Consider the following 239,643-nt stretch of genomic DNA (forward strand, 5'->3'; position numbering starts at 1 on the left):
GCTTGGGGCGGGACGGGGTGGGATGAGGGAGCCCTTCTACATACTGAGGGAGCTGCTAGGCCCCGAGAAGGGTACGCATATACCAAGTGATGGGGTGAGGTCTGTGGGGTGCCTGATCTGGTACTCCTGGACCAGCACCATCCTTTCTCCCCAGACATGGCCTTTGCTGCTGCGTGAAGATGGAGTGAGCAGAGGTATGGCTTGGTACTTGGGACCCCACGTTCTAGCCTCTGAAGGTAGTCTTCATGTGTCTGTTGTGGGGGACACCAACTAGCTCTCCAAGCCTGACCATGCTTGCCAGCCGGGTGACTCTCAGCCCTCTGGTGTTGGCATGGCTCCCGCAGGGCCAGGTGCCCATATGCCACCACCGAAGCCTCCTGACTGAGCCTGGAGGGGCCTGGCCAGGGCTTGGTGTCCTTGACTTTCAGAGCCATCTGGGTGGTACAAACACTGGTGGGTAGGAAGGACTGTAATAGCTATAGTAATTTGCCACATTTCCCAGCACCACTCCAGGTCTTGGGCGTCTAACACAACCCGAAACGACAGTCCAGGTTGGAATTACCTTCATTGTCCATTCAGAGGTAAAGCATTCTTGAAGGCAACAGCATTGGGATTCAAAAGCAGGTGTGCAGCCAGGGTGGTGGCACCAGCCTGTGATGCCAGCACTTGGGAGGTGGAGATAGGAGGATCAGGAGTTCAAGGTCAGCCTGGACTACATTAGACTGTCTCAAAAAACCAAAACAAGGGGCTGGAGGAATAGCTCAGTGGTTAAGAGCACTTGCTGCTTTTGTTGAATTCAAGTTTGGTTCCTTGCACCCATGTCAGGGGTTTCACAACTGCCTTTAACTCTAGCTCCCTCTTCTGGCCTCCACATATACTGCATGCATGTGGTGCATATACATTGTGACAGATACACACACACACACACACACACACACACACACACACACACACACACACCAAAATCAAAAGCCAGGTGTGGTAGCATCATACGTCTGTAATCTTGGCACTTGGTAGGTGGAGGCAGGAGGATCAGTAGTTCAAGGCAGGCCTGGGCTACATGAGACATGGTCTCAAACAAACAAACAAAAAAAAGAATTAACACTGGTGAAGTCACCTGTGAGCAAAGACAGGAGCAGGACCAGGAGACTAACACAGGGTCTATAGGGTACCACTCACAGGAGGGGCAGTAAGTTTAGGAGGAAAATCAAGGTGAGTGCCGTGGGAGATGTAGACCAGGTCTGGGGTGGTCCTACTAGGCAAAGAGCTAGGCTTGGGTATAGGAGTCACAATCTCAAAAGAAAAAATAAATGCAACATGGGTGACTTGGTGATGGGCCTTTCTCTCACCCACTGTTAAGAGCCACAGGGCAGGAGTTGGTGCCCTAACTCTCTTCAGTGACCATCTCCTTTGCGTGGGGTATGAAGCTCTGTTTTAGGTTTGCACTGTCTGGGGCACTGTTCTGGAAGACTGTTGATGACAGGTGTTTTTAAAAAGTTCTTTGTGGGGGCTGGAGAGATGGCTCAGCGGTTAAGAGCACTGGCAGTTCTTCCAGAGGTCCTGAGTTCAATTCCCAGCAACCACATGGTTCACAGCTATCTGTAATGAGATCTGGTGCCTTCTTCTGGTATGTAGGCAGAACACTGTACACATAATAAATGAATAAATCTTTAAAAAAAATAAAAATATAAAAAGTTCTTTGTGTGTCTATGTATGTATGAATGTGGTGTATGATGAGCATATGATGTCCATGTTGTTGGTGGGTGTGCGTGCCTGTTCATGGAGGCCAGAGAGTGTCAGGTGTCTCTCTCACTCCCCTTTATTCCTGCGACAAGGCTCACTGAATTCGGAGCTAAGCTGGCACAATCTTCCTGTCTCTGTCTTCCACAGCGCTGGGGTTACAGGCCAGTGTAAGGCCACACTCAGCTTTTTGTAGACTCAGTGATCCCAACTCAGGCTTTCATGCTTACACAGCAAGGGCTGTCTCCCATGAGCCACCTCTCCAGCTCTGGATCTTTTTTTTTTTTTTTTAAGCAATACAATAGTATTGTTATTTGCAAACTTCATCAGACACTAGTGTATCATTTCATGAGTGCTAACAGGTAGAAATTTAATCTACTTTATCTGTATATGTTATAGATATTATAAATATATGTATCTGAAGAAACCCCAGCATGCCCTGGGTAGCTTGTTGGCTTCTGGAAGACAGTGGAAGTCATGGTACAAAGCTGCCGGGCCCAGGGCGTCTGCAAGGGTGTGCTGAGAAGAAAGCAAGACACCTGAACTATCCATGAGGTAACAGGCCAGGCTGGCTGGTAACCTCATGACCTCTCACCCACACCCCTTCCTTAGTTTTTTATCTTGAGATGTTCTCAACACTATAGTCCAGGCTGGCCTGAAGTTCACTCTGTAACTCAGACTGGCAGCCAACTCTGGGTGATCCTTCCGCCTCAACTTTTCTAGTATGGGCATTACAAGCTTTTTCAGTTCTAAATCATTTCTCTTATTTTTTTATTTATTCATTTTTTTCCCCCCTGCATCTGGCCAAGCCATCCCAGTGGACCATTCCAGGCCTGTTATCACCAGAGGGGAGTCTGAGGCCGCAAGTTCCAGGAACACCACCCTCCAACAATTACCTATGCAAATGTTATACTGAGCAGAATGACATGATCTGCATGTAGATTAGAGGTGTGGGACTTTTGCTGCTGGAGTTCCCCCCCCCTCCCCCCGCCGCAGAAATGGCACCAGAAGGCACGGTGATGGCAGGCACCAGGAACAGCTGACTGGGGCAGAGTGATGTCTGACTCAGCAGCAGGCCTTCCTGGCTCTGTAGGGGTGACCTCAGGACAAGGGTGGGCTGCCCGTGTGTATGGATGTTTCTTGACGCATTGATGCGGTCAGTGGGTTCTCAGTGGGTGGCCACCTTTGGGCTGCTTGCTGCCTGGGGATGGGGAGGGAGGTTTTCCGTGTTGGAGGGTCTCGGGGGATGCCGCATGCCGATGGAGCACCTTGAGCAGTTGCCCCCGGGACTCATGGCCAACAAGGTGTGTGTTTACAGAGGCCCGTGGGGACATCCAAGAACAGCAGGCTGGTTGCCATGTGAACTGAAGGAGCAGCAGAGCTAGGAAGGTGCGGTGTTTCCAGAAGAAAGCTTTAAAGTCTGTGTCTGGTAAAATCTCTTGACGGTTCACCATTTCAATCTGCTGTTTTTGAAAAGACTCTCTTGGTCAGACAAAATAAAACTCTGGGCCGCCTCCTATTCTACCTCCCAATGTAGACCCCAGCTTCAAAGCAGCACCCACTCCCTTAGCCTGATGGGTAACCACATGACTTGGGGGGTACTGGGCTCCAAGCATTCCTCCCAGCAGCAATAAGACACCCACAGCGTGGAGGCACTAGCACCCCACTTCCTGAAGGCTCACCACTGCCCTTCGCTAGCCTCTGCCACCACCCACTCCGGTGGGCTATCCATCCTTCCCAGTTGGCACAGCCGGTTTCCAAGGTAAAGGCACGTACAGGGGAGGCCCGGCCTTCACTTCAGACAGCCTCCTGTGCTGAGCCAGCATCGTCACAGGTGACCCCAAAGTCAGGCCCTTTTGTGTTGCCAGGTCTTGGCCCCCTACTTTAGAGGAGTTGGAACAGAACCCCACCCTTTCCCTCCTGGAGCTGCGTCCTGAGGGCTGAGCCGCACGCACGCACGCATGCCGCCTCTAGCTGCACACTTGTAGTTTTTAAAGGGAATTCGAGAGAAGAGATGTATTTATTTGCTTAGGATGTGTTGTGGTTGAGTTGATTTTGTTTTGACACATTGGTTCAACATCAGATTGACCCTTTGGAAAATCAACTCGCTGAAGTCATTTGCTCTTCAGCTCGAGGGGCTTAATTGAAAGCAGCTGGGGCAACGCTGACATCACTGCAGGCCTCCAGCCTGAAAGGGACCTCAGAGCCTTGCCAGGGAGGGCAGTGACAGCTAAGCTTCAAAGGCAGGAGCCAGGGAAGCCAAGTGTTCCCCCAGGAGGAAACGCCGCCGGGGTTACTTCAACAATAGTTTCTTTGGTTGGCTGGTTTGTTCTTTAAATAAAGATGCTAACGGAGCTGACCAGCCTATAATGGAATGCGGCCGCAGGACTGCGGGCTCTCCGGTGTTACCACTGCCTTATTTACTCCAAGTTGACTCTCCTTCCCTCAGCATTTTTCTATGCCCTGGTTTGGTCACGAGCAGGTGTCGTTTTGTCTGGTTGCCTTTTACAGTCCCACCCAGTCACCTCCTTCCCAGAGGGCCTGGCATCCTCACTGTGGGAGGCGTGGTAATCGGCCCTGCTTGTTCGCCTACTCTTGCAGGGGACTTTTAAGTAAGCACAGGGCAAGGGGATCCTCTTCGTTTGGTCAGCTAAATTCAGACAGACTACTCACTGGATAGGACAATTCTAGGATAAATGTCATCTTGGGGGGACCTGTGACGCGAATGTCGGCCTCTGGGGGTAGGAAAGCCTGGGACTTGGAAGCACCTCTCTGGAAGTCAGTCATGAGGTGAAGGAGGCAAGGACTGAGGGCAGATGCTCACAGCTTCAGGCTGGGTATAGAGTGTGTTCTCACCACCCTGTCCCCTACCCAGGATTCTCTCCTCCATCAGGACCAGTTGCCATGATGCGTGCTGGCAGGAGTTTGGAAGGCATCATCGGCCCCTTTGGGAGCGCCTCCAACCTCTCTCTGGGTGGCCCTGGCCCACGTGAGGCCTTGGCTTCAGTTTCCTGAGCTGTCAAGTTCTATGAGGCTCTATGCCTTGCTTCTCACATGGCAGAGGGAATCGCTCAGCCTCTCTGTAGGGATGATTCAGTTTGGAGGTCCCCTTACAGAGTCAGGCCAGGCAACCTCTCAGAGGACCCTAGGACTTGCCCATTCTGCCCTGAAAACTCGAGCGTGGGATAGGGCCCTGCGATGTTAATACTAATCCCTGATGCAGAACGACCTCGGAGAGAAAGCACCCGGGTTAAGCAGAGACTCCTGTTTAAAGGAAATGATATGTGGAAGAGACTCAAGGTCTTGCATCTCCAAGTCTGTTGGGCATGGAGGCACTTTATGGTTTGAACATGCCTTGCTTCCTCTGAGATACACATTCAAACTTGGTTCCCAGTGGGACAGCGCGTAGAGGCTGTGGACCTTTAAGAGGTGATCAGATTGCTAAGAGGGATTAGTGGGTTCTCTGGTGGTGGTGGGGGGGGGACTGGATTAGTTACTGCAAGAGTGGGTTGTTAGAAAGCAAGGGCTGTCCCTTGTGCTTTTTCTCTTTGACACATGCCCCCCTGCTTTCCCACCAAACTAGGAAGTAACAGGAGGTCCTGGCCAGTTGCCTCCCGATCTTGGACTTCCAGCCTTGAGAGCGGTGAGCTGGACAAACCATGCTTCATAGTCCTCACCCAATCTACTAGGAGGGACCGAAGGCAGGCAGTGCCTCCTGGGGCTAGAGCTGCCTCTGGAGACAGCTCTGAGATTCACACCATCACCCCTTGGTCCCCAGGCAGCATCCCTGCTGGAGTTGCCTCATTGGTCCCCGGGGGGATGATAGTATTCACAGTGCCTACGGGGACAGTTGTGGGAGTCAGTCTGAACACTGGCAGCAAGCATGCTAAATGGGCCCAGGAAGGCTGCTGTTGCTCCCTTTCCTTCTTGCCGGGATTAGCATCACAGGGTCCATATCTAGGGAAAGTGAACACGGTCATCCGTGGCAGGTCCATGTTGGGTTTAAATGGATTGGAAAGCACAGAAGGGTATGTCTGGGGGTAGCATTAGGATTTGAGACATTATCCACTTTTTTTTTTTTTTTTTTTTTTTGGAGGCAGGGTTTCTCTGTGTAGCCCTGGCTGTCCTAGAACTCTCTCTGTAGACCAAGCTGGCCTTGAACTCAGAGATATTCCTGCCTCTGCTTCCTGGAGTACTGGGATTAAAGCCATGCACCACTACTGCATGGTAAGACATTATCCGTTGTAGGGCTTAAACAGTTAACAGCAAATCTGAGTGGCTATTCCTCCATTGTAGCCCCCCCCTTTTGTTTTAGGCATGCAGGTATTCTGTCTGCATGTATGTCATGTACCCCATGTGTGCCAGGTGCCCAAGGAGAAGACGGCATCAGATCCCCTGGAACTGGAGTTACACATGGTTGTGAGCCACCATGAAGGTGGGTGATAAGAATCCAGCCCAGGTTCTCTGCAAGAGCAGCCAGTGCTCTTAATGGCTGAGTCATCTCTTTAGCTTGGCCTTTGTCTTTTTATGGGGTGGGGGTGGGGTGGGGAGCAGGGTCTCACTGTGGCCCAGGTTGCTCTCATACTCACATAGAGCTCAGGCTGGCCTTGAACTTGCAACCCTCCCTCAATTTCCAGGATGTTGGGAGTCCACACATACAGTATAAAGCCCAACTTCCATTGCGATTTTTTTTCTTTCTTTTTTTTTTTTTTTTTAAGACAGGGTCTCTTTAGCCCAGGCTGGTCTCAAAAGTCCCTACATAGCCAAGGATGACATTAAGACTTCTGACCCTCTTGCCTCTATTTCCCCAGTTTTTGTGATAACAGCTGTGTACCATCACACCCAGTCTATGCTTCCTTGCATGCTAGGTAAACACTGGACCAACTGAGCTACGTTACAAGCCTCCATTGCGGCTTTCGAGGTGGGCAAACCAGATTCCTGTTCAGCGCTTCTCCCCTGAGCCTTTCCTGCTTCTTCAACTCAACTTGGGACATTCCTCTTTCTCGAAACTTTGCACAAACGTTACCACATCAGCAGCCTGGGGTCACAGGGCCATCAGTCAAGCACACACACGGGGCTTGTTCCTCTCTGTGTGATCTCAGGCAAGACACTTGACCTCTCTGAGCCTTGTTGCTCTGGGGATGGATAAGCCTCACATGGCAGCTCTGTGAGCAAATAGCATTAAACAAAATGGCGTACATAAACACTCCTGGCACGCGGCAGACACTAAGTGTACACTGGCTCCCTTTCCTTCACAGAAAAGCCCTGAAGAATCCCACCTGCTTTGGTCAGTCATCGACGCCCATCAGCCCAACCAACACACATTCCTCTTCTTCCGGAGTCGCCATGAATAACTGCTCAACTCTTGGTTTTCGTTGTTGCTACAGATAAGGTCTCACTGTATGGGATCTTGCCTCGCAGTGAACTTATTGCAATCCCCCTGTCTCTGTCACAGTGCTGGGGATGTATGTGTGAACCACTACACCCGGATTCACTTTTCCCTTCCCAGATGTCTTTAGTTTTGGCACTGGGGATCGAACCTGTGGCCTGGTATATTCTAGGCAAGCACCGGACCAGTGAGCTCTACCCATGTTTCTCAATGTCTCCGCAGTTCTACAGTCTGATTCATTTTACCTCATCGGGCCCCGTCTCTACTCTCTGGACATAGGGCTTAGCTTGGACATAGCTCTGAAAGCCAAGTTCCTATCCAGGGTGTGCCTGGGTGTGCCGAGTGGAAGGCCTTTTCTGAGGGGAGCTGTGTGTGCACAACACAGCCCAGGTGACCTTGTCATAGAGCTGTCTCCTCTCGACCGAACAGGAGAGGATTAAGACCCAAGTCATAAAGTGGGGGGCAGGAAAAGCCCAGTAAGCACCAGGTGAGGCCCTGGGCTGCTCAGGGTAGGGGCCTCAGCAAACAGAACATTAAACCAGGGCCCCTCCCCACTGTACCAGCTTTAAACCCCACAGTGTGGGAAGTTTGGCCCGAGGCCTCTGGATGACCCCAATCTCATTCCCACTCTCTCTGGATGGCTGAAGGCGCAAAGATAAGCGGCCCCCTTGAAGCATGCAGCCCCCAGGAAATCCTGTAGGAGATAGGCTGGGAGGGGTGCGGGGTGTGAAGTGGGAGGAGAGGCAGATAAGGGTCTCTGGGACAGAGGGGACAGCACCTGTGCTCGGGAACCTACTGCAGGGACTATGGAGTTAGGTCCCCAAAGCACGCTAGGGCATGGTAATGAGAGCCAACCCCAGACCTAATGAGCTGCTTCTGGACAAAGAAAGCCCTCACCTGAGCATAGGAACAGGGTGAGGGAAGCTGCCCCTCTGGCACCCTGTGCACCCTCCCGTGTGAGCACGGCTCGCCCACCCACAGCTGCGTACCTATTCCTGTTCCTTTTACACTTTTCTCTTCTCTTCCCCAGCTCACCTGCTGTTCCGTGGGCCTCTGTCCCCTCTTAGGAGCAGGGATCTGGGTTCCCATGGGGGGGGGGTTTAGGGGGTTGCTTAGGCAACAAGGAAAGCAGAACCCACACCAACTGGCCGCCAAGAGGAAAAGACAGGCAAAAGGTAGAGGACGCCACCAGACCCCCTCCTGGCCATAGTCACCTGTGCCTGGCTCCTGTCCCTGGGCCCAGAGCTGCACCCATCACCCGTGGGGTGTCATTCACTGTATGGTGTCATTCCCAGCAGTCCCGGGCACCCCAATCACCAAGGAGTTGCAGACAGGTAACACTAGGAAGGCAGTGGCCAAAGAGGGGGTCCTCTCCCAGGCACAGCTGCAGAGGCTGCATGGGAGCAGGAGGTCTGGAGAAGGGCCTACCCTCAGAGGGTGACAGTGGGGAGCAAAGGACTGGTTCCTGTGGGACTCCTGGGCTGGGGAGTTTTTGAGCTCTGGGGAGGACTCTCATTGGCTTCAGACACAGGACCCAAACTGACTCTTTTCTGATCTTGCTCATTAGGGTTTGGTGCCTGGCATGGGATGACGGGTGACACTTTTCCTCTAGGGACTGACAGATGTCTTTGGGCCCGAGCGAAAAGCCCAGTGTCTACAGGTGGCCTTTAGGCTCCGTGGGGTGGATGCCTCACCAGTCACAAGGCGGGGGCTGAATCTAAAGTTCTTCTCACAGGGAAACCACAGGACCCACTGGAAGTTCAAGGGTATCAGCGACCCTTACAGACGTGGGTGGGATGTATCAGCCTGGTCACGCTTCCACGGCACTATCGACCCAACTGCTAGGGTGGCCGTGCTTATTTATACTCCACCACTGGGACAGGGGTTCTGTCACCCGGTTAAGGACTCTCACTGAGCTAGGCTAGGTGGTGGCTGATTATGTTTAATTAAGGACTTCTTAGCAGACACAAGCCATTTCTCCAGGCCCTCTGTTTATTGACCATTAAAAAATGAGAGAGAAATTCAGTCTACCAGGCTGAAGAGATGGCTCCGCAGTTAAGAATATGTACCGCTCTTGCAAAGGACCCATATTTGGTTCCGTTACCCACACCGGGCAGCTCACAACCACCTGCAACTCCATCTCTAAAGAACCTAACACCCTCTTCTGGCCTCTGTGGGCACCGACATTCCCATGTATGTATGTACACAGACCCATACACAGACACACGTAATTAAAAATAAGTCTAAAAAAAGAGAAAAGGAGAAACGCAGTATAGGAGTCACCAGCTCCAGCACACATTACTCTCTTCCAGTCTCCAGGCAAGAATTGGGATTTCTGAGGTTCCCCCTAACACATCCTCCTCTAGAACAGACAACAGACTCTGGCCCCTTTCTGCCTGGCTAAAAGGTATTTCCCTGCATGGAGGCAATTGTTTTCCTCCTTATAAAAGCTCAGAGTAGCCGGGCGGTGGTGGCGCATGCCTTTAATCCCAGCACTCGGGAGGCAGAGGCAGGCGGATCTCTGTGAGTTCGAGGCCAGCCTGGTCTACAGCGCGAGATCCAGGAAAGGCGCAAAGCTACACAGAGAAACCCTGTCTCGAAAAACCAAAAAAAAAAAAAAAGCTCAGAGTGGTGCTGGCAGCACAGTCTCCAGGCTAAGAGCACCAACATCACCTGGGACGCCACAGAACCGAAAAGCCCTTGCTCCAGCCCAGAGCCAACTGGCTCAGAAACCCTGACGACATCAGCAAGGTCTCTAGTAGACTTGGGTGCTGCTCAGTTTGAGAACTACTAGCATAGAGGGTTGCCCAAGGACCTGTGCTGGGAGTTTCCCATTTCTGAGAGCCTGTGAGGGTGTGGGTGGTTGGCCACTACAGAGGTCTTCCAGAGGCAGGTAGGCCACCCACCTCCCACACTCCAGCTGTAAGCAAACACCTGACCCCCCGGAGAGCGGGCATCGGCTGAGGTCAGGCTTTGGAGTCCTTCCCTTCCAGCTTCCAGACACAGCAGCAGCAGGGATTCAGATGACTCGGCATTGCCATGGCAACTGCATCTCTCTAAAGCTGGTGGGCACCTGCAGCAGGGAGCAGGCAGTGCGGGGAAAGGAGTCTACCAGTAGATGAAGAATGGTAGGTGAGAAGAGACGTTCAGGAGAGCTGTAATCACGCACCGGAGCTAGAAGGGTGGGTGCTTCCTCAGGACCCAGGAGGGCCAGGTTGGTGGCACACACCTCTCACCTTTCAAGATGGAGAGGCAGGAAGATCCCAAGTTCCAGGTCGGCTAGGATCTCAATCTTCCCCTCAACACACACAAAAGATGGTCCAGGGAGCATCTGGTTCTCCCATACCACATACAGCAGCGATCTAGGCCAGGGTACTGTAGAGTGACTGGACTCCCCAGACTGGAGCACCTGCCATTGCCTGTCTTTCACAGATCATCTGCCTAAGTTAAATTAAGTGGCTATGGAAAAATGAACAAGGAAGTTCCCACCACAGAATGGCCTCCTGTGTTCCAGGTTGGGGAGGCAAGGACAATGGTACAGATCTTTGTCTGAAAGCAGACGCCAAGACATCAGGGGCCTTAGCTATGGGTTTCTAGCTCTCAAAGAAATTAAGAATTGATATAACAAAGGTAGACATCATGTCTCCAATGCTGGCATCAGAGGCACGAACCCAGACCCTTTCTTGGCCCTCAACCCTCTCCATGGCCGAGGTGGCCAGCATTTCCTGCAGTGAGGTGAGCGTCACTCCTCCCAAGGAGCAGACTGGTAGAGAGCAGTTTGGCCCTGCAGCCCTGGGTAGTTTGCTTTGTTCCTGTCTCTTGGGGGAAACAGCAAGCTCGTGTGAGGAGTCAGGAGGTGGGAGTCTGCCCTGTTCCCGGGCACAGAGTGTGAAAAGTGAAGATGGGTAAGTATAGACAACATAGTGTTGTCTGTGAGGCTGTCACACCCTTACAGTCGATTTCATCATTGGGGTGTGCAGTGTGTTCCCGGATCTTCCTACATGGGAGTGTTCATCTTTGCCCCACTGGCCTTCCGTAAGCCCGAATCCCCTTTCCCTGAGTGTGGTCAGCCTTTCACTGTGATTATGGCTGCTCAAGCCCCTGCTGGTCCTCAAGGTCCTGCGCTCTGCCCATTAACCAACCACACGTGTGTCAGGGAGCCAAGTGTTTTTGTGACAGCTGAGCGGAAGCCAGCTCCCAACTCCCATTTTCCTTTTCGCTCTCACAGTGGCGGTAATCCATGCCTTTCCTACACAGTACCTAGGACACTGAGGACCTTGACTCAGCAAGGTCCCTATCACTTCTCCCACTCCAGCCTTGACTCACTCCAGCTAGAACCGGGAGTGAGGCGGGGAGAGAGAGAGACAGGCGGGGAAAGAACGCAGCAGCATCCACCCTTGTCCTCCCAACTGCTCCTTGAGGAGACTCTCCTGGGACTCCATCCATGTGTGGCCTCTGCACACACCTCAAAATTAGGGGAGGGGTCTGCAGAGGTGGGTATCGGATGCTGCAATGCCATCTGTGGGCCCTCTCTCTTCCCTCCAGTCACTGCCCTTTATAAATATTTATAGTAGCTCTTCTACTAAAAATAACATCCTGGAGCTCAGGGAGCAGGAAGAAAAAAAATATCAATGTGAATTGGACTTGGTGATCACATGTGCCACAGGACCCCAGGGGAGAGGACGCATGAGCAGCACCCACGCAGTGCGCCCCCTGGCTGCCAGCCCCAGCTCGGCCACTTAGCACGCTGCTGCCTCCCCCAGTGACTGGACCACAGAGTCCTCTGCCTTCCTCCTGGCTGCGGAGCAACAGTATAGCACAGCACTGTGCAGGCGGAAGTTCAGAGAGGAAGGGGGGGGGGGGGCGGAGACGGGACTATTTTTAGCACTGAGGCCAGGGTGTTAATGTCTGTAGAACCGAGCAAGGCCTGCAGCTTTCTTTGCACAGACAGAAGACCTGTTGGTTTTTTAAAGGTCAAAGGTAGGAAAGAAACTTGTGTGCCCACACCAGGGGGCCCGTACCCTGTGCTGGCCAGACGCCAGGAGGAACCCCGTTAGGTCAGGAACACACACACACCGGCTCAGCGCTTTTTCTTTTCTTTTCCACCTCCTGGTAAATTCCTGACGCAGAGATGAGACCATGCCCTGAGGGAGGAGTGCAGATGCTAGAACATGCAGGGCTATGCACGGAGGCCCACCAGCTGGGGCCTCGGGCAGTCCCTCCCACTTCCCATAGGCTTGGCTCCTCTCTCCCGGGGGTTGAGTGAGTCTGGCAGCCTGCAAGCCCGGTCCAGGTGTGCAGCAGCAGCAGCAGCAGCAGCACGGACAGGAATGCGCCTCTGGGGGAAGACCTTCCCTTGTCTTGTGGGTGCCAGCCAGCGTGCTCCTCCTCGGCCTCTGTGCCTGGACAAGACAGACTGTTAGTCACAAGCACACTGGGGGCACAGGGCAAAGATGCCAACAGCTGGGAACCAGCAGATCCGCAGGGAGGGTGGGGCCGGGGCTCTCAGCTCTTCAACTGCATGTAGCTGCCTTTTCTCTTTTGGTGGGACAGGGTTGGGGTGGGGTGACAGTGTGTGCCTTCTGAGGTCATTGCTTATGTCAAGAAACTGGGTCACAGTGGCAGGTTTGGAAGGGGAGGGGTGCGGTCAAGGAGATGGGCAGAGGGAGGGGAGAGAACCCCTGGAGGCAGAGAGCATGTCACAGTGTGTGGCACTTTTCATCTGTCTCTACTGCTGGCTCCTCATGACTCCTGACACGGGTCCGAGGACAGACAGTAGGGGAGGCAGAGACACCAGCCGATTCCAGTCCTGGCACCAAGTCCTTGGCGCCTTCGTGTGCACCGAAGGAGCAGGCTGGCTGGTGCTCACAAATCTCCTTCCCACGCAGTCTTTCTTGGGAAGAAAGTGTGCCCCAGTGTCCCCCCTAGGGACAGAGGGGACCCAGCAGGTTCCTGAAGGCCTTTGAGTCAGTTCCTGACCTCACCAGCAGCATGCGGCAGCCTGGGCTTGCCACAGGAAGGGCCTGATCTGCATATACCGAGCAGAAGTACCCTGGTGCTGGCCCACCTGCAGCCAGCTCAGCAAAGCAAGTGTGCATGCAGGTTGACCTTTCGGGAAGGGTGGGGACCAGTTCAGCCCAGAGGCAGCTCTGAGATGTCATTCTTAGAAGGCTATCTGAGAAAGTCCCTTTTCCGGTTGGTGGTGCCATGGCCCTGGGTTGTTTTTTTTTTTTTTTTTTTTTCTACCCTGAAGATTTGTAACTGAAAAGGATGTCCAATTTTTAAAAATAAGAAGTGGCTGGGCGGGGGTGGCGCATGCCTTTAATCCCAGCACTCAGGAGGCAGAGGCAGGCGGATTTCTGTGAGTTCGAGGCCAGCCTGGACTACAGAGTGAGTTCCAGGACAGGCACAAAGCTACACAGAGAAATCCTGTCTCGAAAAACCAGAAAAAAAAAAAACAAAACCCAAAAAACAAATAAAAATAAGAAGTGGAGACCAGGCGTGGTGACACACTCCTTTAGTCTAGCACTTGGGAAGCAGGGGCAGTCAGATCTTCTTGAGTTCTAGAACAGCCAAGCCTACATAGTGAGACTCTCCGTCTTGAAAAGAAAAAAGAAAAAAAGAAAATAAAGCCAATTTGGAAGTTGCATCAAGACTACAGTTTAAAAAAAAAAAAAAAAAAAGCGCCAGACTCATTCCTAAGACCAGAAGAGTGTCTGTCTGTCCTTTGACTCCCTGGCTCTCTGTGGTCAGTGTGGCTGGGTCGGGACCCCATTAGGAGGCAGTGCTGAGTGACAGGATCCCAGGGGAATTCTTGCTGTGGGTACAGTGGACACAGAGGACAGGACTACAGAGGCAGAGGCAGCCCGGGGAGGTGGCTACTCTCGGCTGGTACTCTGCCACCCGCTCCAGTCAGTGCCATTGGCGACCCCCCGGGGCCACAGACACGCGATGCAAGACAGGCCACTGCCTGGAACCAGTAAACAGGTCCAGTAGCGGCAGCTGTGGGGGAGCGGAGGAGAAGGAGCAGCTGGGTTCTTTCAAGAAAATTCCAACTGTAAGGGAAGGCTTGCTCTGGCGTGGGACCTGTGAAGCAAGAAAGGGAAGAGGAAGGCGAGGACACACTACTCACCTGAGTTTCCTGTGTCCGGGCTGCTCCTCGGCTAACCTGCGGCAGCATAGGCAGAAACAATACTGAGGTCACACTTGGGCTCTTCACAGCCTCCTGCACTTCTCTAAGGGGGCTTTCCTGACCCACCCGGCCCAGGGGCTAGCCTTCTGTCTCCTTTCTTTTTCGTTTTCCTGCCAGGGATAATGAGGTAGAGGTAGATTGCTCACAGCCCACAACTCAATTGGCATGGAGTGCTGTGAAGGAAAGTTAGCCAGGGGAAGCAGAAGCTACCTCCACTCTAGGGGGCAGTTATAGGGGAGCAGAGCCCGCTTGGTTCTGAAAGGGAAACAGTTTTGACGGGGACATTGCTTTTCTACACTGTGGAACAACTTGGCTATCCAGATCCCCCTTGGATGTCCATGTGTGTCTTTAGAGAGGGGGCCCTTGGAGGTTCCGAGCCCCTGTCTGTCCTCAGAGAGGGCCACTGCTGCCCGGATATGCATGAGGGTGCTTCAGTGTATAAACTTTTAGGGGACATTCCGAAGGACACAGAAGTTCTGGAGTGGCTCGGGTGAACGTGGAGTGCTGGGGCAAAGAGAGGAGGAGACAGTCTATGCCTCAGTCTGCAGTCTTGTTTTACACGCAGGATAAAGGGATGCTCAGAGGGAAGGGTTCCACAGAGTAGCAGCATCCTTTTCTAGAATTCCAACAGCCCCAGAGTAGGGCGGACAGAGGTGAGAGCTGGGGTGAATATGGCAGAGAAGCCTGCTGTGGTCAGAGTTCTTCCAAAGTGCCCACGTGGTGCTCATGCCTTGTGTGAAGACATTGGGCATGCTGAGCTGACTGGGTCGTGTTGAAGGCACGTGAGCCTGACTTCACCCCAAAGAAAAGAAATCCTCCTCTGTAAATTGGTAGCTATTGATTTTAAATGTCCCCACCCCAGATCTGCACCGACTCGCACATTGTTTAGAGGCAAACCAAAACAAACTCTCCTTATCTCGCCCCCGACTCTTTACCCTCTTGCTCTTAGAGATGGCACCTAAATGCCATAGAAGCTCAGGCATTCTCACAGCCTTCACATGGACAGACAGACCCTGGTGTGCGCACTCAGAGGGACAAAGGGAGACTCAGAGCTAAGAGCAAGCATCCAGTCAGACAGAAAGGGACTGACAGGGTCAGCCAGGGACAGAGACAGAGGCCCCGAGCCAGGTCAGGCCAACAGAAACCACTCCAATTCCGACAAGCAACTGAGGGGGTAGGGTGAAGTCCATGGTTAAGACAAGGTGGGGCGGTAAAGGCAGGGCTCTAGGCTTGCTTTGGGGACACGGAGGGAAGCTGAGGAGGGGCCTGGAGGAGGTCCCAGGACGGGAAAGCACACAGGAGGGGGGTCAAGGCAGTAGCTATGACTTTAGTCAAGAAATTTCCACAGCAATGCTCAAGTTTAGTTGGGATATGGGCATGAGTCGATGTTCACCTGAGTGGCATGTCTCTGTCCTCCTGCCTCATGGCCCTTCTTCTCTGAACCTGGACCTCCGGATGGCTGTTCTCCTCTGACAGCCTCAAGTGTGGCCAGGGCAGCAATTCCCACCCGCTCATGCCCGGTGGCCCATTTCTCCCAGGCCTCATTTTGGCTTCCGAATGCTTTCTCTACATGCGCAATGTTTTCCCCTGTCTCCTTGGTAACGTTGTCACTGCCCTTGCTGACTGGTTTCCTGCCCCCAGCCGGCAAATACTCTCTCTTAAATGTACTATCCCAGGGGCAAAACTGCCTTACACAGCCACTGTTCTGAGGGGGTTCCCACCTGTCCCCGTGACTGCTTTCCACCTTGCACTGGGGGCCCCTCCACGCAGTCTAGTTCTGCTTGGACTCCAAAGCCCTGGGCTTGGAGCTGGAGTGGATCCAGGTCCTGCCACTTATTAACCTGCCCAGTTAATAAGCCTTGGAGCCTTGGCTAGAATTCTCCCCCTCTGGGGCTGGGAAGCCAAGTGAAGACGAAGACGACTGTGTTACAGACTTACCTACGGGTCTAGGAGGCAGCTAGGAGCCAGCACGGGTCTCTCCCCACCTCTCCTGCTTTCCCCCTTCACCTCCTGAGGCTGGGGGATCACTCCCTCTCACCTAACGATAGCATGTCTGCCGCCCTGTTCATTTCCTTGGACGGGTTCATTCACTGACATTACTAGAAGACAGGCACTGTTCCAGACACTGGGAATACATCACCAACAGCACAGGCCAAGACCTCTGCCTTAGGGAGTGTACGTTCTGGAGGAATCCAGAAACAACGTATCGGTATAGGACAGACATAACTGGAGACTCTCAAATGTCTCAAGAGGATTTCGTTATTGGCTTAATATCCCACTGGAAGATGACCATCAAGAACATGAAGTTCGGTACACAGAGAAACCCTGTCTCAAAAAACCAAAAAAAAAAAAGAGAGCGAGAACATGAAGTTTGGGAGTCAGAAAGACCCACTTCAAGTCTACTTATACTTATTCTCACATAGAGGCTGTGTGAACAGACTCCCCCAGAATCTGTTTCCCTATTACTTAAATGGGGATATTATCTGTATATTTTAACATAAAGGATCACATGAGATTTTACATGAAATCAGTTAGCACAGAACAAGTACATAAATAGTTTCTATGCACAGTAAGACTCGGAAGGTATTACTGTCCTTGGCCAACACCTTTGTTCCTCGCTTTTACTCTCCAAGGAAGCCATCTATTCCAACCTACAAGTCTCTTACTTTTCAGAACGTCTTAGTATTATTTATTCTACATCAATAGTCTGTTTTGAGACAGGGTTTCTCTGTGTAGCTCTGGCTCTCCTGGAACTTGGTAGACCAGACTAGCCTCGAACTCAGAGACCCGCTTGCCTCTGCCTCCTGAGTGCTGGGATTAAAGGTGAGCACCACTACACCCAGCTTTAACGGTGTTTTCTTCTGAGGCAAGGTTTCATGTGTCCCACACTGACCTCAGACTCACTTTGCAGCAGAGAATGAGCCTGAATTTCGGATCCTCCCGACTCTGCCTGCCGAGTACCAGGATTCCAGGTGCAAGCCACTGCTCCCGTGGTTCGTGTGGTGTGGGGGTTTGGCCTGGCCTTTGGGTGTGCTAGGTGAGCCATCTCCCAATGGAGCCACTCCCCCAGCTAACATGGGATCCTTCCTGATCAAGCTTTTCTGCTGCTTTGGTTCCTCCCACGCTTCTTCTACACAGCCCGGTTGTGCTTCCCCAACTAGACCGTCAACCCCAGGAGGAAGGGCACTCAATGTTCTGTGACTTGTTTGCACCCCAGAGTAGGAGTAAATGGCCTGACACTACCACCTGTGGGCCCACAAGGCAAAGGCAGCTGGGAGAACAGCAGGAGGCACTGTGGGGGCTGCAGCCTTGGGGAGGGTGTGGTAGGGGAGAGGTCAGAAACAAAGGGAAGGAGGTCAGCATCCACTGCTCTACGGCTTGGTCTCCCATGCAAACTAGGGGTCCTGACTTGCCTTTACCTCCGTCTTTCTCAGCCTGCATCTTCTCGTCTTCCTCTGTACCTTCCTCTGCTGTGGAAACAAGTCCAAGAAGGCCAGTGACCCTTGGGTCTAGCACCAGGGTGGGAGGCAGGTGAGGGAGGCAACCTGGAAGGCCCGAGGTCTGAGGCAGAGCCCTAAGGCAGCGAGCAGCCTCCAGGGTGTATAAATGTCCCTTGCCTGTGCCCAACAGTTCCACACCCTGGTACTGTTTGATTGGAACCCTGCACACCCATGAAGCAGGGGGCATGATGTTAACCTGCTGGCATCTTTGGAGATCGGGGGGGGGGGGGGGAGGGGGCTGCTATCTACTAGGGTTATACTCAATATTTTGCATTCAGGTTCAAGAAAACAATCATAGCAGTGCATGGTGGAGGGAAGCCCAGATTAAGACCGGCTTTGAAAGGGGACTGTGTGCTCAACACTGGGTGTTCTCGCTGAATCTGGACCTTGGAAATCAGGCCACATCTCGCCAGGTATGGCCAAACAGGAGAGCAGACAATCATGACATATTTGATACATGTTAAAGGGATTGGGTAGAATCTCCTAAAAAAGGAGAAATCTTGGGAGTTACCACACTATCTACCACCAACCACTCTAAAGCTGGCCTGGAGAGAAAGTCTGGACTTAGGGCAGCTTTAGGCAAGAAACAACCCATGACAGAAAGGGAGATTTTAGCTCCCTAATAAGGAAGAACTCTCCAGTGATTAGAGCTGGCTATAAATGAGCTCCCTGGAAATATAAATGAGCCTTCAAACTGGAGGCTTCTAAATTGACAGCAAGTTCACTGAAATATCTTTAAGACCCCTTTGAACTCTAGGATTCCATTACTTGAAAAAAAATTTGAAAGATGAGGAAGAAAAACTATAGATGTGTGTCCTGTGCATGCTGTGGGAGGTGTATGAAAAGTCAACCTGGATATCCACTCCTATCCTAACCAAAGCCACCTTCAAGGAAGAAGTCAACATGCGTCACATGGGCAGGGCTCTCCCATCCACCAAGGGATAGGATTTATCTCTGCATTTAACGAGGGTGCTGGGTGATGGATGTCTATGTCAAACTACAGGCCTCTGTGCTTGGGGAAAGGAGCGTCACAGAACCTGCCCCGTTGCCTGTCGTGGGTCGGCTCAGAGCCCTGGCTTCATGTTTCTCTACATCCAAGTTCTAGAACTAGTTTTGCCTCTGCATGCTGTGTGATCACAAGCAACTTCCCTGAAAACTCCCTTACCATATTTCTAAAATAAGAAAGTTGGACAACAGGACCGTGAACATGCCTTCTAAATGACACAGTTTTATTAAAACCAACTTTGCATGTTAACTGATGTTCTTGCCTCCCTCCCCCACCATAAAGCCTAGGTGGGCTTTGAATTCATAAGGCTCCCAAGAATTGGGGATTGCAGGCATGCACTGCCATCCTGCCTCGGTCCCTGTCCATCAAATTCCACTCTCATTCTCGAGCCCTGAGCTTGTGAGTCACCTGTTTTTGCATAGACTCTAACTGTACTCTCTCTGCATGTCCTAGAAGTCCCTGAGAAACTCCCTCTAAAACTGTAAGTGAAGTCTATTAGGGAGCTAGATTAGAGAAAGGGCCTTCTAATCAGCTGCGAGGTCTCCTGAGGTCACCCTCCCCGACCCCCCGTCCAGCTCTGTGCATATACAGTGAGGGCTGGGCTTCAGTGTGGCCATGAGCAACAGGATGAGAGAGGGCGAGGGCCTCAAATGGCCCGTGGCAGAATGGGCGAGCGAGCTGAGCTGGGAAAGGCCAATCAGGCCACAGGAGTAATCTCTTCCGAAGGAAAACAGATGGACGTGAGGGCTGAGGTGTGGAAGAGATGACAGCCCTCAAGGAGATGCTTTCCCATGCTGAAAATAGGGCTTGCCTTCCACAGGAGTGTCTGAACGGCCCACGGAAACACGGCTCTGCTAAGCCACTGCAGAGTATTTACAGGCACTGCCTTGGGTAATGAAGGACAGAGAGGGCCCTGTGGAGATGGCAGCCCCACAGGAAGGCCGTGGCAGGAGAATAATCCCTAAGCACTGAGTGGCTCCATCACTGATGGAGCGGAAGGGTACTTGGAGGTACGGTGGCTTTGTCCTCTCTCTCCCTCTCTCTCCCCCCCGCAGGGTTCATGTAAGGGGAACACGCTGTGGAGCAGAGGAAGGGGTCAAACAGGACTGAGCGTGAAGAAGGGAGGGCGCTGCAGCTGGGGTCTTCAGGCGAGATCAGAGCCTGCTCACGGACAAAACAGAGTCAGACAGGAGGAAGCCGGAGGGCGGCTGGAATAGAGACAGGTGGCTTGGTGCTGACGGCTGCCACATCCAGGACAGCTTCAGAAGGAGGTGATGGCCAGCCTAGGGAGAGAGCCACTGTGGACAAAGTGGAGGTGGGAGGGAGGGAGAGAGGGAGAGAGAGGGAGGGGGGGGGCTCTGGCTGCACTGAAGAGCAGACCTTCCTTCAAGTTGGAATGGTGTCTGCTCCTTCAAACTGTTCTTAATATAAGCTGTGATCGCATGTGGGAGGGAGGAGGCACTGGGTGAAGAGTCTGGGTGTTCCTAGAAGGGAAAATGGAGTGGAAAGAAGGGCTGTGTGCCTGGTGGTAGGAGAGGACAGGAAGACGTGAGCACAGAGGGGAGGGAGGTGGAGACTGGTGGGGAGCTCTGGGTTTCACCTGAATGGAGCTCCTTCACCAGGGATGACATGGTGTTGGTGATGGAGTCAGCAGCCACCAGCAGGTCATTGCGGAGGTTTCTCCTCGTACCTGAGGAGTCAGAACAGATCGCAATGCAGATGGGTGAGCATGGTGGAGAGCGCTGAGGGATGCCCCAGCCAGTGAGGCCCTGGAACCCGGGTGCAGAGGTGGCTAGGGCAGGTGGGACGGCCGCAGCTCTGCATGCTCCTGGAACGTCCAGTCCACTCTGTCTTCTCCACCGGGAGAGTAGGGGCCTGTCAAGTCCTGTCAAGTCCATGCTTTGAAGGCACCACGGTAGAATGGGGTTCCGGCTTAGCTTTGCCTCAGCACGTTCCTCAGTCTCAGGGTGAGGGGCTTAACTCTGTCTCCATTCCCTCCCCTCAAGACTCCCTTGCCCATTATTTAAGACTGTAGGACCCTGGTTCCTCAGTCGGCCGCGTGGCAAGTGCATGCTTACATGCTTACAGCTCTTTGGTTAGGTCCTATGGAGTTACTGCACTTCCTGTTCTTGCTTATTATAAGGACCTCATAGGGCCAATGTGTGAGGAGGCAAAGCCCAAAGGGAAGGCATTTCCTTCAGTCCAGAGCTTAGAACCCAAGGGGCCAATTACCTTCACGCATGCGCCTGCAGACCTCCCATGGAAGACCAGCCTATCATGGAGAAGGAGCCAGCACATAACTTATTTATACTGTCAATCTGATTACTAAGGCCACACTATCTGATCATCCGAAGCCAGGAACACAAAAGGCAAGTGACTGGAAAAATCCTGGCAGGGATCCTGCATGTGCTTTCAGCCCCTTAGCTCTCCACAGACTCGCCCGGAAACTCACCTTGTGCGAAGGCCTCCTGGACATCTCCCCCAACTCCACTCAGTGAGTCCTGTGGGCCGTGGGTCGGGGTGGAGCCGGCAGACGTGGAACGCACAGGCATGGGCATAGGGCGGCCGCCTCCATGAGTGGGTGATGTGTGAGGTGACCCTGTGGCTTGAGCCTGGGAGGATCAGAGAGAAAACATGTCATCTCGGGTGTCCAATCTCTCTATGAAAAGGGGGAAAGCACTTCCCAGGATCATACTTTTTAGAAACAAAAAACCAAAACCAAAGAACAGGAGCCAGGACTCGGGAAAGGAAGGGAAGGAAGAGAGAAGGGGGCAGTGTGGGAATAAGAACACTAAGAACAGGCTGAGACCTCGTACTTAGGAGGCAGGAGGATGGCTGGGAATTCAAAGGCAGCCTGGGCTACACAGTCAGTTCAAAACTACACGGTAAGAACCTGCCTCAGAAAATCAAAACCAAAAGGAGGGGCGCGTGGCAGGGGCAGCGTCTGCCTCCAGGAGGGTCCAAGAGGGGAACAAACAAACAAACAAAAATCCACCAACATCCTCGTGTTTGCAGGCCAACACTCTGTACCCATCCTTATCTGATCCCACAAGAACCCGTGGGTAGAAAGCACCCATCTTTTCATATAACTTTTAGAGATGAAAATCAAGACCACGGGAGAGGCTTCTCCAGAGTGTGTGGGAGGAAGCGCGGTTCACCAGAGGCCACGCCAGAATAATCCACGGGCAGTGTGTGCCGCGGTGGAGGGGGAGGGCGGTGGTAGGGTTTCTTTCTCCCATGTGATATCCAGCGAAACTGTCACATTGCCATACCCTCCTGGGAAGGTCTGGTTGGGTAGCTGTAGGACCAGGTGAGAGTGACCATAGGCTCATTAGAGGGGGAGCTTTCCTCAAGAAAGCCTAGTATAGTTATGGATTTTCCTCCAAGCTTGCTTTCTCTCTCTCTCTCTTTTTAAGACAGGGTTTCTTCTACATGGCCCTGGCTGTCTTGGAATTATGTAGACCAGGCTGGCTTCAAATTCACGGAGATCCGCCTGCCTCTGCCTCCTGAGTGCTGGGATTAAGGTGTGCACCACCGCCGCCTGGCTGTTCATTACTCTTGAAGACTTATTTTTGACTGGACTTGGACTTGGAAGGAAAAGCTCCTGGCAAGGACGGCCTGCAGCTCTTGGCAATCTGTTTCTGGTATTTCTCTTTGGCTTCCTTCCTTCTCTTGGCCAAAAGCTTAGCACGTTCTGCAGCCTCCTTGTTTTGCTTAATATATTGTTTCTTCAGAGCAGTGTGCTGCGTCTGTGTTGCAGGACACGTGGAGGAGCAAGACGCTGAATCTTGGGTGCACTGGTCCTGGGCTTCTTACCTCCTTTGTTTAAGGGCTTTCTCACAACATTGGAGGACATCATCTTCTTTCGAGAAACTAAGTTTTCAGATTCTGCTAGCTCTTTTGGGCCCCAACCACCGAGGCACAGCATGTCTGTTGGTCCAGGAATATCCTTCTCTCTTAAAAATAACCAAGCTGGGAACAGTCAGCCTGTCGCCCCCAATGCACTCTGAACAGAGGTGCACTTCCCATCTCTAGCTCTCCTTGGTCTGTAACAAGAACGCCGCCACTCACTCCGCTGTGGGTCAACACACCTTGCTTCACGGGGAAACCCTGTCTGTTGTTCATGCAGAGCATCAGCAGCTACTTCTGTGGCCATGCGCTTCTCACAGGAACTTCAACGATTGCGTTCACTGCCCACGTCCATGTTTCCGATGGCCGGCTTCGTCTTGACAGGGTTGACCCCTAAGAAGCAGCTTGGAGCAATGGGGTGTGGCAGCTGGAAGAGTCCCCTGGCCCAGGGGGTCAGATTGGAGGATTTTGGGGAGCAAAACTGGACGAATAGAAGTAACAGTTGAGAACAGGTTCCTGCGAGTCTCTCTGGGGATTTAGCCCAGAGATGCCAGACAGACAGAATATGCCCCACATGGCTGCCTGGAGGTCCACACAATGCTTCCCCTCACTGCTGCAGCTGTGTGGGTGCTGAACGGAATATTTTGTTCTCAGTGGTTCCTATTTTCTAGTTTGTTTTCTGAGACACGGCCTCAACTTCAAGATCTTTCTGCTGCAGTCCCGTGCTGGGATTTCAGGAGCCTGCCGCTCTGTGCTGTTCTCAATGATTCTGGCTGAACCTTTGTGTGTGGGTGTGTCATTTATTCATTAAAAAAAAAAAAGGGTCTCGCCGGGTGGTGGTGGTGGTGGTGGTGGTGGTGGTGGTGGTGGTGGTGGCGCACACCTTTAATCCCAGTACTTGGGAGGCAGAGCCAGGTGGATCTCTGTGAGTTTGAGGCCAGCCTGGTCTACAGAGCGAGATCCAGGACAGGCTCCAAAGTTACACAGAGAAACACTGTCTAGAAAAAAAAAAAAAAAAAAAGGAATCATGTACCCCAGGCTAGCCTTGAACTTGCTATGTTACTCAGGATAGCCTTGGACACCTGTTCCTCCTGCCTCTACCTCCCAAGTACTGGGATTATAGGCATACTGCGATGCCAGCTGTGTGTGTGTGTGTGTGTGTGTGTGTGCTTTAATTTAAGAAATATAAAAGCTCAGAAAATGATCGGATATAACACTATAAACCACCCCAAATGAATAATTCCATACAATTTATTTTAATCAAAAAAAAAAAAAAACAAAAATGGTACAGACAGACTTGAAGACGCCGTTAACCCCCAATTCTTCGCAGGCTCAGTCCCTTCATCTCTTCCCTTTGGAAACTTCCTGGTTTGCTTGTTTGTTTGTTTTCACTTTTTTGTTGTTTTGTTTTTCGAGACAGGGTTTCTCTGTGTAGCTTTGGAGCCTTTCCTGGAACTCGCTCTGTAGCCCAGGCTGGCCTCAAACTCACAGAGATCCGTCTGGCTCTGCCTCCCGAGTGCTGGGATTAAAGGCGTGCGCCACCACTGCCCGGTCTGTTTGTTTTTTAACCAGAGATTTTGGTGTGGAATTTTTTTTTAACCTATGTATACACATATAACTATGAATATAATATTTTCATGCCTTTAAATTCTGTATGAATGGTATTGAACTACAATGATTACTTTTAAATTTGTTTCTATTACTTAGCATACTCTGAGAGAGTGATCCATGATACAAATAAATACGAATTTATCACATCACATTAAAAAAAACCAACCACCAGGAGGTGGCGGCACACCCCTGGAAGGCAGAAGCAGGCGACTTTAGAGTTTGAGGCCAGCCTGGTCTACAGAGAGAGTTTTAGGATAGCCAGGACTACACAGAGAAACCCTGTCTTAAAAAACCCCAAACCAAACCAAACCAACAGAATAACCTCAAAATGGAGCAGAATAAATATTAGACCTAATATCACACAATTTCTCAAAGAAAGCAAAGGAAAATCCTATGCAAAGACTTCTTGGATATAATACCCAAACCATATGTTTAAATGATATAAAAGGAATAAATTTTTTTTATTTATGTTTTAATCATGCATGTTTTTATGTGTTGCCTGGAGAGGCCAGAGATCAATATTAGGTACTTTCTATGACTACTCCCCACTTTATTTTTTCTTAAGATGTATTTATTTTTATATGTGTATTTTTATATCTTTTTATGTGTATGGGTGTTTTGCCTGCATATATATGGGTCTGTGTACCTGGTGCCCAAAGATGAGTCAGATCCCCTGGAACTGGAGTTACAGATGGTTGTGAGCTACCATGTGAGTGTTTGGAATTGAACCCAGGTCCTCTGGAAGAACAGCCAAGTGGTTTTTTGTTTGTTTGTTTGTTTTAAGACAGGGTTTCTCCGTGTAACAGCCCTGGCAGTCCTGGAACTCACTATGTAGATCAGGCTGGCCTCGAAATCACAAGAGAACCACCTGCCTTTACTTCCCAAATGCTGGGACTGTAGGTATGTGCCTCTACATCCAGCATGGCTATTGCTCTTAGCCCCTGAGCCATCTCTCCATCCTCCACCTGAGACGGGGGTCTCTCACTGAACTGGAGTTCACTGATTAGGTTAGTCTAGCTGGCCAGCAAGCCCCAGGGATGTTATTTCTGCATCCCCAGTGCTGGGATTACAAGTGTGTGCCACCCTGTCCTTATTCTTGCATGCCCAGTGCTTTACTGACAAGCCATCGCCCTAGCCCATGATACACTGGCTTTTTTTATCAAGTTAGAGACTTTTACCAAAATATCCAGAAGAGAAAACTTCAAATGTTCTTATCACAAGAAAGTATTACTTGTTTATAATGATGGATATCCTAGTTAATTGATACAATATAACTTAGATCAGGCTGTACTGCAAAAAGATGTAAATTTATCATCTTTTGATTTAAAAAAAAACCCTTTGCTTTTCAAAGTATAGTCATTAAACTCCATATGGGCAGATCAACTAAAAAATGATCAACGATCTACATAAACAAAAACAGAATAGCACTCGGGAGGTAGAGGCAGGCAGAGCTCTGAGTTTGAGGCCAGCCTGATCTACAGAGAGAGAGAGAAAGAGAGAGAGAGACAGAGACAGAGACAGAGAGAGACTCAGTGTTAGATGTGCCTGTAATCCCAGAACTTTGGAGGGAGAGGCAGCAGGGTCTGTGGGTTAGAGACAAGCCTCAGCTGTGCTGTAAGCTTCAGCCAAGACCACCTGGGCTGCATGAGACCCTGATCATTGCTGTCAAAGGACTGGAGTTCGGATCCCTGCACCTACATCAGGGGGCTCCAAGGGAACCAACGCCCACTCTGGCCTCCATGGGCCTGTGCGCACACACACATAAAATAATAAATAATCCGAGTAAAAAAAACAACAAGAGAAAGGATGTCACAAAAGGGAGCCGAGTCTTAAGATGGAATCTCGGATAAGGGACCTTACCTAGCACAGACAAAGAACTCTCCCGACTCAGTCACAAAAGGACAAGAATTCTAATTTGAAAACGGGCAAAAGATCAAGCAGTTAATTCTCTAAAGACAGGAAAACGTCCAACAGGCATGAAAGGATCCTCGATGGCACTGAACACTAGGGAAAGCAATGAAGAGCACCATGAGAGCCCACTTTACAGCCATTAGGATGTAGGCTACAGAAAAGATAATAACAAGAGCCGACAAGAATGTGGGGAAACTGGGATCCTCAGACACTACCAGCAAGGATATGAGAGGATGCAGCTGCTCTGGAAGACAGCCTGGATGCTCCTCAAAAGGCTGAGCTCCCCATGACACGGCCATTCCACTCTCAGGTATATATATCCACCCAAGAGAAAGGAAAACGTGTTTGAACAGAATCCGTGTCCAGATGTTCACGAGAACGCTAACACAGCTGGAGTGGACCAACTCAAGAGTCAACTTGAACGCTTCAGATCCAACGGGTTGCATCCATACAGTGGAATAGTATTAGCCAATAAAAAGGAATGAAGAACTGATAACATTCACAGCATTTTGAAAACATTTTGCTAAGTGAAGGAAGCCATTCACAAAAGAACACACATTCTAAATTTACACGAAAACCCCAGAATAGGGAAATCATAGACAAAGTACATGGTGGTTATATAGGCAGAGCGGGGCTTGGGAAGGCTGAGGGATGATTGTGAACGGGCAAGATGCTTTTTTTTTTTTTTTTTTGAGACCAACAAAGTGATGAAGTTTCCAAAACTGAAGGTAAAGATGATGGTACAACTCTGAGAATATAATTTAAAACAAACAAACAAACAAACAAACAAACAAACAAATAACACTGAATTTTACAGTTCAAAACAGTGAATTTAAGGTGGACGTGAGCCAAGAGAAAGGCATAGACTGAAAGTAAACATCCACAAATTATATCTGAAGCAGAACACAGGAAGATTTCTCCTAACTCAGTAACGTGACAAACAATGTAACCACAAAGTGGTCAAATTCTGAGCACACGTTTCCTCACAGGAGGAGTCTGAGTGACATAATCATGCACGTGCCAAGTCCCAAGGGACAGGACTCTGCACACACAACGCAGAATACTCTGCTCAGGACCTGCTTAGAAACAGCTACAACTGGGGACTGTCAAGGGTGTGGGGAACCCGAAACCTTCCTACTGCTGCTGAGGGCGAGAAGTTGCCAGGTTTCTTAGACTGTCAATCAGAAGCCTAACCACGGAACTCAGCAAACCCTGCTCCCAAGCACTCCCTGAGAGGAATGAAAACATAAGCCCACCTAACATATATATATATATATACTTATATATATATATATATAAAATGTGTTTTGATCAAATCTACCCCATCCCTCCCCTCCAATCCTTCCTCCAGTCCCACCCTATTATTCCCTCTCAATTTCATGTACTTAAAAAAATAAACAGAAAAAGCAGTCCTTAGTCCAGCGTGTGGGTGGTGTGGGACTATCCGCTGGGGCCTGGGTAGTTTCTTAGGGGCTGCATTTCTTTTTTTTCTTTTTTTTTTTTTTTTTTGGTTTTTTTCGAGACAGGGTTTCTCTGTGTAGCTTTGCGCCTTTCCTGGATCTCGCTCTGTAGACCAGGCTGGCCTCGAACTCACAGAGATCCACCTGGCTCTGCCTCCCGAGTGCTGGGATTAAAGGCGTGCACTACCACCGCCCGGCAGGGGCTGCATTTCTGAAGGTTTCTGAAGGGAACTGACTCCCTCCCAGCAGCCACCAATTGGGCTATTTAATATTTGCATATTAAAATTGCTGGAACAGGGAGTTGGAGAGATGGTTCAGTGGTTAAGAGCCCTGGTTGCTCTTCCAGAGGATCCAGGTTCAATTCCCAGCACCTACATGGTGGCTCACAAGCATCTGTAACTCCAGTTCCAAGGGATCCAACTAACCTATTCTGACCTCTTCAGGCACCTAGAGCACATGGTGCGCATACATACATGCAGGTAAAAACTCATATACATAAAATTGAAAAAATAATTTTTTTATTTTTATGTATGTATGTATGTATGTATGTATGTATGTATGTATGTATATATGTATGTATTTATTTATTCGAGACAGGGTTTCTCTGTGTAGCTTTGGAGCCTGTCCTGGATATCACTTTGTAGATTAGGCTGGACTCGAACTCACAGAGATTCGCCTGGCTCTGCCTCCCGAGTGTTGGGATTAAAGGCGTGTGCCATGCCCCCAACCCCCCCCCCTCCCGCGAAAAAAAAAAATCTTAAGAAAACGTTGGGATAGAGCCAGCAGGGGTCCAGTAAACCTTGTCTGGGTGGAGTAAGAATACTTTGATACCCAGGGTAGTTCAAAGATACAATGTGTGGCTCATGGATATGCAGTTGCTTCAGCCCTGCCTGAGAAGGAGCTGGTCTTGGCTGTGGAATGCCATTGGTCCAGGGATGCCAAGAGACTATGATCTAGCTCTAACAGAACACACAATGACAACAACAACAACAACAACAACAACAACAGAGTGCATTCTCCCTGTTGAAAAGACTGTGCCCTCCCTTACCGGCGTGACTCACACAGCCGTCTCTTCTCAGATGCACAATTGCCCTTTGCCCTCTGTGCCTCCCGACCCGTGCATGCCTGCTGGACCCTCAGGCGTCGGCCTGGAGGCTGAGACCCCGTCATCCTGAGACCCAGCACTCTGCTCCTCTGTTCCAGCACGCACTGTCTTCTCACGTTCCAAGCCTACACCACTGTGCTCAGCACAGGTTGGTGCTTAGTAAGTCCTTGTCAGGCGATGATGATGAGGGGCATCGAGTTTCTCACCCTTCCTTTGGTAATGGAAAGTAGGGAAGTCACTAGGGCAGGCAATGAGTTCCTCAGGGAGTAGTGAATCTATCTATCACTGGAAAATCTTGGTGTGAAATTCTCTAACTAGCTGACTAAATGTGGTAGCCAAACCTCAGACAGCCCAAAGTGACCTGCCATGCACATCCTGGAATAATCTCCTGCTCTGGAATGTTGGCTGGGCCAAGTGACTTGCTTCTAATGAATCAGACAAATGGGACAGATGCCACTTTTGAGGTTAGGTTATAAAAGATGGTGGCCATAGCCTGGGTGACCCTTGACTGTAGCCTTATAGGAGCCTCTGCAGGGTTCCTGGCCCATAGGGGTTGTGATATGATCGATATTACAGGCGTGCACCACCACGCCTGGTGGTATGTCTTTCTAAGCCAGTTTTGAGATGATACTGTGTAGCAATAAATAATCAAACATGCACCAAACTTACTGTGTTTCTGTTTTTTAAATAACTACTTGAATAGAGCAATCACAGTTGGAATTGGGTTGACAAAGTGGGCAGATGGATTTGGGGAGAGACTAGAACCAGAGGCCCCAATGACAGGCTGAAGGCCCCCAGGAAGAGGCCCATGGGAGGGAAGAGAGGCAAGGAAAGGTAACCAGGAAAACATCTTCCTAATGTGACAATGCACCCAGGGCCCTGAGACCAGTAGCCTGGCCCAATACCCAGTCTCTGGCTCTCTGTCCATGACTATCAGCGCCCTGTAGCACTGCTTGGTACCCAAAGCAGAAGGGAAGCAGGTCCTGAGATGCGATCCCAGGTCTTCCCAGGTGAGCACAGAGGGAGGCAGAGTGGGTCAGGGACAAGGGGTTGGAAATAGAAGTTAGAGACTCGGCTTCTTCTCTCCACCATATGGCACACAGACCCAACCATGTCCAGGGTCCAGCTTTCTCATCTGCAAACGAGAGGATGCTAGCTGACATCGGAGGTATTTTTCAGATTAAAAAAAAAAAAATGCGCCGGGCGGTGGTGGCGCACGCCTTTAATCCCAGCACTTGGGAGGCAGAGCCAGGTGGATCTCTGTGAGTTCGAGGCCAGCCTGGGCTACCAAGTGAGTTCCAGGAAAGGCGCAAAGCTGCACAAGGAAACCCTGTCTCGAAAAACCAAAAAAAAAAAAAAAAAAAAAAAAAAAAAAAAAAATGCTGTGATCCATGATCTTCACCACGTCACTGTATCTCTCCAGTGCCAACTGGCTCTTGCTTGGATTGGGGTGAAACCACTGTCAGAGAAGAGCATGTTCCCGAGAAGAAATGGCTGTCTCATGTCACCTGGTGACATGTCCTGCTTGCAACTAACCTGCCTCACAAGTCCAGCCAGTACCAGAGATGTTGCACACAAGAGACGTTGCACACACAGGTCTTGAAGATGTGAAGCTGATGAGGGGCACAGGGAACTGGCTGCCCTGCAGGGTACAGGACTAGCTCTGGAAAGACAGTTGGAGAAGAGGGCCTTCTGCTCACGTGTACACACACTGGAATGTGGGATGCTCGGTGAGACATCCTGAGCCTGCGGCCCACAGTGATCCCCTCACCTTGCTGCGTCTCACCTACCCGTGATCAGGTACTTGACAGGCTGAGGCCAGACAGACACCAATAATTCAGCTGTGGTACTGCAGAACAGTCTACTAGCCCTTTGCCTCAACAGCAAGGCCGTAGTCAAGGTATGCCCTCTCCACGGGGACTGCCAGGCTCTCCGTTAAGAGCAACTAGTCCAGGATGAACAGCACAGTGGGTAGCTGAGGGTGCAGGGGAATCTGAGAGTAAAATAAAAACCCTCATGGCTCCAAGGTAGGAGGGCCATTGGCCTTGGGAAGAAGAGAAGCCCTGCAACACACAATGCAGAACTTTCAGGATTCCTGACACACCACTTGTAGCACACTTCATAGTGAAGGCTGGCATCCAGAATGGCCAATCACATGTCTAACCAACAAGCACACATGATAAATGTCCTACGACTCAGGTTCCCTGAATGCAGACACCCCTTACAGTTGGAAACACTTCTGCTGGGAATGTAGAGCTAGAGGCACATTCCAACCTGAGCAGCAGTCCAGACTGCTAGTTCTCATTTTCAAACCAGCAAAGATATGAAAGTTTTGCATTGGACTCTGGAAAAGTGTGCAGAAATTACATTATGTATTCAAGGGTCTTATGTCCTACCTCATTTTATGCATGTAGAGATTGAGACCCACAGAGGTCAACCAGGCTACAAACAGATCAGTAGAAGGTCTCAAATGACTAGGAGAAGCCTGAGTATGCTTGGATCATATTCCCACAGTCCTGAGGTCAGAAGGAACACGAATCAGTCAAGACTTCCCACGACTGAAGTGAACTATGATTTCCCCTACTTCCCTTCAGGAAGAGTGGACTCTGGGGCCTCTACTGCCGAGCCATAATCCCAGCGCTACTGTGATTTCCTATAGAAGAATCAATTTCATTTCCAGGAAGGACAAGAAATGTAGGAAGGGACAAGGCAGATCATGACTTCCTCCCTTATCTGGAACACAGATCGAACGAACACTGGAGCCAGAACAGGTACAGAGAATGCCAGAGAAGGTGAGCTGAGGACAGGGATCTCTCCCCAGAGGAATGAGAACTCAGACGCAGAGGCAGAGACTTGCCAGAGGACCAGCTGCAGAGAGAAAAGGGCACTGTCTTCAGTCAAAACGACCAGGGCACGGCTCTTGGCTGTCTTTAGGCATCCCCAGTAGGGTGCCTGGCACACAGTAGGGACTCCATAAATAACCCTTCTTTCTCTTCTTTTCCATATGGAACAGGTAAGATTTTTTTTGTAATCTCCTTGGTACACTTTATAGTCAAGTAGCCAAGCCCAAGGAAGCCTATGGTAAAAAGTGTAACGTTGAGAGCAAGCCCTCCTTCCCCTGAACACTCCCCCTCCCCTAGCCAGGCTGGTAGCATGGCAACAGGACAGAGGACATTTCAGTCTCCATCTCTCTCCCTGACTCATGGATACCTGCCAGGCAGCAGATGGCCTGTGTGGACGATTACCTTCACTTTGCCGCAGTGTATTTAAATTAAACAAACTGGCCTTTTTGCTGCTGATTGTTGGATGCCCTCTCAGAAAAACAAAAACAAAATCTGGGGAGAGAAGAGCTGTGAGTCTGAAATCTAGGCAAGGCAACAGTGGCTGTGTGGAGAATGGGAACTGATAAAGAATGGGCTCAGGACATTTTCCCTGGGAGAACAGGTAAAAGCCTCACAGGCCTGAGCTGAGTTGGCGCCGAGGTGGAGCTGTGCTGGGAAGCTGCAGCTGCACCACCAACTGTGGAGAGAGGGTGGGCTGTCTCCTAGGCAGTCAGCCTTGCCGCAGGATGAGAAAATAACCACCTCATCTGACCGCTGGGAGTCAGGACTCGGCCTGGGAGCCACATCTCATGCATAAGAGGGTAGCAGGGACCAGCAGCAGCAGTAAGGAAGGCAGCAGGATGCATTCTGTCTGGGCTGAACTGAAGCAGGGAAGGAGGCGCTTGAGCATCCTGCCTCAGCGAGTGCCCATTTGCAAGAACAGTCCAGCATGACCTTTAAAAGGCAAACCTGGCTGCTAGACTCCTCATAGAGTACTGAGGAGAATTTCTATGATGTTTCTCTGCTCTGAGAATATCTATCTATCTATCTATCTATCTATCTATCTATCTATCTATCTATCTATCTATCTACCTACCTGTCTATCTATCTATCTATCTATCTATCTATCTATCTATCTATCTATCTATCTATCTATCTATCTGTCTGTCTATCTACCTATCTATCTCTATCGTATATCTGATGGAAGGAGAAGGCCACCAAGAGGCCTGCATATGGTCCCTCTGCAGAGGACGGACACCTGCTTGTTCCTACACCAGGACAGGAAACTCAGGGCCCATAGATGACCAGTATCTCACTGTGGAGGCCTGTGAGGTCTTCTGGGTTGCTGATGCTCTGTAAGTGGATCAACAGCATTGGCAGGGGGTAGTGGCATACATTTGGCTTCCAATCACCATGATTTTGTCTCTCTGTGAGTCACACAGAGTTGTAATAGAAGCCAGAACTTACTCCTGGATGCAAAGGAGCGGAAGGGAAGGCGTCTACTGATTTTCCCGGGTGGAAGGCAGCATCCTGAATTTCTGGAACCAAGTACAATTTACTGTAACTTATAATAAACTCAAGGAAAAAAAGAAAGTGGATAAAAGATGGTCTCTCCATTGAGTGCCCAGCACAGGACTTCAAAGCCAATTCTCAGCAAAATGGTCAGGAACCTCACTAAGAGAAAAATCTTCTACGGACAACATTAAAAACTCCAGATGTACCTGGGAAACAAAACTAGACAGGTCCCTGGGAGGATTTCGTCCTTGTTCGAAAGCTAGGTCAGTGAGAAGGCAGGGGCTCAAACCTACCAATGGTACTTCACAATTCAATGAGGCCAGCTGAAATGCCACTTGTATGTATGAAGAAGTATTATTATTATTATTATTATTATTATTATTATTATTATTATTATTATTATTCAGTAATACTCTGCTTGGGGCTAAAGAGATGGCTCAGAGTACATGCTGCTCTTCTAGAGGACCAGAGTTTGGTTCTCAGTACCTGTAGTTCCAGATCCAGTGGATATAACTCCTTCTTTTGGTCTCCATGGGCACCTGCACACACACACACACACACACACACACACACACACACACACACACACACACACATACACACACACACACACACACACACACACACACACTTACTCACACACACACGAAAACCAAGGCAAAAACACCAGATCTTCACATGCCTGCTGCATATAATGTGGTCATTACAGTCTGGGCCTGGCCACTAGCTGGACCTAGATTCCAGCTCTGCCATTTGCTAGCTGTGTGCTCTCGGGCAACTTAACCCCCCTGTGTCTCAGAGTCTTCATCTGCAGAACGGGAATGACTGTATCTGCCTCCCAGGGCTGGTGAGGATGAGCATCAAGTACTACACACATCAGTCTTTGCCATTAGTTTAGGGTGCTGGGCGGTGATGGGGAGGGAGTGACATCTCTCCTTTTAGCAGGCTTGCAGTATTTTGAGAAGCCAGACAGTGAAGTGAAGGCCAGTGGATTTCCAAGTCACCAAAGAAACTAGTCACATAAACCAACTAGATCTCTGTACACCCTTCTTTGCGTACAGCCCTTTTATCATCAAAGAACTATGGCGGTAGATGCTACAGATGAAGAAAACGAGGTCTGTAATGTTTGCGCACTTGTTCAGATACAAGTGAGTTTTACCATCAAGGCCTTGTCAGTCAGAAGGGCTGTCGGCTCACATACGACTCACTAGCATCCACTTTACCTTCCTTCACAGAGGTGAGGTGAGTGAAGGAGGGGCAGGATGATGATTGGGCAAGAAAAAGCTCTTTTCTTTTTTTTTTTTTTTAAAGAGGTATTTGTAACCAGGGCCTGGACAGATAGATGGCTCAGCAGTTAAGAGCACTGGCTGCTCTTCCAGAGGACCTGGGTTTAACTCCCAGCACGCACATGGCAGCTCACAACTGTCACTAACTCCAGTTCCAGGGGATCTGATACCCTCACACAGGCAATATAAGGGGCAAAACACCAATGCACATAAAATAAAAATAAAGAAATCATAAAAAATTTTGTGTTTTTTATTTTTAGAGAGGTTATCTGTAAGAGCTGGAGATGTAGCATGGCAATAGAGTGCTTTCTTTAGCATGTGTGAGGTCCCGGGTCAAAACTCCAGGACCACAAAACAACAGAGGACTCTGTACTCTAATACGCGACAGAAAACCTTGGTGGTTATTGGTAACCGCTGCCTTTTTGTCCAATCCAAGGGTTTCCTTGTCTTAGTTCCTATCCCCTTGAAATTCTCTGGGCTTTTCAGAGAATCCACAGCCCTCCCCGACTTTCTTCCTTCCTTTTCTTCTGTTTTGTCTACTCTGCATTTCCCCCTGAGACTTGTGTTGATGGTTTCAACACTGACTCTACGCTGAGGACTTCCAAATCTACCTTGCTAGCCCAGTTTTCCCACAGGAGTTTTAGCTGCACAGCTCTACTATCTAGTAAGCCTTCCTACTTGACTGCTTGGTTAGCCACATAACCAAGACTATGACAACCAAGATCACACCTGGCCTGGAATGATAATCGGCTTCCACTTGTTTGCTGGCAGGGACCTTCATTTTTCCAGATTCTGGGGTTCCAAACCTAGAAGCTGTGTTCACTACGCCTCTTCTTTGGATGCTCTGCTGAGATATAGATGGCAGGTAGCGTTCTGGAGACAGTGTATCCTGGACTAGAATTCAACGTTCTTTCAGTGGAGGGAGAATTTCTCCAGTCCTAGTGTGTGGAGAGTTTCCTGGGGGACAGTTTTCATATCGTATACACATTACGGTCAGGAAAGGAAAAGACAGAAATACAGTACAGGATGAGACTCTCCTGGCTCGCCTTTCATGGAGTGATGGAAACATGGCTATGTTCCTCAGATCCAAGAATTATTTCTTCCTTTCTAATCACTCCGACTGAAAACTCCTTGCTGGCGTTCAAGGGGCTCTATGAGAGTATAATTATAGTTCCTCTTTTTACAAAACCCAAACAAGGAACCACTGGGGCCCTACTGTGAGCTTAGTACAAGACTGATAAATAAGCACACTGGGTAGACTTCCACACGCTGTCTGCAGGCCACTAGATTCGGTGGCCAGTCTGTGCACACAGAGACTGGGGCTCACGGTAAAGGTTTGTGGGATTGTCTTGAAGTGCCGAACATCAATCCTTACTCATCAGAAGCTACATTTTCTGCAGTCTCAGGGTGGCAGGAGTGTATTTCAGGCTCAGGATGTCGATGACCTGGCTTGTATTTCTGTATTTAAGGCACTGTGTCAACCAAAGAGTGACTTTCCTACTAACCAGAAAATTACTTTCCTATCATTGAGACTGGAATTTGTGTTGGGTTTCCTTTTTTTTTTTTGGTTTTTTTTTTTTGGTTTTTCGAGACAGGGTTTCTCTGTGTAGTTTTGGTGCCTTTCCTGCATCTTGCTCTGTAGACCAGGCTGGCCTCGAACTCACAGAGATCCGCCTGGCTCTGCCTCCCGAGTGCTGGGATTAAAGGTGTGCGCCACCACCGCCCAGCCGGGTTTCCTTTTTTATCCTCTAACAGACTAAGTCCACGGCCTGTAATAGATGTGGTAAAGCACTTCTGAGTCGGGGACTAGACGGCAACTCCTTGCTGTGTTGGAAGTAGATTCGGGCTTCTGTTACACTGTGAGAAACAGAGGAGGAGCTGTATGAGAGGAGACTAGAAATGCCCAAGGAAACACATTCTTCATGGAGAGCTGGACCGCTGGCCACAGGCAGCTTATTTCATTGAGCCTTGGGGATCTAGAACTGAAACTATGTGGCATACTGAGTCACTGAGGGAAATGCAGATCTGAGGTGTCTCCAAAGGGAACTGCACATCTCAAGTCCTTCCAGCGTGATCTAGAGTAGCAGCTCCGGGGTCAAGTGTGCTGGGGATCATATTCACTGGGGCCGTCTGGTCGTCAGTCTGCGGCTCTCTTTGCCTTGTAACACACAAACAAATCCTACAACCACCCCCTGATTGTCGGCACTGGCATTTTCCACTCAGCCATGATTAAATTATTTTCAAATGATCTAACTGACCTACGGCATGTTATACGCTATCAGTGTCAAATGGCGATTTTATTTCATATAATCTGCTCTCTAGACAGAACTAATACAAGTATATCCTATCCATATATGAACTTGGCACTCCTATAATTTTAGAAGCACTGAAATTTGTCTTTCTGTCTTTTTCATTTTAATTAATTCATTTTGAGAAAGTCTCTCTATGCTGTCCTGGAACTCACTCTGTAGACCCAGCTGGCCTCCAACTCACAGAGATCCGTCTGCTTCTGCCTCCTGAGTGCTGGGGTTAAAGGCGTGCACCACCACACAGGGCTGATTCCTTACTGTCAGGAGGATTTCTGAGTCAGACCTTCGTCTCCTGAGTGGATCTGCCTATTACTCGAGAGCGGTTGGAGGGGAATCACCGCTACCGGCATTGGAACTGGGTCTGCCCCTCACAATTAACACACCGATAAACTCATGCCGCCGTCTTCTGGTTCACAGTGGCTTTCCCTTAGCAAAGATTTATTGTCTGCTATGCAGCAGGCTGGCTTAGAGACCTGGAGAAAGAACAGTGAAGGGAGCTGCCGAGGTCCTTTAATTACAGTCTCATGACGTGTCTGGACATGACTAACCCTGAGTCGCCTGGCCCAGTCTAAAGAACTTTTTTTTTTCTCAATTTATTTATTATGTATGCAGAGGGCACCAGATCAAATTATACATGGTTGTGAGCCACCATGTGGGTGCTGGGAATTGAACTCAGGACCTCTGGAAGAACAGCCAGTGCTCTTAACAACTCTGAGCCATCTCTCCAGCCCCTAAAGAACTTCTTAAACTACCGAGTCAACCGTCAGCTGAGCAGTGTGACCCGAGGCAGCCAGGCAGTTCTGCCCTTAATTCTAATCTTTGTATCTGGGGAAAGAGAAGGGGAGGAAGTGGAAGACAGAAGGATTGCTAGGGAAGGTTACTCACGGCACAGAAAAAGTGGGCGAGACTTGAAGACAGAGTCCTAGCCTCGATAACTGTGCTTATTTATTTATTCTTTTATTTCCAGTGCTTGGGATGGAACCCAAGGCCCCATCTATGTTAAGGATGGCTCTATCCACTGGGCTACACCTCTGACCCCTAGCATCAAAGCTTCTTTTTAACTTTCTTTTTATTTATTCTTTGTGTCTTTCACATCATGCACTTTGATCCCCTTCATTTCCTTTGTATCCACCCTCTGGCCTTGTAACCTCCCCTACCTAAATAAAATAAAATTTAAGAGAGATAGAGATGAGAGAGAGATAGAGAGATAGAGATAGAGATAGAGAGATAGAGGGGGGATCTCATCATGGAAGCTGTAATGTGGTATAGTGAGTCACGCAGTCCTTTCACCCATATATCTTTATGTGCAAGTGTTCATCGCAAAGAGTCATTGGTCTGGCTTGAGGCCTCTGGTTTCTGCTACACTATCGATGCTGAGCCCTCACTGGGACTCTTCCTGGATATCCTGTGGTTGCCCTGTGTCGTGGAGATCCTGCAGCTTTGGGTCTGCAGGACCGGTCCCTTCGCATGCTCCAGCAGATCACACGTGAGGTGGATGTTGGGGTGGGCCACCTCATAACCCTGGTTCTGGGCCTGGGTAGTTGCAGGGTTGGTCAGCCCACCAGCTCTTCCCTGCCCTCACCACCGGGGGGGGGGGGCTCTCCAGCACTGCCCTGGCTGGCTCACCCCTTGCAGAGATCAGCAAGGGGCGGGGCCAGTTCTCCTGTTTTCACACCCTCAGGGTTGGCTCTCCCACACCTACACCTTCAGGGCCAGCTCCACTGTGTTGCCCAGGTAACGCGAAGGGGCCACTCTTCCCAAGTGCTGTAGTTGGTGAGGGGCAGAGACAGCGCTCTTGCTCTTATGACGTCAAGGCCAGCTCTCCCACCTGCTACATGTGTGTGTGTGTGGGAGAGAGTATCTCTCCCCTGCCCACACCAACGCATGACAGACAAGTAGTGACAACAGCTCTCCCATGCTCATAGCTCTGGGGCTGGCTCACCCACACCTCCGCCAACAGGTTTGGCTCTACGGTGCTGCCCAGGCAAGATGCAGGACCTGTTGTCCTGAGTGCTGCTGTCCCTGGTGGGGAGCAAGAACAACTTCCCTGCTCTTACCTCAGGGCCAGCTCTCCCACCTGCCTCAGGCATTGCAGGGGAGGCCATCTTTCCCTCACTCCTACCGCCACACCACGGATGAAGGAGGTGGTACCAGCTATGCCAATCTCACGCCCTCAGGGCTGGCTCACCCGTGCCTGTCTACAGGGTCAACTCTACTGTGCTGCCCAGGCAAGGTGCAGGGCCCGTTCTCCCGAGTGCTGCAGCTGGTGTCAGGTCCCCGACCTGCTGCAGGTGTCAAGGGGCAAGCGGAGGGGGTAGCGTCGGAGTTTATAAAGTAGCAGTTCTATCCACCACTCTCAAGTCCTTGTAAAGTCAAATCGACTTTATCATACTGTGATCTAACAAGTATGTATTTGGTCTTCTGCCCTAGGTTCAGCCACAAGAGCTTCTAAAAGTCTTTCGGATCACCGGAATGATAAGAGTGTCTATATGCTAAAGCAGCTTTCAGGATAGGAGCTGGCTGCTAGGAAGCCCACAGCATGATTCAGTGTTAGAACTTGTCGCCCTCTCCAGACCTCTGAGGAAGGGGAATCCAGACGAAGCTAATTACCAGTGGCCAGTAACTGAATCAATCATGCCTATGAAACAGAACCTCATCACCCAGGACAAAGGGGTTAGTGAACACATCCACATGCCAGGGGACAGCGTCCTCGGCGCATAGAAAGAACTCTGGCACTAGGGACCTCCCGGACCTTGCTGTATGTATCTCTTTATCTATCTGTTCATTTGTATATTTGGTTTTTTGTTTTGTTTTGTTTTGTTTTTTTGACAGGGTTTCTCTGTGTAGTTTTGGTGCCTGTCCTGGATCTCACTCTGTAGACCAGGCTGGCCTCGAACTCACAGAAATCTGCCTGGCTCTGCCTCCCGAGTGCTGGGATTAAAGGCGTGCGCCACCACTGCCCATCTCTCTGACTTCTAAACAAGCTGGAAACACACTTCCTGACTCTCTTCTGGTCAAATGTGGCCGTGGGATTTGCTTTCATCAATGAAGGAGGATGGAAGTGATTACATTGTCACCTTCTAGCAACAATGTTTAAAACTGGGTTTGACTTTTCATCTTCCTGTTTTGCTCAGGTGAATGTACCTATCGAGGGACAAGTGCAAAAAAACTTTGTGTGACTCAGGAAACGGGAACCAAACCAGGCAAGAACCACACCAGGCAAACTTAGGACATTCAAGTCCATGGGATTTCTGGGTGCTTAGCTGGGCCCAATGCTTTCTTCCCTTGTTTCTGCCACTCACCACCAACGTTCTCCTAGCCGGAAATACTCATATATAAATCTAACACATTAATAAATCCATATTTCTGAAAAAGATGGAGAATTGTTACTCATTTTATTTTATGTGTATAGGTATTTTGCCCGCATGTATGCGAACCATGTTCAGGCAGTGACCTTGGCAGCCAGCAGAGGGCGTCAGATTCCCTGGGACTGGAGTGACAGACAGTTGTGAGTCACTATGTGAGAGACAGGAACCAAACCTGAGTCCTCTGGAAGAGCAGCCAGGGCTCCTAACTACTGAGCCATCTCTCCAGCCTCAAAAGATGGGTCATTTTTAAATCAAATGTTTTATAGTCCTTTTTAGAATTAGTATTTCATATTTCTCTCTTGAATTTAGTTTATCCCAGGTTATTATAATGGACAGGCCCTCAATTTTTTTTTGTGTGTAGGATAACAGTTATCAAGAAAAACAAAATCAAATATTAACTGTCCCAAACATCATTAATTAATTAACAACCATGCCAATAACTCAGAACACCCCGAGTCACTTGACTTCCCAGCCCTCAAAGGCTCAGAGCAGGAAATATCACTACTTTGGTCAGGAAGGCCGGCTGGAGCCAGGGCCTATTTGCAACCATAGGATATCCACAACCATCCAAGGAACACTTCCTTTCATGCATATTCATTTAGAACACATCATTTGGACCTGAGGTCACTTCCACCACCTGGAAAGCTGTTTCAAGCACTGAAGGTCACTCGGGACATAAAACCAGCAGAAAATAAAAGAACATGAAAACGCAGTGGTAGCCTGGCTGAGCATGCACATTTAAACGAGCACAAATTCAAAAAGTAAGAACATGCTCCCTTAGGTAAGCACAGCCCAGGCGTAGGCCATGGCACACCACCATAGCGGGAAACTTCTGAGGGCTTCACACATAACCAGCTCCTCAGAGATCAGTGATGCAAGGCTCGAAGGGGAAGGTATGAGACATGGACACAAGGAACGGAGGAACATGCAAAGGGAGGAGAGGCCAGAGGAGAATTCTGAAGTCCACTTACTGCCTGCTTTTGCTCTTCCTCCTAGAGGTGTTGACGATGGAAAGAGGCAGAGGAGAAAAAGAAAGAAATTAATGCCCATCACCACAGACACTGGGGAGAAATGACAGGAGAAACTGGGCAAACTGTGGCCACGCACAGGTCTGGAGAGCAATGGCCGGATTCATCAGAAGGCCGGTAGGATACGGTAGATGACGGTACTCGGTCCCAACCAGTTAATGAGTGCAATCATGACTTCCAAAGAGTCTTAGGAACCATCGACTTCAACCCTCCTGGAGGGCCTGGCCAGCCTAGAGCCTCAACTACTTAAGGGAAACTGAAGAGGAAGTTTAATTTCAACTTCAAATCCCAATTATCACTGTAGTTCACCATTTACAATGCTCGTATATGTTTAGGTCCATAGTTCTAGGGCAGCTGTACTTGGTGTGGAACGAGGACCACCAACATCAGGATTACCTGGGGTCATCTCAGAGGGGAATATTTTAGGCCACACCTGAGATTCATTAAGCCAAAGCTCTGATGGGGGTGGGGACACTCAAAATGTGTCCCAAGAGTCTTGGGTTCGATTTGAGAACCACTGTTTTAGCGACCCGTCTAACAGTTCCTCCTGATCACACGTGCTTGTCCTCTTTTCCAGTTTCGCTGAAGCTGCACCAGTCGGCTCGCTTTCGAGCTGCTTTGCTTCCTTCGGGGATGCACATACATGCCCATGTCCCCCACTGAACAGGAAACGGCTTCAAGACCCTGGAAGGCCTTTCAGAAAAAGGATTCTAAGGACTGGGGTGTAGCCTGGTTGGTAGAGTACCTGCCTAGCATGCATGAAGCTCTTGGTTTGATCTGTGCACTACATAAACCAGGTATGGAAGCTCATGACTGTAATTCTGGCACTAGGGAGATGGAGACAGAAGGATCAGGAGTTCAAGGCCATCTTTGACCACATAGTAAGTTAAAGGCCAGACTGGGATACATGAGACTATGTCACAATAAAACAAATAAAATAAAACATAGCCCCCCCCCCCCCCCCCCCCCCCCCCCCCCCCGCCCCAGGGGAAGGTAAAAAGGAATTTTAGAGCTAGGCATTGTATTACATGCTTGTAAACCTAGCACTGGGAAGGCAGAGGGAAGAGGAAGCCGCATTCTAGGACAGCCTGGGCTACATGACAAGGGCTTGTCTGAGGGAGGGAGAGAGGAATGGGATTCTCAATCTCAGTTCTTTATTAACTTCTCTTTTATAACCTTACAGTAAGGGCAGGTAGAGGAGCAGATGCTAACTATGGTCGACAGATGAACGCAGTACCAAGAACTGTAAAAAAGCTGAAGGAAGTAAAGATAAACCTTTAGAGTTTCTCTTGCCTTGGTCCTGAGCTCCTCAGTCACTGTCTGTCTGGTCTCTTTGCCTTTTCTTTCTGTACCCTTTTTTTACATCATGGGTAACTGTGGTCAGGGAGCCTCCATGGCGCCCCAGTATATGAATCAATGTGTGGCTGTGATGGCTCCACCCCCCGTGCTGGGTCCATGGGTGCAGTGGTCCCCACCATACATGGGTGGAGGGACACAGGCATGGATATGCTCCTGCTCTTGAAGGGTCTGCAGGTCTGGACGTGAGGGCAAAGTGATTTGGTACTGCAAAGGAACTACACAAAGGACAGGGGGAAACATGGAGAATATTTTTTACTCTTGCAAGGGAGAGACAGATATGGACTCGAAACTCAATGAGCACCAAGAAATCCCTGGAGGCCCAGTTCAGCTGGGGAAGGAGATTTTTATGCTGAAAGCCAGCTGCCTGCATTGGGACTTACCCCAGTAGGCAGACCGGGGACCCTGAGCACTGCCTGCCTGGGTCACCTGCGAAGTCAGAGGCTTCCCATCACATCTGCAGCATGGAGGGGCTAAGCTGCGGCTTGGAAGGATGCTTGTCTGAGACAAGTGCATCTCCAGCTCTCAATGGGCAAAGAAGAAGCCATAGGAGAGGTATTAAGCAATTGAAAAACTGCTGGCACTACGTGCTGAAACAGAAACTGAGATGGGCTGGGCATGGTGGCGCACAACTTTAATCCCAGCACCGAGGAGACAGAGGCAGAAGGATCTCTGTGAGTTCAACGCCAGTCATGTTTATACAGTGAGAGTGGTCAGGAGGGTGGGGCAATCTTCACAGGCCGAAATCCTGGCTATACTAAGAATACTGCTAAGTATTACCATGCGCCTCAGGTTTGGTAACAAAGATACCACGGCTTCGGTTTAACACAACAGGGAAGCTGCTGTGCTGGCTCATGCCTGGGTTCCCAGCTCGTGGGAGGCTTAGGCAGGAGGACTGTCTCAAGATCAGTCTTGACACAAAGTATGGAAATTTCAGAAATAATGTTTTAAAACCACACCATGCTCACTCTGCTGTGTAGGTTGCCCCAGGACATTATTATTATTATTAAGACTTATCCGGGAAACATGGGCCAGGCTGGGATGGGCTGATGGACAGGGCAGTGTTCTCAGGACTGAGGAGGTCTCCTAGTTGAAAGAGGGTAGATTCTGGCAAAGTGTTCCCTAGGCTGGTGTTACACAAACTCACAAGAGTTAGTCACATAAAGCCTTTAGGGCTCTGTCAGCACAGTAAAAGGGTCAGCTATAAGGTCTGAGAGCATTCTGTATCAGTCCACTAGAATCAGTCAGCATGGACTGATGACAAGAGACAGAACTAACCTGATTTAAAGGGTGTCATGATATCTTAATGATGAGGCACAAATCTAGAAGAGTTTATGTTCCCTAAAAATACGTGAATCTATCTCTTCTATGTGGTGGAAGAGTAATAACATAGTTATTGCAATCGTCTCCAAAGACACTGACCGTCAAACCCAAGCATAGTGGTTGATGCCTATAATCCCAGAACTCTAAGATGCTGAGGCAGAAGGATCATGAGTTCAAGGCCAGCCTAGAGCTACAAGTAAGTTCTACGGCAGTCTGTCTTTTTTGTTTGTTTGTTTGTTGGTTTGTTTTCAGTTTTTCCAGACAGAATTTCTCTGTGTAGCTTTTGGAGCCTATCTTGGAACTCGCTCTGTTGACCAGGCTGGCCTCGACCTCACAGAGATCCGCCTGCCTCTGCCTCCCGAGCGCTGGGATTAAAGGCGTGTGCCACCACTGTTGGGCGGGAGTCTGTATTAAAAACCAACACAAACGCAATATTAGAAAATTTAAATGAAGTAAAAACATTGGAAGCAAGAGTTAAAAACAGAAAAGTTGACATATACTTACAGATTAAATAAGTAGTTTGAAACAGAGGTTAGTTACATATTGATGCATCAAGAAAAAATATAAAGAAAACGTATAGAACGTTGGTACCTGAGTGTCAATGACATTATATCATTAAAAGAAAAAAACAAAGGAGAAGGGTGTTGACAGCGACTGATGACAAGGACTGGGTCTAGTCATTATTCATCAATTACTTAACGTGACATTTAGAAACTTGAAAAACATATAGACTCATAATAATAATTAATAGTAATTATTACTACTATTTTGAGACAGGGTCTCACTATGTAGGCCAGGTTGGCCTTGAACTCCTAGAGATTCCCAGCCTCCTCCTCCCAAGTCCTGGGATTAACAGCGTGTACCACCCACCTGGCCTATGATTTATTTTTTTATTTATGTATATGTGTGTGCACCTGCTTGTCTATATGTGCACCATCTGCATACAGGTGCCCTCAGAGGGCCAGAGAGGGCACAGTGGTGCACAACAACCCCAGCACTTGAGAGGTCTGAGGCAGGCAGATCTCTGAGTTCCAGGCCAGTTAAGGTACATAGTAAGACTGTCTCCAAAAAACCGGAGCAAAGCAAACCAAAAATCACAGCTGGGCACTTTCTCATCCATGTGTGGCTAACATTTGGAGGTTGACACAGGAACGGGAGGGGCATGCTCATACCATTTCCTGGCCTACAAGTGTGCCAACTCCATAAGGCGGAGCTTTCAACACCTCTCAAGGCGAGAGCTATCACATGAGACAACTGTTTATGTACACAGCTGCTGTCGTGAGTTGGGGATGGGGCCACTGAGCTGAGTACCTGACGACTCCAGGGAACTCGACCGATCAAGTTTCTCTTGAAATTAGACAATTGAAATATGTCTGAGAAGAAATCTGTAACAGGGTCTATGCAGACACACGTCCGTCCATGTAAAATAAACCAAATACTAGGACAAGGAAGGGGAAAAAAAAAAAAACACCAAAAACCTCAGCTCCAGACTGAAAGAAGTAATTGCTTGAGGAAGTAAAACATCAGTTTCCAACACAAACAGAACATTTCTGCCAGTCGCCAGGACCCACTTTATTATTATTAAGGGGCTGGCTTAGAATGTAGACACTGAGGAGACGTCTCAGCTACTGCCTTCTTGAGTTCCCACTCTTAGGTGGACCCCTGTCACCTCGGGCCTGGTGATCACACAAGTCTCCTATCATCATGTAGTGTCTTGCTCTTCTAGCCTGCCAAGTACTGTCTCAACCCTGCTTTTTAAAATCTTTAATAACTCCTCTTTGTCACAGATTCAGTCCGTTCTCTTCAGCGGGCTGTGGCTGCTGTGGCGGACTGTACTATGTGGTGGGGACGCAGCCTTGACGGGTAGGACCTTAAACAGCACAGGCAACCGTCCTCAAATCTCTGCCACACAATCCACTGAGTCTCCAGCGCTGACACACCGTGCAGGTGAGGACATTTAATGACACCATCGCCTTTCTCTGATCTAGAGTAAGGGGCTGTAATGTGCTTTCCAGCAAACACTGAAAAAGCCAAAATGTGGGTTTATTCACTTCTTCCATACACTAAACCTAGAGTGGATATTCTGATTTTTCCCCCCCAATACAGTAAAGACTCTGGATGAGTAAGCTGGATTACGTGATGTTTACCTTTAGGACCACCTGACTGGGTTAAAGGCTAGGCACAGAAATTACAGTATTCCCAGGCCTGTCCTGGGAGTACTGAAAAGAGCTTGGCTCTGGAACCAGAAGACCAAGGACAGAAGATCTGCTTTCACCAATAGGGAAAGACACCATCCAGACCACAGAGGAACTGGAGGGAACCAGAAGGCAAAGAAAACAAGTGTGTTCTCTCTTCGGGAGGGGTGTTGTTGATCCACACTGGGGCTCCCCTGGGTTTGGCCCCCCAGACTCCAGGACTTAGGTCGACCCACCACCCATTCCTTACAATCCACCTCCTGGATTCGGATGACACAGTCAGTACCCCAGGTCCTCAGGTCTCAGACACACTGGATCACACCACTGCTTTTCCTGTGTCTCCCGAGTAGATGCCTCTGCCTCCATGATGGAGCAAGCTACTTTCCATGATAAATCCCCTTCTATAGCTGTAACTACCCTCCTGGTGCTGCTTCTCTGTAAACATCCTAATACAGTTTGCTGCTGAACTTCTTATTAAAAAGAGGACAATTGATGTTCGCCAAATATTTAGATAGGCTATCTGAAAACTTGTCATAAAAGAAACTAAGGAGTTAAGAAATATTTTTCATTTATACATAGTTAATATCTGATTGACAAACGTCCTTATTTGCAATTATTTTATTCCTGTGTGTATTCTTCGCATTTATGTATTTGCACCACTTGGGTGCCTGGTGCTCGTGGAAGCCAGAAGAGGGTGTTGGATCCCCTGGAACTGGAGTTTCAAAGAGTTGTGAGCTGCATGTGGGTGCTGGGCGTAGAATGTGAGTCTTCTGGAAGAGCAGTCAGTGCTCTTAATCACGGAGCCAAAGCAATTAACAACATTACTCTTTCTAAAACTATTATTTTATTTATTTATTCATTGTGTGTGTGTGCATGCATTTGGAAGTCAGGGCACTTTGCAGAAGTCAGTTCTCTCCTTCCACCCTGTGGGTCCCGGGGTTTGAACTCAGATGGTCAGGCTCGGCAGCAAGCACCTTTACCTGCTAATGCATCTTGTAGACTCTATGCTAATATCAATGACTGATACCCGATCAGGCTCCACTTACGCAAGTTTACCTGAAAACTAACTGTTCATGGTCAAGCTGAGGTCCCATGTTGTTTGGTGAGAGATGTGGTGGGCGGAGAGCACACAGGTTCTTACCTTTAGCAGCTTCATCAGGCCCTCCAGCTGTACCATCAGCTCCCGCCTACTCTCCTGCAGCGCTGACATCCTCTGCTCCAGCTCATCTTTCCTTTGCCTGCCCGGGAGGTGGAGGAAACAGACTTGTGACTGGCAGGTCCTGAACTCATATAGACAGGTCAAAACCAAAAAGGCACGAAATACCTACAGGTGAATCCCGTCTTGTTTTGCTGGAGACATGTCTCCTTCATCTCATGCTGACCTTAAACTCTCTGCAGCTGAGGGTGACCCTGAACTTACGCTCCTCCTGCCTCCACCTCCCAAGTGCTGGGGTTACAGGCATGCACCACCATGCTTGGTTTACGCTGTGCTGGGATTGAACCCAGGGCTTTGTGTGTGCCAGGCAAGCACTTTGCCAGCTGAGCTACATCCTTAGCCCCGCTGGTCTTATTATCTATGTAGATAGCTTTACCAGTTTCTTTCCATTGTAAGTAACTCTGAACAACCATTTTCCATTCCAAAACCCTAAAGAAATTCTTCTGTGCTTTCTCTCAGAAGTTTTCAGGTTCTGTCTTTCTGTTTAATTCATCTGCGATTGGCTTTGTACTGTGTGTGCGCACCTGTACAGACAACTGGCCTAGCTCAGTGGTCAAACATGCCTCCTTGCCTCATGCTACAGAAGCTGTTTCTGAGTTAGACTCCTGACTTCTCAAGTCATAGATCCCCCTCGGACTTAAACTCCTGCTTCTTGCTGCTTCGTGTGGCACCTCCGGAGCCAGCTTCAGCTGACTGAATCCGCAGTGCTTTTCAGGTCCTTATACTGTCACCAGACCCTTCCGGTAACTACAGTTCTGGCAACAGATTCCAGAACGACGGTTTCTGCTTTTCTAGAGATAAACAGTCACCTGTACCTGAGCTGAGCGAAGGAAGTGAAGCAAGTGTGTCCTAAGCTGATGGATGACTCTTCTTACCCTCTGCTGGAGTCAGTACCTGCTTCCTCAATCTTTCTTAGTAAAGCACCTACCAGGTGACCAACCCAAACGTGTGGCAGTGAACAATGGGGCCACGAAACAAAACAAAAAACCAGCCTAACTAAATCACAGACCGAAATGAAGCTTTTTTTCCCCTCAGAGATAGGGTCTCACTATGCATCCATGGCTGGCCTGGAACTTATGTAGACCAGGCCGACCTTGAACTCATAGAGATCCTCCTGCCTTTGCCTCAAGTGCTGGGTTTAAAGGTGTGCACTGACATGTCTGGCCTGAAATGAAGCTTTGGGGGAAGGACACTCGGAACTGGCTAATTGTATTCATCTGAATGGTTTCAGTTCTTTATGCTTTATTTCTTGATGATAAAAATCTAAATGACAGGATACAAGCAGAGAACCAATAATCACTTTGCCTACCTAACTGAAATCATGGTTAAGGATATAAAGAAAGCACCTGAAAAACTCTGCTATTCAGCTATGTGTATCCCAGATGCTAGCACATTCATGAGGAAGTATGAGGCAGCCATGGTGGTGCAGGCCTATAATCCTAGCCCTGGGGAGGCTGAGGAAGGAGATCACCACAAGTTCAAAGCCAGCCTGTACTACATAACACTAAAAGTTCTAGGCCAGCCTGGGCTGCAGAATGAGATCTTATTTCCCCCTCTCTCTCCCCCAAATGAAGTATCAAATGCAGAATTCTAAATGCTACAACAGAAACAGCAAGGCACACTATTCAAGAATCTGGAGCTCTGGTAAGAAAGAACTAAGACATCGGATTTGGTTTCCATATGGCGGGTTTCCATGTCTCCACTTACGGGAAACACACGTGCTTCTGTGGCAGAGAGGAAGATGACTCGTTACAGGTCATCCTCATACCATGTTCTCCAGCGTGGTGGACCGAACTCTCAGGCAGTCTGCGCTGACGCTCCAGGTTCTGCCATTGAACAGATCCTATCCCACTGGGCTGGCTTCCCCGTGCAGACACCCCCACCAGAGGCTGCAGCCTGGGAGCAGGTGCATGCGTGCCTACCTCAGCAAGCGCAGCTCCGCCAGCAGCGTGGGGTTCTGCTGGGCCTTCTCGGGAGTGGGCTGGGAAGCCTGCTCGTGTTCCAGCCGCAGGCGCTGGATCTCCTGCAGGATCTCCCTGGGGGTGGCGGGAGACGCTGTTAGTGTCTGACGTCTCCTTCCCCACGTCTTTACCCCCTTGGTGCCTCCTCTCCCCTCCGTTCTGAGGCAGTGGATACCTTCTCAACAGTTCCCCCCGACGGCTCCTCGGGGGCTCTCCCCACAGACTACGCTCTTCTCAAGACCTGAACCCTCTCCAGGAAGGGGAAATGGTAACTGGGACGTTTTATTTACCCTGCTCCACTTCAGGGAAAGAGAACTCTTTGCAGCCTCCCAATGTGGGTCGTATGTGGACTTCCCAACTCTCCCTCCATTCTATCCTTCGCTTGACTCCTGCCATCTCCTCCCTAGCGCTTGCTACACGAGGGTCAGTCCCCGTGTCCCGGGGTCTACCTCTCGCTGCATAGTGGTGTAATATGTGGTTCCCGAGGCCTGTTAGCAACATTTAAAATGGCCTTTTACGATAAAATGAGACTGGATACATGTAGTGTAACAGACCATGAAGAGATGCTAAGACAGAACAATATGCTACTGGGGACACACTGGTGGGTGGGACAAGTCCTCAGACAGAGCCTCTCTAGAGGTAACAGGACGGAGCGTAGGACAGCGTGAACGGACAGCATGCAGTGTCTCTCCGGGTCCCGGGCCACTCCTGTCTACTGAGGAGCCATACAGAGCTGGGTGTGGCGACCCATCCACAATCCTAGCATTTGAGGTGTAGGTGGGGGGTGGGCAGGAGCATCCCGACAGCCAAGTCAGCTTGCCTTACACAGTGAGTTCGAGGTCAGCCTCGGTTACAAGGGGCCGTTTTACAGAAGCAAAGAGAGCAAGCGAACAAGCCGCGTAGTCTGTGGGGCGATGAGGACCCCACAGAAGGGGACACTGGCTGTGGGACACAGGTGGGAAAGCATTCTCACCTGTTCTTGTTTTCCAGTTCTAAAATGAGCTGTCTCTGTTGTTTGTTGGCATCGAAGTTGAAGCTGGCGTCCGTGGGAGGTCGGGTCTGGGGGTGAGGGGAGAGGTTTTTGTTTTTGTTTTGTTTTTCTCCCAAATTCAAATATCCAGAGTCTGAGACTGACTGATTTTTTTTTTAAATCAATTTTTGAGGTTTCGTTTGCATACCATAAAACCTATCCAATCCAACGGTCTTAGCAGATTTAAACATTTGTATACCCAACCGCCACAATCCAGTTTTAGAACATTTTCCATCACCATAAAATAATCCCTGAGGACAGTCTGTCCTCAGCAGCTACCACCACCGCCGAGTGAGCTGGAGTGAGCTCAGGCCACTGCTGGGCACCGACGTGTGGGGTGTCTACCTGGCTTTGCCTTCCTAGAAACGACACCCAACAGAATCGTTCTGTGCATAGTTCTGGTTCTGATGGAGCAGGAGGTTTTTTGGTGTCCACTTTCGTTTACTGCTGAGGGGTATTCCCTTGCTCCCAGCTTTCAGCAGCTACAGATGAAGCAGTAATGAACTTTTGCTTACAAGTTTCTCTATCAATAGACACTTTGTTCTTTTACTTTGCATGTGTGTGTGCACATGCCACTGTGTGCGCGTGCGTGCGTGCGTGCGTGCGTGCGTGTGCTATGGTACGAGGTGAGAGGACGTGCGTGTGAGCTGTCCCTCTCCTTCTACCACGCAGGCTCCAGGGCTGCCCTTGGGCTTGGTGACGAGAGCCTCTACGCACTCAGCAACCTCACCAGCCCTGATATATATTTTATTTCTTTTCAATAAGCATGCTGACATGGAACTGCTGAGCGGCATGCTAGCTGTATAAACAAGGTCTGAGGAACTTTCTTTCATACTGTTTCCCAAAGTAGGTGAACCACCTTACCCCGACTCCCCCACCATGAGGACTGAGGATTCCCATTTCTTTTTTTTTCTTTTTGTTTTATATATTTATGTATATGGCTGTTTTTTTGTTTTGTTTTGTTTTGTTTTGCTTGCATGTATGTCTGTGAACTACCCGTATGCCTGGTGCCTACAGAACTCCTGGAACTGGAGTACCAAATGGTTGTGAGCTACCACGTGGGGGCTGGGAATTGAACCCAGGTCCTCTGGAAGAGCAACTAGTGATCTTAATGTCTGAACCACCTCCACAGCTCCAATGTCATAGCAGTCTCACTGAAACCTGTTAAGATCTTTCTTGTTTCAACATCCTTCCTGCAAGGTTTCCTTTTATTTAAGGAGAGGTGAGCTTACATCTCATAAATCTGCCCCACTCCTTTTTCAGACAGGAGCTTGTGCTGGCCTTGAATGTTATGCAGCCAAGGATGATGCTGCACTTCATACCCTCCGTCCTCTACCACCCAAATGCACCACACCTGGTTTATGCTGCGCCGGGGTTAGAACTCAGGGCTTTGTGCATGCTGAGCCAGCACTTACTGACTGAATCAAAGCCCCTGTCCCTGACCTTTTAAATACACAGTTTAGTAGGGTTTTTGTTGTTGTTGTTGTTGTTGTTGTTTTTAAATTTTAGCCAGTTGTGGTGGCACATACCTTTAATTCTAGCACTAGGGAGGCAGAAGCAGACAGATCTTTATGAGTTCTAGGCCAGCCTAGTCTGCATAGTGTAGTTTAGTAGTTTTTAGTGTGTTCATGAGACTGTGAAGCCATCCCCACCCTCTAATTCCAGCAAAGTTTTACAACTCCCAATAATCCCTTGCTCATTAGCAGTCCTGATCTATTCTCCCCTGCCCTGAGAACCACGATTCTTTCTGTCTCTGTAGTTTCACCGGTTCTGTATATTACACATAAACAATCAGTAGCTTTCATATCTGACTTCTTTTAACTTAGCAAGATGCGTTCAATCTTCCCTCGTATTATACCACAAACAAGTATTTCTTTTTTTATGGATGAATAATATTCCACAATATAAACATACCACATTTTTCTATCAGTTGATTTACATTTGGGTTGTTTCCAAATTTGTGTACAAATATGTTTTCTCTTGAGTCCTCATCTAGAGATAAAACTGCTGAGCCACATGCTCACTGCCTTTTGAGCGACTGTGTTCCTAAGTGGTTGGACTAATTCCACCAACACTGTACGGCATTCTCCTTCCCTTCCTATGCCTGCCAACACGTGTTCATCTTTCCGAGGAGTCGTTCTCATGGGTGCGAGGGTATCTCATTGTGGGTTCCTTTAAGAACTGTAATGCTGAGCACACTCTCGGGTGCTTAGTCTTTATTTGTGCTATCTTTGGAGAGACCATGCGGGTGTGATTTGTACCCTTGTTAGCTCCTTCAGGAATATGGTAGAAAACAACAACAATCGTTTAGAAACAGACCCATATACACACTGCACAGGGTGGGTCAGGGCCCGGGGACGTAGCTCAGCTGAGAGAGTGCTTGCCCTGCATACATGATCCCCAACATCCCAACATCACCTAAAACCAGGTGTGGTGACACATACTTGTAATCCTCACACTCAGGTGGAGGCAGGAGGATCAGGAGTTCAAGGTCATCCTCAGCTCCATAGCCAGTCGAAGGCTAGCTCGGGCCATGGGAGACTGTATCTAGACCGCCCCCACCCCCTACCCCAACAGTATTTTATTAGCCAAGGGACACAGAAAGGACAGGGGATGGTGAGGTGGTGTTTCCCTTTGACTCAGCAGCTAGAACGGGAGCTCCCAGGTAGGCTCTGTGCCAGCCAGGCTCACTCTGTGTCTTCTCTGCTTTGCCTCAAGCACGACCTACAAGAAGCACGAATCTAACACCCTGCCCGGAGCTTAAAGAGTCAGAAACTCAGTCTTTCCATAGGGTGTTTTCTAAATACACGGGCAAAACAGCACAGCTGATCTGAGTTTCACCAGGTCACCTGACAGTTTTCTTCTTCAAATGAAAAATAAAAATGAAAACAAGGTAATTTTCTTCTTTCCTTAGAAGTGTGGACCAGCAGCCCCCTGAGCAGCTCCCCACACCGGATTTAGAGTCTTGTGAGAACTTGGGCTGAGCGTCACAAAAATGGCCTGAGAATGAACCTGGCTACAAATAATCAATTTCTAATTAAAAAAAAAAAGAAGTGGAATTGAAAGTTATAGTTTCTGTGAGGGCGAGAGCAGGAGAAATGAGAGATGCAGGAAGGGCTTGCATCCTAAGAGAACAAGCATGCTTGGTGTTAGTCACTGAAGTGTCTAAATAACCTCCGGTACTTTTTGTGTCTGACTGGAGACCTGCTGGGGTGGGACTCCAAAGCCATTAGTAGAGACCCCTAAGCAGGCAAGATTCCCTAGCTCCCAGAAGCACTGTTTCTCAAACAGAAGCGGGCAAGCAACAGTTCCTGCCGACAGAATGGGGTCTGGGCTTCCCCACCTGCCTGGACTCACAGAACCCCCAACCCAGTCCCAGTGAGTGTCTACCGTGGCCTGTCTCCTTCGGTCAAAATGTAAATATAAGTGGCGGCGCACGCCTTCAACCTCAGCACTCCAGAGGCAGAGGCGGGCAGATCTCTCTAAGTTCTTGGCCAGCCTGCTTGCTCTACAGAGTGAGTTCCAGGCCAACCAAGGCTATATAGTGAGACCCTGTCCCAAAAAAACAAAACGAAAACAGTAAACATAGCCTAGGTGTTTTTCTCTGGGTGTTCCTTATTTAGACTGTAATCCTCATCGTGAAGTATTAAAGAGGGTGGGAACTCCAGAGACCATGGTATTTTTGGACAGGACTTTTGAGAGGTAATTAGGACTCAAAGAGGTCTTTAGAATGGAGACTCCATGACTCGATCTTGGTGGCTTCCCCAGGACTGAATCCGATAGGACACACAAACATTCATCTCTGTCTCCTACAGTATGATGCTCTGGGCTGCCTCGGGACGCCTCCCCTAAGAAGACTGTCACCAGATGCTGGCCCTTGACCTTGGACTACCAGACTAGTGAGCCCAAATAACTTTTTCTTTTTTTTTTTGAGACAGGGTTTCTCTGTGTAGTTTTGGTGCCTGTCCTGGATCTCGCTCTGTAGACCAGGCTGGCCTCAAACTCACAGAGATCCGCCTGGTTCTGCCTCCCGAGTGCTGGGATTAAAGGCGTGTGCCACCAACGCTCGGCCCAAATAAACCTTTTTTATTGATCACTACCTTGCCTTGGGTATTCTAGCAATGAAAAATGGACTAGTGCGTGTTATATAACAGACACATTTAGTATTTATTTGCTATCTCAAACACTATGGGGGGGTCTCCTTAATAATAATAGTCATGATATAATAAGACAAAGGCAAGTCTCCCTTCCTGAAATACCTTCTGGACTCTGAAGAGGCTGAGACAGAAACAGAATGATCAGTTCATAAAGACACAGGATACACTGTCTAGAAGATACCCTAGGTAATTTCTTTCAAGAACGAAATCAATTTATTCATTTCCTGGCTCCGCAGCGTCCAGACACTATTCAAGCTAGTGATGCCGGGGTGAATGAGAAACAACCCTCACCTCGTGGAGCTGACATTACATCGGGGAAGATCAGAAACCAAAGAAATAAAAATGAGTAAATAAACACACGCTAGCAGTAACAGGCACAGGAAGAAAGGTGGAGACTGGGATGGAGGTTCCTCCAGCGAGGTGCTTCTGAGCATGCGCAGCAAGCAGACGAGCAGGTGCCCTAGAAAGAAGGGCGGGCGCCAGGGCAGCTGGCCCTGCTGAGGCCGCTTAAGGGCTTTAAAGCAAGGCAGAAGAATTTGGTAGTCAAGAGTTTATCAGTTCCCATGCGGTCATTTCAGCACAGAGCTGAAAGGGGAAGCGGGAAGAAAAGAAAGATCGCTTCATGCAAAGCAGACAAGTTGCGCTTAGGAGACCTCATCATGAAACTATGCATGAGTGTACACACAGCAGTGCTGAGACTTTCGGACTGTGTTTATGGTTCCCCATTCTAACCTACTTTTGAAAAAAATGAACATTTTAAGCAGACAATAGGAAACATATCAATTTCCTTAAGCTCACACTAATTTGTTAACGGGACTCTGAAGTATCTTTACACAAAGTGCTTGTCATACTTCATACTTCAGTAAACAGCTCTTTAAATATTTAGAGCCAACCTCTGATCGTTGTCCAACCTCTCATTCATGGAAGAGGGCTTCTATTACAGGGCAATTCCTTTAACCAGAGCCTGACCTCTCTCTTCCCAGAAGGCCCCCAGGTGAGGAAACTCTGGCCAGATCTGGGGCTGTGGAGGAGACCTGAGAAGCTCAAACAGAACAGCAAACTAAGCCCAGGGCAGTGGCTCACACCAGTAATCTCAGGACTTGGAAGGCTGAGACAGGGCGATTACCACAATCAAAGCTAGCCTGAGCTACGCAGTGAGTTCCAGGCTAGCCTGGGATACCGTGTGAGATTCTGTCTTGAAAACAAAGGCTACAGAGATGGCTCAGTGGTTAGGAGCACTGGTGAGTTTAGTTCCTAACCCCCACATAGCGGCCCCTAGGGGTCATTACTCCAGTTTCCAAGATACCTTAACCTTCTGAACAGACAAAACCTCAGCATCTTAGAATGCCTCCTATATGCTTTTGGCTTTGTGTTTAGATTTTTATTTTTTTATGTGTATGAGTGTTTTTGCCTACATGTATGTCTATGCACCACATGTATGGCAGTGGAGGTCAGAGGGGGAGTCAGGTCCCCTGGAGCCTGCCATATGGGTGCTAGGAAGCAAACTTAGGTCCTCTGAAAGAATGACTCAGTGCTCTTAACCACTGAGCCATCGCTCTAGCACCCCCCTCCTCCCCTCCCCTCCTTTCCCTTCAAGCAGCAAAGCCTGCTCAGTGGGTGAAGGTACCTCCCACCAAACCCGATGACAGATGTTCAGTCTCTGGGACCCACATGGTGAAAGAAGAAACTGAGTCTTGCAAGTACTTCTCTGGCCACTACAGCTCCCCCAAACAAACAAAACAAACAAAACAATTCTTAAAAGCAAATCAATTGAAATCCCAGCACTTGGGAGGTAGAAGTAGGAGGATTATGAATTCAAAGTCATCCCTGGCTCCATATCAAGTTTGAGGCACTGTCTCAAAAAACTCAACCCAGGGGGCTGGAGCGATGGCTCAGGGGTTAAGAGCACTGACTACTCTTCCAGAGGTCCTGAGTTCAATTCCCAGCAACCACATGGTGGCTCACAACTCATCTGTAACGAGATCTGGTGCCCTCTGCTGGCCTGCAGTCATACATGCTGTATACATAATAAATAAATAAATCAAAAAAAAAAAAAAAAAAAAAAACTCAACCCAAACAAAACCCCAAACAACAACACCCCCCCCTCAATTTACTTAGCAAAAACACTGATGATATGTATGTTAAAATACCAATGCTGCAAAGGCGCAAGGTGATCTTCACCGACACATGACGTCATACAGACCTATATTTACTCTCTCAAGTCTAGTGCAGACCTTCAGTAAGGCGACTCAACTTTGCTGCGTCTGTTTTCTCATTTGTAAATCACATTAGGCATCTTATCTGTCTCCTAAAGTTGTCTGGAGCTGGAGAGATGGCTTGGCGGTTATGAGCATTTGCTGCTCTTCCAGAGGACTGGAGTTCAGCATCCACAATGGGCAGCTCCTAAATGGTGACTCAAGCTCCAGGAGATTCTGATGTCCTCATTAGGAGTACACATGCATGCATGCATTTGCACACACACACACACACACACACACACACACACAGACAGCACTGACTACAGAGTAACCTAGTTCCAGCCTAGACTAGACTATGTAACAAACCATGTGGAGTGGGGGAGGGGAATTTTAATAATGGAGACTAACGGCTCCATGTGAGAATGTAGAGTGGGGTCCACTTAGGCTGCAGTCCCTCTCCTCCTAGGAAAGACAGTGCTTCTCAGACATCAGCATCCTCTCTGGTTCAAGAGTCTCACGGAGCTACACCACGTTTGTGGAGGAGGAGACACATCTGACAGATACAGGGTAAGAAACAAGGTCCCTCTGACGGAACTGGGCAAATGCTACACGTCCACAGCCAGATGGAGTCTAGTATGCATTTCTGTAGCCTCCTGAAAAAGAGACCAGTGGCTTTGACCTGTATGAACCTGACAGGATGAGTCCAAAGAGATGTCCCCGAGAGCCATTACACTGTCTTCGTACCCCTGGGCAGTGTGCCCACAATCCCACCTCCTAGAGGAAAAGCGGAGGGTTATGGGTTATTAACCTCTCCCCGGAATCCAATAATGCTGTTTAAGATGGTGTTTCCCAGGCTGGCTGTAAATCAGAAGACATCGAATTTTCTTCCTTTCTTTCTTTTTTTTTTTTTTTCTTCTTCAGTAAAGACAGATGGGCCCTAAACCCAGAGGCTCCCATTCAGTAGGTCAGAGGCAAAGCCTACACATTTTAAAGTGCTTCATGTATGATTACATTATGTGGCCGGGTTTTGCAGGGACTATTTTAGTGGGGCTTGAAGTCATTATGCGTGTGCAAAACCCAGCTCAGATACTGTTGATCCCTGAAGTTTGAGAAGACATGGGGATGCTCCTGTGGCCGAGGCCTCTCAGAAATGTTTAAACGTGAGGCAGAATGGCAATGGGCAATGCTTTCCCCTCCCCCTCCCCGTTTCCGTAATGGGTTTAACTTTTATTTTTGTCAAGAGAAAACCCTTCAGAGTAAACAATCAGCTCGCATCCAGTGCTGGGCAAGTGACAGAACTAAGACTCGGCTGTTACTGTTATGACTCACCACACAGCACAGGTTTTTCCATTTCCTTTTTTTTTTTTTTTTAGAGACTTAGGCACTCTAGGAAAACAAATGAGTCCTCCTGGCACACCTGAGACACCCACAGTGCCCTTCTTCAAGCGTCAGCCTGAGGTGCTGCGGGGTCTGTCGGACACCAAGGCTGAAGCCGCCCAGTGGCTCTGGGGAAGCGCTCTACGGGGTGTGTGCCGCCTGCACAAATGATTGACCAGCCTCTCTCTGTGGAAGAAGGCCTGCGAGAAAAAAAATCAATACAAGGCCTATCTGGTGGGCTATGAACAAACTCTTCAGAGCATTACACCCACTTCATGCAAAGCACTTGTATCAGGGTGAGATTAGAGGATTAGGGGTTTTGTGTCAGGCAGAGAGCTGGTGAGGAAGAATCCTCGAGAGGCCCGATATTTAGAAGATAGCCATACTTGGCAAAATAAACTAAGATGAAAGGGACCCTTTCAGCACTTGGCCTCCAGCTCCTCTGAGCCGTGATCACTGTCACGACAATTCAACGGCAGGCAGGCAATGGAAGCCAGTGGGTGTAAACATCCTTATCTGGGTTCATGGCAAGGGAGACCAGGACCTGGGGTGAAAAGGCTTTGCCTCTTATTTACGGTGTTTTAAAGCACCCTGTGGGGTCAACCGGGCTATCTTCCGCAGTCAGCACACTAGCTGGAACTCAGGCACGGTGCAGCCCATCTCAACTCACTGACTCATGAATGTGATTTCTAAAATGGTGACTTGACCGGTGGTGACCGACCAACTGAGGGCATGTGTGAGGTTTACCCGCCTCTCCCACACTGCTCTGCGTTTCCCCTAGACTGTTATTTCTTCCACTCCACCAACCTTTACAGTTGCAATATTGGAGTCAGCTGTGTGGCCCAATATTAGATTCTCAAGAAAAAAAAAATCAACAGGGATCATTTTGGGGAGAAGAGACGCATCAAGAACCTTCATTAGCAGCTTCGGCAAGCAAGTCTACCTCCTCCTGAGGAAGGAAACCTGACTGGGTACACACTGTCAACTCTGACCATGTTGCTCCTGCTTTGCTTCACTTCTCTCTAGGACTAGCCTCCAAACCCTGCCACCTCCACCCCCGGACCTTTACAAAAGCTGAGATAGTTTTGGGAAAGCCTGGTTCTTTTTACCGGGAAGTGTCTGAGAGTCCAAGGTTTTGGTTCATCTCACCTAGCATCTAATTCTCTGCTTTTCTTTTCTTTTTTTTTTTGGTTACTTCTTTTCATCCAGAACCTTAACCTTTAACAGTTAAGTTATCAGTGTTTGAGAGATAAAAAGGGCATCCCCGGCCCAGCTTAGCCACTTAGAGACTGCAACCCTGGGTGTTTATCTCTCAGGCCACAGGAAACAGGACCGTTCTGAATAATCGATTAGCTAAGATCTGCAGAGCACTTAGGGGAGTGACTGCCACCTAGTGCACAGTCAGGAAGTGTGAGTCCTGAGTACCACTCTGTTAACATGCATCATCATCCTGTCTGTCACCTTCCCAAGCCGGTTGGAGTATGTTTCTCCTTTTCCCTTTACCATTTTAACCAGCTCTTCTCAGCGCAGTAATGACACTCAACTGTTTTTCCCTATAAAGGAATTAGCAACATAGGATATACTCAGACATTGTATCTTTGAATAAAGCTTTTTTTTCCCCACCATTTATGAAAAATCATCCCGTTGTCGCTGTGGAGAAATTACCAATCCTTTGTAAACAGTACGTTCTCTCTCTCTTACTCTTGAGGTCCTGGGGACGGAAGCCAGCAACTGTGCAAACCAGGAAAGCACTCTAAAACCAAGCAGCAGTGCCTCCCACTATCATTCGTGACTCCAAGAAGAACCTCCCGAGGACTCATTTTAACCATTGCGTTTAACCCTAATTCTGAAGTGTTTAGACTCCAGTTAGATGGCTGTTGGTTCTCTCTACTCCATCTCTGAACATACTAGTTCACATTATCCAACTCTGTGTTGTGTTTTGGAGATTTTTCTTTCTTTTTTTTTTTTTTTTTTCCTCTTTTGAGCTGGGGTCTCATGTAGCCCAAACTAGCTTCAAATTCCCAGTGCAGGAGATGATGATCATGAACTTTGGATTCTCACATTCAGGATTCTCACATATCCCAGGATGGCCTAGAATTCACTATATAGCTCAGGCTGACCTTGAACTTGCAGCAGGGGTTACCACACAAGCCATTCTGTCTCAAGGTTTGGAAATTTTTCTTATACATATTTTCTAGCTCACAAATTTTATTTTCAGTTGTGCCTGATATTTCATTAACACAATGACTGATTTTTAAGTAAAAAAAAATTTATTTTTGATTCTATGTGTGCGTGTGTTTCTGTGTATGGATTTGTGCACGTGAGTGCAGGTGCCTACAGAGGCCAGAAACAGACACTGAATCCCTTGGAGCTGGAGTTACAGGCTGGTGTGAGCTGCCTGATGTGGGTGCTGGGACTTGAACTCCAGTCCTCTGTAAGAGTAGCAAGTGCTCTTAACTGCTGAGGTATCTCTCCAGCACCCTCACCCCAAGTTTTTTAACATCAATAACTTATAAAAGAGAAATTTGGGCCTGAAGAGATGCCTCAGCAGTTAAGAGCACTGATTGCTCTTCAAGAGGACCCAGGTCTAGTTCCCAACACCTACAGGATGGCTAACAAACACCTGTAATTCTAGTTCCAGAGGATCTGATGCCTTCTTCTGGCCTTTTCCCACACATGCATGGTACACAGCTGGAACACGGTCCAAGAATGGAGTTGTGTGAGGAGAATTCTGAGTGCTTATGAGAAAACTCCAAGGAAACAAGACAAGAATTTTGTGACCTCAGTTTCTTCAAAAACACAAAATTGTTCCTGGAATGTGCTTTTGTGTTCCTCCAAAGTATAGCAGATAAGAATGAGTTTACTTCAGATTATTCATTACAACTGTGTATTATTACTTGTTTATATGCTGCTATAGAAAAACATGGTTTTGCATGAACGGCTTGTCTGCCACATGCAGCTTGTCCTTGTGATTGGACACTTTACTCATGTGACTCCTCTTAACCCTCAGAGTATAAATTGTCTGTTGTGTTGTGGAATATTATTTTAAGGTGTGTTACATTTGTTTACGCTGTGGAACATTTGTTTAACGATGCAAAGATGTGTTGCACTCTTTTATGTTGCATTTGTTTAACTCTGTGAAGCTGTGTTACTTTGCCTGCCTAAAACACCTGATTGGTCTAATAAAGAGCTGAGCAGCCCATTGTATGAGTCGGCTGTTTGAAACCTGGGGCCTATGCAGGGTCGCTTGGCTCGGCCTGGAAGGAGGGGACTGGACCTACCTGGACTGAGTCTACCAGGTTGATCTCAGTCCACGGGGGAGGCTTTGCCCTGGAGGAGGTGGGAATGGGGGGGTGGGCTGGGGGGAAGGTGAGGGGGGCGGGAGGGGGGGAGAACAAGGGAATCCGTGGCTGATATGTAGAACTGAATTGTATTGCAAAATAAAAATTAAAAAAAAAAAAAAGAAATGCCAAGAGGCATTGGAAAGCTCAAAAAAAAAAAAAAAAAAAAAGAGCTGAGCAGCCAATAGCGAGGCAGGAGAAAGGATAGGCGGGGCTGCCAGGCAGAGAGAATGAATAGAAGAAGAAAAAGAGAAGGGAGAGGAGTGAAGAAAAGGAGGAGAGGAGAACACCAGGGGCCAGCCACACAGCCAGACACAGAATAAAAATGAAAGAAAAGATGTACAGAAACAGAAAAAAGTAAGAGCCCAGAGGTGAAAGGTAGACAGGATAATTTAAGAAAAGCTGGCTAGAAACAAGCCAAGCTAAGGCCAGCATTGATAAGTAAGAATAAGACTCTGTGTGATTATTTAGAATAAAATTATCTATTGCATGAGATGTTAGTCCTCCTCATTTATCGACTCTATCTATCCCAGGTCGCACCACCTCTAGAGCAGTGAATAGTACACAGATGCACATGTAGGCAAGAAACAAAACAAAACATATACATATATCCATATACATAAAATAAAAACAAATCTTTAAAAAATTATTTCCCTTTCCTGACAGAATTGCTTTTGTGTCATTGTTGGGAGTCTATTTTATGGATGCTCTATCCTGTTTCCTTGGTTTATCTGTCCATCTTTTGGCTAGACCTCACTTTTTTGTTTGTCTGTTTGGTTTTTTTGAGACAGAGAACTCACTGTGTAGACCAGAGTAGCCCTTCAAACTCACAGAGATCCACCTGACTCTGCCACCCAAGTGCTAGAAAGGTGTGTGCCACAATGCCTGGCTAAACCTCACTTTCCTGATTACTAGAGCTTTAAAGCAGGCCTTGGTTTCACCTAGGGTGACATTTGCCAACTCTGTTCTCTTTCAAGACTGACATAGTTACACTGGGTTCTGTGATGGTGTGAATAGGTATGGCCCCACAGATTCTTGTGTTTGAATGCTTGGCCCATAGGGTGGGGTACTATTAGGAGGTGTGGCTTTGTTGGAGTAGGTGTGGCCTTGTTGGAGGAAGTGTGTTACTGTGGAGGTGGGCTTTGAGGTCTTATAGATGCTCAAGCCACACCCAGTGTGGCACGCCTCTTCTACTGATTGCTTCTACTTCTACTGGATCAAGATGTAGAACTCTCAGCTCCTTCTCCAGCACCATGTCTGCCTGCATGTTGACAATGAACTGAACCTCTGAACTGTAAGCCAGCCCCAATTAAATGTTTTCCTTTGTAAGAGTTGCCGTGGTCATGGTGTCTCTTCACAGCAATAGAAACCCAAACTAAGACAGGTCCTTTAGTTCCCTAAACATATTTTAAAATGAGTTTGCCAATTTAGCAACAAACAGAAGCCTGTTGAGTATGGCACAGTAACACATGCCTAGTCTACCCAGGACGTTAGAGGCCAGCTAGGGTGGTTATATACTTAGATTCCTAAAACCCAACCAAAACCAAATACCTGTTGGGCCTCTGACTGGTATTGCCTCTGTAAGTCAGTCTGAAGATATACACTTAGGTCAACACCAAATCTTTCAGTCAACAACATGACACACCTCTCAACTGACATAGGCTCTCTTTCATTTCTTTTAGCAGTGTTTTATACCTTTCGGTCTTAAATCCCTTTCATTGTTATTAATCTTATTGTTGGTGGCGCTGGAGACTGAATCCAGGGCAAGCACTCAAGCACTGAGTCATACACTCCCAGTCTCTTTAGACACTTTTATCTTGTAGCTCTACCGTCAAGTGTTTACACAGGTTCTAAAGCACTCTCTGGAGATGATGGTGTTACTTTCAAAGAACATTGTTCTTTTCAGAGTTTCTGCTTTGTGTTGCACTGGCTAAGACTTCTAATGCAACTAACTGTAAACAGAGATAGTAAAATTAGACCAGGAGGATGTATAGGGAGGAACGTTCCAGAATCTAGTCTTTAAATGTTGACACTAGCGGGAGGTTTGTGTGTTTAGGCACTGCTCAGGGGAAGAAGTCTGTCCTACGCCAGATGCCTTTTCTGCATCTACTAAAATGATTTCACAAATTTCTTCTTTAATTTGTTAATGTGAATTACACTGATTCATTTTTAACATAGAATATAAATTTGCATACCTTGGATAAATTAAGCTGATCATGGAGTATTCGCCTTTTCACATTTTCCCCCATCCTTTAAGCATGATAGATTCAACAGTAAAGTCATCAGGGTATGGAGTTTTCTTTGTGGGAAATTAATTATGAATTCAATTTCTTTAACATTTAACTTTTTTTGGCCTAATTTTCATGTTATTTGTGTGTGTGTGTGTGTGTGTGTGTCTTTCAAGAAATAGTCACATTGCACCTGTGCTAACCTCTTTTTTTTTTTAATTTTTTTTTTTTTGAGACAGGGTTACACTGTGCAGCCCTGGCTGGCCTGGAATTTCCCTTTGTAGACCAGGATGGCTTCAAACTCACAGAGATTTACCCACCTCTACTTCCTGAGTGCTGAGATTAAAGGCATTCACTCCCATACCTGGCTGGGTTATTAATTTTATTGAAGATAATATTTCTTCTCCTGCTTTCAATTTCTGTAAGATCTGTAGTGATATCCCTTCTCTCATTCCTGACATTGGTAATTTGTACTGCCTCTCTTTTCCCCTTGATTGGTATTGTTAGGAGTTTACACTAAATGTATTGATATTTTTGAGTAACTAGATTCTGTTTGATTATTTTTCTTGATCTGTGTTTCAAAGAGAACATTACAGATAAAATTAAAGTCTCCTTCATTCTCTTCCTCCACAGCCCCCTACTTCTATTCCCCAGTAACCCTCTCTCATGAGTGTCACAATTACTATTCCCCTAAGTAATATGCATATTCAATGACGCTACACTCTGGTACTCTCCTGGCATCCTCCAGTCACGTACCATGTTTCCAGCCTCTGCAGCCAGTCGGGCAGCATAGCGTGCTATAAGCCGGTGCTCCTCATCCAATCGGCTAGGACTGTCCAGGACACTGCCAAGGAGATAAAATCCAATAGGTATCTGTTAGACATCTCTAATTCTTCTTCTGTTCCTCAAGGAGAAAGGGTTATGACTAAGAATGATAATAACAAGTAGACATCGGGGTCACAGACACTCAGTCTTCTCAGATGAGGGGATTCAGGGAAATAATGAGGCTGCAGAGATCATACCCCATGCATCCACAGCAGCAAAGGGGCAACTTCTTTCTGAATGGAGGGCTGAAAAAAGACATCCTGCAAAAACCCGAGATGGGGGTTTCTAACCAAATGTTTGGGAAAACTAACTTTGTAGAGTTAGGTCTTTAAGAAAACTATGGGACCACAAAAAACAGACAGCTAAGAAAATACTAACACTGACTGAAGGAAGAAGGAGAATCCCAGCCAGGGTTGGCCAAGAAGACTGTCAAGTTGCAAAGAGTCCATGGTACTAGACATTCCCTTTGAACACCCTTTCTCCTGCCACACGATGCTCATTTCACACATGGGTCCAGTTTGAAGTGAACTAGCCCATCCTCTTCCTCTCTATTTTTGTGGGGGTAGGGTGGGGGTGGGGATGAGTTATTTCTCTATTGCCCAGATAGATCCCAATTCTCCTGCCTTAGTCTCCCCAGAACAGGGATTACAAGTGTGTGTCACTGTGTCCATCCTCATCCATTATTGTAACAATCTGAGGACCCATGTAGATGAGGTACCAGATAATACGGTACCGGATAAAAGAAAATCAGCTCCACAGATAAAGCTGACTTCTTTTCTTTTTTTAGTCAGGCTCCATTCTGTAGCTAAGGCTGGCCTTGAATTCACAGTGAGCCTCTTTGGGATTACAGCCATGAGCCACCATGCCCACTAAGAAGCTTTAGGGAGAGAGGGATAATGATGATGACTTGACCAGAGCAACATGGGACGTTAAGGCAAGAGGATCATAAGTTCAAGGTGTGCCTGGACCACAAACTGAATTCAAGGACAGCCTGGGTAATTTGTTCCCCAATCAAAAGTAAAAAGAGGGCTAGGGATATTGCTTAGTGGTAACGTACTTTTCTAGCACATATGAAGCCCCCAGGTCAATCACTAGTGCCATGAAATAAAACAAAACAAAACAGTCATCGGTTTGTTATCTGTCTGTTCCAGTCGACTTACAGTTTTATAATCAGCCAAGAAATCTCTGGTTCCTTCCACAATGCATAATGGAATAAGAGGCAGTATGGGGCTCATTTCCTTAGACTGTAGACCATAGAGGATGCAGTACTCATCCATTCCTCTTGCTCTTTCTGAACCAGTGGTCACCAATCCTTGCTCAGGGACTTGAGGATGCTAGCTAAACCTGTCACAAACTCATGGGCTGAAATATCAAGCAGCAGCCTCTGCAATATTCTGCTACCATGGGTTACCACGGACGCTTTCAAGCACCCTGAGCAACTGCCTTTACTGACAGAACATTACTTACCCTGCCTGAGATAAACAGTTCTGTTCTCAGAGACCAAGAGGCTGGGAGAAGTACACAGATACCATCTGGTGCACATGGAAATTCTCTGACAGAGTATGCGATTATCAACTCCTTTCTCCCGCCCACAGGAGAAGCCCATCAAACTCACCTGGGAGTTTGTAGGACCTGATTGTTCCCCCAAGACTTTAAGGAGAGGGAAATGCCCCTAAATAATGTTGCTGCTTAGTCAGAGTGGTAATTGGAAATAGTATGAAATGCAACCTTTAAAACAGTCCTTTTCGTTTATGTATGTTTTTACTTTTGTGTATGATGTGGATGCATGCGTGTGTGTTGGCAGGCTACGACGGCATGCCAGTGGAGCTGGAGGACAATGTTTAGGAACTAGTTCTTTCCTTCTACCGCCTGGGTTATCATGTTTATCTCCAAAGGCCTTTCCCTGCTGAGCCATCTCCCTGGCCCCAAACGGTCCTTTCCCTATGTACATTTTTCTCAATGACAACTGTCCAAGAAGAGGACATAAAAAAAAATGGGTCTCCTTTGAGGACGTTCCAGCTTTGGAACCTCAAGCTTCTCAGGGACCAGCAGGGACTGTGCCTTACGGCAGAGGAGACTTTCTAACTCCATGCTGAGGTGAGTGCCAGGCTTGGCCGGGCTCCTTCTCTTATGGAAGCCAATGCTTTGGCAATTAACTCTGCCAATCACAGCTGGCAGCTGTTCAGACACCACACATGCAGAGCGCTGCTGCTGCTGCTGCTGCTGGCAACCCCGGGAACCAGACCTCACCCCCTCCCTCCCTCCCTCCCTCCGAGCAGCCTTGGCCGTGCTCCCTCCCGGGGCGGCTGCTGCGGCTGCTCTGGCCACTAACCGTGTGCAGTGTTGCAGACGGGCCACATAGGAGGCTATCAGCGCATGCTCATCGGCCAAGGGATGGGGCATGTCCTGGCTACACTGTAACCTGGGAACGGTGGAGGCAAAGACAGCAAGGGTGACATGGGCACAGGGGGCGAGAAATGAACATGGGTTAAAACCAGTGAACGTAAAAGAAGAAGAGACAAAACAAATCACGATAAGGGAAACAATAAAACCACAATGCATAATGGAATAATGGTGTTAGGTCATGGAGAGCCAACCCCACCACTCCACAGCGGTCTTTTCTGTTTCCGATCTGGTCGACTGAAACATGTCCTGGAGGGGGAACCCTGCTCCCCAAGTTCTGCCCAGGATGTGGGCTCTGGGATAGAATTACTCTTTAGGAAAAGCCCTCTGGCACAGTCAATCCACTTATTACTGAGTGGCACCCTAATGGTACGCTCTTACGTCTCTTTTCTACACTTAAGAATTTCCAGCATCACTGCACGCTACCCGCCAGCTGAGGTATCTCTCTATTCTATTGAGAAGCGAGTGTCCTCACAGAACCAGCACCTGGATGAACGCCTCAGAATTGCATCTAACAGTATGACAGGACAGCGAGCCTCTGGAAGATCGGAGCTTAAAAACCACCACCACCTTTTGTCTACAGCAGTGATGGCATTGCGGAGTAATCTAACGACTGCCCTCCAGGCATCCATCGCCAAACCTGAACAAACCTCACCACTCAATCAATCTTGTTTACTCTAGCCCTCCTTTCCCAGTTTTACTGTTTTATAATTGCATTCATTCATTTCTCGGGTGGTGGTGCGTACGTGGACACGGTGCATACGTGGAGGTCGGAGAGTCGGTTCTCTTCTCCCACAGGTGGGTTCCAGGTATCAAGGTATCCAGGCCACCAGGTTGGCAGCTTTCCCCCCACTGGGCCACCTTGCAGGCCCCTTTCTCCCGAGTCACCTTTTTCCTGTCCTAAGGTGCCCGAGGCACCTAGATCTAATCATAATTAGATGTCAGGCAACCTTTTACCCGGGGAACCCCTGTGAGATAATGAAAATGTCTCATAGGATCTCGACGCTACTACATCGAGTAATTTTGGCATTGTTCTAATGTCTGAAGCCCATTTGAAAGACTTTCAGATCTTACAAAATGTCCTTTTCAGTAAAAGAAGAAAAAAAAATCATCATTCAAAGTAGGTTCCCACTACATTTGGTTGATATGTCTCTTTCAATTTGTGTTTGATTGACACGTTTCTGTTTTCAATCCCGCGAAGCTCTCTCTTTCCCCTGCTTCTTTCGTGTGTTTGTGAACCTCGTGGAATACTCTTGGTTCCACTGGTGGTTTTCTGTGGAGTTCGTTTGCTTTTCTATTCTCTGTGATTACATCTAGAGGCTTAAGGTTTTGCTCATTTGTTTTGAGAAAAGACAAGAATTTGGTGGTCGCTTCATTCTTCAGCAACATTCAAGATGACATCTACTGCAGACTTACGGATGACATTATTGGCCATACTGCTCCACTGTGCCCTGCCCCCTCCATCAACCGTTTATCTTATGGTTTTAGGGTGTGTGTGTAGGTGTGTGTGTGTGTGTGTGTATCAAGGTCTGACTATGCAGCCCCGACTTGCCTAGAACTCGCTCTGTAGACCAGGCTGGCCTTGAACTCAGAGCTCCATCTGCCTCTGCCTCCCGGGTGCTGAGATTACAGATGTGCACCACCACACCTGCAAGTTCCTAGCATTTAAAAAATATTTTATTTCTTTTTTTAATTACGTGTAAATGTGTATTTGTGCAAGCATGAGTTTGTGTGCATCAGGGTGGTGCCTCTGGAGGCCAAAAGAGGGTACTGAATCTCCTGGAGCTGGAGTGACTGCAGCTGTCAGCTGACCAACGTGGGCTAGTTGGTCTACAAGCCGCCAGGGGAGTCTTTTGTCTCTGCCTCTGATCGTATACTAGGTGTGTTGGGGTTACAAATACGCCCCATTCTATCTGGCTTCCTCATGGATCCCAGGGACGTTTGTACAGCAAGTGCTTCTGCCCACTGACACATCTTTGCGGCCCTGAATTTCCTTTTTTTTTTTTTTTTTTTTTTAAAGCATGTGATGGTTTAAATGAGAAATGCCCCCCATGCTCTCAGGCATTTGGTCCCCAGTTGGTGGTGATGTTTGGTGAGGTTTAGGTGGTGAAACTGAAGAAAGTATGTCGCCGGGGACAGGCTTTAATAGTAAAAGCCTCTCACCACTTCCAGCCTGCTCTCTCTGCCCAGGCCTGCATTTGAAGATAGGCGCTCTCAGCTTCCTGTGCCGGCCGCCATGCCGGCTGCTTGCTGCTCTGCCTCCCTGCCACGATGGATGCTTAACCCTCTGAAGCTATAAGCCAAACCTCTTACATAATAATTACCTGGGTTACGGTGTTTTGTCACAGCCAACAGAAAAGTATCGAATACAGTGTGTGTGTGTGTGTGTGTGTGTGTGTGTGTGTGTGTGTGTGTGTGTGTGTGAGAGAGAGAGAGAGAGAGAGAGAGAGAGAGAGAGAGAGAGAGAGAGAGGTCAGAGGATAACCTCATGGTTGGTTCTCTCCTTCCACCATGTGGGTCCCAGAGAGGGAACTGGTTGTCAGGTTTGGTGGCCTAAGCCTTTCCCTGCTGAGCCACCTCAATAGCCCCCCTTTTTCAGACATGGTCTCATACACCTCATGTTGGTCTCATGAGGTTGATAAGTGGCTAAGGCTGGTGTTGAACTCTTTTTTTTTTTTTTCTTTTCGTGAGACCAGGGTTTATTTCTCTGTGTAACTGTGGCTGTCCTGGAACTCCCTCTATAGACCAGGCTGGCTTTGAACCCAGAGGTCAGCTTGCCTCTGCCTCCCAAGTGCAGGGATTAAAGGAGTGTGCCACCATGCTGGTGCTGAACTCTTGATCATCCTGCCTTCACATCCCAAATGCTGGGATGAGAAGCATGTGCCAAACACACTCAGGCATGATTATTTCTTTAGACCTAATTAATTACTGACAGCAACTGAATCAGCTTCTACTCTAGTGGAGGAGATGAAGAGTAACCATTTCCAAAAATCACTCCTTTTGTGCATGCACATACATGTGTGGGCACAAGGGTGCCATGGCGAGTGTGGAGGTCAGAGGTCAACTCAGTGACACCGGTTCTCTCCTCCTACCACGTGGGTTCCGAGGGTGGAACTCAGGTCCTCAGGCTGGGCAGCAAGCGCTCTTACTCACTGAGCCGTCTCGCTAGCCCACGAGTAATAATTTTACAGTATAATCACACGATGATGATAAACGCTGGGCAGAAAATAGAATGTGAAATGGGGAGTTTTAGATGTTTAGATTAGATGGCGACACTATGACAGAAGTTAAGACGATGACGTCAGTCTTGCAACTCTTTCGTTTCTATTCAGAATGCTAGACATTGAGGGGACTGACCTCCAAGGAAGGCTAAAAGCATCAAGTGACCTCTAATGCACGGGTGGACAATTATTCACTAACACTGTCTGCCTCGGTGGAAGCAGTCCTCCCAATTACTAAGGACCAGCGGCTCCGAGGAAAATGTCTATTATACTCTTGGTTTGAGAGCGTTCAGACACTCAGCCATACCCCTCCTTCCTATTACCAGGCCCATGGGCGTGCTGAAGTGAAGTAATAGTAAGAGTCATCTCCATATTTGAGATTCTAAATAATTTCACAGGGGTCAAATTTTGTACCTTTGATCCCCCCCCCCCCCCCCCCCCCCCCCCGGCCGCTGCAATAATCAGAAGATACTATTAATGAAACAGATGCGAGGGGCCTCTGAAACCTGCTGTAATTGGAGGTCATTATCTCCTGTGTTGAATTCAATAATGAACCATAACAGACTGATTTCCAGAGTTCTATTTCTTGGCTATGGTATTCCAGAGTCTAATAAGAGCAGTGTGTCTTTAGAAATACAGCTTATCATCTCAGCATCCTTACTCTAAATTCACAAAGTTAAAGTGGCTGCTTTTCTCAAAAGGCCAGGTACTGAATATTTTAGGCTCTGGAGGCCATGGGGGTCTTTGTTATAACTGTTCAGTTGCCATTGTGGAGGAAGCAGCCGTGGACAACATGTAGTCAAATGGACATGGCTGTGTGGCAATAAAACTTTATTAACAAAGCCAGGCTGTTACTTGCAGGGTATACAGTTTGCAGTCTATATGGTGGCTGAAAATTAGTCTAAGGCTAGGCACATCTCACTCACTATGCCAACATCTCTGCAAGGTTTGGAAGTCTGTTTTCTAGTTTCAAATTTGGGTCAATATTAGGAACCAGAGAAGCCCAGAGCCACACTGACTGGTTTGACTAATGTTTAAACCTACTTACACTCCAACTATGTTCCAGAGTCCTCTGTGCCCTGGATGAATTTTAGGTGTCCCTAGGGATGCACTGTGATGTTGGTGAGAGACGAAGAACGGTAGTTACACTCTTTCCACGGTGACACAGTCCAGGGAAGAGAAACTCTGGAATTACCATGTTCTATTTCCTGGTAACCCACGCTAGCCCAGGATCGACTGCAAGGTGCTCCATATCTAACAGGCCCATTCCAAGCTACAACATACGATTTGCATTGTTCCTGCCAGGCTCGTGGTTATACATACGGCCACACAGGTCTCAGGTGCTTTCCGATTTGGTCTAAGTTTGGAGGGAATATGGTAAAACATACTAGACAATTGCCCTACAAAATGAACGAAGGCCAATCCACAAGAACAGGTCAGAGAGCCACAGGAAGTAACTGGTCAAAGTGAGAACGAGAGAGCCAATATTTAGGAAACAAGGTAATAAAAACGAGCTAAATCGAAAGTCAAATGCAGCTCAGCAGGGAAAGGTGCTCACTGGCAAGCCCGATGATACTAGAACTTGACCCCTGGGACCCACATGACAGACGGAGAGAACCAATCCCCACAGGCTATCCTTTGGCCTGCATATGCCTCCCTCTCCCAAACACATAGAAACATATTACAAGTTATTGGTTTTTTGCAGGGGGAGCTTGAGACAAATTCTCTTTATATACTCTTAGCTGACATAGAGCAATATATATAGAGACCAGGCTGGCTCAAACTCACGGAGATCTACCTGCCTCTGCCTCCTGAGTGCTGGGGTTAAAGGTGTGAACCTCCACACCTGGCTAAAAATATAATACAAATTTCAAAAGTGCATATCAAATAAAATTTTTTGTTTGCTTTGAGACTGGTTCTCACTATGTATAGCTCTGGTTGTCCTGGAACTCACTATGTAGACCAGGCTGGCCTTGAACTCACAGAGATCTGCCTGCTTCTGCCTCCCAAGCGCTGGGATTAAGCCTTATGCCCAGCTTCAAATAAATAATTAAAAAAAAAAAGAGTCAAATGCAAAACAAAGCAACTACTGGTATGTACACTGAATTGGAGAATTTAATTACATTTAAATTATAACTCCATGAAGATCAAAATAGTGATGTGGTGACTGCTTGTTGGAGCAGAACAGAAAAGAGCTAAGTGGAGCTGCTCTTCACTGGGAGGAGGTGATGAGGAGGAAGAGGTTCCAGAGGGAAGGGTAGCTCGGGCACACACGTCTGGAGCTTGAGATACCTGCGACACAGCCCAGTGTTTCTGAGTGAAACTTGGGAAAGTGATGTGGTTGGGAATTAAGATGTGGAATCACTAAGGGGAGCAAGCAGCAGGAGGCACAGAGCAGAGACCCGAAGAACCCCAGCACACAAGGAACCGTAGAGCTACAGGAACTTAGAGCTGGGGAAGGAAGGGAGGAGGAAGAGATCAAACTTCAGCTACACGGGAATCTAGATCATAACAAAAAACTCAGTTCCTCGGAAACTTGGTTATTGTTTTCCTCTTTCGTCTTCTAAATGCAAGACGAGGAGGGAAAAAGACCCTTGGGTCAAATGGAACGAAGCACTTCTAAGAAGACACGTCACACAGCTCAGTTAGCAAGGCCATCTAACACGCTTGGCCGATGAAACCAGCGGCTTCCAACAGCAGAGCCGAAGACAATCCTCTGGCTCCTTCTAGCACTCAGATTCAGAGAAATGTCACCATTTTGTTAGAGCCGGGGAAACCTGGCCCCTGTCAAAGGGGCTGGAAGACATCTAGGGGGAGTCTAATTAAAACACAAATACCCAGGGACCGGGGGATTACTCCTCGGTTAAGAACATCTGCTGCTTTTGCAGAGGACTCAGGTCCAATTCCTCGCACCCACACAGGGGCTCACAACTCTTCCTGTAACCCCAGTGCCAGGATACCTGACACCATCTTCTTCTCTTCAGTCATTACAACACGTGTGGTTTACACACACACAGGCAAAATACTGATACACGCCAAATAAAATTTAAACACCTTAAACAACAACAACAACAACAAAAACAGAACTCCTACCCCCACCCCAAAAAAAAAAAAAAAAAAACCCCAAAACTCTCACGCCAAATAACCAGAATACCCAATGACTTCATCAGGAAAGCCCTTCTGGAGATGGAGACAGGGTAGGGGCACACTGAAAACAGCAGGGTAGAGTTCTGGTAGGAGGCAGTAGCTGCGGATCACCCTTGGTCAAGGGACATCCATCCCTCTATGGCAAAATGTACAATAAGAACATTCATCAGTGTACTGCAACAGTCGTTTCCAAATGCTGAGACTCCAAGCTCTGTAAGGCAAAAAAATGCCGCTCTCGTCTATGACACTGTAAGTAGTCCTGTGGGCAAATCGAGCTGCTTTTTTCCTGTCACTAAAAGAAACACAGTGTCAGGGCATTAGTGTGGGAGAGGTGGGTTGACAGAATGTCCCCATCTGGATTGTATCTTCTCTTCCTTTCAGATTCATTTTTGTTTTGTGCAGGGAGAGTGTATAAGGAACATGTGCATGTGTGTGGGTGGGTACACATACCCGCGGTGTGCGTGTGTGCGTGTGTGTGCGTGTGCGTGTGTGTGTGTGTGTGTGTACATACCCATGGTGTGCATGTGTGTACACATACCCGCGGTGTGTGTGTGTGCGTGTGTGTGTGTGTGTTTGTGTGTGTGTGTGTACATACCCACGGTGTGCATGTGTGCACACATACCCGCGGTGTGCGTGTGTGCGTGCGTGTGTGTGTGTGTGTGTGTGTGTGTGTGTGTGTGTGTGTGTGTGTACATACCCATGGTGTGTGTGTGTGTACATACCCACGGTGTGCGTGTGTGTGTGTGTGTGTGTGTGTGTGTGTGTGTGTGTGCATGCATGTATGCGTGTGGAGGCCAGAGGACAATGTCTGGTGTCCTGCTCTACTATTCTCTATTTTCTGCCTTACTCCTTTGAGACAGCCTCCTCCTGACCTAGAGCCAAGTTGGTAGCTAACAAGCCCCATGGAGCCTCCTGTCCCCGCTCCAGCCCCCAGCAATGCTGGAGTTACACACGGCCACACCTGGCTTGTTAACGAGGCTGCTGGGATCCTTCCTACCTTAGGTCCTCACGCTTGCTCAGCAAGGGCTATTCCACACCAAGCCATCTCCCCAACCTCGATCTCTTCGCGAAGGACCAAACGTGGAGAGAGGTGAAAGGGGCTGGAGAGGGACATCTTTTTGATTCACTGCCTCTGGGTCCTTACTGCAACATAAGCCAACGAGGACAAACGATGCTGTCCAATAAGAACCCGTGGAGAAAGACAAACGGGCCAAATGACCTGTCAGGTCCTCCGCAAACCTGACCAGCCAGGTGACAGAGAAGGGCATCTCAGCCCTGTCAACACCGCTCACCTTCCCTGATGAAACGGTGAGGTGCCGTTTTCTCAGAGTCTGCCAAATGACTTTACCTCACACTGACCACAGCAAAAACCTTTGCCAATGAAGATCACAACAAAGGAAAAAGAGACAAAACGTATCTCTTTCTTTTCCACATGCACCAGCCATAGGCAGTTTTTTTTGGTATTTTTTTTTTTTTTTGGTTTTCGAGACAGAGTTTCTCTGTGTAGTTTTGGTGCCTGTTGTCCTGGATCTTGCTCTGTAGACCAGGCTATCCTTGAACTCACTGAGATCCGCCTGGCTCTGCCTCCTGAGTGCTGGGATTAAAGGCGTGCGGCACTGCCACCCCATATGCAGGTTTTTAACCGCTCATTGATTAAAATGAAATTAAAGCAATCTCCTATGTCACATCAGCCCTAGTCTAAGTCCTTAATAGGCACGTGTGACTAGTGGCTGCTCTACGGTTAGCGTGAAGGATGGAAGTATGGCTAGCCTGGGGATGGTATTATCACAAGATGGAGAAGAACGTGCAACTGTAAGGTTCTTTTTAGGATGGTAACACCATCAGACTCAAGTCTCAAAAAAAAACAAAAAAACCCCCAAAAAACCAAAAAACAAACAAATCCCTCTTGGCGAAGAAAGGACTAAGTGGAGGCTGAGGTGGAGACACAAGTTCCATGAAAGATAAACAGGGCCACAGCCGTGACTCATTCTCAATATGCGTCACTAGCTAAAGCAGGCTGGGATGGTTTGATAGTTTGCTATTGAAAATAATCCCAGCACTCGGGAGGCAGAGGCAGGTAGATCTCTTGAGTTCGAGGCCAGCCTGGTCTACAGAGTGAGTTCCAGGACAGCCAGGGCTACACAGAGAAACCCTGTCTCAGAAACACTGCTACCTCAAAAAAAAAAAAAAAAAAAAAAAAAAAAAGCCGACCCATCTCTGGGTAAGCACAGGAAGCCTGGGTGGGATGAGAGGGGACTCAGCACCGCTACAGGATCTTCCTCTGGTGTGCAAAGCCGAGGTAGAGCACAAACGCCCAAGAGCAGCAGCCCTGAGGCGGCTCCTCAGGAGGAGGCAAGGAAAAAGTGAACAAAAAGCCCACAGAGCACATGAAAACTGTGTAAAAAACCGTGTATGTCGGGGCGGGGCGGAGCTGAGAGTGTAGCTCAGTTTGTAGAGCACTCACATAATACATATGAAGCCCTGGCTTCATGCCCTAGCCCTGCGTAAACTGGGCACGAAGGTGCACAACTGAATTCTCAGCACGTGGGTGGTGGAGCAGGAGCTCAGTATCATCCCTAGCTGTGGAGTTTGAGGCCAGCTTGGGCTACATGAGACCATCTCAAAAAACCAAACCAACCAATGACTGAAACAGGCGTTACAGGGAGGTGGGGACGGGGGGGGGGGGGGGGGGGGGGGGTAGGGGGGCGTGGGGGAGATCATAATTAGAGAAAAGCAGAGACAATGTCAGGAACAAAGGGAGGGAGAGACGTGTGTGTGTGTGTGTGTGTGTGTGTGTGTGTGTGTGTGTGTGTGTGTGTGTCCAGGAACAAAGGGAGGGAGAATCGTGTGTGTGTGTGTGTGTGTGTGTGTGTGTGTGTGTGTGTGCGCGCGCGCGCGCGCAGCTTCCACGGGTCATCTGCTGGATCTAAGCATTGGCATGCCCTTTGCTGGGAGATGGGAGAACTAGGTACTAAGAACACCATGGTGTCCCACAGGCACCTCTAACTCAAAATAAGCATGCTGGCTTCTTGCTCGAGTTTCCCTCCTGTGTTTGACCAACGTTACCTTAATGAAAGCCAGGAAGGGACCCAGAACATTATCTTTCCTCTTCCTCGGCCGCCCGATTTACAGAATCTCCAGAGCCTGGCATCCACACGCACCACCCCAGAGCCTCTCGGCTGGAACTGAACAATGAGCGGTATTCCACCCTAGTTCCTTTCACACTGTACTGCCATGACCTGTTCAGATGTGATGCGGGCCTCAGTCCAACAAGAGGAGGAAAGGACCCGCTACTCTGCTTCTGTCTGCTTCGAGTTTTCAATATTATGTTTGCAACTATCTGTCTGGAAATATTCAAGTTTTCTCTTTGTACCAGTCTGAGTTAGAACTGGTAAAAAAAAAAAAAGTCCACCTTAAATCTTACATGGAAATGGAATCTAATCCCAACCCAGAAGAGGCTGAAAACTGGCAGACTGCCCAGGCCCGGGACGGCTTTGGGTGCCTGCCAACACTGAGGGCCCTGCAGTTTCTTCCGATAATGTGTTAATTTTTAATTACTATGCTTTTCTATCTTTCAAAAGAAGACTGGAGAAAAAACATAATTCCTGTGTTGACGTGGAGGGCTTCTCATGAAGAATGCAAACCAGCCAGTTGTCTCCTGCAACCTTCACTAATTCCTGCTTTTTAATCAGACTCGATTTTCCTCTTTTTATAGCTGGGAAGCCACTCCGTGGGCCGAGGCCACATTTATGGCTACTCTCTGGCTTAGCCAATTCCATTTTGCCTCCTTTCACTGTTTCCCCACATCTCTCTTGCTCTCCATCTAAAAAGCCAGCAGACTGTGGTTTTCCCTGTTCTACTGGATTCCGAGGGTGACCCAGTGAGCTTTCCCCGGTCAGCAAGCCACCTGGGCGCTATCACAGCGTAGCCTACCTCGAAACTTCCCATAGTTCAGGAATAGTATTTTACACTGTGGTGCTTTCTGGTATGTAAAAACTTTTCCCTCTTGTAAAGTCTATGTCGAAGTAAGAAAGTTCTAAGTGATGATACCTTGCCCTTACCCAGGGTTCCTAGCAAACGGTGACTTCCCATGGAGGCATACAACATTCTTCAAGAATCCTCCCTACTGCCCCAGACTGGAGGTCAAACCCAGGGCCCCATACATGCTGGTCAGATGCTCTACCACGGAGCTACACCTCTGGTCTCATTTTCTCTAGTCTGCTCCTTCAAAACCACTCATTCACTTGCTTGGCTACTTCTAAAATCTACTGCTTCCTCTTTTTTTTTTTTTTTTTTTTTTTGGTTTTTCGAGATAGGGTTTCTCTGTGTAGCTTTGCGCCTTTTCCTGGAACTCACTTGATAGCCCAGGCTGGCCTCGAACTCACAGAGATCCGCCTGGCTCTGCCTCCCGAGTGCTGGGATTAAAGGCGTGCGCCACCACCACCCGGCTCTACTGCTTCCTCTTATAGCTTGCTTTTCTTTGTAGTTCTTATTTATTTATCTGTTTTGAGACAGGGTCTCTCTAAGGAGGAGCTCTGGCTGGCCTGAAATTCTCTATGTAGAGATCTGCCTACCTCAGCCTCGCAAGTGCTGGGATTAAAGGCTTGCTTCACCGCATCTGGGTCTGTAGTTTTTGGTGGTGTTTCAGAAAGAACTACAGGCAGGTGTGACTTAATATACCATGTCATCTGTTGGCTTCCATTCCTTCCTTTTCTAATCGGGAACCATCATATTTGCAGATCTTTGGGGGGTTTAGTTTTGGTTTTTTTTTTTTCTTGAGACTCATGTAGCCAAGACTGGCCTTGAACTTCCAATCCCCTGACTTTGCCTCCTGAGTGCTGAGATAACAGGCATGAAGCACCGTGCTCAGTCTATTTGCAGACCTTTACCTCCGTGCAAGTATTTAAATGTATCACTTAGAGAAAAAAGAGTGTATTATTTGGTACATGGCTTAAAGGACTGAAGAGTAACAAAAGACACTCAGATCTGATGTGGACCAATGGCTTCAACCTAGATATCCTCAACCTGGCACTTTCCACAGGAGGCAGAAAGGGCCCAGGAAAGAAAGGCGTGATAGCATCTATAGTAAAACAGAGAGCTGCCTTACGGGAGGAAAATCGTGGGAGCAGAAGCAGGTCTGAGAAGGTGTGTGTATGTGGGTGTGTGTGCAATGTGTGCACATATGAACATAGCTTCATCGTTTCCTGTCCCGGGGCCTTGTCATTTCTTGACAACATGGCCTTATTATTTAAAGAGAGAGCAAGAGAAATGCCCCTATGCTTGTTTTGATGATGCAGCTCTCAAGGGCATAGCCTATTCCACATGCCTACGACAGGCAGGAACACAATCTAGGCCCCAGGAATCCTCTCTTGGACTTTTAAATCACAGGGTAGAAAAGCATAGTCCCTGGAGGGCCCTGGTTATGGTGTGCACTGGAACCCCAGGAATATTGGGAGTATCTGTTCCAGTGGGGTATGTGTGTCTGTCTGCCAACTACAGGAAAAGTGCTGATGTCTATGAAAGGAGTTAAGTGATAGGTAATGTCCTCTGCTGGTGATCCAGGTAGAGTCCAGCCTCCCTCTCTACCTTTGCCTGTACGTTGTGGGTCTGTAACTGTTAAAGTTATGGTGTAATGCCTGTATTACCAGCACTTGGGAGGCAGAGACATCTGTTCAGGTGTGAAGCTAACCTGGGCTAAAGTGTGTTCAAGGTCAGCAAGGGCTACAGTGTGAGACCTGTTTCCAAACAAACAAACAAACAAAAAAACAAACACACAAACAAAAAACAAAAACAAAAAAACCCCTGGAAATATTAGAAGTTACAAATGTACAAAACAAAGTTTCATATTGACAGTTTTTGTTACTGTACAGTTACATGAAATTTCCACAGCACTGTGAGCACTGAATTAGTCACAAACAATTAAAGCTGAAACTTTAAAAGAGATTTGAAATAAAATACTAACTTTGTTTTCCAAAGCTATCTGGGTATCAGGGCAAGAGCTGCACACAGCTGAATCCACGTTCTGAGCCTTGAGGAAAAGGAAGGGTGGGTCACAACAGGGAAGAAAATGGACAGGGAAGAGGGGATCAAACTTCTTCTGGTTTTGCTTTATTTATTTATTTTTTTAAAGTTTTCAAAGTTTTTCAAACTGTTTTAAAATGTGACATTCTAATGAATACAAAGAAAATAAATTGAAAGAAACTATTTAGTTGAAGACAAAGACAAAATTTTTTTTTAGCTATAGAAATATCCAGAGTTTTTTTTTCTTATTTATTGTGTGCCTGTGTGCATGTAAGTGTACATGTGTATTGTGCGCATATAAAAGCAAGTGTGGCCAGGTGGTGGTGATGGTGCATGCCTTTAATCCCAGCACTTGGGAGGCAGGGGCAGGTGGATCTCTGTGAGCTCAAGGCCAGCCTGGTCTACAGAGTGAGTTCCAGGACAGCCAGGGCTACACAGAGAGAACCTGTCTCGAAAAGACAAGCAAACACAAAAAGCAACTGTGTGTGCGTGTGTTCGCTTGAGCAGAGGCCAGAAGAGTGCCCAGGAGTTCTCCACCACTCTCTTCCTGGTCCTTTGAGGCATGGTCTCTTCCCCGAACCTGGAGTTTGGGTTTCCGAGCTAGCCAGAAGACAGCAAGCTCCAGTGGGCCTTCTGTCTCAAGCCCTGAGGGTTCGAGTCACAGGTGTGTGCAGGCTACCTGGCTTCTAAGGGGGTGCTGAGATCCAAGCCTGGTCCTCATGATGATGCTAGTCATCTCTCCAGCTCCCTGATCTGGGGATATTACAAAGAGCAAACCCCTTGAGTAGAAACTACCAGGAATATAATTAGTTTGTAGCTGCTCACAAGACAACCAGAATCTTTCCCATTTAGAAAGTCATCTACATCTTTTATTTTTGGCTAATAAAGCATTATTTTGACAACTCTAGCCAAAGCTGCTCATATCCGCAATGCCTACTAGAGAAAGTAGAAGATGAGGTCATAGCTCAGTTGGAAGAGTGCCTGTCTGGCATGCATGAGGCCCTGGTTCTGCTCTCCAGGACCACAAAGTCGGTGTGGTAGTGCAGGTGCTCAAGAGGTGAATCAAAGCCAGCCTGGGATACTTGAAACTTAATCTCAAAAAAGTACATTGGTTAATAAGAAGGAAGGAAGGAAGGAAGGAAGGAAGGAAGGAAGGAAAGAAGGAAGGAAGGAAGGAAGGAAGGAAAGAAGGAAGGAAGGAAGGAAGGAAGGAAGGAAGGAAGGAAGGAAGGAAGGAAGGAAGGAAGGAGCCAAATTGCTTAAAATGTTCTATTTTTTTAAACATTTATTTATTTGAGTGTTCTGTCTGAATATTTGCCTGCATTACAAAAGAGGGCACCAGATCCCATTACAGATGGTTTTGAGCTACCATGTGGGTACTGGGAATTGAACTCAGGACCTCTGGAAGAGCAGTCAGTGCTTTTAGCCTCTGAGTCATTTCTCCAGCCCCAAATATTTTCCTACTTAAAAATTATTATTATTTTTTTTACTACTATAGTACGCATTTCCTGTCCGATCTGGTCTGATCTTTGTGTTGAGTTCTACAAGAAACTGCTTATTTCTGGAGAGTAGCGCCATTCCTGCCTCAGTAGCACCTGCCTGACTTCATGATGGGAAGACATGCTGGGTACTTGGCTTTCACAGGTCTGAGTATACTCAAGAACAGGAATAAAAAGTGCTGAGCCTTGAAGAAGTAAACATGCTCCCTGCAATTTAGACTCCTTGGCTACTAGAGCCACAAAAAGCCACATGTATGAACTATTACTACCCCGTGACATCTCACAATGTCCGCTGGACATACACGAAATCCCCCAGGACCCGAACGGTACGGTGTCAGGGTAGGGCATCTTGTGCCCAAGTGGCTTCTCTTGAGCTGTGCTTCTCCAAGCTGCATAGCCCCGTTGGTTGTCATGGATACACTGCAATATCTGCTCTAGGACTAATTTCACACAGACCAAGGTGCCAGCTGAAATGCTGACTTTATATGTCTTAATCTGGAATATATTCTGCTGTCTGAACCAGCTCTAAAAAAATGGCAGAGATAATCTTAGGACTGACACTGGTAGCTGGGACTTGGGGTTAAAACAGTAAGCCTAAGGTTTGTCTGTGAAAGTGGCTGTGGTTAATGTGGGTCCAGGGTCCCTTCTGTCAATCTTCCCAAACAATCAAACACTGTCAGAAAGACGCTGTCTTTCTGATGGCCTCTGGCAGCGACACTCACCGGTGGTCACTGCGTGCCCTGCATCTTATCCTGGTATTCCCTAGCACTTGGAGCCTTTGTGTTCTCTAGTGATGCAGGGGGGCAAAACTCATAAACCACGAGAAGAACTGAGATGCAGTCAATCCCTACTCAGCAAGCAATGGTACTAAAGTTAACATAAATTTCCAAGCTGATTTCTTCCAACAACCTGCCCCGACTTCTAGTTTTGAAGTGAGAATATACTCAATGGAGAGTGCAGTTTAAATGTTACAGCTTTTATATATATAGTATGTTGAGGGCAGGCAGTCGGCTGCTCTGGGTCCTTGGGGACATCAATTTGTAACCTATTCTCTGTCTTTCTCACTGGGTCTCTTACTCCAATTACCTCTAAAATAATAAAGGCAGTTTATTAAATCCCACATAAACCCCACAAGGCGAATGTCATCGCCGGCCCTACAGATTAAAGAATTGAAACACGTCTAAAGTCAGGCGAGAGCTGGACCCAAACTCAGGCGGCATGACTCAAAAGACTGTGCCCCAGCGGCCCCCACCGCGTACTTCTTGGCTCCACTTACACCACATGGCTGTCGCCCTGCTGGAAGTGCTCTTACCTGGTCCAGGTCCTGGGGCTCCACACAGACAGATCTGTCCCACTGACGTCCTCAGCCTTTACGTTCTCTTTCTAGGGTAGCCCTGCCGCTAGCTCCTCTGCTTCCCGCTAAGGTTATTCCCCAAACTGGTTTGATGACAAAAATCCACCTGAAGAACTTGTTAAACGCACAGCCTCTCCCCGTCCTGTTCCCGGAGATTCTGATTCATTGGGTCTCACATGGTCTTAGAAATGCGTATTTTTAACAAGTGCCCCAGGGGATTCTTCTCTTCTGCAGGTTTGAGAAATGCTGCTCGGGGAGTTTTAGCCAATGGGAACACCCACTGCTGCCTTCAGGATCATATATTGAGTCAAATTATTACTAGGAAGATCACATTTCTATAGCTGCATTAATCCAAAGTGCTCAGCACATATGGCACTAAGTGGTTTTGGTTTTTTCCAGGGAGGATGGGATGTCGTGCTGGGTGAATTGGGATGTCTGTGATATTTTTTTTTTGTGTCTCCTTTTCAAGTGATGACTGTTGAAAGAATTCTTTAATGGTTGTGCCCTTGAGGGAGTTTCTGTATTGCTCTGGTCATGGAACAGCTTAAATCAAATAGAAAGTATGTCATTCAGTATAGTTCTCTTAAGTCTGCCTACGAGAATTTTGAACAAGAGAAATTTAAATAAAAAGGAGAAAGGAGTTTATCGACTTTTCTTTTCTTGAAGGACCCTACAGCAAATTCTTTGTATAACTAAGACTGAAGGACTTGGGCCTTTCAACTTAAATGCTTATGAACCATGAACACAGAATGACTTAAGAGTATTTTATAGGAGATTAATTTAATTTATAGACTGTAATCAGATGCAGAAATGATCTTTGATAGTAAAAGAAATCAAATACAAAATTGTTGAAACTTATGACTTTTGTAAATTGTGCTTAATGTTGGTAAAGATCTCAAACATGCCTAACCCACTCTGACACCACTCACTGCTTGACATGGTGGCATCTCCACTGTGCACTCGCCAGAGCTGAACGTCAACAGCTGTATTATGAGTCAGAAGGGGAGGGAGGGTGAGAACAGAAAATGATATCAAAAGACTGTAAGTGGGGTTAGGCATGCCAGTCCTCCTGCCCAGTGGGACACTCTGCCCAAGCCCCGCTTCTGAGAGGGCAAGGGCATCAGCGGCAGAAGTCTGCCCCCAGCTTCCAGGTACAAGACGTACCTACCTCTTGGTGGGAGTGGGCACTCCAGAGGACATGTGGCTAACCACGGTGTCATTCATATTAGTCAGAGGGCGAGGAGGGCTGAAAGAAAAAGATATTTACATCACATTAGCAATTACCAGGCCTGGAGGAAACAAAAGAAGAGTGTAGGCAAAGGACTGGCTATGACGGTTCTTGATACATGCCGGGCCAGATGGCGGCGGGCTCAGAAATAGATTCTTCAGGCCTACATAAATTCAACAAGATGGGTTCTCACTCAAAGGCCACAGCACAGGAGCTGTGGCAAACCAGGAAGGCAACAGATTATAAAGACATTACTTTGGAGCAGGGTGTATTGGCATATCCTGGAATTTAAGGCCAGTCTGGGCCACAGTGAGTAGACTGTCTCACCCCCACAACACATACAAAAGTGGGGACGGAACTGCTTGCTCCTGCTGTATAGTTCTCATACAAAAGAATATAAATCCACTCACTTGCTATTGTGCCCATTCTTTAGGCGGTGGTGGGATACTGGGAATTGAATCCAGCACCTTGAATATCCTAGGCAAGTGCTGTATCACTGAGCTATAGTACCATTCTGACTTGTTTTTAGTTTTTTGTTCATTCTTGTTTTTGTTCTTGAGCTCAGACTGGCTCAAGATGGAAACCCTTCTACCTCTGCAGCCTGAGTGGCTGGCATATACCGCCAACTCCGCTCATGCCACTTACTTTTCATTAACTTTAATCTGCTTTTTTTCTCCACCTTTAAAAATTATGTGTGTGTGCGTGTGCACGTGCGCGCATGTCTGTGTGTAGTATGGGTGTGGGCATAGTGTCTTTTACCCATTGAGCCTCCCTTCTAGTATTCACGTCTGGTTTAAGGACAGGTCACAATGTCCACTTGCTACTTTCTCTGAGATTCAGTTAGTCACAGCTCACTGTTCTGCTATATTCAATTTGCAAATGTTTTAGCAAAACATTTAAATTTCTTTTTTCTGAGACAGGGTGTCGTATAGCCCAGGCCGGCATCAAACTTTCTAGGCTGCCTAGGACGACTCTGAACTCCTCCTGATCTCCTGCCCCTACCTCCTAAGTGCTGGGATGGTAGATGTGTGCCACCACACCAGACTCCGAAGTATTTGGTTCTTAAATACTAATAAAAAATAAGGCTCCGCTCATGCCTGGTATTATGAACCTGGTCAAGAGCCCAAGGCTAGGGAGATCGCAGGTCATGTGGAGAACCAATTAGTGTAGCTTTGCCAAGTGGATGTCAGCTGCCTTCTAAACACATCTGCACTCAGAGACCAGCGAGAAGCTGCTTTGGGCAATGGGCAGCAGTTAATGGAAAAACTCCTAACTGATGGAAGTACTGCTCCTGAGAGTGAGTGACTGCTGAGTGCTGGCCCCTGAACGGGCATCTGTATCACCTCATCCAAGGCTCCAGGAACAGGAACGAAAGAGAGAGCAGATGAATTCGAGAGTCAGTGGACGGGAAAGAGTGCTGTGAAACAGTCTCCTGGACGCGACATGGCTGGTTCACTCACAAACGCACTGCAGCTGTGGTTAGCTGAACGCGACCCGCACAGAACTAGGCCGGTCAGCGTTTTCTCGTGGATGGGAGAGGGGCTCAGGCTCATGAGACTTCATTCCTTTTTGAGGGACTGCTGGCAGTTTGTGGCTTTTTGGGGAGAGGGGTGCCGCTGTCTTCAGGGGTGTCGCCGGCGATAAAGTCGTCCAAGCTCCAGTAGGAAACACTCAGGTGGCTGCTGGGTCCTCCTCACCTCCGAGACAGTGGCTTGCACGGAATGTTCTGAAGAAGCTACATCAGCACTGCCCCGCACGGCGACGGCACAGCTACCTGACTGTTTTGCAGGGTGCACAGCACCTTCATGCAAAGGCTCGGGGGGACTTAGTTTGGGGAGAGCCAGCGGGCCCCGAGGAAAAGAGAGAATCCTCTCGCTACGTACCCATTTAATGGAGGAAATCCAAAATAGAAAAGTGAATGCGAGAAGCAGATCTGGGGCATAGTCAGGCCTCTGTGTTCTGTTTTGTTTTGTTTTGTTTTTTAGGACAGGGTCTCAGGGGATAGTCCAGGTTAGCCTCTTGCTTCACCTTTCCAAGTGCTATCTATGATAAAAATCCCTAGTCACAGTGCTTGGTTTGGACGCTGCTTGATAACAGAAATATGCCTTCCCAGGCGAGATTTCAACTCTAAGCTATTCATCTGCCAGACAAACATCTAAACCTGCAAGCTTGTTACTGCTAATGGCCGCACTGAGTTATAATCAATTAGTCAATCGCTTTAGGTTGACTAATGAAGGGAGAAAATGGATAGATCAGCTTACTTCTAGTCCTCAATTTCTACTTTTGCCTCTGGGTCTTTTAAATCAATTGTCCTGCTTGAAACAAGGAGACGATCCCTCTAGAGGAACCAAGTCAGAGGAGCGAGCGGCAGGTCCGCACTCTACGGGCACCAGACACGTGCTGGTCAGGGACAGAGCAGGCTGTGCTTCTCCGTGTATTAGTACTAGCAATCCACCCCCGAATGTCGCTTTCAGAACTAAAGGAGTTATCTGCTTTACTTCAATTTTAAAGATATCACTGCATCCATTTTCTTGTTGACACTCTCAGAGGAAATAAATACAGTAGAGAAAAAAATTAATTTCTTGAACATGAGTATATATGACAAAATGTCATGATCTGTAGCATTTTGTTGGGTCTGATGCCAGAAAAGTCTCTTGGCAGATATCACAACCAACTATTTATTACCTTTTCACACAAAGAGAAGCCTCTTCTCTAATGTAATGTGGATACTCATGATTACATCATATTCTGGAAACTCTTCACACCCTGCCCCCAAGTCAACATCCTTTCTAGACATCTACCATAAACTAAAGAGACAATGTGGCTTTACCGAACAATAAAACTGGTACTTGCGGGCTGCAGAGATGGCTCAGCAGTTAAGAGCACTGGCTGTTCTTCCAGAGGTCCTGAGTTCAATTCCCAGCAACCACGTGGTGGCTCACAACTACCTGTAACTCCAGTTCCAGAGGACCTGACACCCTCTTTCGGCCTCTGCAGGCACCAGGCAGGCATGTGGTGCACAGACCTACACACAGGCAAAACAGCCATGCACATACCATAAAAATGTGGCTTCAACGAACAATAAAACTGGTACTTGCGGGCTGCAGAGATGGCTCAGCAGTTAAGAGCACTGCCTGTTCTTCCAGAGGTCCTGAGTTCAATTCCCAGCAACCACATGATGGCTCACAACCATCTATAGTGGGATCTAATGCCCTCTTCTGGCATAAAGTTGTACATGCAGATAGAGCACCATATACATTAAATAAATAAATAAACAAACAAAAAAAGAAAAGAAAAGAAAAAAAAAAAAGAAATTGGAACTTGCAAGTCTCAAGAAGGTCCTCCAAATGGGATCACCACCAGAGCTGCAGGCCATTGGGAAAGCCAACGACACTGAAGCATTCTTAAGAAATGCCTCTTGGGGGCTGGAGAGAAGACTCAGTGGTTAAGAGCACTGACTGCTCTTCCAGAAGACCTGGGTTCAATTCCCAGCACCCACATGGTGGCTCACAACTGCCAGTAACTCCAGTTCCAGAGGACCTGACACCCTCTTTCGGCCTCTGCAGGCACCAGGCAGGCATGTGGTGCACAGACCTACACACAGGCAAAACAGCCATGCACATACCATAAAAAAATAATAATTTCCTGTTTGCCAGTAAGATATCCACCCCCCAAATGAACAGATAGAAGCAGATCAGTGTCGTAGGCAGAAGACGAAAATAATTTGCTAGTCAGAAAAAACGTCTGGAGTCTCTCCCTCTCCCTCCCTCCCTCTTTCTCTCTCTGTGGGGGAGGTGGGAGGTGGAGAAGAGACACAGAGGTATATATACACATGTGTGCAAGTGTGCCAGATAATGTTGGGTGGCCTGTTCTACCATGCTGCACCTTATTCCCTTGAGACAAGGTCTCTTACTGAACTTAGAGCTAGGCTGACAGCAAGCAGCCCCTGGGATGGATCCTCCTGTCCCCTGCAACCCTCACAACACTGGGGTTACAGGAACATGTGTTCCCACCAACACTGGGGTTACAGGAACGTGTGTCCCCACCAACACGGCTTTTTATGTAGGTTCTGAGAGTTCAAACTCAGGCCTTAGGCTTGTACAGCAAGCATTCTTACCCACTTTCATTTCCCCAACCCCTGAGAGCCTTTTTGACTTTTGTTTGAGACAGAGTCTTGCTATACAGCCCAGGTCTTGCAGTCATCCTGACTCAGCCTCCTTTATGTTAGGAAGTTTGGATAGAACCCAGTACCCTGGGTATATTAGGCAAGTGCTCTATCACTGAACTACATTTATTATAGTTGTGGGCCACAGTGTCCAGTGCCTTTTTCTTTTCTTCTTTTCTTTTTTCTTTTTCTTTTTTTTAAAGATAGGTTTCTCTTTAGCTTCGGCTTTCCTGGAACATACTCTGTAGACCAGGCTGGCTTTGAACTCACAGAGACCTGCCTGCCTCTGCCTCCAGAGTGCTGGGATTAAAGGCATGCACCACCACTACCTGGCTTATTTCTTTTTAGCATTTATTTTTTGTGTGCATAATTGTCTGTGCACCACACATGTACCTGGAACCTAAGGAGGTCAGAAGAGGGTGTTGGATCCTCTGAAACTAGAGTTAGGGATGGTTGTGAGGCATCATGTGGGTGCTGGGAACCAAACCCAGAAGAGCAGCTGGCGCTCTTAAACACTGAGCATCTATCTCTTCAGAGCCTTGTTATCATTTTGTTTGGAGACAGGATCTCGCTATGTAGACCAGGCTGTCCTAGAACTTGCTCTGTAGACCAGGCTAGCCTTGAGCTCACAGAAACTCAGAGATCTGCTGCTTCTGCCTTAGAGTCGGGGCTGCTCTTTTTATTTCTTAAAGGGTAAGAGGCACATTTCCTGAGTGCATAGTCATAAAAGATAAGACTCTATCTCAATAGTTAACTATACATGTATGAGGACAGATGTGCAGTCACAATGCCAAGGAGAGTGAGGCGGAGCGAACAGACACTGGGGGAAGATGAGGGTGTGCTCCTGTCCGAGGCGTCGAGGTGAAGTGACAGGGAGAAGGGTCTCCCGGGAACAGGAAAATCACCACGTCACCCTAGACAGAAGAGGCATAAAAAAATGCATGGCACATTGGGTTCAACACATTTGATTAGATCCAAAGGTACCAGGGGGGTAACGGGAAAGGTAGGTGAGGGTCACGGCAAGGAGGAATCTTGGTCTCTCACTAGCTCAAAACTTCTGAGTCCGTATAATAAGCCCCCAATGGTCTGTTTTTGTCTGAGAAAGGGTCTTCTGCATCACCCAGGTTGACTTCAAACTTGCCATCGTCTCTTCTCAGGCTTCTGAGGCTGGGATTTCAGGTGTGCAGCACCACATCCAGCCTGTATTAAGTGTTTCCAAGATGGAAAATGATGTGATCACAGTTGATTTTTTAATTATTGTTTTAATTTGGTGGGTTCTATTTTTTTGAGATCAGATCTCATGTAGCCCAGGCTAGCCTTAAATTCATAGTAACCAGGGGCTGGAGAGATAGCTCAATGCGTAAGAGCACTTGTTCTTACAGAGGATCTGGGTTCAATTCTCAGCACCCACATGGCGGCTCATAATCGTCCATAACTCCAGTTCTAGGGAATCTGATTGGCACAGCCATGCCCGTAGCACACACACATACATGAGATTTGCAAGTATGGCTACCTTGTCCAGTTATAGCTAGGGTTTTAAAAGATAAATGTAAGCTGGATATGGTGGCTCATGCCTATATCACCAGTATTGGGGAGGCTGAGGCAAGATTACCTCCAATTTGAGGCTAGCATGCACTCCATTAAGTTTAAGGCCAGCCTGGGCTACAGAGTAAAACCCCGTCTGTTAGAACTGCTCACCCAGGACATGTAAAGCCCTGGGTTTGATCCTCAGTAATGGATTGAAGCAAACACCAAATAAGCAGTAGGTGTGGTGGTCCAATTTTGTAAACCCAGGACTTAGAAGGTACCCTTGGCTACAGAGCCAGTTTGGGTTGGACTCAGCCTGGAATACATGGGCTCCTGTCTTAAAAGGATACTAACACTTGCTCACTACTCCCCTCTTTTTCCAGGGTGGTTGTGCACAGAAACCACCTGGGAAGCTTTCTATAGGATAAGATGGTAAAGCCCTATCCTCAGCTGAGTGCATCTATCTGCGCGTCTATGTGTAGAACTTTGACGCTTGCAGTGAAGACCTGTGAAGTAGTTTGAATATCTCCAGTTTCACATCCTCCCAACATCCCTACTACCCCTTAGAAGGAAGTAAAGAAAACGTCATGGCTAATTCTGGATTATCTCCGCTCCTATACTGCAAGAAATTTGTGTGGTATTTTTATCATCCTCTTTCAAGTGCCAAGCATAGTATTCAGTAAGTATTTGCTGGTTGTGAGTCAGCACCATGTTGTGAACACAGAGCAGTATAAAGAGCAGAGGATGTGTGAATTTAGCTTTCGTCAAACTCTTGGTGAATGTTATATTTGATAGATACATTTGCAGCTGGAGCAGGATTCCCCCGTCCTTGTATTGGAAACTGGCATCTTCTGCTCTACTTAATTGGTCTGCCATTTCCCCCTCTATTTAATGTAATCTGTGACTCAGTGACAGAGATGGCAGTGTAGTGTGTCTTTAACAACAACAACAGCAGCAGCAGCAGCAGCAACAGCAGCAGCAGCAGCAATACTTACTGGGTGTTGAGCATGTACGAGTCTCAGTGGGGGTATTTTCCAGGGATTCGTATTTAAACCTTACATTTAAAAATAGAGGCATACAGAGCTGTCATGTTTTATTTATTTATCTATTTTGAGATAAGTATCTATTTTTAGCCTGGGTGTCCTGAAACTCTATGTAGACCAGGCTGGCTTCCAACTCACAGAGATCCACCTCCCTCTGCCACCCAAATGCTGGGATTAAAGGCGTGTGCCACTATGCTTGTCTAGAGCTATTAGGTTTTTGAGGTTACAAAGCCAAATTGTGAGACACTCAGGATTGCGAACCAGGGTAGCACGGCTCTTGCTATTCTCCATCCTGGTGGCTTGGTGCCTCTACTGCCTTTAAGCAAAATGTTGATTTAAGGCTGGTATTTTAGTGGCTAAATTACAACCAATCATGTGGGGCTGGAGAGTGGACTTGGCAATCACGGGTACTTGCTCCTCTTACAATGGACTGGAGTTCAGTTCCCAGCATCTACATCAGGCCGCTCACAACGGCCTGCAGCTCCAACTCCAGGGGATCCGATGCCCTCTTCGTGCCTCTTTGGGCAGCTGCATGTACAAATGCTCAGATACACAGACACAGTAAAAACAGAACAAAACATTAGCTCACAGTTCCCAGAACCTTTTCGAAGGAGCAAGGGCAATGATCGTCCCAGAGTATGGCTCTCCATAACATCATCACGACGCGGCGGAATTCTAAGTGCCCATCCCCAGGCAACACTTTTGTTTGCTTGTTTGTTTTCTGTTTCTTTGAACCAGGTCTTACTCTGCAGCCCAGGCTGGCTTGGAAGCCCATATCCTAGCAGCTCACCCTCCAGAGGGTTGGGATTACAAACAAGTGTGTGACAGACGCCATTCCCAGCTCAGCTTCCGCTCAGTCACAAAGAAAACTACATAAAACAGAGTGACTCCCTTGCTGTGGGATGGTCTGTATGTCAAATGTGTTGCTCTGATTGGTCAATAAATAAAACACTGATTGGCCAGTGGCCAGGCAGGAAGTATAGGTGGGACTAACAGAGAGGAGAATAGAGAGAACAGGAAGGCAGAGGAAGACACTGCCAGCCGCCGCCATGACAAGCAACATGTGAAGATGCCGGTAAGCCACGAGCCACGTGGCAAGGTACAGATTTATAGAAATGGATTAATTTAAGATATAAGAACAGTTAGCAAGAAGCCTGAGCCATTAGGCCAAACAGTTTAAATAATATAAGTGTCTGTGTTTTTTTTGTTTTTTGTTTTTTTTTGGTTTTTTTTGAGACAGGGTTTCTCTGTGTAGCTTTGCGCCTTTCCTGGGACTCACTTGGTAGTCCAGGCTGGCCTCGAACTCACAGAGATCCGCCTGGCTCTGCCTCCCGAGTGCTGGGATTAAAGGCGTGCGCCACCACCGCCCGGCGTCTGTGTGTTTATTTTATAAGTGGGCTGTCGGACTGCCGGGGCTTGGCGGGACCGTAGAGAAAACTCTCCAGTTACACTCCCTTCCTTCAAAGAGTGCCTCTAACTTATTTAGGAGGACTTAAAAATCTAATCATAATGTCAAAGCTCAACTAGGTTCTTAATCTCAGTATAACAGCTTAAGTAAATGTAGTGAGCCAGTTATCTGCCAGATTGCAGACTTAAAACCAAGAAAAACTTAACAATGGGCACATGACCATTGCTGAGAGTTACAGCTTGCTTTTTTTTTTTTTTTTTTTTTTTTTGGTTTTTCGAGACAGGGTTTCTCTGTGTAGCTTTGCGCCTCTCCTGGGACTCACTTGGTAGCCCAGGCTGGCCTCGAACTCACAGAGATCTGCCTGGCTCTGCCTCCCGAGTGCTGGGATTAAAGGCGTGCGTCACCACCACCCGGCCTGCTTTTTTTTTTTTTAAGATGTTTTTTATTTTATGCATATGAGTGTGTTTGCCTACAATGTATGCATACGTACCACTTGCATGCAGTGCCCATGGAGGCCAGGAGAGGACACCAGATCCCCTGGAACTGGAGTTACAGAGGCCTGTGGGCTGCCATCTCAGTGCTAAGAACCCAACCTGGGTCCTCTACAAGAGCAGCAGGGACTCTTCACTGCTGAACCATCCCTCCAGCCCATGCTCTGGCCTTCTGAATTTATGACTGTCTGGATGGGGTTCCCTAACCAAGGACACGAAAACAGAGCATCTCTGTCATGGGAGCAAAATATGTACTTGGTGCTGCGGGCAAATAAAAGGATAGAAGCTTGAGGCTGACTCTGAAGCCTGCTGGAGGAGTGACAGTCCAGTTCTGTCAGGGACGCCCTTTTCCCCAGGGCCTGTAGACCGAACCTTTCTGTAGGAAGTCAGATTCTTGCACTGTCTGTGTGTGAATTTTCCCCTCATCCCTGTGGTTTTTAGTTACAGACATTAAGCTCACAGTACTACTACTTTTTACCTGGGCAGCCGGCTGTCGGACGTGCACTTGGGCATCTTTCATAGATTTTCTGGTCTCTTTGTTCCCGTTAGTGTGGAGGGTCCCAAACTCAGGTTGTTACACTTGCATGACAAGCCTTTTACCCACAGCCCAAGCCCCAGTCCAAGATCTGTTTCTTTCCACTTGGTCCTTATCCTCGAAAATTTATAAACCTATTATTCCTTTATCTCACAAGTGGAAATAATAAATTGTCTAGAAAGAAAACCAGCTTATCATTATGCTGTGGTGGAATAGTAAAGTAACACAGGCAGAGCCTCAAGTTCTTCTCATTGTTATGACTATTATTTTCTCACAGAATGCTCTGCCTGTAGGCTATCGTTACAGTAAGCATGGCCCATCTTATCTCCTTTGAATAGTGTGATGTTTTGCTACAAACTACCTCCTATTACTCTAATAGGTTCTGCTAAAGCAAAGAAGTTTAACAATCAACTAAACCAGGCAAGGTGGCTCGTACCTTTAATCTCAGCTTTTGAGAGGCTGAATGTTGTGTAGGAGGATGTGTCGTGATGGAGGAATATTGTGAATCTAATGCCAGCCTGGGTTACAGTAAGTTCCAGGCAGGACAGCCAATGCTAGAGAGACCTTATCTCAAAGAACGAAAACCAAAGCAAAGCAAAGCAAAAAAACAATAAGCTAAAGCATCCTTTGATAATCATAAGGTTAAAATATTAGAGGCTGGAGATGGCTCAGCAGATTAGAGCACTGGCTGTTCTTCAAGAGGACCCGGGTTCAATTCCCAGCACCCACAGACAGAGCAGCTCACAACTGTCTGTAACTCAAGTTCCAGGGGATCTGGCATCCTCACACAGACAAACATGCAGGAAAAACACCCATGCACATGAAAATAAATAAATCTTCAAAAAAATGTTTTCAGCAGTACTATAGTATAGCAAAACCACTATATGACTTATTTACCACTGGTGAGGATTCTCTGACTTCCAGGAAGTACATTTTAACAGTCATCCATAATTATTAACCCACAGAAGATATGTCTCATTTCCAAATCAACTTCTAATCTAAACAGACTGTAATTAATTTGTTAATCAATCAATGAGTAAATATGACTCAATTGCTATTTCTAGTAGTTCAACATAACCACTTGTGATTCAGATCTTATTTAATGAGTTTTTTTTTTCAGGAAGGAAAAGGTTTAGCATATTAATTCTTAATTTTTTAAAAACTATATTTAATTACTTATTCTGTGTGTGTGCGGATATCAGATAACAGTTTGCCAGAGTTCTCTCCTTCCATCATGTAGGCCCCAGGGATTAAACTCAGGTAGTCAGTTTTAGTAGTAAGTGCCTTCACCTGCTGAGTCAGCTTGCAAGCCTCATACTAATTTTGTCGGGGGAGGGGTGTGGAAACAGGCTCTCACTATGTAGCTTTGGCTGGCTTGGACTTCACTCTGTAGACCAGGTTGGTCTCAAACTCATAGAGATCTTCCTGCCTCTGCCTCCCAAGTGCTGGGATTAAAGGTGTGCACCACCCCTTACTATTTCTTAGACGTTTATCATTATACACTGTATCCAGAGACATGAAGAGGAACCTAGCTGTCTTTCTCTAGCTCAGTGGTTCTCAACCTTCCTAATGCTGAGACCCTTTAAGACAGTTCCTCATGCTGTGGTGAAAATAAAATAATTGTGCTGCTACTTCATAACTGTAACTTTGCTGCTGTTATGAACCGTAATGTAAACATCTGATATTTGACCCCTGTGAAAGGGTCGTTCATCTCCAAAGGGGTCATGACCCACATGTTGAGAACCACTGCTCTAGTTCTAGAAAAGGGTCAAATTGTGAAATGAAACAATGAGCAAATGAACCACTCAAGAGTATTTCCTGCACGTGTGGGATCTGATTTTGAGAGAGTCTCACTTTGCAGGCCATGCTGGTCTGAAACTATTAGAAATCATTTTACTTCCACCTCCTCAGTGCTGGAACAACGGGAACGGGCCAACACATCCAGTATCATTCATTCTGAGAAAGTGGTGCAGATCCCAAATACACAGAAACACACCATTTTACTTTAAAAACCTCTGCAGGATGAAGCTCTTCTTCCTTTATTACACTTAAGAGGAAGTTTATTATTACTTTACAGAAATATCAATTTTTTTTTCCCCTTGAGACAAAGTCTCACTAAGTAGCTCTGGCTGGCCTGGAACTCATGGAGATCTACCTGCCTCTGTCTCCCAAGTGCTGGGATTAAAAGTGTGTGTGTGCTAGCACCTCTGCTGAAATACCAACTTTCCTATTTAAGAAAATGTAGTCCAGCATGGTGACTCTTACCTGTAATCCCACCATTCAGGAGGCAGAGGCCGGAGACTCATTACCAGTTCCATGCCAACTGGAGCTACATAGAAAGTTCCAGGCCAACCAAAATACCCTCTCCCCCACAAACAACAATAACAACAACAATACACACACACACACACACACACACACACACACACACACACACACACACACACACACACACACACGGGGGGGGGGGTGTACAGAGAGAGAGAGAGACAGAGAGACAGAAAGAAACAAAAAACAAAACATCCCTGAAACAGTGTGACTTCAAAACCGAAGTGCATCACAAGAGAATGAGGGCAGTGACCAAGGGTGGTGTGGGGGAACTGGATCCATTTTTAAACTCCCAAGAGTGCTGCCGGTCCTGAGTCAGCCACATTTGACTGCCTCGGGGGCTTTCTGGTGGAGGGCTACCCTGTGCTTTGTGCCTGCCCTCTCCCAGTTTGGGAACTAGAGTGACCCTGTCTCAAACAACAATAGCAACCACAACAAATTTGCAGGAACAAATTATCTGTGAGATAATGAGTAAGTCTCTTTCCTACCTGAATTTTTTTTATGATTCTACTTAACATTCTAACCAACTTCAAACAACATCCTATCTGAAACCCTAAAGTGCCAACTAGTGAAAGGTTCACCTGAACTGAATCTTAACAAGACAAATGTCTAGACAGGAGACTCAAGAAGGGTGTCAGACAGGCCGTTTGAGAGGGCAAACATTCCAGAGTGGGAGAAGTCATGATAAAACCTTTGGAGAATCCCTGAACCCTGGAAGCAGCAGCACTCTGCATATACACCAAACACCTGCTAGACCACTCTGGTGGTAACTTTTCCTGGAGAAACACCTACCCACCCCAAAGACCAAAGAGAGGATTCCATACACACATCCAGGTGAACATGAACTTATGGGAACTACTTACAAAAGCATGTGTGATTTTTCTGAAACTGCATCCCGAAAAGCCCTATCTATCCCAGCATACTCTAGCATTCCCCAAATTAAGTGCAGCTGGGGCCAGATTGCATGAAACAAGACAGAGTGAGTGGCTGGACTCTCAGGTAGGGTCTGATGACGTCCTTCTTCTCCTAGTCAATGTAACAGACCCGACCCTTCCAGGGTCTCATGAAGTAATCACAGTTGCTCTGATTTCAGGACGATAATGGCTTGCCACCCCCAGAAGACAGAGTTCCACAACTATAATTCCAGCACTCAGGAGGCTGTGACAAGAGGATCGTGAGTTTGAGACCAGCCTGGGACACACAGGGAGCTCCTTTCTGAAACAAAAACAAACAAAACCACACAGCGGCACCATACAATTAGACAAGAAAAAGAAATAAGAGATCCAGATCGAGAAGACGTAAGACTAGCTCTATTTTCAGATGACGTGATCTCACATGTAGACAACCCTCAAAACTCACACAAAAGGACTATTAGAACTGAGCTCAGCACAGCTGCAGGACACAAGATCAATGAACAAAACATCAATTGTAAACAATCAAAATGAAATTTAGAAAACAAATTCATTCACAATAGCACTAAAAAAATAAAATACCCATGATAAACTTCACCAAAGTGTAAGACTTGCATTCCTAAAACTATAAATTAAAGACAATCTAAATAAATGGAGAGATGCCTCTCGTCCATGAGTTGGAAAATTCGAAAGTAAAAACCTCCCTGCACTGACCTATGGATGGAATGCATCTCTTATCAACGTCATAGGTGTCCTTTTTTGCAGAACCCAGTGGGCTGATTCCAATGGAAATGCAAGGGACATGGAAAAGCTAAAACCAAAGCTGGATGACATGTAACCCCGGACTTCAGATGTAACACTTATTTCAACGTAGGCCAGTTTGGTTTCTGTTCAGATATTCACTCAATGCTTAGCCCGACAAAACATAACCAACGTTCAGATTTACAGCTCCCTCTCTCTCGCCCGGTGTCCAGGTCAGAGTTCAGACACACACATACATGTTGGTGTGGCCTACAGGGCCCAGAATAGAGTTTGTCCAGCAGCAGCAGGTCACTCAAGGTCTCCACTGTCCCTATTTCTCTGCCCCCAGCGGGGGGGAAAATACACACACAGACTCACAGGAAGCAGAGGGGAAGGAACTTTAGGATGTGTTTTCCTTTAAAGACTGAAACCTGTGGTACCACAGTCCCTTTCCCTCGGATCTGCCCCGAGGACCACCTTAACCGTTAGAAACCTGACTTGAGGTTCACGCTCAAGTCCCCCTTTGGAAATATTGCTTGGGGAAGACTGCTGTTTGTGGGGGTGGCTCCTCACCGTATTTCTATTGTGGAAGTTTTACTTAAATTTTTGTGTGTATAGGTATGTGGGTATGTTTGTGTTTGTGCAGGTGCACGTGTGTGTGTGTGTGTGTGTGTGTGTGTGTGTGTGTGTGTGTGTGTGTGTGTGTGTGTGTACATGTATGTGGAGGTCAGAGAACCATCTCAGGTCTCAGTCTTCAGGAGCTATTCACTTTGGATTGTTTTGTTTTTGAGACAAGGTTTCTCACTGACCCCCAAACTATTTGTGTTCCTATGTATGTGTATGAGGGTTCCTCTGTGTGTGCATGTGTGTGTGTGTGTGTGTGTGTGTGTGTGTGTGTATGTATGTTGGTGAAGCCAAAGATCAACCTCAGGTGTCACCTTCAGAAAGGTCCCTCACTGATCTAGAACTTGTCAATTAGGCCAGACCTGCTGTCCAGCATGGTCCAGAGATCCGCCTGTCTCTGACTCACCAGCACTGAGATTACAAGTGTGAATGACCAAGTCCAGCATTTTCACATGAATTCTGGAAATGAAACTCATCCTCAGGCTTGCTGAACTAACTTCTCTGTCTCCCTACCCCATGCCAAACACAGTTTTTAAAAAAGAATGTGTGTGTGTGTGTGTGTGTGTGTGTGTGTGTGTGTGTGTGTGTGTGTGTGTGTACATGCATGCAAGTGCCCATGGAAGCCTGAAGAGGTCATTGGATCTCCTGGAGCTGGAGTTCTAAGCAGTTGTGAGCTACCTGATGTGAGTGTAGAGAACTGAACTCAGGTCCTCTGCAAGAGCAGCCTGAGCTCTTAACTGCTGCACCAGCTCTCTACCCTGGCCACATACAATTTTTAGAAAAGAAAAAAATAACTAAATAAAAAGACAAGGACGTATCACGGGCTGGAGAGGAGCCTCAGCGGTTAAATGTTTGCTGTGCAGGCCTGAGGACTTGATTTTGCATCCCCAGAACCCACATAAAAAGCTGGAGGCAGGTACACAGATGTCTGTGACACCAGGGTCCTCCTAGCCAGGGAGGAGAGGTGGAGCAGGAGACTATCTGGAAGCTCAGAAGCCAATGGGCCCGGCATATGCAGCAGTGAACAGCAGCGGAAACCCTATCTCAGACAAGGTGGAAGGCAAGGACTGACCCCCCAGGTTGTCCTGACCTCCACATGTGCACTGAACACACACACACACACACACACACACACACACACACACACACACACACACACACACACACACTGAACATACACAGTAAACACACACAATGAACATACACAAACACACAATGAACAAATACACACTAAAATTTTATGGAAAGTTTACCTTGACATTAGAAAGGGAAAAGCTTATTAGTACTCATTCTATGTTCCGTTTCTGTCCTTCCATCCACATCAGTCACAAAATGTTAAAGTCTCAGCGTGACTCGGTTTTGTCCAGTCTTTACCTCCCTGACATCAGGACCTTGGCTGTCACCATGGGTTCTCTGAGTCAGCAGACAATTACCCACAAGGTGTCATCTTCGTTTCTGCACAGACTGGATAAAAGCTGCTCTTCCACATCTAATATCCTCGACAGAAAATTGACAGCAGCCTCCTCCATAACACTAAGCCAGCTGGCACACTCCTACAATCATCCAATGCATTCGTAAAGACTGAATTCACTCATTCTGCACCCAATAAGCAGGCTTGATATAATGGCAATGTAGAGACCTTCTCTCATCATGTTGGTAATATTTTTAAGCACACAAAGATATTTAGAAAAACCATTCCAGATGGGCATGGTGGTGCATATCTTTAGTCCCAGCACTCAGGACAGCAGAGACAGGGGATCTCTGTGAGTTCAAGGCCAGCCTGGTCTTCATAGTGAGTTCCAGGACAGACAGTGAAGAAAGCTCATCTCTATTAAAGAATCTTTATCATACAGAATACCACCGTTGACCAAGCTCAATACTATCAAAGAGGGCATCCAAGAATACCAAAGTTTCAGGTGTTTGGAATTGCCTTCATGCTACACATTAGAAAAAAACAGTCAAAAGTCTATTAATTATCCAAAGACATAATAAACTAGTAATAGTTTTTGATCCTTCTGTTTTCTCTTCTGTACGAAATATCATCTATAGGTTGACAATTCCCAAATTTGTATTTCCAAAGTTGAAACACTCTCTGACCCCCCCTGGTACCTGTGGAGGTCAGAGGAGGCCATCAGACCCCCTGGAACTGGGGTAATGGTCCTCTGCAAGAGAAACAAGTGCTCATAACTACCGAGTCATCTCTCCAGCCCCCAAACCCTTTTATTTCTAAGACAGGGTCTTGCTATGTGGTCCAGGCTGGCCTTGAACATGCGGTAATCCTTGCACCTCTGCTTCTTTAAAGCAGGGTTACCGCTGCAGACCCTCCAAGCGGCTCTACAGTACATCCAGTGCGCCCAGCTCTTCTTTGAAAAGAATCACTGGAATTTGCTGACATCTGCCACTGTTTTACCTCTAACTTCATTTTGTGTTTCTGGAAGGCTAATCCTCCGATGACTTTCTTTTTTTATTTTTTATTTTTTTTTTTTTGGTTTTTCAAGACAGGGTTTCTCTGTGTAGCTTTGTGCCTTTCCTGGAACTCACTTGGTAGTCCAGGCTGGCCTCGAACTCACAGAGATTCACCTGGCTCTGCCTCCCGAGTGCTGGGATTAAAGGCGTGTGCCACCACCACCTGGCTACTTTCTTTAACTTGGAAGCCAGAACTCCAGCTCTCCGTCTCCATCTCTGTCTCAGCATTCTATATTCTAATACTCTGGGTTCATCTGTCAGTGCATTAATTCTCTCCTTGTTGATGGTTATTTTCTCTTATTGAGGTTTCTAGTACTTTTTCTGTTCGTAGTAGTTTGGTTTGATTTCTCCAAGTTTTCTGCTACTTTTACAGTTTTATTTTAAACCCTTTGCAACACTTTCTGAGTTTATATTTGACAACCCAGACTCTTTGTGGGACTTGACCATGGTTTATTTTACTTCTTATTCACACCAGTTTGCATTTTTCTGGTTTGGGGGGAAAGCTCGGGTTCCTTGGAAGTTTACTGAGGAGATTATTTGAGGCTAAAGTTTTTAAGGGCAATCCTTCAGAGAAGACTCAGGTTTCTGACGGGTGAACCAAAGAGCACCCCAAAAGAACAGTTCTTTTAATATTTTTTTAAATTTTAATTAAAATTTTTTTTCCAGGCTGATGAGATGATTAAGCTGGTAAAGCACTGGCTGTGCTAACTTGACAACCTGAGTTCATTTCCAGAAGCCACACAACTGTGAGAAGAGAGGACCCACCCTGCAACAGGTGGCCTCCACATGTGTGCCTGGCGTCCACATGCCTGCACTGGCAAATCACACACAAATAATTAAAGAGAAAACCTTGAATTATTTTTTTTCTTACAAATGTATGTTGTATATTGAACATGCCTCTCCCCTTACACCCTATTCTCTTCCCTTTCCTCAAATTTCTTCCTCCTAAAAAGAACAGTTTTAAATGTAGGTTACTTTTAGTGAGTGTGTGTGTGTGTGTGTGTGTGTGTCTTGCCCTGTTTGAGTTGGGATCTCTGTTCTTGTTCACTGTTGCATGTATTAAGCTGGCTGGCCCACAATCATCCGGCCATGTCTCTATCCAGCTCTCTGGATATAGCATGCTGGCACTATATATAGACACTTGTGCTACTGCCTCTGGCTTTTTATTTGGGTTCTGAGAATCCAGACTGTCACGCTTGCCAGCAAATACTTTACCCACCAAGCTATCTCCCCAGTCCTTAAGCACACACATCCATACATGTGAAATGCACATACACATGCATAGGCACACATACACAGACATATAAGTGACTTATACTTGCTGCAGTTTCTGGCACCCACCGGGGGACTTGGAATGTACTCTCAATGGGTAAGAGGAACTACTATAGACTGGGAGTTGTCTTGGGGCTTGGGGTGGTTTGAATGAGGATGGCCCCCAGAGGCTCATATGTTTGAATGCTTGGTCCTCAGTTGGTAGAACTGTTTGGGAAGGATTAGGAGGTGTGGCCTTGGGGCTTGTGGTGGTTTGAATGAGTACGGCCCCCAGAGGCTCATATGTTTGAATGCTTGGTCCTCAGTTGGTAGAACTGTTTAGGAAGGATTAGGAGGTGTGGCCTTGTTGGAGGAGGTGTGTCAGTGGGGGTGGGCTTTGAGGTTTCAAAAGCCCACACCATTCCCAGCTAGCCCCCGTTTCTGCTGTGTGCTTGCAAATGAGATGTGAGCTCTCCACCTCTGCTCCAGCTCTATAGCTGCCTGCCTGCCTTCTGCCATGATGGTCATGGACTCTAATCCTCTGGGACCGTGAGCCCCAATAAGGTCTTTCTTCTGTATGTTTCCTCAATTATGTTGTCTCTTTGCAGTGATAGAAAAGTAACTAAGGCAGGGCTGGAACTGTGAGCCACAATTTATAATAAATGACAGAAACTTTTTTTGGATGATGGAAATATCTAAAACCAGATGGTAGTGATGGTTATAAAATGATATAAATTTAGGAAAAGTAATGTGACTTGCCAAAGTGAGCAAATTTTATGGTATGTAAATATTCTTTACTTATGAACTACTTAAAATTCTTTAAGATGATAATGAGTTTTAAAATTATTTTTTATTTAATTTTGTGTGTATGGGTATATGGATGTCTGTATACCATGGGTGTAGAGTACCCACAGAGGCCAAAAGGTGGCTTTGGATCCCCCAGTTATGGGGAACTTAGTTCAGATTCCCAGCACTCATGTAAAAAACTGAGCACAACAGCACTTCCGTAACCCCAGTCCTGGGGGTGGACCAGGAGATAGGCAGATCCCTGGAGCTCCCTAACCAACCAGTCCAGCTGAACTAGTGAGCTCCAAGTTCAATGTGAAACGTGGACTCAAAATCAAGGTCATAGAACAACTCAGGAAGACACCTGGCATTAACCTCTACTCTCCACATGCACACACACACACACACACACACACACACACACACACACACACACATACCTACATGCACACACCCATATGCAGGTGTGTATAACACACACACTTGAAAAGAGAAAGCAAAAGGTTGGAGAGATTACTCAGCAGTTAAAAGCATTGGCTGCTCTCCCAGAATACCCAGGTTCAATTCCCAGCACCCGTATGGCAGCTGACAATCTTCTGTAACTCTAGTTTCAAGGGACCTAACCCCTCTTCTTCTGGCCTCTGAGTGCACGTCATGCATGTGTGTGCAGACATGCATGCAGGTAAACACCCACACACATAAAATTTTTTAAAAAAATTAAATGTCAAAAGAAGTTTTTTAAGAAGCCAAGGCATAATTTGTGGCCATGTGAGATGTAGAGTTTAAAAGTAGATGGTTTTGTGTGATCCGGTGTTAATATCTGAGAAGATCCCAAGAGCAGGGTGAGACCCGGCTACTTGGCAGCTCTTAGTTTTACTGTATGTATTACATAAAGTTGGGTCTCCTTAACACACCACAATGAATACTTTGCTGTTCATGCGGCCATCTCTCTGTTACACATACACACAGACACAGACACAGACACATACACACACACACACACACAGAAGTAACACAGATACACACTCGCAGGTGTGGGTTTGTGAGCGTATGCAGGTTCCTCCACCCCCATACACACACACACACACACACACACACACACACACACACACACTCAGGCAAAATCTCCCTCCTATTTCTAGGACTATGCTAGTTCACTATCTTCTGCGTTCAGTCTTGTTGGGAAGGTAGAGTTTTGGGGCCAACTCTAAACTTGGAAGACAATGATTTAGGGACCTTCAGCCTGATCAGCTGCCAGGACAGGACTGTCTGGAGCTCAGCCTCTAACGAGCCCTGTATGAACTGCTAGGTCTTCAAAGCCATCTCAACGCTTCGGAGACAGGTCAGAATCAGCTGTGCTGTGGCCTGAGAGTCATGTCATGCCAGCTGTCCACTATAGGCTGTATGAAAGGGGGAATTAAAAGCAACTTTTCTTCTTCCAACAGGTGTGGTGATATTGTGTTCCCCAAAATATTGTGCACCCTAATAAACTTATCTGGGGTCAGAGAACAGAACAGTCATAACATTAAACATAGAGGTTAGGCAGTGGTAGCACACACCTTTAATCCTAGCATTCCAGAGGCAGAGATCCTCTGGATCTCTGTGAGTTCAAAGCCACACTGGAAACAACCAGGCATGGTGACTCACACCTGGAAGTGATGGCAGAAACCAGAAAGGTATATAAAGGCGTGAAAACCAGGAGCTGGAGTTAGTTAAGCTTTTAGGCTTTGGAGCAACAGTTCAGCTGAGATTCATTCTGGAATAGGACTCCAGTCTGAGGAAACAGAATCAGCTGAGGAATTGGCAAGGCAAGGTGGCTGTGGCTTGTTCTGCTTTTCTGATCTTCCAGCATTCACCCCAATACCCAGCTCCAAATTTGTTTTTATTAATGAGACCTTTTAAGATTCATGTTACATTGCCGGGCGGTGGTGGCGCACGCCTTTAATCCCAGCACTCGGGAGGCAGAGCCAGGCGGATCTCTGTGAGTTCGAGGCCAGCCTGGTCTCCAAAGCGAGTTCCAGGAAAGGAGCAAAGCTACACAGAGAAACCCTGTCTCGAAAAACCAAAAAAAAAAGATTCATGTTACAAACAGGTCAAATGGTATAAGCCTGAAATTTTGGGTGCTTGATGGAGCACTGTTGAGTTCCAAATCGTGCTACCAAGGGCACCATTTTCAAAATCATTAGAGCAAAATGTAAGACTTCTGTTAATTGGGAAAGTCGACCTGCACCATAGAACCAAAAGTCATAAGCGTTCAGAAAGAAGAAGATGAAGAAGCACAAGGTATTCAAAATCGTCAGTTTTCGCCGGGCGGTGGTGGTGCACGCCTTTAATTCCAGCACTTGGGAGGCAGAGCCAGGCGGATCTCTGTGAGTTCTAGGCCAGCCTGGGCTACAGAGTGAGATCCCAGGAAAGGCGCAAAGCTACACAGAGAAACCCTGTCTGGAAAAACCAAAAAAAAACAAAAACAAAAACACCAAAAAAAAAAAAAAAATGTCAGTTTTCATTCATGCTTCCTTAAAAGCAGAGGTTGGCAAGATTTTTCTATGAAGAATCAGACAATGAATGTTAGGGTTAGGGTTGTGTCAGTTACACCAACTCTATCCTGCCACTGTAACTGAAAACAGCTATAAACAAGATACAGTGGCTGTGAATACCACCCTGTCAGCAGAGTGCTTAGAAACGAAGTACTGTTTGATTCCCAGCACTACATGAACGAGGTATGGTGGTCCACGCCTGTAAAGCCAGCAGTTGACAGGTAGAGAGTGTATGATCAGAGGCTCAAGAAGATCATGGGGGGATGGCCGGGCGGCAGTGGCACACGCCTTTAATCCCAGCACTCAGGAGGCAGAGCCAGGCGGATCTCTGTGAGTTCAAGGCCAGCCTGGTCTACAGAGTGAGCTCCAGGACAGGCACCAAAACTACACAGAGAAATCCTGTCTTGAGAAACAAAAACAAAAACAAACAAACAAAAAAAGATCATGGGACTGGGGAGATGGCTGCTTGGGAAAAATGCTTGCCATGCAAGCATGAGGATTAGAGATAAAAACCCCAGAATTCACATAAAAACCAGGTGGGTATGGTGGTTCACCTGTAACCTCAGTGTTTGGGAGCTGAAGACAATGGACCCTTGGAGCAAACTAGCTAGCTGAACAATCCAATTTGGAAAGTTCCCAGTTCAGCAAGAGGCTTTGCCTCAGTATATAAAGTAGAGAGCACCCGAGGAGACATGCACCAACACTCTGACTTCTGTGCATCTGTACATCACAGTCGGGCCTACATCACCACAGCTGGCTTCAATCATTCCACAATCCTCCTCATTTCATTTCCGGGTTGCTTGGATTCCAGTCATGAGCTACTACACCTGGTTAGATATTCTTTTTACGAAAACTTCTCTTTATTCTATAAATAATTTAATAAAACTAAATTTTACTAAAATTTATCTAAAGATAAATTAAGATTTATCTTTAAGGGCTGGGGAGGTGGCTCAATTGGCACAGTAACTGCTGAGTCCATGTAAGAAGCCGTGAGAGGTGGTACATGCCCGCAACATTGGGTAGGCAGAGACAGGAGGATCCTTAAAGCCTGGTGGTCAAATGAACAAGCTCCGGGTTCAGCGAGCGACCTTGTCTCAAAAAATAAGGTAGAAGCCTGGTGAGAAGCCGCAGTGGGTGAACACTTCTTGCCAAGCCTGATGACCTTGGGTCAATGCCCAGTACCCACACGGTAGAGAGAATCAACTCTCATAAGATTTCCTCTGACCTCCACAGACCCACTGTGGCTAGCGTGTACAAACACTCACTCCCCCTACACACGAAGTCAATAAATGTAATAGAAAGAATAAGGTACAGAGTAGTTAAAAACACACACCTGACACTGACCTCTGGTCTTCACATGCATGTACATAAGTGTGCCCACATATACTACTTTATCTTGAATGGTTGAAAAACAGGAAAGTCATTCCTAGACTATGGACCATCGGCTGGCTTTCTCTTGTAGGTGGGCGCATGTCAGCCCTGTTAAAAAACGCAATGATCCCCAGTTACACGCAGAAGGATGTATGGCCCTGCTCTTCTTGCTGGATTATGAAAATAATACAGACACGAAGCAACACCAGCTAGTTTTGCTTTCTGTCAGAAATAAATAGCCACAAACTGAAGTGAAATGGCGAGTAACCTCTAATTAGAGAAATTAGGTTTCAGGGCTGTGTGGTTAGATAATTAGACCCTGAGCGAGAGCAAATTGCCTGAACTATAACAGCAGAAGGTTTATCAAAGGCATCAAGGGCTGCAAGTTGTACAAAAATGTTTTGATCAAAGACACACTAATTTCTCTCAGAGACTTAGAAGAAAAGCTGATAGACAAATTATTTTGTTTTGAATACAAGCCCCGAGATTTTAGAAACCTTGTTTACTTGATATTCTCAACCTACCCCCAAGGAACATCAGGAATTATAGCCATCTAGTGGAGGCTTTGGGGACGTGCAGGGACATGACCATTAGGACTTTTGTAACAGAAAAAGGCATGTACTGTGTTACTCATTCATTTATTCTTCAATATATTTAAATGCCTCCATTGCTCTGGGCACTATTTCACACGCTTAGAAGTCAGATGAGAGTAAGCCAAAGCCTTCTGGTGTAGATGTATCCAACCTTCTTATTAAATAAGAAACACAGAACCAATGCAAAGAAGAAAGCCAAGAGGTCAGAGCTAAGAGCTAAAACCTTACCCTTCCTCCTGCGGTGGTCCTACCTCTCCGAACCAGAGCTACCCCTGTGTTAAAGTCTTTATATAGAGTTCCTGTCCTGCCTTCTCATTGGTTGTAAACCCAACCACATGACCGCCTCCTCACGGCCTGTCTGTATAGGCCTCCAGGTTTTCCATGATTGGTATTAAGATTAAAGGCATGTGTATCCAATAATGGCTGTATCCCTGAACACACAGAGACTTACCCAGCTCTGCCTACCAAGTGCTGGAATTACAAGCGTACGCCACCACTGCCCTGCTTTCCTATGGCTTGCTAATAGCTCTGACCCCCGGGCAACTTTATTTATTAACATACAAATAACATTTTAATACAAATAAAATATCACCATATTCTGGAGTACATATTTTTGTGATGATTCTACTTACTTGAGGAAAAGATTTTAAAAGCTTTTAAGTTCCTTAGGAAATCCTAACCTCTTCCAAGTGTTCCACATGCATTGTTCTTAAAGAATATCCTGAGGGAGTTGATAGACTGCTTTCACCAACTTACAGGAAAGCAAACCGAGGTCTTCACTTCCCTTCTGTCTTATCCCATCGCTTCCTTCTACTGTTAACCAACCAAGTTACGGTTACCCAGGGTTCCCTCTGGATTCTGGAACTGGCCACTGGTTCGGGCTACACTTTAAGGCTCCCTGTTTCTGTGCCGACGGCTTCTTAGCACTACAGGAAGCAGGTGAAATGGAAGGCTGGGTCTGGACACAAGCCCCAACAACCTTGCTCTGTTCCTATGTGATGACAGGGCTGTCACTCAGTCTCACCAAGACTGTCCCTGGCTTTTCAGCAGGCTCGTGACAGTTATACCATAAGGGTCGCTGTGCAAGTTAAATAAGCGAAGGTCTAGACCGCGGGTTGTCCCCAGCAGCAACACCCGACCTCCGAATCTGCAGACCTGAACAAATCCCTATTCTGTGCGAACAAGGAGACAGTCACATATACTCTATCTCATAGTCAGCTTAAATTTCCAGCCCAAACTCCTACCGCAGGTTTGAATTTTTTTGTTTATTTATTTATTTTTTTTTTTTTGAGACAGAGTCTCATGCAGTTCAGGCTGGCTGCAGGAAACAAGGTAGCTGGGGGTAGTTTTGAACTCCTGACCCTCCTGACTTCACTTCCTAAGGGCTGGAATTATAGAAGTATGCCACCACACCTCGGTTGGAATTTTAATTTTATATCTTGCCGTGCAATAGCAGTAAAAAGTAAAATTTTGTGTATTTGTGTGTGTGTGTGTGTGTGTGTGTGTGTGTGTGTGTGTGTGTGTGTGTGTATGTGTGTGTATGTGTGTGTATGTGTAGGCAGGCCAGGGGTTGGCACAAGCTGTCTTCCTATGGTTTAATTTTTTGACACAAGGTCTCACTGAAGCAGAAGCTCATCTATTTGGCCGGACTGGGTAGCCAATGACCTTCAGGAAAGTGCCTGTCACCCCCATGCTGGTGACAGGCACAAGTCACTGTGACTGGCTGCTTGTGGGTTTGGAGAATCCAAACTCAGGTCCTCATGCTTATATGGGAGGCACTTTACCAGCTAAGACCTTAACACACCTTCTTTTTTTTTTTTTGAAACAGAGTCTCACTAGGTAACCCTGGCTGACTTGGGACTTTCTGTGTACACCAGACTGAGCTTGAACTCATAGAGATCCTCCTGCTTCTATCTTTCCACCTAGCCTTACATATACCTTTTAAATGACAAAGTCTCACTCTATAAGGTAGGCTGATCTAGAACTCACAGCAATCCTCCTGCCTCAGTCTTTTAAGTGCTAGGATTACAGGCATGAGCTACCACAACAACCTTGGACAATTTTTTGTTGGGCAATTGTGGTGGTTTGAAAGAAAATGGCCCCCCAAAAGAGTGGCACTATTAGGAGGTGTGGCCTTGAAGGAGTAGGTGTGGCCTTGTTGGAGGAAGTGTGTCACTGGGGTGGGGCGGGCTTTGAGGTCTCCTAAGCTCAAGATCCCACCCAGTGCCTCAGATCACTTCCTGTTGCTTGTGCAAGATGTAGAACTCTCAGCTACCTCTCCAGCGCCATGTCTGCCTGGGTGCTGCTGTGTCCTACCATGATGATTACAGACTGAACCTCTGAACTGTAAGCCACCCCAATTAAATGTTTTTACCTTGTTAGAGTTGCTGAGGTCATGCTGTCTCTCACAGCAATAGGAACCCTGACTAAGACATTAATTTTTATTCATTTTGAGGGGGGAAGGGGGACACAGCCTGGCACACAGAGAATGTTAGAAGAAACGTGTGGCAATTGGTTCTCTCCTTCCATCATGTGGGTCCTGAGTATTAAACAGACTTCAAGGTGGGTAGCCCTACCCAATGAACCATCTGATCAGTCTTTTTATTTTTTATTTTAATTAATTTATTGTGTGTGCATGCATGTGTACACACACACACACACACACACACACACACACACACGTACACACACACACAGAGGTCAGAAGAAAACTTTATTTCTCTCCAACTATACAGGTTTTGGGAACCAAATTCAAGTCATCAAGCTTGGTGGCAAGCACCTTTACCCTCTGACCCTCAAGCTTGGAATTTCAATTTTATTCCTTGCTGTGTGATATTGGTAAGATGTAAGTTTAGTTTAGTGTTTTTTCATTTTAACAGAGTCTCACTCTATAGCTCAGGCTGGTCTGGAAACTTCATCAGATTCCAAAGTGCCAGGGTTGAAGGTGTGAACCAGCACATCCAGCTGAATGTATTTATTTGAGCACCTATGTTTGTATGTGTTCACGTGTGTGTGGGTACACTCATGTGCATGTGTATGGAGGCCCAACACTGACATTACATGCCTTCCTTGGTCACTGTTCTCTTTACTTATTCCGACAAGGTCTCTTGCTGACCCCAGAGCTCACCGGTTCCAGCTAGTCTAGCTAGCCCATTTGCCCTGGGGATCCTATCTATGCCTCCTGGGTATTGGGATTACAGGCAGCTGCTAGGCCCGCCTGGATTTTATGTGGGGTCTGGGGATCTGAATTCTGGTCCTCAAGCTTAGACAGCAAGCACTTTATACACTGAGCCATCCTCTAAGCCCTAAACCTAAGACGTCTAATGTCTTTCTAAGATCTATGGCCACAGGAGTCCAAAGCACCATGGTTTCTCACCTGGTCCACGGGAACACTTGTTCAGCTGGTCTTTCCTCTTTCTTTCTTGTCCTGCTCCTCATTTCAACATAATAGACCGTAGGGTTTCTGTTTGTTTTTATTTTTATTTTTTTTAAAAATAGGAAACTTGGTAAGTCTTCCCATCTACAGATCTTCAATTCAGGATAAAGCCTATCAACTTGCAGCAGCCCATGCCTCCCCGACAGCCTGCTCTGGCGCATCATGGCTCTGGTCCTAATGCCTTCTTCCACCAGGACACAGCACCCTCCACAGCTAATTCCTAGTCAACTCTGGCTTCATCATAAATGCCATTCTTCACGAGTGCATTTCCTAGCTTGGCACTGAGATAATGACAGACCCTAAGGTAAAAACATCTTGTTACGGAATTAGTTTGCATATTAGGCCAAATATGAGACATTGTTTTCCAAAGCTTCAAAGTAAACAGGAGAGTTCTTCTGAATACAATGGGACAATTGTGAAACTGATCAGAAATCATGAAACTGGTTCATCAAGAAACTCTCAGGAGATTTAAAGAAATCCCTAAGCTCCTTGGTATTTAGTTCAAAGACGGCCAAAGGCACACGGCTAAAGGATACTTAACACAAGGAAGCTATTCTTTCAAGTACAATCTTAGACATCTTTAACAGACATTTATCGTTAGTGAGGTGGTTAAGTGGGTAAAGGTACCTGCGCGATGCCCGCCCCAGGATGCAAGTGCCAAAAGAAGAGTACCAACTCCCCCAAATCACCCTAGACCTCCACAAGGCACACAGACGGACAGACAGACACACACACACACACAGACACACACACACACACACATACACAGACACACACACAATCACAAACACACACAAACACACACAATCACAAACACACACAGACACACACACAGACAGACACACACACATACACAGACACACACACAATCACAAACACACACAGACACAGACACACACACAGACACACACAATCACACACACACACACACACACACAGAGTAAATAAATATGAAGGCCCTGATCTACACCAGTTACAGGGTACAAAATTAAAATTTAATTCTGAAGTGGCACGTCAAATTAGGCAGAATGTACTTTACCTTTTGTTTCCTGAGGGGTAGCCACTAATGTCTGTTTGCTGGTTATCTTCTGTATATGTTTTTATGCATTCATATGAATCACCTATTTTGGAAGTTCGGATAAAGGTTCAGGGTATACTTGACCTTCTGTAAAAGTCCTACTGCACCAGGGTTTCTAGACAGAAGCCAGGGCTCTGGCAGCCCCGACTGACTAGGCATGACCAGCTCCTGAATAAACGTATTAAAGGGACCAGTGATGGAGAAAAGCAGAGAACACAGATTAATTCAAATGGCCACATCAGGAAGAGGATGGGGTTCAGTGACCAGGGCTGGAGAGACGGTTCAGTGGTTAAGAGCACTGGCTGCTCTTGCAGAGTACCTGGCTTGATTCCCAGCACCCCCATAGTGGTTCACAACTGTTTGTAACTCTAGTCTCAGGGCACTAAAGACATCGGTGAGAGCCCTGGACCTTGGACCCCAGACAGAAGTTGAGAAAATAATAAGCAAAATGGATGAAGGACGGGAAAAGTGACTAATAGTGACTTTTCGACACAGATGACTCAGAAAATGTCTGAGGGAGACAGAAACCCTGAAAGTTTCCCCCACTTCGGTGATGTTGACACCAGGAAGACGCCATTTATAAACCTAAAGTGCGTGCTGAGTTCAGCAAGAATGTGATCAATGAGGAGCTACAGCACGCGATGCAGGAGGCTGACGGAGATGGAGAGGTGAGGAAGCGAGAGTTCCTAGGCAATCATGAGTAAAACCAGCCTTGATCCCTGTTTCCCTAGGACCACAAGTGTCTGTGAAACCTGGCTGCTGAGGATACAAATCCACTCTTTGGAAGTTTTCCTTGATATTACCATTCTTTGTAAAAATCACCTGCTAATTACTTTAATTCTAGAAAGCTGAGCAAGAGTGCATTAGAATGGACAGAAGAGGTTTTTTTTTTTTTTTTTTTCTTTTAAAGACAGAGCTTCTCTGTGTAACAGCCCTGGCTGTCCTGGAACTCACTCTGTAGACCAGGCTGGCCTCGAACTCAGAGATCCACCTACCTCTGCCTCCTGAGTACTGGGATTAAAGGTGTGGGCTGCCACCACCCAGCCAGAAGAGGTCTTCAAGTCTACCTGTCTTATATCGCCTTATTTTTTGTCATGCATTTCCACTTGAGTGCAGACACAAAATAATTTGTTTATTTGTGTTGCGGAGGAGAGAAGAGAGATGCATGTGTGCAGGTCATGTATGTGGAGGTCAAAAAACAACTTGGAAGACTTGGTTCTCTCTTTCCACCATGTTGGACCCAGAAATCGAACTCAGGTGGCAAGTGCCTTCACCTGCTGAGCTGTTTTAGCTGTTCCTCAATAGTTCTAGCTTTGAGCTGATATCTGAGCAGTTTTTTAAATTGTCACTATAGTTATTATTTGGGTATGTGTTATATGTGTTTATATCCATGCAGAGGTCAGAGGTCAATCCTGGGTATTGTTCTTTTTGGAGACAGGATCTCTGTCTTGCCAATTAGGCTAGGCTGGCTGGTTAGTGAGCCCCAGGGACCCACCTGTCTTGATCTTCCAAGCACTAGGACTACAAGCGTGAGCCACCATGCTCAGTGTTTAACATGGTTTCTGGAGTTCGAACTCAGATCCACACGCTTGCAGAAAGAGTACTCTACCAGCTGCGCCATCTCCCTAGCTCAATATTTCTCTTATAAAACCCACTGAGGGGCAAGGGAAAGGGCCCAGTAGGTAAACCACTTGCTTGCTATGTACCCATGAGAACCTGAGCCTGGATCCCCAGTACCCATGTGAAAAGCTGGGTGTGGCAGCCCGCATCTGTAACTCCAGAGGTGGTGGAGCCAGGGGAAGAGACAGATGGGTCTCTGAAGCTCATTGGCTGATTAGTCTAGCTAAATGAGCTCTAGGGTGAGAGACCTTGTCTTCAAACCTAATGAAGGGGAAATCGACTGAGAAAGACAGTCAACATTGATCTCTGCTGTCCACAGTCAGGCACACATATGTGCATATGTCCTCATACATACACACCGGTAAGACACGTACTTATACCATTCAAAGATGTTTTTTAAATGAACACACACTATGAAATCTGGCTATATAGCAATGCTAACTGTTTTGTCTTAGAATAAAGCCTTTCTTAGTTATTAAAAAAAAGTGTGTGTGTGGGGGGGGGGCAAGGAAAATTGAAGTCCAGATTCACTTATAAACAGTGCCAAAACCTAACAAAACATTGCCAGACAAAATTCAACTGTGCTTTGGATAGCCAACTTAGGTTTGTTCCAGGAATGTAAGAGTGATTTCTTAAAAATAGGGCTGGGAATGTAGCCCAGGGGTAGAGCACTTGCCTCATGTGTGGGAAGTCCTGGGTTTAATCCCGAGCATCACAAACACACAGTTACCCCCTAACTAATGTAATTCACAACATTAATTAAAGGGAAAAAGAAAATCATACAATCATCTCAAAACAGAAAAATCTGACACAATTTGGCATCTGTTCATCACCAAAACGAAGCACTCTCTGGAAACAGAGATTAAAAAAGGAAGCTGATTAACCTGATTAAATCTGTAAAACCTACATCATCTCTACTATGTGACAGCCACAAGCATTCTCTTTGAGATTACTATAACATAAGAAGGCCTATTGTGCCTGGCGGTGGTGGCACACGCCTTTGATCCCAGCACTCAGGAGGCAGAGGCAGGCGGATCTCTGTGAGTTCGAGGCCAGCCTGGGCTACAGAGTGAGTTCCAGGACAGTAAGGGCTATACAGAAAATAAATGAATGAATGAATGAATGAATGAATGAGTGCATGCATGCCTATTACACCCTTTCTATTCAGTATTGCATGGAGGTTTCTAGTCATCACAGTAAAACCTTTTGCCCCCAAAAAGACATGATTAATTTCTGAAAGTCTAAAAGTAGAAAAAAACAAAGCCATCACTATTTGTAGATGATAAAATTATTTACAGAAAATTCTAAAGAGAAATTTCAATACAAATTATTAGAAGCAATGAACAAGTTAAGAAAGCTAAGTACACAGTATACTAAAATACAAAAGTCATCAATATTTCCACATACTGCAAGCAACTGCTTACAAACATAATTCAAAAAGAGCCCACTGGCATGATAAGACATTTCCCAAATTCACAGAAATTATATACTTAAGGTTTTTTACGAAATACTAAATATATTTTGAGAATTTTTGCAGGAAAAAAAACTATTAGTAACTGCAACAAAATATGTAGAGTTCTCAGGAATCAATCTGGTCAAGTGAGACACTCCAACCCCACACTCAGAAGACTAAGGGTAGCCTAGGCTAGAAGAGGGCTGAAGGTCAGGTTGGACTATATAACAAGATGCTCCCCCCCCCCCCCCCCCCCCCCCCGCTCAAAAAAAATGAACCACTCCAAAATCTCAATAAAGAAACTAATCTAACATATATAACACCTTTTCTAGGTCAAAACCATAAAACTTTACTTAAAGGCACAAAAAAGGCATTTAAGTGAATGTCAAAGAGACCATGTTTGCAGAATAGAACATTTAGTATTATAAAAATGTCAGTTCTCTTCAATTTGATCTTTGGGTTCAAAAAAAATCAGTAAAAACCTGAACAAAATTCCTAGAAGAATCCAATAAGCTGATCCCAAAATTTGTAGGAAACAAGAGAGGACAAGAATAGAGAGGAGAGTCCTAAGACACATTACTGTCTCTATGGTAACTGAGATAGGGTGATTTCTGGCAAAGAGATGATAGCCAATGTGGCCAAAGAACAGAATAAAGATCAGTCTGTGTACGTTTGGAAATAACTTTTTTCTTATTTATGCAGTATCAGAGGCCTAACCCAGAGCCTGCACATGCTATGTGAACACTCAACTACATCTCCTCAGCTCTGGAAATTTTAATTTTGACAATGTCAGCACTAACAATAGAACATGAGGGAAATGAATTATTATGCAAAAAAATGACTTTGGAAGCAAGTTATTGTTAAAATGCAGATTGGTGTGCGTACGTGCATGTGTGTGTGCGCGCGTGTGTGTGTGTGTGTGTGTGTGACTAATTCAATATCACACCATACAACAAAAATCCATCTCATATGAACTGCAGACATGTGTAGAAGAAACGGCTTCACAACTTACACTAAAGAATGATCATGAGCTGTTACACTGGGCTGCCTTTTGTCGATCTGTGTCCTTAAGTTTGAAAAGATGAAACCCAGTGGACTTGCGTTCCCTTGCCATGTGAATATCTAAGTTAAGTCCCCATGGGTTTCATGGCCACAGAGCAGAAATGGCGGCCACACTCAAGGAAGGAAGGACACACAAACAGTGGTGGAGAACCCAATTCTACACCCATAAACGTTCTTTGGTGCACTCGTGCTTCTGGAGGCTGCTGCGCTATTTTGGCTTGAGGAATGCAGAGTAGTACACGATGGCTTAACGAGATCAGCACTTGAAGTCCCCAGCAGAAAGCCCCATTTCAGCACAACCCATGCAGCTGTATACTTACACTATGTGTGCAAGGTCAAGTGGTTTCTCTGGTTGCTCAGGAAAAACAGGATGTGGGGGTTCTCTGGAGGGGACACAGCCCAAAGATTTACTAATTGCATGGCTCAGCTTCTTTGCAGGGGATTTCTGTGTCAAAGGAGAAAATAAGGAAATGAGACCTTTTCAAGTACAAATCAAATTTCACTGCAGTCAGTGTGACTGGGCCTCCCAGAAAAGAGCCAGCCAAGCTCTTGACGTCTCCTGCGGCTTCTTCATTCCTGCGGTTCCTCCCTTCCTATACCATAAAGTCACATTACCAAGTTATGGGGCTAAAGAGACAGGGTAAATGCCTTCTGGTTATCTATATATATTGGGAGTCCCCACCCACTTTTTTGAGGCTTCTGGGTCATTTCTGGCAAGATATTAGGGTAATTCCTACTGGGGGAATTTTTTTGAAGGGTAAAATACAAAAAGGGCTGAGACAATGCTAAGAGCACATGGATTGCACATGTTAGCAAATCAATTGTCTAAATGCTAGAATATTCCAAATAAAAGCAAGGCAGACCGGTTACTCTGGTGCAAGCCTGTAATCCCAGCATTCAGGAGGTGGAGGCAGCAGGATCAAGAGTACAAGGTCGTCTATAGCTACCCAGTTAATCTGAGCCAGCCTGGGCTACATAAGTCTCTGCCTTGAAACAACAACAAAAAAACTGAGGCAGAACATTTGGCATTAAGGGTCTGTCAGGGCCAACAGATTTAAACAAGTATAAGTCTATATACAAGCCGTGAGCACTAGACCTGTGACGATAGATGATAATGTACTACGAGGTACAGAAAAAAAAAGTTGGAATTCTAGTGATTTCTCTGGAAAGCAGAAGAAACATCAATTCCCAAGATTGTTCATTGAAATAGTACATGTGCACAAAGTGAATAAAATTTCATAATTATATTGAACAGAATATTCTATTCTATAGCCCTTGCTTAGTCTGCCTCTCGCTGTTTTTTTAAGCTGGCAAGTAAACCCAGGGTCTCATACTTCTGAGTTATATACACCCACAGCCTCTGAAAATTCCCATAGAGGCTCTTTATATACACTGTATGCTGTCCATCCAATTCCCGTTAAATAACACTGCTGTCTGAGATTTTGGCAGGATATTAATGAGCAATAAGTTTGAATATTTAAGTCTGCTGTCTATACAATTTATTATCAAATGTGACACTTGGAATAGAAAGTATAGCTTGTGTGCAGCTATGTGCCTCATCAATACTGCATCCCCACTTATTATTTATTAAATGGTACCCACGATGGAGCTCAGATTGGCCTTCAACCTGCAATCTTGCTGCCTCAGCCTCAAATGTTGGACTTACAGGCATTCACCACTATTAAACTTTTATATTCTGCTCACTGTATTTTAACACCACATGAACACAAATCCGTTTTCCCTTAAGACCGTCAATATTTGATTATAATAAAGATAATACCAGTATCTTCAGAAACTGTGTTTTGGATATCTTAGCAACCACGGACCCTTCAACCCATTTTATTCTGGGAAAAGTCTACATCTAACCTATTTCCCCTCAAATTACTTAGGGCAAACCACAGTTGGAATTCTGAATTTCCCCCCTCCCTCCCCCTGCTCTCTGCTCCTTTTCCTTTCACTGACAAGTAGCCATGCTGTGCTGCAGGTTCTCCCCTCTAACCCACCCCTGGTCCTAGAGAGCAAGGCCTTCTCCTAGTAGCTCTCACGGGCTAATAATCCATACACAGCAGGAGCTAAAGGAACACCATCATGTTCCACACAGGCACATGCACTCCCAGCCTGCGGCTCTCTCATCTCCTACCTCCAAGGAGCACAGCAGTTGCACATCATGTCCCTTAGGTCTGGAGACCTGGGCACACACCTTTCCCAGGCCTGTCCTCTCCCACCAGTCTTACACATGTCTCCTGCTTGTTTCCCAGGCCTCTGGAGTCTCCTCCGTGAAGAGTTTCTCACCGCCCTACTGGTCAGCGCTGCCTCTCCAGGGCCCCCTGACCTTGTGCATATGCCCACCCGCACACTGACCATGTTAGATCACAGAGTCGAACTCCTTTCCCATCTTCATTAGACTCTTGCTTCTGAAGAGGCCAGCTATGTCTTATTCATCTCTGCGTTTACAGAGCCTATTCTTAGACTAGAACATGTGGCTTGAACACAATTTTCTAGCTTTATTTTCAGCTTTTTATTTTTTGAGAATTACAAGTAGGAGACAACCAATGGAAACAGAAAACAGTAGTTTAATTCACCTTTACAACTAATTTTCATTTCATGATTTGTTGGTATACCAAAGCAGCACCTGGGACATTAATTCATGCAGTCTACATGAGACAGATTTACTTTACCTACATCCTGAACACTAACAGCCATGAAATCAAAGGCTTAATAAACAACATTAAAATAACTACTTGACTATTGAAATAAGGGTCTGCATTAATAATCCTTAATAATCTTAACAGTATTCTGGAGTATTCTTGAAAATACTGCTTTAAGTCAAGATTGAACAAGTAATTGCAATTTCAGGCAGGCCAGACGGATAAAGGCACTGCCACCAAGCCTGATGACCTGTGTGGGATACCCAGGAGCCACACGGGAGAAGGGGAGAACTGATTCCCACAACTATTATTTGACCTTCACATATGTGCTGCAATCTATGCATACCCAATACAATAAATAAATAGATAAAACTAATAAAAAAAAGATAGCATCCTATTTCAAGCCTCCAAAACAGACATTGGGCTAGGGATGTAGTTCAGTCAGCAGAATGCTTCTCTACCATGCATAAAGCCCTGGGTTTGATCCCCAGTACCACATAAACCAGATGTGGTGGTATTCCTGCAATCCCAGCACTCAGAAGGTATGAGCAGGAGGATCAGAAGTCCAAGGTCATCCTTGGTTACATACTAAGTTCAAGAGGGTATAAAATTTATGCTATACTTTTTTTTTTTTTTTTTTGGTTTTTCGAGACAGGGTTTCTCTGTGTAGCTTTGCACCTTTCCTGGAACTCGCTTTGGAGACCAGGCTGGCCTCGAACTCACAGAGATCTGCCTGCCTCTGCCTCCCGAGTGCTGGGATTAAAGGCGTGCGCCACCACCGCCCGGCTTGTGCTATACTTTTAAAAGCCATAAAACTATAAAAGTTATCATGTCCATCTATCCAGTATTCAGCCTGAAAAACAACATGACAGTCACTTTGAAGTTTCTTGCGGGTTCCCCCTTGACCTCCTCCTACCATATCTCCTTTTCTCCTGGTAGGCACTAACTTGGACTTTGTATTAATGATTTCCTTAGCTTTATTATTTTCACAATGGTGGACAATGAGACATTGTGAAGAAATGTTTAAAACCTACAGAGGCTAAATGTAAGTTCAGCAACTTGCTTTCTTTCACTCAAAACTGTTGTAATTTCGAGCCAAACAACTGTCTTCCGTGTCCAGAGGGCCTAGTCTAGTCCCATGGGGGCTCCACAGGTGGTGTGACACCTTGTACAGCCTTGGTGCAGAGGGGAGGGCCTTGGACCTGCCTAGGCTCAGTGAGGGGCGCTCTGCTGACTCCCCATGGGAGACATCGATTTGGGGGATGTGGGGAGGCGGGGTGGCTTAGGAAAGAGAGCTGGGGGTAGAAGGAAGGAGGAGGGGGGAATCTGTGGATAGTGTGGAGTGAGTAGAAAATTTCTTAATAAAGAAAAATAAAATAAAAAAAGAAAAAACTGTTATAATTTATATATGTGGGTGTATAGATAATTATAATTTACACATTTTTTTTCATTGCCTGATGGTACTTTCATGCTTAGTTTCCTATAATTTAGATGGGTCACTCCACTGCCGATGAACAATGAATAATGGTTTGTTTCCATATGGTCCTATTATTCACAATGTTGCTACTAGGTTTTCTATGTCATGATGCTTGATGGCCACATGTGAGAATTTCTTAAGTTTGGGACTATTGGTTGTTGCTAGAGTTTTCCTGCCTGGCCCACAATCAGGACAAATCTCTCTCACCCGCCAGTCCCAAGCCGCTCAAACCCGATCAAGTAAACACAGAGACTTATATTGGTTACAAACTGTATGGTTGTGGCAGGCTTCTTGCTAACTGTTCTTACAGCTTAAATTAATCCATTTCTATTAATCTATACCTTGCCACGTGGCTTGTGGCTTACCGGTACTTTACATCTTCCTTGTCCTGATGGCGGCTGGCAGTGTCTCCTTCACCAGCTTCCTGTTCTCTCCATTTTCCTCTCTGTTAGTCCCGCCTATACTTCCTGCCTGGCCACTGCCAATCAGTGATTTATTCATTGACCAATCAGCAACACATTTGACATACAGACCATCCCACAGCAATTGGTTGCATGGCTGTGTACATTCCACTTTTGGCAACCACTGCCAACTCATTTGCTCTACGAAGCAGTCACACTAATTTCCCATCAGCTGTGTGGGAGAGCTCCTGAAACTCCACTCTCTCTCCAACCCTCCTCACTGCCAGATACTTCAACGTTTGCTAGGCCTGTGGGTAGTAAATGGTACTGTGATTTCAATTTGCAATCTCCTCGGAAGCAAAAAGATTGGGTATCTTTTCCTGTATTTGTAGGCTGTTCATGCTTCTCTAAAATAACTGCTCCTACTGTTTCAAAGATTGATAAAGAGTCAGTTTAGGAGGCTAGTAGGGGTTATCCTTCTCGTACTGTTTTTTTTTTTTAATCTTTTTTGAGACAGGATTGCATGTAGCTCAGGCTCTTCTCAACCCACTATGTGGCAGACGATGGCTTTGAACATGTGATCCTACTGCCACCACAACTCTAGATGCCATCAGGCCTGGCCCTCTTACCGGTTTGCAACAATTCTTTATGTTTTTGTATTTTAAACCTAAGAGAGCTATAGTGTATAATTTCTCCTTTAGTTCCTCACTGTATTATATTTTTGATGAACAGAGACCTTGAAATATTAGCCATCCCAATTTTGTAACTTTCTTCTTATTTTGTGCCTTTTCTATGTTAAAACATTTCCCTTAGATCATAAAGGAACCCCTCCACACACACACACACACACACACACAGTTTTCTGAAGCTCTGTCATTTAGGGCTGCAGAGACGGCTCAGCAGGTGCCGTGCAGGTGGGATGGAGTGAAGTTGATCCCAGAGCTGACGTGAAAGGGGAAGGGGAGAATCAACTCCACAGAACTGTTCACTGGCTTTCATGTGCATTCCTCCCCCGTTACGCACTAAAGGTTTGTCATTTATAGATTTCATATTTAAGTCTGAATATATTTAGCTATAATTCTTCTTTTTTAAAAAAAAAATCTCACTATATATCCCAGGCTCGTCTCAAATTCACGGTCCTTTTTCCTCCCAACCTAGCGCTGATAGATTTTGATAGGTATGAGGCAAGAATCCATTCCCCCCCCCCCTATATGGTAATCAACTGTATAAAAGTCATTTAACAGACATTTTGTTCTGGGCAATACATCAGTTTAATTACTACAGCATGCCACCTCATCCATTCAGCCACAGCAAGAGTCCGTGAGGAGTGTTTGCTTTGAACTCACAGAAATCCACCTGCCTCTACCCGCTGAGTGTTGGGATTAAGGTGTGAGTCACCATGCCTGGCATCATTTTTTCTGGACTCCTTGCAGTCCCCACTTGAATTTTTGAATACGTTTGTCATTTACACCCCCTACTCACAAACACAACCTGTTGTGATTTCAATGGGAGCTGACCAAAGCCATAGATAACTCTGCAGGGAAGTGACACCTTTACACACCGAACAATCCTTTCCATGAACGTGTTCATCTTTCCATGCAGCCATCTTCACCATCTTTCAACAGCATTGGAGGAGTTTCTCGTTGAGATGTAGGTCCTTATATAGTCAGGATATTAACTCCTCACAAGACAGGCTACTTTGCATGTGTTTTCCACCATTCCAAAAGTGATTCTTCGCTGTTGATTATTGAATGCACCTAAATTCTACATTTTGATGTAGCTTAATTCATACATTTTTAGCTTTGTTGCCCAGATGCTTTTTCTCATTCTAATAATTTATCCAGAAAATGTCTCCAGCTTTCTACACTGTCAGTCACCAAGTAGTGAAACAGCTTTTCTTTTCCTTATTTACTTTACTGTTCAGGATTGCTAACAGGACAGCAAATAAAAGTGGCTACAGCATATCTCCTTATTTTGCTTAAAATCCTAAAACAAACTGCCTCCATATCTCAGCAGTAAACGTAACGGGTGCCGTGAATAGCAAAGTACTGCACACTAGGTTAAGGGCATTTTTCCTACTAGTGGTTTTCTAAGGGTTTTCTTGAGTTGTTACATGCGTGCTTAGATTTTCAATGGATTTTGTAAAGTTTTCATCTATGTTTTCTGAGATGATTATAAGTGTGGTCATGATGTGTCTTTGGTGATCAGTAATGTTCATTTGTTTTCTGCTATTTTGTTTATATTTCATTTATATCTATGCACAGAAGTGGCTTGTCATGTTCCCTTTTTTGTTTCTGATGATTTCCTAACTTGATGGCACCAATATAATTAAAGTCTAAAAAATAAAGTAGAAATGCTTATTAGTTTTTCTAGGACCTGAGAAATTTTCTGTAATACTGGCATTCATCTTTTATTTGAATGTTTATTCATGCAAAGTCCTCCAGGCAGGCCCGACTGTTTCCTCTGTGGAAAGATAAAGTTACTAACCCAATGCTCTTAGTGCCCACCTCTGCCACCCCCACGCTGCTCCAGTCCCCTTTCCTTCTGTGAGACGAGGCTTTGATATTTGTCGTGGCTGGCCTCAAACTCTCAACACTCATGTCTCAGCCTTCCCAACTATTTGGGTTTTCTGTTCCATCTGGAATCAGTTTTGAATAGCAATGCTGTTTTAGGAATTTGTTCATGTCAACAAAGCTTTCAATCTCCAAATGCACGGAAGCTTTTTGGTTGTTACTGAATTCCCTGAGAATATAGTCTATGTTGCATGAATTCCCTTTGAGGCTTCTTTTATGTGTTTTCTAAGAATGCAATCAGTAATGGAAACAATCAGATTTGTAAAAATAATTTTATTTTGTTTATACTTATGTGTAGTGGGTAGCTGTTCCACCTATGACCTTGAAGTATCTGCCCCTGGGGTGTGGCTGCTGGGGACCCTTAAGACCTGGGATGCACATACGCAACTCTCTTTGCCTCCTCGTGGTATTGGATGCTGAGATCTTGGACTAGGCAAATCAGCATGGCACATGGCTCAGCTTTCCCGGACCCTAAGATAAATCTCCCGTGGTAGTGAGTTAACCCCCAGATAAATTCCTTTGCCCTTAAAGCAGACTCCGTGGATTTCTCCCATTCCATAAGTGTGCATGTGGGGAGTACAGGTATGTGTGCACGTGCATGTGCACCTGTATGGACATGTGAATGGAGGCCAAAGGACCGATTCAGGAGCTATACAACTCCTTTGAGACAGGCATGGCGCTCACCAATTAGGCTAGACTGCCTAGCTAGGGAGTCTCAGAAAAGCTCCCAGTATTGGAATTACAAGCACATTCCACTATACCCTGGGGACTGGACTTGGTCCTTGTGCTTGTAAAGCACATACTATTCCAACTGAGATACCCACCCAGCCCATGTCCAAATTTCCTACAGTCTTCATTTTTATCCAGTAAGTCTAACGGTTGCTGAGAAAGGTTGTTAAGGCCACCTGCTTATGTACGTCTCAACTATTATTGTGCTCTTAATTAATTTATTACACGTATTATTTTTATATGTGGGAGCACATGTGCCATGACACACACACATGTGGAGGTCAGAGGACAACTTACAGGAGCTGATTCTCTCCTTCTGTCCTGTGAGTCCAATGCATAGAACCCTGGTTATCAGGCGTGTGACAAGTACCTTTACACACTGAGCCAGCTCACAGGCCCATTGAATGTTTAAATCATAGAGCTATATTATTAGGTGTTATTAGTGTAGAATTGCTCATCTTTTCATCTTCGATAAGCTCCATCTCTGGTAAGGACTCTTTAAAACCGCGATAAAACATGGATCACATAAAACCTACCATTCTAATTTTTCTGATAAAGATTTTTGCCTCAAGGTCCTTTTCCTAAGATTAATATGATTTTATGAAATGTCTTTTGATTAGTACTGCTGGCTATGTCTTTTCTTAAAAAAAAAAAAAAAAAAAACCTTAATATTCCACTTTTCTGTGTCTTTATTTTTTTTAACATCTCAAAAATGGCACAGGACCAGAATTATTTTAAGTTTATTTTTCTCATTTTATTCTATCTTAAATTTTGGCAATTTTACTGCTTGAATACACACACACACACACACACACACACACACACACACACACACACGCACACGGGGTGGTGGTAACAACAATAAGAGCCGTAACACCTAATGAGCCTTTCCGTACAAAGACTCCATGGGTGCTTTTATGGGACTAAAAAGACTCCTTGGCTTTTATGGGAATAAACTTTAAAATGCAGGACAGACACTAAAGCTCAGAGAGCCAGGCATGTCTTACTCTTTCCAGCCATAAGCCAGCTCCTCAACAGTCACGGTACTTAGAGAAAGAGTATGCAGAAGGCAGGCGAGGCATCCCAGAACAACGTGGTATTCTTCAGAGCAGCTGGAGAGAAGCACATCCAGAGCTCAGTGTGGGACATCCAACTATCACAATTAGGACACAGAGCCTCCAGATGAGGGGCAGATGTCAATGTGGGCCCTGGGAGGTGACCTGTACCTAAACCGTTGTTGCTGTGGGCTTTCCCATACCAGAGCTGGGACTTGTTTCCTCTGACGGCCACAGACCAGGCTCTAAGACACTTTTGTTTTTAAGTTCTGAGCTCATGTCGCTGTATTTTCAAGGAGCCTCCAGCTAATTCCTTGCACGGCACACTCTTCAGCCAGGGCACATGATGACAGGCCCTGACACCTGGGAGACTAACGGCCTACCAGAAAAAGCTGAAGGTTGGTGCCTCTGAGGCCATTTCTGTCATTTCACTTCTAATTACCCGCTTTGGAACATCATCCTGAGCTCCAGGCCATACCATCTGAAAGGATTCGGGCAGAAAAGTACCCTGCCGTGGAGGGCCCTTGATCCAAAGCCTATTAAATCTTCCAGTAAGTCTGGAATCTCCTGTATTTTAACATGAACACTTTATTCAGTAACTTAAAATCCTTCCCATCGAATCATGTCTCAACCAGTTCCATGTCACAGCTGTGTTCGCTGCATCTTATTTTAATCCCAGCAAAGTCGGTTAGTGCTAACCAACTATCACTATTATTATTTGTTACTATTTGTGGCTTAGATTTACCCATGCTTATCAATTCCACTAAATGCACCATTTCCACCTCCCAACTCTCCCCTCGCTTCAATTTACTTGTCCTCCAAGTATTCTCCTTTCTTTGTTCCAATCGCAATGGATTTCTTTTTTTAAAACAAACTTACTCTTTCTTTACCCTAAATAGATGAACTGGGCACAGAATTCTACAACCTTCTATTCACTCTCCTCTTCAAGCCCTTCCACGATCATCTGCCATTTTCCGTCTGTGTTCAGTATTCTGCAGCTTCAGGATCTTCTTCAAAACCGACTCCTCGTTCTCCCATTTTTCACTCTGGCCACCTCACACGTGTTACTCAGCCCCTTCATTGAGCTGATCCTTAATGTTCTTTATTCCTTGGATTCTATTTGGCCTCTTTTTTCATATTCGTTCATTCCTTTTTTTATTTTTATTTTTTAAGCTGATAGCCGGATGTGGCAGCTTACACCAGTGATCTCGGCACTCAGGAGGCTCACACAGATGTACCAAAGAACAAGTTTTGAGGCCAGCCTGGGAAATACAGTAGTACAACAGATGACCTCCTTCTACTAAAGCAAACAATTATTTTTATATTCCAAGTTGATTTGTTTAGTATTTTTAACACACCATTTTCTAAAGTTCTTGATCTGTCCATTTATCTTTCGCATGTGTTTTTATTTGCTGGTTCTCCTTCACGGTGATTAGATTTTCCCTCTCTGAAAACAAGCTTTCCTTCAGCAGGGACTGGGCTCTGTCCTGAAGCCCCTTTGGTCTGAGTTGTTAAGCAATCCTGCCACAGAGGGATTTTTTTTTTTTTTTTGTGGGAGGCTATATCCAAGAAAAAAATCCCCCTGGAGTAGTGCTATACAACAGAATTTTAAGGGAAATGTGCTGTTTCTCTACTGTCCAGTATGGTAACAACTGGGCACACGTGATATTTTTATTGCATGTAAGAAACTCATTTTAAATTTAAATTTTAACTTAAAGTTAAATAGCCACACGTGTCTAATGACTACCATACTGGAACATACAGCTAGAGTTTCATTTCTCTCAGTTAAATATTTGTACTACTTTTAATTTATTTTTCTTTTTGAGATAGAGTCTTATTATATAACCTTGACTGGCCTGGAACTTGCTATGTAACCCGGGCCGGCCTAGAACTCACAAACCTGTCTCTCTCTCCCAAGAGCTAGGATTAAGGACATGACTATATAACTTGTTGGTAGAAAGCTACACTGGATACTTCAGCTCAGCAAACATTTACAGCTTCAGTTTTTCAATGTTCTAACCTCTGGGAAGCAGGCTCTCTTTTTCTCATTCCTTTTTCTTAAGGACTCAGCTTTTCTAAAGCCTTTTGTGAGAGGCTGCAGAGGATCTGGGTTCAGACCCCACACCCACATGGAGGCTGACATAAGCACACACATGCACACATTCATATACACACACATATAATAAGCTGTCTTGCAGTAACCTCGCTTGTAGTGTTGGTCTACATTACCCTTGGCTGGGGTCCCCAGGCTGATTCTGCCCTTGAGCACTGGCCGAGCAGCTCCAGAGCACCCAGCAGTGAAGGACCTCCAGCAGGCAATGCTTTCTGCAGCTTGTTATTGAACACAAACTTTCTTCACTGAAAGATGTCAAACGGTTCTGAAATACTCCCTTTCTTGTTTGCAGTCATGAAGGATACTGATTATTAACCTAATTTAATGTTTTAGCATTTTGATGGTTTGGGTCCAGATGAATGACAATAACAAGGTGTGCTTGGCAAACCATCTAGACACTGGATCTATTCACTCCAAATGTCACCTCTCTGCCTTCTCTTTAGCTGCTTTCTCAGCCTCTTGTTAGATATACATCCCCAGACCTTAATTTTTTCCTCTTTTCCTTATGTAACACATTTGCAGATATTCTTCCCTTCTAGAGCCCAGCTCATATATTTACTCTTTACTGTGAACACTGTTTACCAGCCGGTCACTGAATTTCTTTTCCTTTTTTCCATCATCATCATGATCATAATCATCTTTTTTTTTTTTTCTTCTGAGACAGCATTTCTCTGTATAGCTCTGGCTGTCCTGGATTTCGCTCTGTAGACCAGACTGGCTTCGAACTCACAGAAATTTGCCTGCCTCTGCCTCCCAAGTGCTAGGATTGAAGGTGTGCGCAGCTACACCTGACTCTGAATTTCTTTTTTTGTAGTCTAAAGTTTAATTTTGGGGCTGGAGAAATGGCTTAGTGGTTATTCGTACTGGCTGCTCTTCCAAAGGGTTCAAAGGTTCAATTCCTGCACCCACGCAATGACTGACAGTGTCTGTAACTCCAGCTCCAGTGGATCTGATGCCCTTATCCAGCCTCTCCTGACACCAGGTTCACACATGGTGCAAAGTTATACATGTAGACAAAACATCCACATACATAAAATAAAATGTAAAATTTTTAAATTTTTAATTATTTTTAGTAGAAAAAAAACTGCTCTCATCTCTCAAAGCACGAAGTGGACGTTATATAAATGTAGTTTTGGAGAGGCTGGATAGGTCAGTGAGTAGAGACACTTGCACCCGGACTGACTACATGAGTTCAGTCCCCGGACCCCACAGGGTGATAGGGAAGAACTGACTCCTGGGAGTTGTACAGACATACACACACACACATACACACACAAATTTCAAATGTAGTTTACTTATTCTCTTAATTCTATTTCTGAACCTTCTCTGCGTGGCTGTGTGCCCCTCCTTATGAGTGATTTCGACCTAAGTGCTCCACTTTGTAGCCAGAGCTTCCTGCTCTGTTGTAATGCCCTCTTGGAGCTGGAGCGAAGGAGGTGTTCTCAGGGGTGTGCAGGAGGGACAGAAGGGGGTCCTAGTGTAAGACCTCTGCAGTCTCCTAAGCAGGGGACTCCCTCCTTTCCTAGATCCCTCCAGCATTGGAACACTGCCCTGTCTCTGTAGCCCACGCTCCTAGACTCATTGAATCTGCTAGAGATGCCTCCATCGCATGCACAGTGCCATAGTCACTCCATCAATTGTCTGGAGCCCCTGGTACTCCCACTGCAGCTATTTCCAAGTGGAAAGTCTCCAGGCATTGTTCTACCCGCGGTGGCACGGCATCCACACTTCCCTACCCTACTTCCTACCCTTGCTTCAGACCAGCTTCTCATGGATATTCTACAGCTAAGGTTTGTCTTCCTCTTTCCTTGTTAGGATATCTGCCAATGATTTTTCAGATGCTAATTTATCACTTTTAAGTATTTGGAAACTTACTGAAGTAAGATGGAAAAGGCTACAAAGCATGTCCTCGCTCCACCAGCTCGAAATGGACTCCTCCTTCTAAAATATACATTTTTTTGAACTTTGCTTTTAAAAAGTGAAAATTAGAATTGCTAAGCCCCAGCTTCACTTACCTAATAAAGCTGTATTTTTTTAATGACTTATGTATGAGAGAAATGTAATTCGTGTAATTTTTGTTAATCTTCCAAGATTTAAGAGTAAAGCTTTCTGACAAGAAACTATGACTAAAGAATTAAATATAATTGGTTGGCATGCAGCTTCTGAAACATGTCTCTACAAATTACAAAACCCCTTTACCTATGAAAGAGGCCTCTGCTGTCCCACCTGCTCCCACAGCTCAGGAGAAACAGCAGTGTGTCACAGCGTTCAGCAACTCCTTTCAGTTGCACACCTTTTCAGAAGAGAGAGGGTGAAAAACTTGCTGGAACTCGGCATCCATAGTGATATTTCTAGAAGGCCACAACGGCCAAGCCAGCGGTTATTCTCCCATTCAGGACACCCCCCGGGGCTGAGAGGGGCATGAAGGACGGAGGATGGATGGTTACTGCCTTAAATGCAGCCCCTTTAGGACTGAAGAAATTGTGAATGCATAGAGGCAAAGCCTGGGGTCAACATTTTCCTAATGAAGCTGTCACATCAAGGTGGCATGAAGGAGAAGTCCTGAACTGATCCCTGCAATGTTCTTGAGTGGCGTCTGGCATTCCACAGCACATACGGGGTAGGCACTACTCCAACTACTGCAGTACCCAATAAAACCACAATTTGAGTTCACGGACTGAATTCTTTTTCTCTGCATACTATTTTTTAAGCCAAGAGGAGGCAGATGTAGTAAGAAAAAGAACTCCTGTAACTGGGAAGGGCTCAAAGGGTAGAACATCCCTCGGTGTAGTTTGACTGGCAGTTCATCTTGTTTACTTTTGCTGCTTTATACGAGAATTGATGATTCCGTATTAGGAGGATGAGGGGCTGGGTGAGTGGATAAGAGCTTGCTATGCAAACATGAGCCCTGAGTTCGGCTCTGGGGGAGTGGGGCAAGGAGGCAAGGGCACAGGAGAACCGATAGAGCCCGCTGACCGGCCAGCCTGGGAGGGGCACATGTCAGTCAGTGAGCTCCGGGTTCGGTGACAGACTCTGTCAAGGGAAAAAGGCAAAGACAGTGATACGACAAGACCCCAATGTCCTTCTCTGGCCTCCAGATGGATGTGCACCAGTGCATACAAGACGTCACAGAAGTAGCACATTATTTATAAATAAGGATGCGAACAAACAGCCAAGTTCGCATGTAGTAGGAATGCAAAGCACTAAGGCCTCATCAGATTAAACCGTTTCACTACTGAAAATGCACAGGGGTCCTGGCCTAAAAGCATGCACTAGATCACTCTCCACACCACATAAGAAGAGAAAAAAGAACCGCTGAAACTACATTTGGAAAGAAGAAAACAAGAAACAGGCTGAATGTCTATTCGCAAGGGAGCAAACAAGATCTGGAATACTTGAAGAACTGAATTCTAGATGGCCCTGAAAATAACCAGCCAGCTAGAGCAGCACATGCTTGTAATCTCAGCACTCAGGAAGGAGAGACAGGAGGATCACTGCAAGTCCTAGGCCAGCCTGGCCGACAGAGTAAGATCGTGTTTCAAAAATAAAATTTAAAAAGATGTATTTTTTTTTTTTAACAGTAGGAGATAAGGGCTGGGAAGATGACTCAGCGGGTAAAATCACTTATAACCGCTCGCTACACAACTGAGTTCAACGTCCAGATCCCACGGCAGACATAGAGAAACACCGCCTGAACACTGTCCTCTGGCCTCTACTCACGTACAGGCTGGGGGAACGGCTCGACTAGTACAGTGCTTGCCTGAGTTAGACCCTTGGAGCCCACACAAGTATGCCAGGGACGGTGGCACACCCTTGCAATGCCAGAGATGGGAAAGGAGAGAGAAGATCTCTATGGCTCACTAGTTAGCCTCACTGATGAGTCCAAGGCTAATTATAGGCCCTGTCTCAAAGGAGGTAGACAGTGTTCCTAAGAAGGACAACCTGGAGGTTGTCCTCTGCCACATGCACTCATATACATGTACACTCCCCCCAACATGCATGGGCACTAGAAAAAAATCAAATGGTGCAACATGATATTTAAATAATGTAACTTGATAAGCAGAATTTCCCCTTGTCTACTCTTCTAAACAGGTTCCTAGGTATAAACAAGAAAATAGAAAACACATGCAAAATCATCTACTCTTACAAAAGTAAGATTAAACTATGTAGAATATAGATAGGCAACATGTTTCTCTCATTCAATAACAATTATACATTGGGTATGAGGGCATGTACCTATAGTCCCAAGCACTTAGAAACTAAGGATGGAGGATCATTGGGTAACACACCAAGTCTCCCAAAAAAGGAAAAAATCAAAAGGGGTGGGGGTGGAGGGGATGCACCTCAGTGTTAGAGCACTTGTCTAGAAAGCATTAGGAACCGGGTTTAATCCCTGGCTCCCCACACACAAACACATGCACATATTATATCGCATACCTCTTTTCATAGCTGTGCACAGCTCTCTGACAGACTACCACATAGGATTCCACAGTACTTACACACCACAGTTAAAATTTCAAATTCTTTTTATGTGTATGTGTGTTCTGCCAGCGTGTATACCTGTGTACCACATGTACGGCTGTTGCATTAAATCCTCTGGGACTGGAGTTACAGGCAGTTGTGAACTGCTCCATGGATGCTGCGAATCAAACCTACGTCCTTTGGAAGAGCATCCAGTGGTCCTAACTCTGAGCCATCTCTCCGGTCCTCATAGTAAACAAAACCATTTCACTCCTGGCTGATATTTTTACTCTCTTCTTTCGGCCACTCTGAATTATGCTGATGACATCCTCACACAAAAGTCCTAGTGTACTTGGTACAGATGGGGAAAGTTGTTGGGCCCAAGGTTGTATGTAATTTAAGATTTGTCCTTCAGACCTAACAAGTCACGCCCTACACCAGAATCCTGAAAACTCCTCTTCTCTACCCTCTGCCAAACCTGGATGTTCTTACTCTCTTACATTCTTCTGCAAGTGGGGGTAGGCATAACATGAACACTTCAATGGCCACAAATCATTTAAAACAGGAACAAGTGAGAAACCCTAACTTTCCTAACGTTTTAAATCAACACTGAAGCTGTGTGCCAGGGAATTGGTTTGTAAAGGCTGCTACCGTAGCACACTAAAGACCAGTGATGGAATATGTGCACGATAACAGACCATACAGAGATGGTCCCAAAAGTGAGATAAGTACTTCGAAAAAGTTATTCTGTGTGCTACAGGAAACCATGAAGAGATGGCCATCAGCCTGGGCAACTAGAAAAAGAAGCAACCCCTGAGCTAATCTTTATAGGATACAGAGAATTTGGCAAAGAAAAGCTGGGAGGATGGGGAAGAGAGGAGATAAAGGCAGCTGGGACACCAGACTCAAAGACATAAACGTAAGAAAATACAGTATTCCAGGCAACTACAAATAGTTTCATACTGCCGTACTGCTTGCTGACTATGAATAAAAAAGAAAACACCCGGATCAAAGACCTAAGAGCTTTCAAAATACCACATCGTGAGGTAACCTTGTTTTGGAAGGTGCTTCCAGCCAATGCTGAGCAGACAGCTGTTGGGCTCTCTCTCACACACTCACAGATTGCACGGTGGGAAAAATGGAGCCGAGCACAACCCGGACTTTATGGGCTGACAAACAACAGGGACAGCCAGCTGAAGGGAAAGGCTCGGGGTCACAAGTCCCGAAGAGCTGGAGTCACCCAAGCAGCCAGTGTCCCCAGAAAGGAAGGCCAAGGATGAGATCTGGAAAGTGAGGCAGACACATCTCCATGCGCCTGTGCCTGGTCCTCCTCTCCAGTCCTGCACCCTGCACTCTGATGAACAAAGTCCATGCGTCTGTGCCTGGTCCTCCTCTCCAGTCCTGCACCCTGCACTCTGATGAACAAAGTCCATGCGTCTGTGCCTGGTCCTCCTCTCCAGTCCTGCACCCTGCACTCTGATGAACAAAGTCCAGAGCACCGGGCTCTCTGCCAGCACGGCTGCCCACTGTCTGGCTATGCCCAGCTGCCACAAACACTCTAACAGGTCTAGAGAAGGGCAACATCAGCGGCCGAGTCACAGCATACACAGCGCACCCGAACCCGGCAAGGGAAGGCCATCTCTGCTGCTTAGCACCGCTCTCACACGGCCTTTGCCAACTTTGTCTGAACCTGAGAAATGTCTGGGTACTTCTTTGAGAAACAAAATAAAACAAGTCTCCTCTGCCTCAACCCAGGGCCTCTGAGTGAGACTTCCCAGAGCTGGGGACCTGGGACTCTGCATAGTTAATGAGCAATCCACAAGAGGTCCTTTGCAGAGAAAGTTAGGAAACGGTGCTTTAGAAATTCTCGCTAACAAGTTAGGTATGTAACTATCTGAAAGAGCTTCAGCTATTGCTTTTTGGAAGTGAGAATAAATGCCTTCCAGAAGTCCAAAAATATGAACGGAAACATTAGTAGAACTGTTTATGTAGAGAGAGCAGGTAAGACTCGGAGATGCCCATGAGGTCAGTGAGTAGAGGCATCAGAACCAACATAAGAAGCATTGTCTGGAGTTAAGAACTGGAAAGTTTATCAGTGTTGGGCATCTGAGATCTGGAACTACAGAGAAGCTTTCTTGAAGGTGCACCCAGGGCAGAAAAGAGCTCAGGAGGGAACACTGGAGGAGACAGTATCTGTTCTGCTGAAGGTGAGCCAAAGGTCTTCTCATGAACACATGGCATGTGTGTGTTTTTATAATTGGACACTAAATGAAGATGAACAGACAATGAATCAGACACTAAAAGGAAATTATATAGATAACATCCAGTTACTAATATATTGGAGAATCTCCTCTAAATCCATGTGTATGGATCTTAAACAGACAGCAGTAACCACTGGTGGATTTGAGAAAAGGCAGAGACGATAAAACAATTCACAAGGCTGGGTCGTAAGGGAACGCTGGTATTCCCACACATGGAATCAGAGCAGACACTCCCCGGCTTAGCTCTGGCGGCCACCTGTACAAATCAAAGAGGATCTAACATTGAAGGAAGGGCTGTGGATGAGTGTTGACAGCCAGGGGAAATGGCTCATTGGAGGGACGGCGGCTTGGTTTCAGCTCCGCTTCCCTGCAGGCCTCGCCATCTCTTTGCTCTAAGAATAACCCGGCCGCAGTTGGGAGGGAAGTGCTTTATTGTTTATAAACGACACACCACTCCTTTCTTTGATAAGCGCCATCTTTTCACACAGCTGGGTCCACTGCAAATGTTCTGCCTTCAAACTCAGCACTTCTGCAGCTGTAAATGGGTTGAAGAATAAACAGTGCCTCCAAATACCACAGCAGAGTTGGGCAATGTTCAGAAATTGACAAAAACAGTATTTAAAACATCCCAAGCTGATAACTGTTACCAGGATCCCTCTAGCCTCAGATGGTGTTCAAGAGCTCAGAGTTCTAAAAGGTTATTGGCCAATGAAGCAGGCTCCTCCCCTTGGGATTCTGTCCATTCTCTTACAGATCCCCTCTCCTATGAATCCTTAGTCTCCAAACCCTCCCACTGAGGTTTCAGTCCTCAAGGGTATATACTTAGAATCAGGACTGCTGGAACACATGGCAACGCCGTTTAACATGCTGAGGACTGTCTTAGTCACTGTTCTACTGCTGTGAAGAGACACCATGACCAAGGCCACTTATAAAAGAAAACATTTAACTAGGGGCTTGCTTACAGCTCCAGAGGGTTATTAGTCCATTATCACCATGTGGAGTGTGTTGGCAGGCAGGCACGTGTGGTGCTGGGGAAATAGTGGAGAGCTTTACGTCATGACCCACAGACAGCAGGCAAAGAAAGAGATGCTGGACCTGGTGTGAGATTTTGAAAACTCAAAGCCCACCCCCAAGGACACACTCCAGCAAGGCCATCCCTCCTAATCCTTCCCAAACAGTTCCACTAACTAGGGAGCAAGCATTCAGACACATGAGCCCATGAGAGGCGTTCTCATTCAAACTACCACAAGAACCCGTTGTCTTCCAACATAGCTGAACAATTTTACAATCTCCCTGTCAACATATGAGGGATATAAGATTTCCTTATCTCTGTCAATACTTGTTATTGTCAGCATTATTTATTTTAGCCATCCTTGTGAGTGTGACATCTCACATGAGTTTTGCTTTGTTATTTGTTTGAAGACAAGATCTCAATAGGCAGCCTAAGCCTGACTTGACCAAAGGATCCTTCCACACCTACCTCCATTAGAGGCATGGACCATCATCATGTCCAGCATTCCATGTTTTTTTAATTTTTATTTCTCTAATGGTTATTATACTCAACATTTTTCCACTTGCTTGTTGGCTATTTGTGTATTTCTTTGAAGAAATAATGCATTCAAATCCCTTCCTCATTATTTTATCTTTTGAGCCAAGGTCAACGCTATACAGACCTGGTTGGCCCTTGATTTTGCAGTGATCCTCCTTCCTCCGTCTCCCAAGTTCTGGGATTATAGGCATGTGCCATCATACCTAGCCACTAAATTACTAAATAAAATTCATATGTATGTCTGCATGTGTTGGCCACATGTGTGTAGGTACCCTCGGGGGCCAGAAGACAGGGTCAGATTTGCTGAAACGTGGGTACTGGGAACTGAACTCTTGTCCTCCGGAAGAGCAGTAAGCACTCTTAACCTCTGAGTCATCTCTTTAGCCCTAATTTACCTTTTTTTTTCCTCTTCATAGTTAAATGTATGTATTCTTTTTTTTTCTTCATAATTTACCTTTTAAACTGTAGTTTTAAAAGAAACCAAAATCCACACCATATTAGTCATGTTCAAGCACACAGTTCGGGAGGCTAAGCATATTCTTCGCACTGTTGTGAGACAGGCCTGAAACCCTGTACCCATCATTCCAGTACAGCCTCTGGTCCTCACAACTCTACCCGCCCTGTACCTGCTTCATACCGTGTCACTTGGCTTTTCTGTACTTACTGCTGCTGTATTTTAAACATCTTTTACATACTGGTCACAAGTTCCTTGCCAAATATATAATTTTCCTATACAGTGGGACATTTCCCCCCCCCACCACCTTCTTTTGTTTGTTTGGAGACAGGATCTCCTATGTAGCCCTGGTTGTCCTGGAACTCTGTAGCTCAGGCTGGCCTCGAACTCACAGAGATCCGCCTGCCTCTGCCTCTTGAGCGCTGGGATTAAAGGCGGGTGTCACCACTGCCCGGCCGGCTGTCTTTTACTTTCTTAATGGCAACTGTTAAAGCATCAGAGTTCTGAATTTTGATGAAGTCCTTTGATCACTGTGCTTGGGTGTCCCGTGTTGTCTAAGTCGGAGAGACGAGGAACCTGGACCTACGCTTTCGCTCTTACATTCAGGACTGTGATCTATTTAGTGTGTGTGTGATGTGTGCCAGTGTGTAAAGTACGCAGAGCACATGCCCATGTGTGCACATGGAGAGATCAGAGAACACTGGCATCCTCCTCTATCTCTCTCCATCTTATTTCTGAGACAGGGTCTCACACTGAACCCAGACTTCACAAGTTTTTGGAGGTACATTAGCGGACAGCAAGCCCTATCGATCATCCTGTCTCAGCCTCACTCCCCTCCAGTGTGGGGGTTAAAGGTATGTGTGGCCATGATCATCTGCTTTTGTTTCTATGTGGGTACTAAGATCTGAACGCAGCTCCTCATGCTTGCATGGAAAGCAATCTTACCCCCCTGAGCCACCCCCTAGCACCCTGGGTGAACTGCTTTAAATAACTTTTGATCTTATCTATAGAAGGAGTCCACCCCCTTCTCTTCCATGTGAATATCTGCTTGCCCCAGCACCCTCTTTTGAGCCAACTAATCTTGGAACACGGTAAACGGTGTTCTCATCCTTGTGGGAAAATAAGGAGCGAATGTAGAGGGTTCACTTTCAGAGGCTGAACTCCACCCCACTTATCTTCATGTACATCTTCACGGCCGTGCTGTGGCGTCCTTTTACTGTGGCTTGAATTAAGTGCTGGCCAGCTGGTCAGCTTTGTTTGGAAATTTGGAAGGGACCTTTTTGTGTTTCCATTTAAATGTAATGATCAGCTTGTCGAGTCACACAAAGCAGCTGAGGTTTTCGAGAAGATGGCAGCGAATCGGCGGAATGACTTGGGGAGCGCTGCTTTTTGAACATCTCACACTCCTGACCCAGGAGCCCGGCACGTCTTTCTGACTCCTTTGGTCTTCTCTCGGTAACACTTCGTGATATGTTGTAAAAGCCTACTGTTTCTTTGGTTAAATTTATTCCTGTTTTGCACTTTTTGGTTCCCTTTTCTTGTGTAATTGCCTGGGGAGGACCTTGAGCATGATGTTGAGTGCATGCAACGAGAGCGGACATCCTTGTCTCCCTCTTGATCCTACAAAGAAAGGGTCCATTCTTTTGCTATCACGCACGACGCTCACTGTGCTTGACGGGCATTCTCTATGAGGCTGAAGATGCTCCTTCACCTCTCCGCAGGCATCTCTGCTCTATCCCTCCCTGCTTCCCTCTCGAGAACAGGGACTCACCAGACGGTGTAAACTAGCTTCTCACTTGCTATGCAATCAAGGGTGATCTTGACCCTCCCGCCTCCCCCACCTGAGTGCTAGGGTTACCGGCATGCCATCATGAGCCTTACTGTCAGGCCATCCTGCTCAATTTATCTGAGGCTGGGGACTGAGCTCAGGGATTCTCGCATGCTGGACAAACCACCGGAGCTATATCCCCAAGACTTTTTCTTTTTTTAAAATCACAAAAAGGCATTAAGTTTTGCCGAATTCCCTCTTCACATTTATTAAGAGAATCGTGTAATTTCTGTACTTTATTCCATTAATTAGTGATTTTTTTCGTATTGATTAGCATTTATTTTACTGAATTTTTCATCCTGAACCAGCTTTGCGATCCTGCAGCAATTCTCACTTGGTTATGCTGTACAGGATTTTATGTTCAGTTCAATTTGCTAATATTTGACTACTGTATTTTGCATCTATTCATTAGTCTATTTTTTGCTTTTAATACTGTTATTTTGGCATCATAAAAGCTCTGGCTCGATAAAATGAGTTTAGAAGTGTTCTGGTCTCATCTATTTAGGAAAATTTGTAAATCACTGGTACTAATTCTTTAAATGTCTAATAAAACTCACCAACAAAACCACTGAGGCACGGTTGGTCGGTCTCCTTCGGTCTGTGTTCTGTGTCTGTCCTCCCCCTCCCCCACCCCGGGCACCAGGGTCTCAGGCAACCCAGGGCTGACCGAGAACTTGCCACATACCCGAGGCTGGCCTTGAAATTCTGACCCTTCTGCTTCAACCTCCCAAGTGCAAAGACTAAGGGACTTTTCTTTGTGAGAAAGATTGTGATTACTGACTCAATCCCTTGACTTGTTATGCCTGTTCAGATTTTTCTGTTCTGGGTGAGGGTGTAGCTCAGTGGTAGAACATTTGCCCAGCATTGCTGGGGTCAGGGCTGGCGCCTAGCATGGACTGGGGGCCTGAGTCAATGTCAGTAGCTTGCTGACTGTCTTACAGAGCTACCCACCTCCTACTGTTCCACAGAGAACCATCACTTCAGATCTTCTTGGTTCCTTGTTGGAAAACTGACATTTTGGGCTGCTCGTTTCCATCCATTCTCTGTTCAGTGCAAACGCCATGAAGGGACAGACCTTCAGCTCGCCCCAGGAAGACCCCAGCACCCACGACAGTGTCAACTAACAGCTACCTGGTAAGAATCCGTTGAACACGAACAAGTGAGCAACCCTGGAAGCAGAAAGTGAAGGGAGAGCCTGACTCCAGGCTTCTCTCTGTAGTAAGAAAGGATCTGCCGAGAGGAGTGGGGGAGACTGGACTTAAAAGAACAAAGACTTCCTCAACTGATGGCTTCCCAGAAAGGACAAGGCACGATGGTCCGAGAAATGTGGCAGCACTGAGTGCTGAGTGCCAAGATGGAGCAATGATGGATGTACAGCAACACTAATCTGCCCTATTACACAGCTTTCTTAGAGAAAGCGATTAATTATCCAGGACGTTCGTTGGCAGAAGAGATGGATTTCTTTTTAAACAGTCACATACTAGCTAGCCCTGAGGAGACGGCTCCGTCGGGGAAGTGTCTACCATGCAAACACGAGGACCCGAGCTTTATCTCCGGAACCAGAAAAAAAGTCAAGCGCCGGAGTCCACACATGGAATCCCAGAACTAGGAGGGCAAAGACTGGTGGGTCCCTGGGCCTTGCTGCCGGTCAGCCTGGCCCAATCAGTAAGTTTCAGGATAACGACTGTCTCATAAAACAAGGTGGACGGCGAGGATTGACACTCAAGGTTGACCTCTGGTGTCCAGATGTGCATGCATATGTTTCCGGAACGATGCCTACGTGTACAGACACACACAAAGTCGCATATGACGGAGTTAATGATGCAAGAATAACGGCCATGTCTCCAATAAATGAAGAGAGAAGTGGAGACACTGATGAACACCAGGCACAGAGATGGGTTAACGGGTCTGCAACGGGAAGGAGATTGGAGGATGACCCGAGTGAGATCAGAGGAACGTATCAGGAATCACCACGGCTTGTCCAAAGAGAACGGCTACACCGGTGACCAAGGGAGAGGAGCAGATAGATGGGGTGAAATGTCCGGCATAATCGCCGGGCAGATATTTGAGGCTCACTGGAGGAGATCATCAGAACCGGAGAAGTCAAGAGACTGCACAGCCAGGATTTAAAAGGCTTAACTCCACAGACAGTAACATCACCAGAGAGATAACAACAGATGCGGAACCAATCCCCTGGAGCGAAGGGGCTTGACCACACAGTCGGGAAATAACTGCAGGAGGAAAAGGAGGGGAGCAAGACCAGCATGTGCCCCTCAGCGGGGCCTCGGTTTTTCTAAGATTTCTTTTTCTTTTTCTTTTTTTTAAATTAAAAGATTCCAGAAGCAATAAACTGAAAAGCGAGGAATCAGATAATCAGAGTGACTGGTGTGAGTAGAATTAGGAATTAACCCTGAATAACACTCATTCTCATAACGCCACTCCCCTTGACCACGGGTAGAACTGTGAATATGCTAAAGTGATCCTTTAGATTACGTAACATTATACTGCAAAGGGGAGTGCACCCCCAGTGGTGGGAGAGGAAATCACAGCGATGCGCTCCAGCTGGCTTTGGAGGCAGTGACTGTCCATGTTGTAGATGGCTATGTAAGCTGCATGGCAAAAGGGCTGCAGGTGGGCTATGAACAGAAAAAGCAGGGACCACAGCTCAGCCACAGATGCAAAGAAATACATTTTGCCAACAACCAGTGAACTGGCAAGATTCCTCACAAGCCTCAGATCATGATGTTCTGCCTCGGCTGACACATTGGACCAGCTCAGAGGGGTCTGGAGATGAGAATCCAGACTTCTGACCAAATCTGTAGTGACTTGTCACACAGACACAGAATGTTAAAACAGTGAGCCCGGGCCCTCGTTTTCAGGAGGTGCTCCTTAGATGATGCCTGTGGTGTCTGCATAACAGCACCCCTTTTCTTCACTCTCAACTGAGTCCAGTTTACGGGATAAGTCACACGGTCACCTTAACAACGATTCCACCTGTCTCCTAACTACACGAGGGGGTGGAGACAATAACCAGCAAGCCAGCAGGGGGTTTGGAGAAGTGGGGCTCTTACAGGGTGCTGCTTTTCAATTCCCATGGAGGAGTTGCTGGTCTGGAGAGCACAGCAGCAATGCCGGTACCAAGCAGGACACTGAGGTGGCAGCTTTCTTTACCACACCACCACCAACAGACAGAGAGACAGCAGCCAGGGCAGACACTGCCTCAGTAGCTTCTGAGGGTACCTGGGCACTGAGCCAAAAAACTGGACTCTGTAGATTTTCTTTTCAATTTCTTCAAGTCTATGTTCCACTTCCTACTTGTGGGGATGCTATTTTACACTTAAAAAAATATACTCAGGGATGGAGAGAGGTTAAGGGTATTTGTTGCTTTTGCAGAGGACCTAGGCTCACAACCATCCGTAACTGAAGTATCAGGGAATCTGAGCCCCTCTTCTGAGCTCCACAAGCACCTGGCATGCATGTAATACACGTGCATATACACAAATATGACACTCATGCACATAATAAAATCTATATACACATCTCCATATCCTCCAGGCTGTGCATGGTGGCACACACCTTCAATCCCAATAGAGCTAAGGAGATCTCTGTGAGTTTGAGGCCAGCCTGGTTTATATAGTGAGTTCCATGACAGCCAGGGCTACCAGTGAAACCCTGTCTCAATAGATTAATAAATAAATTATATATTTATATAAATATAAATAAATAAATAAATAAATATTCCCTCCTATCTAGTTTAGTGCTATGTACAAAGTAGGAATTAAATTATGACATGTATCCATTTGAAAATGGAAAAAAGTATGGCCAGTAAGCACACTTTTTTTTTTCTCCCAGAATAGATTTCCAAGTTATCTTTTAGAATTTAAGAGGTGTAAGGACACAGATGTTAGCAGTGGAGCACTCAGGAGGCAGAGGCAGAGGCAGGCGGATCTCTATCATTTCCAGGCCAGCCGGGTCTACATAGTGAGTTCCAGGACAGTCAGGGCTGCATAGTGAGACCCTGTCTCAAGAAAGAAAAGAAAGGAAGAAGGAAGGAAAGAAGGGAGGGAGGGAGGGAGGGAGGGAGGGAGGGAGGGAGGGAAGAAGGAAGGAAGGGAGGAAGGCAGGGAGGGAGGGAGGGAGGGAGGAAGGAAGGGAGAGATGGAGGGAGGGAGGGAGGACAATTAAGAATTGATTCTGATAAATCTGGCTCCTCATATTAAATGGCTTAACTTTGTGTTACTAATGCTACAGAAATTGCATGTGAGATGATCATTAATGTTTTTAAAGCAGCAATGCTTGTGTAACACACTGTTACACACAGACTACCTCCTCATTTACAGATTTGTGAAGGGGATAAGGTTGTTCCGAGGTGGAGCCTGCCACCTGCTGGCTAGAACGGTGAAATTTCCAGGTCATTCCCTCCAGTTATGTAACTGAAGACACTCTACTAAGAACTACGTCTGGATCCAGGAATATCTACATAAATTCTCCCCTCCTTCCCCAACCCCCCCTACCATGTGGAATAACTTAAGTGGAAATCCGTCAGACTGACCTTGGTAAAGTGAAAACTAGGGTGGGCAGAGGTCTGAGTGGAAGGCAGAGATGAGAGGCTGGCTGGGTTTTCACATCTCCCTGCGTCATCTCACCACACAGCCCTGGCTGGCCTGGAGCTAGCTCACTATGTATAGAGTAGGCCAGCCCCTAACTCAGAGATCTGCTTGCTTCTGCCTCTGCAGTACTGTAAGAACTCTTTAAAAGTCAGCATGAGCCGGGCGGTGGTGGCGCACGCCTTTAATCCCAGCACTCGGGAGGCAGAGCCAGGCGGATCTCTGTGAGTTCGAGGCCAGCCTGGACTACCAAGTGAGTTCCAGGAAAGGCGCAAAGCTACACAGAGAAACCCTGTCTCGAAAAACCAAAAAAAAAAAAAAAAAAAAAAAAAAAAAAAAAAGTCAGCATGAAAACAGGACCATCTCTGTGGATGCATTAACCACACTGTACGGAGAGCCCTGCTTGCATGGGAGTGTCCTGCGTGTGGTGGACTGTTTCTCAAACAGAAACTGGAGAGAGGTAACTGCAATGAGCTCTCTCCTACCACCTGCACTCCCTGCAATTCCACCCTTCCGGCGCCCTCCCTTGTCCTGGGCTGGTCTCGGTGACCCCACTCCAGCCCCGAGGATACGGTACAAAGGATGCTGCTCTTTCCAGGAGGCAAGGGCAGGTGGCCCTGCACAGTGCATCTGCACTACTTGCTCTCCAGACGCCTCTGCCATAGACAGTCTGCTAAAACATGACTAAGGGGCGCACAGTACATGAATTGGGCACACAGGGCTGCAGTCTAGCAACCGTTCTAGCTCTGAGGGGCCTTCCCGACATCCAAAGTGGCAGTGGACATGGGAGTAAAGAAGCCTCCAGTCCTTCACACCACACCCATGCACCCCAGTATTTCAGTCATCCCTAGGAAGGGCCCAGAAAGCGTGAAGTAGAGACAGCCAGTCCCTATACCCTGCCCAAATACCTGACATAAAACCATGGGTATAACCGATGACTATGGTGTTTTATGTCACCGATTTTGGGGGGTGGTTTATTATGCGACAGAGTACCGCCAAATGTTACAGCGCTGTAACTCCAACAGCAGAGTCACACAGGTACGAACCAGGGATTTCAGGGAGGACGACATATTCCCCTACAAACTGGGATATAAAACCTGAGAGTTACACCTCCGTTCCTCGCTTCCAGGTGGGGGGGGCCTCTGCCCCTCACTCACCCCTCATTTTAACAGACTGGTCAGTGTGATGGAGCAGGAAATGAACATGCCCACCTTAGCCTGTTCCTGTTCCTTTTTTCTTGGAGTCTGCAGATTCCACAGCAAGACCATTCTCCTCTGCTTCCCGGAAGCATCAGCATTCAAGATCGACTCCTGCTAGAAAGGCTAGCAGGTGTGTATAGAGGGAGGCGTTCAATTTGGAGGCTGCTTCCAAGTTCACTAAATCCTGTCAATCAAAACTCTCTCACTCTTGCAGCCTGTCCTCAGCCTAACTCCTGGCTGAAATTGTGTGTGTGTGTGTGTGTGTGTGTGTGTGTGTGTGTGTGTGTGTGTGTAATGGAGTTGGACTAAGCTCCAAAAGAAGTGTTTTCAGAAGTAGAGTTAGGGTCTGCCGCAGCAGTAGAAGCCTGCACTCCCAGCTTGAGGCTGAGGCAGGCGGGCTAGGCTACACCGTGAAACCCTACGAAGAGGCGGGATACTGCTAGAATAAATCGTCACTTAAAGCAACGTCTGTGTTTGCTGCTTCCACCTCTCTGGACTCTCCTCCCTTTTGTTTTTGTGTTTTGCTCTTTTCAAGATAAGGTCTCACTAGACAGCCCTGGCTGTCCTAGCACTCACTATGTAGACCAGGCTGACCTTGAACTCAGAGACCCGCCTGCCTCTGCCTCCAGAGGGCTGGGATTAAGGGCGTGCGCCAGTACTCAGCTGCCTTTCCTTCTTGAAATCACTTTAATCAGGCCTTTGTCCCCACCCTTCCAAAGAAACTGTTAATAATTCAAATTAATGGACAAAGCACTAGCCCTATCTGCTCACTCGGCTGCTCAACACTTGACAGGGTTGGTCACTCATTCACTCCATGTGATCCGTTCCTGTAGCTTTACATATACACCTCAAGTATAAGTCTATCTCGGACTCTCTCTTACGCTCTAGAATCATGTCCAGTGGCCTGCTCAACCACTCCAAACGGACGGACAGCTACTTGAATGCAACATGGCCGAAACGGAAGAACCCTTGAGCTGGACATAATCACTATGCCTTTAACCATAGCATTCAGGAGGGTGGATTCCTGAGTTCCAGGCATGCTTGACACAGAAAGAGATTCTGCCTCAAAGAACAGAACTAATGATTCAAAGACATGTACCACCCACAGTCTTCCCCTTCTTTGGCCACTAACAATTCTACCATGCAAGTGGCTGAGGACAGTCAGCGTTTCTCAACTCCTCTCCTTGGTCCCATACAGTCCACTATGCTGATTTATAACTTAACCCAATTCAGTCCCTTTTGTCATTTCTTGGCTAGAATATAACTCAATAGTAAAATGCTTGCCTGGCATATGAGGCCCTGGGTTCAAACTACAGAAACACACGCCTATGAGCACACACACACACACACACACACACACACACACACACACACACACTGAATCTGGGCAGCACTATTTCAGAGGTTGGGGTGTCTCACTGAATAAACAAGAGAAAAAGTAGAACGTCAGCTAAGTATGAGCATCCCTTTTTCTCTGTCTCCTGATCTGTGCAGATGGAAGCGAGGAGCTTCCTGTCGCCGTAACTTCCATGCCATGAAGGACCAGATTCCCTGAACCATCAAATGAAATAAATCCTTGTTCTCCTAAGTTGCCCATGTTAGATATTTTGACATAGCAACGAGGGAAGTAGCTGTTATAATTAGCATAACGATCTTTCATAAGCAGTCTCTACGCTTCTCGTCTACGTCTATCATTTACTTCTTACCAGCATCCAGACGGACCATTTTAAAGCACGAATGAAATCATGTTATGTCAAGTTCTACCAAGACTCCTCACGTCACTCACAAGTCCTGACAACGGCAGACTGGAGCCTAGCTCACATCCTGGCCTCTTCTGCAGTTCTTCCATGACTCATGCTACTCAGCCTTGCTGGCTCCCTGGCTGCTCCCAGAAACCATCACTCTTTGTTCCTCCCCTCCCAAGCCAGGCCCTGTGATGTCTGTACTCAGTCTCTAATCTCCTCAACCCTATTCTCCTGAACTGGCATCTTCCTTCCTTGCTCACGTCCGAGTCCTAGGCAGACCGGGAGAGGGGCTCCATCCACTCAGGTACCCAGTCACCTTCCATCAAGGGCTTGCTCTTGCCTAGGTCCTTTGGAGACATTTCTCTTAGGCCAATGGGCGTTAGCGGGAGAGCATAAAGACAATGAAGATGAGGTGGCAGACATGCTTAAAGTGCCTGGCCTGAGAGGTAATACTCACTGGAGAAGACAGGCCACGTGGGCCTGATTAATGAGTTACATAATGAGTTGCATGCCTGGGTAGAAAGGAAAATGGTTTAGTGAGCACCGTGGTCACCGAGTATCGCAACACCGTCAACCCCTCCCATGGCACACACAGGAAAGAAGATCTGCCATCCATTTAGTGCATCTCGGACGGTGTGTGTGGTGCAGCCTTCCTCAGGATCCAATGCAACTCCTAGTAATGCTTCCTATGACCTGAAAGTGCACTCTCCCCCACTCCCAAGATACACTTGGGGGACAGAAACAGGACCTGTGTGCTTGGTCTTCTTCTTTCTTCCCAGCTTTGGTTTCTCTGTTTTGACAAGGTGTCATGTAGACCAGACTGGCCTCAGTTCTCTTACCCAATATTCCCCGTGGCCAAGTGTGCTATGGCATGCCCTCTTTTGAGGATACACAACCCTCGTAACGTTCTCATCCCTGCCCCTCACTGGCATTAGAGCAAATTCTGGGTTTCCTGAAGTGATTGTCGAGCTCCAACAGTAGAAGGTCTTTTCAGCCCGGGCTCACGGATCCTTTGCCAACACGGCTCCCCAGGAACACAGTGGTCCTCCGATCTGCTTCTTCCCCATCGGTTCTGTGTGCCAGAAACAACAGTCCTTTCCTGGGCTTCACTCTCAAGCCTGACTCATTTTTCACAGGTCTTTCACTCTCAGCTAACAGGGGCCACCTAGAAGCCACATGAAACAAGATCCTGACTTTTGTACAGTGGAATCACTTGGGGAACTTGGAGAACTGTCTTCATGCAGGTATCGTGGACCTCAACCCTACCAACAGAAGCTCTACAGATGGAACTTAGTCTCGTCTTTTCACCTGAGTGTGTCTACTAGGCTTTGTAAATATACTCGTCTCTTACTTGATAGCATCCAAAGACAGCCCTCTTTCTCCTTATACTGCCCCCCCGCCGCCCCGTTGTCAGAACTCTTTATTGACAAACTCTTTGTTTACAAACCAGTCAATTCTTTCTGAAGCCTATCTCTTTCCTGCAATGCCTGTCAACAGAGTCACACTGTGATCCTTTCCAACACTTGGCTCAGTTGGTATGACACTACTTTCAAGTACCTCTAATGACAAATTTACCAATTTGGTTATGGCTGTATCACGATTTGTCTTTCTACGCCATCATCTGATTCATCTGCTCATTGGTATACACCTATATGTCAAGCCAACACCACACACTTTTAATTTTTACTAGTGGTCCACTCCTAGTACTAAGTACTATGGGGAAAAACGAAAATTTTAATTATTTAAAACAAGGGGTTTTCTGTTTGTTTTGGGGTGTGTGTGTGTGTGTGTGTGTGTGTGTGTGTGTGTGTGTGTGTATGTGTGTGCTGGAAAATGAACCCACTTGTAAATACCAGGCAAGTTCTCCACCACTGAGCTGTATCCCCAGCCCTTTTAAATTTCATTTTGAGACAGGCTCTTGATAAGTTACTCAAGGTAGCCTTGAACCTTCAATCCTCCTGTTTTAGCCTCAACAGCTGTGGGAACACAGTTCTTAGCATGCCCCCATCTCAAGCAAATGGGTCGGCATACGCTCCTCTCTACCCACCATTCATAGGTCCAGTTTCTTTTTATTTCACAGTTTAACTTTCCACAGGCATCCTCTGAAGTGAGGAAGCGGAGGGCAGAGAAGACACTGTCATTAACTGTCCTGGGGAAAGACATGCATCTGTCCACAGTCCACTGGGGAGAACCAGTCGCACAGTCCCACCCATACAAAGCTGGAGGAGGAGGTGTGGAAAGTAGTCTGGATGCCCACCAGGAATAGAAAAATGGAGACACCAGCAAGCCTGAGCAATTGTTTTCATATTCTAAAACGTTTTCAAGAGGGCAGCGACCTTTGACTGGTTTGTTCACAGCTATCACTGTGCTGACTATATACATAAGCACTCGAAATACCTTTTGAATGAACAAATGATGCGTAGACAGGAGGAATATCGAGTACAGTACCATACAGAACGTTTTTGGGGAATAAAAGCAAACTAAATACACTGAGGTCTGAAATACTGAATTGCTACTCCTTTACTTAGATGAAACATTAAATACGGGCTTTGGGACAATAAAAATAATTTTACAAATACTGAAACATACATCTACCAAATCTACAGTGTCAGTTCTTCAACAAATCAGTCAAACAAACTAAAATCTGCTGCTGTAAACATAGAAGCATTCGTTTCAAATACTGGTACAGACACAGTGGAAAACATTCAAAGAACTTACCATTAAACTGGTAACGGTGGTTGGGACATGGCTCAGTAGTAGAGCACTTGCCTTGTATGTAAATTCAATCCCATTTCACCAAAAAAAATAATTATGTATCTTTTTGTTAAACAGAAATTCCTTTATCCAGCCTCAAAATTAACCCCTATCCTCCAAAGGGCCAGGTTACTGTATATACTCTTAATTTTGAGACCAAGTTACATATAGACATATATACTAACTGCTAGTACACATGTACCCCTCCAAGGCATGCGATCCATCAAAATTCAGAACTGACCTATTTATGGTATCAGACTCAAAATTATGTAAGCCAGTAATACTAAAGTTTTGAAAACCCTAAATTACTATAAAAAAAAGAATTGATAAGGCAGAAAAAAATACAGAAAAGATGAAATAAAAATGAGAAATATTTAGAAAGAAAATCTTCACAGTATTGCCAGGATCAAATACGTAAGAATTCACTTACAGATTCTGCACCTGCTTATTTGTTTGGTAAAGGATAAGATCTTAACACAGGCTGGCCTGAATTCATAGTAATCCTCCTGCCTCAGCTGCCCAAGTACTGGTATTACAGGCATCAATTCACCATGACTGGCTTGTACTTTTCTGTGTGTATGCTATAACTCAAAGAAAAAAAATTCAAGAGTATATGAAAAGTTCATTTGCAAACCATAAAGCAGTTTCAGTTACTGGTCTTTTTTTTTTTTTTAAGATTTATTTATTTATACATACAGTGTTCTGCCTCCATGTATTCCTGCGGGCCAGAAGAGGGCATCAGATCTCATTACAGATGGTTGTGAGCCACCATGTGGTTGCTGGGAATTGAACCCAGGACCTCTGCAAGAACAGCCAGTGTCCTTAACCGCTGAGCCATCTCTCCTGCCCCCAGTTACTGATCTTTAAATAAATGCAAAATCCTTACTTTTGAAAAGGTTATAAACTGGGTCAATGAGCAGGTTCAAACTAAGGGAGTAAGAAACCCCTTGCTCCCCACACCCCAACATTCAGAATGAGAGTCTCACCAGAAGCATGCCAGCAGACCAAATCACCATGAAAAGTGACTGAGCAGAACCTGTCTCGGTTCAGACAGGACTCTAAAACCAAAAACTACACAAGACACGTTGACCAACCAATTAGCACAGTGGGCTACAGCGCTTTACATGGGGAAAGGAAAAAAATGACAGTCCAGTTATCTTTAGGTAATAGTAACTTTTTGGTTGTGAGCCTAGCCTTTAACGGCTGAGCTATCCCTCCAGCCCATACTAGTAATTTTTAAAAAATTACTGGAAGGGTTTCCACTTAAAAAAAAAATGACCTTAAACCAAAACATAGTACAGGAATGCAAACTAAACAATAGGATGTCTTAGTGAAGCAAGGTTCTGTAGTTAGCTCTAACTGAAACTCAATCCAATAGGATTGTGTTTCTAACACACCATCACAGATTCTGGCCATATAGCCAAGTGTGCACAGGGGTTGATGCTCCGTGTTTCCTTTTCTTTCCCCCTCTTTAACATTTCCTGGTGTTGGTTTATTTCATCTTTCTTGGTTGAATTCTAGGAAAAATAAAGGGGTGAGGAAACCCAGTTGTTAAGGCCTTTTAATATCTACAGTCCAGTAGGTACTGGGGTGAGATGATAAGTCTGGAACCATACTTCTGGCCCTGCCTGGTCTTCTACCATTTAGTAAAGCAAGCAGCCAACAAAAACTAGAAATCGCCAGGCGGTGGTGGCGCACACCTTTAATCCCAACACTTGGGAGGCAGAGGCAGGCGGATCTCTGCGAGTTTGAGGCCAGCCTGGTCTACAGAGTGAGTTCCAGGAAAGGCACCAAAGCTACACAGAGAAAGCCCCTCTCAAACAAACAAACAAAAAAAAAAAACCCTAGAAATAAATCATAAGATGTGAAGAAAAATACTTAATGAGATTCATATTACATGATTTATGAACACCCCAGGAAGAGCAGATATCAATCTCAGTCCAAATGTTGAGTTTTGTTTGTTTTGTTTGATTTTGTTTATTTTGTTTCAAGACAGCATCTCACCATGTAGAGAGCATGCAGTAACTCACAGAGATCTGTCTGCTTCTGCCCGCTTAGTCCTGGGGTTAAGGCGTACACCACTGTGCTTGGCCATCACCCAACTATTGACAAGCTCCTTTTGAACGTAAGACTAATAATGCAGTAATGGTTATAAGATAGTCTTTCTCCAACCTAAAGATACACAAATGTAACTCCTGTACTACATGACACTTTTTAAGCAGTGTATGAACACACCAACCTGTGAGGAAAACCTAACCTAAGGCTAAGGGAATAAGCGCTAGGGAGATCACCTTTGTATAATTTTTCAAATCAGAAGACATTCACTTTTTAACTTTGCAAAGGACCATTTTAAACGCAGTACCTCCCAGAACATCTTAAAAATCTGCTTTTAAAACCACAGCTGCAACCCCAGCATCCATGCTGACATTAAGATTTCTGGACACCACCTCCCTTATTGGGCAGGGCGCCGGCAGGACGCTAGACCAAGTCCTGTGACCCACGAGCCAAGCAAACAGTTGAGAGCACACAATCAGAGACAGAGCAGTTAGTTACCCAAGAGGAATGCTCCTTCATCTGGTGCTGGTTGCTGTGGGTGCCGTTGGCATGGCCACGCCAGAAGCAGTTCTGGCAGAGCTGGTAATTGTGGCACTGCTGGCATCGGTACCGGAAGCCCATCATGCTCTCGCAGTGACAGTAGGAGCACTCCACGGGATGGAAGACTGGCGACCAGAAAGAAGAGGGAGCGGGGGACAAAATAACATCAGTGGAAAACCAGAATCAACCCCGAGGAAAACCAAAATCTAATGGAACAACCAAGGTGGAAACAGGCAGAACCAAGAACTCTAAACTGTCTGACTCCTGATGTTATTATGTCTGTAAGAAATAATGGAGGTGCCAGCAACAGTGTGTGCTCAGAAGTGAAGCCATCCCCTGGCAGAGCCCCAACCTCAGTACGGTCAATGTTCATGAAAGTTTTGGGTTAATATTAAATGCCACAGTATAAATCATATAAATCATCAAATGGACTCTGGCAATTTTGGCCAAACATGTGTGACTTTCTTCTACTCTTCTGAGCATATTAAGAGCCAATGTTCACATGGCGGGAGGAGGGAGCGGTGAGCAGAAGGGGCAATGAGAGCCAGTCCAGGCAGATCAACAAGTGAGCAGGTCTGTCACTAATGGCTGTTCAGAGACTGTGGAAAGTGTCACTTTTGTTAAGTGTAACATAGACCAGGTGCCTTCCTCTGTGTGCACATCTGGATTTATAAACCAACATGAAAACTATACCTTCAGCTTAAACAAATAAAAACATGTCCCTTCTTTTTTTGTTTGGCTTGGTTTTTTTGTTTCTTAAATGGGGCCTGATGTTTTTTCCTGGCTGGCTATGAACACAATATATAGCCAATGATGACACTCTTGTGTCCTCCTCCCAAGTACCAGGATTACAGGTATGTACCATCATACCCAGCTTAGTATTTGTCCTTTTAAAAAGTAATTCCAACACCCAGGAAGGACCCAAACCAAATAAGACCTCCCCATTGAAACCAAGTGTATCATAATTTTAGGATTTGTTTGCCACCATAATAAGTAGATATATAGACAAATGTCAATGTGATAGACAATTTCTAGACATTTCAAAGATTCCATAACATTTCTCTGTCTCTAAGAAGAAATATTACTAATCATATAAGAATATGATCAATAAATAGCACAAATCATATAAAGTGATAGTAAAACACTCTTATGATTAATAGCACATTGTGACAAGTGAGGCTCTCTCTACTCCGCATAGTAGATACAAGATAGTTTATGAAAATTAATTGGATATGAAACTACTAAAACACTTAAGAATATAAAAGTACCACTCTCAAAAAAAACCCCAAGTACAGCTTAGCAATTTAAATACTTATGCATCTATTTAGAAAATCTTATTTAAGAATTTAGCTGCTTTAAGAGTCTAGTCCTTTAGAAAAATAATCCAGAAACTGAGATGCTTGTGAAGTATCCAGACTTGAGTAAAAGGTTGTATAGAAGCCGGGCGGTGGTGGCGCACGCCTTTAATCCCAGCACTCGGGAGGCAGAGCCAGGCGGATCTCTGTGAGTTCGAGGCCAGCCTGGGCTACCAAGTGAGTTCCAGGAAAGGCGCAAAGCTACACAGAGAAACCCTGTCTCGAAAAACCAAAAAAAAAAAAAAAAAAAAAAAGGTTGTATAGACATTTAAAACAAGAAAAAAATCTGGATAGAAAATAAAAAAGCATGTGAGAAAAATGAGGAGGACTCTGCTTTTCAGCAGCCTCTCAGCTCTGCCTCGGTGCCTCCTGTGGAGGAAGACAGACAACAGCCTGGAGAGAAGGGGGTCTGCGTGGGAAAGCGACAGCCTCCCCTTGAACACAGTCCCACAACCTAAACACGGAAATGAACAGCAGAAAACACTAAGAGGGTTCTGAGAAGTCAGCATCGGTTCAATTCAAAGTGAAAACATCTACTTTGCTGGGAAATCATATCACTGGGAAGGATCTCAAGGGTACCTTAGAGGCAAGATGGTAAAGAAGGGCCTGGGGAGATTGCTCAGTGAGTAAGGTGCCTGCCCCACAAGCATAAGGGCCTCAGTTCAGATCGTAGCACCTACAGATAAGCTGGGTGTGGTCAGACAAGTCTGGAACCCTAGCACGGTGGGAGGGTCGTGGAGAAAAGCAGGTCTCGGAAGCTTGCTGGGCAGTCAATCCGGCCAATTGGTAAGTTCTGGGTTCACTGAGAGTCTGTCTCAAAAGATCATGAAAGATACCCAACGTCCTCTGCATGCACACATACTAAATGCACACACATAGACTACACACAAACAACCCAACCAATAAATTAATTAATTAATCAATTAAAAATAAAGGGAAAGAAGGAAGATAGGAGGCCCAGAACTAAATTTTAGCTTAGCAATGTTTTAATGACTCAGAATCAACTAGAGTTTTGGTGGCTAATACTTCAGGGCTCCAATTTTCTAAAGCTACAATTCTGATAAATTAAAAAGGGGGGGGGGGTTGAAATTCCTGACCACATCGGGTAAATGCAAGCAATCTCAGGGTGAAAAAAACCATGTCCATACCAAGCAGGTTTTATTATTTCTCAGAATCTTAGGTGACAAGACTCCTGCTCTTGTGATGAAATAAATATTCTTCTTCTGAAAACAAAAGGCACAACTTCAAATGGTGGCCTGCCAGCAAGTTCCAGTTTCTCACAATAGCAGCTCAGGACACTGCCCACAGTTTCCTCCTCCCTGCACCCTAAGGGATGAAGGGTCAAGCCACGCTCACCGTTCTCCACATGGGCAAGCCTGTGCATGAGAGGTAGCCAGACAAGGCACTGCGGGGGAGGATCGGCCATCATGGTGTCTAAAAACATATTCAGCATTATCTTCTTCTGTGAAGAGAGGAAAAACAAATACACTTTATATCTTGCCAGTGCCTTGAAACTTCGAGATTCATTTAATATTGCCCCAACCACGCAGGTATGAACTGCATGTAAAATTTTTTAAGATTTATTTATTTATTATGTATACAGAAGAGGGCGCCAGATCTCATTACAGATGGTTGTGAGCCACCATGTGGGTGCTGGGAATTGAACTCGGGACCTCTGGAAGAGCAGTTGGTGCTCTTAACCTCTGAGCCATCTCTCTAGCCCCTGTTAAGTGTCTTGACCACCTCCTTTGATGGGTAAGGAAAAGGAGAAAAGCATTTAAGTGGCTGGTCACGTCCAATCCAAACCAGACACAGAGCTGGAGCCCAGTGTTCTTCCAATCACCATTTCTGCTGTCCTGTGAGGGAGACAGACATCACACTCCTGCTAACAAAACGTCTACGACAACAGGAAGTGAGGATGCCTGGTTAGGAGCCATATTTCCAGCATGCTCAACAGTGGCACACGGTTGGCATTTAATAGATAACTGTTGAGTAGCTGGAGAGATGGCTTCACATACATACAGGCAAAACACTGATACACATAAACTAATAAAAATAAATTTAAAATAAATAACAAGTAATTATTGAAATAAACAAGCAAGCAAGGTAAGACACATATATCTGCTCTCTTCCCACTAGATCCCAATAGACTGTATTTGTCTCTTTCAACAGACAGCTGCTACTATGTGGAACACTGATACTATTATGATCCACAGAGACAGTTAGAAGATAGTCTAGAGACAAGGTAGAAGAGTACAGCTATGTGATTCAGACAGAACAAATTTGAAGCAGTTTTTCCAATTAATACACTTTCTTTTTATTTCTCCTAAGCCACAAAATATCTTCCCAGCTCTAAAGGGAGAGGAAAGGGAACGCAGTGTCGTGCCACTCAGTCGGAAGCCCGCAGTGACAGCACACATTTGCAGGGCCCACAGCAGATAGACAGCACTCAGAGGAGAGCAGAAAGCCAGGAGAGGCAACAACACCTGTAGTTTCAGAAGCTGGAAGTCTGAGGCAGGAGGATCACAAGTTGTGTGTCAACTTGAGCCACAAGATGAGATCCTGTCTCAAATAGAACAAGGGCCAGGGAGAGGGCTCCTCAAGGAAAGGTGCTTGTCAGGCAAGCCTGGGGACCTGAGCTTGCTCTCAGAACTCGCGTAAAGTAAAAGGAGAGGACCGAGTCCACAGAGCAGGCCTCTGACCTCTACATGAATGCCATGGCATGGGCAAGCATGCAGGTCTATGCATACACACACAGACACACAGACACAGACAGACACACAGGCACACACACAGACACACACACAGACACACAGACACATACACAGACACATACACACACACAGACACACACACAGACACACACACAGACACACACACAGACACACAGACAGACACACAGACACACACACAGAGAGACACACATACACACACAGATTTTTTTTTTTTTAAAAAAAAAGAAAGAACAGAGACAAAGGGCAGCCCACAGAAGCTATATGACCCTGAAGGAGACATTTCTGTGCCTTGGTCCAGCCTTGTGAAGATGGGGTAGAGACTGGAGGTATAGCTAGGTGATAGAGCACTTGCCTAGTATGTGTGTAAGGTCCTGAGTTTGATCTCCAGTACCCGGGGGGAAAATATATATTGCACATGAAGATGGGGTATAGGAGTAGGTAGGGCAAAGCAAAAAATGACACTCAGAATTTCATCCCACTTTCTCCCAAGCAAAAAGTGATGACACCAGGGAGCTTGGGGCAGAAGAGGCAAGGACTGTCCACTATGGTATCTGCCCACAATATTCCTGTCATACCAAATACAAATACAAAAACACACATTCACTCCTGGGTCTTTGGCAACTGTGAATATCTTGACTCCATACTACATTTAACTGGAAGTCACTCTGACTGAGGATATCTCTGAAGAAGAAACTAGAACATAAACAGAAAAGGAAGATAAAGTAGAGTAGAGGCTGAGGGGGAGAGAAAAGTTGTAGTAAGAACCTAGAAAAAATGGCTTGCATTGATGGGAAAACAGGCCTAAGCATCAAGGTGGGAGGAAAAAGCAGAGGTGAGCCGGGGCATCATTCCTACAGCCTCTCCACACCCCTGCACACTGCTGGCCAGTAAAGAGAGAAGTCTGCTCAGAAACCCCATGAAAATGTTATCCAATGCACACTCTCTCTTTAAGGCACTCAACTTCCTGCTGTTTCTGAGACCCAGGTAGCATCTGGGAGGAATGAGCAGACAACAATGAAAGGCAGAAAGCCCCGCCCCCTTCAATGTGGCTGGGGGGCCAGATATAGAAAGTACCTCTACAGTGGGTATGCAGATGAAAACAACAACAACAACAACAACTACAATTAAGCCCAAAGCATGTTTCAGATAACTGTAGCAGTTACTGTGATGCATGTCTGCAATCCCAGTCTCAGGGAATTCATGGCCAGCCTGGTCTACCTAGAAAGACCCTGTCAAGCTGGGCAGTGGTGGCGCACACCTTTAATCCCACATTTGGGAGGCGTGAGTTCAAGGACAGCCTGGTCTACAAAGTGAGTCCCAGGACAGGCACCAAAACTACAGAGAAACCCTGTCTCGAGAAAAAGAAAGAAAGAAAGAAAGAAAGGGAGGGAGGGAGGGAGGGAGGGAGGAAGGAAGAAAGGAAGAAAGGAAGGAAGGAAGGAAGGAAGGAAGAAAGAAAGAAAGAAAGAAAGAAAGAAAGAAAGAAAGAAAGAAAGAAAGAAAGAAAGAAAGAAAGAAAGAAAGAAAGACCCTGTCACCAAAAGGGGCTCAGCTGGTAAAGCTACTTACCATGCAAGCTTGGCAGCTTTAGTTCAATCCCTGAATCCCAGGTAGGACTAACAAAATTTAAAACATATCTTATCCTCTACTGCAAATTTAATGCTTACAATTTCTGTATCTTTATATATATGTTAACTATCACATTTTTACGAACCCGCTCATAATAGTAACGCGGTTTCCCCCAACATTTTAGTTGTCAAGACCAAATGTGTATTTTTGATATCTAGCAGACCCTCCTAAACACACGCAGTTCAATCTCCAAAGGTTCCCCGGGTCCTGAGAGTTCCTGAGAAGCCAGAGGCATGAACACTCAAGGGCGGAGTCACAGCTCACTGCCCTGCCTCACACCAAGCCTGTGGGACGGACGGACGAGGAGCAGACTTAATAGTTTTGCGTTTGTTTTGCCTCTCAAGGGCCAGAGAGTGGTTCTCAAAGCGTGGCCAGGACACCCCTGAGAGGTGCTTAAGCATTTATTTTCAGGGAGTCCACGGGGCGAAATTATCTTCCTCCTACTTAGAATACCGTTGTCTTTCAGCCTTGTTCTCTCGTGAGAGGACAGTGGGGCTGTCCAGACGCAGCAGACACAGACACAATCACCTGAGGGGGTACTAAGAGAGTCCTCGCCTTTCAAGTCATGCGGCAGTAGGAGGCAAACACAAATAACACTTTATTTTTAATTTTATGTGCATTGTTTTATGTTTATATTTATGTGCACTGGTGTTTTTCCTGCACATATGTCTGTGTGAGGGTGTCAGATCACCTGGAACTGGAGTTACAGACACTTGTGAGCGGCCATGTGGGTGCTGGGAATTGAACCCGGGTCCTCTGGAAGAGCAGCCAGTGCTCTTAACTGTTGAGCCATCTCTCCAGGCCCCACAAATAATATTTTTCACTCAACATTTTATGAAGTTTTCTTTTTTTTTTTTTAAAGATTTGTTTATTTATTTATTATGTATACAATATTCCTCCTGCATGGTGCCTGCAGGCCAGAAGAGGGCGCCAGATCTCATTACAGATGATTGTGAGCCACCATGTGGTTGCTGGGAATTGAACTCAGGACCTCTGGAAGAGCAGTCAGTGCTCTTAACCTCTGAGCCACTTCACCAGCCCCGAAGTTTTCTTTTATTTGATACAAGGTCTTCATTTTTAATCACTTCACAGGTGCCTGATACACTAAGCAAAAACAACATGTTTATAATTCTTTCTAGTAAAACACTGGTTATCCCCATTACTGAATGTAATCTCGTATTTCTTTCCTAAAAATGAATTTCTGTTCATCATCACTTGTTATTCTGATCCTTGATAGTAACAATTTCTATTCTATTTCGTTTTCACATCCCTGCTACCTCAGACATCTAGCTTCACTAAAACAGCATTTAAAATAACAAAATAGCAACAGATTCTCACTGCTGCAATTTCCAACTTCATCGTTTCCTGTAAGTACTCTGTATTTTCTGTTGCTCAATATGTAAATATTTCTCACCCACTGGCTTTATAACTTAAGAAATGGTTGATATTTAGTCTCGAAATGGCATTTTTATGAGCGTTTGGACGAAAACATTACAACTGTACTTATTTATTATTATCATGTGTGCAAGGGCAGAGGAAAGAGCTGTGGAATCAGTTCTCTCCTTCCACCTCTTACCTGGATCCTGGGGATTAAACTCAGGTCGCCAGGCTAAAGCAGTAAGTGTTTTACCAGCTGAGACATGTCGATGGCCCCCAAAACATTTTTACACTGACTGCAAACTAGCTTTTATAACTACGTAGAGTTGGAGGTATATTTTATTTGTCAAGAGCAAACACACATCAACTTAAGTTGTAGAACCAATGCTAAAAGGCATCCTTCCATCACCACTGGACTCTGAATTTGTCCGTCACAGATTTAGACTTTAAACATCAGAACATGGGCGGCAGTGGCGCATGCCTTTAATCCCAGCACTCGGGAGGCAGAGGCAGGCGCACCTCTGTGAGTTCGAGGCCAGCCTGATCTACAGAGAGTTCCAGGACAGGCTCCAAAAGCTACACAGAGAAACCCTGTCTCAAAAACAAACAAACAAAAAAAAACCAAAAAACAAAAAACAAAACAGAACAATCTGAAAGTTGAGGATGTGGCTCAACAGTCGAGGGCATGAGGCCCTGGGTTCAGCCTTCAATCCTGCGAAAACAAGAGTACTCCGTGATGCACAACTGTAGAGGCTGGAATACCTTTGGAGATATTTTTATCATAGCTGCAAGAAGCATTATAAAAAGTGCTCTAAAATTCTATATTTTCCACAGTGTAATAACCATTTCATTTGAGAAACTAATGGAGTAATATGATAAAAATAAGAGTGCAAACACAACCATAAGTTTTAATCTGTCAGAACTCAAACTCAAAAAATACTAATTTTCTCATGTATACATGATTTTAAGTCACTGTTTAAATATTTAGTAAGCGTGGCTCATTTTCCAGGCATGGTGTTGTTTATCATCAGAGATGTGCAGTTGGCGGGGACTAACGTCCCTCCCTCAGGGCGCCCCTGAGCTGCATGCAACACATGCTACGGGAGTGCAGAACATTGAAGGATTCAGAGCATCAGACAGGAGTGATAGGGATCTTCGCTGAGAGATGAAATCAGAGGCCTTTGTGGCGGGGAGAGCCATCAGGGAGACTTGCACCTCATTGGAAGCTAACAAATACACAGAGACTGGACCTTGGTTAGTCTCACTCACCCAAGTGCAGGTTACTCAGAACAAGAGAAATGTAAATCAAAGCTGCAGAGACCAAGCAGGACATTGGCAAGGGCCTCCAGGGAGCAAGCGTGGCTTGGTGGCAGGGGTCTGCACCAGGAATGCCCGTAGAAGAGACAGGCTGAGGGTGGAATGGCAGGGGCCAGGAGGGCACACTAGGAACCTTATCAGCAGGCACAGAGGAATTCATAAAAGTTTTTATTTTGCTTTCCAAAAGAGTGGAGATAATTCGGTCAACATCTCTCTCTGCAGCTACAGCTCACCATATTCAGCTCGATTAGCTGGCAGACGAGCCCAGGGCTTCCTCCTGGCTCCCAGCCTCCCCAGTGCTGGGATCCCAAGCACACTCACTCAACCCAGATCTTTTTACATGAGTTCTGAGGATCAAACTTGGGAGTTTCATGCTTGCAAGGCAAGCTCTTTACCAGCTGAGCCATTTCTCCATCTGAGAGCTGTATTTCAGGAAATGATCCAACATCAAACTTGCTTATGATTAAAAGGACCAATAAGACACAGGTGCAGCAGCCAGCCTTCTTTCGATGACCACTGAGCCACTAAGGGACCAGCAAGCCAAGGAAAACAAATTTTCCTGCTGTCCATAAAGCCTAGAAAACTACAAAGCAGCAGGATAGGAGCAATACCCAAGGTCTAGGAGAATGCCCTCTAGACTGCGCTACCAGCAAACATCAGGCAAAGAGCTGGAGCACCAGCCCCAAGACTCCAAGCTGGAGCCTGCCACCCTGCCCACAGCCCCAGGCAGGCAGGTATGCATGGCACATGCAGCTGGATCTGTTTCCACACTTAGCAATAACTGAGTAGGGGACTTTTTGTATAGTATGCAGGCAGCAGGCGCTATCAAAATTCAATAGAGAAAACTGGGGAACCACCTGCCGTGTCTAAGGACTCATTTAATAAGACATTCTCCTCTGCAGACCCAGCTAGAACAAAACTTCACTTCTAGGTCTCTGTAATTTTGCTCAGTCTAATTAATGGTAGTGAGACAGGTTCGTTCATAATAAAACCCATTTTATACGCTCTATTTCATCTGATCTAAGATGCACTGGGAAGATCACTTCTAAGGTACATCATTATATATATTTTTCTACCACTAAGGAAGAAAAATACTTAGCCAATTAAACTAACTCAATGGCTTAATTAGCCGCAATTCCTCATTACATGTGAGCAATCACACCCAGCTCTTAACGAAGTGAAATTTCTTTCATCTAACTCAAAAGGATTCGGGGGTTTTCACTGCCTTCAAATGCACTGCTTGATGTGACAAGAAATTCTTCTGCGGTATTTTGGCCATCACTTGTCCTATCTAGTTTTAGGCCAACTTGACACAAGCGAGAGAGTTATCTGAAAGGAGGGAAACAATTGAGAAAATGCCTCCATAAGATCCTTCTGTAAGGCATTTTCTTATTAGTGATCACTGGGAGAGGGCCCATCACCATCCCTGGGTTGGTGGTTTCTGGGTTCTGTAAGGGAGCAGGTAGAGCAAGACATGGGGAGCAAGCCAGTAAGCAGCACCCTTCCATGGCCTCTGCATCAGCTCCTGCTTCCCAAGTTCCTACCCTGTTTGAGTTCCTGTCCTGACGAACAGCAATATGGAAGTGTAAGCCAGATAAACCCTTTTCTCCCAAGTTTGCTTTTTTGCTATGGTGTTTCACTGAAGTAATAGAAACCCGGAGATATCACCGATGTTTGGTAATAAAAAATAATATAATCTAGTTTCATCTTTTTGTAGATATCCTCTCTAAAACAAGATACTGTAAATACCTAATTGTTGCTTTGCAAATGCTGTAATTATCCAATGTCTTCTCCTCTGGTCTGTGTTCACATCTTCCTGTGTTTACAGTAACTTGTTAACGCCAGGTCACAGTATATATTTTTGAGAAGACTGAAATGACATGTATAGTACCAAAAGTGGCTCTAACTCAGCAGCAGTGTCAACACGAAACAGTCCTGGCCAAGTTCTCACACATGCAGGAAATGACAGCCTGTCACAGCCAGTGCCTACCCAAATGAAACTAAGACGCCACTGGTCATGAGAAATAGCTCAACACCAGAGATGACAAGTGAAGAGATGTCTGCAGGTCAACAAAACATGGTACTCATCTACAGAAATTACCCAGTTGAAGGGCTGCTGAGGGGACCATGAAATAAATCCTTTGATTAAAATGTGTACGGTATAACACAAATATGCATGTGCCAGGTAATTCTTGCCAAATTTTATTCAACGTCCAGGAAAGCAAGGTCAGAACAACCAGAAAATGTCTCCGAGCAGAAAGAAAATTCATTTTGGCACATAGCCAGAGGAGATCTGCTAGATAAAGTCGGATCAGGAAGTAGCTCCAATAGATGAAATAGTCTCACTATTTTGAAAACTAACCAACAAAAATGCCACCCCTCTCTCCATATTCCCACCTCTTCTGTGCATCAAGGAGATGTCTGAAGACACTGACTGCCATGTTGTAGGACGTACCTTCCATCCTGCCACCCTCCCTCCCGACTCTGATGTTCACATTCCCCTTCCCACACAGATCTAAAATCTCCATGGGAGCAGTCAACTCTTTAAGCTAAAGTCAGTACCAAGACCTAGAAAACAGTCTTCCTCCAAAACTTGGGAATCTAGAAAACTGGGGAGAAATTTAAATTCATTTTCTGTTTATATTCAATAACTTTTAAGCCTCTGACTTCAGTTGGTTGGTTTATAACCACTAAGAATCAGCCAAACAAAACTTTAAGGCTTACGTCCAATACTTCGTTCCTTCTTCCTAAGGGCAACAATTTCCTATATGGGTCAGTCTTATCCAACTAAACACTGGGTCATAATTCCATAACCTTGTACTTTAGGCTGAGGAAGTGTCATCACTGCCTGTCACCTGAATGCTGCAGAAAGGGAAGCAGCTCACAACCTCTTCAGGCATGTCCAAATGTGGCTCAACACATTTGCAGAGGACCCTGTCAAGGTGTGATGTGTAAAGGCTGGACCTCCTGCCTCTTAACTCTTTCACTTAAGGAAGGTCTGCAGGACCTCCGGTGTTTCTTAAATCTCCATCCTTTCTCTAACTGGCATCAGTCACTTCCTTGCTCATCCCAAAGCATCAGGAAGTCTGCATCAGAACCAGCAAGGCCATCTCTAATTTGCCTGGAAACAATCCTCCAGCTGACAGTGTGACAACCAACTCACATCAAAGAAATACACTGTAGGAAGGAGAATGCAGGGGGAAAAAAAAAAAGACTGTTTACAAAAAGAACTCCAAAATTTACTGAATTTAATCCTTGTTTGTTTTTTTCAAGACAGGATTTCTCTGTGTAGCCCTGGCTATCCTGGAACTTGCTCTCTAGACCAGGCTGGACTAGAACTCAGAGACCTACCTGCCTCCGTCTCCTGAGTGCTGGGATTAAAGGCGTGTGACACCATCACTCAGATGAATTTAATTCTTGTATTAAACTTTGTCCAAACTCACTCTATTAGTGTTTCTATTCTTTCTGAAGATACTTCTTTTTAACATTTGCTTTGATTATTTCTAAGTGTGTGTGTGTGTGTGTGTGTGTGTGTGTGTGTGTGTGTGTGTGTGTGTGTGTATGTGTGTGTGTATGTGTGATCCCCTGGAACTGGAGTTACAGACAGGCTTGAGCTGCCACGTGGGTGCTGGGACTTGAATCTGAGTCCGCTGGAAGGGCAGCCAGTGCTCTTAACTACTGAGCCATCTTTCCAGCCCCTTTTCTATTGATTTTAAAACAGATTTTTTCCCCCTTAATTTTCTGTTTGTCCTAACTTTCTAAACGCAGTATTATAGTACTTTTATCTATTCTCTACCTTGAGTTATGAGTATCTACTCTATTCCCAGTCTCCGAGGCAGAGTTAAAAACTCTTGGGGGCTGGGCGGTGGTGGCGCACGCCTTTAATCCCAGCACTCGGGAGGCAGAGCCAGGTGGATCTCTGTGAGTTCGAGGCCAGCCTGGACTACCAAGTGAGTCCCAGGAAAGGTGCAAAGCTACACAGAGAAACCCTGTCTCGAAAAACCAAAAAAAAAAAAAAAAAAAAAAAACTCTTGGGAACTCACTCATACCAACCTCTAGGTGAAAAATCAGGAAAAGCAGCCAAACTCCTGACCATGTCACATGCAATGTGCACTCAGTGCACTCTGCTGGGGCAGGTGAACACTGTGCAGAAAACAATGATCCAAGATCGCTATAGCTTTAGGTCAAAATCCCTCCATTTAAAATTTAAAGAACCTTACTTAAAAAGAAGGGGGAAAAACATATACATTCAGTCGCAATAATGCCAAAAAAAAAAAAAACTTTAAAACATTTTTCTTTAAAATACTTCCAAGGTTGGGCTGGAGAGATGGCTCAGAGGTTAAGAGCACTGTCTGCTCTTCCCGAGGTGCTGAGTCCAATTCCCAGCAACCACATGGTGGCTCACAACCATCTGTAATGAGATCTGGTGCCCTCTTCTGGCCTACAGACATACATGCTGTATACATAATAAATAAATAAATCTTTGTTGAAAAAAAAAAATACTTCCAAGGTTACCTTACCTGAGAACCAGAGTCCTCAGGTGAACTTTCGCCCGCCCCCCTGCCTTTACTCAGGCCTCTGCTGGAAGCCATCTGGGGAATCTGGGAGAAGCTGGAGGCTCCTGTAGGCCGAGGCCGTGTCAAAGGTCCTTACCTGCTGTGGAAAACAGGTGCGGACTGCATGCTCTGTGTAACCAAAGGATGGTCCTTCAAAGACAGCTGTCGGGAGCTTCAGGGCTTCCTTCAGAAACTGGTCAAGCTTGCCAAACATCATCAAGCCATTGGAATCTGACATCTGGGAGAAAATGTCTTTAGGAACAAAAGCAAATAAAGGCAAACTATAAGAAAATAATCATCTCTTGAAAATTACAAATGGCTCTATGTTATTTCTGCACCATTAAACATGCATCATTCAGAAGTACCATACGTTTAAAGTTATAATGTTTAAAGTTACAGTGTTTAGTTAACATTCAAATTATTCCCATTCTTATTAACACTGTGTAGATACTTTGCTCACACGGCCCCTCAATCCTATCACTTAGGATTCTACCTAAACACTAAGTGGAATAACCATTTACGTATGCCCACTTACCTTTCCAAAAAATTTTTAAGTGTGGGGGAGGGGCAGTGCACACGAGTGCAGTACCCACAGAGGCCAGAGGAGGGCAATGGATCACCTGGAGCTGGAGTTACAAGCAGTTGTGATCAAAATCAAAATCAAATCGAGGTCTTCTGCAAGAGCAGCAAGCACTCTTAACTGCTAAGCCATCTCTCCAGCCCCCACCTAGAAACTTTCTAGATCCATGTTAACTGAAGGATAATCAGCTTTTAATATATGCAACCCACTGTTCTAAGAAAAACCTGGAGCAGCATGTCTTTACTCCTTCGTATCTGTCTTTATAAGACACGCACACAACACTTAGAAGGCAGAGGCAGGTGAAAGAAACTGTACATCAGTTTTAAGACCAGCCTGAATGATACGAGACCCTGTTTCCTAAAACAAACAAGGGCTGCTGAGCCAGACTACGAGAAAGTCTGCAGTGAGACAGTCTCTCCTAAAAATGGCTGCATAAACAAGACCAGAGCAATGGCGGTATCAATGGGCAGAGCAACATGGGAGGTGGGAAATTTCACAGGGTCCCACCCCTAAACAAAGAACTTCAGGCGGCTAGAGACTGCTGGAAAAAGAAGAATTCGCCTCTCCCAGGGATGAGCCCCCTTTATTGGGTGTCCAATGCCAAGTGGTCGGCTCTGAAGCCACATACACACAACAAAAACAGATCAGCAGGTTGTATTTCTGTATTTGTGTACATGCATACATACACATCTGTCCATAACAGTAATAAAGAAAAAGAGGCTATCAACTTGAAAGTTGGGAGGCACATGGGAGGGACTGGATGGAGGAAAGGGAGAGGGGTAAATGATGTGATTCTACTTCAATTAAAACATTTAAAAAATAATAATAGCCTATACATTGTTGTTTGGATAAGAAATGTCCCCCACAGGCTCATGTATCAAACACTTGGTCCCCAGCTGGGGATGCTATTAGAGAACATTTTGAAACTTTTAGGAGGCACCTATTTGTTGGAGGAAGCATGTCACTAGGAGTAGGTATGGTGTTTTTATACCCTGCAGCCCGGCCTCACTTTTTTTTAAGATTATAAAATAATTACATTTCTCCTTTCCCTTTCCTCCTAAATATGTCCCCCATGCTCTCTTTCAAATCATGGCCTCTTTTTTCATAACTGGTATTACACACACACCCCGAATCCAACTTGCTCCGTCTGTACAATGGTTTATATATATGTTTTCAGAGCTGACCACTTGGTATTGGATTACTAACTGGTGTGCTCTTCCCTGGGGAAGACAGTTTCTCCCACTCTCTGCATTCCGTAGTTTCCTGCAGCTCTCTGTGTAGGGCTGAGGCCGTGTGGGCTTTCCCCTGTCCACTCTGGCTTATCTATTGGCACTGTCATTATTCAGCTCGTGTCTGGGCGGTTGGTGAGACTCCACGGGTGTGGCATTCCTAGGAGACACACTCCCACCACAAAACCCCCTGATCGTCTGGCTCTGACACTCTTTCCACACCCTCTTCCCGCAATGTTCCTCGAGCCTTGGGTACAGGAGCGTTTTATAAACGTTTTATCCACGAGGACTGGGCCCCACCACTCTGCATTTTGATTGGCTGTGGTTTTCTGCGGTGGTCTCCGTGGTGCTGCGGTGACAAGTTTCCTTGACACGGGGTGAAGACTACACTTACCCGTGGGTATAAAGTGTTGAGACTGTTGTTAGGGCTGGCCTCATCTCCCCCATCCCCTCTCTGCTTCTTACGTGGAGGTGACATGTGATCATTCTGCTTCCTGACTGCCAGGCCAGCCTCACGCTCCCGCTACCACGCCCCGCTTCTTCTGATGATGGACTTAACCCCTCTGGGACTGTGAGCCAAAATAAACCATTTCTTCCCCGACTTGTTTTTATCTGAGTATTCTATCACAACAACAGGAAAGCAGCTAACACACCATATAAATTCTTCTATCCCAAGATACTCTGATATAACACAATCCTGTCATTACAGAGAGACTGGCCAAGAGGATGGGAAAGGAATTTCCAGTAACACTTTTCATTGTTCTTCGTACAGAGTTCCTGTCTCAGTTATTCCTCTCTTCATGACTTAAGGGGAAGAAAAGATAACCAGGAGTTCAAAACCGTGTGACAAGGAAACATAACCTCTATCACATATGTGCACATGTGCTCACATATAGTTATTTAAAGTAACAGATAAGAAAACAATGCTAAAACACCAATGCATATGAAATAAAAATAACTAAAAAAATAAATATTTAAAAAAAAAGTCTGGAGAGATGGCTCCCTGGTTAGGAGCACTGGCTGCTCTTCTGGAGGGCCTGGGTTCCACTCCAAGCGCCCACAGGGCAGCTCATATCTATCCGTAACTCCAGTTCCAGAGCTTCTGACACCAATGCACATAAAATAAAAATAAATTACACATTTAATTTAAATATGTTAAAAAGAAGTTGGTTTTGGGCATTGGTTTGTTTTTTAAGAAAGGACTTCATATGGCCTAGGTTGGTGTAGACTTCACTATGTAGTCAAGAATGGCCTGTACTTGTGGTGACCCTGCCTCTACCTCCCTTCACACTCCAGGGAGGGTGGATATGATGCCAGGGAGTGAGCCCAGAGCTTCATGCATGTCAGGCAAGCACCCTACCAACCGACCTCCATGCCAGACCCAAACAAGTCTCGAAGAAAGGAATTTAGTATCTAGATCCTACATAAGGAGATTTGAAACAATGTGGCACAAGCAGGATACAAGTGGAGCTAAGAGCCACAACCAGACAGAAGGGTCCAAGAGTCCCTGACAGAGATTGACAGCTATGTCCTCACGGGGTGGTACACGAGAAGCCGGCACTACAGAAACGTTCTGACCAGGGCAGCACACTGCCACGGAGAGATAAGTACAGCATTTCTGTCATGAGAGAAACTCTGAAAGACAAAAACGAGTGGAGTCTGATTTTAAAACGTTTAAGTGGAGCCCAAGTGTTTAAAAGCTACCTTTCAGGAGTAGAGAGCTAATGACTGTGATGATGAGGAGAGGGACCGGGTGCCAGCCACTGCGGAAACCCTGTCCACAAGAATATGGATTACGGAAGTGGTGGCCAGTGATACGGAACAGGAATCAAATCAAGGTGTCTCGATGCATTGGATAAGAGAATAAAGAACTTTTAAAGGTTAGGATGATACTGAATCTCTAGCTTGGGAAACCGTGACAAACCTGACTGAAATAAAGAAGCCAGAGATGTCATACCTAGTATCAGAACTAAGTGCAGGGGGCCTATCATCATGTTTGCAAGTGGGGCCATCCTACAGACAGTACTGAGTCCAGTTAAGGGCTGCAGTGAGCTCGGAGATGCTTATGTTTTTAAAAAGAGGGAAGGGCACGGTTGACTCCATTTTCAAAACCTGACTGCTGTTCTTATGAGGAGCACGACTACACATTAAGTCAGAACAAAGGGTCAGTACGGGATGTGGCAGACACCTCAAGGCAACCACACAGTGTCTACCTCCCCTCTCACCCACTAGCTGAATCCTAACTGTGTTTATTGTGGCTGTGTGCACGTTTTTAAAGAGTCTTCCCTGTCCACACTGTAACTCTGGAGTAGATTTCTGGTAAAGTACTGGTACCTCGCTTCTCTCTGCCCGGAATGAATACCCCAGCCCGGGTCAGAGCAGTCATCTTATTACCCTAAGGAGGGTACCATACACCAGGGCAGGAAGATGGAAAGAAATGGAGTCTCATGACGATAGCCTCAGGTCATGGGACCAACTCTGAACTCAGCACCCTTGGACTTATTTTTACATGAGGAATATAACCTCCAATGTATTTAAGTCACTTATTAATCAAGTTTTCTGTTACCACTAAATGTATTCACAGCTAGTAAGACAATGAGTAACTTACGGCCATTAACAGAAGAAATAGGACTGGAGACATTAGCTGCCACATACTGACGGGTGCACAGTATCATAATCACAAGCTTATGCGTACAATACCCACATCAACAAGTCTTCATCTAGTTTATTCATAAACATAAAGGGAAATAATAACCAAAGAATCTATGACTAGCCACACCCATAAAAATGTATTATTTCCAATTTCACTCATTTACTATGTCATGTTGAATGGACTCAAAGTAGTAATTTTTTAATCAGGAAAGGGGCACTGATTATAAAAGGGGAAAAAGGAGCATGTTTGTTGGTTTTCAGAGAAGAAGTATAGTTAGCTCTAAAAACTGAAGGCATAATGAGGTAACTCATTACTTCTTGAGTTACTGGTTTAACCAGTGAGTTGTGTATTTTTTTTTTAAATAAGCTTCTCTTAAGAAAAATGGTGCAAAACTAAGCTGATTTTTGAATTCTCAAATGAAGACTAACAAGTAATGAATCTAAGTTAGCGTAATTTATTACTTGCATATAACAAAGCTTAAAGAAGCAGATAAAATTTAATAAAGCTATCAAGAACAAGAGCTGGAGGTAACGGGGATGTGCGGCAGGTGTCAGACCACAGGCTCCATCCTTAGCACTGCAAGAAAAAAATACATTAGCTCTCTAATTAAAGCCCTATCCCGTTCTGGCATAACAGGGTGAACTTTCTATTTATATAGCTCTGAAAGAAAGTATGCCAGTTCCTCAACAGTTGTTCCTAGCTGAGAGAAAAGAGGGGGGAAAGTAGGCTTGATCCCTTGTGAGAGATCCACAATTGAGTCCCTCAAAAATGCACGTCTCTTCCAGTTTCTAAAATCCTCTATATCCCCTGTGCAACAGGCACAATACTGCAGATCTACCATCGGCACGTTTGAATTTTGTTCCTGGTGACAGTGGCCTTGGTTTTACTGACTGCTTACATCTGTATATAAGCACTGAAGGTCTTGTATCTGTGTCTCCTCCTCCTCGAACTCTCAGGAAACTCATTACCCACCACAGGCTCCTGCAAAGGGACGGGGCTGTTCAGACTAAAGAGACAAGACTATTAATGAACAGCCATCCTTTTATATAAATGTTTCCTGGCAAAGATGACTTCCAACTCTGGCCATCTTTCAACCTACTGGGTGGCTTGACCCAGAAACCCATGTACACACATCTATCTGTTTATAAACACACAACACAACTAAATACAAGGCACTCTGCATTCTCTAACTCGTTAAAGTCCCACGTCACTTATGAAGTTGGAAGGGGAGAGGGGCTTGCTCTAAGCCTTTGATGATTCAACCACACCCACCTCACATAGAGTTCTTGGCCCCTGCGATGGCTGCTCTTGGTTGTCAACTTGACTACATCTGGAATTAACTAAAACCCAAGGGACTGGGTACACCTGTGAGGGATTTTCTTTTTTCTTAACTAAATCAATAGAAATGGGAAGACCCACTCTTAATCTAGATCTTCTGAGGTGAGAAGATGTACCTTTAATCCAGATCTTTTGAGGTGGGAAGATCCAGCCTTATCTGGGTCACACTTTCTTGTGGCAGCTTATATAAGGACGTGGAAGAAGGAACTTGGACTCAGCCTGCTTGCTCTCACTGGCGAGTCTATTCCTTCACTGGCATCAGAGTCTACTTCTTTGAGATTCTGGCATATACTAAAGACCAGCTGAGACAACCAGCTTCATAAACTGAACAACTACTATATTCTTGAACCTTCTGTTCACAGATAGCCATTGTTGGGCTAGCTGGGCCACGGTCTGTAAGCCATTTGAATAAATCCCTATAGATAAGATAGATAGATAGATAGATAGATAGATAGATAGATAGATGATAGATAGATGTGTGTGTATATGTAAAGGATTTATTAGAATATACATGTATTATATGTATACACACACACACACATACACACACGTGCATATGTATTCTGTGCCTCTAGAACAGTGGTTCTCAACCTGTAGGTCATGACCCTTTTGGGAGCCATATATCAGATATCTTACATATCAGATATTTACATTACGATTCATAACAGTAGAAAATGACAGTTATGAAGTAGCAATGAAATCATTTTATGGGTGGGGGTCAGCACAGTGTTGCAGCATTGGGAAAGCTGAGAACCACTGATCTGGAGAACCCTAACCACAACATCGCTTCTCTTAGCTTTTGCTTTTCTTCATTTTTTTTTTTATAGTTCATAAAGTACAGATACAGAGAGTATTTCTTGCTTGCTTCTAATTCTAAGGCATTTCAATTATTCCAGAAATGCAAAACACGGGCGTCTCTGATGCAGATTAAAAGAGAAGTCAAGGGCTGGCTGGCAGACACCAGTGAGGGTAGAGTGACAGGTGATTAATAAAGGCCGGGCAAAGGAAACAGAATTTTGAAGATGGAAACTGTTCAACTGAAGCCTCAACCAGAGGCCTCTGTAGGGCCTGTTAATGAAACACCAGAAGCAAGCAGCTAAGACATCGGTGAGAAAAGCCAATTCTGAGCGAACCGAGGAGGGAGAATCTCAGGCTAGCTTTTCTCTACTCAGAGTGCAGTCTTTGGAAGACATGTAAAAAAATAAGTCATATAAACTGGTACTATTGTAAACCCAGTGTGCTCAACCAGGGAAGACTGCTGTTAGCATTTTGATGTTTGGACTGTGTAAGGTTGAGGTAGGAGAATCCCTGAAGCCTCAGAGTTCTAGGCTCTCATGACAAGGCTCAGAGCTCAAAAATTAATAATAATAATAATAAAAGAAGTGTTAGAGGTGTGTGTCTATAACTTGAGATACAGCCCCGATTATTCCTCCCCAAGTCCAGTGCATGAACAGATAAAAGCATCTTTACAGTCTTCCCCACACATCTGTTAAACTGCTCTTCGCAATCACAACACTAGCTTTAAAATAAAACCTAAAGTAAACAAATCGAAATATAAATAAAGCAAGTGAATTGCTTGCCACTTTCAGTGTGACTAGATGGGGTTTAAACAAGAGGGTTAAATTTCTTAGGAAACAAATAGTGAACCGTGGCAAAGTAAGGAGGTGACCAGTCAATCAAGTAGCCACTAGTCTGGTTTGGCAGGGGTGGTTTCAGTCTGCGGGGGCTGCTCCCACGCTGGGGTGCTGATGCTGAGTTTTGATCACACTCAACTAAAGTCTATACCCTGATTACAAGTCATTGGCTTTAGAATCCTATGCAAATTACCTTTCGATCTAGGAATACAGCCCTAAGGGCCACAGTAAGGGACATTTCTGAAAAATCTAACACATTTCAGACCAAAAGCACAAATGTTTACCAAGTCATTTAAAATGCTATTTTGATATTAAAACACATCAGATATAAAAGATGGAGGCAGGGGCTGGAGAGATGGCTCAGCAGTAAAAAGCATTTGCTTTCTTACAAAGGACCTCCTGTAATTCCAGTTCCAGCAGGCACCTGTATGAATGTGGTGAACACACAGACAAGCAGGCACAAACATACACACATAAATAAAAAATAGTTTTGTAAAGGTCGAGGGGAAAATGAAGGAATTTTTTAGCTTAAAAATTCTAAAAGGTGGGGCCGGAGAGATGATTCAGCAGTTACGAGCACTGGCTGCTCTTCCAGAGGACCTGAGTTCATTCGCAGCACCCACATGGTGGATCATAACTGTCTGTAGCTCCAATTCCAGGGGATCTGGCACCTTCACAGATATATATGCAGGCAGAACACCAGTGCACATAAAAGAATAAATAAATCTTTAAAAAATATACTAAAAGGCATGAAGCAAAAGGAAGAAGAAGAAGGAAGAGGAGGAAGAAGAGAAGGAGAAGAAGAAATAATAATAATGCTGAGGTGTAGTCCACACAGTAGAGGTTTATTTAATACAGTGGGACCTTGACTAGAGGTAACAGAATGCGGTCAGAAAGAAGAAGCTGCAGCGTGGACGTAAACTAAACCCACAGGCAGGAGAAGACAGTAAATAAAGAAACGACGGTTGGAGGCTACCAAGCAGGAGCTTATCTCTCTTTTGCCTACGCCATTATTGAGCCACCTCCACCAGAGAGAACACATCTGGGAAGGGAAACCCAGGTGGAAAGGTTCTCAACGGCAGCCCAAACTGACCATCCGAACACATGGGTGCTTCTCCCATGATAACCACTTGAGGAATACTGCCTGTGTGATGTTTCTCTGTCAGTGGCACACAGGAACAAGCAAAGAGAGATCTCTCAAGACAGTGCACCTCTAACACCATCCAATCAGCCAGTGACAACGAACACACGACCAAACATCACTACCACAAACAGCAACAAATGAAATCTGAAAAAGCACAGTATAGCTGACCCCTGAGCAATACAGACTTCAAATGCTAAGGGCTACTTATATAAGGATTTCTTTTTTTTTTTTTTTCTTCCTTTGTTTATTCCTTTACGGAGATTTCTTTTGAAAAAAAAAAAGATAATATAGATGACGAATTTATGTTTCATTCAAACACAAAAAGTTAGAATTCTGCCTTTTTAAAACGATGTTGATATCTGTGTGTGTGCATCATGGGACGCACAGAGACTGGTGTGAGTTCTGGGGCCCTGTCAGGCTCTGACAAAGCACTGTAATCCCTTGAGTCACCCTGCCCCCAACACACATAATTCTGACACTTCACTAAAACCCACCCTCTGCTTTCATTTCTCTGAAACATGGCACCTGGTCCTAAGTGTGTCTCTGCTATGGCAGTATTAACACAGGGGAGAAGCAGAGCAGCTTAAAACTGGACTCTAAATTTGGATGAATACCTTCCCTGTTGCCCTCTATAAAGGGCAACATCTGTGTGAATATGGTGCACAGACAGACAGGCGGGCACAAACACACACACCTAACCCAATGACTGGATAAGTAAAACCCACAAGCAGCAAAATCAAAGAGTTACAAATGGCAGCCTATGGAAAGGGGGGGGGGGGGGACAGAAATGAAAAGCAAGTAACAGCAATAAAATTTTTCTTTTTTTTTTTTTTTTTTTTTTTTTTTGGTTTTTCGAGACAGGGTTTCTCTGTGTAGCTTTGCGCCTTTCCTGGAACTCACTTGGTAGTCCAGGCTGGCCTCGAACTCACAGAGATCCGCCTGGCTCTGCCTCCCGAGTGCTGGGATTAAAGGCGTGCACCACCACCGCCCAGCAAATTTTTCTTTTTTTAATTAATTTTTTTTCATTGGTGTTTTGCCATGAGTGTTGTCCCCTGGAATGGGAGTTACAGACAGTTTTGAGCTGCCATGTGGGTGCTGGGAATTGAACCTGGTTCCTCTGGAAGAGCAGTCGTGTTCTTAACCTCTGAGCCATCTCTCCAGCCTCATAAGTTTTGTTTTAGTTTGGTTTGGTTTTTTGTTTTTTTGAGACAGGGTTTCTCTGTGTAGCTTTGTGCCTTTCCTGGAACTCACTCTGTAGCCCAGGCTAACCTCAAACTCAGAGATCCACCTGCCTCTGCCCCTCCCAAGTGCTGGGATTAAAGGTGTGCGTCACCACCGCCCCAGGCTATCCATTTCTAAGTAGCTGAGCCTGACTAAGGAACAATTTGATCACAGCAAAAATCATCTGGTAAAGAATGCAGTTGGTAAGAAGGCTAAACTTGACCGGGCCTAGTAAAAGCAATTACATTTATTTTCTAACTAAAAACATAGTCATCTCCAATCACATCTTTACTAATATGGAAAGCATTTTTAAAGGATTTTTTTTAATGTCAATATCATTGTTCTGAACCGTTTTCTCTCTTTAAAAAACACTAACAAGAAGTGAGGTCAGCTTATCCATCTGAAAAGTGGGGGCACAGCTCATATATCTGGAGCCGACTGCTACAACAGAGGCTTATGCAAAGTTCCTGAAACATTCATTCACTTAGAACTGTTTAAACATCCTAATTTCAAAATAAAGATTTTCAAATAATAAGAAAATACTTACATCTCAATTTGTCCAGCATTTTTCCACCACACATGGTTGCTAACATAGCTTTAACTGAAAATACGGTCAACTTGCCTCGGCCCTCACTGCAAAATAAACATTAGAAATAATTGCTATCTGGAACCACAAAAACAGTCAAACGTATCTCTATACACTGAGCAACTAAGACATTGATTCCTGCCCTTGCATGCTTTAATTTTACCACATTTATAAACTCTGGTTTCTCAGCCTCTGTAGAACTAAGGTTCCTCTACAATTGGCAGAGACAGCGAAAGTTGAGGGGGTCATCTGAAGGTGAATTTTACAAACAGTTTGTAATCTCTGCTGATCTGTAGGAAGAAACCAAGTGGACAAGCCGTAATGGACTTTCCTATTAACAAGACATTAAATCCATAGCCGGAGTGGTAGTAAGTGGTCAAAATTGAAAGAGCACCCGGTTTGAATATAATTTTAAGAAATGCCCCAACATCAGGATAACAGTAGTTTATCACACTAAACACCAGATGTACGCCGCTATGAAGATTTTATAGATTTTATAGCATGTTCTTCTTTGTTTTTCTTGTAATGATCTTTATGTAACAACGTTAAGTGTTTATTCTGAGAAGCTCCATCACGGCTCTGTCAAATCTCCCATTCACCACTGTGAGCAAGTGAAGGGGAATAGTAACTCTGGTTCTTCAGGACTGGAAAGATGAAAAGAACCTAAGAAAGGCTGTGTAACATCACCAGAGCGTCGTCCCTTTAGTCACACCGGCTTTCACTGCAGATGAAAACCTTCACTAGCTGGTTAACGGCGGGCCTTTGTGGATATTATAAAGTCTGTGATCGCGAGGCTTCACAGAAACTTAGAGCAAAACACCTTTGCAGTGAGGAGAGATTACCATGGGTTTTGAAAAAGCAAATGCCCATTATATTCTACAGAGAATGTTTCCCAGGCTGGGGATACAGCTCAGTGTAGAGCGAGTCCTAGCCTGCCTGTAGCCCTGATTTGATCTCAATACAGGAAATACCCCCCCCCCACACACACACACACACAAAAAAACCTCCACAGTGCTCCCCGCTTCCCGACCTTCCTTGTATTTGAAAGGATCACATCTGAGAAGAACATGGTCTGTAAGTCATTTTTTATTACAGCTGAGTTTTTAACTATGGTACCACACAGAGTTTATTCAAAAAACAAGAAACCCTGTAACTATCTAAAACAAGGAAAGGGTTTTTAGAAATATACAATTCTTCAGAAATAAAGACACTGTTCTATATGTAAGGCAGTATGGGTCTGGAATGATGAGAAATATTCCTGTCAAGCAACCATTCCATTATGCAAGAAAAGTCAGCGTCTAAAGAATCATTAGTCAATTTTAAAAAGCATACTCTTTTTTTTTTTTTTTTTTTAATTTTAGATGAGATCTTCCCAGTCCTCGGTGATTTGGAACTCATTATGAAGCCCAGGCTGGCTTTGAACTTGGAGCAATCCTCCTATGTCAGTCTCCCAAATGTCACAGGGATCACAGGCATGCACTACTGCACCCAACACAAAAGCGTGGACTTTGAGAAGGATCAAAACCATACCTGGATAAAAGTCAAACTAGCGGTATAAGAACTGATGGGTGTCTAGGGCTTACACCCCGAGGATGCTGAGGAAGCTGAACACAGCTTAGAGCAATGGCTCTCATCCTTCCCCATGCCGCCGCCACCCTTCTATACAGTTCTCATGTGCTGACTCCCACCCAGAAAATTTTTGTTGTTACTTTGAAATTTCCTCTTGCGACTGTTATGGATCCTAATGTAAATATCTGGTTTTTCCGATGGTCTTAGGTGATCTCCATGAAAGGGTCACAACCCACAGGCTGAGAATCACAAGCCTAGACCAAAAGCGCAGACCCTGAGAGATGCTTAAGAAAGAATGCTCCCCACCCCCGACCTATCACAACTGCAGATCTCAAAGTGATTATTAACAATGGTTCCGATGGGATAGCGAAGGAACTATTGTAAGTCTTCGTGTGTCTGAGGTTATCTAGACAGAACAAGCGGGAGAGTTGGTGCAGGAATACAATTGCTTCTTTTATGTCAACCGGGCCCTTAACAAATGAGACAATACACACGGGGGACAGGGGAGTAAGGAGATAAAACTGTTCCATTCTTTCCCCAAAGAATCCACATATTCAAGGCTCCTAGAACGATGGCTGAAGACAACGCCTACATGTCTCACTGAACTTGGAGAAGTCAAGCTGGAGCCTAAGAACTAGAAGAATGTTTGCCTGGTATGAACTCAAGTCCTGGGTTCAGTTCCCGGCACCACATAAACCAGGTGTGGTGGGTGGCACACAGCTGTGGTCTCAGCGCTCAGGAGGTAGTGGGAGGAGTTTAAGGCCATTTAAAAATAAACAAATCCAGGAAAAACTGCTCTCCGCAGCGGACAGCAAAGCGAGGTTTGGCAGCACACACCTGAACTGCATCTATACGGGAGGCGTTGAGGCCCTAAGTTGGTGGCCAGCCTGAATGTAGCCAGAATCTGTCTCAAAATAAAAATCAAAAGGGGCCAGGCCCCAAGTGGAGCTCCAGGAGTCCAATTGGCGAGAAAGAGGAGGGTTTGTATGAGCAAGAATTGTTAAGACCAAGGTTGGATAAAGCACAGGGACAAATAGCCAAACAATGGAAATACATGAACTACGAACCAATAGCTGAGGGGCCCCCAGCTGGACCAGGCCCTCTGGATAAGTGAGACAGTTGATCAGCTTGATCTGTTTGGGAGGCCCCCAGACAGTGGGACCGGGACCTGTCCTTAGTGCATGAGCTGGCTGTTTGGAGCCTGGGCCTATGCTGGGACACTTGGCTCAGCCTGGGAGGAGGGGACTGGACCTGCCTGGACTGAATCTATCAGGTTGAACTCAATCCCCAGGGGAGTCTTTGCCCTGGAGGAGATGGGAATGGGGGGAGGGAGGAAGGTAGGGGGGGGGGGAGAACAAGGGAATCCATGGCTGATATGTAAAATTAAATTAAATTATGAAATAAAAAAATTAAAAAATAAATAAAAAATAAAAAGGGGCTGGAGATGTAGCCCAATGGCCGAACACTTGCCTAGTAATCCCCAGAATTAAAGGGGGGAAACGCCAAGCAGAGACAGAATAAAGTGCGTGCCAGAGTACCATGGAGAAAATGTTAAAAAGGAGGGAGAAAGCGGAGCCAGAGGAAGACGGCTCAGTGGTTAAGAGCTCTGGCTGCCGCTCCAGAGGGTCTGGCTTTGATTTCCAGCACCCACATGGTGGCTCACAACCCTTTGCCACTCCAGTTCCAGGGGACCTGAGGACACTGCACACATGTGGTGCGCAGGCACACACGCCAGCAAAACCTCCATACACGTAAAATAAACTTAGAAAAAAAGAACAACTGTGTTTCCACACATGTTCTGTGCATGCAGAAACCATCTGTAAAGGGACAGTGAGAATAACAGCTTGACTCCACGACGGGAGGGGGCCAAGAGCCTTAACGGAAGAAGAACTTCATCACTTCTCACTGGAAAAAAAGGTTCTCACGTCCAATTTATGACTACAGAGGGGGGGAAAAAACCAACCAATTAAATTCCAAACAAGAAAATGGAAAATGAAAATGAACGAAAGCTTAAATTAATGAAACTGATAATGAAAGTAGGGGGAAAAAAAACTAAGAAAAGCAAAGAGCTAGTGTTTGGGCAGATCACTAACTATACTAATACATCTCTAGCAAAACTGTGAAGAAAAAAGATACAAATTGCCAAATTAAGAACGAAACAGGGCAGGGCTTGGAAAATGGCTCCATGAGCATGAGGACCTGAATTAGGACCCTTGGCACCCATGTGAAAAGCCAGGTGTGGCGGCACGTGTCTGTAACCCCAGCAACAGGGGGTGGGGACATGAGGATCAGTTCAATTCTGACACCATCTACCTGGCAGACAGGCTGAAGACTCAGTCTCTTGGACTTGAGAAGCCAGCTCCAAGAAGTAGGTAGGTGGTTAACATGTACATCTGACTGGCTAGAAATCGGGAGTCCCTGTAACTCCCTCCATGGATCTGACCGACTCACAGAACTTAGGGAAACTATTTATGGTCACACATTTACTCATAGTGGACACAATGAAGGAGACAGATGAATAGAGGGGTGTGAAAAAGATCCACAGGATCTATGTGAGAATGGGCACAGAGCTCTTACGCCCTCCTTAGGCAACGAGTATGTCCAGCCATCCAGAGGCTCTCAAACTCAGTTCTCTGGAGTTGTATGAAGCTTCATTACGTACACATGATTGATTAAGTCATTGGACGCAGGTGTCTGACTCGACCTTCGGCCCCTCTTTCATGCCCCAGGCTGGGGACTGGAGCTGCAAGTTCCAACTGAACAGACTAGGCGCCCTGGGCCCACTGGCAACCAGCTTCCATTCTGAGGTTACCCAGGAGCCCATCAAGAGTCGCCGCCTCCTTAGAACAATAGATGCTAAGCATAAAAACAAGAGATTCCCCTAGTGCCCACAGCTCATAGAAACTGCCAGGGATGAGGACACAGATCAACATGCATACGCCACCACCGCCTGGCGCTCACCGTTATTTTTAAAACTCTTCCCATTATTTCAAATATGCATCCTAAGCTGAGGACGGCCAACACAATGTTCAGGGTGCCTAGCTACAGCTTACACATTCTGAATCCTAAAGACTTAGCATTTCTCCTTAAATTAACCTCCCTCACACTTACGATGATCCTTGATCTTAAATAGCCCTTCTTTTCTCAGTATTTAAAACTCTTCAACTAGCACTGGAGAGACAGCCCAGTGGTTAGAACACTGACTACATTTCCAGAGAAGCCAGGTTCAATTATCAGCATCCACATGACAGCTAACAAGCATCTGTGACCCCAGTTTCCAAGGGATGTTAAGACCTCCTCTGGCCTCTGTGGTTACTGCACGCACACATGCAAGCAAGACACCCATCACATAAAATAAAAATAAGTCGCCAAAACATTTTAAAAACCTTCTTTAACTGTATTTATATATTCTCTCTCTCTTAATATTTTATCATAATAAAAGATTAAAGAATAACAAAGGATATTTTGTAAATATCTTTTGGGCTCCAAATCTCACTTTTTCCCTTTGTTCAAAGAGACAAAATAGCATCTATTCCTTGCTACGGAACAGAAACTGATGTCATCTGTACAAAGAGAAGGAAAATGTAATAGCTCCCAGCTACTAGCAAGAGAGACAGCTCAAACGTCAGCTCTTCAGTGGAGGCAAATGCAACCTCCATAAAGTCAGCACAGTAACTTTTTGTGATACCAGGGCGTTTTACTTCTAAAAATCATTCTAGAAATTAGTACTTATACAGCATTTTCCTAATCTTCAAAACACTTTAGAAACACTATGCTAAAATACTTTGCATCCTCTATTCTAAATATTCTCTAACCTGATTGTTACATATAGTACTCCTAGACCCAATATTATATTTGAATATAGGGGAAAAAAAGATAAAATTCTTGACTAATTTAGTGTTCTAGAGCAGCACTAAAACACTATTCATCAGGATTATTACTAGAGCTGGGCAGTGGTGGTGCACGCCTTTAATCTCAGCACTCAGGAGACAGAAGCAGGTGGACTTCTGTGAGCTCAAGTCCAGCCTGGTCTACAGAGCTATAGAGTGAGTGAGACCCTGTCTCAAAAAATAATAAAAAATAAAAATAAAAAAGTAAAAAATAAAACCCCTTAGCTCCCCCCTTTTCACTATTTGCTTGCTAAACCAAACTTCAGCACCGATCTTTGTCATGAACACTGTTCTTGGCTACTTCCCATATATGAACAGTTCCCAAAGCAAAGAGGGTGCTGCTTTCATTTTTCTGACGTTTCTTTAAAGCTCAGTATTTTTCCTCTACAATTAGGGGCAGGGAAAGAAACTGGAGTCACATAGAAGCTATACCCTGTGATTATGCTCTTCATCTAACTGATTCTTCTGGGAAGAACTCGCTCTGGATCCTTCCCACCCCACATATAGAATTACCCCGAGGACACCGCACAAGCTCCCTTAGAACTGAGCCGTCGGCGGCCGCTTGCCAAAGCCTGTTTAGGGCCAAACCTCCCAAAGGTCCGTGTTTTACCACTTCTGATGTAAAATACAAGCTTCCCTCACAATTCATTCTTTGCAAGCAAGATTTGGAAAAAGTTTCGGCACAAACCACGTAACTCACGGACACGGCCTATCAGAGCTGAGAGCTGATGAGTAGGTCGACAGTTTAAATGTAACACCAGAGTCCATATTAACCCTATCCAAAGACTAAAATGAAAGGATGGGAAGCAGCTTGTTATTTTAGCCCCACCCAAACGGCAGCCTGCACCAAGCACCCATCCCCACAAGGAGCACGGTAGGTCTCTACCTTAGACGACTCCATGATTCACTGCCACACACCTATCACTTTATCGACTGACAATAAACCTCATGTGACTCCTAAAAGGGGTTCTTAATATCCAACACTGAGAAAACACCATTATTACTCTGGCCAGGCTAGGCAGACAGTGAGTGAATCACCCTGAATAAACAGTGATGTTTTAACACACAGGCACCTTCAGAGGCACCTGCAAACCTCACCTGTGCCCTTTGCATAGGAACTGTTAAGTTCTGTTTACTAAAGCCTCAAATTCTGTCTCTTGGTTAACTAACCTCATCTGGGCGATTGGCTTGCAGTACCTAGCAAGAGTTTGATGTTCCACTTAATATTTTTGAAGCAAGACTCCCGGGACCATTTTTCACTTAAATGAACTGTTTCTTCATCTGTAGCAAACAATTGTGGATGCTGCCAACCATAAATTAGTACTTCTTATATGAAAATAGATTTGTACTTTAGAAACACTGTTACCAGTCCAATTATGCAATGTTGCTAAAAGAGCTCTTCTCTTTGATTTCCAGAAACACATATTTTTCCAATTAATCATAATTTTAAATACTTCACAGTGAATGGATTATGCAATAATCAACTGCAAGTCGAGAATCCACTTAACAAAAAAGTCACACAGCTTAATCGAGAAAAATCAACTGCAGATATTACTCCACTTTCTCACAGTCACCCGCAGCTTTTCATTTCGGTCTCGCAGACCCCATCAGGAATCCAGCACTGCGCTTACTAAGGAATAAAGACGCAAAGTAGACCTGTGTCCTCAGAGAGTTCCAATCTCATCTGTTCACTGATGTGCTCTTAATAAGGCATCACATAAACGAAACCCAAAACAATTACAGAGCCAAGAACTACGGGTCCTCAAAGGGATCAAAGTGGGGCTGGTGAGGTCAAGGAAAAGGACAGCCTGGGTAAAACCTTAGGTAAACTCTGAGAGAGGGAAAAGATTTGGAAGAAAAAGAGACGGAACTCTTGAGGTAGGGTCAGGTAGCGCTAGGAGCTCCACCTGTATAAAGAGAGAAATAAACACTCCATGTTGGGAAAGAGAAGTAGCTCAGAGAAGGGGGAGGCGCAGGGATGGGAGGTGGGAGCCCAGTGTGGGCAGAGATGAGGACTGGAACAAGAGATGAGTCTTTGAAGAGTTCTGAGGTGAAGTCACAGAGTTATCAGGCTCATTTGGAGAGTTCTTCTCATCAGAGACAGAAAAAAAAAAAAAGAATCAAAAACAATACACTTAGAAAAGGTATTTGTCTAGCCCTTTCTTTGCCTACATTAAAAAAATGTTGTGATACAAATGCAAAAGAAGAAACAAAAACAAAATCTGAAACATTGGCTAGTGTTCAAACATTTGTACTTTGTACTCTCCCTGTTATCAGGCTGCCTTGTGGAGGAAAAGCTATACCACTCCAGAATAAGAAATGAAGGGTGCACCCGGCAGTGATGGAGCATGCCTTTAATCCCAGCTCTTGGGAGGCGGAGGCAGGCAGATCTCTGTGAGTTCGAGGCCAGCCTGGTCTACAGAGCAAGTTCCAGGACAGCCATGAAGGTTGTTACCCAGAGAAACCCTGTCTTGAGAAAGAAGTGAGGGTGCTTCCGGGTCATGTGTTTCTGCTCCCAGATGACCCTGCTGCAGAGGCTCAGTGTGGTTCAGCTCACCTGTCACAGCAGCAGCATGTGGGCAGCATGTCACACAGGGCACACAGCGGTCTCATCAGGATATACAGGTGGTGGGACCCAGTCTGGCAGGATGCAGTGATGACACCCGCCCTCCTCCCCCGGCCCCCATCTGTCTTTTTACACTAGGTTCTCCCTCAGGATCACACTGCTCTACAACAGCCAACACCGCTCACTCAAGCTTCACCGAGCCCTGGAAAATTCCTAACGACGCTGCAATCAGATCCTCCAGAGTTAAATCTACGGTTATGGGAGGTTTTCCAACTGGCACTAAAACTCCAGTTTATGTGCCTTTTTCTCTTGTTGTCTTGAGGACATCTAAGAACAGGGACGCAAGCACAGAATGTCCACGAGTGTGAAATATCTGTGCCGCCCAGGACGGTAACAACTTTGCTTAGAAATCACTAATGAGGAAGACTGGAACCGGGTATTATCTGTTTCCGAAACGTCCACACTCTGTTGGTCGGGCAGCTCAGAGTTTAAGGAATACATTTGTTTTTATGTAAAACGGAGGAATCTGCCACTATTTTGCACTTGGGGGGTTTGGAGACACACTGACTGGCTGTACCCACAGCCTCATGAATGCTAAGCACAGCTTTATACTGTTCTGCTTTAAACATTCACTACTAAGAGGGAACTACGAAATCTTTTTTAATGTAAGCAAATTAAACATCAAAAACACAACTTTAAAATGATTGCTAGTCTGATTTTTAGGCTATACAAAAATTTTTCATCTAACTCCATCACAAATTCGGAAGATGGGCCCCCAACTTGTTTGACTTAATGGTTGTCTTTTTTACTTGATGGGTATAAAATTGGCATGCAGTCCATAGAAATCACACTCTGAATTTCAATTCTTTCCTAAGACAGCAGCATGCGATTCAACTCACTTGAGTGCAATCTCCCTCTGCGCTGGGCAAAGCAACGAGCTGTAGCTCCCAAGGCATCGTGGGATCATGACTGATGACGAACTAGGTATGTTTACAGAAACTGACCCATTAAAGTAGAAACATTAACAAAGAAGATGGAGGTCATTGTGCTAACAGTCAGAAAGAAGAAAAAAATAAGAGGCAATATTTGAAGAAATAATGGGCTTCAAGTAATGACAAATAAATTGATTCTACGTAACATTTCCATGAAGCAAAGGAGAAAGAGAGAGAAAGACAGAGAGACAGAGACAGAGAGAAACATTCTGTAAATCCCCCTGAGCAGCAACAAGAACAAATGAGTTACCGACACAGGAGAGGCTGGAGGCCCTGGGAGGTGAGCCTGTGTATTCCACAATACCTGGAATCGCTCTTTCCATGCGAGAGACTCTGGAATTTCTGAGGGAGGATTCATGTTACTTGAAGCTCAACCTAAAGGTGGCGGTGTGAAAAGGACATCAGAGCCTCGGGCAAGGGCAGAATCAGAATTGGAAGGGCGGTCATCCCGGACTTCCAGGGTCTCTAGGCACCTGGCAGAAGCTCATATATATCCCCGCCTAGAGAAACAATTCCCAAGATCTCAAATAACTGTCATATAATAACCATTAAAATAGTAATGGTATTATGTAACATTCGGCATATAATAAATAAAAATAACTCAGCTATGCTGTGGGATGTTCTGTATGGCAAATGTGTTGCTGATTAGTCAATAAATAAATCACTGATTGGCCATTGGCTAGGCAGGAAGTATAGGCGGGACAAGGAGGAGAATAAAGCTGGGAAGTGGAAGGCTGAGTCAGAGAGACACTGCCAGCTGCCATGATGAGAAACAGCATGTGAAGATGCCGGTAAGCCACGAGCCATGTCACAATGTATAGATTAATGGAAATGGATTAATTTAAGCTATAAGAACAGTTAGCAAGAAGCCTGCCACGGCCATACAGTTTGTAAGCAATATAAGTCTCTGTGTTTACTTGGTCGGGTCTGAGCGGCTGTGGGACTGGCAGGTGAGAGATATTTGTCCTGACTGTGGGCCAGGCAGGAAAACTCAAGATACACAGCTAGGAAGACAGTACAGGTAAAAAATAGAAACAATAAATGGTACAAAAATCACCATATAAAATCCAGATATTAGGCTAAAGCACAGGTATAAAAAGAATTAAGTTATGGGCTGGAGAAATGGCTCAGAGGATAAGAGCACTGGCTGCTCTTCCAGAGGTCCTGAGTTCAATTCCCAGCACCCACATGGTGGCTCACAACCATCTGTAATGAGATCTGGAACCCTCTTCTGTATACATAATAAATAAATCTTAAAAAAAAAAGAATTAAGTTTATCTTATTCAAGGAATAAGAGACAACGATGAAATATTTGGCAGAGAACAGGATTTTTTTAACTTTCAAAAATATGACACAGAGATTCTCAAACTAAAAAGAAAATCATTAAAATTTACACTAAAAGGCTTAAACATAGATCAGACGCATGTCTATAAAAAATAAGAACCAGGAAAATATACTAGAAGGAAAAAAGCCAGAACAAAGCCAGAAAAAGAGGAAATAAGGCAAATTCACAAAAGATGATAAGAGAAAATATGAAGGATATAAGAAGGAACACTATACATAATTTAAAATTTCACAGAGGGGGAGAAGACTTTAAAGAATTATGAAAATAGCCGGGCGGTGGTGGCGCACGCCTTTAATCCCAGCACTCGGGAGGCAGAGGCAGGTGGATCTCTGTGAGTTCGAGGCTAGCCTGGGCTACAGAGTGAGTTCCAGGACAGGCTCCAAAGCTACACAGAGAAACCCTGTTTCGGAAAAAAAAAAAAAAAGAATTGCGATCTCAGCAAAACACGGAAATCTCAAACAACCTACTGCAAAAACCTAAACAAAATACAAGCAGGATATACACAAAGACAATCACATCATGGCTATATCATTCTAGTTTAAAAAAACATTTTTTTTAACTCTTAAAGGTTGCAAGAGACAGACTAATGTCAGTGAAGCCAAGATGACATATTTGGTTGACCTCCCAACAGAAGCAACAAAAACAGAAAGAGCTGGGCATGGTAATGCACACCTTTAATCTCAGCGTCCAGAAGCAAAAGCAGGTGGATCTGTGAGATGGAGCTAGCCTGGTCTACTTATCAAGTTTCAGGACAAGCCAGAACTGCCTGGTGAGAGCCTGTCTTAAAAAAAAAAAACCACCACCGAAAAGAAGTAACATTCTTAAAATGTTGAAGACCATGATCAATCAGGAACTGCATGCCACAAGAAACTATCTTTAAGAATAAAAAAATGATGAAAATACATAAAACTATGACACACACAAAGGAAATGCTTCAGGCAGTTCTGACAGCAGTTCTGACTAAACTTAAAAACCAAACAGACGGCCGGGCGGTGGTGGCGCACGCCTTTAATCCCAGCACTCGGGAGGCAGAGCCAGGCGGATCTCTGTGAGTTCAAGGCCAGCCTGGGCTACCAAGTGAGTCCCAGGAAAGGCGCAAAGCTACACAGAGAAACCCTGTCTCGAAAAACCAAAAAAAAAAAAAACCAAACAGACGGCAATTCTTTATGCAATTAACATCGTTTAACTTTTCATAAACATACTCATGAATTAAATGATATTGATGCTATTTTTTTAAAGATTTATTTATTATATACAATGTTCTGTCTGCATATACACCTGCAAGCCAGAAGAGGGTACCAGATCTCATTATGGATGGTTGTGAGCCACCATGTGGTTGCTGGGAATTGAACTCAGGACCTCTGGAAGAACAGCCAGTGTTCTTAACCTCTGAGCCATCTCTCCAGCCCCCTGTTGATGCTATTTAAAAAAAAAAAAAAAAAAAGTCTAGGGCTGTTAAGTCTAGATAAAGGCCTAACTGAGTTATATCCCCACATGGTAGAAGGAGAGAGTCAACTCCTGTAGACTGTCCTCTGACCTCCACACACTCACCATAATGCAAATACACATGATGAATAAGTATGAGAACAACACAAAAAAATTATTGTCCGCTTAGTAGCGAGTCGTGGTTATATGTACACTTATAACCCCACCACTTGGGAGCCAGAGGCAAGAGGATTGCAAGTTAGAGGCCAGTCTGGGCTACTGGAGAGAAACTTTCAAAAAACAATAAATCTGCTCTTCCAACTGACCTAAGTTTGATTCCTAGCACCCATGTGGTGGCTCCCAACCATCTGTAACAGGGGCTCTGATGCCCTCTCCTGGCCTGCACAGCCCCCGGGAATGCATGTGGTGCACAGACATAACACTTCAGAAAAAACGCACACACATAAAATAATAATAATAGTAAAAGGATTCTAAATATCTGCTTAGTTTTAGAGATATACAAAACAAAAATGCACAATCACAATAATACAAATAGACATAAATAAAAATACATTACCCAGGAAAAGAATTATAATAGTGCCATTTAATACTAGGCTTTGCAAAACCAAAAGCACATGCTGTCATCATTAAGATATAAAGAGAAACAGTCGGGCGGTGGTGGCGCACACCTTTAATCCCAGCACTCGGGAGGCAGAGCCAGGCGGATCTCTGTGAGTTTGAGGCCAGCCTGGACTACCAAGTGAGTTCCAGGAAAAGGCGCAAAGCTACACAGAGAAACCCTGTCTCGAAAAACCAAAAAAAAAAAAAAAAAAAAAAAAAAGATATAAAGAGAAACAAAGGAAGACAGACAGATGAAATAATTTTAAGGGCTATCACCCTTAAGTCTTTACGTTATACAGTGTATAGCAGTCTTTTTACAACTAACATCAACAAAAGCCAGGATGGTGGCGCACGCCTTTAATCCCAGCCTTCAGGAGACAGAGGCAGGGGGATCTCCGTGAAGTTCCAGGCCAGCCTGGGCTACATAATGAGACCTTATCTTTAAAAATAAGTAAGCCAGGTGGTGGTGGTGGTGTATGCCTTTGATCCCAGCACTCGGGAGGCAGAGGCAGGCAGATCTCTGAGTTCGAGGCCAGGCTGGTCTACAGAGTGAGTTCCAGGACAACCAAGGATCCTAGAGAAACCCTGTCTCAAAAAATAAAATAAAAAAGTCTAAAACTAAGCAATACTCAGACTGTGGGCACAGCTCACAGGTGTAGAATGGTAGAAACGCTTGCATTCATACAGCCCTGGGTTCAATCCCTGTACCAGAAAGAAAGGAAGGGAGGTGGGAGGGGAATAAGGAAAAAACCAAAACAGCACCAAACAGTGCTTCGGTTATATCTTTAAACGTGAAAAATCTAAGGTTAATTGAGGAGGCCAGCAGACTGTTTGAAGCAAGGTCTCATGTTGCCCAGGCTGGCTTTGAAGTCATTCTGTTGCAGAAGATAACCTGAATTCCTAATCCTCCTGCCTCTGCCTCCTGGGTGGTACATTATGGACAAGTGCCACCATGCCTAATTTGAAAAAACTTTTTTTTTTGAGAAGCTTTTGAAAGTGATAAAGCAAATCAGGAGCCTACTCACCTGCAAGGCACAGGTCAGTGGGATGGGACCAGACAAAACAGAGGTATTAGAAGTTACTGCCAGTGACCAGGCGGTGGTGGCACACGCCTTTAATCCCAGCACTCGGGAGGCAGAGGCAGGCAGATCTCTGTGAGTTCGAGGCCAGCCTGGTCTACAGAGTGAGTTCCAGGACAGGCTCCAAAGCTGTACAGAGAAACCCTGTCTCAAATTTAAAAAAAAAAAAAAAAAAAAAAAAAAGTTACTGCCAGTGTTCCGATCCTTGGGGTAGAGAGTGAGTGCATGAATTTATTATTTCTAGGAATGAATGAATGAGGGAGCGAAGATGTATATGGGGGGGAGTTAGTGAAGAGCAATGCATCTGCTCAGGAGAAGCTGAGGACGGCTCGGATGGTGGGGGGCGGGACTCTACAGGGAGGTACATAGATGGAGAGCTGATCAGGAGGGAGATGTGACAGAAAGAACTCAGTACTGACTGACTGCATGTGGACTCTGGGAGAAGACAACGTGAGTGACTCTCGGGTTTCAAGTTTCAGGAACTGCCGGGCACTTGGGCCATTTCCTGACAAAGGGATCCACAAGCTTACAGTGTGCATGAGGCTTCGTGGCAATGAGCACCAAGCCATAGAATAGCTCGCTGGACACCTAGATCATCCACGCTCACCACATGGAAGCCTACAGTCAGGGTCAGAACTAAACAACCTGTGCCCCAGGGGTACACACCCTGACAGCCTGAGTGTAAGACAGAACCCTTGCACGACATACTTAAGGGCACAGGTCTGGAGGGAAGCCTGGGTACTTCTGTTTGATGTTCAGAAAAGCTGGCTCTTCCCCTCTCTCCCTTTACCTAGGTGTGGAAGGAGGAGGCTTTGGTAGGACCCGATGGCAGGCATCCTTCTGAAGTCAGCCCAAGGATAAAACTGACACAAGAAGAGGACTATGTGGTGATGTTGTGTCCCCCAATATATTGTGCATCCTAATAAACTTATCTGTGGTCAGAGAACAGAACAGCCACTAGATATAGAGGCCAGAAAATGGTGGCACACATGCCTTTAATCCTAGCATTCCAAAGGTGGAGATCTGTCTGGATCTCTGTGAGTTCAAAGCCACACTGGAAACAGCCAGGCATGGTGACTCATGCCTTTAATCCCAGGAAGTGATGGCAGGAAGCAGAAAGGTAAGTAAGGCGTGAGGACCAGGAACTAGAGCTGGTTAAGCTTTTAGGCTTTTAGCAGCAGTTCAGCTGAGAGCCATTCAGATGAGGACTCAGAGGCTTCCAGTTTGAGGAAACAAGATGAGCTGAGGAATAGGTGAGGTGAGGTCATCTGTGGCTTGTGTTCATCTCTCTGATCTTCCAGCGTTCACCCCAATACCTGGCTCCAGGTTTGTTTTTACTAATAAGACCCTTTAAGACTCATGCTACAGGACTAAGCCAGGAGCAGCTTGAGGAAATGCAGCCAGAGGAAGCACAGGGCTGGCTTCCTTGCAGGCCCCTGTTATCATGGACTTTCTCTGCCTGGGATCTAAGTTGCTAAACTAACAAGCAGGCAGGAAACAGAAAGGGGGTTGTAAGTAACAGCCCCAGAATGTAAATCTGGCAGGAAATGAGGCGGCCTCCCCATCTCTGCATGCTAGGAATGCAAATTTCCTTGCATGGCTCTTTCATGGGCCTCTCAGCTTGAGCAGACCACAGGACATCAGCACCTGTGGTGTGAGAGACCATGGGGATGAAAATGGGTTTGTGATTGTTTTCATTCCTCCTTGTGGCTTTTACTCAGTCCTACACACAGAGGCCTGCTCTTTTTTAGTTCTCCAACAGTATTTAAAACTCTCATCTTTTTGCTTTGTTTTGTTTTTCGAGACAGGATTCCTGGAACTCGCTCTGTAGACCAGGCTGGCCTCCAACTCCAAGATCCGCCTGCCTCTGCCTCCCGAGTGCTGGGATCAAAGGTGTGTGTCATCACCGCCTGGCAAAACTCTCATCTTTTAAAAAAGTAAAATAAAATAAATCCTCAGAAAATATTCACTTAAGGAATAAAATCCTATACTCCAATTGTCCCTAACATGTATGGGAGTTTTATAATCTACGATACCACTCAGAAAACATTTGGACAAAAATACTGACTATAAATCTGAAGGCAAAAAGAAATTAAGAATAATTAATTATTGAATTCAATTTCTAATTTTGAAGAATTATGAATACAAAATATGAAAGACTCAATTAAAATAAGTGACTAGGTAATCTACATATCAAAGGAACACCCCACCCTAAGCAATAAATACGCCCATTCAATAAAGTGGCTAAACTTTGAAGGATTTAATAATCAGGTCCTTTCTTGTTTCCAGTACAAGGATGCCAATTTTAAACTTCTGGAGAGCTAACTTCTTATCAGATCTCAGAATTGGTAAAGACGTGATAACATATTCTGACATCCAATGTCAGGTGTAGACATACTGACCCAAAAATTACCAAGCCCCCCTCTAACACAGTGCACCCCTTCCTCTTCATCTCTCTGCATCGACGAGTTCTGTCTAGCCTGCTCTTCCATTCATGCCCCCCCACACCCACACACACATACCCCCTCTCTCTTTTGGCAGTACTGGGGAATGAACCTGGAGAGTCTACACAGCCCTTCTCTGTTTCTTCTGATAAACTGTCCAGTTATTCTGCCCCCTCCCCGTGTGTGTGTGTGTGTGTGTGTGTGTGTGTGTGTGTGTGTGTGTGTGTGTGGTTGTCTGAGGCCATGCATGTACACGCAGAAGCCAGAGGAGCACATCAGGAGACCTCTATCTCCACCTTCCTGCCTTGAGACTGAGAAGGCCAGGTGAATTCATGACAGGCCCTAAAAACACAGTTAAGAACTGGGCCTCAGTTCACAAACAAAGGACAATCAATCACCAATGCCCCTGACACTGGACAAGGCACGCTCCCCTTACCGGCCCCCACCACCACCCCACAGGTAATAACCAAATAAGGACAAAGCCTGGGACTTGTTCAGACTTGCCTGAGAGTGGAAAAGCTATACCCCTAAGAAGCTCCTAACTAGCCCTGGCCAATCAGGGCCATGATCAAATGCTACTTGGTCACAAAGAACATCAATTTCTATCAAGGGTTTGAAATTGCAAGAGAATGTATCCATCCAAACCCAATGGTCAATAGAACCACAGTGAGATGAGACAGGAACTCTTGGCTCCTGGAACAGAACTATTCCTCCACATTCCACCCTTCAGGACTGGCTTGGTTCTGCTTTGCCTTTTATAACTGAGGAAGTCCTTTCCACTTTAATTTTGCTACACTCAAGTGGTCTCTTGCTCTTCTTGCAAAGTCTACCGCACAGTGCGTCAAACTGAAAAAGTCTGAAACTGACTCTTAGACGTTCAGGAGAAAACTTCAGTCTACAGGCGTTTGGTGTTGCAGAGTAAAGAAAGATTAGCCTTAAAGTCAACTAGAAAGCCACATCACCATGTTCAAAGCTTAAGCATGTTCCTTAATTCTTGGAGAGCGAACAGGTCTGCTAAAGTGCCTATCATTTTAGCCAATGATATGACTCAAGTGGGTGATTCCCCATCTGTGACAGACCTGTGGCACACCAGAGGCCAGCAGTGACTGTCCGGAATGTGGGAGGATGTAGGCTGAGTAATTCACCTCAACTAAGCTGTCAGCAAGGCAGCGTGGGGGGGGCGATGAGGAGATGGGCACGATTTAAAAGTGAGCGTATGAGGTACTAGCCTGTCATAGGCGGCGATCATAAAGTTGAGGAGGAGGCTGATGGACTGCTCCACGCTGATTTGGTGAGTAGAAGGAAGGCGCTTGTTCAACTGATAGTAGATGGAGGAGATGACGGTCTCGAGGCGGGACACACTGATCTCAGTGGTATGGTCCAGGGTGTTAAGGCCATTGTCTCGGAAAGCTTCAATCATGTTCCAGATATCAACGAGATGAACTAAACCAAAGAAAATAAACTGTCAACCATTTTAAAGGACAGTGCCACCCCACACCTGGACATTTAAACTGAGCAACTAATTTTTTAAGCTTAAAATAAAGAGACTCAGCTGGGAGTGAGTGGTGGCACACATCTTTAATCCCAGCACTTGGGAGGCAGAGGCGGGAGGATCTCTGTGAGTTTGAGGCCAGCCTGGGCTACAGAGCAAGTGCCAGGACAAGTCAGGGCTACATAGAGAAATGTTAACTTGAAGAAAAAAAAGGAAAAAGAAAAGACAGAAACTCCTTAGACAACACTGAGAAACCCATTCCACGACAGGATACAGAATGTTCATTATGGACATCAAGGAGCGGCCCCAGAACAGGGCTGACCACCTGGGACTTCCTTCAAGTAACTGGTGTTTCAGGTCTTTGTAAATAGTGATCTATGTGACCTCTATCAGTTGATGATATGAAAGGAAAAATATATGAAGAATTACTCCTAAGAACTTGCCTCTTTTAAAACAAATTTTTGCTACATTGATTTAAGTGTAGGGCTATTGGTATGTGTGTGGGTGGATATGTGCATGCCACAGCACACGTATAGAGGTCAAAGGACAATATTTAAGAGTTGATTCTTCCACCCTGTGGACTCTGGGGATTCAACTCACGGCACCCATCAAGCTTGGTGACAAACAAGTGCCTTTAACCACTGAGCCAGCCCAATTTTCAGCTTGTTTAGCAATTTGCTACATCATCCTGAATGACCTTTATTTTGTAATATTAGTCTGGCAACTTCAGTAACATTTTGCATCTCAAACTTCACTCTCTATGGCCAGGGGGCTAGATGTGGTGGATGATCAGTGAGCCTGAGCATTTACTATGCAACCACGAGGACGTGAGTCCAAATCCCAAGCACCCATGTAAAAGGCCAGGTACATGACAACCAGATATGTACGCCTGCCTGGCCAGGTCCTCCACAGCTGGCACCAGGGTCTAGCCAGACTAAGTCTGTTACAGAAAACCACAACCAATGAAACTGCAGAGTACAAGTAAGCAATCATGTGTTGCATATCACAACTGTCACATGAACAACACAACTCCTATATCTAAGGCTCAGAGAACAGCACCAAAGAGGGGGTGGAAAGATTCCCAGAATCAGGGGACCAGGAAGTCTGCTGTGAGAGTGTCTTTTAGCTATGACAGGAAAGCTACACCATGAAGTTTCAACAACATGGGTGCCTAAACAAGACCTGAACAAGGACAACAACACCAACAGACATGCCAATGTGTTAGAAAACCTATGGGGCCTCAACCCTGGACAGAGAACTACAGACAACTAAGGAATATTGAGATGGGGAAATAGTCTCCCCTAGGGAAGAGGCCCCCAAATTGGTTACCTGATACCAAGTAGTCAGCTCTGAAACATATAAACACAAGAAATACTATATAGACTGGGCAAACGGTATTTTATTTAGGAATACATGGACACAGACATGCATGTGCATACACATGCACATAACCACAACAACAATTAAAGAAAATGAGACCATAAGTTTGAGAGATAGAGGAGGTAGGAGAGAATAAACTCAATGAAGAATGTAACCTTGTAAAAAAAATTATGTATATGAATGTTTGCCTGCGTGTATGTCTATGTATGACAAGCATGCAGGGTTCACAGATGCCACGGGACAGAAGAGGGTGTCCAGATAGTTGTGAGGCATCACGTGGGTGCTGGAATAGAACCCAGGTCTGTGAAAGAACGGCAAGTGTTCTTAACTACTGAGCCACATTCTCACATGAGAACACTACTGGACCATCCTGCACTCTTCTTTTTTTTATTTTATATCTTTATTTACTGTTATGGTATCAATGCTTTGCCCTGCGTGTATGCTTATTCGCCACATGTGTGCCTGATACCTGTGGAGGTTAGACAGGGCATCAGATCCCCAGAACAGAAGAGGCAGCTGTGAGCCACCGTGTGGGAGCTGGGAAGTGAACACAGGCCCTCTACAAGAGCAGCCAGTGCGCTGAACCACTGAGCCATCTCTCCGGCCCCTACACTTGTCTCCTAATGGATGAATATGAGGACCTTTGGCAGTAAAGAAAAAGGGTGACTTTTCAATAAACGGTATAAAAACAATAAAACACAGACACAGACAACACTGAAAGCTAATTCTGCTCATGCTGCACATCCACACACAGAAAAACTCACAGTAGAATGAATGTACAACACACGGGGAAGGAAAAGAATACAGTTTTTCGGACATTACCATGGTGGTTTAAATGAGAATGGACCTATAGCCTCATCATATATTTGAATGCTTGGTCCCAGGTTGGTGGCACTATTTTGGAAGGATAAGGAGGTTTAGCCTTGTAGGAGGAGATATGTTACTGGAGGTGGACTTTGATTTTTCAAAAATCCATACCATTCCCAGTTAGCGCTCACAGACAGTAAAAGAATATTCATGCACACATATATCTGTACATATTTTGTAATCCACATGATAGCCAATACTTGTTTTAAAAAGTTGATTTGTGTTATACTAAATTCAATCAAGAAAATCAATTTTCACTGCATCTGTATCAAAACACCAAGGCCTTTCTTTCAGAAGTTAGTAACTATACTAATGCTGTACAAAAGACTTTCTCCCACTTAAATGGCATTACTAGTCTGTCCTCTCAGAACTGATAACTAATTCCAAGTCCTAATAACTGGAGCAGGCTCCACAGCTCAGCGAGTCAGGGCTGGAGCAGGCTCCACAGCTCAGCGAGTCAGGGCTGGAGCAGGCTCCACAGCTCAGCGAGTCAGGGCTGGAGCAGGCTCCACAGCTCAGCGAGTCAGGGCTGGAGCAGGCTCCACAGCTCAGCGAGTCAAGGCACATGTGTAACCCTTGAGGACCTGAGTTTGGTATCTGGAACCCACAGGGCAGAAAGAAAGGATTCCTAAAAGTTGTTCTCTGCCCTCTGTGAACTATAACGTGAACACACACACACACACACACACACACACACACACACACACACACACACACAGAGTAAATAAAAATGTAATAAAAAATACATTCTAACAACATTATTTATAACATCAATTTTGTTAAGCATTTTTTTTTTTTGGTTTTTCGAGAAAGGGTTTCTCTGTGTAGCTTTGCGCCTTTCCTGGATCTCGCGCTGTAGACCAGGCTGGCCTCGAACTCACAGAGATCCGCCTGCCTCTGCCTCCCGAGTGCTGGGATTAAAGGCGTGCGCCACCACCGCCCGGCTTGTTAAGCATTTTAAGGGAAACAGGAATATGTCATCAAATGCATTCCATTTACAAAGCTTATATTCTGATAAATATTTAAGACAAACAGAATGAATTGGGGCTGGAGAGTTGGCTCAGTGGTTAAAAGCACTTACTGCTCCTCCACAGGACCCAGGTTCAGATCCCAGCAACCATGTCAGGTGGCCCACAGCTGTCTGCAACCCCAGCTCCAAGGGGTCCTATGCCTCTGGCTGCTGTGGAATAGTCATTTGGTACACTGTGAAGATGTGCCTTTGCCAAGGAACCTTCTGATGGGTTTAATAAAAGGCTACATGGCCAACAGTTGGGCAGGTAGAGGTTAGGTGGGAGAGCCAGACAGGGAGAATGCTGGGAAGAAGAGGACTAGCGTTGCCAGCCAGATTCAGAGGAAGCAGGAGATGAATACGCCAGACCGAAAAAAGGCACCGCCACATGGTAGAGCGTAGATAAGAAATATGGGCTAGGGCTGGAGAGATGGCTCAGAGGTGAAGAGCACTGGCTGCTCTTCCAGAGGTCCTGAGTTCAAATCCCAGCAACCACATGGTGGTTCACAACCATCTAAAATGAGATCTGGTGCCCTCTTCTGACATGCAGGTAGAACACTGTACACATAATAAATAAATAAACCTAAAAAAAAAAAAAAAAAAAGAAATATGGGCTAATTTAAATTGTAAGAGCTAGTCAGTAATAAGCCTGAGCTATCAACCAAGCATTTATAATTAATAGTAAGTCTTTGTGTGGTTATTTGGGAGCCAGCTGGTTGGACAGAGCTGACTGGCGGAACAGAAAAACTCCGCCTACATCCGGCCTCTGGGAGCATCCACATTTATGTGCACGAACCCACATGTAGACATACACTTATATACATACATGATTTAAAAATAATAAAGATAAATTATTTACAAAAAGACAAACAGAATTCAACTAACCTCATAGTATGCCTGAAAGGTATTAAAATTATTTCATAATACCAGGAACCCTATCTGCCCATCAAAGAAATAAGAAATGACTTACGGTTGCATCGCTTCTGTACGAATCGTAACTTGCAAGCTGTTCTGTAAGTTGATAGTCGTATGACATCAAAATTCTGAGCACCTGAGAAGAGGACACAGTAAAAAGCTGAGCTGTACTCAGCAGTCCATACACTGTACCATAGAAGTGTGGTTCCACCGTGACATATACAAAGAGAAGAGATGAGGAAACACCTTGCCTGTGCCTACTACATGCCAAGACGCTGCCACAGTTGTGCCTTAGAGAGAACTCCAAGAGGAGGAACACACAGTGTCTTCAGGTAGTGAGCTGAAGGATTAGGAAGGGACAGTGGAGGAGAGGAGAGTCAAGAAGGTAAACACCAGCACTCAGGAGGTAGAGGCAAGGGGATCTCTGTGAGTTTGAGGCCAGCCTGTTCTTCAAAGCTAGTTCCAGGGCAGACAGGGATGCACAGAGAAACCCTATCGAAGAGGGAGGAGGAGAAGAAGAGTGTTACTGAGACAGGGGGATTGCTACAAGCTCAAGGCCAGCCTAGATTACACAGTGAGACCCATCTCAAACAGGCAGGGAGACTGACAAGAGGAGATCTCTAATCTGCAGCCCTCAGTCTGACTATAAACCCATCCGTGGCCACACTGCAGATCTCTTTTTCAGCGTGTGGCTTCATGGGTAGAGGGAACTGTAACAGCTAACTCTAAGGTCCCCTCCTCGCTCTGTAGCAGACTGTCCTTTGCTCAAGTCGGTCACAATGGTACGTCTTTGCTTCTAGTATACTATACCCCTTCCCCTAAAAAGCCACCACCACCTCAAGTGCTGGGAACTGAATTCAGGGAATATGCCCAGCAAGTGCTCTGCCTCAGAGCTACACCGCCAGACCATTTTTTATTCAACCGAGTCTCATGAAGTAGCATTGGCCTTGAGCTTACTGTGTACCCAGCCTGACCTCAACCTTGGGATCTTCCTTGTCTCATCCTCCTGAGTGCTGCCATGACAGGCATGGAGTACCAGGGCTGGCTGCTGTAAGCTCCCATCAAGGAGTAAAAAGTATTGAGTCTGGTGGCACACATCCTTAATCACAACACTCAGTAGGCAGAGGCCAGCAGATCTCTGAGTTCAAGGCCAACCTGATCTACATAGCAAGTTCCAGGCCAACCTAGACTATATAATGAGACTCTGCCCTCCCCCCTCCCCCCCCAAAAAAAAGGTAAAAATTAGATTTTTAAAAAGTAAAAAGCATTTCCTTTCATTTGTATTTGAATGTGGTGGATAACAACCACCTGTAACTCCAGCTCCAAGAGATCCCATGCTGGCTTCTGGACTCCACGGGCATACAAGTGGTGCACAGACGTACATGCAGGCAAAATATCCATGCACATAAAATAAAAATAAAGTTGAGAGAGAGAGAGAACCAGAGCCAGGGCGAGTAGCACATTCCTGTAATCTCAGCACTTGGAAGGCTGAGATAGGAAGCCACATGAGCTAGAGTGAGACCCTAAATTTAAAAAATAAATAAATGAATAAAAACCACCGCCAGCAGAGGAAGAGGCCAGAAGACTCACGACTCACTCCCTATCTCTCACGAGGCAGTGTCCTCACCCACTTCAGGACCCTGCCAGCAAGAAGGACATCTCCAGATGCGGCTCTGCAACTCAGGCCAGAACCATGAGCCAAAATAAACCTTTTCTTTATTACTTAGTCTGCATGTTATGTTATTAGAAGCAGAAATGGACTAAAACGTAGAGTTCATAGAACTATGTGTCTGTGTTGCTTAAACTACTGTAAGCATTTCAAATAATTTTTTTTTTCCACGAGAATAGTAGTGCAGGGCCTGTGAAGTAGTTCAGCGGGTATTAATCCTCGACAACCTGCATGTGAGGGAGAGACCCGAGTCCCGAATGCTGCCCTCTAACCTCCACACGCATGCTCTAGCATGCCCTCGTACACATGAAACAGAGTACTAGCAAAGGCGCAGCATCAAGGATGTCTGTCCCCTTGGCAGGAGGATTAAAAATCCCGGGGAAAGATGAAACCCTGAGAGCACTGAAGGGTGACTGCCTCCATGAGTGAACTAGGAAAAATGAGACAACATTCACAAGGAAAAATGGAAGAAATGGAGCACAAGCCTGGCTTCCCCTGGATTTACGTGTTAAAACATCTGGATTTAGGAACTGTTGAAATAGCTCAGCAGTTAAGAGCACTTACTGTCCTTGCAGAGGTCCAGAGTTCAGCTCTCAGCACCCACATTAGGTGGCTCACGACCACTTGTAAATACTGTGCCAGGGAATCTAAAGTCCTCTTCTGGCACCCACACATATGCATAGTCTTAAAATCTGGATTTAACAACAACAACAACAAAAATATGGCACACACAGGAAAGAAAAATAATAAAATGGATTGTATTTCCGAAAAAGTGATTATTATAAAAATAATGACATGTTTTTAAAAGACAGCATTACTTCACAAAGAAGTAATGCACCTGTATTACTTTCAATGAGGTCACAAATATTAGTAAGCTTGGACTTTGCATGAATTGATGTTATAACTTCCAAGGTAACCAAAAAGAGTATCTCAGGCACACTCAAATGAAGGGAAACTGTGAGATGTAAAGCTCAACTTGCCCAAGAGGAGGCAGGAAGGGAGAGAACAGTAAGGAAGGACTCAGTCGCACTGGGGAGAGGACTTAGTCAATAGAGTGCTTGCTTTGCGGGCATGAGGAGCCAAGTTCAGCTCCTCGGGACCCACATAAAAAGCCAGGCATGCTGTTACAGGCTTGCAATTCCAGGGCTGGGGATGCAAAGACAAGATGCGTCCTTGGGGCTCACTGGCCAGCTAGCCCGTAACCCCTGAGCCTCAAGTCCCAGCAAAAAACTGTCAAAAAAATAAAACAAAATGCACATTTACACACACATGTACCTATGTACACAAATCACACACACACACATACACACACACACATACACACACACACAGAACTGAAGTAAAGTCATAAAACATAAAATGTAGTGATATTCACACCCACAAAGGTCAAACAGAATAAAGCAGCGATGGGGCACGGGCAGGCTGTCACACTGGCTTCCCCGCTCCCACCCCTGGTACTGAAGGTTGAACCTGGGGGGTCTCACCATATGCTAAGCAAGAACTCTCCACTGCTCTACATCCCCAGCCCCAGATTTTTAAAACAATCTACTTATGCTGTTTACAGGAGACACACACTAGGCAGGACACATGGAAGCTGGCACAGTTACAGTCACACACACACACAATCAAAACACCAATGGGAGGTGAACAAATACGGGAACACAGTCCAAGAATGGAGTCGTGCAAGGGGAGTCTGGGTGCTTGCAAGAAAACGCCAAGCAGTTTCTTCAAAACACTGAACTGTTCTTGGATTATGCTTTCTTCATGCCCCTCCCAGGTGTAGCAGATAGGAGTGAGTTTACTGAAGGTTATTCATTGCAACTGGCCATTGTTATTTATTTATATGCCGCTATGGAAAAACACGGTTTTCCCGTGTGGCCGGCCCGCCGTGGGTACATTTACCTCACATGCTGGAGGCCCAATGTTCACAGCCTGGCACTGTAAAAAAAATAAAAATAAAAGGAATGGGGGGGGGGTGCCAATTAAAAACCTGAAACCACCAAGCTTCGAGACAAACCAAAGTTTCCTCTTTATAAGTCGATCATCTCAGGCAACAAAAAGTTAACACAAGCAAGAAATAGAAACTGGGAACTTGTGAACAAGGCAAGAAACGGGCCCAAAGGCATAGTCTGGAGCCAGAACTCTCTTATGGAGTTAACAAGGAACAACTAGGCTAATTCTGAGCGGGGATGTGGCACGGATTTATATGGTTTAATCTAGATCACATACAGTGTGATCTAGGGCACACTGATAGACTTGAGCTCGGCTCTAGCACAACGTATCAGGTGCTTATTGCCTGAGTTCAAAACAGAACAATAAGAGGGCTGGAGAGACGGCTCAGCAGTTAGGAATACTGGCTACTCAAGTTTGTTCCTAGCACCTACATGGCTCATAATTGTTGTAACTCCTAGTCCAGGTGACTAGGTGCCATCTTCTGGCCTAGGCACAATTTTCACACCTACCACCCACATAGCTCATAACTGTCATAACAATGTTCACACCCATCCCCCACATGGCAACTCACAACGGTTGTCACTCCAGTTCCAGGTGGTTAGGTGCCGTCTGCTGGCACCAGGCATGTAAGTGGTATATAGACATACTTGAAGGCAAAACACTCATACACACAATGATTTTTTAAATTTATTTATTATATATACAGTGCTCTGCTTGCATGTATGCCTGCATGCCAGAAGAGGACACCAGATCTCATTACAGATGGTTGTGAGTCACCATGTGGTTGCTGGAAATTGAACTCAGGACCTCTGGAAGAGCAGCCAGTGCTCTTCACCTCTGAGCCATCTCTCCAGCCCTACACAAAATGATTTTTAAGAACTTTTTTTTTAAAAGATGATAAACATTGTTTTAAATGGACGCTGGAGAGATGGCTCAGTGGCTGAGAGCACTTGTTGCTCTTGCAGAGGACCCGGGTTCGATTCTCAGCACCCACCTCAAACAGCTCACAACCATCTGTAAGTCAAATTCCAGGAGATCCAAAGCCCTCTCTGACCTCTAAGGACACACCAGTCACACACGTGACACACAGACATACATGCAGGGCAAAATACTCATATTCATAAAATAAATCCTTAAAAATCTTTTAAAACATTTTAACATAGCCCAGCGGTGGTGGCGCGCACCTGTAATCCCAGCACTCGGGAGGCAGAGGCAGGCAGATCTCTGTGAGTTCGAGGCCAGCCTAATCTACATAGCGGGTTCCAGGGCAGCCGGGGCTACACAGAGAAACTCAGAGTTAATCACATTCTTGGTCAGGCACTGTGCAGAGTACTTTCCTTGTGTTATCACAGCTAACCACAAGAATTCTATGATGTCGGTATTAACCCATAGATGGGGAAATTAAGAAACGTGGCCTAAGGGCTGACAAGATGACCTATCAAGTAAAGGCACCTGCCACCAAACCTGACAATCTGAGTTCTATCCCTGGAACACAGTAGAAAACAACTGACTCCTGCAAGTTGTCCTCAATCCTGGTGAGTTTCATGTCAACTTGACACAAGCTAGAGTTGTCCGAGAGGAGGGATCCTCAACTGAGAAAACATAAGATCAGGCTGTGTACAAGCCTATAAGACATTTTCTTAATTAGTGATTGACGGGGGAGGGGAGGAGGGCGAGGAAAAGCAGGCTGAGCTGAGCAAACCTGGGAAAGCAAGCCAGTAAGCAGCACCCCTCCATGGCCTCTGCATCAGCTCCTGCCTCCAGGGTCCTGTCCTGCTTGAGTTCCTGTCCTGACTTCCTTCAGTGATAGACTGTTATCTGGAAGTGTAAGCTGAAATAAACCCTTTCCCCCAGAAGTTTCATCACAGCAATAATATCCCTAACTAAAACATCCTCTGACCTCTACGTGCACACTATGGCATGTGAGCATGTGCATGCACATGCAATCAATCAATCAATCAATAGATTTATCAGGGAATAAGTGAAGGAATAAATGTAAAGTCCCAGAGACTCTTAAGAAATTTTAAATGAGGGGGCTGGAGAAATGGCTCAGCGGTTAAGAGCACTGGCTGCTCTTCTAGAGGATCCTGGTTCTCAGCACCCACACGGCAGCTCACAACTGTCTGTAACTCCAGTTCCAGGGGCATCTGACCCTCACTCAGATGCACATAAAATAATAATAATAATAATAATAATAATAATAATAATAATAATAAAATTTTTAAATGAAAGAAAGAAACTTGCCCAAGGTTATAGATATACAAGATTATATGCCTAAGGTCATTAAGCGTGGAAACCAAGATCCAGACCAGACATTCTAACTGCACAGCCTGTGGTTCGGGGAGCAGGATCCACGACTCAATGACAGAACCAGCCATGGGCACACACACCTGTAATCCCAGCACAGGAAGCTGAGACAAGAGGATGGTGAGATCAATCCTGTTTGGATGAGACCCCGGTGAAGAGAGAGAAGACAGGAGGGAGGGGGATGGGAGACAGTGCACAGGCCTCAAGTAAGCTCAACTGCACTTCGTGTCCTTGGGCAGGAGACAGGGGGGAGCACCTGCCTTAAATAACTAGCCCTCGGTGCCAACATGTCTTCTCTATGACTCTAACAGTCGTCAGCCTACACCTCTGAGCTGAGCCTAACTCTGCCTCCACCGACTAAGTCTCCACAGATTCAAACTATGCTGAGAGCCGAAAGATCTTTGGAAACTTCACCTGTTAATTACAGCATAACAGGCAGAATTCCAGAATTCTTCAAGTACCTTGTGGACATTCCTAGTCTGGGTTTCTGCCTCCTATTTCCTGATTCGGCCATGCAATACCAGTTTTGTAATTTTTTTTTTTTTTTTTTAAGATAAGGGTCTCAGTATGTAGCCAAGGCTGTCCTTGAACTCATCATGGTCCTCCTGCCTTACCTCTGAGTACTAGGATGACAGGCGCATGCCCACATGCCCAGACCCAGCTTTGCAGTAGTACCCATAAAAATGTTTTTAAAATGTTTACAGTAGGCAGTGGTGGCAAACACGTTTAATCCCAGCACTGGAGAGGCAGAGGCAGGTGGACCTCTATGAGTTCGAGGCCAGCCTGGTCTACAGAGTGAGTTCCAGGATAGCCAGAGCTACACAGAGAAATCCTGTCTCGAAAACACATACACACACACACACACACACACACACACACACACACGGTTTTCCAAAGACTAATCCATACCAACACTATAAAGAAATTTCTTACCTAACAAGTGTGAGGTGGCCTGTATCATATGATCAAAGTCACACGAACACATAAAAAACAAAATACTGGGAACCACCCAATTCCTCCAGGCCCTGTTTTGGGATTTTTTTTTTTTAAAGATTTATTTTATTTATTATATGAACAGTGTTCTTTCTGCAAGTTTTGCCTGTATGCCAGAAGAGGGAACCAGATCTCATTATAGATGGTTGTAAGCCACCATGTGGTTGCTGGGAACTGAACTCATGACCTCTGGAAGAGCAGTCAGTGCTCTTAACCTCTGAGTCATCTCTCCAGCCCCCTTTTTTTTAAATATCACAATATAATTTTTTTTTTGGTTTTTCGAGACAGGGTTTCTCTGTGTAACTTTGCACCTTTCCTGGAACTCACTTGGTAGCCCAGGCTGGCCTCGAACTCACAGAGATCCGCCTGGCTCTGCCTCCCAAGTGCTGGGATTAAAGGCGTGTGCCACCAGCGCCCGGCCACAATATAATTTAAACAGGAGATTTTTAAGTGGATAGTAAAGTTCTTTCTTTGGGGTTCTAACGCTTAGTTCTCTCTACTGCATGCCTGGCATCTAGTAAAAAGGTAATTTATGTAATGTATTAATTATTAACTACTTATCACCACCTGCAAGCTTATGGTATCAACAGTTACAGAAAGAGTTCCAAACAGTAGGCATGACTTAAAGTCACAGGCATTCCACTCTACCTTATTATTTACCATCTTAACTAAGAAAGCAATTCAAAGCACTGAGGAGGCAGAAGCAGGCAAGAGCTCTGTGAGTTCAAGCCCAGCCTGGTCTACATAGCAAGTTCCTAGCTACCCAGAGCTGTATAGTAAGACCCTGGAGAGGGGTGGGGGAGTGGGGGATGACTGAGAGAGAGAGGAGAATAAAAAAATCAACTCAAGCCTCAAGTCAATTCAAGGAAAATACTAGCTGTGGCTTAGAGTCCTCCAACTCCGTGATTCTGTAACTCCTATTCTTCCCTTTCTAAGGCTTCTTTTTTCTTTTTTCTTTTTTTTAATGGGTGCTGGGATTTGAACCTGGGTCCTCTGAAAGAGCAGTCAGTGTCCTTAACCACTGAGCCACCTCTCCAGCCCCTAAGGCTTCTAACATACAATTTCTAACTGATTAAAACTATTACCTAGCCAGGGGGTGGTGGTGGCGCACACCTTTAATCCCAGCACTCAGGAAGCAGAGGCAGCTGGGTCTCTATGAGTTCGAGGCCAGTCTGGTCTACAGAGCAAGTTCCAGGACATGTAGATAGGTAGATAGATAGATAGATAGATAGATAGATAGATAGATAGATAGACAGACAGACAGACAAAACACAAACCCCCTGGACACTCACGCATTTCTATGAAGAGCTGCCTCTTCTCGGCCATGGTCTTCCGCCTGTTCCCACCTTCCTCAATCATCCTAGAGATGAACAAAGACACAATGAGCCAGGGCATGGTGTGACGACTCAAAGCCGAGGAAGGTGAGCCGTTCTCCCACCACCTCGTAGCTTCTAAAGACACTGGACGCTCGGTGCTTACAGGGGCTCACATGCCTAGTTCCTGAGTTGAGAATGGGGGACTGCTTTTCTCTCCTCTAGGGGCTCACACTCTCACTCAGGCTGCTCTAGACCTCACGATATAGCCCAGACTGACGGTGAACTGACAGCTGTTCTCCTGCCCCAGCCTTATGAGTGCTGGAGCTACAGGCACATACCGCCATGCCTGGCTGAGGAGGCCCTCATTTCAACTTGATTCTTTTCTTTACAGAGCCCTGCGTACGCTGAGACAGCTTCCTCTGCACCACTGTTTCGCATACATTAGTATGCTGCTAAATATGGTTTCAGATATAACAGAATGAAAACCCATAGTAAAGAACACGAAGTTTTCCATTTATACACAGAAGATAGACATAAAATATTAAACAAAAAGATATTCATCCCCAAGCTGGAGAGCGCCTCAAAGGAACTTCTCTGTCACATAGCAATCGCAGTTAACGCTGGCACTCAGGCTGTGCCAGATGTTAAAACCAAGTGTCAAGTCCCAGCTACCTCAGAGGCTGAAACAGGAGAATTTTTTTTATAATTTTATTTATTTTTATCTTATGTACATTAGTCTTTTGCCTGCATATATGTCTGTATGAGGGTGTTGGATTCTGGAGTTACAGACAGTTTGTGAGCTGCCATGTAGGCGCTGAGAATCAAACCCGGGTCCTCTGGAAGAGCAGTCAGTGCTCTTAACTGCTGAGCCGTCTCTCCAGCCCTAACAGGAGAATTTTTTAACCTAGTTGTTCAAAGCTGGCCTAGACAACATAGCAAGACTCTGTCTCCAAAACAAAAACAGCAACATCGTTTCCATTCCTCTCTGACCTATCTGGTCCCCACAAAAAGCCTTCTGCCTGCTTTATTATTCCTGCGGCTCCTGTCTCACAGCTTAGGCAGCAAGGTGCTGAGAAAGCTAACTTGCTAAAGGGCACGCGGCTCAACACCAGTGCGCTCGCAACCTCCTGAACACGGTCTTCATGTAACTGTTATTTACAGATATGTGGATCTCTAGTGTCTAAAAAGCTAGAACAGCACCCATTATACAGACCTCCTTGTGCCAAGTTCTGCTGCACATAAGCCAGATAATTACCCTGAGCAGATTAAACTGTTGTAAATCACTTTCAAGTATGATTAAACTGTTACACATTAAACTAGTACAAACCATTCTCAAATATCTTATGATCACAAACTAAATGACAACTATATAAACTGCATATTCACGAGAGCAAGTTGCCTGCCTGGTGATAGCAAGTTTAGTTATCCCCTAAAGAGACTTTTAAATGTAAATATATTCCTTAACATTCCTTAATTAAGATTTGGATCAAGAATGACCCTGTCCCAGGTCATGGAAATGTTATCAGGAAGGCTTCAACACACATACATCATGGTTACAATTTACCCCAAGTCAAAGGAATTTTGAACAGAAAGTAAGCCACAGAAAAAGCAGCCAGGAACAGAAAAACAATCTAATAAAATGGAGGACCTAAAGAAAAAAACAGGAGTTGGATCCAGTAGCCTGTAATTACAAAGGGAAGAAGAGGCCACTCAAAAGCTTGTGGCTCCCTTATCCCAGATTTGGTCTCTCACAAAGTCAGCCACTGATACAGCTCACAACAGAGGAAACACAACGTCCTTATGGTGTGTCTCACAAGTTACAGCCTCGGTCTACTCCAGTATTCCTTCCCATCACTTTCTCAAAGCAGAGAAAACCAATTCCTAGAGACTGCTGAATTCTTAATGGCAATTTTCTAAACTTTTATTTTTATTTCCAGATTCATCTTGGGAGGCAATATATATCCTGGGTCCTCTAGATGGCCCTACAAGTACTGCCAGGCAATTTCAGCACCCACAGCCGCACGTAAAATTGCTAGTGGCCCGTGGCTGACAAACTGTAAGACTTAACTTTCTTGGACAAGTTGGACCCGCCATCTGCTTCTGCAAATAAAGTTCTGGAACACAGCCATGCCTAGCCAGTTCTGTTTCCTTTTTCTTTTTTGAAGGGAGTACGAGGGTTAGACATGGTCTCAGGTAGTCCAGGTTAGCCCCAAACTTGCTACACAACTGAGGGAAACCTTGAACTCCTAATCCTCCGGCCTCACCTCCTAAGTGGTGGGATTGCAGGCATGTGCATTCATACCTGGCTTCATTTCTCTATTATCTACGGCAGAATTTCTGTATTCTCAAAACAATGGCAGACTACAATGTATGCCACAGAGAACTTCTGGCCTGAAAAGTCTAAAGTAAAATTGACTATCTGGCCCTGTAAGAAAAAGCTTGCCCATCTTATTTATAGCAATAATAATTAACATGGAACTGCTGCATGTCTGGCTGCAATCAGGCTGGTATGGCCCTGTTGTCAAAATGAACACAATCATACCATGGCCTTTTGGGTTCCATTACTGAATGTCCGTCCTGGGAGAAGTGCTTTAATCACTCTAAGATGCATCCCTTGCTGCTAAAATGGCATAAAAATCACAGGCACTTCGCCAACTGTTGTGGTTTAAATGTGGATGTCCTGTGCAGGTTTGTGCGTTTGAACATTTGGTCCCCAGCTGGCGGCGCTGTCTGTGGAACCTTTGACACTGTAGCCTAGCTAGTAGAAGAAGTGGTTGTTGGAGGCCAGCCTTGGAGGAGGAGCTACCGCTGGAGGAGCTATGGGCTTCAGGCTCTGGCACCACTCTCAATCTGCTTCCCAATTACAAATACAATGTGACCACCTGCCTCGGGCTCCAGCAGCCACCACCCAAAATAAACCCCTCCTTATGTTGCTTGAGTCAGGTATTTTTGTCTCATCAACAAGACAAGTAATTAATACATCCAGATTTACTTGTTTTTATCTGTTTGTTTTCAAAGGAAAGGGAAAAACAACAACAACAACAAAAAAAAAAAAACCTCAGGGGGAAGAGATGTAGAAGGGAGAAGAAAACATGAAAAGCCACTATGAAAATGCTTTAATAATTTACAGTCTACCATAGAAGTAAACAGTAATTCAGAGGTTTTAAAAAGAAGGAGGCAGGAGCTGGAGATAGGGCTGCATGGGTAAGCTGCTTGCTGCAGAAACATAGGACCTAAGTTCAGATCCCAGGCACCCACATAAAAGAAGCCAGATGTGGTGGTGTGCACCCGGAATCCCAAGTGCTGGGGGCGGGGGTGTGCGTGCGAGGTGGAATAAGCTGATCTCAGCAGCTCAGTAGCCAGCCAGTCTAGCCAATCAGTGAGCAGCAGGCTCAGTGAGGGACCCTGCCTAAAGAAATAATGTAGACAGCAATAGAGTAAGACACTTAACATCAATCTTGTGGAAGCACCAAGGTAGCACATGTATATACACCATCCCCTAACACACACACACACACACACACACACACACACACACACACACACACACACACACACACACTCTGAATGAGGTGGCTAAGATCAACTTAGGAAGACACTGGAGACGTGTCAGCCCGGAAACAGTAACAATGCAGTGGATGCTGTCCTGGCCCGGATCCCTTCCCCAGGTGGCTTGGTTACTTTTCAATCCTAAGAGCTGGCTACCTTGTCACAGCTGTACTCTTCCCTGGGGGACTCCGTCCAGCTGGCTGGACATTCTCTAGCCAAGAAACGCCTGCACAGTTAACTCACTCCCATAGGGCAATGGACAGCTGCAGTAGATGACAGATAAATCCTAAATACCCAGCCCGAGAAAGTTCTGGATCCTGGAATTTGGGGTAAGCATATAACCACCTCAGCCACTGAACACAACTACTAAACCCAAGCTAATGCACGTGGAGTCACTGGAGACACACATGAAATAAGCCTGAGCAGCTGGACCAAAGAGACCACCCAAGAAGGCGAGTTTACTACTTTCTCTCATAGCCCTAGGCCTGAACTCTAAACTGCCAAGCTCCCCACACAGAGCCTTGTAGCACATGCTAGAAAAAAAACACTCAGGAAAGCCCTCCTGTTTGCTTGCAGAGATGGAAGAAATCCCCCACCACTTTTCCTCTCCCCCTTCATTCCCCGCTCCCCCAGCTCACAGGCAATCTCACACTGAGGGCCACAGAAGCAGAAAAGGCATCTGGGATGGAAAACTACAGGAGTTAAAACTGTAAAGGGAAAGGGAAAGGAAAAGCAACCGGCTTGAGAGGAGAGAAATAAGACTGTCTTTGTTCACCTTGACATGATCATCTACGCAGAACACACAACAGAATTCCCAAAACCTGCCAACGAATAAGCAACTACAGCAAGGTCAGCATACCCAGGACGAATACACAAAAACCTATCCAGTTCCTATGTAGTGGCAAGAAACTAGAGTATGAAATTAATAACATCATGCATAAAAATAAGTAACAAAATTTTTAATTTTATTAAAAAATAAAAATAGGGACTGGAGAGATGGCTCAGTGGTTAAGAGCACTGGCTGTTCTTCCAGAGGTCCTGAGTTCAATTCCCAGCAACCACATGGTGGCTCACAACATCTGTAATGAGATCTGGCGCCCTCTTCTGGCATGCAGGCAGAACACTGTATACATAATAAATCTTTTTGAAAAAAAATTAAAAAATTTTAAAAAAATAAAAATATAGGTGGTAAAGAGATGGTTCAGGGTTGAGAGCACTTGCTGCTCTTGCAGAGGACCCAGATTTGATGTCCAGTGCTCACATGGTAGTTCACAACTAATATAACTCCAATTCCAAGGCATCTGAAGCCCTCTTCTGACCTCTTGGGCAGGCACCAAGCACATATGTGGTGCTAAGGTATACATGCAGGCAAAGCACTTACATATAAAATAAAAAAATAAATAAAGCTAATAATTTTAAAATATATCACTTATGCTATCATCTCCCAAGAGATGTGAATATTTTGTGCAAACAGCAAAACATGTACAAGACCAATATGAAGAAACCCATAAAACTTGTGAAAAAAATCAATATAAAACTAAAAATTACTGAGATTCCATGTTCATAAATAAGACCAAACACTGTCAAGATGCCAGTTTCTTTAAACTCCATCTATAGATTCAATGCAATCTCAACCAAACTCCCAGCAACTTACTTGGTAGATATCGACAAACTCATCCTAATGTCTACACAGAAGACAAAAACCTAAGAATAGCCAAGATGGTATCTTACAAAAATTAAAATAAAAAGCTGGAGGCCAAACGCCACCTGCTTCAAGACTCCCCTACCAAAAGGCAATCCAATGGAGGAAAGAGGTCTTTTCAACAAAAGGTACTAGAAGAATTGGATGTCCACAAGCAAAAATATTCATCTAAACGCAGACTTTATACCTGTCACAAAAATTAAATGTCGGGCGATGATGGCGTATACCTTTAATCCCAGCACTCGAGAGGCAGAGCCAGACGGATCTCTTTGAGTTCAAGGCCAGCCTGGGCTACAGAGCAAGATCCAGGACAGGCACCAAAACTTACAGACAGAAACCCTGTCTCAAAAAACCAAAAAAAACCCTCAAAATGACCTAATTTTCAAACATAAAACTATACAACTCCCAGATATCACAAGAGAAAACAAACAACCTGGGGTTATGGTGAAGACTCTGGTTTTTGTTTTCTCAGACAGGATCTCACACTGTAACCTAGGATGGCTTGAACTAGGCTAACTAGGTAGTCCAGTCTTAGCCTCCGACCGTAGTAATCCTCCTGCCTCAGCGTCCCAGGTGCTGGGACTACAGGTGTGGGCCATCACATTCAGCAGATAATGACTCTGTGCGTGTGGTGTATGTGTGTGTGTGTGTGTGTGTGTGTGTGTGTGTGTGTGTGTGTGTGTGTGTGTGTTGTATATGGTGTATGGAGCAAGTCTCTGTACTCATACTTGTGGAGGCTAGAAGACATCGGGCGCTGTGCTCTATCACTCACAGCCTTAATCCTCTGACACAGGGTCTTTTACTGAACCTGGAGCTAGGCTTACAAGCAGCAAGCCCCAGAAATCCTCTCATCTCTGTTCCTTCCCACCCTCCAGTGCTGGGGTTGGAAGTGCAAACACAGCCAGGATCCCACCTCGAGTCCGGTGTCTGCACAGCCAGCTCTCTTACCCCCGAGCCATCTCTCCAGTCCTGGTGAGGGCTCGTTAGCTGTAACACCCCTGGCAGAACCAAGGAAAGAACTGCGAGACTGGACTTCACTAAAAATAAAGTTAGGGCCAGGTGTGGTGGCGTACATCTTTCCAGCACGGACGAGGCAGAGGCAGGTGGATCTCTCTCCAAGTTTGAAGGCAGCCTGGTCTACACAGTGAGTTCCAGGCCAGCCAAGGCTATAATAGTGAGACCCCCCATCTCAAGAAACAAAACAAAAATAGCAACAACAATAGCAAAGGGCCTCTGGCCTCCACAGACACGTTCACATGTACCTGCACACTCACACACAAGCACATACAGAAAATTAAAACAAGGAGACAGCACCACGTGCCTATGAAAACAGCCAAAGTGGAGAAGAGACGATACCACCCACTAGGGAAGACGCAAAGCAACAGGTCCAGATGCTTTGAAGACAGTCGGCTGGGTTCTTACATAAGGATATGTGCTGGTATCATACGAGCCTTCGTATGTAGGCAGAGATGAAAACGTACATCTACAAAAAACACAGCTGTTCATAGCAGCTTTATTCATAACTGCCAAATCTTGAAAACAACCACATCGGCCTTCAGTGGGTGAAAAGATCACCTATTCAGTTCTAAAAGGAAATGAACCACGAAATCATTAAGAAAATTACTAAGGGAAAAAAGCCAACTAGTAGGAACGGTGGTGAACACCTGTAATCCCAGCACTTAGCAAGTTCAAGGCCAGGCGAGGCTAAATGAATCCCTGTCACAAAAACACAATCCAAAAAGGAGGAAAAGCATGGTTTTAACCATACAACATCCATGAAAAGGCCAAACTCCAAAGACAGTCAAGACTGGTGGCACTTGAGTTAAGGTGGGCAAATGAATCCAATGAACACGGAGGAATATTTGTGCAGTGAAACTATTCAGTCTGATGACAACTGGGACATGCCACTATACCTAATTTGTTTAAACCCAAGAGCACACAACACCAAGTCAACCATAACATAAACTACCAACTTGGGAGTGAGCGATGTGTCCATGCAGGCCCACTGACTCTCGTGAACACACCACACGGGTGGGGAGAGCTGGGGATCAGGAGGCTGTGTGTGTGTCAGGGCAGAAAGCACACAGGCAATCTACAGACTCGAGAAACCGTAAACAGAGCTTTGACCCTCTTGCTACAAGATGACCGTCTCTCCTGCCGAAAGGCTTGTGCTGGGATTATGTCCTGGAAGATGGTACTTCCAGGACCTACTCCTGCCTCTGAGAGAGTAAGAACAAGAGGACCCAGGTTCAATTTGCAGCACCCACATGGCATCTCACACCTGTCTGTAACTCCAGTTACAGAAGATCCAACACCCTCACCCAGACATCCATGCAGGCAAAACACCAATGCACATACAATAAAAATGAAGAAATCATTAAAAAGATGAAGAGGAGGAGGAGGAGGCCAGATTTGTTTGTCAGTTGTGCTTTGGGAAGAGAGGAGGTGAATCAGCAAACACCTGCTGGAGCTGGAGCAGCTGCAAGACACAGCTGGGGAAGGATCTTGAGAGTGCTGAACGTGGAGGCCCAGTATATGCTGGTAAGAAAAAGTGTGTTGACTGATACGGGGTACTGGCTCATGGATCAGGATTTAATAAAATAAAAACATCTGGAGCCAATCCTGATGTGCTGTGGGAATCACTTTTTTTTTTTAAGATTTGTTTATTTATTATGTATACAGTGCTCTATCTGCATGTATCCCTGCACACCAGAAGAGGGCCCCAGATCTCATTATAGATGGTTGTGAGCCACCATGTGGTTGCTGGGAATTGAACTCCGGGCCTCTGGAAGAGCAGTCAGTGCTCTTAACCTCTGAGCCATCTCTCCAGCCCGGGAATCACTTATTTAAACCTGAAATACAATGCTTAAATGACATCCTAGAGAAAAATGAGCTGGAGATGCTGGAACCGCAAGATGGTATTAGGGGAGGTGTCAAAAGGGTTTCCTCCTCCTCCAAGCCGTCTACACTTTACCAAGTCCTTGCATCCAAGACTGGCAGCAGCTACTCACCACCCTCCATCCCCCTCCCCAACACCATCTCCAAGCTCTGGAGTCTATTTTTGATTCCTTCAGGGCAGGTCTGAAACACTACAATCTACCAGCTGGAAACATTCTTACCCCATGGCTGACGGAGACAGTACAGAAGGACCACTGCCGCCTCACCCACTCCATGATACCTGTTTCCCACTGGCTCCTGGGGGCCGGTGAGAACAAGTATAGCTACTCTCCGGCTACCAGGACGGATAATTAACCCCTTATTTGCTGTCTTCTTGTTCCTATCTCACTCCTCTCTGTCTAACGTTTTTTCCTGGGATAACCTCCCAAACAAAATGCTTGCATTCAAATCCCTGCCTAGAATCGGCACCGGCAGACATTAAGATACCTGTTCATTTAACCAAGGTCGTGATTCAGATTACCTCAAGTGCAAACTTGCGGGGCACAAAAACTAAGAGTGACCTCAATTATTTCCCCAGGCAACGCTTCGTGGGCATTATTTTTTTGTTTTGTTTTGTTTTGTTTTGTTTTTAGAGACAGGGTTTCTCTGTGTAGCTTTGTGCCTTTCCTGGAACTCACTTGGTAGCCCAGGCTGGCCTCGAACTCACAGAGATCCGCCTGCCTCTGCCTCCCGAGTGCTGGGATTAAAGGTGTGCACCACCACCGCCCGGCTTCCTGGGCATTATTATCCACATCTCCGCCATCAGGCTTTCAACAGATCTACACCCAACAAGGACCGCCGCCCACCACAGCTGACCGCAAACCCCTGCTGTTGAAACAGGACCCTGAACATCAATACTGGCATGAATGTAAGTAAGCACAACTCTCTCCTTCCTTCCACTTGCTCTCCTGGACCTCTGCCTTTTCTCAGCCACGGTCTAAAGATAACCAGTATCTCTCTACCAGCCTCTTTGCACACTGACTCTAACTCCAAACCCTGCCATTTCCTTCCTCCCAGTCACTCTCACGCTCACCCCCCTTTTTTTCCCATTTCTACTGCCAAAGCCTTCACCCAGATTAATGAACAAATGAAAGTCTATGACCTCCTGATCCCAGGACTCTCCACCCCTCTTCCTGTACTTCATCCTGCAGACACACAAAGACACACGCCCACCGGCTCCGTCCACACAAACCTGCCTGCTCCTCGGAGCATCCAGTCACCCTCTCAGGCAGGACCTTCTTCCCACAAAAATTAAAGTCATGATGCAGTCACTACAAAGTGTAAAAGAAGACCAGAGCCCCAGCTCTGACACACAAGCAAAGTATCTCAAATCTAAAAGCTGAAACTCCAAGTTCCTAGATGAGGCCCTTTAATATTCTTGGCCCAAAGCCAAACTGAGGGAACAACTCTTTACACAGAACACCAAAAACAACAACTCGTGAGAGGAATAAAAAAAAACTCTGAGTTGAATTTTGTCAAAATGAACTATTCTGCAAAGTTATCATAAAAAAGTGAAAACAGGCAGGATGAAGAATCTTCAGGCCCGTGGCACAGCTCCGTGAGTAAAAGCACCGGTGAGCTGAGGTTGATCCCCAGGATCCACATCCAAGTGAGGAGAACTGACTCCCGAGGGCTGTCCTGACATCTAAATGCACACCACGGCACCAGTGGCCACACTCACATGACACACACAGATGAACAAATACTTTTCCAAAGCACATACATAAGAAAGGTCTTCCATACAAATTTTAGAAATAAAGCTTAAAACTCAGTATCCAAAAAACAGTCCAGCCGGGCGGCAGTGGTGCATGCCTCTAATCCCAGCACTCGGGAGGCAGAGCCAGGTGAATCTCTGTGAGTTCGAGGCCAGCCTGGTCTACAAAGCGAGATCCAGGACAGGTACCAAAACTACACAGAGAAACCCTGTCTTGAAAAAACAAAACAATAACAACAACAACAACAACAAAAAAGTCCAATGAAAATACAGTCAATGGGCCGGCAGGCAGGATGGTTCAGTGGGTAAAGTCTGTACCACCAAACCTGACGACCTGAACTGGATCCCGGGACCCACATGGTGGAAGAAGAGAGCCAATTCCTGCAAGCTGTCCTTTGACCTCCACCCACACACATACACATAATAAATACACGTTTTCAAATGACCAAAAGGTCTAATTAGATGCCCTGCCAAAGAAGATAGAGCATAAGTAATAATGTGAAAATATGTCCCATAAGTTTAAAATAACAAGTTAGAATAATAAAGAGATACCATGGCGTAGCTATTAAAAGGGCTAAAATTGAAAAAAACTGACAGTACCCGATGTTGACAAGAATGGAGAGCAGAAGAAACTCCTGCCTATTGCCAGACAACGGACAAACAGTTGCACTAGAAGGCGGCAGGCAGTTTCTTACCATCTGACCCAGATGTCACACCGTGCTATTTATCCAACTAAACTCAAATTTTATTTCACACAAAACCTCCATCCAAATGTTCCTGCTTTGTTTTTACATAAAGTCTTGCTGTGTAGCCCAGGCTAGCCTTGAGTTCACTATGTAGCTGAGGCTGGCCTTGAACACTGGCTATGCCTGTCTGTACTTCCCAAGTGCTGGGATTACAGGTGTGCTCCACCACAGCCAGCCCCAGTCGGTTTTGTTTTGAGTTGACAAACCCTGGAAGCAACAGAGATGCCCTTTCAATGGGTGGCTGTGTAAATAAAGTACAGTTCTTCCTAGAGTCATTCCTAAAGCAATGCCGTTCAGCAATAAAAAAAAAAAAAAAAGAAGTAAGTGCTGAGTCAGGAAATGATAAAAAGGAAGCTTAAATACAAGTGAAAAGTAGCAAAGGGAAAAAACGCCAACATCAAAACACCACATTCTGCAGTACCCCACACTCACGACCTAGAGAAAGCAGGGAGTCAGAGGCAGCAGACTGTCGGCACGTGACTGAGTGGGGCTGACGGGAGGGTGCGTGGGTGGAGCACACAGTGAGACTATCCTACATGTCATGGTGAATTTTGTCTTTCATTCCCAGAGTAAAGAACGTCTACGAATTTATCACTGAGTTAAAAAAAAAAAATGTTAGGTACTAAATTATCACAAAATTTCAATCATACTGAAAAAAATGTTCAATAAGAACCAGGTATAGTGGCACATGCCTATAATTCCAGCACTGGGAGGTAGAGGCAGGAGGATCAGAGTTCAAGGACCAGCTCAGCGACACAAAGAATTTGAGGCCAGCCTGGACTATAAGAGATTGTTTCAAAAATAGAGTCTTTCAGTTTACTTTGTCTTCAATTCTGCATGCTTAGTTTTAAAATATCACAAGGCCGGGCAGTGGTGCACCTTTAATCCCAGCACTCGGGAGGCAGAGCCAGGCGGATCTCTGTGAGTTCGAAGCTAGCCTGGTCTACAGAGCGAGATCCAGGACAGGCACCAAAAACGACACAGAGAAACCCTGTCTCGGAAAAAAAAAAAGAAAAAGAAAAGAAAATATCACAAACAGCCAGGTATGGAGGCACACGTCTTTAATACCAACATTCAGGCGGCACAGGCAGGCAGATCTCTGTGAGCTTAAGCCAGCCTGGTCTACAGAGGTCAATCAGAGCTACACAGTAGAGTAAGACCTTGTCTCAAAAAAATACAGATTAAAAATAAAAAATTTTGCTGGGTGGTGGTGGTATACTCCTTTAATCCCAGCACTTGGGAGGCAGCAGAGGCAGGCAGATCTCTGTGAGTTCGAGGCTACCCTGGTCTACAGAGCGAGTTCTAGGATAGCTGGGGCTACACAGAGAATCCCTGCCTCAAAAATAAATAAATAAATAAATAAATAAATAAATAAATAAATAAATAAATTCACAAATGGCTAGTCCATAATATCATTACATCATCATAACATCACTTGGGGCATAATATACTCAACAGTGTACACAAATAGCATTTTTAATAGTTAGAGGAGGTTTTTTGGTTACTTTTGGCTGACTCTTGACCGACAACAAGCCCATCACACAGACAGAAGCAATGCCCACGCTGCCTTTCCTCGCTCTGAGAGTATGCTTACACTGTGACCTCACTCTTCGGCGGACCAAAGAGCCAACCTGCAGCTTCTCTGCAGCAATTTTGGTACGCCGGGCATCTAGTCAGCAGGGTTCCGTTCCTTCCAATCAAATAATACAATCTGAAGGCCCACTGGGCCAGGCTGAGGTGAGCAGCGGTCTATCCAAACACTATTAGCAGAGAAAACAGGAGAATCACCTACCCATCCCCTAGCACATGGCACTGGGGCCTGTCATCAGACACACAGATGAAGTGTCAATAGACGGATTACATATTAATGAAACATAACTGCTTAATCTTCTTGTTACCCTGCCGAAAGCACTCTTTCCCATGTCTGTCACTTCTCAATTCTGGAAAAAGTCACAGTTTAAAAAAAAAAACAGCCAGGTGTAGCTTTGCCTGTAATCCCAGCACTCAGGAGGCTGAGGCAAAAGGATTTCGAATTCAAGGCCAGCCTGGAAATAAAGCAAGACTCGCCATGTCTTCAAAACAAAACAAAACAAAAAAAACCCTAGACTAAGAAATCCGGACTGTGCTTGGTCGGCCCTAGGAGCAACCAGGACTGTGCATGTTAGAACCAGCTGGGGACACCGAGACCTAAGGTTATGAAGCAATTACTTTAGGGAGCCAATAACGTGGCTGTAAAAGCCCTTCCTCTCCATCCCGCTGTGCACATCATCCTCTGCAGAAGAAGCAGGAGAAAATGAAAAAAGGAAAGAAATCACCGAGACAGCGGTGCTCTTGATGAGCTTCGGGGTGGGGGGAGGGCAGCAAGGATCCTCCTCTGTTCTGACCTAGGAAGACAGTGTGCTACAGAGCTGGACCCTGTGTACAGGCAGAGGTTAAGTAACTGCCACAGCACACAGACTAATGCAGAGGGGGAGAATGCTTTGGAAATGTCTCCAGCATGTCTCTGTCCTGCGCTAAGTGTTAAGCGAGCCTCCCTTTCCTTTGAATTGGCTTGTTAGTTTCTTAACCTTTGTACCTCCGTCACATCAAAGCAATCAGGTACGGGGCTAGAGAGCGGGCTCAGGTGTGACGCGCTTGCCTGGAAAGCACCGAGATCTGAGTTCATGGAACCCCGTGTTTTAAAAAAAAAAAAAAAAAAAAAACCCTAGGGGCTGGGTGGGGAGAGCTCAGAGACCCCACTGGCCACACAACTTGAGGACCGGGATTTGGATTCCCAGCACCCAGACATGTGAAATGGGCCTGGCAGCCTGCACTCTCCAAGGGCTCAGGAGGCAGAGATGGGGCTCCCCGGAGCAAGCTGAATCACTAGGTTAGATGAATCAGCAAGCTCTGGATTCAAGCGGGAGACCTGTCTGTGTAAGGCAGAGAAACACTCATGAAGACAACACACATATATGAACACACAGATACACACCACACACAGACACAGAAGCAAAAAGGTAAGTAACTGAACCAGGCTTGGTGACAAACAGCTACAATCCCAGCCCTGAGGAGGCAGACGGAGGGGGGATCTGCTGTGCTCTCTAGCCAGTCAGAGAGGCTAACTCAGAAACCAAGGTGAATGGTACCCGAGGAACAACGCCTGAGGTCGTCCTCTGGCCGCCACATGCACCAGCACACACAAGCACAAGCAGAGGCACACACACACACACACACACACACACACACACACACACACACAGAGCACTGGGGTACGGAAAACCCATGTGCAAATGCACAGTCTCCTGAAGAAATCTGTCAAGATTCCCTGACCATGTGATATACAGGTGGGTCTAAGCTCAGACTGTTACTACTACAATCAAAACTACCTTTAATAAAACAACAACAACAACAACAACAAAATAAACAAACACATGGTGGCACACACCTTTAATCCCAGCACTCAGAAAGCAAAGGCAGATGGATCTCTGTGGGTTCGAGGCCAGCCTGGTCTACAGAGCAAGTTCCAGGATAGCCAGGGCTATTACACAGAAAAACCCTGTCCCAAAAAATAAATAGATAGATAGATAGATAGATAGATAGATAGATAGATAGATAGATAGATAGACAGACAGATAGAAAGATAAATAAAATACATTAAATAAATAAATAAATAACCTAACTCCCTTGCTCATTTCGGGGAAAATTCTCAGATATCCTTCCTCTAATTCTTTTCTCTTTCAGATTAAAAGGAGTGCCAGGGAAAATAAATTTAAAACCCTAGATATCTTCTTGGAACAAATCTGAGAGCATACTCTGGGTTCCAATAAAAAACATTTAGTAACATACTCTACAACTTCCCAGAGCTCTGAGCAGCTGAACTTAACCTCAACGGGGCTATGCTAACTAGCAAACAAATCATGTGAACTGTTCAGCACAATGCTTGGCATGATCTAAGTGCCTAATAAATGTCAGCTCTCGGGCACTCCGACAACAGTGCAGCTCAGTCACAAAGGTATTCAGTCCAAACCTGGTTATCACAGCATTTCAGTCCTGTTTTAATTTATAGACAGTGTTAATAATACACATAAAGATCCAGGGGCTGGAGATGCAGCTCATTTGGAGTGCTTGACCAACATGCAAGAAATGCTTACTGGGTTTGCTAGACCTGAGTTCCAACATCAACTCTGCATAAACCATGCTTAGTGGTTCAAATCTGTATTCCTAGAACTCAGGAGATAGAGGCAGAAGGATCAGAAGTTCAAGGTCATCCCCATCTACAGAGTGAGTTTGAGAGCACAGGGCTGTCTCTAAAAATTGCACGCCTTTAATCCCAGCACTCGGGAGGCAGAAGCAGGCGGATCTCTGTGAGTTTGAGGCCAGCCTGGTCTACAGAGTGAGTTCCAGGACAGCCAGGGCTACACAAAGAAATCTTGTCTTAAAAAACCAAACATATATAATATTTATATACATATTCAAACACATAATTATTTAATATATAAATATATATAAAAACCAAATATATATAAATAATTTAACATAACTGGGCAGAGTGCCACATGCCTGTAATGTCAGCACTTGGGTAGCTGAGGCAGGAGAATTGCCATGAATTGAAGCCAGCCTGACTTAAACAGTGAGTTCTAGACCAGCCAGTAATCACAAATTGAGACTCTGTTCAGAAATTTGTTTAAAACAAAGGAAAAATTGAATTGTAGACATGTCTTTCAATTAACTACAGTACAAAGCGGTCCATCCTAATTCTTTTAAAGTTTTTTTTATTTTTGTTTGTATGTATATGGCTGTTTTGCACATGTATGTCTGTGCACCACACACTTGCCCTAGGTCCACAGAGGCCAGAAGAGGGTATTGGATCACTGAGACTGGGGTTACAGATGGTTGTGAGCTACCATGCCTTGCTGGGAATCAAACTCGGGTTCTCTAGATGTGCCGCCAGTGCTCTTAACCACTGAGCCATCTCTCCAGCCCCAGCAGTCTACCCTATTTCTACCACACTAAAGAGAAAGAAGGAAAAAAGATCACTTCAGCAAATGCCAAAAACAAGCCATTGATAAAATTCAACACTCAAAAAAACAAGAATAGAAGAAACATCCTTAAATGGACAAGAAACATCAACCAAAAGCCTTTAGAAAATATTACAGATACTAGCAAAACACTGTAAGTATCCATTTAGCAAAGAAAAAAAATTTTAGTGCCCATTGTCAACTCTGGTACATGAAGGAACAAGAATAAGGAGAAGACAGTGGTATGATCTTAAGATCAATTCAGACCTCTATTCAATATTGGAGACACCTCACTGAAACCCCTTCAAACCAATGGGGAAAAAGTAATAGAAATCAAAAGACAAAGCTTAAAAACAAGAAAAGCTTCCATTGCAATCAGAAACACAAGAGACATTCATTATGAGCAGGATGAAGCCATAGATTTGCGGATTCTGAGTCCAGAACCTGAACCTCCTGCAGGGGAACAGGATTCCAAAGGAGGGTGGAGAATATGAGGCATTTAAACCAGACTCACTGTTGAAGGCTGGGGATAAGACTGGAGCTGAAAAGAAACTTAAAATGCCACTGTCAGTCTCTGCGGAGAATGCAGATTACGTAATGCTATGCGTTTGGAAAAGTGGGAAGGTGCAAACAGACTTGTGGCCAGGAATGGAACCAGGACATGTATTTATGAGAGGATCTAAATCAGCTACCTCCGAGGGCAGGATCCTTGACCCCCCCAGTCATTTCTGATTCTAGACTGGGACCCTGCAGGCCAGCTGAACACCTGAAATCCCACATATGACATACAAAAGAGTGAGCACAGATAAAGGAAAGAAAAAGACATTTAAGCCAGGTGGTGGTGGTGGTGGTGGTAATGGTGGTGGTGATGATGGTGGTGATGGTGGTGGTGCACACCTTTAGTCCCAGCACTTGAGGCAGAGGCAGATCTCTGTGAGTTCAAGGCCAACCTGATATACACAGTGAGTTCCAGTACAGCCAGGGTTATACAAAGAAAGCCTGTCTTGAAAAACCAAAAGAAGAAGAAAAATGAAAGAAAAAAAAGAAGAAGATTCAAAGTAGAATGAATCCATACGTCAAAACTTCAAATCAGCCAGGTGGTGGTGGTGGTGGTGGTGGTGGTGGTGGTGGTGGTGGTGGTGGTGGTGCACGCCTTTAATCCCAGAACTTGGGAGGCAGAGGCAGGCGGATCTCTGTGAGTTCGAGGCCAGCCTGGGCTACAGAGTGAGTTCCAGGACAGGCTCCAAAGCTACACAGAGTAACCCTGTCTCAAAAAACAAAAATAAATAAATAAATAGATAGATGCGTTACATTTGGTTACACTGTGGAACATTTGTTTAATGATGCAAAGATGTGTTGTATTCTTTTATGTTGCATTTATTTAACTCTGTGAAGCTGTGTTACTTTGCCTGTCTAAAACACCTGATGGTCTAATAAAGATCTGAATGGCCAATAGCGAGGCAGGAGAAGAAAGGATAGGTGGAGCTGGCAGGCAGAGAAAATATATAGGAGGAGAAATCTGGGAGGAAAAGATCGAGGAGCAGGATAAGGAGGGGGACCCTAGGGGCCAGCCACCCGGTTACCCAGCAAGCCACAGAGTAAGAAGTAAAAAGAGGCATACAGAAATAGAGAAAGGTAAAAGCGCAGAGGCATAAGGTAGACAAGATAATTCAGGAAAAGCTGGCAAGAAACAAGCCAAGCTAAGGCTAGGCATTTGTAAGTAATAATAAGATGCTGTGTGATTTATTTGGGAGCTGGGTGGCGGGCCCTAACGAGCAAATGAGTGAAAAACAACCAACTACAAATATGACTAGTGTATTCTGGGGCACTTGGACATAAATATTAAAAAATATTGCCGTTGCTAAATGATCACTTTGGAAGCCAGTTCAGCAGTCTCCTATACAGCCAAACATTTATTTGATCTGGAATATACAGCCAAACATTTATTTGATCTGGCATATCTGATCTAGTATTATACTCCTAATTTATCCAAGTATGTCTAAAAAAACACTTATGTCGGGCTGGAGAGATGGCTCAGAGGTTAAGAGCACTGGCTGCTCTTCTAGAGGTCCTGAATTCAATTTCCAGCAACCACATGGTGGCTCATAACCATCTGTAATGGGATCTGGTGCCCTCTTCTGTTGTACAGGCATACATGCAGGCAGAACACTGTATATATAAATAAATAAATATATTAAAAAAAAACAACAACAACAACTTGTGTCTACAAAAAAAAAAACCTACACACAGAAGATTACAAGTTTTATTCAGAATTACCAAAAACTTTTGCTAGATGAATAAATTTTAAAAAATGGTATTTCTGGGGCTGGAGAGATGGCTCAGAGGTTAAGAGCACTGACTGCTCTTCCAGAGGTCCTGAGGTCAATTCCCAGCAACCACATGGTGGCTCACAACCATCTGGAATGAGATCATGTGCCCTCTTCTGGCTTGCAGACATACATGCTGTATACATAATAAATAAATCTTTTTTTAAAAATGGTATTTCTATTGAATGGAATATTATTTGTTGCTAAAAGGAAACAAGCCATCAGTCCATAAACAGATATAGAAGAACCATAAATACATATTGCTAAGTAAAAGAAACCAGGAAATATAATTCATAGCCTGAGATACAGAATTTTTTTTTCAATTTTTTATTCTTTACTACACTTATTTGTATGTATGTGAGGGTCCCCACCCACATGCTGTATTAGGTGGCGGGCAGAGGACAACCCACAGGAGCCAGTTCTTTTCCTCTACCATGTGGGTTCCAGGAATTGAACTCAGGTCATCAGGTCTGGTGACAGGTGCCTTCACCTGCTGAGTCACAGCACCAGCTTGAGAAATGTTTCTGAAAACACACACACACACACACACACACACACACACACACACACACACACACATCTGGAGACACTTAGGAGAAATTTTTCATATACTTATGACATTATGACACTAAATACTCTGTGTGTGTGTGTGTGTGTGTGTATGTGTGTTTTTTTTTTTTTTTTTTTTTTTTTTTTTTTTTTTTTTGGTTTTTCGAGACAGGGTTTCTCTGTGTCGCTTTGCGCCTTTCCTGGGACTCACTTGGTAGCCCAGGCTGGCCTCGAACTGTATGTGTGTTTTGAGACAGGGTTTCTGTGTAGTCCTGGCTGTCCTGGAACTCTCTCTGTAGACCAGGCTGGCTTCAAACTCACAGAGATCCTCCTGCCTCTTCTCCAAAAGGTGTGCACCACCACTGTCTGAGGAGTGTGAGTGTGTGTGTGTGTGTGTGTGTGTGTGTGTGTGTGTGTGTGTGTGTGTATGTGTGTGTGTGTGCTTTAAAGAAAAGCCTTAGACTGGAAGGTGTATTTCCTTTCCATTCACTGAACAATTACCATTAACGAAAAGAGGCTTAAATATACTAAATACAGTACACTACAAACTACTAAGAAATCACACAGTAAAGAAAACTTCAGGTAAATCTCTGTATTCCAACATGAAAAAAAATCTCAAAAATAATCCATTATGGGGGAAAAAAAAAACAAAGAGCACCTGGACAGTATGCTATAGTAAAATGCACAGAGAAAGCTGGAGATGAGTCCATGAATAAAGTACTTGCCACAACACAAGCATAAGGATTGGATTTCAAATCTCTAGACTCAACATAGAAGCCATGCAGGTGTGGCAGCCGCCTGTAATACACCAGCACTCTGGAGACAGATAGGGAATCACCAGAGCAAACTGGCTAGCTACACTAGCCAAATTGGTCAGCTCCAGGCTCAGCAGGAGGCTGAATGTAACAAATAAGAGAGCAACTGAGAATATCCAGTGTCGACTTTGGGCTTTCACAGGCATGTACACACATGTGCATGGATACCCAGAGACACTTATATATACTACATACACATGCAAAAAAGTAAAATGCATAGGAAACGGCTTGGGAAGAAAACAACAAACTAGTAACTGAAGTAGGAAAAGGAGTACGTACGTCAAGGGGGTGTTTTTATTCCGAGTATTTGACAACCAAGGATGCATTCTGAGCCACACGAACCACTGCAGGAGTAGCCAGGCACAGAGACTCCAGTGCAAACAGCCCTAACACTGGACAGCAAACAACCTGCACAACTAGAAACCACAGCTCTAACACTGGGGCAGGGGGCCATCCTCAAGACAGCATGAGTTCACCTTCTGGGGATACAAATGTACGTATTTTGATTGGGATAGGTTACAAAGTATACATGGTTTCCCTTTTTGTTGTTGGTGGTGGTATCTTTGTTCTTGAAGGGTGGCTTTTGTTACTTTGTTTGCTTTTATTTTCCGTTGAAAAAGTGTCTCCCCATGCAACCCTTGAACTCACAGTGATCCGAGTACCTCTGCTTCCAGAGGGCTGGGATTTAAAGGCATATGCCATCACACCAGGCAACGCGTGTGGTTTTTCAAAGCATCCAACTCAGATAAAGTCTGCCCATTTTATCAAATGTAAACTAAACATCAAGAAGGCACAGTAGCACACATGGGCAGGAGGAAAGCCACAAGTTCAAAGTCAGTCAGGGCTACACAGAGAGCCTATCTTTTTTTTTGGGGGGGGGGGGGGATGGTCAAGACAGGGTTTCTCTGTGAAGCCTTTGGAGCCTGTCCTGGAACTCACTCTGTAGGCCAGGCTGGCCTGGAACTCACAGAGGTCTACCTGCCTCTGCCTCCGGAGTGCTGGGATTAAAGGTGTGTGCCACCACCGCCTGCCTTCTTAAAAACAAAACAACAAAAAAGTTTGTTTTAACCAGGCTATTTGGTTCACATGGGAGACTAACAAGAGGAGAGGCACATGTTCAAGGTCAGCCTATAGCCTTGGCTACAGTATAGTGAACACCAGGCCAGCTGGGTACAACATGACATTGTTTCAAAAAAAAAAAAAAAAAATGGGGGGAGGGGAGATGACATATTGATTTTGAAACAAATGTAAATTAAATATCTAAAAATATTAGAAAAGCCTGAAACAAGGCTCCCAAAATTGCAGAGCCACATAGGCACCCCAAAACAAAACTTACTAGACACTTAAGGTTGCATTCTGAAGTGTAGATACTAACTAAAATGAAATAAATTGATGCACTTCAAGGCTTACTACATATGCAACGCCAAACTTGGATTAATATTACTCTTATTTTTTTTTAGCATGAGGAAACTAAGACTCAGATATGTTAGCATCGAAGACGTGAAATAAATGCTAAATGGAAATTCTACAAACTCTAATATTTTAACCATAAGTAGAAATTCTGTCTCCCGGGCAAACTCATTCAACATAAAGACCACTCCCCCCCTGCCAGCACCACCTTGAATACACACACACCCCCTTCAGCGGCAGTTCCACTTATGTCTGATAAAAATCCTCAGAGAACTCACAAAAGGTCAAGTTTTAATTTGGCAAGCAAAGTAACCCAACAAGCATTGCGAGCCAGGGGGGAAGGAAACAGCAGCCTGTGGCTGGAGAGTCCAACCATGGCGGAGGACAGAACTCAGCCCTTACAGAACTGAAGAGACAGAAGCATTCTCTCACCTCAGAGCCAAGACCCACGAGGCAGAAGAGAAATTATAAAAGTGCTCTCTAGGCAAAAGCCCCCTCCATCTTTCTCAAAACAGAAAGCCGATGAATGAAGAAGGACCAGAACCGGATCTCAAGCGACCACCCAAAGAACAAGCACCTGGTGCCCAACATGTAAGATCCACGTGGATGTAGCAGAGTGGCCACAAACCACCGGAGTGTGCCACCCAGGCCACTGTTTTAACCTGCCCAGCGCCTAAAACCCTGGGTTACCCAAGCTGGCAAAAAGAGAACCTGAGGACCAAAAGAAGTCCACCAACCATCCCTAACTCTAGAGACCGACACCTCTCCCTATAAAATGTATCAACCCCTGCTTCCTCCATTCAAGCACACAGTGGGCATCAGTTTCGAAGACTATTGGGATCCAGGCCACATGCTGGGGATGGAGCAGAAAACAGGCACGGAGCTTAATTCTAGTTGGGAAGGCAAGATTCTTTTTCAAATTTCCCTTTCCCTCTCTTTTAAGACCCTTCCAACCTCTTCCCAATAGCTCCCACCAGCTACCCTCACTTTCTCCACAAACCAAGCAACCTACGCCTCCAATTTCCCAGGGCTGGGGGAAAAGACTTAGAGAGACCCGAAGTGCACAGAAGAAGAGACGTAGGATTGAGCGCTTCCCATTTTATATGCATACTTTCGCAGCCCAACTGTCAGCACTTCAACAGCAAATGATGGCTGGGAGTGACTAAGTCGTGACCCCGGTGCTGACCGCGGTTGTCTCCTGCTCCGGAGCTAATCAATAAACGCTTGCAGAGAACGCTGGAAGGTCTCCCTGATTCCCCAAGGCCTGGCACGGCCATCGAACCGTAAGCATTCGTCAGCTGCATCCTCCCTCTTCCCGGGACACTGTGCCCATCAAAGGGTGACCTGGGTGGACAGGTTCGTCTACCGGGAGACACCGGGGGGGTGGGAGGGTGATCTGGAATGAAGTCCCTTCCCTCTGCCAGGGCCTGCCTGCCTCACCTGCCCTCTGCCAGGACCTGCCGCCTTCGCCCCCCTTCAGCACCTAACGCCGAGCCTCCTCCTGGGCGAGCCGGGCTCGGGCTGCATCAGCAGGCGCGCGCAGCCCGGCTCTGCGCCCCGCCGCCGCCGCCGTGCGCGCGGGTGGCCGGGGGACCCCTCTCCCCAGCCCAAGGGTCGCAGCTCCACGGCCGCGCGCGCCCCGCCACCCCGCAGGCTCCCCCGGCTCGCTCCTCCAGCCCCGGCGGACTCCCCACCTGGCTCACTTCCCGGCCGGAGCGGAGGGGGGCGTCGCGCGTGCGGCTCTCCGGCGGGCCGCAGCCTCCCCCGGCCCGGCCCGGCCCGGCCCGGCCCCCTCGACTCGGGCGGCCGAAGCAGCGGCAGCGGCGGAGGCGACGGCGCCCGCTCAGGCCCCGGAGCCGCCCCCGCGGTGAACGTTCCCGGCGCCGCCGGCTCGCGCCGCTTCCCCGCCCGGCACGCGCAGCGAGCCCGCCCCCGGCGCGAGGGCGCGAGGGCGCGAGGGCGCGAGGGCGAGCGAGCGCGCGCGGAGGGCGGGCGGGCGGGCGGGCAAGCGGGCGGGTGGGCGGGGCGGGCGCGCGGAGGGGCGGGGCTTCCGCCGCGAGAGGGGGCGGGGAGGCGGCCCGGGTGCCCTCCCGCGGGTTCGGGTTCGCGCGCCCCCGCCGGGCCTCTGCGGGGCGCCGGCCGGCCGCGGAGGCGGAGGCGCGCTTGCACTCCACAGGTAGCTGCTCTGCCCCGCGGCTGGATGCTGCGCCGACGTGACTGCACCGTAAGGAATGCGAAAAGGAACACCCGGTGAATGATTCACCCCCGCGCCTCGAGCGCGCGGGGTCCTGCCCCGAGTGACTTTCCACACTGACTCAGCAGGCTCGCTTGAGCACTGACTCCGTGCCTGGTGCGCCGCCGTGGGCACGCTCGGGGTCACGGCCCCATGGTCCCCAAGAGCGCGGAACTTCAGGGGAAGAGCAGCCTTGCGAACGACCGAGTCCAGTCACCTGCGCAAAGCCAAGCCACAGCCACAGCCGGATGCTGGGAGAGGATGAGGAGGAACAGATTACTTCCGCTTAGTTGCGCAGTGGTTGCTGAGAGGGGGGACAGCAAAGCTTTACCAGCCAGCTCATATTACCACTTTTTAAAAGGATTTATTTGTTTTTATGTTATGTGTATGAGTGTTTGGCCTACAAGTATGTGTGCACCACTTGTGTGTCCAAAACGGCCAGAAGAGTGTGTTGGATCCCCTAGAACTGTGAGCTGCCATGTGGGTACTGGGAAATATACCCAGGTCCTCTGCTAGCATCCAAGTGATCTTAGCTGCTGACCTCTCTCTCCAGACCCCCATGTTACCTTTTTGTTTTGTTTGTTGTTTGTGTGTTTTTTCAAAATAAGGTTTCTCTGTGTAGCCCTACCTGCCCTGGAACTCTCTCTGTAGACCAGGCTGGCAGAGAGATCCACCTGCGTCTCTCTCCCGGGGGCTGGGATTAAAAGCGTGCGCCACCACTCCCGGCCTCATGGTACCTTTTTTTTTTTAAGAATCCTTTCCAAACTCTTTAGGAACAGCCAAGTCTTCTTTTAATGGCTCAAATTGTCAATTTTTTTTTTTTCTCAAAATCATTTAAGACAACAGTATGGTCCGTTCAACTATTGGTGCATGTGCATGTGTGAAGGGAAGCATCTCCAGGCCTGTGAGCTTTGAGGATGCTTTTTGAGCGTGCTGGCACCTTATGGAAAGGCAGATCGTGCCACCTGCTGCGATCAGACTGGCAGCCTGTCTCTAGAACACCCTCTTCCTCCTTTTCTCACTCTATTTTTAAACTCCTATGGTGAGGCGGTGCTGGTAAAACTTTAAGTAAATGGCGCTTTGGGGGTGGGGGTGGGGGTGGGGGGGAGAGATGCATCACTTTCCACACACGAACGCTGTGACTATTTTGCATGTTGGAGGAGACTCACTTGTTGCTGGGTGATGACTGCTTTAACTATGTTAAAATACTCAGACTAGCCGGGCGCGGTGGGTGGTGGTGGCTCAGGCCTTTAATCCCAGCCCTTGGGAGGCAGAGGCAGGCGGATCTCTGTGAGTTGGAGGCCAGCCTGGTCTACAGAGGGAGATCCAGGACAATCAGGAGTGTTACACAGAGAAACCCTCTGTGTCTCGAAAAATACAAACAAACAAACAAACAGAATACTAAGACTACAGATAAGACACATTTAGTTAGAGGCAGGCGGATCTCTGTGAGTTCGAGGCCAGCCTGGGCTACAGAGCAAGTTCCAGGAAAGGTGCAAAGCTACACAGAGAAACCCTGTCTCGGGGGGAGAGGGGGAGAGGTACACTTAGTTTCTTCTCTTGCATCTATTGAGCTCCCACTATGGGGAGGGCACTGCAAGGGTAAAAACATTGGCTGTTGCAGGAAAACGATAGTGTGTCTTGAAGCTGTGGAAGCCCAGCATGGTGTCTGAAACACCTGTATGCCTAGCGCTCAGAAAACAGAGGCAGGAGGATCACACCTTCAGTGTGAGGCCATGCTGAGCTACACACTGAATTCCCGGGCCAGCCTGGGCTGCAGGATGAGCCGCTGTCAAAAATAAAAATAAACAATCAAATGCTGCCTGGCATCTGATTTCAAGTTTGAGCTACGCTATTGGACACGTCTCCAGAAACTCACTAATTTACACTTTCCTGTCTCTTGAGAGTCATCGCCTCACATCCTCACAAAACTTCTCAAACATATTTATTTCCCTCTCATATTTTCCCTCACATATTTCAAGATTACCGATGTCTCTTTCCTACTTGTCTTTTCCCTGCATTATTTATAGTGTTCAAGCCTTTCTTGTCCTAAGAAGGAAAATTCTGCTCCGGCTACTGCTCCTTCTGTATTCTCTCTCTTATCTGTCGTACAAATCCTTCCCACTCTGCAGCAGCCTGTCCACCCAGGGCTGGGACTCTACCGCATTAATGACTGATTTCATCTCAAATGCCACCATCCATCTCTGAGTCCTCATATTGCTAGAACTTTTGGTAGCGCTTGATAGCACAAGTATTGTACTCTTTTAAATCCCCTTAGCTTTGTGACGTGCCTCACACTGAAGCCTGTTCACCCATCTGACTCAGTTCATCCCCTCTGCACATGCTGTGGGATGTTCTGTATGTCAAATGTGTTGCTGATTAGTCAATAATTAAAACACTGATTGGCCATTGGCTAGGCAGGAAGTGTAGGCGGGACAAGGAGGAGAATAAAGCTGGGAAGTGGAAGGCTGAGTCAGAGAGACACTGCCAGCCGCCACGATGAGAAACAGCATGTGAAGATGCCGGTAAGCCACGAGCCATGTGGCAAGGTATAGATTAATGGAGATGGATTAATTTAAGCTGTAAGAACAGTTAGCAAGAAGCCTGCCACGGCCATACAGTTTGTAACCAATATAAGTCTCTGTGTTTACTTGGTTGGGTCTGAGCGGCTGTGGGACTGGCAGGTGATAGAGATTTGTCCTGACTGTGGGCCAGGCAGGAAAACTCTAGCTACATGCACACATGCTCACATGCCTTCACACATATTCTCTCTAAGCCACTATGTCTTCATTTTCTCCCTTATCAATGGCTCCTAAATGACTTCTAATTTATAGAAGTACAAAGGCCTGGCAGTGGTGGCGCACGCCTTTAATCCCAGCACTTGGGAAGCAGAGGCAGGTGGATCTCTGTGAGTTCAAGGCCAGCCCAGTCTACAGAGTGAGTTCCAGGACAGCCAGAGCTGTTACCCAGAGAAACCCTGTCTTGGAAAATAAAACAAAAACAAAAATACAAGCAAAAATGTTTCTTACTTCAAGCTTTTCTTTGTAGGGTCCTTTATCATGAACACTGTTAACCAGAATAGTTGGTATCAAACTTCTAAGAAGAACACACAAATCCAGGCAAGCCTGATGCAGCATTTTGTAGAAATGCATGGAAAGAAACTGCAAGCAAAGGATTTTATACACCATCTGTCCACGTGGTTTGTCAAACATCAGCACTATTAAAAACAATCGTTTATAAGATCAAGGTATTGGTGGGTTTGGTTGTAGTTAGTCCTCACTGGCTGTAGGTGGCCATCACCACATGATGATTTCCCTCCTGTGTGTCTGTGTCCCAGTCTCCTCTTATGAAGACACTAGTCATATTTGATAGAGCCCACCACTAATCACCTCGTTTTAGGTTAGCCATCCCTTTAAAGGTCCTGTCTTCAAATTCAGTCACACTCTGAGGTACTGGGAGTTGGGATTTGAACAACCTAAATGTCAGAGCTAAGCTTATAAACTTCTTGGAAGAAAATGGGGTTTGTATCTCATTACCTTGGGTCTAGTAAAGTGTTCTTGAATACAACACCCAAAACACAAATGATGTCCTGGTTTAGTTCTCCAGGGCTGTGATTTTTTTTATCTGACCTAAAACAACTTGGAAAGAAAAGGGTTAATTTCATCTGCCACTTCCAGGTAGCAACCCACCACTGAGGGATTTCAGGGCAGGAGCTTGAGGCAAGAACCTGGAGGCCAGGGCTGAAATGGAGACCATGGAAGAATGCTGCTTACTGGCTTACTCTCCATAGCTTGCTCAGCCCGATTTCTTTCTTTCTTTTTTTTTTAATTTATTTTTATTTTATGAACATTAGTGTTTTGCCTGCATGTATGTCTATGTGAGGGTGTCAGGTCCCCTGGAACTGGATTACAGATAGTTGGGAGCTGCCATGCGGGTGCTGGGAATTGAACCTGGGGCCTTAACCTCAGAGCCATCTCTTCAGCCAACACCACCCCAATTTCTTATATAACCCAGGACCACCTGCCCAAGAATGGCACCACCCACAGTACACTCAGCCCTCCCATATAATCATTAATATTTCCTGCAAGTCAATCTGAAGGAAGCATCTTTCAGTTGAGGTTCCTCTTCCCAGATGATTCTAACTTGTATCTAGTTAAAAAATAAACCTAACCACATGTACACAGTACATGTGAGCTACACAGTTCCCTGCCATCATATATAGCATACATGTATTGAAATAGGCATGGTCATTTTAAAATATGTACAGTAATTCTGTTAGTTGAAGTTTCTGAAAATTTTTCTAAGATTTATTTTAAATTATGAGTATGTCTGTGGGTAGTGTACATGAGTGCAGGTGCCCAAGGAAGCCAGAGACATTGGATCCCTCCAGAGCTGAAGTTCTGGGTACTTGTGAATTGCCATGTAGGTGCTCAGAACTGAACTTGAGTCCTCTGCAAGAACAATATTTAGGGCTGGAGAGATGGCTCAGAGGTTAAGAGCACCAACTGCTCTTCCAGAGGTCCTGAGTTCAATTCCCAGCACCCACATGGTGGTTCACAACCATCTGTAATGAGATCTGGCACCCTCTTCTGTCTACATAATAAATAAATAAATCTAAAAAAAAAAAAGGAACAATATTTGCTCTTACCCACTGAGCCATCTCTCCACCCCTGAAAATGTTTTAAGCAGATAAAAATATTAGCCCTCCTTATTTTTTTCATTACCCACTGTATACGCATATGTGAAATTATCCCACGGCATCCCATAAATATATACAATTGTAATGATTTTTTTTGTGATGTACGTGCAGGTCTGTGTGCAGCTACACATGTATGTTCTGTTGCTTGTGCACATGTGTGGGCATGTGTGTGGAGGCCAGAGGACCACCTCTTGGTTTTTTTTTTTGTTTTTTAAGGCAAGTTCTGTCACTGGCCTGGGGCTTGCTGAGCAGGCTAGGGCTGGCCCGATAGCAAGTCCCAGGACCCACCCCTCCCCAGTTCCTCAGCACAGCACGGGGATAACCAGTGCACCCCATATACTCAGCATCATACTCGTGTGCTGGAACCCCAGGCCTCACTGACAACCATCTCTGGAGTCCAGTTTATAGTAATTTTGAAAGACTGTTTGGTGTCTTGTAAAATGGTATCTGTATTGCAAATTTTGCGTGAATTAGTTTGTTGTTTGTTTGTTTTGCTTTGAGACAGTGCCTCTCTCTGTGTAGCTCTATCTAGCCTTGAACTCCTGAGCCTGGAGCTTCCACCTCCTCAGTGTTGGGACTGCAAATGTGAGCCTCCTTGCTGGTTAACAGAATGATCATCGGAGCTATGATTCGCAATAAAGCGTGTGTGTTTTGTGACTCTGAGTAAAAGACTGTACAAACATAAACCAAAATATTAGCGGAGGTTTTCTCTGGGTGATAAGATTCAAAAGTCCAGGGTTATTTGAAACTGGAAAATATTTTCTCTGTAGAAAATAGTAAAAATGATAACATTTCCCAATAAGCCCTTTCAAGCCAAATAATAGCTGAATTATACATATAAATATTGATTAGATTCTGGGATACAGAAGAAACCTATCTTCATCTGTTCAGAGAGCTAATGTTTTACTTAAGTTGTGTAAGTGAGATTCCTATTCATCTTCCCCTTCACTGTTTGATTTGCAGCAGACATTTTTTATAAGCTAACCCATAAAGATTACAAGTTTTAAATTTTCTTTGTATTTATTTATATTTTCAAAACTGTCTTAACAGAAGAGATATTTTTTTGAAAGTAGTAAAAATACTTTTAAATATCTATGCCAGAAGCCAGGCATGGGGGCTTACATCTGTCATCTCAGCCACTTAGAGTTAGGTAAGAGAGCCACCAAGAGTTCAAGGACAACCGAGGCTGTATAATGAGTTCCACGTCAGGTGGGGCTATAGAGTGAGACTCTATCTCCAGAAGAAAAAGAAAAAAATTGATGCCAGAGCCAGCTTGATTGACATTCTCCAGCCTGTGCATCCCAAGTCGGATTGTGAAGGTTCTAAGCGATCTGGGGGAGAGGTGCACAGTGAAGTCTCCGCGGTCACGTGACTCCGGGTTGGGTAGGAGGGTAGCTGCGAGTGGCAGCCTGGAGCTGCCGAGGATGTGAGAGAGCCGTGTGGGAGGCAGACACCTGCCAGCCAGCACTGGCTTGGGCAAGAGGAAGATAAATGAGCTCAAGTCAAACAGTCCTTGAAGTCAGAAATGCTGTCTGGCTTCCAGGATCCTCTTTCCTAACGCTAAGTCACCCAGACGTGCAGACAGACTAATATGGAAATGACAGCGCCAGCTCACCTTTCCATCCGATGACAGGCAATTGACCCCATAATGGGTGCCAGTCCGTTCTCTGCGGATGACGCAGCTGCCTGGAAAGGGTCCAGCAGTGAGTAATCAACATGGTAAAGTGTGAGGGTCCTGGGCCGGATGGCAAGCTCGGGGAGGATGCTTGTTCAGGCAAGATGGGGCAGAGGGGTGTGTAATCAGAACGCAGAGGGAGTCGCCACCTCTCCCAACACAGCAGAAAAGGGGTGGCCCCTCCCGGGCAGAAATGGGCAACTTGGAAAAAATAAATATGGGTTGCTGTTGCACGCATGTCAAGGACAATTTGAGGACACTTAACACCAGAGGCTGAGTTCGCAGGTTTCCAGTCTGACCCAAATATGGAATGAAGATGGAATAACAGCAAATTGGGGGTTTCTGGACGGGCCTAGGGAAAGAAAGAGGGACAGACAGCCCAGAGACAATGGCATTTCCCCGTCCTCTCCATAACAGGAGCATTCCGGGTCTGTGGAAACTGGAGGCAAAACCATCAGGACAAAATTTTCTAAGATTCACCTTGTGAACAGCACCCAGGCTCTCAACAAAGCCAGCCTTGGGGATCACGCTGAAACTGGACTGGTCTGGGTATTGAGAGTTACCCCACTGTGATTTCTGGGAGCCATGGTCACAGGGGTAGCTGCCATTGTAGTACCGTACTGGGCGTATCTGGCGAGGGCAGAGGCTAAGTAGCACCTCAAAAGTTCCCAAAGATTACTCGGAGAAGCCGATCCATGGAAACCAAGGTTTACCGATGGTTATTGGGAAGCATCAGAGGCCTGAAAAGATAAATGTGTTGTATATTGATCCAATCTTTTTAAAAATTTTTATTATTTTATGCAAATGGGTATTTTGCCTCTGCGTTTGTCTGTACACCGTGTAAATGCAGTGCCCAAGGAGGCCAGAAGAGGGCATCAGATCCCCTGGACCTGGAGTTATAGAAGAGAGCGGCAAGGTGGCTGCTGGGAATTGAACCTGGGTTCTCTGGAAGGGCAGCCAGGGGTCTTAACTGCTGAACCTTGTCTCCATCCCCTTGAAGCAATATTTTTGTTAGTGGTGGGTTTTTTGTTTTGTTTTTTGTTTGTTTGTTTGTTTTTAAGACAGGCTCATGTGTAGCCCAGGCTGGCCTTGGCCTTCTGATCCTCCTGCCTCAGCATCCTGAGCTCTGGAATTACAAACATGAACTACCACACCCAGGTGTGCTCACCCTCTCACACACACACATGTGGAGGCTAAATTTGGTGACACAGGGAATTTTCCTGATCATTCTCTACCTTATTTCCTGAGACAGGGTCTTGATCAGAGATTACAGGTGTGGGTCACCATGCCCAGTTTATTTGGTCCTGGGGTTCAAACCCACAGCCTCATCATGCTAGACAAACACAAGCACTTCAACACCTGAGCCACATCTCCAGCTCAACTTCTTCTTCTTTTCTTTCTTCTTCTTCTTCTTCTTCTTCTTCTTCTTCTTCTTCTTCTTCCTCTTCTTCGTTTTTGTTTCTTTAAAACAGGGTTTCTCTGTGTAGTCCTGGCTGTCTTGGAATTCACTCTGTAGACTAAGCTGGCCTCGAACTCACAGAGATCTGCCTGCCTCTGCCTTCTGAATGCTGGGAATAAAGTCGTGTGTCACCCCCAACCCCACTACGCTCCAGCTCAACTTTTTTTCAAGACAGGGTTTCTCTGTGTAGCTTTGTACCTTTCCTAGAACTCACTCTGTAGCCCAGGCTGGCCTCAAACTCGCAGAGATCCACCTGCCTCTGCCTCCCGAGTGCTGGGATTAAAGGCGTGCACCACCACTGCCCAGCCCAGCTCAACTTCTTAACCTGCTCAAGAGGACTGACTTCAGCTATTGTTAACCTGGATGCACATCGGTCACCCAATATGCGTTGGGAAAAATACCTACCTACTCCTGGGCCCCACATAAATGAACCAAATTTGTTTATGCAATTAAATTGCAGGGTTTTTTTCCAAGATTTATTTATTTATTATGTATACAGTGTTCTGCCTGCATATATGCCTGCGGGCCAGAAGAGGGCACCAGATCTCGTTATAGATGGTTGTGAGCCATCATGTGAGTGCTGGGAATTGAACTCAGGACCTTTGGAAGAGCAGCCAGTGCTCTTAACCTCTGAGCCATCTCTCCAGCCCTAAACTGCAGTTTAAGCAGTGACACAATATGCAGAGCATTCGGGCTTTAGGGGGCCTGTGCTCCTCTATTTGTTAAACTTAATTATTTGGGGAGGTTCCAGCCATAGAAAGAATGCAAAAGGACAGTGGAAATCAAGACAGAACGGAGACTAAGATCAATTCTGTCTGCTTAGAGCACATTGGGCTTAAATAGCAACATTGTTTAACTGTGCAGGTGCTGAGGCGAAGGTGAGGCTGGCTGGTCCACACTCCAGCATCCTAACAGGCAGGCAGCTTTGGACAGCTTTGAAATAGAGGCTTTGGCATCCCAGTTGGCACTGAGGAGGAGAGAATCTCCTTCCTCTTCCAGGCACATGCTCAAGGCCAGCGCCGGGGTCAGGGAGGGGTTTTCTAGTGGCTGGCACTGACTCTTCTCTTCCATGCTTGGCCATTCTTGCTTCTCCACTTCGCTGGGTTAGGAATTTCCTTAGGTCTGGTTGGGTCAGTCTCTTCCCTGCGTTGGAGCATGTTTGTGCCTGTCTTGGCATCTCATAGCTCAGACCAGAAGAAACACAGCGCAGCATTCTTCCTGATCTCATAACTGGAGGATGCAGGGCCAAAGTTGCCAGTCTTCAGTCCAGCCTGAGAACAGTTCCTGGAGAAATGGGGGTCTCTAAGGCTTCCATCACATCACGGGTGCTTCTGAGATGGGCAGAAGCCATGGTTTTGCCTAGAGGAATTTGCTTTTTTCTCACATTAAGATGTTCCACCTTTTGTAAAGATACAGGAGCACCAAACCCAAACCGCAAAAAGAAAAAAAAAAAAAAGTCACCTTGTTATCATTTTTATTCCCAGCTGGGACTGAGCAAAACCATGTGGCATGTGGAAACCCACAACCCAGCATCTCCTGCTACCCATTCTGACTCTGCTACCCAAACTCTCAGAGATCCCTAGGGAGCTAGAACATACCCCATCATGCCAACTACTCCGTCACATGTTTAGAATGCAAAACCACTTCACTGTAAGGTACAGAAGTCTCTGGAAACGAACCACCCAGGGAGGTCCGGATTATCCTCCAGATGAATCCACCACCTTCCTCACTTCTTCAGCCCAGCTCATCCACTTCATCTTCAACCTCCATGATTCACTGATTCTCCCACATACTGAGTGTTAATCCCTACCACATCCCTTTGGCTTTCCACAGCCACAGATCGGAATCCATACATCCTCTCTGCCTCCATTCACACCCAATCAGAACCCGACTCCAGATCTGATGCAAGCGGCGGTGGATGGTGGCTCAGGCCTGGCAACTTCAGATCTGACTCAGTCAGGGATGGGTAGTTCAAGCCTGCAGCCTCAGTACTCAAAAGATAGCGGGAGAAAGATCATCACAAAATTGAGGGGGGCAGCCTGGTGGACACGCTCCCTACTAGACAGCCAGGGCTGCAGAGCGAGAAAGTGTCTTAAACAAACAAAGCAAAGCATTTTGCTGAGGCCGGGTTGGAGGTATGGACTTTAGCAATTGTTAGCTGGTTGCTTGATGTGTTCAGTCCTTTCTCTGAAAAAATATCTGACAAAAGACACTTCGAAGAAGTGAGTTCCTTGGCCCTAGGTTTAAGAAGGGGTACAATCCATCATGGTGGGGAGGTATGACAGCGGGGAGGTATGACATGAGGCAGCTGGCCACCGCACCCAAGAAGTAGAGGGAGACAAATGCCAGTGTCCATCTGGCTTCCTCACTTTTCCCTTTTTATTCACTCTGGGATTCAAGATCATGAGATACTGTTACCCACATTCAGGGTAAGTCTCTCCTCGTTGGTTAAATCTCCAAGTTAAAAACGTCTCGGCTGCACACCAATTGTCAGACATGCTTTGGGGAAAATATCTACTCTTGGAATAGTGAAGATACAGGAGTGTGTCTCCCAGGTGACTCCAAATCCAGTCAAGCTGACGGTGAAGATGTCATACTTGGTAGGCACTTTGCAGTTGGTTCACGCATGTCCTTTCATTTCTCAACTAGATTGCAAGTTCCTCGAGCTTAGGGCTCATGGTCAAAATCGGTGAGTAAATAAAAGAGTTCTCAGTAGTTGAAAAGAAGCAGGCTGGGGGTCCTGGTAGGGCCTCAGCAGATCTGTACCTGGCTGGTGCCCAAGTATTATTGTGGTTATGATGGGGAAAAAAGTAGTGTGTGTGTGTGTGTGTGTGTGTGTGTGTGTGTGTGTGTGTGTGTGAGACTGAGTTGATGTACATGCTCCATAAGCATGCAGAGGCTAGAAGAGGGCACCAGTTCTGTGAGACTGGAGTTGCAGGCAGTTGTGAGTCACAGGATGTGAGCTCTGGGAACCAAACCCAGCTCCTCTGCAAGAGGGACAGACAAGTGCTCTTAACCACTGAGCTATCTATCTCCAAGACAGTTTGCCCTGACTAGACTAACATGCCTGTGCCCACCAACCAACATCCTTTCATGATGTTTCACAAACCTGGGAAAGTCACAGGTGCTAGGACCTATGCAATACTTGGGGCCCTTGGAGAGAAATACCAAAACGAGCCCCTTGCTTGTCTGGCGAGAACGATAGTATTTCACTCTGTGAGGCTAGGGCCTGTTCACTGCAGCTAATGCTTAATGAGTACCTTGTTTGTGCCAAGAGGCTATGAAATGGGAAAATGGGATAGAAAATAGGTCAAGAAATTTCTGCTTAAAGAAGCTTGATACTTAGCCAGGCGTGGTGGCACTTGCCTTTAATCCTAGCACTCGGGAGGCAGAGGCAGGTAGATCTCTGAGTTAGAAGCCAGCCTGGTCTAGAGAATGAGTTCCAGGACAGACAGGGTTACACAGAGAAACCCTGTCTCAAAAAGGGGGGGGGGGGGGGGAGTGCTGTTGCTGCAGAGATGGCTCAGTAGTTAAGAGCACTAGCTGCTCTTCCAAAGGACCCAGGTTCAAGTCCCGGCACCTACATGGCAGTTCATAACTGTCTGTAGCTCCATTTCCAGGGGAATCCAACAACCTCATACAGACAGGCACGCAGGCAAAACACCAATGCATATGAATTAAAAATAAATTTTTGAAAAAAAGGAGAAAAAGAAAGCCAGTATAGCTGCAGGAAGGATGAGAGGCCTGTGGAGGGAAACCGAGGTGTACTCAATGTCAGTTTCTATCCCCAGATACTTGAATGAGACAATCTTGCACATTCTGGTCTGGCTGACGCTGTCCCTTACCCATGCTCTTACAACTCAGGCTTTCTGTTACCCACAGTCAACTGAAGTCCTAAAGCAAATGGAAATTTACAGAAGAAAAAAATTCTTAGATTTTTAAAGATTTGTTTTTACTATTGAATAATCGTGTGTATGTCTGTATATGGGTATGTGCACATGAATACACATACCCAGTGAGGCCAGAAGAGGGCATCAGATTCACTGGAATTGGAGATACAGGGGGTTGTAAGTCACCTAGTGAAAGTTCTGGGAACCAAACTCAAGTTGTCTGCAAGAGCCTTATGGGCTCTTAGCCACTGAGCCCTCGCTCCAATTCCTCAATTTTAAACTGTTTTCTGAATAGTGTGATGAAATAGACTGTCATCTTACCACATCCCACCAGGGACCCAAATCATCCATTTGTCCAGCATTTCCACAGTGTGCACATTGTCTTGTGGCGGAGCAAGAGAGTGGAGAAAGAGATGGGGCGGGGGAGAAGAGGGAGAGAGAGAAGAGAGGAGAGAGAGGACACATTTACATAATGTTTTGTTTTGTTTTGTTTTTCGAGACAGGGTTTCTCTGTGTAGTTTTGGTGCCTGTCCTGGATCTCACTCTGTAGACTAGGCTGGCCTCGAACTCACAGAGATCCACCTGGCTCTGCCTGCCGAGTGCTGGGATTAAAGGCGTGCGCCACCACTGCCGCTGCCGCTGCCACCACCACCACCCAGCTTATAACTTTCATTGATTATGAATTACTATAATTGTTCCGGTTTATTATTAATTGTTGTTATTCATTTTGCTTTAAGTCTAAAAAACCGTGGGGGTAATAATCAGGCCTGTGAGAAGGGGGGTACTTTGGGCCGCCTAGCAAAGGGAGGCCGCAGGGGAGGGAGGAGGCTGTGAACATAGACAGAAGAGGTAGCAGGAAAGAGCTCCGGGAGGCTGGGAAGGAAACTTCAGTGTAACACAGTGAGAGGACTGGTAATGAGGACACTTAAAGCGCAAGCAGTGGTGTGTGAAACTGTCTTGTGCGGGACCAGGGATGACAGAATCGTACCTAATGAACCGGTGACTGCCGCTAGGGAGATCTCCGGGCAGCGTGTGAAAGGTGTAAATTGTCTTTTTAGCAGCTTTCACTGGGAAGGAAGGAGGAACTACTCAGCTTGCAAACTGGATTTAGAAGAGACGTTCAGGGTCTGAAAGGTGCTGGGCTGCAAAAAAATCAATGTTTTTTGATTTCCCGGCTTTCCGACACCAAAAAGAGGCACAAGGAGGCATGACTTCAGAGTGGAGATCAAGTTCAGTTTGAGACTAGACGCCTCCTTTGTTCAGACCTCTTAGAGGCTTAGGGTAGAAGATGATGAGACCCTCAAAATCATTTCCAATAGGCTTCCTGAATTGAAGAAGGACCATCGCTGAAACAGTATGGGTTTGGCTTCTGGCTGACAAGTAGGGACCTGGCTCTCTCTTTCCACCTTTTTTTTTTTTTTTTTTTTTTTCAGGAAAGGGCAGGATCACTCTTGTTTCCACCACCACACTTTCTAGGAGAGCTTCTGGTGGATTCTCCTATATCCATCGCCCATTTTGCTGTAGGTATGCTGGGATTATGGATGCATGGCACTGTATCCAGGTTTTTATATGTGTTCCCAGGATCACACTCAGGTTGCCAGGCTTATTTGGCAAGGGCTGTGCCTACTGAGCCATCTCCCCAGCTCTGTGATACATTTTTAAATGCTACACATAACTGAATTAAAACAAACAAACAGATTAATGTAGCTTTGACTGGGAATGTGTCATGCTGGTCAGTAGAATGCTAGATTCAAGGGAAAACTGGATACTATCACCAGCCTGGAATGGCTGAGTTCACACAAGTCTGTTTCTGAGGCCCTAGGCTGGGATTTGGGGAGTCCTTTAGGATTCAAGGCTGGACCTTGCAATTAGTATTATTATTATTCTAATTTGGGGAACAAAAGAATCCAGGCCAGTGAGATGGCTCACCAGGTAAGAGAGCTTGCCATGCAGTCCTGACAGCCTGAATTTGATCCCTGTGGCCTATGTGAAAGTAAAAAAAAAAAAAAATCTCCATGAAGCTGTCCTTGGACCTCCTCATGGCCGTACACCATGGTCCCTGCGCACATCCCACCCCATCACACACATGACACACACAATAATGGTGAAGAAAATGACAAATGTTCTAAAGCAGAGAGGAGTCCCAGCAGGCTCTGGACACACCACCCCCACGGACCAACATGCGCACACAGCTGTGTGAAACACACCTTCTGCAGCAGCTAGGGTTTGGGATGGACACGGATGGAGCTGGCCGTTTGTAAAAATAAAACCAAGCTCTAATGAGGCAGCCGCCTTCCCTCTCTGATGCACATGCATCAAAAAAACCGGTTTTGGATCCAGCCAGCCTTCTGCTTCAATCTGTTCTGTATCACGTCTCTCTCATTCTCTCTCTCTTTTTGTAAAGACTGGGTCTCATGTATCGCTTTAGCCTTAGTTGGCTTATAACTGTGTAGAACTTGAAATCCTCCTGTCTCTGCCCCCGCAAGAGCTGGAATTACAGCTATGATCCACCACACCCAATCTCTCCAGTATGTCTAAGCTGCCATTTCCCCCCGCCCCAATGCTCTGTGTCCTCTTCTGTAGGTGGGGTAGTATCTTAGGGTTACTATTGCTGTGATGAAACACCATGACCAAAGCAACTCGGGGAGGAAAGTGTGGGAGTCTGTGGGAGACCAGCTTCAACCTGCTCCCACCTTTTGAAGGGTT

The 239,643-nt window shown here is 45.9% G+C and overlaps 1 protein-coding gene across 12 annotated transcripts; it reads right to left on the minus strand.

Annotated features, from left to right (window-relative positions):
* Positions 1-9,100: 9,100 nt before the first annotated feature.
* On the minus strand, positions 9,101-202,276 carry Dtnb (dystrobrevin beta). 12 transcript variants are annotated; one of them, XM_052746028.1, is made up of 20 exons: positions 202,209-202,276; positions 194,050-194,130; positions 189,561-189,774; positions 172,362-172,447; positions 162,113-162,267; positions 151,758-151,863; positions 149,005-149,171; positions 114,918-115,042; positions 83,112-83,189; positions 66,631-66,720; positions 64,230-64,317; positions 50,116-50,201; positions 49,104-49,217; positions 47,107-47,203; positions 41,035-41,055; positions 21,280-21,439; positions 20,428-20,517; positions 17,741-17,791; positions 14,262-14,297; positions 12,454-12,531 (listed from the first exon to the last, which is right to left on the minus strand). In XM_052746028.1, the coding sequence occupies exons 1-19, from the start codon at positions 202,273-202,275 to the stop codon at positions 14,293-14,295; spliced, it is 1,881 nt and encodes a 626-aa protein (XP_052601988.1). In that variant the 5' UTR covers position 202,276; the 3' UTR covers positions 12,454-12,531; positions 14,262-14,292. The 12 variants fall into 12 exon arrangements, with proteins under 12 accessions (XP_052601986.1, XP_052601996.1, XP_052601988.1 ...); XM_052746027.1 differs by having other exon boundaries at positions 17,735-17,791; XM_052746031.1 differs by lacking the exon at positions 66,631-66,720 and having other exon boundaries at positions 17,735-17,791.
* Between the last annotated feature and the right edge of the window lie 37,367 nt (positions 202,277-239,643).

This window comes from Peromyscus californicus, unplaced genomic scaffold (genome assembly GCF_007827085.1).
Source record: "Peromyscus californicus insignis strain IS unplaced genomic scaffold, ASM782708v3 Scaffold_1__1_contigs__length_55948999, whole genome shotgun sequence".
Classification (NCBI taxonomy): Eukaryota; Metazoa; Chordata; class Mammalia; order Rodentia; family Cricetidae; genus Peromyscus; species Peromyscus californicus.

What these genes read in the sequence shown, in the direction of transcription:
- Dtnb (XM_052746026.1), bottom strand. Translation starts at nt 202,275, where the DNA reads ATGATTGAGGAAGGTGGGAACAGGCGGAAGACCATGGCCGAGAAGAGG. An exon ending in GCCTGATGAAGCTGCTAAAG is followed by an intron (nt 41,056 to 47,106) that starts GTAAGAACCTGT and finishes CAACACCTCTAG; the next exon opens with GAGGAAGAGCAAAAGCAGGC. An exon ending in CCAGGAGGCCTTCGCACAAG is followed by an intron (nt 12,532 to 21,279) that starts GTGAGTTTCCGG and finishes TGTCTTGTCCAG; the next exon opens with GCACAGAGGCCGAGGAGGAG.